This window comes from Pelodiscus sinensis, chromosome 29 (genome assembly GCF_049634645.1).
Source record: "Pelodiscus sinensis isolate JC-2024 chromosome 29, ASM4963464v1, whole genome shotgun sequence".
NCBI classification, from domain to species: Eukaryota; Metazoa; Chordata; order Testudines; family Trionychidae; genus Pelodiscus; species Pelodiscus sinensis.
The window spans coordinates 14,479,766-14,739,275 of record NC_134739.1 but is presented as its reverse complement, the minus strand read 5'-3'; the positions used below and the strand labels follow the sequence as shown (position 1 = coordinate 14,739,275).

Below are 259,510 nucleotides of genomic sequence, written 5' to 3'. Positions count from 1 at the left end.
GCGCCAGAGAAGAAGGAAGGACAAGGGGAGCTGACGTCTCGGTTCGCCGCAGGTGGCTGGGTTCTGCAGCCTGCTGCTGGCCGCCCGCCCTTCCCTTCTGCTGCTGGGCCTGAGCGCAGCGTCAGCAAACCTGCCTTGGATCCACCCCTGCCGTGCCCTGGGGCTGCTCCTCCGGCTGAGCCCGAGGCCTCCCAGAGGGGAGCAGGCGTTCCCTGCCTGGGCCTTCGCTCCGGCGTGGATCCCGGGGTCGCGCCCAGTTACCCAGCGCGCTCTGGGCCTGTCGCCTCCCCGGGCACCGGGAGCTCTCCAATGAGTTGGCTCCAGCAGCAAAAGGCAGGCAAGGCCGGGGGGGGGGGGGGGATTGACCCTCCCTACGGAACAGAGGGGAGTCAGGATGAAACGCCTGCAGGTGTGTAGTGGGGGGGGGGGGGGGCGAGACTTCCTTTGTGCCTGCCGCTCCCCCGTCCTTCCGGGGAGGCAATGGGGCTTGGCCGGGGCCGGGGGGGGGGGGGGCATCGACCCTCCCTACGGAACAGAGGGGAGTCAGGATGAAACGCCTGCAGGTGTGTAGCGGGGGGGGGGGGGGCGAGACTTCCTTTGTGCCTGCCGCTCCCCAGTCCTTCCGGGGAGGCAATGGGGCTTGGCCGGGGCCGGGGGGGGGGGCAGAATGAAGGAGCTGGCCCCTCTGGACTTCGCCGTGAATGGCTGAGTGGAAAACCGAGCCAAAAGGAGACTGGTTCCCATGAAATGAACCTCCCCCCCCCCCGCCCTCCAGCCAGGCCTCCCACCCTGGCAGCATCTCGCCCGTGCGGGGGTTGGGGGAGAACAAAAGGCATCAAATGGGCAGAGACCCCCCCAGCTCAGGCAGGGTTCCCCCTCCTCCATCTCGCCTCCAGCCCATGGCCCCCTCTCGCTCTAGTCTCTCCCGCAGGGCGTTTCACTGCCCCCATCCGCACTGGGAAATCCCTTTCCTACAAGACCCGCAGCGGGTCCGAGGCCCTGTCCTCAGCTGGTCCCCTCCCCCCTCGTTAGACCCACCCTCGTGCACCCCCCCCCCCCCCCGTGTGAATCCGCATCCTTCCCAGCCCTTGCCCAGCCGAGAGATTTAGCCCTTTTGATCTCTCCCTGCCACTCGCCAGCGGTGGTTTGACGCTCCCTTTGAACTGCCTCCCATGTGTCTCCAGCCTCCTGGTGGCGAAGCGCCCCCCAAGCCCCCCAAGGCCAAGGAGCGGGTGTGGTTTTCACCCCAGGACTGCAGCGCCGGCTTCTCGCCCGTCACCGCACCTCGCTGGGCTGCAGCACACGGTGTGACGGGCTCTCTGTGCCCGGAGCCGCTGGGCACGCGCCCAGGGTAACACCTCTCCTTCACCCTCTGGTGTGGCGGGGCTCACCTCGAAACCAGCAGCAAACTGAGCAACCCCAACGGCTGACTTGGAACGAGCTGATTTTGAAATCGGGAGCGTCGACGCGGCCCTGGTTTCGCATCTTCCCCCGACTCCCCTTCCTCCTCGTGCCAGGAGGCTTCCAGGAGGCGGAGGAAGAAGTCCGCCAGCTCGACAGCGTTTGGACGTTCTTCCAAAATAACGGCCAGCTGCGTGGACCCTGGAGGAAGCTATTTCGAAATAATGTTGCCGTGTAAAGTCCCGAAGAGGGGGGACGTCCCCGCGGACAGCTCTGGGCTGCCTTCCTGCCGTGGCTGGGACCTTGTCCTATCGGCCGGCCCCGGCTGCATGTCCTCTCTCAAGCGCGAGCTGTGGGCCTGCCAAAGCAGATGGGGGTCGAACGGCAGAGCCCGGGCAGCTGCGTGCAACTGGGCAGCCCAGTCTGCTCCGCCAAGCAGCCCCAGAGGAGCCTTCGGAAAGCCCCTTTGTCCACGCCAAGCCACATGGAATAAAGGACGCGCTTTGTTCTGCCGCCTCCCGCGGGGCAGCCGAGCCAGCCCGGTTTGCTGGCTCCAATCTGGCCTGGCCAGGGCGAAGCAGGGGGCTGAGTCTCCACCTGGCAGAGCTGGCCCCCGGGGCACGAGACCAGCGCCCACTCGGGGCCCAAGCCTCCGGCGCCGAACCCACGCTCTGCTCTGGCTGGCGTGGAGGGGATTGTGATGCAGAGGCTGGAGGCGGGGGATGTGGGCCAGTGGGGAGAGCAGCAGCATGATTAAACTCCCTTGTGCTCCCCCCTCCCCGATTTCCTCCGGTAACACCGGTCCCCTGGCCGCTCCGCAGGAGCACGTCAGACTGGGGAGAAACGGGGGGATGTGAATCGACTCCAAGGCTGCGGCTGCACTGCGGGGTATTGGGGTACCCCAAGCAGCTCTTGAGCCCGCGCGCTCCTTTGCACTGGAAGGGGCTGGCTGTCCCGGCGTCCCCGGAGGGGGAAGGGGCCTTCGGAGTAGCGGGTCATTCCCACATAGCGCCGTGCGGACAGCGCCAAAGCAGGAAATCAGCGACGCCATTTGCATAGCTCAGCTGGCGCATCTTCTCTCGCGCTCGGCGCAGTGTAGACGCCCCCACGGGCCCTGGATCCTGGGACATCCCCAGAGGCCTCCGGTCTGAGGTCCGATGTGCCGGGTGGGTCTGGCAGCTCGCACCCTTCAGGGCTGGAAACGGGCAGCATGGCAGGGAAAGAGGCTCCCGGGAAGGTTTCGGTTCAATCGGCTTCCCTCCTCCGGTGCCTGCACCCACAAGGAGGCCCAGTTTCCCTGCTTGTTCCTGACCCTCCCTCGGGTGAGGCAGGGTCTCCAGCGTGGAGAGCACCGTGGGGCTGGAGAGGCTGGTGGGCGAGAGGCAGGCAGGGGACACGGGTGGGGCGGAAGTTCAGGGGAGCAGGGGGGCTGCAGGGAAGAGGAGGGGGAGGAAGGTTTCTAAGGGTGGTGGGCACAGCCCCATTGCACCCGTGTGTGCGGTCGGATGCCAGGACCCGGCAGCTCCCCTCAGCTCATAAGAACATGAGAGCGGCCAGACTGGACCAGACCAAAGGTCCATCAGCCTGGTGTCCTGTCTGCCCACAGCGGCCTGTGTCAGGTGCCCCAGAGGGAGTGAACAGAGCAGGGAATCAGCCAGTGATCCCTCCCATCGCCCATTCCCAGGCTCTGATAAACAGAGGCCAGGGACACTACCTGGCTAGCAGCCATTGAAGGACCAATCCTCCGTGCATTTATCTAGCTCTTTTTTGAACCCTGTTAAAAGTCCCAGTCTTCACAACATCCTCTGGCAGGGAGTTCCACAGGTTGACTGTGCGCTGTGTGATGAAAAACCTCCTTCAGTTTGTTTTAAACCTGCTGCCTCTTCATTTAGCAGAGTGACCCCTAGGTCTGAAGTGCATTTGCAAAGGCGCCAGCTAATATGCTGCAGCCGTGTGTTCAAGCCCCGTCTCTCAGGGGTTCAGTGTCCTCCCTTCATTCCACCTGCTAGCTCATCCGGAGTACTGGGGAGCAGTGTTCCCTGTGCGCTGAGCTCTTGGGCTGCCGCCCAGGAGAGATTCAGGTGTCCCCCAGCTGATTAGTAGAGGCCCACAGCCAGCAGCCTGAGTTTCTACTGGTGGTGCATATCCATGCACACCTCAGTGCACAGAACAAAATTTACTCCGCCCATGGATGGAAAACATTAGAAAGAGAGGGCTTGTGGGACATGCACCGTGCCCGTTAGCCTTCAGGGCATGCTGGGAAAAGCCAGCTGGGAGGGATTTAGGGGAATGTTGCTAAGGAGTTGAGGGCAAAGGGGGCGTTGCTGTTGCGTTGGTTGATTGACTGGCTGAGCTCATTAGTACCTGCCTGAGATTATTTTATACTCCTGGGCAGTCACCCTGACGGAAATGCAGGTCTCAGGGACTGTTAACGCCGCAGAAGGGGCTACATGGGCGTTTCCATCAGTCGCTGCAGGACCAAACCCCGCTCCGGGCTCTGAGCGCGGCTCCATCCGGTATGGGGAGGTGCTTCATCTCAGTTAGACAGGGGTCCAAGCTGCAAAATTCAGGGCCGGATTTGAACCCCCCTGAGGCTCCAGAGGGAGTCGGGCTCGGGGGGTGGGCTGAGCCGAGCCCCCCTGCAGTGGGAATGGCACATGCCCTTCCCGGACAAGAATAAACCACTTCCATGTCACTTCCAGCCAGCTTTCCTGTGGGGGAAGGGAGCAGCACCCGACTCAGCATCTTCCAGCGGACAGGCATGTGCATGGAGCTCATCCCATTGAATTCGTCAGCCACCGAGTCGGCACCTCCCCAGCCAGGAGGGGAGGAGAGGGAATGAAAGAGCAGCACGACCAGGAGGAGAGAGCAAAGAGAGCAGGTTGCAGCGCTGGCCTTCAGGAGACCAAGGCTGGCAGGCATGCAAGAAAGCCAGGTGCTGGATTTTACTCTTCTCCAGTAGGAAGCGACCCAGGGAGGGTGCAGAAGCCTCCTCTCCTACCCAAGTGTTCTCGGCAGCTTTTGGCCGGATTCGCCGCCAAGAGGGAGCGATAGGCAGCCCCACTGCTCACAGGGCTCTGGGTCGGGACCCAGGTCCCCCTACCAGGGGCTAATCTCCAGCGTACTGACTCTGCCTATTAGGCCAAACTGCCCTGAAGCCAGGAGGGCTTACTGACTCTGCCTATTAAGGCCTACTGCCTGAAGCAAGGGCGTTCACTGACTCTGCCTATTAGGCCCTACTGCCCTGAAGCCAGGGTGTTCGCTGACTCTGCCTATTAGGCCCTACTGCCCTGAAGCCAGGGCGTTCGCTGACTCTGCCTATTAGGCCCTACTGCCCTGAAGCCAGGGCGTTCACTGACTCTGCCTATTAGGCCCTACTTCCTGGTGAGTAGGACTACTCACGGACTTAGAGTTGTGTAGGGATCACGAGACTTATGCACTAGTGAGACGTCCGGCGACCAATCAGGCGGTGACCACCCCGGAATGACGCCATTCCTGGGACGGGGTAGGCCTGGGCCGTCACAATATGCAATTAGCAAAGCGCAAATTCCGTGCCTTGTTTTGAGCCGAGGGTGCTGTGTAGACGCACCCTCTTACTCTGGGATTCGTCTCCTCCGGGGGAGTCAAGGCCTCTGCGTACAGTGCATAATGTTTGCTGGCGATATTCAAGATCCCTCCACCCCCTTGCCAGACTGACGGATGGATACTCCCTTGTTCTGAACTCGCTATTCGGGCACACGCCGTGTGTGGACACGCCCGCTGACACCTTCCTCCTCGGCCTATTCGGAGGGTGAGTTCGTTAGTGCCTGCCCATGCAGGGTTGTGCACTCACAAAGCGCTTTGGGAGGCATTTCGCAAGGATGGAGCCCAGCTTGCCTGCAGCAAGTTGTCATCAGAGTTCTCTCTCCTTCGCTCCCCTGCCAGACACCAGCCGGGGGTAAACACTGGGCTGCCTTTCTCTCTCCAGGCATGACAGGCACGTGGCCCCGGCGGCCTCCCAGAAATAGGTGGCGTTAAACACTGCGCAAACTCCAGCCGTCAACCTTCTCATTGATTTGACTCCACAGCCAGAGGTAATTACAAGTCCAACAAAGGCAGCAGCACATTACCGTAAGTAACACATCCTGATGAATAAATAATACCCACACAGAACGAGGATACGGCGGCTGCGCAGCCTGGGGCCGAAACAAAGTCAGCTTGCTTGGAAACAGGGTGCACTTCCCCTTGTCATTGAAAACGGGGCCTTTTAGAGAAGCCTTCAGCTGCCGTTTAGACACTCCTGAGCTCCTAAAGCACCTAGGGTCCAGCTCTTACTAAGGGACTCAGGTGCCTAAACCTCCTCCCCTATTGAAACCAATGGGATTAGGCACCCAAAAAGCCTTCGGGGATCTGGGCCCATGTGACTTTGGTCAATGAGATTTGTACATCTAAATCACTTAGGTGTTTTGGGAAATTCCGGCCCTAAAAACTTCCTAAGGGGGTTAAACACTAGAATAAATCGCCTGGGGGGGGGGGGTTGTGGAGTCTCCATCTCCGGGGATATTGAAAAGCAGGTGAGACAGACACCTACCAGGGATGAGCCAGATGGTGCTTGGTCCTGCCGTGAGGCCAGGGGACTGGAATATGAGCACGGCAAAGAGGGTGAACTAATATCTTTGGACTGGACCATCTTCTGTTGCTGAAAAAGGCTTTCAAGCTACGCAGAGCTCTTCTACCGACCCTCACAATAACACTCCCGTGCGGTCGTTGAGTCTTTATTTTTATCCCCTCTTAAAATGAAGGATTATTATAATTTGCCCCTAAACTGGAAAGGCCCATAAACCCCTAAATCCAGAGCGCGTTGGCTTGTGATTGGATAGTAAAACTGCTAAACTGAATCTAAATCATTGCTCAAGACACAGGAGGTCCTTCCCTTCTTCCCTCGCGGGTCGTCTCCTGATCATAAAGGGGGCGGGTTTTGAAACCATGCGCCGGCCGAGACGCTGGATGGAGGAAGTGAGTGAGCGGCGGGGTCAGCAGCTGTGCTTTGCAAGCGCTGGTCTGTGCATGCCTGGGTCTGTGCTCTGCACTGGAGCCTCTTTCCAGGGCATGCTCTGCTCTTGCAACGTGCTCGAAGATGCCAGCTCCCGACGAGGATTGTTTCAGAAGAGGCGGGTTTTGGTCTTTTGGGGGTTTGGTTTAAAACAACGGTCTTTTTAAAAAAAAAGTCCCACCTCTCTCCCGGCCCGTCAATCCGGGCCCATGATCACACAAACTGTCTTTGGAATTAGTCATGTGAAGCAGTGGGCTGTGCCCACGAAAGCTCCTGATACCATCGACATGTTTTGTTAGTCTAGAAAGGGCTGCTAGACTATTAGTCTAACAGGAAAAACTTAAAAAGCAACAAACTCGGCTCCCTTCGGAAGCTTTTCGAATTGGTGTTTTTTAGACAGTACCGAGCGCCCGGTGGGACCCTGATCCCCGATTGTCGCATCGGTAACAGCACTAGTCATCGTGAATAAGCACAGGCTTTGAAAAGAGCACAGGGCTGGGTAGCCAAGTGCCCTGTTTGCACCCAACGAAATCTGGCCAGTTATTTAGAAGCCTAGAACACTAGAACTGGAAGGGGCCCCGAGAGATCGAGTCCAGGACCTCTCCATATACTATGGATAATAGAATAATTTTTGTCCACAAAGACTTTGGTTTTAATAAATCCACATTTTTCAGAAGAAAAACATTCCACAAGAAGTGTTTCATCTAGTTCTAATAAAGACCACGCCGATGATGTCAAAGAAATTGCTGGGTTTAGAAATACCGGTTGGCTATAAACTACCAACAAAAAGTTAGACTATGGCACCATAATTGTTCATGGAAATGTGCTTTATGATGTGATTTTTTTTTTTGAAGAAAAAAACCCTTACTTTTTTTTTATTCACCAAACCCAAAAATCTGCCACACTCTGACTTACACAGCAAAAGTATTTGCCTTCTGAAGTCACAACCTGTGAGGCCTGTTGGTCTGATGTTTTAGATGAACCGATTTTGCTCATCTCTCTCGACAACAGAGACTGGGCCAATACAAGCGATTATTTCACCCACCTCGTCTCTAGTATCCTGGGACAGACACCGCTACGAATACGCTGCCTACGGTAGGGATGGAGCAGGCTGAATTGCTCACAGAATTTATAAGGACAGACAGGCCCCGAGGAGCTAAGTTGTAACAATATGGCTTTTCTGTAGAAAAGAAAGGGATAGAAAATAAGACACAGAATATCTTTCTGCCCCTGTATAAAACTATGGTACATCTTGAGTACTGTGTACAGATGTGGTCTCCTCACCCCAAAAAAGATATTTTGGCCTTGGAAAAGGTTCAGAAAAGGGCAACTAAAATGATCAGGGGTTTGGAACAGGTCCCATATGAAGAGAGGCTAAAGCGACTGGGACTTTTCAGTTTGGAAAAGAGGAGACTGAGGGGGGATATGAGAGAGGTCTATAAAATCATGAGTGGTGTGGAGAGGGTGAATAAAGAAAAGTTATTCATTAGTTCCCATAATAGAAGAACTAGAGGACACCAATTGAAGTTAACGGATAGCAGGTTTAAAACTAAGAAAAGAAAGTTCTTCTTCACACAGCGCATAGTCAACCTGTGGAACTCCTTGCTGGAGGAGGCTGTGAAGGCTAGGACTATAACAGAGTTTAAAGAGAAGCTAGATAATTTCATGGAGGTTAGGTCCATAAAAGGCGATTAGCCAGGGGATAGAAATGGTGTCCCTGGCCTCTGTTTGTCAGAGACTGGAGAGGGATGGCAGGAGACAAATCACTTGATCATTGTCTTTGGTCCATCCTCTCTGGGGCACCTGGTGCTGGCCACTGTCGGCAGACAGGCTACTGGGTCGGATGGACCTTTGGTCTAACCCAGTACGGCCGCTCTTATGTTCTTATGTAGGAAGCCCTGTGCTAGGCCTGAACCAAAGCCGCCTTCTGTAGCCAGACTGAAGAGCAGCAGCCAGTACTGTAAGGCCTGGAGTCACATCCTCACAGTTACAAAGTGTCACCCCAGGCTGTGAGGAGGGGACTTTGCCCTGATCGCTCCCCCACTGTCACCAGATAAAAAAACAGATCCCAAGATGGTTAAAGAAAACTGAAGTCATCCCATTGTGTCTGGCAAGAAACTGCTTCTCAATAGAGAACGGTGTGGAATCCTCATCCTATGATCATTGTCACTACACTGTCCTATTGTGTGACCTCTGTCTGGTGTGTAACTGTTTCTGTCTGCTGGATAATTAATGTTGCTAGGTGTAAATCAATTAAGGTGGGGGGTATGATTGGTTAGGTCATTTTGTTATGATTGTTGGTTAGTAAAATTATACTAAGAGAATTGGTTAAGGTCTAGCTCCAGGTTTCATTATATAAACTGGGGTTCAAGAAGGAGAAAAAAAAGATCAGAAACAACAAAAGGAAGAAAAGGCTGGAAGAGGACCGGGGGGGAGATCTGGAAACCAGAACTCACCTCAGAGACACAGTCTAAGACCAGGGAAACTGATATTGCCTGACCAACAGGGGAAGTCTGCCTGATTGTATCAGGATTGGTGAGCATGACCCTGCGTGCTTAGCACGTGCATTCTGCTTGTTTGGGAATTGTCAATACATAGAGGATCGGGATATTACTGTGTGAGGCTCTTTCAGTGGCTAAAGATCCTGCCAGCCCGCAGGAAGATACGCCCTGAGCTCTAGGAATTGGGTGAGGGTGGGTTAAAACGGTTAACCAGTTAAGCGCTATCCGTTCACCGGTTCATTGTTCCAGCATCCCCAGCCCGGCCAGAGGAAGGAGATTGAAACTAAACCCCTCCCAGAACGCATGGGCATCGGGGGGGGGGGGGGGGGGGGGATCTTCCTGACCCCTGCTGGAGCCTGGCTCAAACCCAGAAGCCTGATCGTTAGGACCATAAGACACAAAGCAGAAGTGAGCCCGGGGCTGCTGAGCTCTGCTTTCCCTCACCACAAGCAGCCCCGTCATCCAAACAGAAAAGGATTCAGGCTTATCTCTTTCAGCACTGCTGACTCATCTCCACCCCGCCCCCTTCCTCTTCTCCAATTCCCCCGGGGGCTGTAAAACTCAATCCAGTGGGGGTAGAGGGAACCGACCACCAAACAGGCCAGAAAGTCTGGCTGAGAAATGTATCGACTTACCTGCATTCCTGCTTCTGCCTCATCGGAAGCGGGTAGCGGGGCCGTGGGATCCCGACGTCTCGCTGCACCTCGTATCACCTCTGCTTTTGATTAAGGACCAAACATTTTGGAACAATTACAAAACAGCTCTTGATTTTGTGAGAAACCAGCCCTCTCCTGGCACCCGCCAGTCCCGGGGTGTTCCCCATTCGAGCCTGGATTACCCCTTCCTGCTGCCCCGGGCAAGAACTGAGCATGTTACCTGCCCCCCAGGTCCGTCCCACCAAAGGCCAGGACATAGAAAAGCCCCCAAGGCCGTGGATTTGAGAAGCAGATGTTGCTAACACGGGTTGAACCTCTGTAGGCCGGCACCCTTGGGACCTGGCTGGTGCTGAACCAGAGAATTTGCCGGACCACGGAGGTCAATATTGTCTGGCAGCATCACCAACATGGCCACTGCTCACTGGGCTCTTGAAAGGCATTGAGGGGTAGATTAGAGCTAAGTAGCAGCGCAGAACCCTGAGAGCCAGGACTGGGGGCTGTAAACAAACTTTATGGGACCGCAGGAAACTTGGCCACCCCTGAGCTAAGGGGCGTCCGGCTCACTCAAATCACACCAGACCACGGAAGTTGCCGGACCAGAGAGGTTCAGCCTGTAGTAACATTGTACCGTGGCATGGCCGCCGCAGGAGAGCTCTCAAAGGAGATTGTACCCCCATTCTGCCATGCCTCCCAGAGCGCCGCAACAAGGGACCGTCTCTGCCCTGAAGGGCTTACGATCTAATGCCATGGTCACCAACCAGTAGATCGCGATTTACCAGTAGATCTCAGGGGCTCTAAGTAGCTCTTCAGCCCTCTCTGAACTGCGTGCGTGCGCAGCACATTTACATTAGATTTCCTCATTTGAGGAGCAGCTACTCACTGAGCAACAACACAGGTGAGTAGCTGCGAGGAATGGTGGGAGCTGGGAGGTCGGGAGGGCTGAAACATCCTAGCCAGCTGACTGTGGCTTTCAGCTGAAAGAGGCTGCCCTGCGCTCCATCTGATTGGCGGCTTCTCCTCTGCGCCTGCCCACGTGGAGCTTGGTGCACCCTGGCTGAGCGCCATGGCCAGCTGGCCAGGCAGCCACTTCTCTTCCCTCCAGCCCGGCTGCCCTGCGCTCAGCCCAGGGAGGCTGTGTCTAGCTCCAGCTGTGCTGGAGCAAGCTTCCCGTGCTGAGCACAGGGCAGACGGGCGGGAGCGAAGAGAAGTGGCTGCCCGGCCAGCTGGCCATGGCGCTCAGCCAGGGTGCACCAAGCCCCACATGGGCAGGCGTAGAGGGGAAGCTGCCCGATCAGCTGGAGCGCGGTTCAGCCTCCTCCGGGCTGAAGGCCACAGCCAGCTGGCCAGGCAGCTTCTCCTCTGCACCAGCCCATGTGGAGCGTGGTGCACCCTGGCTGAGCACCACTTCCAAATGTTGGAAAAACATTTTTTTAAAAAAGCAGCAGTATAAGGATTGGGGATAGCAAGTGATGGAGAGGAGGAGAATAGAGAGGACGGGGCTTCAAGGAAGGGGCGGGGCGGTAGATCTTGGCTTGGTCTGTCATTTAAAAAGTGATCTTGGGTGTAAAAAGGTTGGAGACCACTGATCTAAACAGACAAAGGGTGAGAGAACGGGAACAGGAGCTGGAGGTGCCCGGATCACATCCCAGCTGTCTTCTTCGCGCCAAACTGGGCACAAATTCTATCCTGGCCATGGCGCTGTCCCGCAATATTGGCCTCCACAGTGCGTGGCCAGGCGCGGCTTAGAGGGAAAAGCTCTGTAGAGACTTTTCACGTCAAGATCCGGCGTTGGACCACATTCCAAATTCTCTGCGCTCTTCTCAGGCCCGGGAACGATGAGGGGCGGAGACCTGGAAGCCCTGATCAAGATGAGATTCGATGATATTAACGAGCAATCAGACGTGGCAGCTGTTTCGATTACAAATCCGTCACTTGGCTCCCCTTGTTAAAAGGATTCCTGCGTGGCCTGGACGCCAAGGCAGTTGGTCTAGTGGCAGGTTCAGCTCTGAGAAAGCCAAAGTTTGGGTGTTGAGGAACAACTCCGTCCACGAGGCTCGGGGCAGGTGGATAAATCTGCCCCATTATTTACTCCATTGCCATTTATATGGCAACTTGAGAGCAAAACGGCTTTCTGTGGTTTTGTCCCTGAGGCCTTTTTTCCTACGACCTCCCAGAAAATCGAGTGTTTATTGGGAACGGATCCGGTATCTGACCTGGGCCGTGGCAGTCAGGAAGGAGAAAGCAAGCAGCCCAGTGTGGTTTATCTGCCTTCGGGGGTGGGTCCACGTTGGGATCGCTATCTACTTGGATGTTTCACGAATCTGGACTTCGTTAAGGTGGGTGGTAATACACGATGCGCGGGGTGCACGGGCCTGTGGTCACGGTGCTGTTAATAAATCTGACTTGGGATTTTAAAGATGGGGAATGAGACACAGATTTGACCCCAAGCTCATTAACATGGGTGGAAATCCAACCACTGTAAATTCCTGTTGCCTCTCAGGCTTGCAGAGATTAAACTGCAGGGAGGGGAGGGGAGGGGAGGGGAGGGGAGGGGAGGGGAGGGGCGTTAGCTGCAGATCAAGGAGATCCAGAAATCAAGGAGCCATTTAAGTGCCAGAAGAGTACAAGGCAGAGCCCTGCTGTGCCTCCCCCGTTCCAGTGGAGGGTCACCCTTGCCCCCCATTCCCAGGGCGCATTATCCCCCAGGCCCTGTTGGGGAATTCAGGCTCGAGACCCTTCCCTCGCGTGGCTCGAGGGAACTGCACCGTCCGTGGGCATGAGACCACGTTTTTCATGAGACTCCAGGTGCCTACAACTAGGAGTGTCGGGCGACGTGCACTCACAAGCAGGGTCCCTGTACGGTGAGCGCTTGGGCGGCAGCAAAGCTGATTAGAAGAGCGCCCGCAGCATGTGGGCCTCCTGGTGGTGCACACACACACACGCCTCGTGCACATAAAATTTATTCTGCACATGGAAGGAAGAACTCAGGGGGAGCATTGGTGACTATGCCCTGTTTCAATGAACATTTTCCAACCAGCTCTATCTGGAGTTTTCAAATGAGCCCAAGGGAATTAGGCACTCAGCTTCCCCTGACATTTGTTGGGTTTCTCTAAAAATCCCAGCCACATGGGGTAACACATGAGACCTGAGGGTGGCTGTGTAGGTGTTGGCATGTGAGTGTGGGGCCTTTGGGTACCTGGATAGGGCTGGACATGAGGCCACGGGAGAGCCGGGGCGCTGGCGACGTTGTGTGCACTTGTGCGGCTGGGCACGAGAGCCCCCGTGTGTATGTGGCACGGAGTGCGGGTTCGCGTCGGCTCTTTCAGCCCTAAAGCTGCCGATGGTTAACGGCCCCCGTCTGTGTCCATCCTAGGTGGGGCACACGGGTCGGCTCCAAGCCCGTTCACAGCCTGTCGGCCTTTATTCTCCCTCCCCCCCATGGAGGGCACGGTGCTTTGCTGAGCCGTCTGCCTGCATTTCCCTCCTGGGCTCCTCGTTCCCCCCCACCCTCGCCGCCTGGCTCTTGCTGGCTCGCAGCTTGACTCACACGGCCACTGAGGTGCCCTGCCCCGGCCCTGCCCTGCCCCGCCCCGGCCAGCTGAGCCTGCTCTGCCCGGTGGGGAAGGGTTCGGTTCCTAGAGGCCTGGGGCTCCAGATCTGGCCGCAGCAGGAATTCGGCTCCCGGAAGATACGCAGAGGGGGCGGCCAAGCAAAGCAAGCCAGAGGGGAGGGCTCTCCCGCACTGGCTTCCAGCAGCACTGGGACAATTGTCAGGCTGGGGTGCTGAGCTGGCTCCTCCTTAGCCCATTTGTGTCCCTCACCCCCCAGGCTGGGGTGGAGTCCCCCAGCCTGCAGCTGAGCCGGCGGGACCCTGGGCGGCAGCATCTTGGGGGCTGGCAGACGGGACCCTCTGGAATGGGCAGCTGAGACCCCAGGACTGAGCTCCCTGAATCTGCCCGAAGAGCGGGGAGGAAAACTTTTGCCAAAACAGGCTCCGTGGGAAGATGCTCTTTTGGGAAAAAAAGGGTGAAATGGAACCAATCTGCACAACATTTTATTGGAAAAAAGTGTCAGTGTTTTCACACTGAAAAGATTCAATTTGTTCTTTCAAATTGACTTTTCATTTCAAAACTGACAATTTCATATTTTTAAAAGTGTGTAATTAAATCGGGGAAACTGCTTTGATTGACCCTAAATAATAAAACATTTACAACAAAATTTTGTAACATAAAAATAAAATCAAATTTTTGGTTTTTCATCCCAAGTCACGACATAAGAAACAATCCAATCTATTGACTTTTTTACTGGGTGGAAACAAAAATCCATTCTCTGGCCAACTCTGATCACTGCTCAGCAGCATTGGAGTCTGGATTGTCCTGTGTCTGAAAAACCCAGACTTAGTAATTTTGCTAGTATGCGGCCCACCCTGAGGGTGCGTCTACACTGCACCGTAACTCGAAATAAGATACACAATTTGAGCATCTTATTTTGATGCTATTTTGAAATAGTTTATTTCATCATCTAGCACTGTCTACACAGCACCACATTCTGAAATAAAGCGCTATTCCAAAACGCCCCTTACTCCTCGTGGAATGAGGTTTACAGGGATGTCAGAATAGTGAGCCTGAAATAATGGGCTTGCTGTGAAGCCGCAGGATAGCGATTTCGGGATACTCCAGTACCCTGAAATAGCGTGGCAGTGTAGATATAGCCTTAAGCATCAAAGAATCAGTGAGATAATTCAGTGTAGTTCAGCGATGAGCAACCTGTAGCTTGTGTGACACATGTGGGCTGCTGGGGTTCTGTATGTGGCCCTGTGGGACATTTTGTTACCGTTGCCTACACACAGGGTTGCCAGGTTATGCTGGTTTCTGTCTGTGTACTTTTTTCCCTATCACTATTACTAAAGTGACACGCACGTGAAGCCAGGGCAGGTGAAGTGCGGTGGGTGCTGATTGCACCCAGCACTGCCGGTGAGAGCCGTGCGCTCCCTCAGCATCCCATCACAGTGCTGCTCCGGTTCAACCTGCACCCCCGCACATTCTAGGGACGCAAGCGCAGTGAGCAAAACTGCCCTGTCCTGGGAGAGCGTCTTGGTTACGACAATCCTGCATCCCACTGAGATGAAGGAGGGACACTCGCCCAGCACATCACTAGCCTCGGTGGCCCATTGCTGGTGTAGTCCCACTGATTTCAGCAGAGACATGCCCGTTTATCATACGTGAATCTCTCACTCAATGGGATGATTTTTAATTACGTTCACTCTCCGACGTGTTTGACTTTCCCTCCTTTGTGTGTTGTTATTCCACACACACTAGAACTTTTACCACTTTGTTCCTCCTGCCTCTTCATTCTTTGGACCACTTTGCAGGGACAAGATGCGTCCCGGGGCCCCCCTCCTTTCTCTAGCCCCCAAACCTGGCTTCTCACTCGGCAGCCCGGTACTGGTGGACTGCAGCTGGAGAACCAGTTCACGTGGCAATTCCTAATGTGCTGGCCCTGGTGTGACAATTCCACTGCGCTCCGCCTGGCGTACGTGGAGCAATGCTGAGAATGGTAGCTTCAGACGAATCTTCATGTGACGGGTACAAATGCACGGAGGAAGTACAGGGATGCGGGGCAAAACCGGCATTTCTCCCCCTCTTTGCCGATGTTACATTCATGCCGAGAAATCCCGGAGGATTAATTCAGCCCCAGCAGCCTAAAACTCCCTCCGGAGCTCACCAGCGCTTTCTCAGCATTATCGGGACCCTGTCCCTGCTTGCGATTTCCAGAAAGCCCACCAGATCCGCGTCCCACCCTGTGAACGCGCCGGCGGTGGGAGCCTCAGAGATGTGGCAGGCCCTTCCCAGAGCCTGGCTAGATGCATTATCTCGCTGGCAGGCCTGTGGTTCTGGTAAATGCATTTCCATCCATCTCCCTGCTGTGGAGAAGACGCTCTGATTAACACTCAACGGCAGTGTCCCTCAAGGTCAGGAGAACAAGGGCTTTAATGGGGAAGGGGGCTCCGGGGCTCCTTTTAGATTCATTAATATTCCCGTGCCGGGAAATAAATGTTCAGGAAGAATTAGCAGTTCCTGGAGAGAAGGCCTTGACCCCGCAGCTGGGCGAAGCACTCACACACAAAGGCACCTGTTCTCCGGTGCGTCTCTTCCCAGGCCCGGCAGAGAACCCAGGTACGTGAGTGCAACATGCCGGGGCCATGCCACCCCACCAGGTCGACTTGGCCGTGAGTCCTTGCGCAGGCCCCTCGGTTGAGGAAAATACCATCGCAGGGGCTTTGTTTTAAGCACATGACGCCTACGGAGCAACCGCCGGGAAAGACCAGGAATTGCGGGGTGGAAATCCGGGGCGTTACCCGTGTGCAGAACAGGAATAACGGCCCTGGGGCCTCTCACGATGTAGGCCCGGAAGGAAACTCCGGCCTGTTAGTTGGACACAACCTTCTGGGCTCTCTAAGAGCCCCCTTCCGAGCGTGAACCGGGGGCCAGCGGTCCGTCCTGAGGCGCTGACGGCAGGAAGGGGAGGGGAATGAGTCCCAATGGGGTGGCCCTTGGAGGAGGAAACGGATTCCGGAGACAGCTTCCAGCCTGCTGGCTGCGTGATCCACAGGGATCTGCCGCCGCCGCCTACTCGCCGGTTTCTGGCACCTTCGGAATCTCTTCTCGCCATGGAGCCTCACGCCTAATGGAGCTAATTTCCCTGTCTGCTGAGACAATGGCCACTAATTGCTGCCTTCGTTGCCAATGCAAATGAGGCATAGGCTGGCCCTCAGAACAAAGGGGAAAGCACCTCGGGTGGAGCAAGCGAACACTCGCAGCTGGAGGCAGTGGAGAGGATGCACCGATGCCACCAGCCAGTTTCAAGGGGCACACGCTGGGCTTGCTGCTGGCCAGTAATAATGTGAAGGTGCCTTGTCAGCAGACTGCTTGGCTGGGGCACCAGCTCTCTCTCGGCTCCCTCTTTGTGCAGCGGGGCAGAAGGCGGCCTGGCCGGGCCTGGAGCTCCGGGTGCTGCCGCCAGCCAATGTGTAGCCAAGGAAGGTGGCGGCTGCACCAGGGAGAGTCACACAAGTCCCCTTGGGATCGTGCCCCAGTGGGTGATCATGACACTGATGCCGCCTTCCTGCTCTCGGGGGCTCCCCAGGGGCCAGAAGCTCCGGCCTCCCCTAGACAAGGCAGAGAGTTGGGGTTACCACCCCCCTGCAGAGCAACACAGACCCTGAGCCAGGTCTGCTCTGGGAGGACTCAGCACCCAGGAACCCGACTCTCGCTCCCCAGGAACCAAAGCCCCATGTAAATCCTAGTTACTCTGTGTAAAGCCCCAAAAGTCCACCGTCGGGATCAATGAAAGAGAGAGATGCACAGTGGCTGCTCCGCCTCCCCCAATAACGATTATTTACCTGGGGCTTGATGATAAGCAAAAGTGTTTTATTAAGTGTGAACAGTCGTCACTAAGTGGCTGCGAGGGAAACCAGTCTGATCACAGCACGTCACTAAACTCAAATAAACAAACCTGCCAGCTAGTTCTAACCCACGAAGAAACTTGTCACATGCAAGTCTTACCATAAAACAGCTGCTCTTATCTCAGGTAAAAAGCTACAAGTCAGAGCGAATCTTTACTCTGGCCTGGCTCTGAAGCTTTTCAGAATTCCTCTTCAGGTGGGCCAGGCAGATCCAAAGGCCAGCTGACGACAAAGGACTGACGGCTATGGCTTAAATAGACTTTCTCCCATGGTGGGAACCCTTTCTTCAGCACCCCCATCTCCATGGAGAAATAGCAGGTTCAAGATGAAGTCCAGTACCAGGTAGCAAGGTCACATGTCTTCCCAGGACCACTCACCACTGGGCTCATAGGACAAACATGACCATCCACAGGTCGTTGGTTTGAGCGCTGAGCCATTAAGTACCTGAAGTCTCAGTAACGTCTCTCGTTAGCACATTTAGGACTGGAAACAGACCCACACGTCATGGGTCTCACTTCACATACAAGGGTGATACACGCACAAAAGCAGGAGATCCAGATCCAGCAGAGTGTAAAATCGATACGTTACGTGAACGGTTTTGCCTAAAGTGTCTTCGAGTAATGCATGTTCATAGCCATAAGCCAGTTTTCCTAAAGCGTGGGGAGCCCCATGACAGTGCTCCTTCCCCCCGTTTTACAAATGGAGAAACCAAGGCACAGAGGCCAGCAACGACTTGCCTGAGGTCCGTGGCAGGAACTGAACCAAGGCCTGCTGATGCCACACGCCATGATTCACTGCCTCCTGCGTCTCTCTCTATATTAGCACCGAAAAGACGGGCCAGAAGGTGGCCTGGAAAGTGAGCGATTCCCACCGACAATCTCTTAACGTTTAAAGTGGGGAAAGGTGAGTGGCCGCCCAGCAGCCCCAGGGGGACATTGGGCAAGCGGCAGGGTGGGTTTCGTGACTCCGTGCTCCCCTTCCCATGCACTGGAGTTGGCTTGTGAGAGCAGATGAGGGGGCCAGCTCACAGCGGGGGAGGAGGTGGCTTCGGCTCCCTGGGAACCTGTCCACTAGGCCCTGATCCAGACTGACAGAGCCAGGTTTCTTGGGACCACAAGGTTCAAGATGTTTTGCAAACTTCCCTTCCCGTTTGCCAGGGCACTTCGGTTTCACCCTGACACCCCACCTCAGGCCTGGTGCCCAATCCCCCTCTGCAGCTGAGACTCCGCGCCCCCTCCCGCCCCGATCCCCACATGAAGTTGCAAACCGACGCTGAGTAAACTTGCCATACGTGAATCACGTGAACGCCGGAGCCTGGCAGTAATTCCCTCTCTGCTTGGCATGAATTTGGGATTTATGGAGCAATCCGAAAGAACAACAGTTGGGGCAGGGCTTGGAGGAACAGCCCCTCGGCCAAGAAACTGCTTTTCGGCTCTGGGAAATGGCTTGAGAGCTTAATGAAGGTCAATTGGATAAAGACGAACATATGGGAATGACCCAGCAACAATCGTGCGGGCGAATCCTGCCTTCTCCCCGGGCTGGAATTCTCCAAGTAAACACAGGCAGACCCCGGAGGCAAGGGGTGACGGTAACGTAGTCTGGAGGCCAGAGGGTGTTTAGCAAGATCCCTCACGTGACACCGTGACAGAAATTTCGCAACCCCAGGGTGAGCAGCGGGTCCAGGCCAGGGGGAAGCTGGGCGCAGAGAAGAGACGGGAGTGAGCAGTCGGCGTGGGGGGAGGGTCACGTTAATGCTGCAGTAACACGGCGATGGGCACGGTGCGTGGCTCCTACGGCCACGGGGCGTTGTGAGACCCTGAGCAGGACACAGCGGCTCTCTCCCCAGCGCGGGCGCAAAGCACGTTTGAACAGGGCTGCTGGGTTCTGCGTCAGCGCCGCACTGCCCACGGGACAAGGACGTGCTCAGGGGCAGCCCGTGGCTATAGGCCGACTCAGCCATCGCCTAGGATGCCACCTTCAACAGCGCCCGACGATGACGTCACGGGGTGCCCGACGATGACGTCACCCCATTGTCGGCCGTGCAGGCGGGGGCGCCAATCGCGGGCTCTGCCTGGGGCGCCAGCTGCTGCAGCCCGCCTCAAGCCGCTCCCGTGCTTAGATCCTGCGTGCACCTACCTGGTGCTCCTGCATTGCAGCCAAGTTCTCAGCCGCCAGACGTTCCTGGGGCTTGATGAGACCTGAGGCGGGAGGAGGGGCTGCCTTGCACGGCTGCCTGGGGAGTTCTCCTCTCCCCTCTCCCAGGGTTAGCTTGTCCCCAAAGCCTGCCGATGGGTCCGGGCAAGCTGGTGACTAGCCACACAGGGGAGGCAAAATGCGAGAGCCAAATCCGTCCGGGTGAGGACTCTTTTGGGGTCCCCGTGCAGGCGAGGGAGGCCTTGCGTAGCAGCACCCCTGGGGGCAGATCTAGGGAAGAGGCGCACGAGGCCAATGCAAGGGCTGCCACGGCACATAGAACAAGGTGCGTTTACAACGGGACAGGCGCTAGGAAACACGTCTAGTGCCCTAGGGAGAGCTGTGTCCCTGCTCCCTGGCAGTGACGGGACGGGGAACAGCCAGCAGCGTCCTGGTAGGAACCCCGGGGGAGGCAGGCCCCCTGGGGGAGGAGGTTGGAACCGTCCCAAACGAGGGGTGCGCCCCCAGCCAGCCTCTTTCACCCGCCTGCTGCAGAGCCCAGGAGCTGGAGTGGGAGCAAACTGCACCCCCGTCCCAGAGCCGAGCGCCCCAACCCACGGCTCCTTTCACCTCTGGCAGGGGGGCAGGCCGGGCGATCACGATGCTCTTAGCGTCCATGGGGCCAAAATTCAGCCCTTTGTTTGTTTAGGATGAGCAAGTCCACAACTCCCGTATGCACAGCTACCAGCCGCCCACGGTGCAAAGTGCCGACCATGCTGGATCCAGCTGGCTGCAGGGCCTGATTTCCGCAAGAACTTGGCACCCAGGGGGGAGTGAAGCAAGTTGGGAAAACCCAACAGGGGGCTGCTTGATGGGAGGGATTATGTTCAAAAGCCAGCCCCACCCTTGGAAATCTGCCCCTAAATTCTCGCCCCATGTCCCCCAGGCCTTCTCCTCACCAGGGGGTGACGGTCTCAAGGCGGCCATTCTAACACCTGAGCGCCAGCCCTCCTGCTCCTTCCAAGGCCACAGTCAACAGCAGCTGGGAAAACTTTCTCCCTGGCTGCCCCCCTGCTCCGACAGGCTCTGTTGAAACCCGAGCTGCGGCCACTGTCAGTGACGGATTGATTCTGGGTCGAATGTGCCTTTGGAAAGTCTTCTGGCTTTAAAAGCATTACGGCTCCCTGGCTAATAAACCGGGGATTTGCTGAAGTGGCTTGAGGTCCCATTTTCTCTGGAACCCATTTCCACGGCATGAATCACCCAGTGGAGTGAACTCAATTAGTTCAGACAGTAGGCAGGAGATAAATCAGGGTCCCATTAGGAAGCACTGAGGTTAATTTATGGTGCTGGCTGTCTCCTTTCTCCCCCCGCCCTCCCCCGTGGAATTCACTTCAGAGCCGGCGCAGAAATCGGGAGCTGTCTCTTCTCCATCGCTCCCCTTTTTGGAGACCTGTCCCCGTGCCATCCGCCAGGGCAGCCGCCTCGGCTTTCACAAGCGAGCTGGGGCTGCTGGCACTTGGCGCAGACAGAGAACAGGTTCACAGGGATGGAAAAACCCAGGGGCAACTGGAGTAGTTTTATAGTGGAAGATTGGCCGGGGAAAAATTGCGAGCATCCCAAGAATGACAGATCGCCTCTTGCTTTGAACATGGCATCTGCCGCCCAGCCACCCATCCGGCTCTCAGACGCAGGCTGCTCCAAACAGCGCCTCCTGCAGGCCCCGGCCAACTCTGCCCATGCGCAGGACTTGAATGCCCCTCGCTCTGTGCACAGCGACTGGCTGGCGGCAGAGAGGAACTGCCCTGCCCCCATCCCCACAGGCTCCTCATGGCTGCGTCTACATGACACGGTTCTTCTGAAAAAGATACGCAAACTGCGAATCACAATTTGCGTATCTCTTTCTGCTTCTTTCTTCGGAAGAGGCTTTCCCGACATTTGGCCCATCTACACTGGGCCAAATGTCGGGAAAAACCCTTTTTTGGAACATCCCTTCTTCCTCGGAGAACAAAGTTTACAGGGATGCTGAAAAGGTTCCTTGGAAAAACTCTGCAGTTGAGATGTACCCCATGAGAACTGGTCAGGTCGATGAGTCTCCCTGCTTTAGATCCCCGTATGGAGCCAATCTGCCCATCCTGCTGTTGCCAACCCCAAAGTAGGGATGAAAAGGTTACCCGGTGAGCATGAGCCTTTCCAGAATGCTTACCGGGGAACCGCTTAACTAGACCTTGTCCAAACCCCAGTGCACAGCCAGCCGGGGGGCCAGCCGGCAGGACTCTGGCCACGATAGGTGGGCCTGAAGCAGCCCTCAGAAGGTGGGACCCTGAGTAAGCCCCCAGCTATGGCTGCTCTGCACCGGCCCGCCAACCGTTAACGGGTTAAACAACATCATTTTAATCCTGTACCCGGGTAACTGTTTTAACGGCTTGTTTCACCCCTCCCCGCCGACCTACCTACGTCAGGCTCACCAAAAACATCATGAGCTTGGCTTTAACATCGTGAGCGAGAGATTTTGGTGTCCTTTTTATTGGCCTTCCGCTGTTTGAGCTGTCAGAGTGCCTGGGGCTCGCACTTTGAAGTTTTCTCCACAGCCAGGAGAGCTAGAAAATGACTTTCCCTTGAAGAACGAAATCATCACAGATCCACTTGGCTCCAGGAGCCGGGGCTCTGAGGAAAACAATCATTAGCATGGGACTCGTATCGGCAACAACACCGCAACCCTTGTGCACCCCGCAACTCCTATTCCATCAGCATCTGGCTGTGCAGAAATAACGTGCGCAGCGTGAAACTCGCCCCTTTGAAAAAGACCAGCACAACGCCGAGTACCACTTCACTTCTGGGGCCAGAATTTTCTGAAGAGCTCAGAATGGTGGGTACATCTTTGGGGGCCGAGTTTTTGAAAACCTGGCCTTTGTTTGGGAGCATAAATGAGAGCGAAAGCCTTCTGAAAATGTAACACCAGTTCCGGACACTGAGTCCATAAAAACTGGTACCTCGGCGCTTTCAAAAAGTTGCCTAGAACTGGGAAAGCATGTTGCTGTTTGGTTGTGTCTTGAATTGGGATGAAGAGTAGAAATATCAATTTTCCTTCTTCCTCCCTTCTCTTCCTTCCTTCTCTTCCTCTTCCTTCCATCCATCCTTCCTCCCTTCTCTTCCTTCTTTCCTTCCTTCCTCCTCTTCCTTCCTCCTTCCATCCATCCTTCCTCCCTTCTCTTCATTCCTCACTCCTCTTCCTTTCTCCTTCCTCTTCATTCCATCCATCCATCCATCCTTCCTCTCTTCTCTTTCTTCCCTTCTCTTCTCTTTCTTCCCTTCCCTTCCCTTCTCTTCATCCATCCATCCATCAGAAACATTCTAAAACCTTTACTTTAAAAATGTTGACCCCAAACATTTGAACACTTTCGATCAAAGTGGTTGGCTGTTGTTAATGGAAATGAAATGCCTGTTGCAACCACTGACTGGACATGTCAGCCAAAAATGACATTGGAAGAGGAAATGTTCCTTTGAAATGCAACATTCTGGTTCACAAAGCTGCTGTTGGAAAGCGAGAAATGGCAGTGGCATTTTCCCACAGTTCATCTAGAGGAAGCCACACGATTTCATCCAGAAAATTTCAGTCGGCTCCATGCAAGATGTAAGCCCGACATCTGGGGTGCATGGAGCCCTTTCAAGCTCAAATGCAGGGGTGAGCACTAGGTGCAGGGGTGAGCACTAGGTGCTCAGCGCGGTGGCCGTGTTTGTAACTTTAAAAACAACGCGCAGGCCTGTGGCGGCTTAGAGATGAACAACCGTATTCAGTCCTGAGCTCTCGTCATGGGTGGGGGGTGAACCTAAGGCTGGGGGAGGCAACCCTGCAGCCCCGCCTCTTCCACCTGAGGCCCCGCCTCATGCAGGATCAAAGCTCCCTTTCCTCTCCCCACTGCAGGGGCAGGGTTCCAGCCTCCTCCCTCCTCCACAAGCCATGCCCCCCATTGCACCGGTAGGTCTCCAGTCCCTGGTGTGAGCCTCCCCGGCCCAGCGGACAGTCCACAGGGAGGGCAGACGGTGCATCATCTCAGCCTCCGCACAGCTGAAGCCGGGGGCAGCCCGGGAGCCATGCTGACGCTGGGCACCGCCTTCCCCTGACTTGGATACCCACCGCCCTGGCCTTCTGTGGCCTTCAGCAGGGTGTGTGGCCAGGCTCCCACGGCCTCTGGGTGCCGCCGACAGAGGAGATGCCTTTGTAACAGCCCCAGGAAACGGGGGTGGCTCGTTAGCCAAGTTTTGGAGGTTCCCCAGTGGCATCACTGGCGTTCGGTCAGACTGGTGGCTGCCAGACTAACCCTCTACACGGTGAGTTTCATCCCGGGGCCTCTTCAGCAAGGACACCGACTAGACGCTGAAGCTATTGGCATCCAAAGGGCGTCTCTCTTCTTTGCAGTTTGCATCATAAAAAAAAATTCCCGTTTTACATCTTAGGATCCTGAAGAATCTAGTTACGGAGACGTTTCCCTGGTACTGAGTCAGGAATAGCCTCGTGGTGTGGGTCTGAATTTCCCTAGAACGTGGCCGCAGGCTGTATCGACGATTTCTCCAATACGAGAGAAGGAAGGAAGCGTTCCACGTGCTGAGGCTGCCAGGAAAGTTTCTGGGCTGCAATTTTCCCCCCAGCCATCTCTCTGGCCCGAGTGTCAGCAGTGCCTGGGGCATTTCTAACTATGCGACCGAGACAGCTCCGTTTCTTCGTACTGCCCCTCTTCCACCTCTGTGGACTAGGCCGGCAGCCGCCATTTTATAACCGGTTCCGTGCAGACCGGTAGCGATGCGGCGCAAACACTGCGCTCTTCTGGAGACTTCACTTTCTTGAATCACTGCTCGCCTTGTCGATATTAAGTCGGTCAGGCGGAACAGTGTCCGTTCTCTGCGTGGACAGGGAAACGGAAGACTTCCTGCTCCTGATCCAGCAGGGAAACGGCCTTTCCCACGACGGCATTTCGCTTCTCTAGCCAGTCACAAGCAGCAGGTGAGAAACGAGGAACAAAAATTGAACTCTCGTTGAACCTCAAAAGTTGAGATCAGCTTTGGAAGATCTGTGCTGCGGGGGCACAAGGCGGGGGGGCCACCCTGACTCACCCCATCCCACCACAGCCTGTGGGCTTTTGCCTCTTGTCACACACACCCCAGTTAATTCTTCCGCACGGAAAAGTTAACTTGAGCTAAATGACTGCAACACACTCCAGTTTTCACAGCCCTCCCGAGCGTCCCTTTCCTTTGGCTGATTTCACTCAGCCGTCCGGGCCTGGGAAGGTTTTTAATGATCGTTCCTTCGGGGGGCCTCACCGGTCAATATTTAACATTAGGCACATGGCGGGGAAGGTGTCGGGGCGGCTGCTGGGGGCTCAGCTCACGGCGACACGTTTCCTGGTCGTCAGAGCACTCGGAGAAGACTTTCTAGGGAGGGAGGGGGCAGTAATAAGGCTGGCGAGAGCGAGGGAGGGAGAGCGGGGGGGGGGGCGCCGCTGCCTCTGGGACAGAGGGGCATTGATTCACCGATGAACAAAGGAGGGATGCGGGCAGGAGATGTAAAGGGGCCCAAAGAGAAGGGGGAATCCTCCCCCCGCCTCTGCTGACGTCCCCATCGTTATTTTGTCCTGGGATAGCAGGAAGCGGGACCCTGCTGTGCTAGGCGCTGTACAAACAGCACGAAGAGACGTTTCCTGCCCCCCCATCTCTTCCTGCCCTGATCTTCTCCCTTCCCCCCTTGGATCTGTCCGTGTGTCTATGACTTTAAGAGTGACCCCAGCTGGAGTCTGAGTTACACTGGGGGGGAGCAGTGGGGGGGTGGCTAACAGGAATGTTTTCCCTGCATGCTCTCCTATCCCTGCCCAGGGTGCCAAGTGGCAGGGGTACGAGTGCTCCAGACGCTCCCTAGCCAGGGGATCAGGAGCACGAGGTTCCCATCCTCAGGAATAACTCCATCCCCTCGGCCCATTCGTCATCTCTCTGGCGAGGTGCCTGACCCAGGGGCCGGGGGTGGGGCTGTCTTCTGGGTCGTGTTTACTCTGCCCCGGGGGAAAAGGGGCCCAGCCACTCAGCCGCTGGGAGTAAACCCGGAAGATCCTGATCTCAGCCTCTCTTCGATATTTATCTGGCCCCGCTCGCCACGGACTTTGAGCACCTCACATCTACTGGTGCATTTCCCCTGCCCTTGTGAGGCAGAGCCCTGCTGTCATGTCCTGGCACTCACCGAGGCTAAGGGACTTGCCTAAGGACACACAGTCTGTAGCAGAGCAGAGAAGTAAACCCACAGCGCCACGCTACCGTGCAAACCACTGAGCCTTGCGTCCCTCTCCAGTCTCCTTCTCTGGTCTTGGCACACACGTACTGCCCCTGCACTGCAGCGCCCCCTCTGGAAAAGAAGGGCGATGCTGTTCCCCAAACCGCCTCGGGGCACGGAAGCTCCCACATGCTCCACGGAGGGGCCCCGCACAAGAACCAGACACGCGCCCAACGCCGTTCTACGGGCCTCCCCTTCAGGTGACTGACGGGAGCTGGACTAGGAGCAGCTGGCACAGGAGTTGAGCAAGGGGTACCGGAAGCGTGGGTGGCTGCCATGCGGGGCGATTCTGTACCGCTGCGAGGAGCGAGCCCGGGAGCGACAATGGAAACCAGATGATGATGTGTTAGCGCTAGAACAGACTGTGCCGCGCGGGTCAGCCCGGGGATTAAGTTAATTGTAGGAAGCCAGGCTGCAAGTCAACGTTGCAAAGAGCAGAAGGCACAGCCATTAATCGCTCTGATTTCGCAGCCACGACACTTCCCTGGCCCTGAACCAAGGGCGTTATTTCCACCACGGCCAGGGGGGCACCAAAAACTGCCCACGCAACGTACAATAGCGCAAATGACTAGGCCGGCGCAGGGCCACGGAGAATCAGTCCCTGAGCGCTGACGCCGAGGGGACGTGAGAAACTTGCCGTCACACAGCCATCGGCCACAACGCCGCATGCCCGTCCTGCTGCGGTTCTACTCCACGAAAGACACAAAGCACCTAGCTCCGCATCTGGGCGACTGACAGCACCCAAGACCTTCAAGCACTCAGCACAGGACGCGACGTGTTTCCTCTGCACAGAGAAAGGGAGGCACAGGAAGATGAAGTGACATGCCAAAGGTCACAACGAGAGCTCAGTGGCACAGCTGGGACTAGACGTTGGGAGTCCTGATTCCCTGGCTCCTGCTCTAAGTCTTAGATCCTACTGCCCAGGGAAGGTCGGTGTGCAAACACAGCAGGAAGAGTTGAGACTTGTGGGAGGGACACAAATCTACAAACCCGTAGAGAGGTGCAGCCGTCTCTCTCGGGATCGATAGAGACGTGTCTCTTCTTCGGGGGCTCAAGGGAAATCAGAGGAAATGGCGAGGGAGGGCGATAGGAAAGATCGCTCTCTCTTTATATGTACATTGTCCTAGACGTGGGGCTGTTCTGCAAACAGGTGCCAAGGGGCCATGAGCCACGTGGCTAAATGAAGCAGGGTCCTGGAATGGAGAAGGCCGAGAACCCGTCTTCTCCCCTTGATTATTCTGGCCCAGGAGGCAGCCTGCGCAGGGCCGTGTGTTATTGATCTCACCTCGCCGCCCCACGGCTCCCACGCCCAGCACGAGACGGTTCCTGCCACAAAGTGCTCGCAGGCTCGCCAGCCCAGACAGGGAAAGGGCCGGGAGAGCGGAGCGGAGGCAGAACAGCTCCCCGGAGGTCTGGCGGCAGGTCAGCTGCGGAGCCGAGAGGAGCCGTCCCATGGAGGATTCCCCCCGCCCCACGTTGGGCGCCACACCCCGGAGGCCAGCGTGGATTCTCCACACCCCGTCAGGCTCGCGCCGGATCCGGGCCAGGCGTCCCGCCCCCGGGGCCTGGCTGTTCAGAGGAGGGAGCAGATGAAATGTGCTGGGCCCAGGGGAAAGGAGCCAGCAAGAAAGACCAAGCTCCTCTGGCTTCGAGACGCTGCCGTGCCCCATGCTTGGTTCTCACGGCGTCTTCCTAGCGGCTCCCTTTGGCGAATATTCCCCTCGGGCCGCGGCCTGGCTGCTGTCCAGGAGCCTTTGGGGGAGCCCTGCTGGGACAGATGCCCCTTCAATGGTCTTATCACACCCCCCCTCCACTCCGCCCACCCCCTTCCCCCAGCCTCCACAGAGCCCCTCGGCAGCTGCGGCCAGGGGACGCCCTCACCAGCAGCCCAGGCGCGAAGCCCGTTCCCTGCCAGGCCAGCGGCCGATGGCCCGGTGCCCCCTTTGGGAAGCGGGTGCCTCTTGGCCGCAGCCTTCTGGGTGAGTTTCCTCCCTCGGCTTGTGGCCTTCGGTCCGGGCGGGCACGGAGAGGGCTCCGCTAGGCTTCGTGCACCTCCCACGCCGGGTGTTTTACCTGCGAGGGGCTGGGGTCCCAGGTGCAGGGTTTCCTTTGCTCCTGCTTTCGAGCTGCGCCGCCTTACGCCAGCGCACGGGGCGGGGCCCACCGAGATTGCTGCCGGGGGAGCGTTCCTCCCCTTCCCCCCGCATGAACCGTAACCAGTACACGGCCCCTAGGCCACGCTAAGTCCACAGAAAAACGAGGCCCCCCTCTCCGTTTTCCACGCAACGCTGGGCTGCCTGGATCAATCCCCGGCCAAGAGCGGATGCACGTCTGTGTCCCGCCAGCCTCAAAGACGCACGTCTCTGCCATCTGAGCCAGAGGAAAGCTCCCTCAGCAGGTACTAGAGTAGGTCCCTTAACCTTTTTTTGGGGTGCACCAGTCACTAGAGGGCAACACGATTCCTCTTCCTCTCTCTCCATTAACACTTGCAGGGGATTGGCCAGGCATGAAGTCGCGGAACCCTCCATACCCACACACAGTAGAGGCAGTTGTGTGGGGCACCCGGAAATGTGGGGCACCTCTGGGTCTTAATGTCCAGCCATCCCCCTCTTCCTCTCCCCGTTCAGTGCCTCTGCTTCCTCGGGAGAGGACCCCTTAAAAAGCGAAAAAGCCTGACAGAGCAGGACACGGAGCCTGTGAAAGAGCCAGTCAGGTGGTACGGAGGCCCCGTCAGTGTGTGAATTCCCACTCCAGTTCATCTGAGGAAGTGGGCCGTGCCCACGAAAGCTCACGGTTCTAATATCGGGGTTAGTCTCTCAGGTGCCGCAACGGCCACTCGCTTTTAGTTACGGACTCCCACGGCGACGCCTCCGAATTTACCGTGCGGGTCGACAGGACCTTGGGTGAAAATCCGCTTGGAAAACGAGCGTGTTGCTGATGATAGAGTCACGTCTCTGAAAAATCGCCCCCTCTCTGGGCTGCCATCGGGCCCCGGGCGCCCGTTTAATAGCAGGGGTAGGGCCCCACAAATCCCTCTGTCAAACGGGGTGGCCTTGTGCTCTTCTGAGCGTTTGCACATCACCCCTCAAGGGACACTCGGCTGGGACTCATGGAGGAACTTGCTCCGCTGGTTGGCTCGTCCTGGCTACAGCTGTGACCGAGCGTTCAGTGGAACTGGCCTCAGCTCCTTCTCGCCGACTTCTCGCAATCGCTTCGCTGCATTTAAGAGGAGCCATTCTTCTGCAAAGGAGCTTCACTCCCCAGACCTGAAATTCATCTACCAGTTGGACACCATCACTCTGGGCTTGAATAAAGACAGTAACCGGTTGGTGCATGTTCCCCTGACTTTGATATTCACATTTTCACCTCAGACAGGTTTTGCTGTTTTATATATATCTGGGACTCTGTTGCTGCCACTCCAGCTCACCTGAGGAAGTGGATTGTGCCCACAAAAGCTCATGATTCTATACATTTTGGTTAGTCTCTGAGGTGCCACAGGACTACTCGTGGCTTTTGCAATCGCTTTACCTTGCTCTGCCTCAGTTCCCCATGTTTAAAATGACCTCCCTCGCAGGCCTGCGGCGAGGACAAATGCAGAGCCAATGGGGATGGCTTATCCGTGGGCTCGGTTGTGCCTTTCAGGATAACTCCCCCTGTAGGCAAGTTTCCATTGTCACACAGAGACCCTGAAACCCCACCCCGGGCCCTGCTCCCTTTGTCACTGAAAAAAATCAATAAAACATTTCCATCCGTCGGAGGATTTGATAAAGCTCTGTCATCCCTCCCAGCCCCGCTCCCTGGCCTGCATCTCGGGATGAAGTCTTTTCTCCACGACTTTCGGATGGTTCAATGGCTGAGTCATCCCCCTCTAGGTAAATGTTATGTAAGACCTGGGAACAAAAGGGTTTCTCTCCTAGTGCTCCTCTGCATTCAGCCCAAGATTCCTGGAGCTTTCTGTTTCTAGGAAATGTTGCCAACGATGTCACCTAATCTGCGCAATCAAAGCACCTTTGCGTCGCTTCATCTCCCCCGTCTGCTGAAGAGGCCTGCGTGCATTTGGAAAATGTATCTCCAGTGCTAATTGCAAAACCTCGCAGTGTCTGCCCCTCTTCCCTGAGGTCTGGGGGCCGGCGCTTCCTCTGGGGTTCCCACGTCTGCACTGCTGTGGGCTGGATTCCCCGGGCTTGCAGCCACAGCGACCCTGCCCCCCAACGGTTTATAAACCTGTTCAGCTAACTGGTGCAAACCCGTGTGGACGCGCCTTCGCCGGTTTGCACCTGGTGCCAGGAGCTTTGCTTCTACTTAGATTCCTAGTTTGTTCTCATCCGTGGGTTGCTATTTGTGTTGGGGTTTTCCCGTCTCCTGCACCCCCGTAATGGCACGGACAGACTCCCCCAGCCAGTAGAACAGAGGGAGTTTATTGCTTCTCCAGGATACAGCACAGCACAGATGGAATCTGGTTCCAGGGCAGGCCTAGGATGCCTCAGCCCCCTTGAGATGGGGGAGACTGGGCCTCTAAATCCCAGCCCGTTGCCTAGGCTGCTTCCTCCATGATACCAGCCAGAAACCTAACTCCCTCACTTCCAGCCCTGCCCCCAGCCAGGGCTCCACTCCCCTTCTTCCCATTGTTCTGCTCCCTGGGAGATAACTGGTCAGACAGGTTCAAAGCCCCCTTGCACAATGACTCACCCCCTGCCCTGCTGGGCCGTGCTGCAGCCAGCAGCCAGTGGGGGTCACCCACAGCCCACTGCCCAGCATAGCAACCAGCAAGGTACCCCCACTGTCACACTATTTGTATTAAGATTATTTGTGTGGCCAGAGGGGCGGGGCCTGGGCCATGTCGGAGCACCTTAAGCTGGGCAGTCAGGGACGTGGCTGCTTCCCACCCGTGGCTCACTTGCTCTCAGCCTCTCCCCAGGAGAAGGGTGTGGGCAGTAGCAGACTTTGTCTGGACACGAGCGGACTCCCGGCTGGCTCGGCCCTTTGTGGCTCTCCTCATCCGGCCCTGCGGGGGCCTGCCCCTTCTTGTGACTCGTCCCCTTCTGGGCAGGCCCCTGAGGCTACGTCTACACTGCGGCGCTATTTTGGGATACCGGAGTATCCTGAAATAGCTCTCCCGTGTCTCTGAAATATAAGGGGCGCGATTCCGGAATGAGTGCCGCGCGGATAGCACCAAAGTAGGAAATCAGCGATTTCGAAATAAGATCGAAATAAGAAACGCCGTTTGCGTAGCTCAAATTGCGGCTCTTATTTCGAACTCCGGAGCAGTGCAGACGCGCCCTTATAGTGCCCCCTTCCGGGGTAACGGAGAGTCCAACAAACCAAAGCTTTACCATGGGCCTCCATCTTTGGGTCCAGTGGTCCCCACCCCTTCCAAAAGCCCTTCTCTGCCCACCCTCTGCTTTGGCTTCCGGCCCAGGGACCCTGCCGCCAGCAGACTCCTTCCATCTATTGTCCCCTTCAGGCTCTATCACTTCTCCTAGGTTCATCCTTCTCTCAGGGCTGGGACAAGACATGTAAATACAACCCCAGACCAGCCCTCCTCACACTTGAACCTACATCCTGCCTCTTGCTGGAGTCCCCTTCTCTCGTGGGTCAGGCAAGGGACTCTGCAGAGCAGGGGCCTGCCACCTCTGGCTCTCCAGCCAAATCCGGCTCCTTCGTCATTCCCAAACCGCTCGCGCCTTTTCCCGTTCAAGTGACAAAGGAATTGGAAATCTGAAAGCCGCACAATGACTCGCGTCGCTCGAGGGGCGCGCGTGAACCTGGATTTGACCAGTCAAAGAACGGTGCAACACGAGGCAGCGGCAGACGTCCCATTAGATAAAGCCTGCGAGTGCAAGGTTTCGTGGGTGCTGTTACTCATCGCCATGGCAATTATCAGCAATATTAAGCTGTCCATTTTCAGCCATGCCAATGGGCGTTCCTGTTGGGCGCTTTCTCGACCCCTGGTTCGGAGCGTTGATGCCGTTTGGCGCCTTGGTTGGAGAGTTTTCCTTCTCTCCCTGCGGCCTCCTGCTTATTCTGGGCTCTTGCTCACTGGGCCCCTTCCTTAGCGAGGACTCATCTTTAATTGGGCCTGACCCGTCTGCCAAGGGTCTCCGCTTTCCTTCTCCTGCCCAGTGCCAGTGCAAGGGACACACCCTGTGACAGCAGGGGATGGGGGCAGGAATTGTCCAGGCTGCTCCCTTTACAGAAGCCAGTTGGAGAAGTGCACCGGGCATGTGCATTGGAGGGTGAAGAGGTTCACATGGGGCTTCACTCCAAGGGGAGGTCACGTCCGTCTTGGACCGACCCTGAGAAGGCTCCGTCTCTAGCTCAGACCCGCTGTAGCCTCACAGCAGAAAGGCCCCTGGGCCTGCGGTGTGGGGAGTTGACACCGCCCACAGCCCCACACTCAGTGGTGCGTGCGGCTGGTCTCCAGAGGCAATGCAGCCGAGGTTGGTTTAGCTTGCCTGGGTAAAACACAACGCCCGGCCCCTGGGACTCCTTGCTGATGTAATTCGGCGTCAGACTGGCCATTTGCAGAGCTGGGGGAGCCGCGCTGCTCCCAGAGGTGAGAGGGACAAGGCTGGGGGGGTAATGGCACTTTTCAGAGCAACTTGGTGAAAGCCACAAAGAGAATTCGCCCATCGCCGGTGCAGGGTCTACGCAGGGCTGGGATTCACTGAAATGCACTGCTCCGGGTTTAGATGTGTCACATTTCCCCTGCACACTAGGCCTCGGGGTGTCAGCTAAATGCAAGGGGGAACAGAGTAGGAAGCAGAAGGCATTCGCACCCATGGCCAGAAACCAAGTGGGCAAGTAACACCTAAGCAGCCAGAGGACAAAGCAGAGGGCTAGGGTGAGATTGTTCTTGTGGCACAAACACCAGTGTCTCTAAGTCTGCGATGTCTGGGGTCCAGCAGCGGCCGGGACTACCGGACACACAGACAGCCCATCACTACGGCGCTCCGAGGGGTGAGGCCAGGACTACCGGACACACAGACAGCCCGTCACTACGGCGCTCCGAGGGGTGAGGCCAGGACTACCGGACACACAGACAGCCCGTCACTACGGCGCTCCGAGGGGTGAGGCCAGGACTACCGGACACACAGACAGCCCGTCACTACGGCGCTCCGAGGGGTGAGGCCGGGACTACCGGACACACAGACAGCCCGTCACTACGGCGCTCCGAGGGGTGAGGCCGGGACTACCGGACACACAGACAGCCCGTCACTACGGCGCTCCGAGGGGTGAGGCCAGGACTACCGGACACACAGACAGCCCGTCACTACGGCGCTCCGAGGGGTGAGGCCAGGACTACCGGACACACAGACAGCCCGTCACTACGGCGCTCCGAGGCGTGAGGCCAGGACTACCGGACACACAGACAGCCCGTCACTACGGCGCTCCGAGGGGTGAGGCCAGGACTACCGGACACACAGACAGCCCGTCACTACGGCGCTCCGAGGGGTGAGGCCGGGACTACCGGACACACAGACAGCCCGTCACTACGGCGCTCCGAGGGGTGAGGCCGGGACTACCGGACACACAGACAGCCCGTCACTACGGCGCTCCGAGGGGTGAGGCCAGGACTACCGGACACACAGACAGCCCGTCACTACGGCGCTCCGAGGGGTGAGGCCGGGACTACCGGACACACAGACAGCCCGTCACTACGGCGCTCCGAGGCGTGAAAAATCCAAACTCTGGAGCCACGCAGTTATTCCCCCAACCCCCAGTGCGGACGGTGCAAGGCTGATGAGCGAGCTTCTCTCAGCCCCTCAGCTCCTGTCTCTCCCCGCAGGCGGATGAATTGCACCGGCAGGAGCAGCTCCCCCCTCAACGCGCTGGCGTGTTCACTGAGGCGTTACGACCGTGCGGCTGACGTGCCGGCCGGGCCTGCCCTGCGAGGGGCCTGCGCGGATTTCCTTGGAGGACAAGACCTGAGAGCTCCCCACCAGCCATAGGAATCTACCGAATTAACAGGGGAGCCAACAGGATTGCTGGCCCCTTGAGCTATGGGGGGAGGAGGGAGAGCAGCTCTGCACTCCTGGAAGGGGCGGGGCCAGGGAAGCCAGAGCATAGCACTGCCCAGACTGCACCATGCTCCTCCCCCCTGCCAGCCCTGTGAGCTACACGCCACATGGGGCTCCTGCGGAGATTTAAAGGGCCAGGGCTGTAGTAGCAGCAGCTGGGAGCCCTGGGCCCTTTAAAAACGCCGCCTCCTCCCTCCTCCCGCGAGTCTGCGGGCCTGTTTATTAATGAAGCCTTCAAAGTCTACGGTCCGTATTTCTGTGGACAATTTCTGCTCTGCCAAATCCCTCCCTTCCCCCTGAGCAGCTGGCCCTGGCTGCTTCTGAGGTCGTGCGCAAAAGCCCATAAACCTGAGCATGCCTGGACCCCGGGGAGCAGGCCAAGGAGACTCAATAACACAGAAAACCTTGGGGAAAAAGGCCCGTTCGGAGGCGTCCGAACACAGGCATGCTCCCCTCCCCCCACCCCGGCACCGGGCCGCTCTGCCATGGCAAGTTAGAATTTGCTCCCCGGACAGGGTTCCCGAGCTGTGCGCGCTTCCGGGGGCCGGTTTCCCAAAGAGCGGAAGGGCCGGGAGGAATCCGGTGGGTAAAGCAGGAGTTTTTGTCCCGGAAAGAGAAGGATTTCTAGACGGCTATTGGGCCGGGGGAAGGGCTGGCACAGAGCTTCCCCCCCCCCCCCCCCCCCCCGCAAATCAGCATTCACACCAGCACAGCTCCACCCAACCCCCTGGCCCGTCTGGGCTGAGCTCTGTTTGCGATGCCTCCTTCACAGGCCGAGGGAAAGGAGCCTTGACACAGGGCGTGGGGGTGGGGGCAGGGCTGGGTTCACATCCGGAGCGGAGTGGAACCAGAAACTAGGACAGCCAAAGAGAGTCTGTCTCCTGCTGCTCCCAGCAAGCCCAGGGCTGCCCCGTGGGAAGCTGGGCCGGGGAGGGCAGAGCGCCTCTGTGCTAGGAGCTGCACATAGAACCGCCGGGCTGGACGGGCCCTCGCGGGGGCTAGTCTAGTCCCCTGCCCTCCCAGCCGGGCGGAGCATCATCCTCGCCGCCCTGGGTGGGCGGAGCATCATCCTTGTTCTCCTTGGCCTCTGAGGACAGGACAAGGAGCAAGGGGCTTAAACTGCAGCAAGGGAGGTTCAGGTTGGACATTAGGAAAAAGTTCCTGCCTGTCAGGGTGGTCAAACACTGGAATAAATTGCCAGGGAGGTTGTGGAATCCCCATCTCTGGAGATATTGAAGAGCAGGTTGGATAAATGTCTATCTGGGATGGTCTAGACAGTATTTGGTCCTGCCATGAGGGCAGGGGACTGGACTCAATGACTTTCGAGGTCCCTTCCAGTCCCAGTATTCTATGATCTTCACCATCCCGGGTGGGTGGGCATCTGACAGCTCCTCAGAAAGCTCTGGTGACAGCAATTCCACAGGGACCCTCAGCAGCCCCTGACCCAAAGACTGCTCTGTCTCCATGGACAAAGGATGAGGGAGCAACGGCCAAGCATGGCAGAGCCGGGAATAGAACCGAGGTTGACTGACGGCTCTGCCCTGCCTCCTTAGCACCTCCAAGCCCAACAGAGCAGGGCGGTAAGAGTTTGACTGATGCTTAGAGGTGACCGTTAACGGTTAAACTCTGCATGGGGCTTCCAGCAGCACCGGGAGCCTCACCTGTCCTGGCAGCCCCACAGTCTGGGATCCGGCAGGGCCAGCAGCCCCACGAAGCCGGGAGTCCCACAGGCTGGGATCTGGCAGGGCCGGCAGCCCCACGAGGCTGCGAGCCCCACAGGCTGGGATCTGGCAGGGCTGGCAGTCCCACGAGGCCGGGAGCCCCACAGGCTGGGATCCGGCAGGCCTACGAGGCCGGGAGCCCCACAGGCTGGGATCCGGCAGGGCCGGCAGCCCCACGAAGCCAGGAGTCCCACGGGCTGGGATCCGGCAGAGCCAGCAGCCCCACGAGGCAGGGAGCCCCACAGGCTGGGATCCGGCAGGGCCGGCAGCCCCACGAAGCCGGGAGTCCCACAGGCTGGGATCCGGCAGGGCTGGCAGCCCCACGAGGCCGGGAGCCCCACAGGCTGGGATCCGGCAGGGCCGGCAGCCCCACGAGGTCGGGAGCCCCACAGGCTGGGATCCGGCAGGGCCGGCAGCCCCACGAAGCCGGGAGTCCCACAGGCTGGGATCCGGCAAGGCCGGCAGCCCCACAGGCTGGGATCCGGCAGGCCCACGAGGCCGGGAGCCCCACAGGCTGGGATCCGGCAGGGCCGGCAGCCCCATGAGGCCGGGAGCCCCACAGGCTGGGATCCGGCAGGCCCACGAGGCCGGGAGCCCCACAGGCTGGGATCCGGCAGGCCCACGAGGCCGGGAGCAGTTAATCGTGTAACCAGTAGAGTGGTTATCGGTTACGCAGTTCATATTTGTATTGGTTGTGCGTAACCCTAGCGCAGAGCTTGTAGCTGGCGGTGGGGGCCGGGCAGGGCGAGGCTGCAGGAGCAAGGGCAGGGTAGCGGCGACAGGCCTACAATTCAGGGGCCGCATTGTATCCTCACTGGGGCCAAAGAGCCTCCCGGCCCCGGCCCTCGAGAACTCCCTACGCGCCTGCCCGGCCCCCGGGGCAATGCAGGGCTTGGGGATATTTCACCCACTCGTCAAAGCAGGGCGGGGCCTGGCGCATGGGCAGTGGCATTCTGCAAGGCTGCAATCGCACGTTTATTAGCAGCAATAAAATCTCCATTCAGCGGCCCAAGGGAGCAAACAAGCTGCAGCCCAGACTTCCGCGCCGCTGCGGGGGGAAGGGAACAAAACCGGCCTCGTGCACACTGGGGGAGGGGGCCAGAGCCTCTCAGGGCAAAATCTCCCGCCCGGCTTCGGCTTCTCTGGTTGACGTCCCCGCTGCTGCCTGGCGGCGCGTCTGAGCAGCCGCGGGAGAGTCGCCCGCCCCCGCAAACAGACCCCTCCCCCCCGCCGGGGCGTTTCTTTCCCTTTCACGTGGCAGCACAACCCGGCCACGGCGCGTGACGCTGACGCGGGCCCAGCGGGTTCCGGGATCCTTTACGTGCCGAGGACCAGCTGCTCCGCCAGGCTCACGTGCGGCGAGCCCCGGCTCTCTCCTCCCTGCAGGGCCGACACACACGGCCGGAGGGGGCCACTCCCAGCCCCCAGCGCCCTGCCGGAAGCGGGCTCAGCGCTGCGGGCTGTCCTGCGGGGATGACACAGCAGGGCGAGGGGGAGGCCGCTGCGGTTTCACAAGAAAAGGAAAAAGGCTCTTTCTTCCCGTCCCCCCCCCCCCGCCCCACCGCCGAGAGCATGTGATCAATGAGGCATGTCTGCCCTGCAGCGCCAGCCAGCCCCAATGTCCCCCTCATGATCCACCCGCCCTGCTCGGCCAGGGCCCGGCGGATCCACCCCGTGGGCGAGAGATCCACAGCGAGCGATGGCCCAACCGCCTCTCTCCAAGGCCGCCCAGGGCATCGCGGAGCGTCTGTAGCTTCAGACACGAGTGGTCCTGTGGCTCCTCAGAGACTCCCCAAACTGTGCTGGTTAGTGGGGGCGAAGCACAGGAATGAATTGGAATCTCCATCCCTGGAGATACTGACGAGCAGGTTGGACACACACCTGTCAGGGATGGTCCAGACGGTGCTTGGTCCTGCCAGGAGGGAGGCGACCAGACTCGAGGTCCCTGCAAGCTCCAGGATTCCCTGATGTTCTGCATTTTGGCCAGTCTCTCCGCTGCCAGGCACCACTGGGGCTATGTCTACACTGGCGCGATCTTGCGCCAGAAATATGCAAATGAGGCTAAGCGTGGAATATCGCCAAGCCTCATTTGCATATCTAATGAGCCGCCATTTTGCGGAAGAGGCTGTTGCGCCAGAAGGAGCTGTCTACACGGCCCCTTCTTGCGCAAGAAAACCCCTCTTGCGCCACGGGGTTCTTCCTGAAAATAATCAGCGTAGCAGCGTTGCACAAGGGGGGTTTTCTTGCGCAAGAAGGGGCCGTGTAGACAGCTCCTTCTGGCGCAAGAGCCTCTTCCGCAAAATGGCGGCTCATTAGAGATGCAAATGAAGCTCGGCGATATTCCACGCTTAGCCCCATTTGCATATTTCTGGCACAAGATCGCGCCCGGTTAGACATAGCCTGGGTGTTTTCCGAGGTTGCTCAGTTAAGGACCACGAGCCAAAGTGCCGCAGCGAATTTCCCGTCTCCCGCGGAGAGGGCTGATCGCGGACAGAGCCGGGGCTCAAGGCAGGGCTTGGCTTTCCACCCGCCGCCCTGCGAACGACGGGCGCAAGGAGCCGTGGCACCGAACAGTGCACCAGGGAGCAAGCAAAGGGAGACGCTGCTCCCCACCTCAGGCAGACTCGGCAGGCTAGACTCCGGAGCACAGAGCATCTCCATTGATTTACAGCACTTCCTGCTTCCCTCCAGCCAGAAACACTTCTCCCTCTCCAAGCGCGTTAACGTTTTAGATCTCGCAGCCCCTCCGGCTCCCCATTTTGTGCCCAAGCCACTAGGCCAGCTGTTTTCAAACTTTGTTTCTTGTGACCCGGGGAAGCCGGCTTCGCCCGCCGCGGCTCATGATCCTGTAGGTAGTTCAGGCTCTACGGTGCCCCAGGACCACGTGCTGTTTTCACACCTGTCTTTTCCTTCAGGGCGTTTGTTCCCAGGTGCCTTGGCCGGCGGAGGGGACGGTGTTACCCATAGGTTTGCTAAATACATAAATCTCTGTCGTTGCTAATTCTCCGGTGCCTGGGGCTCTGATTTGGATCGAGACCCGGTTGTGCTAGGCGCTGTACAGAGACATCGCAAAACAACCCAGGCCCCGCCCCCATCTCAACACTGCTCGCCTCCCAGCATGCAAAGCACCTCTGAAATTCTGAGCTGGGCTTCAGTTTCCTCACCTGGGCAATGGGCACAGACGTACTTCCCATTTCCCACCCTCTGCCAGTCTAATCGATGGAGCCCGAAATTTCTACACAGCAATTTTACAGCCCTGCCGCCCGAGGTAGCTGACTGGACCACCCGGGGGGGGCTTCGCTGCTGTGCAGACGCACCCCAAATGGGAGAGGAATTCTACTGCAAACGGGGGGGATCGCACCCCTGAAAGCCCTGCCTTGCAGAGCACCCGCCAGCTTAGCCCAGACCCTGGGAACTGCTGGCATCCCCTCCTTGGAGACTGTCTGAACGCAGGTCATGCAGGGAGATGGCTGCTGGCAGGATTTGAAGTCAGAGCTTAAGAGCAGCCCCTCTGGGTCAGACCAAGGGGCCATCTAGCCCAGCGCCCTGTCTGCTGTCAGTGGCCAGTGCCAGGTGCCCCAGAGGGAGGGAACAGAACAGGGAACGATCAAGCGATCCCTCCCTGTCGCCCATTCCCAGCCTCTGACAAACAGAGGCTAGAGACACCCTCTCTGCCCAGCCTGGATACAGCCACTGATGGACAGATCCTCCATGAATCTATCTAGCTCTTTTCTGAACCCTGTCCTGCCCCTCACAACATCCTCTGGCGAGGAGTTCCACAGGTTGACTGAGCACTGTGTGAAGAAAAACTTCCTTTGGTTTGTTGTAAACCTGCTGCCTGTTCATTTCATTTGGTGACCCCCCAGTTCTTGTGTCATGGGGGGGAGTAAATAACTCTTCTTTATTCACTTTCTCCACACCTGTCATGGTTTTATAGACCGCTCTCCTTCGCCCACCCCCCTTAGTCGTCTCTTTTCCAAGCTTCCCAGATCAGCGCCTCGCCTTAACCATGCTTCTCTCACAGCCTGTAGAACTGAAAATCTCTTTCCCAGTGCAGAAGAGCTCTTGCTTCAGTCATCCGCCCCTGCCGGCCAGTCCCCCCGGGGCTGTTTTTATGAATAATCCAGTAGGATCCCTTCCTTGCGAGCCCACGAGGGACGTGGAGACGCATTCTGCAGGCAGGCTCCGGCCCGGCGGAACACAAGTGTGTTAATGAACAGCAGCCCACGCCTCGCGGCTGGCGCTGGCGGAGACGCAGGGTTCCCGCTTGCGTTGGGCCACTGGAGGCACATAAAGAGAAACGAGCATGAAACCAGAAAAGCATGGGCAAGTCCTGCAGGGACAGAGCCGGGCTTGCGGGGTGGAAAAGGGCAGAGGCTCATTCCCCTCCTGCTAACACTGCCCTGGCAATGGACCGCTCCATGCGGCAGGACGCCCGCCCCGCACGGCCAGAGCCAGCCCTGAGTGTGGGGCAAGCCATGGCACAGGCTACCCGGGGCGGCTGGGGGTGGTTGTCGTCTACGGCGGGACAGATTGCAAGGCCGGGGGAGCGGGGACCAAGCCAGAGAACTTCCCTGGAATAGTTCCTAGAGCAGAAACATCCAACCTCGAGAAACCATCACACCCTTGGTACCTTGCGCCAGTGGTTGATTAAGCTCCCAGTTACAAAGCGATGCCTTATTTCCGGTCTGAATTTATCTCAGTTCAGCTTCCGGCCCCTGGGCCATGGTCTCGCTTTCTCTGCTAACCTGATGAGCTATTCAATATTTGTTTCACACGTCGATACCGACTAGCCCAGCCACCCTCTAACCATCATTAAGCTAAACAGACTGGGCTCCCTGAGTTTACCACTATGGGACTGGTTTTCTAAACTGTTACTCAGTCCTGTGGCTTTTCTCTGGCCCCTCACCAGTCCTCTGTGAACTGTCACCAGAACTGGACTGCGAAATCCAGCAGCAGCCGCTGTCACACCTGCGCCAAACAGAGGTAAAACAACCTCTCTGCTCCCACTCAAAATTCCCATCCATTCACCCAAGGATCACTTGTGCTTCTGGCCACAGCGTCGGCTGGGAGCTCACACACCCATGGTGACCGCAAACCATCGTGCAAATTCGTGTTGGTTTCATCAAATTGCTTTGGTTGGGAGGGGGAGACAAAAATTGGAAAAAAAATCAAAATGTTCCACTTTGATGTTTGCTGAAGGAAACCCTTCCATTTCTCAATTCAAAACAGCCTTCCGTTTTTAAATCTGAACGCATTCCTTAAAAAATTGAACCGTTAAAAAGGTCCCGGGTTGAAATAACTCATTTCAGGTCACATGCAAGATGCACTTTGACCCCAAACTAATTATTCTTCAACGTGCTTGAAAAAACAACACAACTTTCATTTGGGGGTTGACCTGAAACAATCGGCTATCTCCCCAGCTCCAGTTCTGAACACAGGCAGATCCAAACTTGTTTCTGGATCAATATTCCTGCGAGTTAGTGGTTAACCCTCTTCCCCTATTGCTCTCCCAGCTGTGCCGTGCAGGAGATAGAAGAAACAGCTGTGCACGGCTTGCCTTGAACCGTCCAGCCGGCACCCGATTTGGATCATGTCAACGAAAAGGGAGTTCTTAAGGTTGAATGTTCCCCAGCGTAAACTAGCTTGAATCGTGTGCCAGGGAATTTGCCCCGTGGGCTGGCACAGGCTTCCACGCAGCCCTACCAGCGAGGAGAAGCTGGCGGTGGGCCGAGGACTGGCCGGATGCTGTGCCGTGCATCACAGAATTGGGGCCCTCCGCACTTCAACCTGGGGGTTGTGAACATTGAACCCTGAACTTTCCCTTCGCAGCCCTTCTCTCTTGCCACGCCGGGCTGGTCGGCTCCCCGTCCGCCCGGCCAGCCAGGCCTGGGAAAGCACGTGCGATGACAGATCCGCCTTTGGGGGCAGGGAGAGCAGAGGTCTTTCCCATCAGTCAGCTTCCCTGGCAGGGCCCACGAGGCCCAATTGAATTAAACGATCGGCGGGGTTTAGACTGAGGCAGAAGCAGGGGCAAGGCTGGGCTAGCCAAAGGCCCCACGGGAGCAGAGCTAAGCCCGACCCGAAGGCCGGCTCTCTGGCGCCCGGAGGGATGGGATGTGGCACCCCGCTGGGTCCCCCGTTCCGATTATTCGCACTGCGTTCGCGCTCAGGGCTCTGCTCCGGGAGCGGCCGTTGTGCCAGGCGCCGCACAAGCCCCGAACAAAGAGACGGGCCCTGCCCCACCGGGACGAGAGGCGCAAGCAGACGGACACAGCACAGGGAAACAATCGGGCACCCCCGGGCCACCCCGCTAGCAATGGGCTGAGTTCGCCCCCAGCCTGGCTGCCCAGCGTTCTGGGGCGGCCCCACGGCCCAGGCGCGCTGCGAGGAAGGCGCTGAGGGAGCTGTGCCGGTGTTTACAGGCCCCTCTGTCACCGGAGGGGCCCACGGGCCTGCCCCCATCCGCAGCCAGACTCAGCCGGCAGGGAGCACAGAAGGGTCCTTGGCTCCCAGGGACACAGCGCAGAACAGAAACAGCCCGTCTTGGGGAGGGGGGCCCAGAGCCAGGGCCCCGGGACCCTCCCTGTAGCCTAAGCCAGCCCAGACTCCCGCATCCACCCAGCCACCTATCCCAGCCCTGCAGGCAGCCCCGCCTCCTCCTTTGTCCCCTTCCCGGGAAAAAGAGGTCACCTGGTTGCACCCCCCACCCCCGCTTATGTTACAGACAGCATCAGCCATGGGGCACCTGCTGGGACTGGGGCAGCCTCCCTCAGGGAGTCGCATCTGAAATTCCCAGCCCCGTCTCCGTACCGGCACAGTGCCCGGGGAAACTGAGGCACACCCAGGCGGTTAGCACAGGACAGTAGCAATCCCACACAACGTGAGAGCGCGGAGAGAGTGGACGTGATCCCCGCTGCGTCCCTGCACCCTCCCCCCTCCAGCCCGAGGGCAGCCTGGCTCTGCAGTCCTAGCAGGTGGGCGAGGGAGGCTGGGACCAGGGGCTGGTTGGAGGTGGAACGAGAGGCCCAGATGGTGAAAGAGGTGACAGAGAGGCTGGGGGGGGGGGTCTCGGATACCAAGGCACCCCCACCTCCACCCACACACCCTGACCTCCCCATCCCCCCACATCCCCTCCACTCCCTGCCCACACACCCACCCCTCCACACACACACCCTGACCCCCCCACCACACCCCCATCCCCCACACCCATCCACAGCCACCCACTCGCCCCACACACCTAGGGGTGCCAGATGGTTTCCACAAAACACCGGACACACTTGGCATGACATCACACTCCACGTGGCGTCCGGTTTAGGGCAGTTCTATTGTCTCCGGTTGTTTCCCGAACAGAAAGCTCCGATCCTGGACCGTCCGGTTCAAACCTGACCCCTGGCAGCCCCACCCCCACCCCCTCTGGGCAGGAGAGAGTTGGCCGACGTGCTGCACCGCGGCAGAAAGCGGGGACCCGTTTCGCCCCCGGCCCCGGAAGGGTTCAGCAAGCGGGGCTGCGGCAGGAACGTTCACCCCAGAGAGGTCTGCCCACAAAACAGAGCCACGGGTCCACCGACACCGGGCATGTGGCCGGAGGCGCCGCTCATTCCGGCCCCCTGCTCGCTCTCCAGCCGCACACGCTGGGTTTGGGAGGTGGAGCCGTGCAGGAAACGAGCCAGTCTCCCTCGCGCGCTGCCCCCGCTCTGCTCTCGGCTGCCCAGGTCATCGGAAACTCGCCCCCTAACGAGTGAACTGTCCTGGAACAAGCCAGGTCCCAGATGTACAAACCAGGGAGGGACGCTCAGTCAGAGAGGGGGCTAAGAGAGGGATGTGGCTTTAGCCATGAGTCCAGGGGTCCGATTCTGTCCCCTGGGCTTGTCTAGGGTGGGACTGGCAACTCCCCGAGCCCCAGGACTGAGACTCGGTTCAAAGCAGCAGATTTCCTCAATGAAGGAGTTGGGCTAAGAAACATGACTAAGGATGTTTTTACTTAAGTTTGCTGCATTGCTACGCTCAGGAGACTGAAGTCCTCTCCTTTCCCCGGAGGGGCAGCGTGGTCTAGTGGAGAGGGTGCGGGTCTCAGGCTTTGCACCCATGGGAGAGTAACAACAAGGTGAGTCACACGTGTTCTCCGCCGCGTTCACGCACCTGCAGCCCTCCGCTTTCCCTTGGTTGTGTGCCCCACACGGCAGCGGCCACGCACTGGTGCACAGGGCAGATGGCATGAGCCGACTGCACCTCCCGCTGACCCTAGGGGGCGGTATTAACAACGCAGAGCCGCCACCAACCACAGCCCACCAATCCCGTCCCACGCGCTCCCTTGGGCTCCCCCTGCTGGACGCGCACCAGACTGCTGCACGTGGATCCATTTGTCCTCCAGGGCCGAGCTGTTCCCACATGCTGGCTCTGCACTCGCAAGCCAACTCCCCGCCTGGTGCCTCTCCCCGGAAGTGGGACCCCCACAGTCCACCTGCCCTCGGTCCTACGGCCAGAGCCACCCCTCGGCTCTCCCCGCGGCTCGTGCGCCTGCACGCTAGGGCGGCCTTCGCAAAATTAGTATCTCGTGACCCAGCTGAAGAAAATGGTCGATGCCGCGACCCAACATCATGTGACTGGAGGGCGGGCTCCGGGGTGGGGCTGAGGGTGGAGCTTTGGGGTGCAGAAGGGGGCTCTGGCTTTGGGGGGGTCAGGGCTGGAGCAGGAGGGCCTGACCTCCAGTGGCTCCGGGGTGCAGTAGGGGGGCTAAGGCCGCTTCCTGCCTCTCCTGGCCCCGCAGACCCTGCTGCCCCCAGAAGCAGCCGGCAGCAGGTTCCCAGCCAATGGGAGTGCAGGGCTAGTGCTCGGGGCAGGGGCAGCGCGGGGAGCCCTGTGTGCTCCCCCCACCTAGGAGCCGGGCCTGCTGCCGGCTGCTTCTGGGGCGCAGCGCGGTCTGGGGTCCAGGCCAGGCAGGGAGCTGCCTTAGCCCCCCTACTGATCACCTGATCCCCTGCAGCCACGAGCCCCAGGGCCCAACATCCCCCTGCCCAGCGCTGGGGTGCACCCCGTGGTCTGAAAACCGCGGGGCTAGGCCCGCCCCTCGCCACGCGTGGACATCACACTCCCGCCCGGCCTGCGAGTCCCGCTCCTCTGGGACGGGCGGGGGAGGTGCGGGCGCTCCCTCGGAACATCCCAGGAAAGCCAAAGGGAAGCCGGTTAATTCGCCGAGCGCGGCCCGTGCCACAGAGCTGCCCGCCGCGCGGACCGTTACAGCCCCAGAGGGAGCCGGGGAATCAGCATCTTCCCCCCCAGCTCTGCCCTTTGGGCTGGAGCCAGCGAAGGCTAAGTCCCTCTCTGCCTCCATTAGGTAGTAACTGTGCACTGCACAATCTTTGAGGAGAGGCACGGCAGTGCCGGCAGCTCCCTGCAACCGACGGGGAAACTGAGGCACGGAACGACCACCTAACTCGCCACAGGTGACAGGGGAAGCCACAGGCAAAGCAGGGCCCTGAGGCTGTGGCTCACTTTCCAGCCCCCGGGCTAGACAGAGCTTCCTCTTCTTCCTGGCCCCGCACCAGCCTGAGGGAGCAGGGGTGTGACACCCCACCCTCGGCCCTTCTGGGCCCCGACCCACCAGCCAGGGCTGGGTCCCCAGAACCAGAGGGCCCTTCGAACCCCGGCCGACCAGCCTGCCAGGCCGATTAAAGCCGGAGGAACGTGGGGACGTGGGGGCGGCCGCCAGGAAGCGAGGCGAGTCGCTGCCCCCAGCCCAGCGCTCCAGAGCGGCTTGGGGCTTCGTGGCCTGAAAACCAGATGTCTCCCCTCGCCCCCTCCTCCTTTGCGCCGAGCCCTCCCGCCCGAGTTATTTCCACCGGCGCTCCGCACCCCCGAGCGCTCGGCTCCGTCAGCGCCTTTCGCCGGGGAGACCCCTCGGCTGCACGGCTGGCCCCGGATTCTCACCTCGCTCCTAAAGCAAACGCCAGCTGAGCAGCGAGTAGGCCCTAGAGAGCGCCGCCTCTGTCTGTCTGGAATCGCTGAGCAGCCTGAAAAGGGACAGAGGCTGGGGGGTGGGGGGGAGCATACCTGGCTTCTGGAAAGTGCTGATCAACGCCAGCTGCCCTCAGTCCCTCTAAGCAGACAGCTCCCCGAGCCCCCGGACGGTCACCGAGAGCAATAACAGCCCTCTTCGCCCGAGGCCCTAGACAGTCGCTAACAGCAATAGGAGCCCTTCTCGCCCGAGGCCTGGACAGTCGCTAACAGCAATAGGAGCCCTCCTCACCCGAGGCCCTAGACAGTCGCTAACAGCAATAGGAGCCCTCCTCACCCGAGGCCCTAGACAGTCGCTAACAGCAATAGCAGCCCTCTTCTCCCGAGGCCCTAGACAGTCGCTAACAGCAATAGGAGCCCTCCTCACCCGAGGCCCTAGACAGTCGCTAACAGCAATAGCAGCCCTCTTCTCCCGAGGCCTGGACGGTCGCTAACAGCAATAGGAGCCCTCCTCACCCGAGGCCTGGACGGTCGCTAACAGCAATAGGAGCCCTCCTCACCCGAGGCCCTAGACAGTCGCTAACAGCAATAGCAGCCCTCTTCTCCCGAGGCCTGGACGGTCGCTAACAGCAATAGGAGCCCTCCTCGCCCGAGGCCCTAGACGGTCGCTAACAGCAATAGGAGCCCTCCTCGCCCGAGGCCTGGACGGTCGCTAACAGCAATAGGAGCCCTCCTCGCCCGAGGCCCTAGACGGTCGCTAACAGCAATAGGAGCCCTCCTCGCCCGAGGCCTGGACGGTCGCTAACAGCAATAGGAGCCCTCCTCGCCCGAGGCCCTAGACGGTCGCTAACAGCAATAGGAGCCCTCCTCGCCCGAGGCCTGGACGGTCGCTAACAGCAATAGGAGCCCTCCTCGCCCGAGGCCCTAGACTGTCGCTAACAGCAATAGGAGCCCTCCTCGCCCGAGGCCCTAGACGGTCGCTAACAGCAATAGGAGCCCTCCTCGCCCGAGGCCTGGACGGTCGCTAACAGCAATAGGAGCCCTCCTCGCCCGAGGCCCTAGACGGTCGCTAACAGCAATAGGAGCCCTCCTCGCCCAAGGCCTGGACGGTCGCTAACAGCAATAGGAGCCCTCCTCGCCCGAGGCCTGGACGGTCGCTAACAGCAATAGGAGCCCTCCTCGCCCGAGGCCTGGACGGTCGCTAACAGCAATAGGAGCCCTCCTCGCCCGAGGCCCTAGACGGTCGCTAACAGCAATAGGAGCCCTCCTCGCCCGAGGCCCTAGACTGTCGCTAACAGCAATAGGAGCCCTCCTCGCCTGAGGCCTGGACGGTCGCTAACAGCAATAGGAGCCCTCCTCGCCCGAGGCCCTAGACGGTCGCTAACAGCAATAGGAGCCCTCCTCGCCCGAGGCCCTAGACGGTCGCTAACAGCAATAGGAGCCCTCCTCGCCCAAGGCCTGGACGGTCGCTAACAGCAATAGGAGCCCTCCTCGCCCGAGGCCTGGACGGTCGCTAACAGCAATAGGAGCCCTCCTCGCCCGAGGCCTGGACGGTCGCTAACAGCAATAGGAGCCCTCCTCGCCCGAGGCCCTAGACAGTCGCTAACAGCAATAGGAGCCCTCCTCGCCCGAGGCCTGGACGGTCGCTAACAGCAATAGGAGCCCTCCTCGCCTGAGGCCTGGACGGTCGCTAACAGCAATAGGAGCCCTCCTCGCCCGAGGCCCTAGACAGTCGCTAACAGCAATAGGAGCCCTCCTCGCCTGAGGCCTGGACGGTCGCTAACAGCAATAGGAGCCCTCCTCGCCCGAGGCCCTAGACAGTCACAAAGAGCCCCCCGCCCACCGACAGCCAGCGTGGGAACAGCTTGTCCCGGACCGCACCAGTTGCTCACACTCCACCCTTCCGGGCCCAAAGAGCCCCAAGAATGAGTGACAGCCCCCGCCCTTTCGGGCATCCGCACAAAGGCTCCGCCTGTCCCCGTGAGGGCCGCTGAGGCCTCGACCCCTGAGCGTCCACAGCCGCCACGAGACACGAGCCCGCCAGGCTGGCCCAGCTGAGTTTTCCGTGCTGCTGAGCGAAGGCGGAATTCGGACCCTTCCCCGCTGCGCCCGGGGCGGCGTGTGGCGCGCGGAAGGTGCCCGTCTGCAATGGCAGCGCTGACGGTCGCCGTGGCCCCACGGTGCTCTCGGCGCCGACGTAACGGGGCAAAGCCCCCACGCCCCGGCGGGGAGCCTGGGGGAGGGGCAGGGCCAGCGCCCACACCATCCCATTTCCCTGGCAGGAGCATGCGGGCAGTGGCGGGGGGACGGGCCCACACACTCCTAAGCCACCTGCGTGCGTGTTGATTGCATCGTATTTGTCTAGTCACTGCGGCCCCGCCCCCATTTTCTGACCATCCCCACCTGGAAATCAAAACCAGAAAGGGAAAAAGGCTTAAAACTCACCGTTCTGCGAAGGCTGAAGCTGGCCGCGAAGAAGGCGGCTTAGAAGCCAACATCGCGATTCTCCAGCCAACGATCGCACCCAGCGCAGGCCTGGCCAGGACTCCCCGGACGCGGGGCCCTGCTGAGACCTCATTCCGCTGACGACGGGCAAGGAGGAGAGTTATTTGCAGATCTGCCAAGTGAACCATCTTCCGCCAGAAAACGCCATTTGCTCAGGACCCGCCGGGCCCTGGAGAACGAGCTGGCTGACAAAATTTCACTTGGAAAAAAAAATTATTCCCAAGCAAGTTTTGATCATTTCCGGGGTAGGGAGCATCTGCCCCGAGGCCCAGCAATTCTAAAGGGTCCGGGGCTACTGCGGCAACAGCGGCCCCGGAGCCCTGGCCCTTTAAATTGTCACTAGAGTAGCACGCTCCGGGCGGTGCTGAGGGCTGGGGGGGGGGGCGGCCTGGCACGCTCCGGGCAGTGATGAGGGCGGGGGGGGGGGGGGCGGCCTGGCACGCTCCGGGCAGTGATGAGGGCGGGGGGGGGGGGGGGCGGCCTGGCACGCTCCGGGCGGTGCTGAGGGCTGGAGGGGGAGGCGGGCGGCGTGGCACGCTCCGGGCGGTGCTGAGGGCTGGAGGGGGGGGGGGGGCGGGCAGCGTGGCACGCTCCAGGCAGTGGTGAGGGCTGGGGGGGGGGGGGGGCGGCATGGCACGCTCTGGGCAGTGCTGAGGGCGGGGGGGGGAGGGGCGGTGCTTAAAAGCATCAGCAGGGAGATAAACCCTAATGCGTCAGGGCCTCCAACAACCGCCAGGGGTACAAACGAGGCCTTTACGAAGGGACAGATTCTCCCGCATGAGCCCACGATCGGGGGGTTTTGCGCCTTCCTCTGCAGCATCTGCTTGTGGCCGCCGCCGAGTCCCGGGTGCGTCTGGCCAGGCCCCGTGTACGTTCCGCCGTTTTACGATTCTTCGCTGCAGATGCAAATGACTCGCAACCCCCAACGTGTGGGGCAGGGAGGTGATCTGGGGACTATCGGGCCTGGACGCCCTTCCGAAGGGAAGGCCCCCACGTGGGGCAGCGGCTACATTATCCTCCCCCGTCGCTCCACTAGCTCCATTTCGGCCAGCGACATGGGGCGAGGCGTCCGGGCTGGTAACGTGTCCTGACAGCTGCAGGAGTGGCCGGCGCGTCCGGGTCTCCTGTAGGATACGCGGGGCCAGGCTGACCCGGCGGGGGGTAAATAGAACGAGGTGCCACGTGATGCCGAAGTCAGCGACCTCGGCAGGGCTCGGATCGATGCGGCAGCTCGGAATAGCCCCGCCGGGCTGGAGACGCGCTCGCTAGGGGTCACGCCGACACGAACAAGCACCTGGGACTAATTGCACTAAATAAATGAGCAATTAAGGACGTTACGGGAAGACTAAAACATCCCGGACCTCTCGCTGACCCTCCTGCGGTTCCCATGGAAACAGCCCCCCATCCTGGCAGGGCTGTGTCTGCCTCTGTCAGTCGGGGGAAGGCTTTCTGGCCATAAAGAGCCAAAGGGGAATGCGCCGGCCGGGAGGATTAACCCATGGCCAGCATCTCAGGCGCAGGCCGGGCAGGGAGAGCCCACAGAGCGGGGTGGGTCACAGGACGGGGCCAGGGGGCCAGACCGGCTGCGGGCTGGGAGGGATGTGGACTGAAGGGCCATGACTCCACAGAGATCTCGGCCCAGAGGGAGGGTGCAAAAGTCACGTGAAGTCACTGAGCAAAAAGCAGGAGAGCAGGAGTCAAGCTCATGAAGTCACAGCCATGCAACACACACACCTGCGCCTGGAGACACACCCCTCCCTAGGCAGACACCTGTCACTGCACCTGTAGACACACCCTTCCCTAGGCAGACGTGTGTTCCTGTGCCTGGAGACACACCCCTCCCTAGGCAGACGCCTGTCACTGCACCTGTAGACACACCCTTCCCTAGACAGACGCCTGTCACTGTGCCTGGAGACACACCCCTCCCCAGGCAGACGCCTGTCCCTGGGCCTGGAGACACACCCCTCCCTAGACAGACGCCTGTCCCTACGCCTGGAGACACACCCCTCCCTAGGCAGACGTCTGCCCCTCAGCCTGGAGACACACCCCTCCCTAGGCAGACGCCTGTCCCTGGGCCTGGAGACACACCCCTCCCTAGACAGACGCCTGTCCCTACACCTGGAGACACACCCCTCCCTAGACAAACGCCTGTCCCTGCGTCTGGAGACACACCCCTCCCTAGGCAGACGCCTGTCCCTGGGCCTGGAGACACACCCCTCCCTAGACAGACGCCTGTCCCTGCGTCTGGAGACACACCCCTCCCTAGACAGACGCCTGTCCCTGCGTCTGGAGACACACCCCTCCCTAGACAGACGCCTGTCCCTGCGTCTGGAGACACACCCCTCCCTAGACAGACGCCTGTCCCTGCGTCTGGAGACACACCCCTCCCTAGGCAGACGCCTGTCCCTGGGCCTGGAGACACACCCCTCCCTAGACAGACGCCTGTCACTGCGCCTGGTCAGTGACACTTGGAGGACAGAGAACAGTCAGATGCTGAACTGCTCTGCCTAGCAGACCAGGAACCAGACTCTCCCACCCCCACTGACTCTGGACAGAACCACAGACCACGACTCATCTCACTGACATCACAACTGACACTCGGCAGTGAGCCAGCGTGGGCCAATCCTTAAAAAAAAAAAAAAAAAAAAAAAAAAAAAAAAAAAAAGGTCACTGCGCCTTTAAATATCCCCGCCCCTCTTGCCCTTGCCAGACGCGGCAGGGGAAGAATGTCCCCGCTGGCCTTCCGTCCGAGACACACAGACGATACCGGACATTTTACGGGTCTGGTATTTTCTGGTTTTTTTACCGCACAGGGGCCAGAAATAATGGACTGTCTGGACGAAATGTGGACATCTGGCGACCCTACCGTAGGGGTGTTGACAACGTGAGGAGCGAACCCGCAATTTGGCACGGACACGGTGCATGGCAAAGCCACAGCCCTTCAGTGCCCGGGGCAGCCGCCACCGAGGGCCAAGCAACCCCCCCAGAACGACCCAGCCAAGTCGGACACACACAAGCAGGAGCCGTCGGGTTTTTTTGGCAAGGAAAAGGCTCCGCTTCCCGCCGCTGTGTGGCTCAAATGGAAATGCCATTAGAGCGCCTCTTCCAGGGGCTGGTTCGGCCAGGGGTGGAGCGAGGAATAAACAGAACGTGAGCCAGCGCAGAGCCATCAATTCCCCCCCCCCCCCGCATGCCACGCCCCTCCCATGGCTCATCCGCACTCCTTAATGAGCTGCCTTCTTCCTGCGGCCCCAGCTGCCTGGCGCGCTGAGGGAGGCATTTTAATAATGGGCTTGGGGGTTCGAAACACGCTGGCAGGGGGGACTGCAGATGAATCAACAAACCCTCATTTGCTCGACAAGAGAAGCCGGCAAGAGAAAGATGCTTTGGGTTTTTTTCATGCAGACTCCCCCAACCGCGCCAGGCGAGAGAGATGCTTTGAATATTCCCCGGAAGGGCTTTCCAAGGGAAAACGCCAGTCTACCCGGAAACCACCTGAGCAAGGCAGTTGCCCGTTCTGAAAATGCCCATCCGCCAGCAGCAAGGCTGTGAAAGAGCAGAGCAGACTGCAGAGACCCAACCCCCGTGAGAGGAAGCCCTCCCCAATTCAGATAGGAAACCAGTGTTCCCAGTAGGCTGAGCGCTTGGGCGGCCGCCCCGGAGAGATTCAGGTGACACGCAGCTGACTAGCAGAGCGCCCCAGCTGGCAGCGTGTGTACCCTGCCCTGCGACTTTTGTTGGGAAAAACACCCAGTTGTGGTGTCAAAAAACTTCCAGCCCTGCAAGAGACTTTTGTCATTTCCCCTCCCTTCACTGTCGACAGAGAGCCAGGGTGGACTCTGCTGCGTGTTTTGTCGAGAGAACTGGCTCCCGCCAGCATTCCACCACGCCTGCCCTGGTGGCTCTGCTCAGTGTTCTGTGATCTCTGCTGCCCTGCAGGCTGCGCCCCTCCCCTTTCAAAGTTCTGGGAAGTATCTGACAGCGGAGTGAGCTGCTGCGTTTGAGGAACAAAGAAAGAACAAATCATTGGGATGCTCTTGTTCTGCCCGGCTAGGAACCCAGCGGCCGGCTGGCTGCTGCTGCAGGGGGAGGGCTGGCGAGACGGCTGTGCTGCTTGGACATTCCTCAGCACAGAGAGCTCCCAGGGAATACCAAGAAGCGCAGGGATCAGCTCTGCCTTCCCACAGCACTGCACTGTGGGATGCAGCCTGGGCCGGGCCTTGCAGTGTCTCCAGGACACGAGAACTGGACGGCACCAGCCTGCCTGGGACCCCACCCACTCCCGCTCCACGACTCAAGATGAACTCTGGAGGAGTCGCGCCACATTCTGCTCTGCTCAACCAATGCACAGCCACAGGGATTTCAGAGACCCGGATCTAGACAGCTGCCATGGAGAACGGGAGGCAGCCTGGGAATTCTTCTTCTCTAACCCGCTGCCACGTCCCACTCCAGAGGGGGGCGCCATGTTCTCGGTGCATCCCCTACCCCTTCACGGGGGATGCACTGAGGCCCAATTTGCTAATTTATAACAATCTCAGCTAAAACTTTCAAAACCATGTAAGTGACGTAAGTTCCAGTGACACAGGCCTTTGTTATTGGTAATGAATAATGTAAATATAATTCTAATTAATAATTTGCTTTAATATTGTAATAATGATTCATTATTTGTATTCCAAGAGCCCCTAAGGCCATAAGTCAAAAATCACTGGGCCTTCCATGCATCAGCGAGGGGGGAAAGGACAGATGCCGAGAAGAGCAAACGAGAAAGGGGGATAGACGCACGGATAGGACGAAGAAGGAACGTTTCCGGTGTGTATGTGAAAACCAGCGAGATCAGCAAAAAGAGAGAAAGGATGGATGATGGATGCACACTTGAGTCTTCACCTCTGTACAGTGCATGTTACACAATCACTTTCATTGATTTCAAGGGAGTTGGCACCGAAGCTACTTACGAGCTTTTGAAATTCCTACTAGCTCCCCATCGGCACGGTTAGGCTGCTAACGACCTTTGAAAACCCGGCCCTAAGCCTCTTTTGAAAATTGGACTTAAACTCCTAGGCACTTTCAAAAATCAAACTCCTTCTTTACCGGGGGCTCTATCACCAACTGCTGTTATTATTTATTCACTTGCTAACTGCTGGATGATGACAAAAGCCGAGCAGCTGCAGGGTTTTATTGCTAGCGGACTCTGCCAAAAAAAGCAATTTCTGTTCCTCTCTCAAGCTGCAAATAGAAAATTTCAGGCTGAAAATGCCTCTGGGTGGGGACTGCATCTTCCTCTGGACCACCTCCCGCTCTAAGCACATGGGTGATTAAAAAATAACCAGATAGAAATACCGAGTCGGTGTGTGATGCCCACGTCATGATTTCAACAACCGCTCTCATCCAAAGGGCGGCGAGTGCTTTGGAGACACCAGAAGACAGTTCTGCAAAAGAATGCTGCACCTACAATCTAAACCAGATTTCCCAGTGCAGCATGCTCATGAAAACCTGCCCCAATGTGTCATCACTCCTTGCAATATTAATAATGACAGATATTTATGATCTGTCTTCTGGTAGCACCACGAGACCACCAGGCAAGTGTTGCTGTGGCAAGCGCTGGGCAAAACCACAATGGAAAAGATGGCTCCTACTACAAAGAACTGACCCCACGTGCAGTCAGAGAAACTGAGGCACAGCTTGGCTTCTCCGAATTTGCTCCGACTGCGCACAGTGCAGTCTAGGGTAAAACCAGCTGCCTTGTTCCCCCGTGCCTCGGTTCTACTTGTCTAGATACTCCCCTGCCTGAAGTATATAGACACCTCCCCATCTTTTATATATTTAATGTCAGAACACCCCTGTGAGGCTGGGCAGTGCTCTTGTATGGATGGGGAATAGAGGCACAAAGGGACTAAAACGGGGTGAGCAAATTTTGGCTTGTGGGCCGGATCTGGTCCGCAGGATTAGCCCCTGGCTTGCCCCCACCTCTATGTTTAGCTGCGCCTCCGCAGGCTCTCACTGGCCGCGGATCACCGTTCGCAGCGAATGGGAGTGTTGGGGAGCAGTGTGCCATCCACGCCACTTCCCACCACTCCCATTGGCCACAAACAACAATCCATGGCCAACATCCCCACAGAAGTGCGGGTAAATAGAGCGGCCACGGCCTGCCAGTGATTAATCCTGGGGGGGCCGACTGTTTTTTTATTGTCCACCCCGGCCTATGGGCATGTCTTCACTATCTGCCAGATTGATGGGCAGCAATCAGTTTATCAGGGGTCGATTTATCACGCCTAGTACAGATCCAATAAATCAACCGCCAAGTGCTCCCCTGGCAACTCCGGTATTCCACCAAAACGAGAAGAGTAAGCAGAGTCGAGCCATCGACTGAACGTGGTGAAGATGCCATGGTAAGTGCATCAATCTAAGTGCATCGACTTCAGCTACGTTATTCACATAATTGAAGTTGCGTATCCTACGCTGACTGGCCCGGGTAGTACAGGCAGGGCCTGAACGTGCTACAGCCAATCACCATGTATTACCCTGCAGGGCAACACCAGAAAACTTCCAGTCCCAGACTTTCCCCCAGAACTGCGTATCTTGTCCTGCCCAAACCCTCCTGGACAACACATGCTCATAGAAAGTCACCATTTAGAAAAGGATACGCACAAATCCTGCTATCTCACATGGAGTTTCCAAACACTTCAATCCAACCAGGCCGGTTTAGATAAAATGACAAAACACATGAATTACTGACAGGAAGAGAGATGTGAAGTGACCCACAAGGAACGTGGCATAAAAGTCAGAATTAGTTACAAGAAAATAAAACTTAACTAATGCCTCGATTAACGAGCTAAGTGACTTCAAAGAAAAGGCCTCTTGCCACATGTTCCATCAGTCTTCCTGGCTGAATGACTCATTCGGGGCCTCTCCCCCAATCCAAAGCATTTCCTTTGTTCTTCAGGTGCTGAGGATAGAGCGAAAGGGATGAATAATTCGGGGCATCTCCTTTCTCCTCTTACAGTTCCTTCTTTTCTTTGAGAATTATCTCCAGATGAGGTTCAGTAGGCAGAAGGACTGTGAGAATGGAAAACCCCAGCTGTTTCTTTGCCACTTAACCAGATGATGGTCCATTTGATTTTGCTGATACCTGCCTGAGGTGCTGGCTAGCTTTTTGTCTCCAGGGACCTGGTTGGTCTGCTCCCCCCCCAGACTTGGAATATGTCTTAGGCCCTGTCTACCCTAGCACTTATGTCAGCAAAACTTTTATCACTCGGGGATGTGGAAAAAAAACAACCCCACCCCTGTGAGAGACACATTTTGCTGGCATATGCACTTGTATGCACAATGCTTTGTTGGCACAGTGGCTGTGCCACTGTATGCTTGCAAGTGTAGACGTGGCCTTACTAATGCCGTAAAGAGAAATCGAAGCATTTTATATGTAACATTGCCACACACATTTTACCAGGACAATAATGATCAGCAAATTATAGATTTTCAAATGACACCTCACAAGACATACTTTTGTACAAAATTTATCACGGCTTCGTGAAAGGGGTGAACATAGTGGCACAGACTGCCACAGTGGTTCTAACCACTGGACTATATCACATCTACTACACAAGTCATCACAACCATTAAGCTCTTGGCTAGCTACCAGCGTGCCTGACCTTGGGACACTCCAGTCTCAAAGCCAAGAAGGGGGCTGTCACGTAATGAATAACTCCCAGCCCGGAGCTCTGCCCTTCCAGTGGAGGAGGAAAGTGGCTCTCTACTAGGTCTGTTCGATAGGCACTGTGGGGAAAACAGCTCCTCCAGAGCCTGTGTGGCTGTTAATTTTCTAAAACACACAGTAAGTTATTGCTGTTATAAACCAGGGCTTTGCTGTGTCTGCAGGCCCTGGAAGTTAGTCATTGCTGCTGTTAACAACCAGTGGGTTCCCTCGTTAATTGCCCTACCTCTGGCTGTTAAATAACCAACCGGTCGTTAACTCCTGGTAAAAAAGCAATTAGTGGGAGAGGGGCCGGATTAGAGCGGCAATGATAACATGGGGGAGGATGAGAGCCGGAGACAGCTGGCGTAGCGGGCGACCCGCAGCGCTCGTCTCAGACAGGAAACGCATGCCTGGTCTCATTTGGAGCAGGGCCAGAAAGAGGACGCAGCCTTCGGGGGAGCCAGGAAAGAAGCAGGGAGAGATCTGAGCATCCCCGTGGCAGGCTTGATCCTGGAACAAGGGCGTGGTCCAGTGGGCAGGACCCTGCCCTAACAGCCTGGACTCCTGGGCTCTGGCTCTTTCTGAGACTCTGGGCAAGTCACCCGGACTCTCACCACTCCCTGCTTGTCCACACAGTCACAGCGCCCCGGGGCAGACGTGGTCTCCTGCGCTGGGGATTGTGGCTATGCTGCCAGTGGAAGGTGCTGCCACAACAGGGAAGCTGCCACGGCACCAGCCGGCTACCCAAGCGTGTGCCCTGGCTGGGCTCACTCTCGGGTGGCATCACAGTTATTTGCAGAGTGCCAGCTTGGGCAGCCACGGCCCCTGCACAATAGGGCCCCTGGGGAGAACAATCCAGGTGTTAGATGCTCCTGTCATACAAAGGAGGTGAATGAGCCCACGTCACAAGGGGCCGTCCAATAAGCAGTTTTGATCAGCCCTCTCGAAAGGGAGCATGGTCTCAGAGTTAAAGAACAATGTGACCTTCGGGAGACCGAGCTATTCCACGACCGACTGAACGTCCTCAGGCACCGGTTTCCAGCTTCTCGTTGTTCATGCTACTGACCAACCTAACAAGGCGACGGTGAGAATTCATGTACGTCTGTGCAGCCCTTTGAGACACCTGGGGAAACGTGCTCAGCCAACGGATCCACGTCCTTCTTCTTGTCGCTGGGTGATCTCAATCAAAACGTGATCGACTTACAAGCCATGAAAGGCTACGTCTCAGTTCCGCTGGGATTTCAAAGGCCAGTTGGGTTCTTTTGGCCTCAGACAGCCTAGCCGGTCAAGGATGCACCTCTGGTCCGGCAACATCCATGGTCTGGCGCGATGTTAGTTAGCCAGATGCCCGCTTAGCATGGGGGTGGCCAAATTTCCCAGAGTCCCATAAAGCTTGTTTACAGCTGCCAGGCCTGGCTCTCGGTGCTCTGGGCTGTTTAGCTCTAATTTACCCCTCAGTGTCTTCTCAGAGCTAGCAAGCTGTGGCAGTGTTGGTAAAGCGGCTACACAATATTGACCTTGTGGTCCAGCAAATCCTCCGGTTCGGCACCAGCCAGGTCCCAAGGGTGCTGGACTAGAGAGGTTCAACCTGTAATAACAATACTGCAGTCAGAGCATAGGAGCCATTTCACGTCACGCATCATCCATCTCATTCTCCTGTAGCCACCTGGGGCCTGCGCCCGTAAGAAAGAAGGAAGGGCTTGGACAGACGTTGCATGGCATCCGTACCGATTGTATCCAGTCAGGGTGGAGGGTTTAGGAGCAGGACTTTGAATGCTTGTCCTAATCAATCCATCCATCAGATAGAGTACTTAGCTACTCCGAATTTGGTTTTCAAAATGTGCCGGAGTATAGAGATTTTGTAGTCCCGGCTTGACGAAGCCCTGGCTGGGATGATTGAGTCGGGGTTGGTCCTGCTTTGGGCAGGGGGCTGGACTCGATGACTCCTAAGGTCTTTTCCAGCCCTGGGGTTCTAGGATTCTATGATATGAGGCATGCAGAACATGGGGCATCTCCCAGTGTGAATTTATCATGGAGTCCCCCTGTTAAGAAGCTAGCTATCCCAGCAGACCTTGTCTACCGGCACAGCTGCACCACGCAGTGTGATCTGAACACTGCTGCAACGCTGTGCACAGACATGTCCATTTCAACCTGGCTTACAGCAGGGGAGTTCATGTCTGTAAATGTGAACATCCACACAACTTGCACTGGTTTGTCAAACTGGTTTTTTAAACCAATTTAAGACCATGCCCTTCATTAGAGGGAAAATCGACACTGCTGCAATCGATCTTCTGGAGTTTGATTTAGTGGGCCTAGTATAGACCTGATAAATCAAACTCAAGAGGATGCCCCTGGAACGCCTGCTCCTCAGGAGAAGAAAGGGAAGCAAACAAGAGCGTTTCTCTCGTTGGCTTCCTGCTGTGGAGATGGAATTAAGGTTCATCAACTCCAGCTATGTAATTAACATAGCTGGAGTTCCGTGTTTTAAATCAGACCTTCCTCTTGAGTGTAGAGCTGGCCTAAGTTAAGTCAGGGCAACTTCTATGGGCAGACAAGCCCTTTGTGTGGTGTAAACTATTTGCCACAAAAAGAAAAGAACTCAGCATTTAGGGGAAGATTTTCCAAGTCACACCTGGGAAGCCCAGATGCCATAGAAAGTCAATGGGTTCTACATGCTTAGCTCCTTCAAAACCTCAACTTTCGGACATTTCATTACAAACTTGCTAAGCCAAAACCGCTCTTGGGAATCATCCAGCATCTCCGGACTCCTGGGAGACCTGGGTTCTAATCCCTGCCCTGCCACAAACGTTGGGTGGCCCCTTCGGGAGTCATTCGCCTCTATTTGTCCATCTCTAAAATGGGGATAATCAAACTGATCACCCAGGCTATATTCACTGATGGGCGCAGGGCCCTCTGAGAGACAGAAGATGCCCTGGAATTTTCCATTCTACATGCGCCAGGAACAGGCCTGGTGGCACTGGACGACAAGGCTGAGTCTCTGCCTAAACCAGCTGTCCTGCCCACCCGTGCCTGCCTGGCAGACACTGCTCTGTTCTGTGCTGGAAGCAGCAGCTGAACATTCGCTTTCATTACGGGCTGAGAGGCTGAGTCAGAGGAGCCTGAATAGCAACAATTCAATTCCCCTGCCACCGAACTACATTTATCCTGCAGCCACAACACTCAACAAAAGCTGCTGCCGGGGCCGGTCTGCGGAGTGGGGGCTTCTGGGATGGCGGCAGCTTGAACCCTGTTTCTCTTGGTCATTCGAGGAAGGAGAACTCACTAGCGTCCTCCCTTTGGTCCCTCTTAGCACGCTGCCTTCTCTGCCACTCATCCGACCGCATGAGATGCTAGATGTTGCAGTGCAGGTTGAACCTCTCTAGTCCAGCACCCTCGGGACCAGGCCGGTGCCGAACCACGGAGGTCAATATTGTCTAGCAGCATCACCAACACGGCCACTGCTCGCCGGGCTCTGGGAAGGCAGTGAGGGTAAATTCGAGCTACATAACAGCACAGAACACAGAGCCAGGACTAGGGGCTGCAAACAAACTTTATGGGACTGCAGGAACTTGGCCACGCCCGAGCCAAGGGGCATCTGGCCAGCGCACATCACGCCAGGCCATGGAAGTTGCCAGACCAGAGAGGTTCAACCTGAGCTGATCTCTTGTAGCAATATTTGGGGTCAAATCCATGGTGGAAGATACTCATGCTCTAGAATCTATTCCCATAATAACGTTCTAGAATACAGCCATCTTCAGTGGTGCTCTAGAACAGGCCCTGTGATAATGTGAGCAAGCCTTCCCCCAGTAAGAACCTAAGCCACCTAAAAATGCGCAAGAATCTAACCTCCAGTAATGCTCTAGAACCCAACCCCTGGCCCCATAGACCCCTTCTATAACCCCACAGCTGAGCTCTAGAACCTAAGCCTGTCTTGATGCTCCAGAACCGGAGCCTGAGCCTCACCGGATTTGGCGGTGCAGTAAAGCTCCGAGGTCCCAAGCCCAAAGCGCGCACACAGACCAAAGTTGTGCTGGTTTCAAGGGGAGTTTTCGCCTGGGGAAGGATTTCAGATGAAGTCAGCTGAGCGGTAGCAGACTGAATAACGCACAGTGCTGGGTCCATGCGGGAACGGGGTCTAGACCGTCCTAACCGTGGGACGCACCACGGGCTCAACAGAGGGGATGAGTTTGCACGAGCAAGCGTAACCACCACCAAGGCGGATTTGAACCTGGGACCTTGGGAGCTGACTATAGGAGCCTACACCCTCTGAGCTAAAAGCCAGCTGGCTCCCAGCCCATGCTGCAGAGGTCTCTAGATCTTAACTGCTGCTGCGGTCTAGGTGCCACTCGCATTGCTCAGTTACCACACTAGGTGTGTGGGTTACACAAGGATCTCCTCTCGCAGGATTTCAACGCTCCAGCCTGCGACTCAGGACACAGCGCTCGCCAGCGGCTCCGCCCTCTGCTCCCAGAAAACGGGGACTAAGCAGCCGGGGCAGAGAGTGGGCGGAGCCTCGGGACGTTCCGTGAGACTGGCAGCCATCGAAATGACTAGCGATGAGAGCAGACGTGGGCGTGGGCCTCGCCGGGGGCTGCTTGCCACACGACGGCGGTCAAGTGTGCAGTGAGATTGCTGCAGGAGGATTGCTGTCGCTCACCAGGTCCAGGTGAGTGGGGGAAATAAACAGGGAGGCAAGTTTCTTCCTTCGGGGCACAAGCTTCCGATCCTACACGTGCAGGGAGCAGAACAGCGTCACCGTCACTCCGGCCTGTCGCGCTGTTCCTACAGCAAACCAGCTTCACAGGTAACGCCTTGTAGAGCCAGGCCCCGCTCTCCCGCTCATTGAACGCCAGGATCAGGCCTCAGCTGTTCCGCTCGAGCCCGCTCGCCTTCCCAGGCCAACACGCTTGGAACGCTCGGATGCCTTCTCCTACCCAGCCAGACTTGCCCCAGGAGGCTACATGGGCCCCGTCTGCCTCCACTTGGAAGTTTCCGTTTCCCGTCTCCTCTGGACGGTGGGTTCCTGGCCCTTCCCTGTGTAATATTCAGTACGGGCGTGCTGGGTGCCGCACCCACCACCCACGGGACGCTCCTCTACACGGCTGTGCCCGTGGCTAAGTGCAGCTCTACGCGGCATGCTGGGAACAGGGTTCCTATACGGGCAGGGCAGTCCCGCAACAGGCTTACACCCAGAGTGACTCAGGCGCCGTATTAACCTGAGAAACTGGCACCTCATCATAGCAGGACAGGGGGTCTGCTTGACTGCTCTGGCTCTGACGCCGCGTTGCCATTTTACAGCAGGACTGCCCCCCAAGGCCAGCGCCGTACACAGACAGCTCCGGCCAAGAGCGGGCTCCGCCTCGCAGGATGTCAGAGATCAATGACCGTCCTGATCGCCGACTGACAGGGAAATCCATCTCCAGGGTCACTTGGCAACCAGCGCTCAAATTCTCCAGAGTTTGCAAATTTCATGCCATAAATTTTCCCTGGGGTGGACTTTGGGCAGCATTGTCCCGCCGAGATGAACTTGGGAGGACGGGGAAAAGGGGCCTTTGTTCGTGGGCCGTGCTGCTCCGTCCATGGATGGAGAAGGCTGAGCTGCCCTGGCCTCCCGGCGGGAGCACAATGGGCCGCTTCTTGAGCGCAAGGCCAGCGCTTGGTCCACTTGCGGTTTTGCCCCATCCAGGAATGTCCCGTCTGAAATAGGCCAGATTGCCACACAGAGTCCCAATTCAAAGCAGCCGCTCAGCCCGCGCCCGCCACAAGCCCTCGTCTGTCTGAGCTCCCATTGTCGGCAGGGGGACGAGCACAGACACTCTTGCTTTGGGGGTTTCTCAAAGGCGTCATGTTCTACCAGAGAGGGGTGGAGAAAGGGGGGCTCGCCCCATCGAACGCCAAAACAGCCTCTTCCTTCTGGAGCGCAGAGTCCAACGGCTCGGAGCTTTGGGCTCCCTCTGATCACAGGTTTGCCGGGCGTGATCCACGGTGAGCCCGGCTGGGTGCGGACGAACCGAAGAGAAGACAGACGGCGGAAAGCTCGCCGCCGAGGAGTCTGCCGGTGGCACCCCTGCTGCGGGGAGCACGGACGTCAGCTCCGCCCGAGGTGAAAGGGAAACGAAGGCGGGAAGGTTGGATCCGGATGCCGCCCCACAAGCTCGTTCAACACGGCCCCGCCCCCAGCCCCAGCGCTGGGGAAAGGGCCAGGGATGCTGCCATTGGGGCCCCCTGCCAGACTGAGTCTCGACGCCCTCGCTCGCTGTTTATTCACGAGCGCAGCTCCACGTCGCCCTGCCCCGGCGGGTGTCACACGCTACCCAAGCAGCCCCGCAAGCTGCTCTTCCCTCACACCCGCTCCTCCGGCAGGGCCACTCCTGGTCCCCACCAGCGGCAAGAGGGAGGAAAATCAGACCCCAGGTGCAGGGCAGTAGGTGAGCGGGGCTGCCAGACCACCCCATCAATCAGGAGCCAGTCTCCAGCTCCCCTGCCCTCGGCGGTAGACGTGAACGGAGTATCCAGAGCAGTGCTCCTTAAACTTTTGAAGACCAAGGAACACTAAATAATTGGTTTTTTATGAGGAATACCAAGGATTTTTGGTTGAGAAAAAAAAAGTGGGAAAGTTATTGAGGAAAAAAAAGGGTTGGGGGACAGTTATTGAGCAAAACGAAAAAACGGGTCGCCTGGCCATTTTGAATTCTGTTGCTCTCCGTGGCACACCTCCGACTGCCCCACGGCACACCCGTGTGCCACGGAACACAGTTTAAGAAACACTGATCCAGAGCAATGCGCATGGGCTGCCGGGAACGGAGTCAAGGGAAGGCACAACCTACCTGCCCAGGCTGCCAGGAAGGGTCAGGCTGGGGTGGGCGGGGCTTGGCTCTGGGGCGGGGCCTCGTGGAAGGGGCGGGGTTAGGGCGTGCCTTCCCCAGCTGCCCTTGCTAATGTGAGTTTAGCGGGATGGATTTCTCGTGGACCCCTGTGCACAAGGAACCCGCCTCTCCTTTCACGTTCGTTACCAAACTGCTGTCGGGCTGTAGGCAAACACGGGGGACGCTACTGCCCTGGGGCCCACTGAAGGCTGGATCAGGCCCCGGGCTGGCGGAGCGGCTGGCCTACGCCAGCACTTGGTTTGTATGAAACAGGTACCTGGCGCTCTAGCCAATTTTTTTGTTTTAACTTTAACACCGGATGCAGCAGCCCCAGCGGTGCCGGGCTCAGACCCAGCACAAATGAGCCCTGACGAGAGCAGAAAGCCTCCCGGTGCAGCGAGAGAGCCAGGGCTGTGTTTAAAGCCGCTCCCAGCGGAAAAGGGCCGAGAAGCGGCAGCGGGCGGGAGACAGCAGGCTGGCAAAGATGGCAGGCGGCTGCGGGGAAGTTTAATGTTTAATGCTGGGCTGAGTGTGCGTCGGAAGATCCTTCCAAATATCACTGGGAGACAAACGTCAATTAGCAACTCATCCCTCGCAGGCTAATGGCTCATTACCAATTGGACAGGGAATTGGCGTTGCCAGCACAAACAAAGGGAGGGCCCATTCGGTAACTTTAGACCACGCTCACCAGAGCAGGACTCCCGGGAACCTCTGCCAAGCGGGGCGCTGGCCGTTCTCATACCAGTGACCGGGACGTTGGCTCAGGCTCCTGGGCGCCCAAAGCTGGGTGCTTATGGTTTTGGCCAGCAAGGCGGGACCAGGCCCCTCTCAGTCACGTCAACGCAAACCGGCCGCTGTCCCATGGCGAGCGATGGCCTGGCCGGGCCGCAAGGCCAGGGTGAAGGAGAGGAGAATCCAGCCCCTACAACTGACCGATGAAGTCCCACTGCCTTGGTCAGTTCCTCTCCCCGCAAGCGCGGCGCCCGTGAGGGAACGGCTCCCTCGGCTTCACCCCCGTGAGGGAATGGCTCCCTCGGCGCGGCGCCCGTGAGGGAACGGCCCCCTCGGCTTCGCCCCCGCGAGGGAACGGCTCCCTCGGCTTCGCCCCCGCGAGGGAACGGCTCCCTCGGCACAGTGCCCGCGAGGGAACGGCTCCCTCGGCGCGGCGCCCGTGAGGGAACGGCCCCCTCGGCTTCGCCCCCGCGAGGGAACGGCTCCCTCGGCTTCGCCCCCGCGAGGGAACGGCTCCCTCGGCTTCGCCCCCGCGAGGGAACGGCTCCCTCGGCTTCGCCCCCGCGAGGGAACGGCTCCCTCGGCTTCGCCCCCGCGAGGGAACGGCTCCCTCGGCACAGTGCCCGCGAGGGAACGGCCCCCTCGGCTTCGCCCCCGCGAGGGAACGGCTCCCTCGGCTTCGCCCCCGCGAGGGAACGGCTCCCTCGGCTTCGCCCCCGCGAGGGAACGGCTCCCTCGGCTTCGCCCCCGCGAGGGAACGGCTCCCTCGGCTTCGCCCCCGCGAGGGAACGGCTCCCTCGGCTTCGCCCCCGCGAGGGAACGGCCCCCTCGGCTTCGCCCCCGCGAGGGAACGGCCCCCTCGGCTTCGCCCCCGCGAGGGAACGGCCCCCTCGGCTTCGCCCCCGCGAGGGAACGGCTCCCTCGGCTTCGCCCCCGCGAGGGAACGGCTCCCTCGGCTTCGCCCCCGCGAGGGAACGGCTCCCTCGGCTTCGCCCCCGCGAGGGAACGGCTCCCTCGGCACAGTGCCCGCGAGGGAACGGCTCCCTCGGCTTCGCCCCCGCGAGGGAACGGCTCCCTCGGCACAGTGCCCGCGAGGGAACGGCTCCCTCGGCACAGTGCCCGCGAGGGAACGGCTCCCTCGGCTTCGCCCAGGGCAGGCAGCTCTCTTACCTCAGGCATCGTTTTGGGAGGGCAACCCCTTTGGTCTGGTCTTGGGCTAAGGCTGGACCTCTTCGCCTCTCCCCCACACCGGGGACAGAAAAGGGAAATACGTCCAGGGGCCTCGGAAGCCGGGCCCAGCTCCCGCTCCTTGGTGTGGCTACAGGCCAGGCCTCACCAGCACCACGGATGGGCCCGTCCTCTTCCTCAGGCCGCGCATGGGTTAGCACCGCAGGGCCCTGGCTCTGCTTGCTCCCCAGTGCCCCCCCATTACATCGACTTCCTCCCCCCACTCCCAGGCTGGACTTAGCTTTCCGGTGCAGCGGGTTGGGACCACAGAAGTGCTTTCACCCTTGCTTGCCTGGTGAGGGGTGTCGTCTTCCCCACCACAATCCACAGTTTCAGGGGAGTTAAGTAGCTAAATACCTCTGAGGATCTGGGGCTAAATGACTTGACCAAGGTCTCAAAGGGAAACCTGCCATGTAGCAGAGAATTAAAACCAGGCCCTAGGCTAGCCCTCTAACCACTAGGTCAGCCTTCCTGTCCACAACGAATTCTCTGAGTCCTTAATCTATGTACCCTCGAACAGGTCTCAGTAACCGCCTGGGCATTGCACGTGACCGCAGCACCCGTGTGCGTTTCGCTCTGGGGCCGTGTCTTCGCTCAACGGAAGAGCGACGTTGCCATGATCGATTTTCTGGAGCTCGATTTAGTGGGTCTAGTTCAGACTCGTTAAATCGAACTCAGAGGGCGCCCCCATTGGCAGCTGGTGCTCCTGCCCGTGCGAGGAGTAAGGGAAGCCTATGGGAGCGTTTTCTCAACCAGCCTCCCACTGTGGGGGGTATGCAAAATGAGGTACGTCGCCTCCAGCTACGTCCGTAACATAGCTGGAGTCGCGTCCCTTGAGTCACCCTTCCCTTTAGGGTCGGCCTGGCCTGAGTGTTCCGACTCCGGCCCCCAACTTCCATTGGGCAGATTTCAGCTCCCCCCGTGGCCACGTAGCCTCTCCCCTGGACAGCCAGAGTGACCTGACGTCCTGCAACCAGGACGGTGACCCCCAGTGAATGGGAGATATTGGGTCGTCCGCCTGCAGCACCCTGCCTCCCGGTCACAAGGCAACGTGTCAGCTTGTCAAGCAGGCGTCAGCCGTGGCTGAATCACCCTTGAGATATTCCCTGGACAATACGCCCATTCTCCTGCCTCCCGCCAGCACAGAAAGGCAGCGGCCTCCACACGCTCCCAAGTGTGTCACCGAAGCGTGACCAGGAACGAGACAGAGAGAGGGGGGCAGCTCCCACGTCGCTCCCGACAGCCCCGCATCCAGCCGCTGAAAGGAACGGCGGAAATGTCACGGCGGTCGCGTCACAGCCACATGACAGCTTGGTGGCAAACGGTCCCTCGCGTCCTCCGCAGCGAGCCAGGCTCCGGCCACGTAGCTCGCCCCCCTGCCAGGATGTCGGGGAAGTGCACGTGAACATGATCCTGGGCGGCATGAACAGGAGTGGTGTGAGCAAGACCCATGGAGTCACTCTCCCGCTCTGCTCTGCGCTGATCAGGCCTCCGCTGGAGTCTTGTGTCCAGTTCTGGGAGCCACATTGCAGGAAAGAGGCAGAGAAATTGGAGAAGGTCCAGAGAAGAGCAACAAAAACGATGAATGACCAGTATCCGAGGTGTCGCCGTGTTAGTCTGAATCTGCATAAGCAACGAGGAGTCCTGTGGCACCTTATGGACTAACCGATCTATTGGAGCATGAGCTTTCGTGGGCAAAGACCCACTTTGTCAGACCCTAACCCTATGCTCCAATAATTCTGTTAGTCTATAGGGTGCCACAGGACTTCTCCTTGTTTAAAGCTGATGAAAGGTCTGGAGAATATGAGCTAGGAGGGGAGACTGAAAGAACTGGGCTTCTTTAATCTGGAAAGGAGACTGAGAGGGGACGTGAGAGCAGCTTTCAATTATCTAAAAGGGTGTCACAAGGAGAAGGGAGGAAAATCGTTCTTCTTGGCCTCTGAGAACAGGACAGGAAGCAATGGGCTTAAATTGCAGCAAGGGAGGTTTAGGTTGGACATTAGGAAAAACATCCTGCCTTTCGGGGTGGTGAAACACTGGGATGAATTGCCCAGGGGGGTTGTGGAATCTCCATCGCTGGAGATATCGAAGAGCAGGCTGGACAGACACCTGCCAGGGATGATCCAGACGGTGCTTGGTCCGGCCGCGAGGGCAGGGGGCTGGACTCAACCTCTCGAGGTCCCTGCCAGTTCTAGTGCTCTAGGATTCTAGCGAGAGCAGGTGACCAGGTGTTTGGATTTTACAGGGAGAGTCCTGATATTTGGGGCTTTGTCTTATCCAGGCGCCTATCACCTGCCACTTGCAGTCTGCTCACCCTGGGGGGGTTACGGGTCGATTTGACTGGAGATGGGTCTAAATCCAACGGCACGTAGCCTCTGGGATTCCTCCTCCTGCTTGGATACGGATGCTGAGGGAGAAACGGCTGGCAAGACACGAGTGGTCCTGCAGCACCGTAGAGACTAACCAAACAAGGGGATGGCCTCACGAGCCTTCGGGGGCAAACCCACTTGCCCAGACGACTGGAGCAAGGGTCCCGGGGTGCAAACCAACAGCAGGAAACAAGGGGGGCTGGGGAGGGGGAGGGGAACAGTATCTTGTCCACGAGCGCGTCGGTGCGAGACGAGGAGAATTGAGTGGGCTGTAAGGCGAAAAAGCCAATCTACCCTGGAGGAAAATTCCTTCCCGACCCCATATATGGCGATCAGCTAAACCCTGAGCATGTGGGCGAGACTCACCAGCCAGACACCCTGAAAACAGTTCTCTTTGGTAACTCCTTTTTTATATATTTTGCACTCAATGGGCAGCAGCCATGAAAAAAGCAAACCGCACGTTGGGAATCATTAGGAAAGGGACAGAGAAGACGATGGAGAATATGGTATTGCTGCCGTCTCAACCCACAAGACTGACCCGGCCTTGCTCAGGTCCTGAACTCAAATACGTTTGGGGTTTTTTACATTTAAACGATTGCTCTGAGGGGTGCAGGATGCAGGGGTGGGAATGCGCCCGGCGGCGCGGCAGACTGCTAGCACTCGGCGGATCCGGTTCCAGTTTCCCAGGGACACAGTTTAATGGGGAGGCGGCTGGATGGGCGGAAACAGAAGTGACGGGAGAGGTACCGCCATCCCTTGCGTGTGCTCCAGCCTGGCAAACCCTTCTGCCTGGCTCCTGGAGTTTTGCACGAGCCCGGCCCGGTCCCAAGCAGCGCCGGCTTCGCACCAAAAAAGCGTATGAAAACTCCGGCTCTCCCCGGGAACCCGGCCCCTCTGCCTGACCAAGACCCGGGGGCTGTCGGGAGCTGGCAGGGGGTGAAACGCCACAAAACAGTCCCACGAGCCCGGCCACGCGTGGCAGAACGGGGCGTTCCCCCGACGGGCTGAGTCTCTGCCAGGTGAGCCTTGCAGACCGGAGAGGCAGCGTCTCTGCAGCGGTGACTGGCTCTGTCACCAGGGAGGGCGCTGACGTTAGATCAGACCGTTGGCTAGGAACCGCCTGGGGCTGAACGCCTCCCTGGGGCGACGCCCCTTGCCACGGACACCAGAGCAAACGGGCTTTGGTCCGTTTGACGCGCGCACCCAAAGCCAGGAGGACGAGGGAGCCTGGGGAGAACAGAAATCTGGAGATTAGCAACTGGGGAATCGCGAGGTGGAAATCCCCTGGATTCCAGCGCAGAGTTTAAGGCTCCTGAGCCTCCCAGCCGCTCTGGGACTGGGGACACCAGACAGCCCACAATTATTCACGTGCCACGTGGCCGTGGCACCTTCCCCCCGAAGTCATTTGACGTGGCCAAGGAGAGCCCCGGCAGCTGTAATGTGGTTCCAGCAGCGTGGGTGTTCCCCGGCCACGGTTCCCTGCCCCGCCCCCTGATCCCGAGCTCCGTGCTGCCAATCCTTCCGCGCTCATGAGCTCGTGCGCCGTGCTGCAGCTCCCAGGGCGACCGGCGCGGCTCCTGGAATCCTGGAAGGAATTTTGAGCCCTGGCGCCCGGGCCTCGCGCTCTCCAGCCTGCGATGAAGCCAGGCCCCCGTGGGCCTGTAAACACCTTTGTGCCCTCGTCTCTCTCCTCTGAAGTTTCTGCTTCCCAGGCAGATCCTGTGTGAGCTCGGGAGAGGGGCTGCCAGATACCAGAGCACGTTTCCCACCGTGTTCCCGGACATCTGCTGCGTGCAGCTGGGCTCTGGCTCCACAGGGGCCGGGGGGGGGTGGTTCTGGGGTGTTTTCGTACAGGAAGCAGAAGGGGATTTGCGGCCGGAAGTCAGCTCCGTCGGGAACCCATCTCGGAGCTTCGGCGCCGGGGGACCCTTGTTACGCTGCACGTTCCGACCCGGAGGGCCCCCCCAGCTCCGTCGCCACAGCTGCTCCCCTCTCGCTGAATCCTGCTGGCTGGAGAGGAGGCCAGGACGTCGGTCCCGGCTGTGCTCCGGGCCCACGCAGACTGTCCGGCTGTTTGGAAATAACCACGGCCCTTGGCCTGGCTCGCCCTGACCCCGAGCCCCCTCGTGCGCAGGACTGCCAGACCAACAGGGGCTGTGCTGCAGCAAACGCGAACAGGAGACAGAGACGCGAAAGGTGAACTGGGTACCCGGGGAGCATCACCCTGAACGGGCAGCTCCGGCGTCCGGAGTCCAGGTACCCTGTGGGCAGGGGCAGCTCCGGCATCCAGAGTCCAGGTACCCTGTGGGCAGGGGCAGCTCCGGCGTCCGGAGTCCAGGTGCCCCGTGGGCAGGGGCAGCTCCGGCATCCAGAGTCCAGGTACCCTGTGGGCAGGGGCAGCTCCGGCATCCAGAGTCCAGGTGCCCCGTGGGCAGGGGCAGCTCCGGCATCCAGAGTCCAGGTGCCCTGTGGGCAGGGGCTGCTCTGGCATCTGGTGTCCAGGGGTCCCCCCCACGCACACGGAGTCCGAGTCAGCTCTACTTCCATGGGCGTAAATCCAGAGGAACTCCGCTCCCGCCACTGGTGTTACGCTCCGGTGCCGTGCCCGCGTCTGTGCACGTGCCACATGCCCCCGCGAGTGGCCGGGGCGCGCCTGCTCCCGTCGGCCCCTGCACTGTGCATGCGGCGGCCGGCACACGTCTGCCCCGAGCACCGGCCTGGTTCCAATGAAGCCAGCTGGGAATTCTGCCATTGACATCAGAGGAAACAGGCTTCGGTCCATTGGAGGCGCCCACCCAAACCACATGCCGCGGGCTCACCTCCAGAGCGCACACATGCGCGCCACGTGGGGTCCCCGCCCGCTGGGGGAAGTCAGTGGAGCTGCACGGACAGACAGCTGCTTTGGATTCAGCCTTCCGCGAGCGAAGAGACACACACGCACACACACACAAGCACACGCACACACACACGCATACACAAGCACACGCACACACACAAGCACATGCACATGCTGGACACACGCACACATGCTAGACACAAACATGCACACCTACATACACGCTGGACACACACACGCACACACACATATGCTGGACACACGCACGCACGCTGGACACGCAGGCACACACAAACACCCGCTGGACACGCACACGCACACACGCTGGACACACGCACACACAAACACAAGCTGGACACACGCAGGCACACACAAACACACGGTGGACACACACACACACACACAGCTGCGCACACCCCACCCCACCCCACCCAGCGGCCTGTGTATGCACCGGGGTGCTGGGCCGCCCTCAGCCTCGCGCCACGGGCCCTGTTCTGTGCATTGCTCTCCGTGGGGAGCCCCCGCACGTCTGACGAGTAATTACCGCGCCCCGAGGCTCAGCCCGGCCTGCGGGCCCTCGGGCCTCGCTCCCTCCGGCCGGGCTCGGCTCGGTTTCACGCCCGCGCGCCAGGCCCCTGCCGCAGCACTTTTGTTCGGGGACACAAAGCAGGAGCCGGCCGCTCACCCCACACCAAGGAGCCCACGAGGCCAGCGCCTGCCGGGGCGGGGAGGGGGCATGGCGGAGCCGCTGGCCCCTCGGGCTCGGGGCGGGGAAGCGTGGGACCCTGGCGCGGTGCCCCCAGGAGGCACATGGCAGCAAAACGCTTTTATTCACCAGCTCCCGGGAGCCAGGCTCTCCCCCTCAGCCCCCAGTCTCAGCGCCAGGCCGGCGGGGAAGGGCCTGCGAGTGAGCCAGAGCTGCCTTGGCTTCCCGGCTCCCTGCAGGCTGCTTCCCTGCCCGTCACCTCTTCTCCGCGCCGCGCAGGCGCTGTGGGTCCCGGGCCCCTGCCAAGCCTGGGGCTGCACAAACCCAGGCCCGGCCCCACACCCGGCCAGCGCCGGGCCAAGCAGGGCAGGGACCCTCCCCGGTCCCCCGGCGCTGCCATGCACCCGCTTCTGGGCTGCGGCTCGGAGCAGGGACGTGGCGACTGGCTGGTTCCCCGCTAAGCCTGGGCCAGAGCAGCCCCTATTCCTGGCGGGCCCGGGCAGCCCTTGTCTGCAGCAGGGGCCAGCTCCACCCCCCGCCCGCCCTTCAATCAGTTACCCCACAGACCCCACCTTTCCTCCCTGCGCTGGGGTGTCTACGCAGCCCCCCACCCCAGGGCGCAGCACCTTGCAGGCAGGTTGGCAGCCCCCGGAGCCGGGTCTCGCCAACGCAGCCGCACCGGCCTTCTGCCTCGGGGGAGCTGCGTCCTCACTGCAAACCGGCAGGGCTGGGACGTGGGGCTCAGCCCCGGCCCCCGCAGGGTCCTCGGGCCCAGACCCGGGCTGCTCGTGCTAGGGCGCCCCCAGGAGCCAGGGGTTCACGCCCGCCTTGCTTAGGAGACGGGGGCCGGCAGGGGTCTCGGGTGGCCGCGGCCTTTCCCACCAGGGAGCCAGCCAGGAAGCGCCGAGACGCAGCCGGCAGGCGCCAGAGGCCCATGGTCCCAGAGCCGCTCGGGTGGGGGGCAGAGACAGCGGCTGGAGCCAGGTTTGGAGGCAGCCTGGCACTCGGAGCTCTCCTGTGGCCAGGACTGGCTAGAGGAGGCGGCTTCCCCCACCCGCGGTGGCAGCAGCTCTCGCAAATTCCTCCCCTGCCAGCCAGCAAACTCGGATGGGAACTGAAGCGCCGCCCGGCAGCCTTCCGCCCTGCCCTTCCTGGGCGCACCCTGCTCTTCCCCGCCTCGCTGGCAGAACCCCTCCCCCGCCCGCGCCTCAGTTTCCCTAGTGCGCAGCAGGGGAACCATGTGGGCAAGGAGAAAGCTCATGAGGCTTCGCTCTCCCGCAGCTGCAAACCGCCCCGGGATGTGCTGCAGCCCCGTGCTACAGGCGGGCGCGGGGAGGGAGGACTGCGCAGCATGACCGCCGAGCCGGGACGCCGCCGAGCCGGGACGCGACGCCCGCAGGCCCCCCGCAGCGGCCGACAGGTGTTTCAGGTTAAGAGTAAGACAAAGCCCCCGCTGGACCCCTACTGCAAGCAGGGCGCATTTCGGAGCTTGTAAATCAGGGCAGGCCCCCCGGCGGGGGGCACCCAGCCACTAACTGCTCCCTCCCGCCCCGGCTTATCCGCTACCTGATGGATGTCAGGACCCGGGCGCCAGGCTCGCAAATCACGGCCGCCTAGCGAAGCCCCCCGGGCAGTAGCTGAAGGAAGAACACGCAGAGGGAAGTGGCTGGGACAAGTTACTGCCATGGCGGGAGGAAGGGGGGCTCTGCTCGGGGCATGGGGCCAGTCTCAGCTGGGTGCGATCCGTCTTTTCTGTCCTTCCTGGCACAGGCTGGGAGAGCGGCGGGCTCGGAAACGCTCCCTGGGCTGAGGTTTGGCTCCTCCCCGTGGCTGTTCGGGGTAGGGAGCACAGGCCCCGGGACAGCAGCCTGGAGCAAACGGGGCTTTGTAAACTGGGGCGGTTTGACAAGGGGAGGGGTTTTTTGGTCCGTCTGACGCACACCCCGTCCCCTCTGCTTTCACTGACCGGGCGGCGCGCCCTGGAAATCCTTGGTGAGCAACATTTTCAGAGGTTGCTTGGAGTTCCCGCCTGCCCTCTGTACCCCCGAACACGAGGGACCGGACCTGCCCCCTACAGTACAAATCAGACCCGCTTTGCTTGGCCCCTCGGGGCTCTGAACAATTGTGCGCCCTGGGTCGAGCTAGCCCCCGAGGTGGGAACCCGGGGGTGATGGAAGAGTTTTTGTGTCGAGTTCACTACTGCCCCTTGGGGAGGTGGATGAGCTGGAAACCCCCTTATGTGGACGTAGGCAGCCTCTCTGTTACAGCACCGCAGCGACCTAGCACAGGCAGACCCACAGGCACGACCCCTCTCAAAAGAGGCAGGCCTGGGTCGTGGTTAAGGACAGGGGGACTGTGCTCTGTATGGAGCCAAGAATCAAAACTCCAGGGGCTACTCCTCACTCCGCCGCTGACGCGCTTTACAACCCTGGGCAAGTCCCTTAACCTTCCTCTGAGCTTGGTCCCCCGTCCTTAACATTGGTAAACTGATCTCTATTTCAGAGGGCTGTGGTGAGGCTGGATCAATCACACCGGGAGACACAGTTGATGCAGACACAGCTGAACCTGGTTTCAGCCCCCTCCCCCTGCACTAGCCCCCTTTCTTCTTCAAAGGGGTTTAGCTGGAGACCCTCCCGCGCACTGTCAGCAAACGCCAAGCCCCATCTGTCTCTTCCCGGCCTCCCCTGTGCGGAGGAAGCTGCTTATTCAATGCCAGGTCCCGCCTTGCAAAAGGCTGGGGAGTGGAGGGGCATTGGTGCACTGGACTTGACGATTTCTCCTTACCTTGCACAGGTGTTTGAGGGCAGGAGCATGGTCCTTTCGGATGGCAGCTTGGCTCTGCAAAGACTTTCTGGTGGGAGCAGAGCACATCACTTTCTGCAGGAAAGAAGCTCTCAGGCTCTTTGGAGGGCTTTTCTGTATTAGCTTATAGGGGTTGGAGCCTAGTCCTTGTGGGGAGCCCCTTGCTAGGCAGAGAAGTTGAGAGGAAGTTGAGCATGGCCCTTTTAGGGAGCCCCTGCCCTGCAGAAAAGTTTGCAGGGTTGGAGCAAGGTCATTTTGGGGAACCCCCATCCCAGCAGAGTATCTGGGTTGTGCGAGGGTCATGGTGCTTTGGAACATTCCCCTGCCGCTGGGAGATAAGTGTGGAGGGATTGGGCATAGCCCTTCTGGGGACCCCCAGCAGAGGGAGGGGGAGGGCGGGGACCCCCAGCAGACGGAGGGGGAGGGGTGGGGCATGGCCCCTCTGGGACCCACGCAGAGGGAGGGGGAGGGGATGGGGCATGGCCCTTCTGGGGACCCCAGCAGAGGGAGGGGGAGGGGGAGGGGTGGGGCATGGCCCTTTTGGGGACCCCCAGCAGAGGGAGGGGAGGGGTGGGGCGTGGCCCTTTTGGGGACCCCCAGCAGAGGAGGGGGAGGGGTGGGGCATGGCCCCTCTGGGGACCCCCAGCAGAGGGAGGGGGAGGGGCGTGGCCCTTTGGAGGACCCCCCAACAGAGGGAGGGGGAGGGGTGGGGCGTGGCCCTTTGGGGACCCCCAGCAGAGGGAGGGGGAGGGGTGGGGCGTGGCCCTTTGGGGACCCCCAGCAGAGGGAGGGGAGGGGTGGGGCGTGGCCCTTTGGGGGACCCCCCAGCAGAGGGAGGGGTGGGGCGTGGTCCTTTGGGGGACCCCCCAGCAGAGGGAGGGGGAGGGATGGGGCGTGGCCCTTTGGGGGACCCCCAGCAGAGGGAGGGTGGGGCGTGGCCTTTGGGGGACCCCCCAGCAGAGGGAGGGGTGGGGCGTGGCCCTTTGGGGGGACCCCCCAGCAGAGGGAGGGGGAGGGGATGGGGCGTGGCCCTTTGGGGGACCCCCAGCAGGGGGAGGGGAAGGGGGTGGGGCGTGGCCCTTTGGGGACCCCCAGCAGAGGGAGGGGGAGGGGTGGGGCGTGGCCCTTTGGGGGACCCCCCAGCAGAGGAGGGGGCGGGGCAGGAACGGGTCTCACACGGGCTGTCTGGAGCCCCGAGCCCAGCGCCTCCAGCACGTGGCTTCCCCTCGCCCCGGCGGCGGGACTACAACTCCCGAGACGCCCTGCGACGGGGGCGGCAGGGCCGCAGCCAATGGGAAGAGCCGTTGCTCGGCGGGCGCTGCCTGCCGGACGTGGTAGTCCCGCCCCGCGCGAGCAGGGCGAGCAGGGGGCGGCCGGGAAACTACGCATCCCAGGGGCCTTTGCGCCCGCGGGCGGGAGCCAATGAGCGCGGCGCTTGCGGCGCGGGGCGCAGGCGCGGTGGCCGGAACCTGCATGTGGAGGTCAGGAGCGCGAGGAGTCCGGGCCCGCTCGGGGGGAGGCAGAACCGGAGCGCGTGAGTCGCCCCGCCCACCGGGGGGAGGGGGGGCTGGAGGAGGCTGTGGGGACTAGGAAGGCGGGGGGGCTGGGAGGTAGGATGGGGGCGGGGGGGTTAGGTTGGGGGGCGGGGGGCTAGGCGGCAGGGCTGGGGGGCGGGGGGGTTAGGTTGGGGGGCGGGGGGCTAGGCAGCAGGGCTGGGGGCGGGGGGTTAGGTTGGGGCGGGGGGCTAGGCAGCAGGGCTGGGGGCGGGGGGGTTAGGTTGGGGGCGGAGGGCTAGGCAGCAGGGCTGGGGGCGGGGGGGTTAGGTTGGGGGGCGGGGGGCTAGGCAGCAGGGCTGGGGGCGGGGGGGTTAGGTTGGGGGCGGGGGGCTAGGCAGCAGGGCTGGGGGCGGGGGGGTTAGGTTGGGGGGCGGGGGGCTAGCAGCAGGGCTGGGGGCGGGGGGGTTAGGTTAGGGGGCGGGGGGCTAGGCAGCAGGGCTGGGTGGGGGGGTTAGGTTAGGGGGCGGGGGGCTAGGCAGCAGGGCTGGGGGTGGGGGGGTTAGGTTAGGGGGCGGGGGGCTAGGCAGCAGGGCTGGGGGTTGGGGGGGTTAGGTTAGGGGGCTGGGGGCTAGGCAGCAGGGCTGGGTGGGGGGGTTAGGTTAGGGGGCGGGGGGGCTAGGCAGCAGGGCTGGGGTGGGGGGGGTTAGGTTGGGGCGGGGGGCTAGCAGCAGGGCTGGGGAGGGGGGGTTAGGTTGGGGGGCTGGGGGCTAGGCAGCAGGGCTGGGGGTGGGGGGGTTAGGTTGGGGGCGGGGGGCTAGGCAGCAGGGCTGGGGGTGGGGGGGTTAGGTTGGGGGGGCTGGGGGCTAGGCAGCAGGGCTGGGGGTGGGGGGGTTAGGTTGGGGGCGGGGGGCTAGGCAGCAGGGCTGGGGGTGGGGGGGTTAGGTTGGGGGGCTGGGGGCTAGGCAGCAGGGCTGGGGGTGGGGGGGTTAGGTTGGGGGCGGGGGCTAGGCAGCAGGGCTGGGGGTGGGGGGGGTTAGGTTGGGGGGCGGGGGGCTAGGCAGCAGGGCTGGGGGTGGGGGGGTTAGGTTGGGGGGCGGAGGGCTAGGCAGCAGGGCTGGGGGAGGGGGGGGTTAGGTTGGGGGGCTGGGGGCTAGGCAGCAGGGCTGGGGGAGGGGGGGTTAGGTTGGGGGGCGGAGGGCTAGGCAGCAGGGCTGGGGGAGGGGGGGTTAGGTTGGGGGGCTGGGGGCTAGGCAGCAGGGCTGGGGGAGGGGGGGTTAGGTTGGGGGGCGGGGGGCTAGGCAGCAGGGCTGGGGTAGCAGAAAACAAGGCTGGGGGCTGGAGAGCACGTCTGGGGGGCTATAAGGAGGGGGGCGCAGGGCTGGAGGAGGGTGGAGGGCTGGGCTGGGGGATTTTCGGGGGCCTGGTGAGGCGGGGGACGAAGCAGAGGGTGCCCTAGCCATGGCGCTGTCTGGAAGGGAGGTGCTGGGAGTCGAGGAGCCTTTCAGGGCCTTGCCCTGCTGCGGGACACGGAGTGAGGTCTGGAGCCTTTGCTAGGTCTGGGTGTCTGGGGCCTAGAGATAAGGGGAGCTGCAGGGAGAGGCTGGTGTGAGGTGCTGGGCTGAGGAAGGGGAGCTTGAGGCGAGATCTGCCTGGGCAGGGGCCTGCCGCTCTTCCTGTTGTCCCTGGGGATGGGGGTTATTTATTGTTCCATCCTACAGAGAGGGAGGAAGACCTGGGCTCTGGGAGCAGGACCTTTCTAATACGTGTCCTGGATTTTTTTCAGGTGTGACTCAGGCTGCAGTTGGACTGAGAAATGGCTGCCAGACTCTTTGAGAACATTGGCAAATTTGGTTTAGGATTAGCCATCGCAGGGGGCGTTGTCAACTCCGCTCTCTATAACGGTGAGGCGCCGACGAGGCAGAGCCCTTCCCGCTCTGTTGAAACGTTCAGCTTCACAAAGTAGGGTGTCCCGTTCAAGGCATCCGACTCCGTAGACTCCGCTCTAATTCCGAAGTGTGTTTTGAAAATGGTTGGGATGGAGCTGAATTAACATTTCTTTACCAGGAATTGGTGAAGCTGAGATATTTCTAAGAGACTATAAACTTGCCTTGGGATAGTTAGGATCAGCTACTCTGTGAGGATGGGGAGAACTAATTAATTGGCCTTCAGGCTTGGTTGGTCTGCTCCTTGTGTCGTCACTCACACCACCATAAAACAGGGATGTAAGTGACTAGTTGCCTACCCATTAAACATAAGCTTACTGCTCACCCCTCTGCCCCCTCCCCCCCGGTGCTGCCTCTATCAGGCAGCAAGGGGGGTGGGGGGGAGCAGGAGCTGGTGCTGGGAGAGCCGGCTGAAAAGCCAGTTTCCCTAGTACTGCCTCTGCAGGGGGCAGGGGAGGCAGAGGCGTCCCTACTGCTGCGCCTCTCCCTTTGAACGAGCCCGCACCTCTTGTACATTTCAAAGGGAGAGGTGCAGCAGTATAGTGAGCCCCCCCTCCCCCCCACATCGAGTACAGGAAACCCCCGACTTCCGCCCGCCTGAGTTCCGACCCCCCCCCCCCCCCCCGCACTTACAATCATTTTTGTAAGTGCAGAATGGGCTGAAAACCCCTGACTTACGTCCTCGGCCCGCATATACGACGGCACACGGCACCTATCGTAAATGAGGGTTTGACGTATGATGCCCCCGACTTGCGACGCTTCCCTGGGAACCAAGTTGGGGGCCGCCTGCAGCCAATGGAAATTCCATCAACTACTCGGTTGATTAATGAAAACGTAACATCCCTAGCACAAAATAGGTGCAAAAGGCTGGCATTCTTAACTGTTAGTATTTGAGGAGCCAGAAGTTGTTTTATCAGTTGCTCTCCTACTGTCTGACTTGCTTGACTTTGGGCAAGTCCCTTATTTGAACCTCAGTTTCCCCAGATAAAATACTTCATTAGCCTTCTGGCTGATGGGAATGCTTAACTAACGTGGCTAGGCCTCTGATAGCCTCTGTCAAGTGTTCCAGTAATGTGCAGAGTCAGACTCCGGTGATGTTGAACGTTGTATCTGAGATGCTGTCGCTTCTCCCCTAGTCGACGGGGGACACAGAGCCGTTATCTTTGACCGATTCCGTGGTGTTCAAGATGTGGTGGTAGGAGAAGGAACCCACTTCCTCATCCCCTGGGTACAGAAACCAATCATCTTTGACTGTCGTTCTCGCCCACGTAACGTTCCCGTCATCACTGGCAGCAAAGGTGAGCAAAAGCTCTGGGCAAATGGCAGTTGTGGGTCGCCACATCCAGGGTCTCTTAGGGGGCGTCTATCCTGCAACGAGACACCTGCAGATGGCCCATGCCAGCTGATTTGGGCTTGTGTAGACGTGCCATTAGGGCTCAGTCTTGGCAGGAGGTTTAGGGCGTTCACGCTTGTAGCTCATCAAAGCACCTCTGTGATCGTACGTCCTGTCCCTTCTTTTTAAGTTGCCTTTGGGTGACTTAGTAAAGCGAGCAGTGGGGATGGGATTCCTGGGACAAAACAGGGCTGAGTAGTCACAGTCAGAGGCATGGGAAGGCCTCATGTGCGTGGTCTGTGTCATATAGACAGACGTCCTCAGGCGAGGGCTCGTGTCCTTTCTGCTGGGGTCAGTCTGGCAGGTGGCCCCCGTCCTGCGATGGGCCCCTTACAAACCCTTCCCTTCAGTTAGTCTCTTAAAGACAGTCTCCCCATCTGTAGGGCAGAGTAAATGGCTCCCAGCCCAGCCGCAAGACACAGCGGAATTCCTCTTTGGAAGAGGTTTTGGAAAGGGGCGCTAGCAGGAGAGAGACTTCCAGCTGCAAATGCCAGGGCTGAGAAAGCTGAGCCCCTTGATGGGTTGCCATGGAGAGAGCAGTCACATGCCAGCCCTTGTGCCCGTGATTTGGGGCTCACTCGTGCACCTGTCTCTGCAGATCTGCAGAACGTGAACATCACGCTGCGGATCTTGTTCAGACCGGTTGCTGCCCAGTTACCTCGAATTTTCATGACTCTGGGAGAAGATTACGACGAGCGGGTGCTACCATCCATCACCACGGAGATCCTGAAGTCTGTTGTGGTAAGGGCCGGGTGGTGGCTTGTGCCGGTTGTGCTGCCGTGATCTGTCCAAAACAACGAGAGACTTAATTTAGCCTGGCTCATTCAGTTCTCAGACGGGAGCCCTGCAAAGCAGTACGGTGGGGATACCGCTGTTTGCTTCTCTGCCATCCCAGCTGTTTGTCAAGTCAGATACCGTCTTGTTGGGCATGGTGGGGAGCGGAGTCCTTTTCGGCACACCCCAGATCTCTCCTGCGCGGGGCTAACGGTCACCTGCAACCCCCTCGGCAGCCGTGAGTCGCTGCGGTGTTGCCCAGCAGAGGGAATCCCTCTGCGCCCACCTGTACGTACTCGCCCACGAAGCGCCTCAGCTTCTTGCACGCTTCCCCTTGGAAGCTTTGAAAACCCCTTCAGCCCAGAACGCATGCGCTTGTGTTGGCTCTGCTGGGCAGTCACAGCCGCAGCTCGTGCTTAAGGAGTCGAGGGGGGCTGTTGTCATTCAAGGACACAGGTAGCTCAGTATCTCCTGATCTTTGGCACGGGGACAGCCCTTGCCTGGGGGCGGTGGAGTGTGCAGGGTCTGAGGCAAGCTGAACAAAAGCCTCAGGAAGCCCTTTCCCCAACATACGTGTCTCTTCCCTGGGCTTACAGCGTTCAGCAGCACAGCCATGTAGCCTGGGAGGTGGAGGGAGCGGGCCAGCAATGCAAACGCACGAAAGAGGGAGGTGGGGGGCGGGGACAGGAACAAGAGAAGGAAGAACGAGGGAGGAGGGGCATTGAAAAGGTGGCGGGTGGGTGTGGGGAGCAGCAAGGAGACTCCAACTAAAACGGGCTGGAATTCCCGACTGGGCTGCAGCCCCCAACACCTCCCTCCCCGAGGTGGGGAAACTCAAGTTGCTGTTCTACACATCTCCTCCCCCTCCCCCCTCTGCTGCCCTGGCTTCAGGCTCGGTTTGACGCAGGAGAGCTGATCACGCAGAGGGAGCTGGTCTCCAGACAAGTGAGCGAAGACCTCACGGAACGAGCCACTACCTTTGGCCTCATCCTCGATGACGTTTCCTTGGTAAGAGCGCGCTCTTTCCAGGCGGCGCTTCCGGGAGAACCAGCGCGAGCGTAGCGCAGTGGTCAGAGCAGGGGGAGGAATGAGGTGAATCGGGAATGTCTACACTGCAGTAAAAGACCCGTGGCTGTCCTGAGTGAGCCAGTGGGCCTGTAAAAATTGCAGTCCAGCTCTTTCTGCTCAAGCCTGGACTTCGAGTCTGCGCACGGAGAGGGGAGGTCTTGGGGCTTCGGCTAGAGTCTGAGCGTCTGTGTTACTGTGTTGAGCCCCACAAGCCCGCATCAGCTGTCCTGGGCTGTGGTGCTTAGTGCAGTAGTTTTCAAAGTACAGGTCACGGACCGGGTACTGGATTGAGTCACCTGCTGCAAGGTAACCAGGTGGCCAGTAGGGGGTGCTAAGGCAGGCCTCCTGCCTGTCCTGGCCAATGGGAGCTGGGGGCGGTGCCTGCCAGGTGAGAGCAGCACGCAGAGCTGTTTACGTGCCTCCGCCTAGGAGCCAGACTGGCTGCTTCCGGGGCGTAGCACAGTGCACTGTGCCGGGGCAGGCCTGGCCCCTGCCTTAGCTCCTCTGCTGTGCTGCTGACCAAGAGTTGCTGGAGACAAGCCTGCGCCCCGGCCCTGAGCGCCCTCCTGCACCCCAAGCTTCTCGTTTCCCCGCTCCACCTTGGAGCCTGTGCTCTAGGCAAAAGCCGTATGTCGGGTCGCGGCATCAGCACTTTCCTTCAACTGGGTCATGAGAAAAAGGTTGAAAGCCCCTGGCCTGGTGTCACGGGGGTATCGCCGTGTGGGGCAGGGCGCAGGCAGTGAAAGCTCCTCGGTTTTGTTCCTGGCGGCTCTGTCATTGACTTACTGCGCCTGGAGGAAACCCGTCAGGGCCTGGCCCGCTCTGACTTGCGGGCGGAACACCGTGCCTCAGTTTACAGACTGTTTTGGGGTTGCGGTCAAAGGGCCTATGTGCGCATAAGGCTGCTCTCAGCATGCAGAAGGGGAAGGGTACCCTGCCCCAGTCATTTTGGCAACTTTCCCTTCAGTTTTCTGTCCGTGATAAATTCCTCCCCGTGGCTGCACCCAGTTCCCTCGTCTGTGGGGTGCGCTGCTCTCCTGCTTTTGGTACCAAACCCTTTGCCATCTGGCTCTTCAGCTAGCGCCCCGCTCTGCTTCCGCTGGAATGGCCCGTTGGCGCAAGCTGCGGCCATGCAGGCTGTGCTCTCCTGGGGAGGCGCGGCCCCTGTCCCAGTGGCTCCTTGCTGGCGACAGGGAGGCTCTCACCCCTCCCCTGTTGCATTTCAGCAGGGCGCAGCTGTTCCTGCAGATCTGAGCGCAGAAGGGAGCGGGAAGGTCGGTTTCAGGGCAGCTCGACCTAGCAAGCGACCCTGCTTGGTGGGAGAAAGGCGAGCGCCCCTGCTGGCTGCACTGGGAAGGTTGCCCGTCCCCCACCTCTAAAGCCTGCTTGGCACGAATCCTGTCCCCAGATCTCTTCTGCCGTTCGCCGGGTTCCTCAGGAAACGCTTTGCAGCCCAAAGAACTCAAAACCAAACCAGTTGAAGATGGAAACAGTCCGACCTGACGGCAGAGGCTGCTGCTCCATTCACGTCCGTGCAGCCCTGGCTGTTTACATCCGGCCAGGCTGCCAGCGAGCAGCAGGAGACTTCCTTCCTCCGCTCTCCTGCGGGTTCTCGGAGCCAGGCAGGTCTCCTTCCTCTTGGATGGGAGCGGATCCTAGTGCCGCAGAACTCTCCTAATGTGTGTGCTCCCTTCCCCCCAGACGCATCTGACCTTTGGGAAGGAGTTCACGGAGGCGGTGGAGTTGAAGCAGGTGGCCCAGCAGGAAGCCGAGCGAGCCAGATTCGTAGTGGAAAAGGTGAGCGGGCAGCGTCGTCCTGGGGCCTGGCTCCAGCGTCCGCTCGTCCAGCCGTCTGTCCGGTGTCCGGAAGGACTGCACGCTCCAGCCCAGTCGCGCCCCGATGCTGCGCTGCTTGGGGGATGCGCCCGGGGCTGGTCTGACCCACCCCCCGAATAGCCGTGTCCTCTGGAGGGCGGAATAATTGGCCTGCAGGCCAGATGTTACCCCAGGGTTTGCCTTTGGGCTGCCAGGCGCTTTGATGACCTGACTGTCTGCCAGCCCGGCTGCTCGCAGCCCCGTTGGTCACGGTTCCTTGTTCCTGGCCAGTGGGAGCTGTGGGAAGCCGTGGCCTGGCCCACGACATTTCCCACAGCTGCCATTTGGCCCAGAACGGCGAACTGCAGCCAGCGAGAGCTGCGAGTGGCTGTGCCGGCGGACGCCCAGGTAAATAAAATGGCAAAGCACAGCTGGCCCTTGGGCACTTATTGCCCACCCCCGAATGGGTGTCCTCTCTCGCAAGAGCTCTCGGGGCATCGTGCTCCTGACTTCCGCTACCTTTGAAACGCTTGGGTGAGGGCTCCATGTGCCAGTCTGTAAAATGGGCATAGGACCTATTTCAGGCAGGCGCTGTGTGGCTTTATTGCTAGCGTTGTGCTTGGAGATCCCTGCTAGATCGGAGTCCAGTGCACTCTGTTTCCATAGAAAACAGTCTTGCTTAAATACTCCTGGGCAGTGTTGGAAACACAACAGGTTCGTTTTGACAGGTGCTGAAAATGAAAGTGAAACTGACCGTTCCAGCTGTGGGCTGGTCAGTCTGCATTTCTCCCTAGGTTCTCTGCCATGACTCTTCCCTTCTCCATTAGAGGCCTGGCTGAGCCGCCTGGGGAAGTTCAGCTCTGAAATCACCAAGGATACCAGCTGCATTTTCCTCCTGCTTTTCCGGTTCTCTATTCTTCCTGTTCCTGCCCTCCAGGCCCATTCTCTTTTGCTCCCCTTGCAGGCTGAGCAGCAGAAAAAAGCAGCCGTCATCACGGCTGAAGGGGACTCGATAGCAGCCGAGCTGGTCGCTACCTCGCTGACCGCAGCTGGCGACGGCCTCATCGAACTCCGCAAGCTGGAAGCGGCCGAAGACATCGCTTACCAGCTCTCGCGCTCCCGCAACATCACCTACCTGCCCTCGGGACAGTCCGTGCTGCTCCAGTTGCCCCAGTGAGCGTAGCGTTGTAGCCAGTTGTTACCTGAGCGCCTCTCAATAGCAGATTAGCCCTGGCTGAAACAAACGAATCATTGGCATTTCCTGATTGGCTTAAGCAAAGAAAACAAAATTAAATGCATCCTCAACTGAGTCCTTAGTCTCCTAACACTGAGCTCTCTGACAAGGAAACGGAGTCCCTGGGATGGCCTTGTACACTCGGAGCAGAAGCTGTACGGGCCAGACTGAAGAAATTTCCCCTTGAGAATCTGGGGTAGCACAGGGTGGGTGGGGGGAGGGCAGAGGAGATGGATTTCTGGTAGCCCAGGCCATGCTCTGTTGACCTGTCCCGAGATATCGCAGTCCTGCTGCACGACGCGTGGTCGATACAGGCAAAGTGGTGCCCGGGATTACTGCTGTTTGTCCTGGTGCCTATACAAAAGGGAGGGGGCGCCAGGGGTCTTCATCCCTCACCCCCCCCCCCCCCCCCACACACACAGTGTTTGCAGGTGTCGCCTGAGGCTCAGAGGGCGGCTGTTAGGTTCGCAGCGCTGCTGTGATTGGCCTGAGGCCTGGTGTCGTACGCGGGGGGGGGGGCCTCCTGGCACGTGTCTGGGAGTCAGAGCAGCTGAGTTCCCCCCCACCAAAGTGAATAGAAGTGAAGCTATTTCTGCCATACAGGAAACATTCCTGAAATCGCTCCCCCTCTCCGCGCCCTGGCTGCTTTCGGACACCCCGTTGGGGCGCCTTGAAGTACAGTCCGTGTGGCTGCCTCTGGCCGAGGTCTGCCTTCGCGTTGCAGGGCTCAGCCCTGGCAGTGTTTGCTGCAGCCTCTCCGCTGCGTTTTTAGTTAGGGAACCAGAATTGCAACGAGGATGTGAAAATCAAAACTGTACAGCCCAGCCTTCAATAAATGAAACCAACCCCCGTTCAGCTCGCTCTGCTTCCATTTCTTCAAAGAACGCGGGTCTGGAAAAAGGTGCTGTTTGCTGCTGCTATTTCAGGTCCCAAAGCAGAGAGTCCCATCCCCCCCCCCCCCCCCCCCTCCAGTAATATTCTCTCTGCTCGAAAGAGCAAAATGCCCAAGACGCTGTAGGACTGGAACAACAGGGTTTGGGGTTAATTAAATCTGGACTTGAGCAATGGGGTTCTTCAATTAAAACTTGAGCCCACCCATCTTCCACTGGAAAACAGTCACCTCCCCATGTCTACTGCTGGGCTTCCTGATTGCACCTGGGGTGAGACTCAGAATTCCCTGAGAAACTGCTGGGCGACTTGCCAGGTTCCCTCACTGCTTCTTTTACATGGTTAAGCCACGGTGACTCCTTTTTAGGGCTAGGAGAGAAGCACCTCTCCGTGGCCAATGCAGCTCGAGCATGCACAGCTGGGGCAGGGCTAGGACCGGAGCTGAGCGCGCAGCCCGGGGGCCGGTAGGACCGGAGCTGGGCCTGGGGGCCGGTAGGACCGGAGCTGAGCGTGCGGCCCGGGGGCCAGTAGGACCGGAGCTGGGCCCGGGGGCCGGTAGGACCGGAGCTGAGAGCGCGGGGGCCGGTAGGACCGGAGCTGAGAGCGCGGGGGCCGGTAGGACCGGAGCTGAGCGCGGGGGCCGGTAGGACCGGAGCTGAGCGCGGGGGCCGGTAGGCGGCCGCTCTGGAGCCTGGCGCGGGACTCAAACAGGCAGCAGAAGGCACGCAGCTGCCTGTCCCTTGTGCCGCCGTGGTAAGAGTGTCCAGTGATGAGGTGCCGGAGCTTTGAAAGCATTCGAAGGGTCTGAGCACAAAGGTTCATAATTCCCAAATAGCTTCCAGACCCACGTTGCCGGCCCTGGGTCCCATTCTTCAGCCCTGCTTTTATGGCTTTGACAGTCTTTTAAGGAAGCTTCCATTCTCCACTCATGGCCCCTCTTTAATGACTCTTGGTGCTTCCTGCATTTCTCCAGATTAGGTTTCATGCGCCAGGTGCAGGGCTCAGAACCGTGGGTCTAAAAATCCTTTTCTCAGCTTCTGCCGTTCTGCGTCGCCTCTTCCTCCCGTTTCAGGCTTGCAGCCGAGTGGAACGCTTCCTGCTGCTTTTGCCGTTAGCCGCACTGGAGGAGTCGACCGAAGGCCTGAATAGGGGCCTCTGGGCCTTATTACTCACCATTTCCTCCACCTTGGGCTGTGATTCTTTTCACAAATGTTCCCTCGCTGTTAACGGCCCGGCAACGCTACCTCCAGCCGCCTCCGGCTCCCAGCGCTGCCACGAGCCTCAGACCCTCCAAGCTCCTCGTGAAAGCTGCTTGGAGAGTCCTGGCTAGCCGGCGCCACGGCCCATTCCCAGGTCGGCAGGACATGTGGCATCGTGTCTCCCAGCCCAGCGGGCAATGGCCCCCAAACCGGGGACCCGAGAAAAGCAGCAGCACAGGAAGCTTGAAATGAAGGGTGAGACTGGGAGGGTGAGATTGGGGGGCTCGTGGGATTAGCGTAGGCGAGGGCCTCTCCGCGCTGCTGTGACTGAGCTCGGCCGTAACACGGGCGTCGGCATCGCGGGGCTGGCGCTGTCAGCTCAGTTCTCTGTGTACGGTCACCCCAAAACACCAGCACCAAGGCGCAGCCTCCTTGACCGTCTCAGCAGAGAGCTCCAAGCCAAGACGGGGCGGAAGCTGGATCCCTTCCCCTGCGCCTTGAGGGGCTGGAGCTTCCGTAGCCAAAGGCGAGATGTCAGCAGGGCAGGCTGCACGGCCGTGGCCCGTTCTGTTCCTGGCCTGATGGCTTCAGAGGGGACTGCAGCCTCGGCCGCATCCTCGCCAGCAACTCCCAGCAGAATTATTAAAACATCAGCACGCACACCCCCACCCCCACCCCGTCCTCCTGGAGAACGGGGCTTCCTCCTGTTGCCCCTCCCTCTCCTGGCTCAGCATTTCTCATGTAGGATCCAAGCAGCGAACCAGCCGCCCCATCTCAGATGCGCCAAAGGCGGAGGAGGGGAGCCAGGTTGGAGGCAGGTGCATCTTGTGCGCCGTGCTGCAGGGCAGGTTAGTTTGTTACCGCCCGTCTCGACGGTTCCAGGACCCTGTTTTGTTCCCCTCTCCCCTTTGAGTGAGCAGCCTCCCTCAGCTACCGCGAAGTCCTGGCTGAGCCCTGGGGGTTGAATTTGGCTTGAGCTGCCAGACCCACCGGGATTCTGAGTTTGTGGAGAGACCGTCGCAGGGCAGGCAGGAGGGAGGAACCCACTCAGCGCGAGATGCTGGACAGGAGGGTCTGATCGCTGCTAATCCGGGCAGCTTTCCTCCATCTTGCCCTCCCACATGCTTGAAACCTGTTCTCTGCGCCTACTCCAGGAGGTGAAGGCGGCTTTGCCAGGGCCCGCTCTCGACCTCCTACAGAGAGCCCTGCGAGAGGGGACGCCCCGCCCCTCCCTTCCTGCAAAGCCTCCGTCTATTTTTATTGGGCCCCTGTTCTGCAGGCCCCCCCGGCCTCCCCACCCCGGACTCCCAGCCGGCTGCAAAATTTGCAGCCAGTCTGTTCCCGGACTGCGCGTAGGGAACGGCTGTACACGCTCGTGCTCCACACCCTGCATCTCCCACCCTCGCGTCCCGCCCCGATTCCAAGTGGCGGGACTATCTCAGACCTATAGAGGGTGGGGGACCCCGATGGGCCAGTGTGTGCTCCACCTTAACTCCACGGCCTGAGGGGACATTAGCTGGCGGCTCCTTCACGGGCGTGTACCTGGCGCGGTTCACCCCCATCCCGGAAGCCTGCCCCTTCTGCGGCGTGAGGGAGAACCTGGCGCACGCGTATCTGGAATGCACCGGGTTGCAGCCCCTATTCCGGCTCCTCCAGAACCTCTTACTGAGGGTCTGGCTGCACTTCTCCCCTCACCTTTTCCTGTACGCACACCCTGTCTGTGGCCCCACAGTCGCGAGACCTCGTCAGCCTGCGCCTGGCCCTAGCAAAGGCTGCCGTCTAGAACCCCAGGAGGAGGATGCTGGGCGAGGGGTTCTCTGCGACTGCGGGGCCTAGTTCCACTCCTCCCTCGTGTCACGAATCCAGGCAGAGTTCCTCTGGGCGGCGCCCACTGGCTCCATCGACAGCTCTGAGGAGCGATGGGCGCTGTGGGGTTCTCTGCTCGGTGTCCCCGTCCGGCTCCCTGGTTATGAACCTGTAACCTGCACCCCTTGCCCCTTTTGTCATTAGTTGTCCCCAGTAATTAATTGGACACGGGTCCAGTCGTCCCTCCCACTCTCCCGTGCTTCAAATAGACCAAGATCAGCTTGAGGCCAGGAGGAAGCGTTAGAAGATAAGAGCGGCCAGCCGGGGTCAGAGCAAACGTCCATCTCGCCCAGTGTCCTGTCAGCCGACAGTGGCCAAGGCCAGGTGGCCCAGAGGGAGGGACCACAACAGGGAATCCTCCCGTGATCCCTCCCCTGTCACCCATCTCCAGACCGAGGCCAGGGACACCATTCCTACCCATCCCGGCTAACAGCCATTAATGGACCTAACCGCCCTGAATCCATCTAGCTCTTTTCTGAACCCTGTTAAAGTCCTGGCCTTCACCACATCCTCTGGCGAGGAGTTCCACAGGTTAGCTGTGTGCTGAATGAAGCTTCCTTTTGTTTGTTTTAAACCTGCTGCCCATTTAGTTTCATTTGGTGACCCCTAGTTCTTATATTGTGGGAATAAGTCAATAACATTGGTATTGGTACTCGCCTGTCACAGGTGCCAAATGGGGTGGTAACTCTGTCCTAGAATCCGATGCAGGGTAAGCGGTGACCGAAGACGGACAATGGGCGGGGGTGCTAGCTGAAATCAAGTTGGAAGACCTGTAGTTAGGGTGTCTGCCGTCTGAAAATGCTAACGGGCATCTGTCCGGGCAAAAGGAACTGACCAGACCATGACGACTGAACGCCCCCTCCCTGCCACAACTGGTCCCTCCCTCAGGTACCTGTCCTCCATACAGCAGCACATCTGCTCAGTGAACGTTGGAGGGGGCTCCGAGGCGTCTCACCATCGCTAAACATACAGGAGCATCCAAACAGGGAGTCACTCGCCGCAGGGCCCCGTCCAGCATCTTTCCAGTTTATAGTTCCCCATTGACAAAAAAAAAGTGCAGCCTGTTTCCAGACTCTCGCCCCCCCCCCCCCCCCAACGGACGGACCCTGACAGCAGCACCCTGGTTTCTTCAGTTTCTTATGGGTCTCTGGGAAGGGAAGGTCGGCCCTGGGGCTATTCCGCAGGTGGCCGATGAGGGCAGGGCCCTTTCATTCCCGGGGGAGCAGATGGCCAGAGGACAAGCGGGTTTTCTCGAGGTGGGAAGCGACGTCACAAGCAGGCCCTGTCCCCATAGCCCCGCTAGATGGCAGCGCTGCCTGCGGAGCGGAGCGCGTGGCTGGAAAGGGAACACAACAGAAGAGAATAGAGAGGTCACGGGGCTGGCCAAGCTCTTCCTGGGCAAAAGCAATAGTGAGAAAGTGCAGGGCCAGCACTAAACGTGCAAACCCTGGTGTGAAATCCGGCACCCGCTCATGTGCAAACACTGTGTGGGTGCGCACCTGCCTGTGTAACCCCTTCTGTGCCAGGACGCCCTTCCAGGCCGGTCTCCTGGCTCCATTCACTGCTTTAATGCTGCAGGTTCAACCTCTCCAGCCCGGCACCATCCGTGGTCCGGCAGGAGGTGCGTGAGCCGGATGCCCCCTTAGCACGAGGCGGACAAGTTTCCCGCGGTCACAAACTTTTACAGTCGCCAGTCCTGGCTCTCAATGGTCTGTGCTGTTATTTAGCTTTAATTCCCCCCTCACTCTTTTCTAGGAGCCCAGCAAGCAGCGACAGTGTTAGTGATGCTGCTAGAGAATATTGACTCCCTTGGTCCGGCTCCTGTGCTGCCCTTTTCCCCATTTAACGTGTCTCATGCCCGGGTTTGGCGGCTATGACAGGTGCATCTTTGGTTACTGCCCAGTGTACCGTGCCCGGCCTGCACACAAGAGCTGGGCTTGCAGTGTGCTCAGGTGAACATGCATGTTGCACTGGTACGGACGCCCCACCCCCTGGAGCTGCAGCAGCCCTGGAAGCGCACCGCCTCCTGACAGATGTGCGGGCTCGTTGCGGACGTACACACGGCAGGGATCTCTGTGCCGCACTTGCTGGGGCCGTTGTGGGGTTGATGTGCTGTGGGAGAAGCTGTCTGCCCCACTCGTGCACCCCGATTCTGGAGATAATCCAGGCATGGCCCGGGAACAGCCACAGCACGCTGTATCCCCAGTGGTGAACGCAGTTGCAGGAGGTTTCTTGCGCCCAGTGCCCTGTGGCATGCAAGATCTTTTGCCTGATGGTGAATCCACAAGCAGGAAGAAGCAGCGGGCGTCGAAAGCACGTGTTGCTTGCACGACCAGCACAGCACCTCTCATTCCACGGGAGACTGGCTCGGCACCCAGCTGGGGGCGTCTTCTCGTGGCTGCTGCGTTAGGACAGAAATGCTAAACCTGCGAGCTGGAGAGGACTTTCCAGCTGTGCTGGGGCTGCAGCCCTCCTGCCGCCAGCTAATGCGTACGAAGAGGCTGTCATGTATCGCAAGCAGAGGGGCCCACCAGGACCTCGCGGATTTCATCTATTCCGTGATTTAGTGCTGCCCAACGCTGCTCGCCCGGCAGCCTTCAAGAGCAAGAGCCTGTATTTATTCAGCCACAGAACAGGAACTGCAGCGCACGCGTCACTCCTGCATTTCATCACCCCCCGTCTCCGGGCCCGGAGCTTGAGGCCCCAATCTTGGGCCAGCAGAGACTCCCAACGAGACACTGGGGGAGGGGGAGGCAAGTGCTTGGTGCTTTTCCAAGTAGGAACTAGACTGAGAACTGCCAAACTCATTTCACAGCTGCTGCCCGTGGGCAGGTCAAGTGGCCACTGCTGACCTAGATGGGTGCACGCGAGGGGAGCACCTCCCGGCCTCTCCCCCGCCGAGCGTGCCCAAGCTGTTGGCAGGTTGAGGGTTTTAACAGGCAGGCAGATTTACCATTTTCCCAGCGCTCACTGGCACGGCTGTGCGCTAGACTCAGGCTGCTCGCAGGCTCGCTTACCGTACACAGCCAAACCTGCTTTTGTTCAGCACAAACAAACAGGAAACTGCCTGATTTCCTCTCTGCCTCCCCCCCCCCTTTTAAATAGATAACCAGTTCACCTGATTTGCAAAGAGACGACCATGAGTAACCGCACAGCCAGGCATCCTCAGAGCGGTTGGAACTCGGAGCTGAGCCGTCAAACAGACAATTCACTTCCTCTCTGTCGCCGCAGCCGACACCCACGTTGCAGCGCCGAGCGCCGTCCAGGTAGGAATGCTGCCTGGGTGGGCTGTGCCGTGTATTGCAGAGCACAGGGCCGGGGGGGAGGCGAGATGTAGGGTCTGGCTCCTCCCGGCTCACACCCACAGCACAGTCCCCCCGCCCAGGGCCGGATTAAGGGGGGGGCTAGCCGGGCAGCTGCCCGGGGTGCCAACCTATGGGGGGCACCTGACTGAAGTGGTAAAGGGCACCGTGCGCCGGGGGGGGCCGGACATGTGCCGCTTGCCTGGGGGCGCGGCCCCCTTACCATGTCAATCAGGCGCCATGCGCCCAGGGCACAAGTGTGGCTCGGCCCGGCCCTCCCCCCGCCCCGCGGCGGTGCAGGGAGCGAGAGCCACGCCGCACCGGGGAAGCGGAGAAGGGCGGCAGCAAGTCTCTGAGCCGAGCAGCCGCCACGTCGACGCAGGAGGTGGCCAGTGCCAAAGAGCTTCAGCCCTGGGGGCCCCATTCTGCAGAGTCGCTGCAGCGCCCAGCGGGATCCCCTCCCCGTGCCCATCGTGGCCGCAGGCTCCGGCTCTCCTGCTGTCACGGCCGCGTAGCTCCCGAGGTCAAGGCAGCTACTTCTGCTTCTCGACAGGGAGCACCAAACTCGGGAGCATCCCTCTCACAGAGCGGCCCTTCCTTGCCTCGGTTTCCCACTGCAGCATGGAAGGTAACTCTGGGGAGGCCTGGCAGAGTGCAGGGGACAAGCCTGCCCAGTCCACGGGACCCGGAGGAAGCCTGCGGAGGACGCGGTCCTCGCCGACTGGAAGCCCGCTGGAGCAGGGCCGGCTTGCGTGTTGCGTCCCAATGGCCTAGCCTGAGGCCCCTCGGCAGTGCAGTGAGATGCAGGAATTTCGGGGGGGGGGGAGGCTTTTCTGTAAATGTGGACCACAAGGGTGAGAATTTCCCCCTCCCCCCATGATCCGCAAGTAAGCATGCTCCTGCCGGCTGGGGCTGATTTCCCACCCCCCTCCCCTAGGAGGGAGGCCCAGCCCTGCCCCCGCTCCGGGGGGGGGAGGGAATCAGCCCCAGTCTGCCCCAGCTGGCCGGAGCACGGGGGAGACAGGGGCAATGCGCCCCTCTGGCCGGCCAGAATCAGCCCGACGGGAGGTGCGTCAGCACCCTCCTGTGTACGAGCCTGGAGCAATTGGCCCATCCTTAGGAAACACGCAAACACCCCCCTTGGGGAAGCCTTCCAGCCACAGCAAGTGTCCCTCCCGCCGCACCGGCGCCGCTGCTTGGCCTGGAACAAAAGCCAACGGCCTGCCCGGGCAGAGTGCAGCCCCCTGGCCTGGGCCGATTCGGGGTCCGTCTTCGCGGGGATTTGCACTGGGTGGCTCCCAGCGACAGCGGCCCCCTGCGAGATACTAGGTGCGCCTGCGGCCACGCCCACGCCCACTCGCTCCCGCCCGGCCCAGGGTGCTTTGTCCTGCAATAAGCTGCAGCTCTGTGACCTGGGGGCTAACCGGCCTGTCCTTCCCGGGCAGGCCGAGGGAGCTGCAGGAAGGCTCCGGCGCATGAGCAGCCCTCCAGCAGGGCTAACCTGCACTGGGAACAGCCAGGGGAGCAGCTGACTCAGCAGTTCACCGAGGCCCGGCGGGCCAGCCACCTGGAGTGCCCTGGGGAAGGGGTTTCACGTGCACTGGACTCAGGTCAGGGCCCCACCAGTGCGTCGTGTGGAAGAAGCCCAGAGCCTGCGGGGGTGGGTGTCTGTGTAAAAGCCAAAGCTGCAGCATCAGTGGCCTGAAGACGAACCAAAGAAAAATGCCCCCGACACGTCCTAACACACGTCCTCCCAGGCAGCGAAAAACAGCCGCGGAGGACGTGGTCCCCCAGAGAACAGAAGACACCAGCCCAGCCTGGGAGCCCGCGTCACGGCTCGAGAGTGGGAACGAAAAGCTGTTCACGGACGAGGCTGCTTTTCCCCACTAGCTGTAGGGGCTGGTCCCATTCGACCCAGCTGCCAAGTGCCCGCTCCAGGGCATGGAGATGGGGCCGTTGAAAGGACGCTGGTGGCGGCGTGGCAAGGTGAAGAGGGAAGCTGAAGGGTCAAAGGGCAAGACATCCGCAGAGGTGGACACAGAACCCACGCTCAGGCCCAGGAGAACAGTGTAATAAACAGCAGCTCCAGCCGGGGTCCTGGGGACGGACAGAGAGCCTGGGGGAGCAGGGAGCTGTGGCCACCCAGGAGCATTCTGCAGAAGGCTCATGGTCCACGTACCACTGGCTAGATGCAAAAGGTCTCCTCTTGGTTACAACTGCGCTGACGTCGAGGAGCAGTGGCAGCCGCAGGAAGGGTGGGAGAAGGCTGGACGGGCCAGCGCTCAACATGCCACCAAAGTGTGAGGTTAAAAATATTTGTGTTGAAGAGACAAGAACAGGAAGGAAGCAGTCGAAGCAAAACGAGCGCGGCTGAAAGATGTATTCATTCCAACAGAGGGAGCCGGGCTGCTGCCAGCTCTGTAGGGTGGGGAACAAGGCGGATCTGTACGTTCTTTGTGTTCCTCTAGCACCAAAAACTCCATCCCGGGTTGGTGCAATTGTGTTAGGTGCTTTACAAACACAAGGTGCCTAAATACCTTGCAGAATCAGGGCCAAACTCCCATTAGAAGCAGTACGAACTAGGCACCTAAATTCTCTGCAGCATCTGGGCCTTGGGGCTTGGCTCCACAGGGAAGTTCTACTGGTATTGGGTAGGCTGTGAATTCAAAACACTGTGGTTATAGAGGTATTACACCCCGCCCAGTGCTCCCTGGAAGCTGTGTGCTTGTGCAGCTGCTAAGGAGAGATTCCCATGCTGCCCAGCTGATCAGCAGAGTGCCCACAGCTAGATTTTGTTTTTACTGGTGGTGCACATTCACCCCTGCCTCGGTGCACATAAAATTATTGCACTCATGGATGGCAAAGTTTAGAGGGAATATTGAACCCCCCAGCTCCACGGGGTGACTTATTCCAGTACAAAAAGGTCTGGTTTTGGTTTAGTTTGTGTTACTAAAGGGGAAGGGGTTTGAGCTAAAGCCACTCAAACTGTTCACACATGGAGTCATACCAGTGTATAGTTAACCGGATATAACTGGTCAACACTTTCCCATGTAGACAAACCTTTAGAAGAGTCCATCCCTGCCCTGAAGCAATTACAGTCTGAAGACAAGATAGACAGAGGAAAAGAACCAATAAGTAAGCAAAGAGTCAACAGAACAGAATTCATAGGATCATAGAACACTAGAACTGGAAGCAGGGGCGGATATACAGCAGGGCGAACGGGGCGGCCGCCCCGGGCCCCGCGCTTCAGAAAGCCCCGCGCATGCGCCGTGGCAAAGGGGGGGCCCCGCGGAAGTATGCTGCCCGGGGCCCCGCAAAATCCTCATCTGCCCCTGGAAGGGACCTCGAGAGGTCATGGAGCCCAGGCCCCTGCCCTCATGGCAGGACCATCCCTGAGAGATGTCTATCTAACCTGCTCTTAAAGATGGAGATTCCACAGCTTCCCTAGGCAACTTAACCCAGTGTTTCACCACCCTGACAGGCAGGATGTTTTTCCTACTGTCCAACCTAAACCTCCCTGGCTGCAGTTGAAGCCCATTGCTGCTTGTCCTGTCCTCAGAGGCCAAGGGGAACAATTTTTCTCCCTCCTCCTCGTGACACCCTTTTAGATCCCTGAAAACCGCTCTCATGTCCCCCTCAGTCTTCTCCTTTCCAAACTAAACAAGCCCAATTCCTTCAGCCTTCCCTCATAGCTCATCTTCTCTAGGCCTTTCATCATTCTTGTTGCTCTTCTCTGGACCTTCTCCAATTTCTCCACATCTTTCTTGAAATGTGGTGCCCAGAACTGGACACAATCCTCCAACTGAGGCCTAATTTGTAAGGCCTTGTCTATACTTACCTGGACGTTCGAATTCAGATAGGCAAGTTAAATATGTAGCTTAAGTCGACGTATCTTCAATTGAGTTTCCATGCGGTCTGCAGAGTGGGAGGTTGACGGGAGTGTTTACTCTCCTCGGTTTCCCTCATGCCTCATGAAGAGCAGGAATCCCAGCACCAACAGGGGCAGCCTCTGAGTTCGATTTAGACCCATTAATCCAACTCCAGAAGATCGATCGCAGTCACATCGATCTTCCCCAGAGTAAAGACCCAACCTGAGACCTATAGTAGACATGGAAGGTTGTTCTTAAGGTACCCAACTCCAGCTACATAAATAACGTAGCCGGAGTTGACATACCTTACACCGAGCTTGGTGTTGCCTTCACAGTGGGAGGTCAACAGGAGAAAACGCTCCTGTCGGCTTCCCTTTCTCCTCACGACTGCAAGGAGTGCTAGCACCAACTGGGGGCGCCCACAGCATTCCATTTAGCAGGGCTTAACAAGACCCACTAAATGGAATGCCAGAAGATCCATCTCTGGTGCGTAAGTATAGAGGTGGCCTTAGTTACAATTCCCCCCAACCCCTGCCAGATTCCCTTTCACACCATAGTTCTCCCAGCCACAGCCACGTGCCACAGTCCAGACACCGCAGCTTAGGTTCCAGTTTTCAAAAAGCGATAGTAGATCAAGGATCCAAGGGACCTGGGGGGGACAATCTTTTTCTGAGCATCACTACTGAGCCAGGGCGGTGCAAACATACACTACGCACTCTTTGCCCCAGGGAATTTACACTTTAATTACCATGCACTGCTCCATCCATTATTATACTGGATCTGTAGCTTCTTCCTCTTCCAGAATTACCAGTCCATGCATCAGGTTTGCCCAGGTGGGTTCCTTCACGTCACCAGGGCTGATCCCAGCAGGGCCGAGTCAATCTTTCTATCTTCCAAGGCAGACATAAACTGCAGACCATTTCACGTGCTGGGTGTCAAACCTCAGACCCTGCCCTTGCGACAGGCATCTTTACAATCCCATTGCACTCCTTCCAAAAGCAGCACCGTTCCTTCAGTCCCCTTCCCTCACTGCTCTGCAGTGTGCTGTGTGGTCACCACTCTCACCCCAGAGCCAACGCACCTCTGGGCTGTTGCTGGAAGTGCTTTAAGTTTGTAAAGCTAGTTGGGATTCTTTACTCTTAAAAAATGCGTCATCTCTAATAAATGATCATATTAAAGACCACGGGATGTGTTTAATGGAACTAGCCTCATAATTACTTACATTTTTATGGCACCTTTCACCCTACGAGATCCCCAGGTGCCTTGCAGATTTAATGAGCTGATCTACAAACTATGCACAAGAGGCACTTGGCCTATGAAATGCAGCTACCTCTGGGGTGAGCTAGAGCAGCAGTCTGGAAACCTCTGCAACAGTCTAGGACAGAACTATGCCATAGGCATCTAAACCTGTATATATAATGCAGAAGATAATTACCCACGCTGCAATTTCCACAGGATTACTTGAGCAACGCCACAGAAGGGAGCACCTGTTTCATATCCCTTCTTGAGGGAGAGTGGGGGTGGGGGGAGAGTTGCTGGATGGGTTGCATACCTCTAGAGACTGTACAATGGTGTGGAAGGAGACAGTAGAGGAAAGCCAGTAAGGACATCACAGGGATAATATCTGTGGCTCTGTGTGTTGGGGAAACTCATGTGGAGACAGGCTGGGTTTTGTTTTTTCCTACCTGGCTGACATGTCTCTTCACGTCAAAACTTGGATCAAAGAGAAACATGTAAGTAGCTAGGACAGATTCCTTTGTGGGAACAGGAACTGAATGTGGCAGCCAACAAATCCGACAGATTCTTGCTGGGGAGCAGGAACTGAGAACGGTCAATGGGACTGGTCAATCGCTAACAAAAAGAGCGTCCCACGAGGCACATGGGGGCACACAGCTAGGAGAAAAGGACAGTATCTTCTCTAGCAGCAATGGGCAACTTAGGCTAGTGAGTGGGCCACAAGATTGTGGTAACCAAGGCAGGCTCCCGGGCTAGGGCAGTTCTGCTCACTGCGCTTGCGGCCCTAGAATGTGTGTGGGGGGGTGCGGGTTGAACTGGAGCAGCACTGGGGTTGGATGCCGAGGGAGCGCACAGCTCTCACCGGCAGTGCTGGGTGCAATTAGCACCCGCCTCACTTCATCTGCCCTGGCTTCACGTGCATGGCACTTGAGTAATATCAGGAGGAAAAACCCGACACTGACAGCAACCAACGGTATCTGGCAGCCCAGCACATGAGCAACGGGAACCACAAAATGTCTTGTGGGCCACACATAGAACCCTGATGGGCCACATGTGGCCCTCGGACCACAGGCTGCCCACCATTGTTCTGTGTGGGGGGCAGCAGCTTCTGCCTCCTCCTCTCACCTGCTGCCAGCCAGGGGGAGAGTGCGGGTAACCGTGCACGTTAACCAATGAGCCCAGGCTTATCGGTTAACCATGTGCACGGGTCCACGTTAACATCCCTCGGAAAAACGATTTCATTCTCTCAAGAGACAGGCCTGATCTGGACGATGGGATCAGCGACCCTTCCTTGCCAGAGAGCAAATCCAGGGGGCCGTAGCCTCCATCAGCCTGCCCTCTAGGATGCAGGTTCCTGCGGGTTTGCATTTAAGCTGTCATTCTGGAGCACACGCTGAATTCAGTGACTAGCAGGCTCATTCAGACAGGCAGCAGGTACTGCTCTTGGGGTACCCTCCCCTTCACCAGAGCTACCTTTCCTCTGCAGTCAAAAGCCCGGTTTCTGGTAGACCTAGAGTCTTCTCTGGCCACAGCAAGGATTCCCGGACACTCCCCCTTTCCCTACGCCTCCCAGGCTACAGGGTAAGACCCAGAAGACAGCTCTTCTGGCCCAGGCCATGGGGAACACCCCACTTTATTTCAGGTTTTAAATTAGTGATACCTAGACAGACGCTCACAAGCCCCTAGTGGCTTTTAATGCATCTTGGGCTCTTTGCAGCACATGGTATTCAGCACTGTGTGATTTAATTATTAACCAATCAGGATGCTCTTTCTATGTTATTAACCAATTGCAGTCCATACAATAACACTTGGCCAGCGACTTTGCTAAATAATACAAACTAAGTATTTCCCATCATACTATTTAAATAGGACGATATAGTACTAATTAACTGATCCTTAATTTGGCTCCTGAGTCACAGAGCTCTGAGTAGGACTGTTGTAAATGAACGGTTTCAGGAGAGCTCTGTTGTGACCCTGTTTTAAGGCCGTGAGTCACTAATTCATGTTGTACACAGTGTGACCAGGTCAAATCTGTTTGCAGGCCATTTACATACAAAAAGAATTGCGTAGAGAACCTCCTACCAAACTTTAGAGGCTTTCACCTGCCCTGCACAACAAACAAGGCAATACAAGAAACCACTCTAAGGGCCAGAGTAAGGTGAGAGGAGCAACTCACTGAGCCACAGAAAAAAATGCTCGAGACACTAGGGATATAAAATCCCGTGTAATTGGTTAGCTGGTTAAACATACTGTTCACCTCACCCAGCTCGTCTATTATCCTGGGACCAACACAACTACAGCACTGGAAACAATAAGAACATTTACTAATACTTGGCACTTGCCTTCAAAGCACATTAAAAGCATTCTTCTTCATAGGCCCTCTGGAATGTAGGTAAAATCTGTACAATAAGAACATAAGAGCAGCCACACTGGGTCAGACCAAAGGTCCATCCAGCCCAGCACCCTGTCTGCCGACAGTGGCCAGTGCCAGGTGCCCCAGAGGGAGGGAACCGAACAGGGAATGATCAAGCGATCTCTCTCCTGCCATCCATCTCCACCCTCTGACAAACAGAGGCTAGAGACACCATTCCTTACCCATACTGGCTAATAGCTATTTATGGACCTAACCTCCATGAATGTATCTAGTTCTCTTTTAGATCTGTTTTACAATCTATTGTTCAGATGAGAAAACAGATACAGAAAGATCAAGTGACTTGACCAGTGATATACAGTGAGTCAGTAGCAGAGGGAGGAGAAAACCCAGGAGAATGTCTGACTTCCAGTCCTGTGACCAGGCCATATCACTCTAGTCTAGATGAACCTTTGTTTTCCACATATCTCATATGGGCTTTAGGACACCTAAGCGTAACAAGCCTTTGATGAAAAGAAGCTAGGGCAGCATGTGTGTTGTGCTACAGGTTCAAGCTCTCGCGCAGGCTTCAATGAAGGCAACAGACAAAAGTTTCACTGCTGTTTCTAAAAGAAACCCACATGCCGCTGAAGAGCAACGGATCCCAGGGTCACTTTTACTCAGCGCCAGAAGACAAGCCATGCGTGGGTTGGTGTTAGCCACAGTGCCTGAGTGCTCGCCAAGCATTGCCGCAGCTCACCCAGCTCAGATGACTTTAATTAAGTGAACTCTCACTGTAATTACCTAGATGAGGACAATGGAGCAACGGTTGGTTTAGACAGCCTGGGATCATTTACACTGCAGCTTTTGCTGCGCTGCAGTCAGTCAGCATGAGCCTCTTTCTCAGCATGGCAGGCTGCCGGATGTGTACGACAGACACCAATGCTAAGTAGTAACCAGGGCTAGGGACACAGAAATGCACGCACAAAGAGACAGCAATTGGACCTATTTTTTAATCGTGCTGCAGCAGAGACAGCTTGCACACGTGCCAACAGCGTGTCTGATTTTGGAGCCCCACAGATTGCCAGATTAGGTGCAGCAACAGAGGGACCCCCAGAAAAATGAAATCGGACATACCTGCAAACAGCACTGCATTTGTGACACCTGCACGTGCCACTGCACAATTGTGTGGCTTCAGTTTTCAGTGCCTGCCCGTTAACCAGGCTACAAGATTCTGTGGTGTCAGTGGTCCAGGTCTGATGATGGCAAGAGCTGCAGATTTTTGCATCTTTACGGTAGCAGCAGTGGTACCCTACAGTTGCTTTAGGTATCTTAAGAGTACAAGGAAGTCTCTCAGGCTACCGCTCAAGTGGGTCCACAGTCCTGGATCACCTAGACTTAAGGAACTAAACTCAGCAGCAGCTGTTTCTTGTGCCTCCACCACACTCTTCTCTGATCTACACTTTTCTTCAGGAACGTGCATGGGTACATCCATTTGAGATGGAGAGATGGATGCTGCAGTAGCTGCTAGGTCACCTGCACTCTGACTACCTGGAAGATCAGACATCTCCTCACCACTCACATCCTCACTGGGGCCAGAAGGTCACCATGAACATTTGTGTCTATGTATCCCAGGAGAGCTCCTTCCTGCTTAGATAGAAAAGCTTCCTTTGAATTTTCTTTTTCTAAATGCTGCCCCAGAGGGGCGTTTTCTTCTTTCACTCATGACTGCTGTTCTGTGCCAGCGATAGTGGCTCTCAACACTCAATTGAAGGGGACAAATAAACAGGCTGTAGCAAGGCCTGGGTGAGGGAAGATACCAGTGTCTTAAGGGCTTAACCGGCTCCTACTACTTCGGTTGACTGCAGGAGCGGTCCACGGCCGGCTGCAGCAGCTGGCGCCCTAGGCAGGGCAGCACAATCGGCGCCCCTGCCTGAACGGCCGTCCATGGCCATGACGTCGTCATCATCGGGCACCCGGGCCAGCAGCGCCTAGCTGCCCCGGTTGACTGCCTGTTCTCCTCAAGTGGGTTCACAGAAGCAGCAGAAAAAAAAAGAAAGCTCCCTGAGAAGCTGGTGTTAATCAGTCCAGGCTCATGGGGGTGCCAGAGAGGTACAAAAGAGGCTCCTCCTCCTCTCTCTCTCTCCCTGCAGCTCCTGATTTCTGTTATTCCCTCTTACCTTTTCTCCTGCCTGCCTGTTGTGTCCCTTGTGCCCTCCTTCCTCCAGCACGGCACTCCACCAGCTCTGTGCATCTAGAGCAGAGAGATACATCTGCACCAGCAGCACATGCAATTTTCGACACTCTGGGTCCTAGTGGCGCCCCACCCCCACAGTCTGGCACCTGAGGCGACCACCTCAGTTTGCCTCATGGTAAGGCCAGCCCTGCCCAAGCCCTGCACCTACCCCCACTTCCAAACCTTGGGCTTCACTGCAACCCCAAAAGTCCACACCTACCCCCCTTCCAAACCTGGACCCCACTGCAACCCCCAAACCCCGCACCCACCCCCTTCCAAACCTGGACCCCACTGCAACCCCCAAACCCCGCACCCACCCCCTTCCAAACCTGGACCCCACTGCAACCCCCAAACCCCGCATCCACCCCCCTTCCAAACCTGGACCCCACTGCAACCCCCAAACCCTGCACCCACCCCCCTTCCAAACCTGGACCCCACTGCAACCCCCAAACCCCGCATCCACCCCCCTTCCAAACCTGGACCCCACTGCAACCCCCAAACCCCGCACCCACCCCCCTTCCAAACCTGGACCCCACTGCAACCCCCAAACCCTGCACCCACCCCCTTCCAAACCTGGACCCCACTGCAACCCCCAAACCCCGCACCCACCCCCTTCCAAACCTGCACCCCACTGCAACCCCCAAACCCCGCACCCACCCCCCTTCCAAACCTGGACCCCACTGCAACCCCCAAACCCCGCATCCACCCCCCTTCCAAACCTGGACCCCACTGCAACCCCCAAACCCCGCACCCACCCCCTTCCAAACCTGGACCCCACTGCAACCCCCAAACCCCGCATCCACCCCCCTTCCAAACCTGGACCCCACTGCAACCCCCAAACCCCGCACCCACCCCCCTTCCAAACCTGGACCCCACTGCAACCCCCAAACCCTGCACCCACCCCCTTCCAAACCTGGACCCCACTGCAACCCCCAAACCCCGCATCCACCCCCCTTCCAAACCTGGACCCCACTGCAACCCCCAAACCCCGCACCCACCCCCCTTCCAAACCTGGACCCCACTGCAACCCCCAAACTCTGCACCCACCCCCCTTCCAAACCTGGACCCCACTGCAACCCCCAAACCCTGCACCCACCCCCCTTCCAAACCTGGACCCCACTGCAACCCCCAAACCCCGCACCCACCCCCTTCCAAACCTGGACCCCACTGCAACCCCCAAACCCCGCATCCACCCCCCTTCCAAACCTGGACCCCACTGCAACCCCCAAACCCCGCACCCACCCCCTTCCAAACCTGGACCCCACTGCAACCCCCAAACCCCGCATCCACCCCCCTTCCAAACCTGGACCCCACTGCAACCCCCAAACTCTGCACCCACCCCCCTTCCAAACCTGGACCCCACTGCAACCCCCAAACCCCGCACCCACCCCCCTTCCAAACCTGGACCCCACTGCAACCCCCAAACCCCGCACCCACCCCCCTTCCAAACCTGGACCCCACTGCAACCCCCAAACCCCGCACCCACCCCCCTTCCAAACCTGGACCCCACTGCAACCCCCAAACCCCGCACCCACCCCCCTTCCAAACCTGGACCCCACTGCAACCCCCAAACTCTGCACCCACCCCCCTTCCAAACCTGGACCCCACTGCAACCCCCAAACCCCGCACCCACCCCCCTTCCAAACCTGGACCCCACTGCAACCCCCAAACCCCGCACCCACCCCCTTCCAAACCTGGACCCCACTGCAACCCTCAAACCCTGCACCCACCCCCCTTCCAAACCTGGACCCCACTGCAACCCCCAAACCCCGCACCCACCCCCCTTCCAAACCTGGACCCCACTGCAACCCCCAAACTCCACACCCCCCCTTCCAAACCTGGACCCCACTGCAACCCCCAAACCCCGCACCCACCCCCCTTCCAAACCTGGACCCCACTGCAACCCCCAAACCCCGCACCCACCCCCCTTCCAAACCTGGACCCCACTGCAACCCCCAAACCCCGCACCCACCCCCCTTCCAAACCTGGACCCCACTGCAACCCCCAAACCCCGCACCCACCCCCCTTCCAAACCTGGACCCCACTGCAACCCCCAAACCCCGCATCCACCCCCCTTCCAAACCTGGACCCCACTGCAACCCTCAAACCCTGCACCCACCCCCCTTCCAAACCTGGACCCCACTGCAACCCCCAAACCCCGCACCCACCCCCTTTCCAAACCTGGACCCCACTGCAACCCCCAAACCCCGCACCCACCCCCCTTCCAAACCTGGACCCCACTGCAACCCCCAAACCCCGCACCCACCCCCCTTCCAAACCTGGACCCCACTGCAACCCCCAAACTCCACACCCCCCCTTCCAAACCTGGACCCCACTGCAACCCCCAAACCCCGCACCCCCCCCTTCCAAACCTGGACCCCACTGCAACCCCCAAACCCTGCACCCACCCCCCTTCCAAACCTGGACCCCACTGCAACCCCCAAACTCTGCACCCACCCCTTCCAAACCTGGACCCCACTGCAACCCCCAAACCCCGCACCCACCCCCCTTCCAAACCTGGACCCCACTGCAACCCCCAAACCCCGCATCCACCCCCCTTCCAAACCTGGGCCCCACTGCAACCCCCAAACCCCGCACCCACCCCCCTTCCAAACCTGGACCCCACTGCAACCCCCAAACCCCGCACCCACCCCCTTTCCAAACCTGGACCCCACTGCAACCCCCAAACCCCGCACCCACCCCCTTTCCAAACCTGGACCCCACTGCAACCCCCAAACCCCGCACCCACCCCCCTTCCAAACCTGGACCCCACTGCAACCCCCAAACCCCGCACCCACCCCCCTTCCAAACCTGGACCCCACTGCAACCCCCAAACCCCGCATCCACCCCCCTTCCAAACCTGGACCCCACTGCAACCCCCAAACTCCACACACCCCCAAACCTGGACCCCACTGCAACCCCCAAACTCCACACACCCCCAAACCTGGACCCCACTGCAACCCCCCTCCCCTCTGAGCCCTGTCCCCCGCCTGTCACGTGGGCGCCCAACCTCTCCGCGCCTCCCTGCTCCGCTCGCTGTCAGAGGTGAGCCGCCCTGCGGCGCATGCGCCGAGTCCATCCGCTCTCGCTCGCTCCCCCTCCCCTCCACCTCCGTAGCTGCGCGCGCGACCCAGGCTGAAAAGGCGGCGCGCGGCGCCCGCGTCCCCCCCCTCCCCGCGCGCGCTCCCTCCTCCCCTCTGCTCCCCCCTCCCCCTCCCCGCCGCTCGCGCTCGAGCCGCGAGACTGGCTGCGGCGGCCACGTAGCGCTGCGGCGGCGGCTGAGGGGAGCGGGAGCCGCGTCCGGCGGCGGGGCCTGGGCCTGAGGCGGCAGCGACGCCCGCGCCGCGGCGGCTCCGGGGGCTGAGCGGGAGGGGGGGCCCCCGGCGCCCGCCCCCTCTCCCCTCCGCCGCCCGGCATGGACTCGGTCTGGGTGAGTCGGGCCGCGCGGGCAGCGCTAGGCCCCGGGGCACGGGCAGGGTCGCGGCCGGCCGGGGGGAGGGGCGGCTGCCGCAGCTGGAGCGCACCAACTACCGCCCCGGGGGGGGGCTGCAGGGGGCGCACCAAGTACCGCCCGGGGGGGGGCTGCAGGGGGCGCACCAAGTACCGCCCGGGGGGGGGGGCTGCAGGGGGCGCACCAAGTACCGCCCGGGGGGGGGGCTGCAGGGGGCGCACCAAGTACCGCCCGGGGGGGGGGGGCTGCAGGGGGCGCACCAAGTACCGCCCGGGGGGGGGGGGCTGCAGGGGGCGCACCAAGTACCGCCCGGGGGGGGGGCTGCAGGGGGCGCACCAACTACCGCCCCGGGGGGGGGGCTGCAGGGGGCGCACCAACTACCGCCCCGGGGGGGGGGGCTGCAGGGGGCGCACCAACTACCGCCCCGGGGGGGGGGCTGCAGGGGGCGCACCAACTACCGCCCCGGGGGGGGGGCTGCAGGGGGCGCACCAACTACCGCCCCGGGGGGGGGGGCTGCAGGGGGCGCACCAACTACCGCCCCGGGGGGGGGGGCTGCAGGGGGCGCACCAACTACCGCCCCGGGGGGGGGGCTGCAGGGGGCGCACCAACTACCGCCCCGGGGGGGGGGCTGCAGGGGGCGCACCAACTACCGCCCCGGGGGGGGGGGGGCTGCAGGGGGCGCACCAACTACCGTCTCGGGGGGGGGCTGCAGGGGGCGCACCAACTACCGCCCCGGGGGGGGGGCTGCAGGGAGCGCACCAAGTACCGCCCGGGGGGGGGGGGGCTGCAGGGAGCGCACCAACTACCGCCCCGGGGGGGGGGCTGCAGGGAGCGCACCAAGTACCGCCCGGGGGGGGGGGGCTGCAGGGAGCGCACCAACTACCGCCCCGGGGGGGGGGCTGCAGGGGGCGCACCAACTACCGCCCCGGGGGGGGGGCTGCAGGGAGCGCACCAACTACGGCCCCGGGGGGGGGGCTGCAGGGGGCGCACCAAGTACCGCCCGGGGGGGGGGGGCTGCAGGGGGCGCACCAACTACCGCCCCGGGGGGGGGGGGCTGCAGGGGGCGCACCAACTACCGCCCCGGGGGGGGGGGCTGCAGGGGGCGCACCAACTACCGCCCCGGGGGGGGGGGCTGCAGGGGGCGCACCAACTACCGCCTCGGGGGGGGGGGGGCTGCAGGGGGTGCACCAACTAGTGCTGGGGGGGGCTGCAGGGGGCACACCAACTACTGTCCCTGGAGGGTTGCACGGGAGGGCGGGGGCACTGGCTGCTTGTAGCCTGGGCAGGTTGGGGCTGGGTTGTACAAAACCTCTTGCTGCCTCTGTGTGGGGGGGTTCATTTCCATACATCCCCCCCAGCCGCTCGCTGTACCCGGGTCTCTCGCTTTCCTCCTTCCCTGGCGTGGGGCAGGTCAGATGCAGCCTCTCCCCCTGTCACCTGTGGGCCCGCTGTGTGCACCCGCCCCAGTGGCGCCTCCATCCCCTGAGCTGCTGCTGGGCCCGGAGTTGTTAGGTAGGGAGATGACGCTTCCGTCCCTTGGGGATTCCTGCTCGAGGGCTGTCAAGGGGGCATGGGCAATGTTTTCTCCTGTCTTTAGGCCCCTCCGTAAGGCACGTCGACTTGCTGCCCCCAGAACAGTGCGGTCTGCATGGTTCAGCTTGTCTGGAGCTGTCTTGGTTGAGTGCAGCCCACAGAGCAGTGAATATCTTTGTACCTGCATTACAAGAATGAAATGGTTAAGCCCAGCTGTGATATGTGCACATGTTTTTGGATCAGTCTGAGGTTTTGGCTCAGGATGTAGAAGTGTTCTAAGGAAGAGTGTAGGGGAGGTAGCCTATGCACTGAGGGTTTGAGGAATGAGCATTTTTTTCCCAGAGAATGACCTGAGTCTTATTGTTCTGGGAATGGCAACCAGCACATGCTTTGTTGATAGTGGTGTATGTGCCCTGAATCAGAAGAATGATGCTGGTGTGCACTGAACAGAGGAGATGTGCAAGCATTGATTTGTGAAAGATGGTCTGATGCACCTTGATTTGTCATGGCATTGACTGGCCGCCTTGTTTATTCACGTGGTCTTAATGGGGAGGTTAGACTTTTGTGTGCACTGGATTGAGCTGTGTAACCCTGATGTGCATACACTGAATTATATTGGTGTGGATTCTGGGTGCATAGAGTATATTATTGGAAAAAAGATCAAACGGGTGAGACTGATTGATTGATTTTAAAAAGCATTGTAATCTCTAATGACATTTTACAGATCGTTTCTGGTTTTAAAAAAAATTCATTTTCACTTAAATTACTAACATGGTTTCAGTATGTTTCTTGTTTCTCAAGTTTTTTCCCCGCCCTTTTCACCTGCTTGAGATGCTGTGTTTGAGAATCCAATCCCAGCCAGGGATAATTTGTGTTCACATCTTGATATTGACAGCATAAAGAAGCAGTGGTTCAGATGTTGAATAGAAAGCTTCTCAGGAGAGACCATAAAATGTAAAATCATTAGGTAGTTTATTTTGACTTTGTAATTATGCAGTTGTGCAATGCCTAGAGAGGGGGTGTTAAACATTTATTATTGTAACGTGAGTGGTATTTTCTTTTTTTTCTTTTCTTTTTTTGCACAGTTGTAGCTAGTGATTTGAGTTTCTCTGGCTACCAACTTTAGAACTGACCTACAAGAAACTAGGTCTGATGTATTTGTAAAGTCAGTTAAAAAGAAAATAAAGCTATAGCATGAAATAGCTTGTAATTGTTTAGTTTTCTAAAGATGATTGTTACATACACTAGCAGAAGCTATTTCACTTGCATTTTTAAGCTAGTACTGTATCGCTGAGTTATTTTAAATGATCTGATGGGTTAAGTGGTATTGCTTTTTTGTTTTTCACTCGTGGAAAAGAGGTTCAACTTTTCCTGTGAGAGTATATCTTTCATGAGGAGGTTTCTAATTTAGTAATAAGTTAGCTAGATTTTAAAGATATCAATTTGGACATGTAGGCTGTTGGGAGAATCTGCTTTTGTTGCCTGAGTGTTAGGGTTAGGGAATGTGAGAATTCATATGTCAGTTCGAGTTGAGTAATCTACTGTATCTTTGAGAGAGTTTGCCTGTCTGTTTGATATAGAACTCCTCCTAAACGAAAGAGCTAGCACCACCAAATTTGGTATACAGCTTCCTAAAACTTAGAGCAACATAAGAGTTTGGTTTGCCCAAAAAACTGTGTGCTTGGTATGGGATTGGTTTTATGAGAAGCAAATGGAAAAGAGACAGAATCACCAAAGCTAATACAGTCTTCAGCATTGGTATAACTGAGTGAATGTTGAAAGAGACTGAACCAAGATGAGACAGAAAAATAGGATGAATCTGGAATAGGATAGCTTCTCAATAAACATTATAGAAGAGATAAAATGGAGAAATTTGGAGTATTGCTTTGTTTTGGCACAGCTAAATCAATGCTTAACATTTTCTTCTAGTTTTCAAACCGTATTGGAAACCAAATGGACTATATGTTATAACAAAAAAGGCCTAGTGAATAAGAGTTTATAGGCATGAAGAGACAACATACAGTTGATGGAATTTCCAAATTATGGACCCGAGCAATGCTGGGTAAATCTACTAGTTCCATATAAAAATGAAAACTTTGTGGTTGTATACATATAGGAAATGTCTTCCACATTTAGAACTAGGGGGCTACGTCTACACTGGCCCCTTTTCCGAAAGGGGCATGTTAATTTTACAGGTCGTAATAGGGAAATCCGCGGGGGATTTAAATACCCCCCGCGGCATTTAAATAAAAATGTCCGCCGCTTTTTTCCGGCTTTTAGAAAAGCCGGAAAAGAGCGTCTACACTGGGCCCCGATCCTCCGGGAAAAAAAGCCCTTTTCCGGAGGATCTTATCTTATCTAAGATCCTCTGGAAAAGGGCTTTTTTTCCCGGAGGATCGGGGCCAGTGTAGACGCTCTTTTCCGGCTTTTCTAAAAGCCAGAAAAAAGCGGCGGTCATTTTTATTTAAATGCCGCGGGGGGTATTTAAATCCCCCGCGGATTTCCCTATTACGACCTGTAAAATTAACATGCCCCTTTCGGAAAAGGGGCCAGTGTAGACGAGCCCGGGGAGTTTATGTAGTTAGCCTAAGAGTTTGTGGGAAAAAATCCTTTAAACTCATACAGCTAGCCTTGGCTAGACCTCAGTAAATAAGAAAGCATCTTTCATCCTTAGCATAGAATCATAGAATACTAGAACTAGAAGGGAATTCAAGAGGCCATCAAATCCTGTCTTGGCAGCAGGACCAAACACCATCTAGATCATCCCTAACAGATGCCTATCTAACCTGTTCTTAAATATCTCCAGTGATGGAGATTCCACAACCTGCCTAGGCAATTTAACCACCCTGACAGGAAGTTTTTCCTAATGTCCAACCTAAACTTCCTTTGCTGCAATTTAAGCCCCATTGCTTCTTGTCCTAGCCTCAGAGGCCAAGGAGAATAATTTTTCTCCCTCCTCCTTGTAACACTCTTTTAGGTACTTGTATATGAATTTGTTGTATATGAATGGTTTAATTAAAGAATAGCGTGCAGGCAGCATATTTCTAAGACAGGAATAAAAGTGTTTTAGGTGATTCCAAAACTGCAAGGATAAATATTTATATTTAGACATATTCTTTTTCTACTAGGCATATAAAATCCAATTTAATTGGTTAACTGGTTAATTCGTTAACCAGTTAAACAATATGTTTAAAGGGGAGGGGCAGGGCTTACATCGACCAAGCTGGAGCACCCCCTGGGTGCCTGGGCCCCACCATGGGAAAAAAACCTGCTTCAGACTGACCCCAGAGCAGCTCCTGTCTGTGGCTGGCCCCCTGCAGAGCTGAAGCAGCCTCCAGCAGGCACAGAGCTACTCCATCCCCCACCGGTTAACCATTAAACATTCACACCCCTACTTTATACATATTAGTGCCATAATATGCCTGTACAAACAGCAAGTCTGTTCCGGTTATGTTACATTTCTTTTGTAGGGGCAAAAAAATGGCAACCTGTTGAGAAGCTAATCTTGTCTGCAAATCTGTTTCTTTGGGTTAATATTACAGAAATATTTCCAACCACATAAATTTCTACAACACAGAGCAGCTGATCATGTAATGTGTTCTGCTATGAGAACTGCTGGCCTCCCGTGAGATATAATACTTGACTTTTTATTGGAAGATAAACTGGATAAAATCATAATTTTAAAAGTAAACATTTAAAATTTGTAACCAATTTTTTATTTGTAAAACATTTACACATTTAAAAAAAATTAATTTGTGTTGTTAGTTGTTTTTATATTCTTCCCATTTTATCTTAAATTGCTAAACTGGGTTTATTAAACTAAATTATTGTATGTTTCTTTAATTTACTAATCATTAGTGGCATTTCAGATTTTACATGGCATTTTGTCTTTCAAGAAGCTTTGCATTTAAAATGTTCACCTATACTTGAAAAAGAGCAGTCCAGGGCATTATTAAGATCTTTGCTGTAGAAATACAAAGTCAAATAATTGATACTTAATTGCAACCCATCTCCAGATAAATTGAATTTTTATAAATCAGGAATGCTAATATATTTCAACCAAGCTAATACTTATCCATCAGGGTTTGAAGTCAATGGGATTTATACTCCTGAATCACATAGATGCTTTAGAATATCCTACCCTTAAGTGCCTTAAATATGTATTTAGGACCCTAATTTTAGGCTTCTTCCTTTGTGTGTATATTAACTTTTGTATTGTAAGTATCAATTATTTTTATTAACACTGTGGTTTTGTTTTGAAGTGACAAACTTTAGGCCTCTAAATTTTTAATGAAAGTATACTTTTTTCTCAGATGCTGCAAATACTTGTGCACATGCTGAACTTTGAGTTCATGTGAATAAAGTTATCTCCTTAAGCATTTGCAGAATTAAGTTCTGCATTTTGTGAAACTCAAATAGTTACCCCAACTGTAATAGCAGTGTTAAAATTTGTTATTTTTGGGAAATGTTTAAATGCTCACATATTCAGCAGGTACATGTTTACATGTGGGTTGGGGGAGACAGTTCCATGTGAACAAGCTGGCTTCTCATCATGCATACCAGCTCCTGCCTGCCACCTCCCTCCTCTTCCCTGCTTACATGGAACTGTGAAGGTTAACTGAGCCATTGAAACATGTACACTGATGCATCCCCTAAACAGCAATGACATTTTTTTAAAATGAAAACCTTGGTAATTTAGTTTATAATGCATTTTAATCTTTTAAACATGCATTAATAGAAATTATCAAATTCTTTTAAGACATTTGGACAGTGTGAAACTCTTGGGGTACTGCTGCCATGCCAGCAGTTCGAACTCATTCGTACAACCATCTTGCATAGTTTCCTTGACGCTTTCAGACACACTTCCTTGAGGAGATTTTGAACCAATAGTTTTCTCTTGGGAGACATACTCAGATTTTAGCCATCCTAAGCTTTGCAAACTTCTGCAACCAGAGCTACATCCAGTGTTTCTGGAGCTCTTGCTTGCAGTTTTACTCCTAAATTTGGAAAATTTAGTATTTTAGGAGAAAGTGCTGTTAAAAATGGAATATAGGAAAAAGTTCTGTCGAGCCATGCAAATCTGCAGAAATCCACTTTATATCAATGGCCATCTGCAAACATGTATGTGGATACCCGTGGATCATTTTTGCAGATGCAGTTACCAATTTTGTATTTGTATGGAGCTCTAGAGTTCTGTAATGGGCTTGCTTTTTGTTACAACAAATGGTTTAATACTAGATAAACTTGCAGTTATGAAGCTTCAAAAATGTTTTCTTAGTATAGTTGCAAAAACATCTAAATCCACCCTTGAGTTCTTATCTGTGCTTAATGTTTAAGAGACTGCCAAAAAGAGTACTTTTAAAAATATGCTATTAGCCTTCAGAGTTGAGGATAGCTACTACAGCCAGTTCCCAGCTTAAAAACGCATTGATGTACAACCAGCCGCACTTACGACCAGCCTCCCATTAAGCGCAGGCCCTTCTTACGAACGGCAATTGGTGCTTACGAACAGCGCGGTATCATTGAAATGAATGGGGTCCGACTTACGAACACATTGAGTTACGACCAAGTGCTTGGAATGTAACTCTTTCGTAAGTTGAGGACCGGCTGTATTCTTTCTTTGGCAAGGAGATTTGAGTTCTTGTGAAACAATATTAAGCTCCTCACTGTACCCTGAAATGAAACTATCAGGCAGTTTCATTCTTTTCCAAGCATTGAAAACTTTTTAGTTTGTTAGGCCAGGGCTATGCTAGATCTGGAAGGTCGGCTTAGGTACACAACTCCAGCTTTGGAGAATACATAGCTGGAGTCAGCTTACTTAGGCCGAGTTTGGTACTGTCCCCACTGCAGGAGGCCGACTGAAGCAAACCCTAATGTTGACTATAGGTGCTGGCCAGAACTGCTCTCAGTGTTCAGTTTATGAGTCTATCCTAGACCCTCTAAATCAAACACAGAAACATCAGTCTCTGGTGCTGTGAATAATGTGCCCTTTACTTTTGAAGGAATATCTGAGGTAACCAACCTAGAGACACATCATGGAGACAGGTAATCAAGTAGGATAAAAGAATACAGATTTGCTTAACTTTTTTCAGGCTGTGGGCTTTATAGTTGAAAATGTATGGGCTGGCATTCTATGATCTGCATACTTTTATTTGTTTGAATGTTTAAATGTCTAAATCAATGCTGTCTGAGGTAAAATCACAGACGAGGTCTAGTGAGAATTTTAGTGGTTAATGACGGCAGCAAATTAAAATCAGCAGAGAGATTGGACATTTACTGGATGTTAATCTGCTTGCTAAAAGATGACAGTACTGATGGCTTCACTGTAGTTCTGTTGGATATCTATAGGACACTCTTAGGATTTCAGCTAAAGCTCATTTTAAAAAAATCAAGCAAGATATTCTTTCTTTTTAAATGGTAACTCTAATAATTCTCCTTCCTACACACACTTCGTTTTTCTGGGTTTTTGTTTTGTTTATTCCTTGCAAATTAGCTCATTTCATAAAATACAACATGGAATTTGTATCCCTGACCCAGCTAATTGTTCTTGATTTTCAGTCTTAGTGGATCAAGGGATGCAGCTATAGTTAACAGTACAACTGATCCTAAGTAAATAAGGGTTGGTTAGTATCATCACCTCTTCTGATTCCCTATTTTTTTTCATTGTGATCAGATCTGTGAATATATCTGGATTTCCTAGAGATTTACTCGGAGAAAAGAATGGCAAATAGATAGTACAGCTGGTTGCAATAGTCACAATGGGATGGCATCTGCTACCAGTAATGCACCTGGATTTTCAGTAATGTAGCATTGTACTTGGATACAGGTTGCTGTTAATATTTCTTCTTTCTAGAGACATGCATCAAAATGGGATTGGCTTTTAATCTTTTTTAATGCATATGATTTTTAGTTAACTTACACTTTGAAAAGACAAGCTCGTGTTCAAAAATAACTTTTCTGGAGTTTTAGACAGGGACCAAATTACATAGCAATCAATCTTCCTCATCCATGTCATATAATGGCAAAAATGGCTACTGTGAGTTTCAACTTTTCCAGACTACTGTACCCATTTCAGGGGTCTAGTTTATCTTGCATATCCCAGGTTTCACCTTTCTTGAAAACTGCTTGCTTACTTTCTCATTTTTACCATATAAGTATAAAATAAAGGGACTGGAATATAAATAGTGTACTTAAATGTCACTGTAAAGAGCAGTGTAAACAAGTCATTTTGTGTATGAAATTTTAGTTTTTATTGACTTATAAAATTAGGCAAATATCTAAATGATATGGTGTACCCCTGGAAGACATGTGCATACCCCTGGTTGAGAACCAATGCTCCAGTTGTGCAGATCTTCAGTGTAGCCAAGAATTAAATCTAATAGTCAAGTTTTAAAAAAACACCTTTGCTATCCTGCTATGTCCTTGTGTTTGTAAGCCAAGGTTCCTGCAGTATAAAGGTATAAAACAATTTGTGTCCTGTTAATTGTAACTTCTTAGCTTTCTGTTTTCTTATAATGAGACTCACTATGTCTGCCTTGGTTTTGTTGTACCTTTTTAACCTTTCTGGATGCACTCTATTTTTGTTTTTGGTTTTGTATGGGGTTTTTTTTTGTTCTAATAATCCATGGCTTATCTTTTAATTCATTGTTGTCAGTGTCTGAAACCTTTCTGTTTTCCCATTTTGCATGCTCTTTATGTTTTCTTTCTCTACTTTTTGTTCTTTACTACCTTCTCTATTTCTCCTACTTCTCCCCTAAATCAATCTTTTTCTCTTCTTTACTTTTCTAACTTTGAAGACAGTTTCCTGATTTTGTGTGTCTTCCGTGAATCTACCCAATTTATGGGTCATGAGATAAGCAAATGGACGTCAGAGAGATATTTTATCTAGCCACTCTCACATCTGTCCAGCTACTCATCAGACATGTAAAACCCACAGAACTTGATGAAGTTAAAGGTCCTAATGTTAAAGGTCTTAATGTATCTCAGACATCTCTCCTCATCCACCAACCTCTGGCTATTGGGAAAAGGCAGAATTGCTACTAGTTCCTAGCTCTTGCTCAATAGTTCCATGTTTTTTGGTTCTTGTTGGCAGTTTATTAATTAGATGTTCTCTTTTTTTTTTCTGTTCCCATATTAAAAATCCCAGACTATTGCAAGGCTGATGTTGCTGAAATATCCATTGTCAACCCTCTGATTTGTGTCCTTGTCACCATTGAATCTCTTCAGCCTACCTCTACAGCTGTTCATAGTTTTCTCAGGACATGAAGTTGATCTAAATCTTGATTCTTCCATTCAGTTTTCACTCTGGGCTTGGCAAAGTTGTAAATAGTAGCCAAGGCACTGAAGGTGCATGTGTTGATTCCAGAGGAGAACATGCATTAAAAGTGTACATTTGATTGGAAGATAGTTTTTAAAAAAATATATTACTTGAAAATGAAAGCATAGGTTATTCAAAAGCTGGTGGCATTTTTCTGAGAGATTCCTATTTGCTACAGACATATATTTTCCAAGCTGTGGAAAAAAGTGTGTTTCTTCGCTTCAGATCTGACGAAGCATCATAGTATTTGTTATGCCTCTACTTCTCTCTCCTTGCTATCTCGTTGGAAATTATAGGGTCTGGTTACATCCACCAAAGCAAATAGATCATTTTAGGGGCAGGGATATGAATAGGTAACTGGTTAATTGAGTGATGTTTACTGAGTACTGGTTAACCGATGCCCGGGAGCAGCAGAGGGCTGTGTCAGTGTGGGTTGGAAGCTGGCGACAGCCTCATAGCCCCAGCCCTGGGACCAGGAGCCCCACGGGCTGGAGCAGTCTCCGACCCAGGATCCTGCTTGGTTGTTTATCTGATTACTTCATTATATGAGCTTCTGGAACCAGTAACAGGAATACTGTTTGCCTACATAAAGCACTTCAGTCCAGTTATCTGAAGGCACTTTTCAAATGCAAGTTTCCTTACCCCAAGTTAGATTTGCAATACTACGAATACTATAGTGATAAAAAACCTTAGATGTGTACTAACCTATGTTACACATAGGGGAGTCAAGTTGCCCAGCATCACAGCATGAGTTAGTGAAAGTCTGTGGGATACCCGGAAGAAGTACAAGGAGGAAGGAGCAACAGAGGAGGACCCCTGATTTGTATGGAGAAGGTAGGGCAATCCGCTAGTTATCTAACGTGTCTATACATGAATGCAAGAAGCCTAGGAGACAAACAGGAAGAATTAGAAGCCCTGGCACAGTCAAAGAACTACAATTTGATTGGAATAACAGTGACTTTGGTGGGATGACTCACATGACTGGAGCACTGTCATGAAAGGGTAAAAACTGTTCAGGAAGGACAGGCTGGGGAGAAAAGGAGGAGGAGTTGCACTGTATGTAAGAGAGCAGTATGATTGCTCAGAATTCCAGTATATAGAAAAGCCTGCTGAGAGTCTTTGGGTTAAGCTTAGACTGAGACAGGAACAACAGGGGTGATGTTGTGGTTGGTGTCTGCTGTAGATCTCCGGATCAGGTGGATGAGGTAGATGAGGCTTTCTTCAGACAACTAAGAGAAGCTTCCACATCACAGACCCTGGTTCTCATGGGGGACTTTACTCATCCTGACATCTGCTGGGAGACCAAAACAGCAGAACACAGACAATCCAGGAAGATTTTGGAGAATGCTGGGGATAACTTCCTGGTACATGTGCTGAGGGAACCAACCAGAGGCCATGTGCAGTTTGACCAGTTGCTCACAAACAGGGAGGAATTAGTAGGGAAAGTAGCTATGGGTGGCAACCTGGGAAGCAGTGATCATCAGATGGTTGATTTCAGGATCCTGACCAAAGGAAGAAAGAGAAGCAAAATACGCACACTGGACTTCAGAAAAGCAGACTTTGGATCCCTCAGAGAACTGATGGACAGGATCCCTTGGGATGCTTACATGACGGGGGAAAGGAGTCCAAGAGAACTGGCAGTATTTTAGAGACGCCTTATTGAAGGCACAGGAACAAACTATCCCTATGCACATTAAGAAAAGCAAATGTGGTAGGCAACCAGCTTGGCTTAGCAGTGAAATCCTTGGTGAGCTTAAACACAAAAAGGATGCTTACAAGAAGTGGAAACTTGGACAGATGACTAGGGAGGAGTATAAATATATTACTTGAGAATGCAGGGGAGGAATCAGGAAGGTGAAAGTGCAGTTGGAATTGCAACTTGCAAGGCATGTGAAGGGTAACAAGAAAGGTTTCTACTAGCATGTTAGCAATAAGAGGATGATCAGGGAGGGTATGGAACCCTTACTGGATGAGGGAGGTAACCTAGTTACAGATGATGTGGGAAAAGCTGAAGTACTCAGTTCTTTTTATGCCTCTGTCTTCACAGACAATGTCAGCTCCCGGACTACTGCACTAGGCAACAGAGTATGAGAAGGAGGTGGGCAGCCCTCAGTGGAGAAAGAACAGGTTAAGAACTATTTAGAAAAGCTAGACATACACAAATCCATGGGTCCGGATTTACTGCATCCTAGGGTTCTGCGGGAGTTGGCTAATGTCATTGCAGAGCCTTTGGCCATTATCTTTGAAAATTCGTGGAGAGCGGGAGAAGTCCTAGATGACTGGGAAAAGGTAAATGTAGTGCCCATCTTTAAAAAAGAGAAGACGGGCAATCTAGGGAACTATAGACCAGTCAGCCTCACCTCAGTCCCTGGAAAAATCATGGAGGGATCCTCAAAGAATCCATTTTGAAGCACTTGGAAGAGGAGAAAGTGATCAGGAATAGTCAACAAGGATTCACCAAGGGCAAGTCATGCTTGACCAACCAGATTAGCTTCTATGGTGAGGTAACTGGCTCTGTGGACATTGGGAAGTCAGTGGATGTGATGTACCTTGACTTTAGCAAAGCTTTTGATAGGGTCTCTCACAATATTCTTGCCAGCAAGTTAAGGAAGTATGGATTGGATAAATGGATTGTAAGGTGGCTGGAAAGCTGGCTAGATTGTTGGGCTCAATGGGTAGTGATCAATGGCTCGATGTCAGGCTGTAGGTCGGTTTCAAGCGGAGTGCCCCAAGGATCGATTCTAGGGATGTTTTTGTTCAACACCTTTATTAATGACCTGGATGGAGGGGATGGATTGCACCCTCATCAAGTTTACACATGACACTAAGCTAGGTGAAGAGGCAGATGTGCTGGAGGACAGGGATGGGGTCCAGAGTGACCTAGACAAATTGGAGGATTGGGCCAAAAAAAACTGGGTGAGGTTCAACAAGGACAAGTGCATAGTCTTGCATTTGGGACAGAAGAATCCCAAGCACTCTTACAGGCTGGGGACCAACTGACTAAGCAGCAGTTCAGCAGAAAAGGACCTGGGGATTACAGTAGATGAGAAGCTGGATATGAGTCAACAGTGTGCCCTTGTAGCCAAGAAGGCTAATGGCATATTGGGGTACATTAGGAGGAGCATTGCCAGGGGATCTAGAGAAGTGATTATTCCCCTTTATTCGGCATTGGTGAGGCCACTTCTGGATTATTGTGCCCCCTTCTCCTCCCCACCCCCACACCAGAAAGGATGTGGATGCATTGGAGAGGGTCTAGCGGAGGGCAACCAAAATGATTAGGGGTCTGGAGCACATGATCTATGAGGAGAGGCTGAGGTATTTGGTCTTGTTTAGTCTGCAGAAGAGAAGAGTAAGGGGGGATTTGAGAGCAGCCTTCAACTTCCTGAAGGGAGGTTCCAGAGAAAATGGAGTAAGGCTGTTCTCAGTGGTTTCAGATGGCAGAACAAGGAGCAAAGGTCTCAAGTTGCATTGAGGGGGTGGTCTAGGTTGGATATTAGGAAAAACTATTTCCTGAGGAGGGTGAGGAAGTACTGGAATGGATTACCTAGGGCGGTGGTGGACTCTCCATCCCTACAGGTTTTTTAAGTCCCGGCTTGACAAAGCCCTGACTGGGTTGATTTAGTTGGATTGGTCCTGCTTTGGGCAGGGGGCTGGACTTGATGACTTCCTGAGGTCTCTTCTAGCCCTAGGATTCTGTGATTCTCTGATTCTCTGACTGGGAATAGAATTCATGAGCTATGCTTTAAATCTCTACCACTGAGAAGATATAACAGCGTCTCTTGTATCAGTCCAGCAAAAAAAGGTTGATATGAACTATTTTAATGGTAATGTGCCTGCACTGGCCATTCTGGCTAATGTAGACCTGTTCAGGATGTCTGCACATAGCTCTCCTCTAATGGTTGCAGTACTAATGCATTATGAGGGGAGCTCTGTGGAAAGAAGAAAGTCTTAAGTTTGCAGGCATTTCTCCTTGTAAAACACATCTTGGTATGCATAACATTACAGAAGTTTGTAGGTCAAAACAAAGTACAGTAATTAGGAATATAGGAGATACTGCACAAAGTGGTTTTGAAAGTTTACAGGAGCATAGTGAAACTATGCGAGCAGACCCAGTTACAATGAGACAACTTCAGCATTGGCACTTGTAGAACTTATAAATTCTTACCATTTAACATGTTTTCCACCATTTTTATCATGGTTGCAGCTGAACAGGTGGTAGAGCTACTGTAGAGGCACAGCCATTTATATTTTAACCACCATGTTGCCCTAGACATGCTCTGAATACGGTTTAGGGATGTAGTGATTTGAAATGCTTAGAAGAAGGTCTGAACTAAAACTCCATTACTCCAAACTGGTATACTCTATATTAGTGGTGTATCTGTAGCCTAATTATCTAGGTGTGATACAGGCAGTCCCCGAGTTACACGGATCCGACTTAAGTCGGATCCGTACTTACGAACGGGGCTTTTCTTGCCCCGGAGGACGCGGGCCGCAGGACCACCCAGACGCACCGCGGTCCTGCCGCCCGTGTCCTCCGGGACGAGAAAAGCGTCTCCGCGTTTCCCTGGTCTGCTGGGTGGGGAGCCAGCAGACCAGGGAGACGTGGAGCAAAGCCACGGAGGATGCGGGCAGCGGGACTGCAGCACGTCTGGGCAGTCCCGCCGCCCGCGTCTCCCTGGCCTGCTGGGGGGGGAGGCGCAGCTAGTGCGCCCCCCCCCCCCCAGCAGACCAGGCTTTTCTCGCGGACGCTGTGGTAGAGCAGCTGGGGCGCTGCTGGGTTGGTCCAGTAGCACTGAGGAGCGGCACTACTGGACCAACCCAGCAGCACCCCAGCTGCTCTGCCCCAGGCGTCCCCAAGTCAGCCGCTGCTGAAACTGACCAGTGGCTGACTACAAGAAGCCGGAGGCAGAGTTGCTCTGTCCTGGGCTTCCTGGAATCAGCCGCTGATCAGTTTCAGCAGCAGCTGACTTGGGGACATCTGGGGTAGAGCAGCTGGGGTGCTGCCAGGTTGGTCCCCGCAGCGCCCCAGCTGCTCTGTTCCAGGCTGATCAGCGGCTGGAAACTCTGCCTCGGGCTTCCTGTAGTCAGCCGCTGGTCAGTTTCAGCAGTGGCTGAATCTGGACGCCAGTTCCGATTTACGTACAAATTCAACTTAAGAACAAACCTACAGTCCCTATCTTGTACGTAACCCGGGGACTGCATGTATTGTGTTGTCTTAGCTTTTGTGGTTATTTTTAGACAATTTTGTCTACAACATATATAAAAGACTCAGGGATTATAATATTGAAGAGTCCTGAAATAATATAATTTTCAATTTTTCCCTATGTTAATGTAGTGCTTGCAGAAGTTTCCCGATCCATAGATTTGGAGACTACTTTTAGTTACAGATCTAGTTCACAGACATGCTGGAAGAGCCCAACAAGTGGAGTTCCAAAGGGATCAGTTCTGGGACCAGTTCTGCTCTGTTCATTTAATGATTTAGATAATGGCATAGGGACTACACCTACAAAGTTTATGGATAATAACCATCTCGAAGGGGATGCAAGTACTTTGGGAGGATAGGATGAAAATTCCAAATAATCTGGACAAATTGGAGAACTGGTCTGAGGTAAATAGGATGAAATTCAAGAAGGACAAATGCAAAGTATTCCGCTTAAGAGGAAACAATCTCGATTGCACACATACAAATAAGTCAGTAATAGGGATGGGCAAAAAATTTTGACTGGGGGCCACTTCAGAAATGTTTGAAGTAGCCCCGGTCTCCCCTAGAAGGGGTGGGGCTAGGACTCTTCCCTGCTTCCTCACCCACAGGCCCTGATTGGTCTGTGGGTGGGGGAGCATGTGAAATCTTTTCTTGCCCTTCCCCCCCCCCCGCCCCTCCCCTCTGAGCTGCATGCTTCCCCCAGGTCAATCAGGGCCTGCAGGTGGGGGGAGCACACAAAGTCTGCCCCCATGCTACAAGGGAGTATTGCGCTTGCAGGGCAGAAGGAGATTTTGCACGCTCCCCCCCTCCACCCCAGGCCCTATTGGCCTGCGGGTGGGAGGAGTGCGGTGTGTGGCGCTTAGTCAACCGCCAGGGTTGACTCTAAGCACCGTGCGCTCCTCAGTTCCTAGGCCCTGATTGGCCTGGGGGCAGGGAAGCGGCAACACCTCCATAGGCTGGATCAACCCACTTGGCGGGCTGAATTCGGCACACAGAGGCCCTTTTGCCCACCCCGTTCAACAGTGTAGCATTATTGCCAAAGGAGATATCTTTCTGGGATGCATCAGCAGGAATGGGGTAAGCTAGGGATGTGATACCGTAGTCAATTAACCGATAAGCAAAAGTTTATAGGTTAATGCTATGGACTACACGCATCTCCATCTCCCTCCCGCTGCCATTTTTTAGGAGGCTGACCAGGCGAACCTATCCCTGTTGCGTCTCTGCATTTAAAGTGTATTAGGAGCCAGGCAGGCAACCTGGCTCAGTTCCAACTTGCGCCGGGTCTGGGAGCTCAAATCTTGCCCCCTGAACAGGGGCTGCTGCCACTCTGCGCTGCTGCCTCTGTATCAGAAGTAGCAGCACAAGGCGATAGGCAGCTGGTCTGCGAGAGGAGCTGGTTTTATAACCTGGCTCCCCTCGCGGATCAGCCCCCCCCCCCCACACACACTGCTGTCTGGTACAGAAGCATCAGTACAGAATGGCAGGGGGTCCCTCTGGGGTGGAGCTAAGCACACTGGCTGCTGGCCGCATCCCCATGGACTATAGGTTAGTCGAGTAATCATTAAGGATTTATGTGATTAATCAACTATTCAGTTACACTAGGGATGTTAAATATCAGTAAACACAGACACTAGAAGTAATTCTTCCACTGTACTCTACACTGATGAGGCTTCAACTGGAGTACTGAGTCCAGTTCTGGGCACCACATTTCAGATAAGATATGGACAAATTGGTTAAAGTCCTGAGAAAAGCAACAAAAGTGATTAAAGGTCTAGAAAACATGACCCACAAGGGAAGATTGAAAGACCTGGGTTTGCTTAGTCTAGAAAAGAGAAGACTGAGAGGGGGCATTACAGTTTTCAAGTACCTAAAAGGTGATTACAAAGAGGAGGGTTTAAATTGCAGCAAGGAGGTTTAGGTTGGACGTAAAGAAAAACTTCCTATCAGAGTGGTCAACCACTGGAATAAATTACCTAGGGAAGTTGTGGAATCTCCATCACTGGAGATTTTTAAGAGCAGTTTAGACAAACACCTGTCACCAATGGTCTAGATGGTTCTTGGTCCTGGCATGATTGCAGGGGACTGTACTTGATGACCTCTTGATATCTCTTCCAGTTCTATGATTCTATCTCATTGGAACCATTAGAAATATGGCTGCAGACCTGAATTTTAATATTTGCTGTTGTAAAGGTCCTAATGCAAATTAAATTCACCTAACGGTCTTTTGTGCTAAGTCTCTATAGAGGTCTGTTTCATTAATTAAGAACAACTGCAGAATGTGATAGTTCAGTGTTCCGCTAACATGTCTCTTGAAATCTGGCTGGTAATAGGATAGGTTATTCGTTGTACAGCTCTTGGAGCACAGAGGTGGGCAATAAGAGGTCTGTGGGCCACTTATTGCCCACCTCTGTTGTAGTACATCCCATGATTAAATCTGCAGAGACATCCATATTAGATAAGTCAGCGCTTGGTTTAATTTTTCAATAATTTGCTTCAGAATGGAAATCCACAGACAAATCAGAAAAAGCCTATCTCTGGATCTTTTAAGTGGCAGATTTTAGTTTACTACTTGTTTTGCACTAGTACTTTGTGGTTTTCATATGTAAACTAGTTAAGATATTTAACATAAGAACGGCCGTACTGGGTCAGACCAAAGGTCCATTTAGCCCAGTATCCTGTCTACTGACAGTGGCCAGCACCAGGTGCCCCAGAGAGGGTGGACCGAAGACAATGATCAAGCAATTTGTCTCCTGCCATCCCTCTCCAGCCTCTGACAAACAGAGGCCAAGGACACCATTTTATCCCCTGGCTTTTATGCCTTTTATGGACCTAACCTCCATGAATTTATCCAGTTTCTCTTTAAACTATTATAGTCCTAGCCTTCACAGCCTCCTCTGGCAAGGAGTTCCACAGGTTGACTACATGCTGTGTGAAGAAGAACTTTCTTTTATTAGTTTTAAACCTGCTACCCATTAATTTCATTTGGTGTCCTCTAGTTCTTCTATTATGGGAACTAATAAATAACTTTTCTTTATCAGCCCTCTCCACACCACTCATGATTTTATAGACCTCTATCATATCCCCCCTCAGTCTCCTCTTTTCTAAACTGAAAAGTCCCAGTCGCTTTAACCTCTCCTCATATGGGACCCGTTCCAAACCCCTAATCGTTTTAGTTGCCCTTTTCTGAACCCTTTCCAAGGCCAAAATATCTTTTTTGAGGTGAGGAGACCACATCTGTACACAGTATTCAAGATGTGGGCGGACCATAGTTTTATACAGGGGCAGTAAGATATTCTGGGTCTTATTTTCTATCCCTTTCCTAATAATTCCTAGCATCCTATTTGCCTTTTTGACCGCTGCTGCACTTTGTGTGGAAGTTTTCAGAGAACTGTCCACGATAACTCCAAGATCTCGTTCCTAATTTGTCGTAGCCAAATTAGCCCCCATCATACTGTACGTATAGTTGGGGTTATTTTTCCCGATGTGCATTACTTTACACTTATCCACATTAAATTTCATTTGCCATTTTGTTGCCCAATCACTCAGTTTGGTGAGATCTTCTTGGAGTCCCTCACAGTCTGAGAAAAGCACTAAGAAAAGCAATGATTTTACACTAAGAAAAGCAATGATTATCTACATGCAGTGACACTCCATAATTATTCCTATTAAAGTATAGTAGCATCATTACTTTATCACTAATATTGACATGACACAACTTGTATCAAATATTGTTTCATTAACTACCAATGAGTTCTCTTGTGCACCTTTGTTTTATTTCAAGCCACTGTTCTTCAAAGTGTCTGAATATATTGAGGCTTTTGTATCTTTCAGTGTGCCTTGAAGTTTCATGGTAGGTAAAGGAATACAGGTTCACAGAAGCAGAAATTGGTTTAGGAGATTATTTTTTAAAATCCAACATTTGTGTTTTTCAGTTCATAGTAAAGCCTTGTTAAGAAAACCATTCCCATTTTAGGGAAAAGTGGTTTCATAGCTGTATTGATAAGGGGTGTGAAAAAAACACACCAGCTTGTGATATTTGTGCTCTCAAACCCCTCACTGAGCCACAACTGTGCCAATAGAAGAGAGCTTCTGTCTGCAAAGCTGCAGAGATGCTTGCCCTGTAACACTGAACTCCTCCTATTGGCATAAACTTCATCTACACGTGAGTGCTATGTTGATATATGCGGTGCAGTATAGACATAACCTGAGTCAGCTAGTTGGAATCTTTTTCTTTCTCCTTGGTGAGAACCAGTTCTCAGTTTTCAAAACTTTGTGATGGAAGTTGGAGCGCTTCTGCAAGGAGTAGGTAGTAGAGATTAGGACTTGAAAACTTCACTCACTCACTATTTCTTGTGTTGAGTACAGCGCTTTCACAAGCAAGTGCCACCAGTTGTCTACAGTCTAAACTTTATTTTTGCTAGAAACTTATTTTTTCAAAAATCAGTCTTCTGAGTGATAACTGAGTATAAACTCTGTGCAGTGCACTCTTTCCATGTCTCCAGAGAGACCACTGCATTGACTCTATATAGATACAGGCAGTCCCCGGGTTACGTACAAGATAGGGACTATAGGTTTGTTCTTAAGTTGAATTTGTATATAAGTCGGAACTGGCTCCAGATTCAGCCACTGCTGAAACTGATCAGCTGCTGACTACAGGAAGCCCTAGGCAGAGTTGCTCTGCCCCCCGGCTTCCTGGAATCGGCCGCTGATCAGTTTCAACAGGGGCTGAATCTGGACTCCTGGGACAGAACAGCTGGGGCACTGCCGGGTAGGTCCCTGCAGGACCAACCCGGCAGCACCCCAGCTGCTCTACCCCAGGCGTCCCACAAAAAAAGCCTGGTCTGCTGGGGGGGGGGGCGCACTAGCTGCGCCCCCTCCCCACCTAGCAGACCAGGGAGACCCGAGCAAAGCCGCGGAGGCGCAGAGGTCCCGCCGCCTCTGCGGCTTTGCTCCTGTCTCCCTGCTGTGCTGGGGGAGTCCCCCCCCAGCACAGCAGGGAGACAGGAGCAAAGCCGCAGAGGCGGGGGACCCTGCCGCCTGTGCGGCTTTGCTCCGGGGCAAAGGAGCAAAGCCGCATGGGCAGCGGGGTCCCGCTGCCTGTGCGGCTTTTCTCGGGTCTCCCTGCTGTGCTGGGGGGGACTCCCCCCCAGCACACCAGGGAGACCTGGAGCAGCTTTTCTCGCCCCGGAGGACGCGGTGGCGGGACCGCTGCGCTCTGGGCGGTCCCGCCGCCCGCGAGCTCCGGGGCGAGAAAAGCCCCGTTTGTAAGTGCGGATCCGACATAAGTCGGATCCGCGTAAGTCGGAGACTGCTTGTACTCTTAGGTTTGCAAAGCTGAAGCAAAGTGAAAACAGACCAGTATCTTCGGCAGTTAATCACTGCTGATATTGGGGAAATTCTATGGATAGATGCCCAACTGGTAAGAATTAAGTCACAGTCACTTCTGGAGCTTCCTCCAGTGCTATACATGGCTGTGGAGTGGTAGAGAATGTTTCATTTAGTCTTCCATGGGAGCCTCCATAAGTCATCCAGGAAAGGGACATAATGGAGCATGCCCCCCTCCATTTGGACTGGTAGCATAAGAATGAAGGTCACTTGCGGAGCAGGCGCTGTGTGCAGTATTTGTCAGCTACGCAGCTGTCTGAGTCATGAGAACCGTGCTAAGCAGGAATAATTGTTTAGTATTTTTCATCCATAGATCACAATGTTTTACAAAGGTGGGATGTTATCTTCATTTTACAGATGGGGAAATGTTGTGCAGAGGTCACTTGTCTCTGGTCGCATGGTGAATCAGTGGCAGAGTTAAGAATAAAAGCCAGATTTTCTCACTCTGGTCTCAGCCATACTACTCTGAACAGTGGTAATTTAAAATGTATAGTCAATAGCACTCTGTACATTAGACTCAGGCTGGTCTTGATTGATTCAGTAGGAGCTGTTTGCAAAGTTGAAACAAATAATTGTTCAAGTTCCTTGCAGGGTAGATTTCTTTTTCTATTTTTAGTACAGATAACATGAAGAAATGTGGTTTTTCATTAGAAGTAGCAAAAGCATTGTATGAAATGCTCCTCCCACGTAGATGCTTCCTCCACCTACACATTTGTCTGCAAGTCAAGATTTGGTGCACTTGTTTCTGGGTTTTATGCCTTTAACTCTGGTAACCTCACTTTTTAGTTTTTTCCAATTTAGTCTCTGAATACAAATTTCCTAAATGGCAGCAGGTGCATCATAATTATTCATTTCATCATCATAATTAAACAACTTCTCCAGAGCTTGAAGTGAGATGTACCTACCCAAGCATTATTTTGAAACAAGATATCTGAGTGCTCTTTTAAAAAGTGAGCCTGTGTTTCTCCTATTTGTCATTTGATGGGAAAAGCATTCTTTCAGAGTCTGAAGAGGTCTTCATGGTCTGAGACAGCATCTCACTTTTTAAGAAACAGAATTTTTTTTTTGAATGTTCACAACTAAGATTCCTATATTTTTGTCAACAATTGCTAGTAAGGGATATATTTTTGCACTATTTCTTTTCAAGCTGTTTACATCAATTTTCTGATGCAGTGCATTGTTTGTATTAATGTATAAAGTCATTACCATCTGTGTGTGGCAGTTAATGAAATAATTTTGTTCGAAAGTTGTGGGTCCCTGGAGGGTTGCAAATATTATATTCAAAGTGAAACTAGGTTACTGTTTCTGCAAAGTGCAGTGGTTTAAGACCAAACAGCTTTTGATACCATTCAAAATGAGTTCTTTTGCTTTTGAAGTGGTAAAATGTTCATATAGGGTGGTTTTTATTATATAGAATGTTCCTAAAATAATCAGAGGTGATAAACACTTTTAATTTATATGAAGACAAAAATTCCTCTATGTTCAATGAAAAGGTAATTTTATTTTTCTTCTAGTTTATAGCAGTATTTTAAATTATTTCAGGTGTTATATTGTCATTGATTATATATACCGCTAGTTTTAACCATACAGTTTAGATCTGTTCAATGACCTTATGAAATACCTAGGTATGGTTTTCTTTTATGACAAACACATTTTGCTTAGTTATATGACAGATTTGTTACATTCTGTTGAAGGAGTGCTTTATGGTAGATTTCACACTTTGTTTGGCAGACCACTTTGTAAGTACCTCTTTGGGCCCAAATTGCCTTGCAGTCTCTCATCTCCTGCTAGGGATGTAAAATCTTGTTTAATTGGTTAATCAGTTAAATGTAATGTTTAACCACTTAACCAATTAAAGGAGGAGTGGGGGAACCCCTCTCCTTGCCTCTGCCCCCCTGCCACAGAGAGAAGCTGCTCTGGCCAATCTGGAGTGTCCCTGCCTGCGGTGCCATGGATAGGAGTTGCTCTGGCTGGGCTAGAGCACCCTCTGCCTGTGCCACACCTGGGCCACACCTGTTAACTATTCACATCCCTATTCCCTGCACGATTTGTAGACCATTGGTAGTCTGTATCCCTCTAGGAGAAGCACCACTGGTATAAAGAATTTGTTTACCATAAAATCTTTTACTCAGATAATTTTTTTCTAGTATTTTAATTGAACACTTTAAGGTGTTTGAATAAAAAATGCAAAATATGCCGCCTTCTTTATATAAATTTGTATTCAGCTGCATCTGGAATGAAGTTATCATATTTGTGGCTTTGAGAATGTTTTTATTATTAACTCACTGTGGAAAGAAGTGTGTAATAAAATGTACAGCTGTATTATAGTATTCTTCCTACTTAAGTCATGTTTAGTTTTTCCTTTATGAAGCCAATTTAGTGCATGTAAATGGTTCTGAATTGTACCAAAACATGCTTTGCTCTGTTAATGGGATGAGTATTGCATAGGAATAGCATCATAAGTGTCACTATGTGGTGTTGTTAAATCAAAGTTGCCTTAGAGGTAGAAAGTTTTATAATAATCTTCTCATAGCAGAAGTTCCTTCCTAACTTCACCAGTTTAGTAGTTGGTGTTTCTCATTCTCCCAGCTTTTTGATTGCTCCTTTTTTGGTGGTTTGTCATCCTCCCTTCTCCTTCCTATGGGCTTCTCTCAGGCTTGTCCTAGGATCCCTCCCTCTGCACCCTCTCTAGGTACTGTTGCTTTCGTGCATGACTTTTTAACACTTACATTTATGCTGATGTCTCAAATCTACTTCTCTATATTGTCCATTCAATCCAATAGCTTGTCTTGACTTTCTTATATTGAGTTCTTGGAAATGTCATCTTCTGAGTGAGAAATAAACTTGAAGTTCTGATTACCAGTGGTAGAGATCATGTGCAGTGTTCCCTCTAATCTTTTCTATCAATGTGAAGAATACATTTTTCTACATGAACTGGAGCATGTACAAATGTGTACCACCAATAGAAACACATCTGTCTGTGGGCCCTCCGCTAATCAGCTGGGCTGCATTTAAATCTCTCCTGAGTGGCCATAGAAGCACACCGCTTACAGGGAACACCAATCACGTGGTATTTTTTGCAGGAGGAAGTAGTAGCATTAACTCTGGTGAACTGGTCAAACTCCAACTCTTATTACTGCAAGTGAAATTTAGATTGATAGATTGTCTACTAGATTGGGACATAAGTGACCATGAGACAGGGCACAAGCTGAAAAAGATGAGAATAGGTCCTTTAAATGGAAGTTATATGAAGAATCTGTGAGGTGGAAACAAGCAACTGGACACATGATGTCTTCTAATTTACTGCTGCAAGGTGAAAACATTTTCAGTGAGACTCATGCATATGAACATTAATAGAATTTCCTTTGGCACATAATCAGTTTGCATTCTACCACAACCTGGAGGGTAGAAGAGGGAGGAGGCTGCATAGAGATGCTTTCTCAGTTGTTCGACAGAACTTTCCTGTCTGGTGACACATCTTATCTAGGCTGGCATATGTACAGAATTCTTCATGGCCTTTTTGATCTGAGATGTTCTTGTTCTGGTGTAACTTTTTTGCAGCACATTGAAATTGTCTACTTGGTGTTACTGAGCACGGCAGTGAGTTTGATGACTTAAAGTTGACCTGCAAAAGGGAGAAATAGGCTCCGAGCCTCTTTGGCTTCTTTTGATACAGATAGAAGATTTGAAAAGATTATATGCCCACCTTCCTCCAAAAATACTTTGTATTTATCTTTGATAAATCTGAAATATTTGTATTTATCTTTGATAAATCTGAAATATTCGATTCTCAGGTTTTGTTGGAAGATCAGTTTAGATGTAGTCTCACATGAGCATTGCAAGATTTCTCAGCCCTTACTTGTGTGCTGAATCTTTAACCAAACTACACCGGAATGAAAATCACTTCCCCTCTCAAGTGATTAGGTTTAATAACATGACTCTGCCATCCTGTCAGTTTTCCACCTTTCCATAGACCTCCAGGAAAACAGAGTACATCACTCGTCAATTTTTAAGGCAAAAGATAAACAGAAAACAAACATTTTGGGGGTGAAGGAAAGAGGTTTGACGAAGGCCATCATTCAGGATGCCTTTAGACATAAGTTTAATTTAGAAAGATACCCACCATCTTTTTTTATTTATTGTGCATGGCCTTTATCACAAATTGTCGACTATAAGCTATGGATCTAATGCAGGCATGGGCAAAATACAGCTTGTGGGCCAAATCTGGCCCGCCAAGCCACTGGATCTGGCCCACAGATGCTTGCCTCACTTCACCTGCACGCAGCTCAGAAATGCAGCTGCGGGACAGTTTCACTTTAAAAACTAAGACCAGAGGAAAGGGGAGGAAAGCTTTAGGATCTGCTTCCACCCCCAGCACGATTCCATTGGCTGGCTTCTGGCCAAAAACTGGCCATTGGGAACTACCTGTTTCAATAGCAGGCAGCCACAAAGCACAAAGGGCTTGCAGTGATTCATAGAGTACATTGCTGCAGCCTGTGCAGAGGTGGGGCAGGCAGGGAGGCTAATTCAGGAACTGGCTGCTGGCTGGTAAGTCTCCTTGCCAGAGCCTGCCTCTGGCTCCGCAGCCCCTCCTTTCTCTACCCTTATGCCTCCTACTCCACATACCCAAATCCTCTGTCCCCCTCTTGCACCCATACCCCCTTCCAGATCTGGCACCCCAATCCCCTACTCCAGATCACAGTCCCCTCCTTCCCTAGCTCACAACCCAAACCCCTGCACCCCGCATACCCCAATTCCGTGCCCTAGGTCACAGTCCAGCCACCCCAGTCCAGTGCCTCAGGTCACAACTGCTTTCTTCACCCAAACTCCCTTTACCTCACACTCCCTTCTTCACCTAAACTCCATCTCAGACCCCACACCTCTTCCATTAATATCATGGAAGAGTGCAGCCCTTGACCACTTTCCAAATTCTTGGAGTGGCCCCCCCATCAAAAATTATTGCCCACCCCAATCTAATAGCATGGTCCAGTTTATTTTAGATTTTGAATGGTCTCCTCTCTCACGGTCTGCTGAGTTCTACTTAGTTGCCAATAATTAGTGGAATTAAGACTTTTTTGATTGTCAGTATGAAGAATAGACCAGTAACCATAATGAATAATTAAGCGTTGATATGGGAGATCCTGTTCTCTGTAAATTGTACATAAGGAAAGAAAACAAGGAGTTTAGAGGATAAATTTCTTCAATTGTTTTTAAAAACACTGACTTAATTTTCTCCATTTTTTTTTTTTTTTTTTGTAGATAAAATGTTTGGAGATTGGTTGGCTACTTTCTTCAGAAGAATATTTACTACTGCTCTGCTTTTGCCATAATACCAGAATTCTGTGATTCAAGCTTCAGTGCTAAACACCAGGAAAAATCATATTTTAGTCTTTCTGTCTAGATGGAACAGGCATCGTTCTTGAAAACTCATCATTTTTCACAGCTACTTGATTTTTCTGGGATCAAAGGTGCTCAATGAACCAGGGCCACCCCCCAATGAGTCAAACAGCCAATTCTTGCCAACAGCTGATTGAAAACTGTGCCGGGCAGGTGGCAGGGATGGCGCAAGAGGAAAGCCGTCGTGGTCAAGTGCCACCCACATTTTATCATGCTGCCAGTCAGGAACTTGATCTGTCCACCAAAGTATACAAAAGAGAGTCAGGAAGCCCTTACTCTGTGTTGGTGGACAGCAAAATGGGTAAACCACATCTCCATGAACGGGAGGAGCAGCCATATTTCAGGGAGAACAGATCGGTGGGAGAGGTCCGGGCTGTGAAAGAAGATAGAGAGAACTCTGACGACTCTGAGGAGGAAGAAGAGGAGGAAGATGAAGTGACTTACAAAAGGGAGCAGATTATAGTGGAGGTAAACCTTAACAACCAAACATTAAATGTTTCAAAAGGGGAGAAGGGTGTCCCCTCCCAGTCCAAAGAGACTGCTGTTCTTAAGACCAGCAGTGAGGAAGAGGAGGGTGACAGTGGGGAAGAGGCCACTGAAGACAGTAATGATGATGAGGAAAATGAGAGGCAGAAGAAAAAAGAGAAAAGAGTGGAAAAAGTTAGTGTTACCCAAAGGAGAACAAGGAGAGCTGCATCTGCTGCAGCGGCCACAACTTCCCCTTCACCCAGAACTACAAGGGGCCGTAGAAAGAGTGTGGAGCCCCCCAAGCGTAAGAAGAAAGCTGCAAAGGAGCCCAAGGCACCTGTGCAGAAATCAAAGTGTGAAGAAAAGGAGACTTTGACCTGTGAGAAGTGCCCCAGGGTGTTTAACACACGCTGGTACCTGGAGAAGCACATGAACGTCACTCACAGGCGTATGCAGATCTGCGACAAGTGTGGGAAGAAATTTGTTCTAGAAAGTGAGCTGTCCCTTCACCAGCAAACAGACTGTGAAAAAAACATTCAGGTAGGTTAGTTCACCTGCTTGCCAGATATCCACGCCTTCTGGTGTGCCCCGGATACAGCTAGTGGACACTTCAGAGAGGGAAATCTTTTTATGGAGACAAGGTCCCAACCAAGATCTACCTCTACCTGTCAGCATTTCTTGGTGTCTGCCAGAGGAAATAACTTGTTAGGGACCAGAGGGTGCCCCATGTGCTATTTTAGCAGAGTTCTTGCTAGGATGAATCAACACTGTGGGAAGATGCCAGACCAGTTTTTAACAAACACCAGATACAAAAATAATGGGTTGAATACGTGTCTGCAGTGCATCACTTTGTACAAAATAGGACCAGATTTTTCAGAGGTGCTGACCACTTGCAGCTTCCAGTAGCTTCAGACAAAGTTTTGAATGCTCGGCACCCTTGAAAATCAGGCACGTAAATGCGTAAAGGTAAGAATTTCAGGGGAGAACAAAATGATGACAAGTGTTAGGAAAACAGCAATGTGTAGCATGTTGGCTATGAGACACAAGTGACCTAGAAAAATTGTAACACCTTCAAGATGTGAAGAGTGTTAATATGTCACCTTGCTTTCTGGGTCACATTAAGATGATGACTGTGTCAAGTGGATTTGATTTAAATGGTATTTGTATACATGTGTGCAGATAAGTGGAAATCCTTCTAATGAATGCTAACAGTGAACCTGATCATAAAGCTGCTCATTTCTGCAGTACTACAAAATCTGAATAAATAATAGATTAGCCTTTTAAATTTGCTGTTGGTCTGCATCTCACCAGGAGGTTTGCCATTTTTAGTTATACACTCAACCAGGGAAATCTTTACTGAGAGTCATTTTACATTTAAATTATGGAACACAATTTCTGAGCTTTTGACTTATCTTGGGTAACTTGGTCTCTGCTCATAGGTATACATGTTATCTCATAACCATGAACATTGTTTTATTTGGTGATTTGTCTTGCTTTGTTGCCTTGTTAAAGAAAACAACACAGTGCTGCATCCTAGTGGTGAATATGCTGGAATTCAACTTTAAGGTAGTTGAAATATTAAAAGGCAGAAATACCACCAAGAGAAGAGGGCTTTTGCTTAAGAATATTTATATTTGGCTGAAATGTGCCAAGATATTGGCGTACTCCAGAATTCTGAAAATAATCCTCGGTATGAAATGTGGACTCTTGCCTAAAATGGATTTTAATTTTTGGTAAAGCAGACAATTTTTTACCTATACTGAGGATTTGCTTAGAAGTCTCTCAACAGCTTTCCCCTTTTATTTTAAATTGTATTTATGGAACTTGTATTGGTGTGCAGTTCATTTACACTGTTAATAAACTATAATAGAAAATACTATTTAGGGGAAAAGTAGTAAGTTTAAAACAAGTGCAGGCGTTCACATTTTTTGAAGTATATTTCAAGTGACATTTCTGACTGAACTGTTTTACGTTAGGTTTCAGCTCATAGGAAGGAGATGAAAGGAAGGAAAATTATTTATTAGCTTTTATTGAGCACTTCAGTAGATCTCGGGTCACTTTACAAAAAGATCAGGGTCGTGATCTCCATCTTACAAATGGGGCAGAGGTGAAGTGACTTACCGAAGGTCAGTCAGCAGACCAGTGGTCAAAGCAAAAAATAAAACCCAAGTTTCCTGGAACCCAGTCCAGTGTTTTATCCAGTAGGTCACAATGGACTTTAAAAATTAAGATAACAATGGGTTAGGTCTTGAGCCACACATGTTCTAGACTAGTTTTCACTCCCAAGTGTAAACTCTTTCTACATTTAGGAGTAGCCCTGACTCAGCCACTGGTGGCTGGTATGTAGTGTAGTACAATGGTACTGATTCTTAAAGGTAGAGTGGGCAAGTCTGTATTTGCCCCAGTACAAATATGGATAAACCTCAGTTGATGTAGACCCACCTTATGTCCTTGTCTACAATAAGGGTCAGGACTTATGCAGCTACTCTCATTGTTGGCCATACCTGCCTGAGTCAGAATTATTTCTGAGAGACCTCAGGGCTTGAGCATGGATACAAAGTAGATTCTGAAGCTAAAGTTGCTGTAAAACAACTGGGCATGAACTGTTAATGACAAGCCAGGGTACCTAACCAAACATCTAGGAGCCAGCCGTGTAAAGAAGTGGCTTAGTATAAAGCCATTTTATACCTGGGGATTTTGGTGTGTGTGTGTTTTGTTTTGTTTTTTAAGTTTGCAGTCTATACTAATTCAGTTATGTTAACATCTGTGGAAGCCCTAGTGTAGGCAAAACAGCAGCAGCCTATGGTATTTCTACCACTGTCAAATAAACCTGATTCTCAACAAATTTAACTGATGTGGTAAAAGCTTTGGAAGCCCCTGGAGCCTTCTAAGGTTTTTATTGATGCTGTTAAACAGGTGCTGTTGAACCAGTGACATCACCAGTAGGATTTTTTCCAAAAATACCTCTAAGTAGACAATAGTCTAGGAAAAGATAGACCTTTCAGTTTACCTAGAGTAGATCAGAAAGAAAAAAGCCAATAAATATCTCTAGCATCAGTTAGTGCTTATTAAACACTATGGATGTGACTTTAGGTCATCTGAATAGAAATGTAAACAACATTGCCATTGATAAGTGTTTGGGCATGCAGGTATGTGAAAGTTATCAACTTTCTGCTGCATCCTTATTGGTTACATAGATAACTTTTTTAATGTGAGCCAAATGTAAGGCCTTGTGTATGCTGGGTTTTTAGCCACTTGTACAGTGCCAGATTCCTAACATGGATATGACTTACGCTGGTGCAAGGCATTTTGCACTACTTTACCTTAGTCCAGGGTAAATCAGCCCACTCCTAAGGCCTGCTTTATGCCTGTGCAAAGTATCTGTGTTGGGAGTTTGTAATGGTTTAGCTGTATTGGTCTACCTACATTCATGCAAAACTTCCTCCTGTAGCAGTCCCTTAGGCACTTCTGCCCTTGCCCAAAAGGGAGAGGGAAAGAGGAGAATGTATTTTCTCTCCAGTATCAAAAGCCTGAGAATCCAAAAACTGTCTCCCAGAACTTCATGGGTGCCTGACTTTCTTCAGATTCTCCTTGTAAACATCTACTATGAAATATACCTTGTCAGTGCTAAAACTTTCAGCGTGTTAAAAATTAAACTTTGGAAACAGCTTTTAAAAAAATTAGATTGGGATGGCAGTGAAGTGGGGGTAGAGTTGCATAATATAGTTCTAGTATACCAAGTAAGATATGGAGCCTTGTCTAGAACAAAACTCATGTGACTTGATTGCATAAGTGCCAGTTGGACTGATGATAATGGCTCTTCTGTCATAAATCTAAATATAGCTCTATATGATGGATTGTAACCATTCCAAAAGAGCCTTTGTGTTCTGTTGGATAACTACCTTTTCAGAATTAGTGCCTTTACAAAGGTATTTATTGTTCTGTTAGTATATACCCAGACATTAAATCAGTGTACTGGTAATCCAGATTACTTTCTGTTGATTGCTCATGGAAATGCTGGATTTCCAGTTCCCAATGGCTGACTTTGTCTTAAATCAAATGATCACTTTTTAGTACTGCTTTTACTCTCTAGGGTTTTTACACCATGGACTGCAGTTTGTTCCTGACATCTCCAAGTAGCTCCTTTTGAAAGGAGAAGGATCTTCCTGGTGGCATTGTGGTATGCAGACTCCCAGACCAGCAAAGGTTGGGTGCATTGAGGAGGTAGTATGACTTTCCCATGAGGGGGAAGAAATACTTCCTGTTGAGAGGAGTGGCACTGTCTGTCCCCTGGAAACTTGTCCCCAGCTCACTTTGACTTGAGCAGGATGAATGACAGCCAGGAAAGATATTAAAATTTGTAGAAAATTTCCCTTTCATTGCTACATCAAGTTTCACAACTGTTACTCTGCAATGTATACAATTGTACACTTTTTAGAACTGGGTTTCTTATTAATATTTTTTCTGAAAATGGGGTGTATATGAGATGTTTGTCTTTGATCCTGTCTGGAGACTTCATGTTAATGCTGGGGTTGGGATTTGAATTGAGAGGTCATGTACTACTTATTTCTCTATATAAAATGATCATGAAGGCAAGGCAAATAAGGTTCTTGGTTTAGAAGTAGTCTGTCTCCGTGAGTTAGTAGTGTATTAGCCTTTCACTTCTGTATAACTGGGTTTAAATACTTGCTTAATATACTTGTTTAGTGTTTTCCTGCATGCAAGTGCAATAAAAAATTAACTATTCCTCAACACCCCTGCAGGTAATACCAAAATTTTGCAGAGGAGGAAAGTATGACACACAGAGGTTAAGTTATTTGTCCAAGATCAGTGTTCTTGTACAAGCCTGGATTAGAACTCATGACTCTCTGGAATCCAGCTGTGTGGATTAGGTAATTAGTAAAAATAACCTTAGTATGTCTTTACTAGGTATATGAGGGGGTAACCGGTTATCCGGTAAGCATCACCCTTAATGGGTGACACTTACTGGGTAACTATTAATTGGTTAACCAGGAGCAGCCCCCTGAGGGTTGGGAGCTGGCAGCTCCCTCCCTGCCACTTCTGTTCACTGCTCCCCCTCTGTGAGGCTGCCAACTCCTGGCCCACATGGACCACGGGGCTGAAGCAGCATCTGCCCACACGCAGGGGCTGCTCCAGCCCGGCTGTGGTGGGCAGGAGGGGGCAGTCCAGTCCAGTGGGCTAGAATGGCCCCCTCCTGCCTGCCCCTGTTTAATTAGTTAACTGGTTAAACTTAACGTTTTACCCATTAACTAATTAAACAGGATTTTACACCTCTAGTCTTTACTCCTTATCTATCCACCTCATAAAACTACAACACGTTTGGCAGTTCCTGCTCAATGAAGGTTCAAGATTGGAACAGCACTGTCCAGAAGTGCAAGAGGTCAGGGTTAAGGTGCTTGCATGATGCCTTCCAACCGTCAAATTTGAAGGGCCTGGAGTTCCAGAAACAGGGAAATCTGGCCATGTATTTCTGTCTCCTTTAGGCTTGTTGGAAAGGAAGCTCTGACATTAAGATGTTTCTTCCTATATAGTTCTGCTTCCAAGAAAAGTAGAGCCATTCCAAGAGTTATGCAAAGCCTACAAGTTTTCTTGCTCTTTGGCACAGAACAAGAACCCTGATATGGACATTCTAAACCTCTCCTCCCAGTACTATAATCTGAACAATTCAGCCTAATTTGTCTACATTAGCAAGTTTTGTCATGAAAAACTGCCTTCTGATGACAAAACACTGAGAGTGTACACACTACAATGCAACTTTTATAGGGAAAAAGTCTCCATTTCAGCAACCAAAATCTTTTACCCCTACAAGACACTTTTTTTTCCATTTCCCCTTCCTTTGTTGACAAAGAGCCAGCGTGGACTGTTCGACAAAACAAACATCAAACTGGCTTCTACCAGTATCCCACAATGCCTGTCTTGGTTCCTCTGCTCAGTGTTTTGATCTCTGCTGCTCTGCAGGCATGTGCTCCTCCTCTTTCAAAGCACCAGGAAGTATCTGAGAGCTGAGTGTGTTACTCCCTTTAGGGAGCAAACTATTGGACTGCTCCCTCCTACGCCTCTGCACTGGGAACACAATGGCAGGCTGATGGTTGCTGCTGGGGGAGGGGAACAGATTGCTATGCTGCTTAGACATTCCTCAGCAGGGAACGCTCACAGAGCTACTCATGATGTCGCTCCCAGCAGCTGAGGCGGCTATGGGAGAACTCAGAGGGAATCTCAAGATGCAATTAGCTCAGTCTTCCTACAACACTTCACCATAGAATACATATTCCCAGTGCATTGCTCCCACTGTCTATGATTGTGCCTCCAGTGTGGATGTAATCTGTTAACAAAAGGAGTAAGTATGAACCCCCTCTGGCGAGTTTTGTTTTGTCAGCTTCTGGATGTCAGCATAAGTTTTGTCCACAAAGCTTCTTAGTGTTCACTAAGCCGTGAGCTCGCACTATAGAGTCCACCGGGTTTTATAAATAGGATAATCGTAGCTGCATTGCTCTTGAAACTTCAGCAGATGGCACCAAACTGCAAGTGTGTTAACCTCTGTTCCCTCATTCCGCTACACTTTGGTCTGTACTCCTTGTACGTGTATCTAAATTTTCCAACTTCTTAAAGTAGTAAATATGAGCTGAAGTACATGCTGGGATTCTGACTGCCTTGCTTGTTTTGGGGACGTTCTTCCTGGAGCAAGTTCTGTGCCTTCTGCATACTTGTGGCTTTGAACATCTTTATGAATTAAGCTTCTTTGTTTGTCCCATTCATTCAGTGCGTTTCCTGTAATAAATCATTCAAGAAGCTCTGGTCTCTCCATGAACACATCAAGATTGTTCACGGATATGCAGAAAAAAAGTTCTCCTGTGAGATTTGTGAGAAGAAGTTCTACACAATGGCCCATGTGCGGAAGCACATGGTTGGTGAGTTCTTGCTGCTTATGTTTGCTGAGCCTGATACCTTGTATACCTGGTTCTTAACTCTCTCTCTTATGCGTTATATTTAAAATAAAAAAATAATTTAAAAAAATGATAAGTAACCTCACTTCCTTAGCTTAATCTGTTAGGAGAGGGGAAACTAAAAGGCTACGTCTAGACTGGCATGATTTTCCACAAATGCTTTTAACGGAAAAGTTTTCCGTTAAAAGCATTTGCGGAAAAGAGCGTCTAGATTGGCACGGACGCTTTTCCGCAAAAGCACTTTTTGCGGAAAAGCGTCTGTGCCAATCTAGACGCGCTTTTGCGCAAAAAAGCCCCGATCGCCATTTTGGGGCTTTTTTGCGCAAAACAAATCTGAGCTGTCTACACTGGCCCTTTTGCGCAAAAGCTTTGCGCAAAAGGGACTTTTTCCCGAACGGGAGCAGCATACTATTTCCGCAAGAAGCACTGATTTCAGACAGTAGGAAGTCAGTGTTCTTGCGGAAATTCAAGTGGTCATTGTAGACAGCTGGCAAGTTTTTCCGCAAAAGCAAGCGCTTTTGCGGAAAAACTTGCCAGTCTAGACACAGCCAAAATGTATATCCATATAATGCTGGGAACGCTAGATAGAATTCATTGCCACAGTACCAGCTTTTCTCCTCAGGACTCTAGAATGAGAGATTTTGAATGAAGTAATGTTTGTAGCATGTTTAATAACTTTTTTCATAATGTACATGTATGTTTCAGCACATACAAAGGATATGCCATTTACATGTGAAACCTGTGGAAAATCATTCAAACGCAGTATGTCGCTCAAAGTGCATTCCCTACAGCATTCTGGAGAGAAACCTTTCAGATGTGAGGTGAGTTCGCCACTTAAATGAAGTACTAAAATGGCACAAGGCATATAATACAAATGTGAAAATGTCTCATCTATATAACTGCATCTAATTAGAGTAAAGCATAGAAAAAATGTACTCACTCTCGGGGAGAGCAGAGCATAAGTGCAAGTAGCAGTAATGCAAAATTGTCAAGAATCTGGTTTGGTTCAGTGCTGCAGCAGGCGAAGCCAGTTAATGTATGTCATTTTCCTCTGCTGAGAGTGCTGTGGGGCAGAAAAGGGGGTATTGGTTTTGGGGGGCAAGAACGTAAGAAGCGCTCTCCCTTTCTTCCAAAACCAGGAGTGAAGGAGGGTAGGAAGAAACTTTTAGATCAATTATCCAGATGGCGAGTCATTTTTCATATTATTTCTGGCCATTAGCTATCTGATGAGCAGTTTCAAAGCTCTGATTTTTTTCATAAATCTCTCTAAGGCCATTCCTCCTGGGTACACAAGATAATGCTCCTAATGGTGGACTCACCCACCCCTTAAAAAGGGTGGGTGTTAGTGTGTATGCATGTTTCATAGATAATTTAACAGCAGTAGGTTAAAAATGTATCTCTAGACTGAATGTGTTCTTATTGCTGTGTACTGCTTTGCTGGATTTCTATAGAATACGCTTCTGCACCTTCATTACTTTCTTACCCAAGATGCCTGAAAGTCTGCCTGTGTCTCTTGCAGAACTGCGATGAAAGGTTTCAGTACAAGTACCAGCTGCGTTCCCACATGAGCATCCACATTGGGCACAAACAGTTCATGTGCCAGTGGTGTGGCAAAGACTTCAACATGAAACAGTACTTTGATGAGCACATGAAAACACACACTGGTAAGAACATATCTAAGAAAAGTGCACATGCTTCCAGGGCATAAATGTGCCAAGTCTTCCATGTGCATCAGTCTCTCCAAACTTGTGCCTAAAGCCAGATTCAACCCAGATTCATCCAGTAACTCAGTGATACCTAATCTCCTCTCCCACTGCCCTCTATGCTGTATTTCAGCTGTGCAAAAGTGAGAGATTGTGCAGGTTTCTCTTCACGTTAGTGTGGTTTGAAGAAGCTCATTACCACAGCTTTTTTTTAAAGGTCTCTTCATGCATCAGACTGTGAAGCTGGGAGAGGAGTTCACAAAGACTAAGGGTTCTTTTGGGAGAGCAGTGTTGCTTGTGTTCTTTTATTTTGTCTATAAATAGGGAAGAATGCAGTTTGCAGTTTGTGGAATATACAACTTATTGACCACTTATAGCAGAAATACATTTGGTTAGCAGAAGCTTTCAGCCTAACTGGCTGCTGTGTTTATCTTATAGGAGAGAAGCCTTTTATCTGTGAAATCTGTGGCAAAAGCTTCACCAGCCGCCCAAACATGAAGAGACACCGCAGAACTCACACAGGGGAGAAGCCTTACCCATGTGATGTGTGTGGCCAGCGATTTCGCTTCTCCAACATGCTCAAGGCTCACAAGGAGAAGTGCTTCCGGGTCACAAGCCCCGTTAATGTGCCACCTGCAGTTCAGATCCCACTTACCACGAATTCTCCTGCTACCACAGTCCTTTCTGTAGTGAACACACCCACCACCCCAACTCCACCCATCAACCTGAACCCAGTGAACACGCTCCCTCCACGTCCCATCCCCCATCCATATTCACACCTTCATCTCCACCCTCACCCACACCATCCACACCATCTCCCGGTCCCACCTGTCCCTCATTTACCCCCACCTCCAGCCCTTTTTAAGAGTGAGCCTTTAAATCATAGAGGCCAGAGTGAGGACAACTTTCTGCGACACCTGGCAGAAAAAAACAGTTCAGCACAACACCACTAACACCTTTGCCTCCGCCAGCTGTTTTTCCTGTTTTATGCATATGGAAATGTGACCTGGAAATTACTGAGGGAGAGCTAGTGAAGATCTTTCAATCTCTCTTAGTCCCTGCTTGGAACATCCTGGTACTCCTGTGAATCAGTTAACAAACAAGAAAATTCCATTGGATGAGCAGTGATCATTTGAACCAGGGGAACCAGAGGGACTGAAACCCTTGCTTGCATTCTACCGGTTACTTTTATAAATTTCAAATACTGAGACTTGTGGAATTTTATAATTTCATATCAGCTGATGAGGTATGCTTGCTTTTATATCCTGGACTTCTCCTCAAAGAGGGGAAAGGTCTGGTTTCCTTTGTACTAATCGGAAAGGCTGTGAGATTAATACAGAGCATTAATTGTATCACTGTGTATCGTAATGAATTCTTTTCAGCTTTTGGTGCCGGCTACAGAGCAAGCCAGCCACGTATCACAGTATATCAAGCATTATAGAGAAAGACAAAAAAATTTCTTGTTTGTGTAGCTCTCCTAACGCACTCTTTATTTTACTACAGAAATTATTTTAGAGGTTTTTGTATAGACATATTTAGTAGTCTGTTTCTAAAATGAAATGTATTTCAATAAGCGGTGTAATTTTTTCAGTGTAGCTGGACCTATGTTGTATAATAGATAAAATTTTATAATCATCAAAATGTGATTCTAAAAAGATGCATATAACTTCTATAGTTAAAGTTATTCTTACATACATACAACTCAAAAGGTGCTTTAGAGAAGAGTAGGACCCAACAGGTCTCTGGCAAGGTTGCCTCGGAAGTGGTGTTAATTTCAGAACTTTTATGTAATTTATTTAGTAGTTTTTAAACTTTACCTTTCCCCTTCCACAGTGTCTCTTAGGCTTATTGAACAAAGACATTGAGATACCATAATCCTGCTCTACAACTTTCACTTAGCTTGTTGGATGGAAGTGTGGAATGGGTTAGAAAGGTTCACACCTGATGGGTGAAGAGACTCAGTAGCTCATGAGTTATGAAGTCACAGGTGAGTGGGATATCTGACTTAGGAGAGGGAAATAAATTCTCAAGTCTGCCAAGCATATCTTCTTTTATATAGGAAGGCCTGGTTTTAATTTTTGTTTATGATATGATTTTAATTTTGGGATCATATCAAATGCTGCTCATTCAGATTGCTGTTTTAAATCCTGGAATTAGGAGAGGGGGAAATGAAGTTAGTGACAAATGTGGTGTTTGGTTGATTGTAAGAATGAGAAGAGAAATTGGAATGGGAAAATGGTATTTACGTAGACACGTTGCTGAAAAATGCAGTTATGTATCCACAGTATGGAACTCTGTCCCATAAACATGACCCATTCAGACAATACGAGATGATATTGTGGGATTCATAGTTCCATTTTTTGGCAGTTTGACAGTTACAGGGTAGAAACCTTTGAATATAGGCAAGTCACTGTTTTCATAAACTTGTGAGGCACGGAGTGAGTGGCAAATGGCAAATTTGGTTCAGAGGTGATAGGCTGGAAGGCCAAATGTATCTTTTTTAACAGTGAGTGGCTGTTTCAAGTTTGTATTTTTGTCTAAATGACATTGAATATATCAACATTATGCAATCCCGGCAGTTGTTGCCACCTTCAGTGAAGACACAGAGGTCCGATGCCATTGTACTGTAAGTTTCAAAAAATGTTTCCTACTATTTTGTGCTGCTTTGTAAATTGAATCCCATCCAAACTCCACCTCCAAAGGCCGCAGTAGACAGATTGCCATTTTAGTTAATTAACTGGGCTTTTGTAGCTGATAGGATATCTTCAAAGTAGCAAGAAATGGTAGGAATTCTTGCTAGCATTATTTTTTTTCGAGTTTAATGCTGTTAATCACAATTTTTTTGGAAACAGCACATTCTCGGTCTTTTGGAAATAGCTTCTTAGCTGATATATTACAAAGTTTCTGCCATCTAATCATTGCTTTCTTTTTTCATAGGAAATTTTAGGAACAGGAGTTAGGCCATTTTGGCCCAACATACACATTTTTGACTGAAATGAAAATAACCCATATTTCTGAAAAAATAAAACAAGGTGGTTTTTTTTTATGTTTCTCTATAATATTTATATACACCCTTTATTTCACAGGTGATAAAGCCAGTTATGAAGGTGAATTTACACTCGTGATTATGACTGTTGTATTTACTGTGGCTGGTCCGCCCAGGAACGTTCTATGCATTCCATGTCACATTTACAACCTACATTTCTGTTGTGCCACGATTTTATGGTCAGGCCTGTTATTAAATGATTTTTAAATGCTGAAACAAAATCTCGGTAAATGAATTGTAATCCAGTTTTGCAAAATGATTTTCTTCTCAATAAATTTACAGTATTAGGCTGCTATTCAAAATTCTAGAATCTGGGACAGTTTTTATCGATTATATGGTATACAGTAATTGTACATCTTGGATTACAGCTGATTTTGCCATAAAACATCTATAGAGATATACAAATTTCTACCATTCTGTGGAAGAAAGTAAAACTGGCCTAGGAAAAATTAACTTAATAGACATATGTTTAATAGATTGGTATGGTATGGTATGGTATGGTATGGTATGGTATGGTATGGTATGGTATGGTATGGTATGGTATGGTATGGCTTTCAGACAAATTCTCTAATCACCTGAGGACAGACTTAAAACAGACTCTGACATGCTTGTCTAAAAATGCTAGAATCTTGTACAATAAAACTACAAACTGCAGTAATAGAGGGTGAGTGAAAATTCAAAGGAGAAATTTGCCATGGCTACTGGCAGATGCCTCATATGGCATATACCCTACATCCTGTTAACATGGGCTTAATTTACAGGGTTCACAGAGTACTGGAAAATGTGACAAGCACTTGTCTAACACTTTGCCAGTGTCTGTGAAGGGGAAAGATGCGCGAGTTTTGTATTAGCTTTGTGTGTATATATTATATTATTTGTCTAAAGAATTTATTAGGTTATATTAAGTGTTTTGTTCTTGACACTAGTACATGTTACTCAGTTGTCCAGTGACAACAGATTATTACAATATAACAAGAGTTCCAGCCTAGTGAAAATTCCAGTCCAGATGCTACTTCAGGAGTAAAAATGTTAAACCATGTAACAAATACAGAAATGGTAATTTATAAGATGATTTCTCTTTATTTGTAGAACTCTGACTCATTTCCAAATGTGGAAGCTTTTAGCCAGTGTAGGTTAATTGATTTGCCTGTTTAAAGCTTATTTTTATCTACTATGTCTTACTTAAATAAGTGTGGCAGTACTTAGTCTCTCCAAGAAGCAGACCCTCAGTTGGTGTATGTCGTCATAGCTCTGTTGAAGTGAATGCACTAAAGGCAGTTCCATCAGCCTCTCAGTTTTGCGTGCTTCTGTCATCTGGACTCAGCTGTTGGAAGTCCAGCACACTGAATTTTGGATGGTCCAAATCCTTCTGGAACATAAATCAGATTTTATTTTGTAAACTTTTTAAATGCACTTTTTTGAACGAGATGTTAGCAAAATTGGCACTCTGTATGTGACAACTAGTAACTTACCGTTAGAGACAGCAGCAGCAGTGGAACAGGCCTCCCCCACTCCACACACCTCTTTTTTTTTTTCTTTTCAGTGAATGTATTGCTTATGATAAATACAAAACAGTTATTCCTGGAGACAGAAGTCATTTATTTTCAGAAAAGGTAGTGACGATGCAAGCTTCCCTGTACTGTACGTATCTCAGGGTGTGTCTAGACTACTGAGTTTTGTTGACAAAACTATACCTGCGTCTACACTACCGCTGAGTTCTGTCGACATAACGTTGACAGAACTCAGCAGTTTTGTCGACGCTGGTAAACCTCATTTTACGCGGCATAACACTTTCTGTTGACAGAGTTCTGTCGACAGAAGGTGTTACTGCCTGTAGAGTTGCGTCTAGACTACTGGGTTTTGTCGACAAAGCAGCTTGCTTTGTCGACGGAACTGAATGTGTCTAGACGCTCTATGTCGACAGAAGTTTTGTCGACAGTGTCTGTAGTCTAGACGTACCCTCAGTTTGACCTGAAAGGAAACCAGCCTTTCAAGATGAGAGAGCAATTCTTTATCTGTGCCTGACTACACAAATTGTTGTCTTTGCTGAGACTTATTTATCAGTCTAATTCTTAATGGATGAATGTCCAAAAAAACCACTGTTGCAACTAGCATGAACACTGCTTTTGAATCACTGAATAGATGTTGAGGTATAATAATGATTTTAGATTTAGTATCCTGAGCCAGATTCAAGCCTAAGTCCTAAAGGGGATAAGGCTCAGTCTCCTCTGTCAAAGCCACAATAGGTGGAATTCTGCTCTGCTTTCCTAGAGCTTCCTATGTACCTCATTGTTGCACCTTACACTGAACTGTGAATTTCTTTGGTTTGATCGTGTAACCTATTGATCTTGTCATGATTATTGGTGGTGGTGGTTCTTTGATGGAGTTAAGGAAGGAGATAAAATTGAAGTTAAGCAGCCTGAAACACACAAGCACTTCCATATGTCATTTTCACTTCTGTTTTTAATCAAGCAAGTAAGCAACAACATGTAACTCTCCCACCTAAGAATTATTGGATCAAATTTAATATTTGTAATACACTTGAATTACCTCCTATCCGATTGCAGTACAAATAGTACAATGATTAACAGTCCAATTATGAACAATATTTGTACAAGATGAATTTTAGAAATGTTTTTCAGAGTGGTATGTCATATTATCCAGTGCTGTTTGGCCGCTGATAAAAATATTTGTGCACTGAAACTTTTGATTTTATTACTGTGCATATGGATTGTATATGTACAGGCCCTTGATTTGAAAGTGGTTGAGGGACCTCATGATAGAACACCGTGTGACTTGTAGTGAGGCCCTTGTGTACTAAATCAGTCATGCCAATCTTTCTAGCTTGTGGGAATTTAGCCCATACTCAAAATATTTAAATGTTTTATGGTTTAATATCAATCGACTAATAATAAAAAAGGAAAAAACTCATAATTATAGATGTGTTGAACTTTGCAGTTTTACCCACTGATAGAGGACATTTTGTCTAAATAGAGGTTTATTTAACCTGTTTTTATAAAGCTGTTTTGATGAGGGGAGATACCAAGACACAATTTACCTGAGATCATTGAGATCAGCTGGAGGGATAGCTCAATGGTTTGAGCATTGGCCTGCTAAACCCAGGGTTGTAAGTTCAATCCTTGAGGGGCTACCTAAGGATATGGGGCAAATCTGTCAGAGATGGTACTTGGTCCTGCTGTAAGGGCAGGGAACTGGAGTCCATGACCTCTCAAGGTCCCTTTCAGCTCTAAGATAGGTATATCTCCATTTTGGCTCAGCTTCCATAACACATTTGATACTTGATAGGCACAAAATAGCATTTTTGGGCTTTTCCACTCTGTTGAGTAATGTGATATAATTAAGTGGTGATTTTTTTTTTTAATGGGGGAGGAAACAAGGACAAATTGTACTGCCCAGGCATATTAACCCCCTTCTGAACTTTGAACTCTACATTTTCAGTAATGACAATTTAAGTTCTCTTAATCTCAGGTTTTCTTTTTCCCACTGGCAGTTTTTAAAGTGGGAAAATGGATTTTGATTTTCAAACTTGGTTTTAAAAAAAAGTGCTGTAAACTGAAAACTTGCATGATAAATTTCAGACTGGGGTGATATTTTACATTCTGATTAGAAAAATGTGTGTGCTTATAATGGAGAATGGTTACACATTATTAAGGACACCAGCATTATTTTTATTATGCAGTAGATTCTAGCTCTGTAAGGTATTAGTGATAACTTTCTTGCACTGGACACTACCTCAGCAAACCAGAGGTGCTCTCAACATTTTACAAGTTAAGGCTATTAGCTAAAAACTTGTCATTTTCACAATAGATAAACACTTTCATGCTCAAGTCTAAGCTCTGATCTTTGCCAATTAAATCATCCAAAATCGCAACAGTTGAGGCAAGAAAAATTCCACATTTATGAATATGTAATAGTTTAGCTCTGCTAAAGATTAAATATGGAAGCAAAATATTGCCACTTCTGGAATACTCATTAAGTATTATTTTATGCAGCTAACCTACATGTAAAGCATTACCTTATGACACTTACTACTTGATTCCACAGTTTTGTAGAACTATTCATTGATTTCTTGTGTATAGGTATCTTTGAGTAGTTGACACCTGTTTTGTCCACTTTTAAGAAAAGGGACTTGTTTATCTGTTTTATATCCAGTACCTTCATGTGTGCATAGCTAAACCTGGTTTTTTCTGCAAAGATCTCAGGACATACACAATCTAAATAAAACACAGACTAGTAAAATGTAATGTGGTTTTTGATGCACTTTTCAGGTAGAGGACCAGCTATTTTCATGCAATAGAGTGCTAACCTGTGTGTTTTGCCCACAGTCCTACCCTATTTCTTTACAGCATCAGCAGTACTCATGTACTTGAGTGCCTGAAGATGCCAATAGGGATGTTAAAATGTGTACTGAGTAACCATGGGACAGCAGCGAGCTCCCTTGGGAGTCTGCATGCTGGGAGCCAACTTTTAAGCCAACTCCCTGTGCATACTTGCTCCTGCCCGCCACCCTGTGCTGCTGCCTCTTTATCAGAGGCATTTGGGTACCCGTTTAAACGGCTACCACTCTAACATCCCTAGTCTCCAAAACACATCCCAGTCAAAACCTTTAATTTCTGGTGGAGTGACTTCCTCTTTGTCCCTTTCCATGGAGTGCCTTGGGACTGTTTTTAGCTTTCTTCTGCTCTCCTCTCTCTCATCGTTTCATCCTTGAATATCATTTACAGGAGAAACTAGTGAAGGGGGACAGCGGGAGACACCAGCCATGTGACACCTGCCCTCCAGTCCAGGGAAGGGTGCTAGGACAAATCCCTTAGCCCCTATCCTTGTTCCATCCCCACCCTGCCTCTTCCCCCTCCCCCCAGAGATGGGACCACAGGTCTAGCACTGGCACCTGGGGATCTGCCCTCCCTACCCTTGACATTCACCAGCAGCAGCGAGGCAAGCAAAGCAACGCAGCCCCAGCTTTCTCTGCTCCTCTGGCTGCATTGCTCTGTTCCCCGTGGGTGAGTCTAAGGATGGTCCTGCGCCTCCCACAAGCAACACAGCAGGAGGAGTGCAGACAGCTTGGGGGCCATTGATCTGCTTACCCCACCACTGCCAGTGAGCGTGGAAGGGCCTGGTCCCTTGCTCTGGACACTGGGCCCCTTGGCCCGGCCACCAATGACATTTGGGGGCTCACGTTCCCCTCCCCCCCATGCATCACCGACAGTCACGTTACAATCATACTGATCCACATCTTGGCCCTTTGATCCTGTATCTGCCCTTTTGACTCTTTGATACTGATTATACTGTAACTTTCCAAACTATTCCATAAAATCTCTATAGGTAGTAATTCCATGCTCTAATAGTATGAATACAGCAGTACAGATATCTTATTGACCACCTGACCAGGATGCTGATAGTGACAGTGAAATGCTAAGGGAGATTAGAAAGGCTATAAAAATAAATCCTTCAATAATAGAGGATTTCAGTTATCCTCCTGTTGACTGGGTACATAGCACCTCAGGACAGGATGCAGAGAAAGTTTCTTGACACCTTAAATGACTGCTTCTTGGAGCAGCACGTTCTTGAACCCACAAGAGGAAGGGCAATTCTTGATTTAGTATTAAGTGGAGCAAAGAATCTGATCCAAGAGGTGAATATAGCTGGACCGCTTGGAAACAGTGACCATAATATAATTACATTTAACATCCCTGTGGCAGGAAAGATGCCGCAGCAGCCCAACACTATGGCATTTAAAATAAAAAAGGGGAATTACACAAATCAAGGTTAGTTAAACAGAAATGAAAAGGTACAGTGCCAAAATAATATCCCTGCAATCTACATGGAAACTTTTAAAAACACAAGAGAACCAAAAAAGTGCCAGTGTGGCTGAAAAACCAAGTACGAAAAGCAGAGAGAGAGAAAAGGCATTGTTTAAAAAGGGGAAGTACAATCAAAGTGAGGAAAATAGAAAGGAGCATAAACTCTGTCAAAGTATAAAAATATTATTAGGAAGGCCAAAAAGGAATTTGACGAACAGTTAGCCAAAACCTCAAAGTAATAGCAAAAAATGTTGCCAAGTAACTCTTATGTTCAAGTTACTTGGCCACTGTCAGCGGGAAACCTGCTAAACAACCAGTGGGGGAGCCCCTCGACAACCGAGATGCTAAAGGATCGCTCCTTTCCTCTTTTGCATATTTCAGCTCTTCCTGGATCCCTTCCTTCTCACTAATGTTCAGGGAGACCAGAATGCTGCTACTAGGCGATTTGTTGTTCCATGAAGTAAGCTCACATCATCTCCTGTCCTTCGCTGGCTTTGGAGTATTTTCAGATGCAGTCATAAATTGCCTTTATTTTCTACGTTATTTGTGCGCTCAGCCACTTACTCCTCTGCCAATTCATTTGACCCTATCCCTTTGACATAGCTGCAAAAAGCTGAAAGTTTGATGTTCAAGTTAGGCAGCCCCATCATTCTGTAACCCTTTCCTCAAACCCTCCTCAATATCCTTGAGTCACTCTTTAATTTTCTTCTCTAAACCATCATTCCTTTCTATGCTGATTTTTCCCCCCTATGTAAAAGCTACAGAACTTGTACAATAAATCTGCCTATATCTGTGGTATATAATATATTGTTCACGCATAAGGTTCAGCTTCCTACGTAGTTACAAAATTGCTTTTTTTTTTTTTTTTTTGGCAGCTACCATTGGAATTTGTGCAGTGAACAGCTTTCTTTCCTCCCCTTTATTCCTGTATTCTCTGAAACAGAACCAAAAGTCTCATTTTTAGTTGCTTTTGAAAAGGGGCATATAGACTGAAAATTGACCAAGTCAGATGGGTAAATTAGACCACAGAGGATAGTCTTGCCGTAAGCTCATACAGCTTTACAAATTCCATTTGAATTCATTCTTCTACCATTTGTTTCCTTTGATGTAAACACCTAATTCACTTTTTGTAAGGCAAGCCAAACTGCCAGAGTTGGCAGGTAAAAGTTGGAGAGAGGACTAATTTTTTAATTATTTTAATTTCATGGTGGGTTGTTTACTGGTATGACAAGGAGAGGCAATGTGTCAAGGCAGATATTGTATAAAATGATGGGAGTAGTAGAAGGCTTAACTTCTATTCTGAAGGGAAAACAAGCTAAACATAAAGGACAAAACCGTTTCCTGTGTTTTCCAGCTGCCTTTTGGACACACAAGCAAAAAGGACATTTTATAGTTACGGTTCATGCTAATGACTTTGCTCCTGGTAGCAATCAGTTAATTTTGTGATTGCTAATCTTTAATATGATTACTCTTGAGTAAGAAGTGGTGAGAGAAGTATGTTAATGTCATGACTCTTCTGAGAAATTTCTGCTTGAGCCCATGAGTCATTTATTCTGGTGCTTAATGAGGAAGTTGTTTCTGGGCAGCAGGGGGCACCCTTTGCTTTTGGAAAAGTAATAATCACAAAGCTCTCTGTATACCGTGTTGGGTTATTCTGTTTGCCAGATGACTCTTTTCAAGCAGAATAGGGATTTTGTTGATGTTTATTTGTCTAAACTGTCAGAAAGAAGGGCGGGTCAGTTTTCTGATGAACAGCTCTTTTACACTGCCTTCTGATCATTATGACTACTTATTTTATTACCCTTTTCGCTGACTGAAAGTGCCAAGGAAGTAAGAAATTGCTTCTGATTGTGAAATTCTTTTGAAATGTTATATCGTTTTCCCCTCACTGTGCTGGGTACTCAGAATGACAGCCCCTATATGTGTGGTGAACAGACTTTTTGGCTGTATATGACAGTAAATAGATGCTTGTTTTACATTGGTGTCAAGAATTTTTGTACGCTGCTTCCCTAGCTGCACAAAGCTGGGTTACAAAACTAATTATTTAGAAGTTTGGATGCTATCTTTTTACTTTATACTATTAAGATATTTTTCAATCAGCTCTTCCGTTGACTCTATGACCCTCACCCTCTACTAATTGAGCATAAGACCCAGAGTATGTGTGTTGACCTGTCTACAGCGTTCTCATGCTGCTGACTACAAGAATCTAGGGTACTTCGCCATTATCATTTGAAGATTAAGTGCCCAGTTTAGATTATTCTGAACTATCAGCAGTGCTATAACATTTCCAGTCCAAAAGGAAACATTGCTCTTGCTCAGCTTTTTTCCCTTTCAACAAAACTAGGAGAACTTGCAGGCTCTGTAAATGAAGCACTCTGCTCCGTCCCTTTTGAGAGCCATACTGATGTTAATGTGGCTGTGTCCCACTCGGATGATAGAGTGGTGTTTTGCCCTTTCTCTGTAGTCAAGGGTGGTTACAGGATTTTGTCTGGCATTATTTCTCTTATTCCACCTCACCAGGAAAATTAATAAGCACTCTAAATCTGATCAGTTTGTATATATTAGGATTGATTTTTCTGGTATAGTACAGAAATTCCTTGCACTTTTCTGCCATTTTAAGAAAAACTTCTAGTGAATCCTTTCAAGCTAGATTTATAAAGTGAGTTAGACTGTTCGGTGATTACTACTAAGCAGGTAACATCTTAAAGAGAAGCTAGCTAATGGTAAACTAGTAGTTGGCCACACTTCTCCCACTGATTCCATTGGAAGTTCGGAATTGAACACTTTCTCATATGAATTAGTCACTTGATCATACTAGAGCAAAGCCAACGATGGTCAGCTGGCGCTTGTATCAAGGTGAAGTGTTTGACAGCAATCCTTGCCCTGTGGGACATAAAAGAACGTTTTGTTGAGATGTTTGCAAATGAATGAGACTATATGCTCTCCTTGGGCTGATGCTTTGATGGAGTGAGAGGGAGAGGTGTTCCCTCTGGGTTCTGATGTACAAGTGACATTGGTAGGTCACCGGTTCAGTATATACACATTCACACATTTCCTCTTCTGTAGTCTGAAATTAGCCCATAATATTCACTTTTTTTCTTCTGCAGAATGCCCTGTTTCTGCAGCTGGACAAATTCATTTGAACTGGAGGGTTTTTTCCTTTATTTACTCTGTTGCTAAGGTTGTTTCCTTAGCAATAGAGTGCACTTCCCCGACTCAGGCTTGGCTCTGAAAAATAAAGTTTATAGATTGTAAAAACTACTGTTTTTTTAACCGCTCATTGTTTCATTGTATATTTTATTTTTGTCCTGGGTATTAGATATGCCTTCTCACAATATTTGACATGCTAAACCTTTGGATGTGTACTATAACCAAGGTTTTGCTAATGTTCAAAGTAAAAAGTAGTAGCCATATAATGCATGTGTGTGTTTCTGCGGTGTGTTGAATTAACCCTCCTTGCTAAATCAGTTGAGGGAAGATTTATGGGGCCCTTTTGTACAGCATCAGTGAATTTAATTTGTGAAATATCTTGAATTCCATAGCAAAATTGCAGGGCCAGTAAAATAAGGCATAATATAAATAACATGTAGACTACAGAAAGAGAAGCAAAGTAACTACATTTCCATGTCTAAGGAAAATACAGGACTATGTAGCACTTTAAAGACTAACAAGATGGTTTATTAGATGATGAGCTTTCGTGGGCCAGACCCACTTCCTCAGATCAAATAGTGGAAGAAAATAGTCACAACCATATATAGCAAAGGATACAATTAAAGACTTTAATCATTCTATTACATTTCTATTACTATTCTACATGTCTAAGGAGTTATTCAAAATCCAGAGCTAGGATTCTTTAAGAACTTGGAAGGAAATCTCAACTCCCCTACTTTTTCTCCTCAGCCTCATTACAAATAATTCTATTTACCTTCTCATTTGTGAGCTAGTACTAGCAAGCACTAAAGAGGCTCAGAATAACTAGTGGAAAAGCAGCATAGACACCGATCAATCAGAATACCGATGAAAGACACCCTCCCTCCCCCCACACACACTGCTGCTAATATTGAACTAAAAAAATCTCAGTGAGGATCTGTCAAATATAATTGCTTTTCCTTAGTTCAGTCTTGGCTTTAATGGAAAATCCATTTAGGTTATTAACTGAGAGCTGCTGTGACTGTTGATGTTGTAATTTCACAGCTTGGTCTTCAGGCAGATCCCAGCTAAGAGATGTGGTTGGGGTGGGGTGGGTAATAGGGTGGGGTGGGGTGGGTAATAGGGATGCATAAGGTTAACCAGCATATGGGTGAAGTGTATCACCCTAAATGGGTAATGCTTATTGGTTCCAGTTAACCAGTAACCCATGGGGGCTGGAGCAGCTCCTCGCCTGCCACGGGCAGGGCTCTGCTCCAACTCTGCAGGGGGCCTACTGCAAATAGGAGCTGCTGTTGTCCAGAGCAGCCCCTGTCCATGGCGGGCCGCTGCTCTGGCAGGAGTGGGAGCAGGCAGCAGCCCTAGCCCAGATCTCGCTCAGTCTGTTAACTGGTTAAACATTAGAGCAGTGGTTCCCAAACTTTTTGGCATCACGCCCCTTTCTGATTTTTGAGACCCCCCCCCCCAAAAATAGCAGCAAAACTTGGGCTGGGATTGACGGCGGTATATGTGATTGGGTCGCCTCACGCCCCTCAGTTTGGGAACCCATGCATTAGAGCAACTAACGTTCAACTGAGTATCCAGGATTGTACATCCCTAGTGAGTAACCACTTATAAAATATTGTAGTTCTGGTTTTCCCATCTGTGCTAGTATAGAAACAGCATTTCAAATTCTTACCTAGGTTAGAGTTAGGAAAGTGTGTTGTGATGTCTGCGTCTGTGCAGACTTGAACATACTGTGGAGAACAATCCAGAAACCACACGTAGGACAGGCATGCTAGAAAACGTGCAACATTAGGAGCTCATGAGGCAACAATTCCCATACGAACTCTACAGTATAGTTCTCTGATGTGTGTTCAAATCTGCACATATACAGACATCAGTACTTTCCAACAGGAATCCATCCTTTCTTTTTGCCTTAGTAACTGTCATGTGGTTCAATTTTTAGATCCAAGGGAAACCAGGATACTTCAGAGAGACTTAACCACTTTCTTATTTATTGCAAGCTTTAAGCAGTTAATACAGTTGTTTAAGTTTTACAGGCCTTCAAAACAATTACTATACAATTTAAACCTTAAATACTATACATTCTAAAACAATTAGTACCGCACAAAACAATGCAAAAGCAATTAATAGAAGATGTATTATATTACAATAATTAAGCCTAATTCACTTACACTTTACCTGTATGCTACCTACAGTACCAGGAAGAAGGTCGTGGTCCCTTTCATTCCCATGCATAGGGACACCACTGATGTATACAAAACAATGTATACATTGTATAAAACTATGGTATGGTATTTTGTCCTTGGAAAAGGGTTCAGAAAAGGGCAACTAAAATGATTAGGGGTATGGAATGGGTCCCATATGAAGAGAGGCTAAAGCGACTGGGACTTTTCAGTTTAGAAAAGAGGAGACTGGGGGGGATATGATAGAGGTATATAAAATCATGAGTGGTGTGGAGAGGGTGAATAAAGAAAAGTTATTTATTAGTTCCCATAATAGAAGAACTAGAGGACACCAAATGAAATTAATGGGTAGCAGGTTTAAAACTAAAAAAGGAAGTTCTTATTTACACAGTGTGTAGTCAACCTGTGGAACTCCTTGCCAGAGGAGGCTGTGAAGGCTAGGACTATAACAGAGTTTAAAGAGAAGCTAGATAATTTCATGGCGGTTAGGTCCATAAAAGGCTATTGGCCAGCGGATAGAAATGGTGTCCCTGGCCTCTGTTTGTCAGAGGCTGGAGATGGATGGCACGAGACAAATCACTTGATCATTGTCTTTGGTCCACCTCCTCTGGGGCACCTGGCGTTGGCCACTGTCAGCAGACAGGCTACTGGGCTAGATGGACCTTGGTCTGACCCAGTACAGCCGTTCTTATGTTCTTAGGTAGCCGGTGTGAAGGGATCCATTTCTTCGAGTTACAATGAGCGGGACCTGTGGGTCAATCCTGCTCCCTCCCTCCCATCAATTTTGTTCTTACTGAGCCCATTTTATAGCAAAGCAAGACTTGGTCATTCTAATAATATTTACCAATTGATTACGTGTTGTGTAAGATACCTAGAGTGCCCTTATTTGGGGTGCATCCTGCTACTTTAGATGTTGCAAAAACTACGTGCACGTTGAACAGTTTTATGGCTGTATCTGGAATTTTTGCTCATCAGAAATAGAAGTACCGGAACCAAGTTGATTGTCGCGTGTTCTTGACGTGGTCTCACTGTACCACTTAATCTGCTTTTTTATGCAAATCATTCCTGCCTCTCAAAGCTTCCCCCAGCCTTGCCTGTGTGCTTACGTGCACCAGAGTTGAGATAGGCCTGGGTTTTGCTTGTTAGAGATACACACTGTAATCAAGGCAGACATTATTTGTCAAGGCAGGGCTGTCCAGGCTCCCCTACAGCAACTCAACACAGGATAATGAAGGAATGTGTTCTTCCCTGTCTTGTGAAACACCTGTATTTGTATGCTTTCATATACTTGTTTGTGTAAAAGTCACTCCTTTCATCCTTCAGAGAGAGAGAAATATCTGGTGTCAGACTTTGCCAGCTAGATACCTTTCTCCATAAACTTAAGGGGGAAAAGGAAGTTCATTAGAAAGTGCTGCTGAGGCAGAAAATCTCTGCCAGCATTATTAGAGAGTTTTCTATAATGCTCAATATTTGAGCAGCTCATGTATTCATTCATCTGCACAACACTCTGAGGAAGGACAGTATTCTCATTCTTAGAGAAGGCCATCCCGAAGGTTAAACGAAGTAATCAGTAAAGCTGGGAACCAAACCCCAGATACTTTGAATTCAAATCACGTGTTCTAATCACAAGAATGTAGATTTTCTCTTCAATTTCTTGAATGATCCTCTCTAAGGACTAGTATCAGAGGGGTCGCCGTGTTAGTCTGAATCTGCAAAAGCGGCGAGGAGTCCTGTGGCACCTTATAGACTAACTGAAGGGTTGGAGCATAAGCTTTTGTGGGCAAAGACCCACTCATCAGAAGCATGTAGTGGAAATGTCTGACGAAGTGGGTCTTTGCCCACGAAAGCTTATGCTCCAACACTTCAGTTAGTCTGTAAGGTACCACAGGACTCCTCGCCGCTCTCTAAGGACTGTGTACCGTATAGTAGGGTGGCAGATACTATCCTTGTATTTCTTAGTGTGAGGCTGCACTTACACTGATATGTGAATGATAGAACACTAGAACTGGAAGGGACCCTGAGCGGTCAAGTCCAGTCCCCTGAACTCATGGCAGGACCAAGCAGTCTAGATCATGGGTTCCCAAACTGGGGGGTGTGAAGAAATTCCAGGGGGGGCAAGAGGCGACCCAGCCTCTCCCTCCTCCTCCTCCATCAAGTTTTGCTGCTATTTTTTGGGGGGAGGGGGGCATGAGAGTTTTTCAAAAATCAAAAAGGGTATTATGCCAAAAAGTTTGGGAACCAGTGGTCTAGATCATCCCTGACAGGTGTCTGTCTAACCTGCTCTTAAATATCTCCAGTGATGGTGATTCCACAACCTCCCTAGGCAATTTATTCTAGTGCATAACCACCCTGACAGGAAGGTTTTCCCAATGTCCAACCTAAACCTCCCTTGCTGCAATTTAAGCCCATTGCTTCTTTTCCTATCATCAGATGTTAAGGAGAATCATTTTTCTCCCCCCTCCTTGTAACACCCTTTTAGGTACTTGAAAGCTGCTATTATGTCCCCTCTCAGCCCTCTATTTTCAGAACTAAACAATCCCAAATCTTTCAGTTGTCCCTCAAAGGTCATCTTTTCTAGATCTTTAATCATTTTTGTTGCTCTTCTCTGGATCTTCTCTAATTTCTCTGCATCTTTCCTGAAGTGTGGTGCCCAGAACTGGACACAATACTCCAGTTGAGACCTAATCAACTGCAAGGTAAAAGCCATATGCAAAATAAGGGATAATACATTTTAATTTGCTTAAGACCTGAAACCATATGCACTTCAAGCTTTGTTTCAGAGCTGCTAATGGTGCCATCTATCAGATAAGCCTAGATACCCTTTGTAGTCATAAAGAGCCTATGGCAGTTTTCATAAAATGTGAGCTACTGAATCCTTTTCAAATTCCGTTCTTTATAACTGTTCTAGCTCCTTACTTGGGCCTTATGTTTTAAACGAGGTATGTGATCCTACACTTCCTGTGCTCTCTGGACAGTGTGTGTTGCTGAGTGCCTTGAAAATATGAGGGCATCTTCAGTGTGGAAAGTGAGAAAACATGTTATCTGACTGTGCAGTTCAGTTCCAGATTTGTAACTGAAAATGATAGTCACCAAGGAGAAAAGGGAATGTGTATTATAGCACACTAGTAACACTATAATTAGAATAAGAAGTCTTGTTTTAGAAGTAAGTATGTATAAATCATCTTTGGGGGCAATTATAACACCTGAAGGAAAATACCTACTGAAGCCAAAACTGCTCATAATTAAGACACTATAGCAAGTCAGATATTTATTGTTGTACCTTTTTATGTTGTTACCAGAGTAGAGTCACTTAGACCAGGTCTACACTAAAGGGGAAGATCAAATCAAAATACGCATCTCCAGCTATGTTAATTACGTAGCTGGAGTTAGCATACCTTGCTTCGAGTTTCCCCGCCATCTTCACAGAGGCAGGCTGGGGCTTTCCTTACTCCTTGTAGGAACAGGAGTACCAAGGGGGGAGCCCTCTGAGTTCAATGTAACGAGTCTTAAGTGTGTGTGTGTGTGTGTGTGTGTGTGTGTGTGTGTGTGTGTGTGTGTGTGTATTTACCCTCATTTTAAGCATAACTTTGACTTCTCATAGTTGTCCTGTGTCTTTTGACATGTTCAAAGAAATTTGATATTGAAGTAAATGAAGTGTTTATAAAATATACTCTGCTTGCAAAGTACTTGCTGCAATGTGCAGCACTGAGCTACACATGTGAGCATGTTGCCAGTGGTACCAAGTATTTAATTAGACACTAATCACATACTTAATAAAAAGATATTGTTGTCCTTAGCCTGTGTTTGAATGTGTTCTAGTTGAAATAGTTGATTATATGTTCATGATTACATGTTCAAATACTACAATTATATCTTACTAGAAGATTTACCTGGTATTGCTCAGGTCCTTAATTCACTTAATTTTTGCTTTACTTCATTTAAAACATTGCTCTGGCTGGGGATCAGGGGTTCAGGTTGCCATAGGGAGAGTGGGCTGCCCCAGCCCTCTATCACCATAGCAACTTGGGGCTAGGTGAGAAGTGCCTCTCCATGGCCACTGCAGCTCCAGGGGGCACAGCCGTGGGTGGTGCATGTCCCACAACTGGGGTGGGTCTAGGTTCATCTGCCCCCTTCGCTCCCCAGCCAGAGTTAGGAATGCAGCCAACTCTGCATTTCCCCTCACTCCCTAACGAAGGGGAACAGCCAGGCACCTGGGTTAGGAGGCGTGGAGCTGGGCTCTTTTCACTTGCCTGGGGATTCTGTTTCTTTTCTGTATGGTTTGATGAGAAGCAATCCCATTCCAGGCACAGCCCGTTTTCCTGGCACAACCAAACGCTTACGTTGCCTTAAGGTATGATAAAAGGAAGCTGCCTACTGAATTTGGTGGGCCCTAGATCTTACCATTTATCAGGAGTTCTTGGACAGACACACGCATGGTCAGACCAACTCTCCTAAATATATAGTAGTTGATGAATAATGTGTGTAATCGGTCAAGTAAACAGAATGGCTCTTTATGATTAAGTACACATTCAAATGAATGTTTGACTCTTTCTGGATATTTTCCTAGACTCTGCAGACAAAACAATTACATGTGGCTGCATGCTAAATCAGTTGCACTAATTGTGACCTTCCACACTTATATACAAGTGTTTTGTATAACATGGAATGTAATCCATTTTTGATAGACACTAATTGTTGTTTTTTAAAAGCAGTTATGTGGAATGTAAGTAATTCCAGATAAATAAAATCCCAGCTTCTTTGCTGTTTGTTTATACCTTAGGCCCAGTTCCTCTACAGTTATCTAATACAAATTCCAGTCCTTGTTAGTATTTTAAATTATTTTAAAGTTTAAAGTAAACAGCAACTGAAGCTTCTTAGGGGGATACTGCACATTTTGGATTCTAAATCTGTAGCTACAGTTGGGAAAGTATGTACAAATCTCTGGTTTATGCTGTCTAATCAGAGTACAGACATCCTTGGTTGATTTGGTCTCCCCATCTCTAGTGAAATGAACATTGGATCATCGTGGAGAGTATAGTTTAGATTGGTTTAACTGCTGAGATTTAAGGCCACGTCTTCATTTGCTGTGCCAGAGGTCAATCTTCTGGCATTCGATTTAGCAGGTTTAGTAAAGACCTGCTAAATCAAATGCTGAGGGTGCCACCAATTGGTGCTGGCTCTCCTCACTGTTGTGAGGCGGAAGGGAAGCAGATGGGAGCATTTGCTCCCATCGACCTCCCACTGTGAGGGTGGTGCCAAACTTGACTTAAGGTATGTTGACTCCAGCTACATTTTCTGAGTAGGCTGACCTTCTGGGTCTATGCTAGATCTGGCCTGATTCAGGTGATGTGATTTGGACTAGCTTTTTATGTCCTATTACCCTTGAAATCCACGATTTCTCCTAATCTCTAGTGACTGAGGGAAAGCATCCAGCAAGGGATTGGGCATTGGGATCCATCATTGAACTGGAGGAGAGAGAGCAAGCAGCAGGAACAAGTTCTGAAGTAGCTAGCAGATGATGGTGAAGCTGATTCGCACCTACTGCTGACAAGCAGACTAAGGAGGAGACACAATGAAGGTACTCATTGATTTGGTGTGTTAGAACCCGTGGGTGAGGGAACATACTTGTTTAGCAGAGATCTGCTCTTTGGGCTTGGGTCTCTTGAAACAGTTATCGCGTACTAATCCCACTAAACTTTCAGTGTGTCCTCAGATACTGCCTTGGGTTCTACCTTGGGGACCTTAATATCACCTGTAACAGAGCTTTTTTATTAATTAATTTGAAGCGGCACAGTTTAATTTCTGTGACATTACATCTGTTTTAATGGCAGCTCTTCTGGTAGCAGGATTGTCTTGAGCACTTGTGAATTGCAGACAGAGTGATTCCTGTAGATGCAGCTCTTGTGTTTTCTAGCAGTGTCTACAGCCAGCAGGCTCCAACCAGCATTAAGTATGCAGCTTACCTGTCTGTCAAGTGGATGGCTTTATAGCACCCATCCTGATAGTATCTATGTATGTTAGCTTGTGGGAGTGATGTGGAGCTGACAAAAAGAGAGGGAGGGCGATTCCTACTTTGAATTGATCGGATAGTACAGAACAAGATGGAGTTTGCTTACGTGCACTAGAAGTCAGCTATCTGATTAATGCAGTGGTTCTCAAGGTGCTGTCTGTGGACCACTAGTGGTCTGCAACTGTCTTGTAGGTGGGCCATGGGGTTGAGGCTCACCTCTCCCCTCCCCCCGCAGCAGGGAGCATGCACTGGTGCAAGACTCATGGGCCAGATTCGGCTTGTGGGGGAAGGAAGTGGCTTGAAACCACTCACGTGTAGGCTTTCCCTGCTGCTTCCATTGGCCAGAATCACAGCCAATGGGAGCACTGGGGGGGGGGGCAGTTCCTGGGAGTGGTGGGAGGCATGGAGCCAAGTCAGTGCACCCCCCCGTTTCCCTCATGCACCTCCCACCCTCAGCCTGTTTGTTTCCTACCTCCCGATCAGACCCTCTATGTCCAGCCACTCCTGCACCTATTTTGTCATGATGGGTGGTTGACAGGTGGTCTGCAGCAAGGACTACATTGAGCAGGATGGCTGCGGACCAAAAAAGTTTGAGAGCCACTGGATTCATGGAGTAGAAATGCCTGGTCGTATTTTACAATGTGAACTGCCATGCTGGCTAAATACGCTAGCCAGTGCTGATGTACTGTGGCTTATAAACTTACACCATCACAGCTGAAATCTCTCCCAGCTGATGAATGGCTCCTTTCCTGTCCTCTAGTTTATGTAAGCCTGCGTAATCACAACCTGGTTTTCCCTTAACAATCAGTTACAGCCTCACTCCATGATTTTTTTTTATTGTATAAACCCTTGATGGAATTACAGGCTTCTGAGACATGCTTTCTTGACTACTATTCTTCCAGAATGTGAGGCTTTGTCTGGAGACGTAGCCAGCAGGTTCTGTACTTGCTCTTGGGAATCGACACTTGAAAAGTGTAGGCCTCAGTCTTCAAACTGCCTCCACACCACTGCTCAATTAGCAACACAAGCCCCTAGTTCCCAGTCCCTCATTCATTTTTGCCCTTTTCTTTCTCTCCTCAGTAAAGTGCTTAGCGCTATTTTAAATAATTGTATTTGGTATTCAACCTAAGGCAGCAGCAGGCAGTCCTTTTCAATAACCCTACACCACGTGAGGCTACTTCCCAGCCAAGGAAATCTTAGAAATCACTGTAGCCTTACCTCAGTTGACTAATACTTAGCTTTGATATCGCACTTTTCCTGCATAGATTTCAAAGTGCTTCATGGAGTTGAGTAGGTATTTTCCCTGGGTTAGAGCTATGGAAACTGAGGCACAGGAAGAGGGTCTCCCAGATTGCACAGTAAATCAGTGGAAGACCTGCCAGCCTGTCCAGTGTCCTTGCCTCTGGAGCTTAGGAGCATATACACTTTATGCTGCTGCTGCCAAATCACTGGGGATAGTAAAAGAAACCTTGGTCATGGAAATTTAGTGTTGGACGAAGGCTGCTACAACATTGAGTGTAGCTGCACTTGACTTTCCCATCACTAGCTCCAGCTGGTGCTGTATTAATCACACCCCTCTAGAGATAGGGAAGGTCACTCTTGGGGCCTGCTCTTGAGAGCACATCAGAACCAGTCACTAATGCTGCCAGTTGTGCTGGACGCATGGGCTGACACACCCAATTCAAGCTCAAACCTGCCTAGGTTTTTATCACTTGACAGTATCGTAAAGGGTTGGGGAGAAACAGCTGGAAGGAACATGCCTGCAAGAATGTTCTGGTTGCGTTGTTAAAACTACCCAGCAGCTCTCACGGGTTCACAGCAATGACCCAAATTCAAAGAAGTGTAAGTTCGTGCAAGTTGCCTCTTTGCATGTTACACCATTACAGGGAATTCTTGTGCTCACACGGGGCCAGATAAAATGGGTTGCATCTCCTCTCATTCCAGAGTTTTGGGGGATTCAGTCAGTGCGGGATAAAGCCGTCATCGCTTTCTTGGAGCTTCCAGCAGTGGAAACTCTGAAACACAGGACTACCCCTGAGCATGGCCCTCCCTTCCTGTGACTGGCTCTTGCAATACCCACTGCACTGGGAGCGTCTGTGGAGATGCTGCACTGGCACTATACCCTGGCAGAGGGGTGCACACTATCTGAATGTTGCCTGTGCGCAGGAGGTTAGGATGGCGTAACTCAACCTGAGGGGCTAGAAAATAGTATAGCAACAAAAGAGACCAACGGATGGGAGTGACTGAATTACTGACTTTTCCATCCTTCTGGCTCCTCATCATGCTGAGTCAGTTCCTTTCCACTTAAGTCTATGGGAGGTTGAGTGTATAAGGGGGTCATTGGGCTCCCTAGTTCCCACCATCCACAACCCCAGCCAGTGATGGTAACTACCACTCATGGGAGCAACACTGGAAATGTTAGCGGGGACGGGCTGCCACCAGCGTTCAAAGTATGATGCCAGATAACCTTGTTAACAGCAGGGGTGGATCAAGGCAGTGCTCAAAATCCCAGCAGCTGGGACACGCCCGCTGCAGCTCCCACCGCTGGGGCTTGAACCCTGTTCACGAAAGTGGAAAATTTTGCTCCATGTGGCCGTCCCAGGCAAAGTTTCAGAGTGTAGGGGCAATGTAACATAACACACGACTGCTTGGTATAATGTATGCTCTGTCTCATACAGTGATGCTATGAAAGTAGGTCCGGGGGTTGTGTGGCATGCTTTTGGGATCCTTCTGCCTTTTGGTCTCGTCCTTCCATTTTTGGAAGTTTGGTTTAAAAAAATACTTCTGTAAAATTCTCCTATTTGGCTTTTAATGTGTTGTACTGGCCACTCCCTCCCACTCCCCCATGTCTTTAAACGATAGAACAAGCTTCTCTTTTATCTTTGAAGCCCAGGATGCAAATTAGAAAGTCCTGCAAAACCAAAGATGATACCTTCGGGCACAGCCTGAAGAGTGGTTGAGAGACTATTTTAGGGTGTGGACAAATGTGTGTAGTGTGTCTTCTGTTGTGTACTGCTCATTTGGGAGCCTGCTCTGTAATCCCCTGTTCTGTGGCAGAGTTGAGATCTAAAATTAGCCCTTAACACCAGCCCACTGCCCAGTTGTGGGCAATTTGTTTATCCAAAGAGTATTTTTGTCTGGTTGGCCTCCAATTATTTTCACTGGGCGTTTTTAAGTTAAAATTGAACCAAAAAAAAGTTCAATTGTGGTGAAGAAATACAGTGAAGCATACTGCCTTCTACCACTCATCTTTGACTGTCTTGTAGGGGGCTGGATTGTAGGGCAGAGGTGGGGAATGTTAGGTCTGGGGGCCAGATGAGGGCCCCTAGCTCACCTGGATTCAGCCCCTGAGGCTCTCAAAATCTAGTAGCCTGGGCCCTCCGAAGCTCTGGTGTGTGGGGACGGTCTCCTTCTTAGTTGGGGGCCACATTAGTGAGGGGTCTTTTTTTTCTTTTCACTTGTATTTAGCCCCCAAACTGATTTTTTTTCTGTGGGATTTTTTCCTGGCCCAAAAAAGGTTCCCACCCCTCTTGTAGGGTTTTGACAAGTATAAAAGAGTTCAAAGCTCTAAAAAGCTTAAAAACTGGAGGGGCTGCCAGAGCTGTTCTGGTAGATGTTGTGAAGACCAGGCCTTTAACCAGGTTCAAAAAAGCGCTAGATGAGTCCATGGAGGATGGGTCCATCAACTGCTGTTAGCCAGGCTGGGCAGGGGAGGTGGCCCCAGCCTGTGCGCCAGAGGCGAGGGGATGACTGGATGATGCCCTGGTCTGTTCCCTCCCTCTGGGGCACCTGGCCTGGGCCGCTGGCGGCAGATCGGACCGTGGGCGAGTGGACTTTTGCTCTGCTCTTGCGTCTTAAGTAGAAATGTCTCGGGCGTGTGCTCCAGTCCCAGGCGTGTCACGGCACGAGTCTGTGGGTGGGTTTCTTGTCCCCCCCCCCCCGCTAGTGCGAGGCCCGCGGGCCTTTCTTCTCCTTTGTTAGCTGGGGGGGGGGGGGGCTCTTCCCCGGCTCGCCCGGGGGCCGCTGGAGGAGGCGCACTCAGGTGCGGGGCCGGAAGGCTCCCCAACAGGAGCCGTTTGGTCGCGGCTTGTGGGGCGCCCCGGGCCGGTCTCTGCACCGCCCCCCCCCCCCCGGCTTGGCAGCCCCTTTGGCGGGGCGTGTTCGGGGCTCTGCCTGGCCCCGGGCGGCGGGGTACGGGGGGGGGGGGTTGGATGCTCCTGCTCCTCTGCGGTCTCCCCTTCCCCTTTGATCTGCGCCGGCGCCGCTGCCATTGGCCGCCCGCTTGTGACGTGCGGGGACTGCGGCTGTCCCGTGGAGCCGCGCCGGGCTCAGTTCCCTCCCTTTAAAGGGACCGGGAGCCGGGCCGCGCCGCCCGCTGCCGGGGGAGGACGAGCCCGCCCTGTCCTAGCGGGAGCTCAGGCACCGGGCTTCCCCTGCACCCGCCCGGCCCGGCTGGCACCGCACCGGACCCCGGCGGGATGGGGGCGTGGGGAGAGGCGAGCCCCTCAGTCCGCGGCGGACGCGTCCACCCCCGGGGCCTCTCGCGGTCCCGCTAGAACTGGGTCGAACCGGGCCACCCCCCGCGTCCGGGCATCCCACAGACGTGGGGCAGAGAAGGCGCCCCCCAGCATCACACGTGAGTCCGCAGCCTGGCAGGGTCTCGACCCCACTGGTGGCACCCGGGGGTCCAGAGGGACCGTGGGGGCTGTGCCAAAGAGACGGTGTTTGGACCAGGACACAGCAGCCAAGCGATGAGTGAGGCAGTGGGGGGACGAAGGGGGCAATGGGCCAGGCGGTGGTGCTGTTGTAGATGCTGAGGGGGCATCCAGGGGCAACAGGCCAGCGGGTGGTACCGGTACCATGATGATGGCGGGGGAGGGCTGTCTGGAAGCAGAGGGCCTGGAGGTAGCACTGGTAACAGACGGGGGTTGGTTCTGTTTCGGGTGGAGATGGACAGAGGGGTTCTGGAAGAGCGGACCAGGCTTTGGCTCTGGTATGGGTGTTTGGCGCAATGTCTGTGAGCTGCGTCAATACCGGGATGGAGGGTGGGGATCCAGTAGCTGGCATTGGAGAATCAGGCCCCAATCCAGGAGGTGTCCTAGAACTGTCTGTGGGGAGGGGCTGCAAAGACTGCATTCACTGCCCCCAATCCAGACTGTCTCAGCCCTGATCTGGACTTCTCTGATGTCCCTAATATCCCAATTCCTGCTCCATTCCCCACCACTGTCCACCTCTCCTGGCAGCACTCTTATTTTTCACCCACTTCCAAAACCTTATCGAGTCCCCCTGTCCTCCTGAAAACCCCTTTCTGATGCCTGAGCCTGTTCTGCTTTGCTTCCTTTGCCCCTTCCCATTGCCGTTTCAGGTGAGTAACGCTGTCCTGCCAGGCTGCACCCATTCACCCCTCAGCCTGGGGTAGGGAAGAAAGCAAGAACTGCATTAGACTGAGATGTGTCCATATATACTGTATTCCAGACACTTAAATATAGTTTGTAAGCGATCCTCTCTCCCGAGCAGGTTGCACCACTGCATTATGTACAGATACAGACTTTGCTATACAAAGTTTTATTTATTTAACTCCCTGCTTCCCTTCCCCCTCCCTTTTGTTTGTTCTCCAGGTTTTTCTGGGTCAGGCGTTTCTGTGGGACTCCCACAAACCAACTGCCATCTGGCCTGTTTTTTTGTGCATGTGGAATAGATAGTTCAAACTGTACTGAATATTTAAAAGATCAACCGTGAATGCTGAATTTAGAAGTTCCCTACTAAATCGAATCCACAATCACTTAAAATCCATCCCCTAAAAATGAAGCACCAAAAGAAAACTCTCAATGGCAAAATTAAAAAGCAAAGGTAATAACTTGCTTCGTACTGCAAATTAGCTAAATCGTGTTTTAAATAGCTTTACAGATACTGCTGCTTCTGAAGGGCAAGCAACATGACACTCAGAATTAAGCCAACTTGACATATGTCTTCATTTCCCTGAGAGGCATCTACCACATGCCACAAAATGTTGCAATGAGAGAAAAAAGCATTTTAATAGATCTATTACTAAATCACACACGGTCAGTGCCCTCGCCTAGATGTTTGTTGCAAAAGCCCCTGGGCTAATGTAATATTTGTGGGGTTAATTTTCTGTGCGGCATCTTAAAAATGCAGGACTGCTAACCTGAGTCAACCCAGCACTTTCTGCAAATCTGTTTGAACCCTCCAGCAATGTCAGAAACTATCCAGATTTGGGGAGATGGTGTTGAATTTTGGTTTATGGGTGTGTGGGTTTTTTGTTGTTGTTGTTGTTGTTGTTGTTGTTTAACTGGTAAGTTCCCAGATAGCTTGGAGTCATGGAGGTTAGTTTCTTAAAGAGCCAAAGAAAAAGTGAACGGTAATCATTTGAGCCAAGATTTTCAGAAAGAGGAGCCCAGCTGTAGACTCCTAATGCTTTATTTAGGCTCCTAAATCAGCAATCTAGGGTAACATTTTCAAAAGCATCCAAGACCTAGCAACCCCGTCAGATGCTTTTGAAAATATTACCCTGATGTCCCAAAGTGCCAAACCCCCAGCAGCCCCTAATGAGGCTAATGGAAGATTGTGAACATTAGCAATTTTCAAAAGCAGCCCAGTTACTAAGGGGTGGGGCTTGCAAAAGCACCGAGGCATCTGAAGAGCGCAAGGTCCCTGTTGACTTTTAGTGCAACTTGTGTTCCGTAAGCACCTTTGAAAATCCAGCCCTAAGTCCTTGCTAGGTACCTAATTCCAGGCTCCTCTTTTTGAAACTCTTGTTGCTGAGTGTTTGTGCTCGTTTAAAAGCAACAGTAGCTACTTGGACAAAGGTCTCAGGTCATCTTTGGAGTCCCCTAGTGTGTAGAAAGATTAGTGAAATTGAAATGGGCAAAGGAGGCCTAATGTCCTGCATTCAGGACAACAATAAGTAGAATCCTGCTTCTCTCTGTCTCTTAGGTTTTGTGGGGGATACCTGAAGAAGCAGGTTTGAGGTCATGTTGGTAACGGGTTTGCAGTGAATAGGAGGATGGATTTCAGTAGGAGCTGGGCATATAAGCACCATTATAAAATTTCCCCTTGAATCACAACCCAGTACTTTGTGAGAGTAATGCTGTCTCAACTAGGAAGAGAACATTGGTTTAACCATCCTTTTGAGAGCTTTTGAAATACGCTATGGGGAGGGGGTTTGCAGAAGGGAATTTATAATCTCCCTCATCCCTGTCCTATCCCTTCCTGAATGTTGAGGGCACTGAGCTCTGTTTAAGCTCCAAAGTGTGTGTCAACAACAAAAGTTGGTTCCGATAAAGATCTTACCTCCCCCCGTCTTGCCTTGCTAATTTCACCCTCGCCCCCCTCTGGAGTTGGGCCACATCCAGGGTGGGCAGGGAAAGAGCAAATTTCATCCCTGAATTCGCAGGGCAGCCAAAAAATTCTTGTTAGAGCCAGTGGGAGCGTTTGTCTCCCAAGGGACCAAAAGATCCACCCTGATGTTTCAAGAATTTTGGAGGAAACCGGTTTTTTTTAGTCTTAGAATCTTTTTATTACATGATGTGGCCAACATGAGTCAAGAAGAGATAGTACAAGGCCAGCATGACTCAGACCTGGAAAACAATTGCATTTATGTTCAGTGCTCTGGATATTGATTTATTTACCCTTCCTGGGAAATGTATATGGCCTGAGATGATTCTAAAGTTCAGCCATTTGAGAGTCTGAAATAAATGGCCGATCCCACAGAGGCTTAAGCACACTTGTAAATCCTGTGCACGTTTGACTTCACATGGGGTTTTTGTTATTAACTTCGGGCCCCGTCCTGTAAAGACTGGTGCCTATGAGGGACTCCCGTAACTCAGATATCTACCCCTTTGCGGAGTGAGGCCCTAGATTAACAAGACTGACAGAATGCACGGCCATTGATACAGCCAGGGTGAGGAGTACTGCTGGCCATTTCTCTCCCGCCGTGCAGGAAGATTCTGTAGAAAGGCTGGAGATGGGTTCTTCTTTTCACTACGATGGTGGGGGGAAGACAGTGAGGGAGCACAGGGAGATGCTATTGTCTGTCCCTTTCTCCAGTGACCAATTCCTCTCCATGAGACAGATTCCTCCTGATCCTTTCTTCCATGGCTGTGCCATTTTACACGGTGAGCTTTGCCCCAGATTTAATTTTACAGCCCTATCCCCTTCCCCCCCAAAAAAACCCACCCCAACCTTCGGTACTTCATGCAGTTAATAAGCTCGCTCCTGTTTTCTGTTTCAACATTCTGGCTCTGAATAATATTAGGAACCACGATACTGTTGGGAAGTAGGGCCACATTTATTTTATTTTGTAGGGACTACTTATTATTATTTGTTTTTTTACAGAAGGTGGAAGAACACCCACCCAGGAAGCAACCTTCAGGTGAGTCACTGCACTAGTTCTGACGAGCCCGTTATCCAAGGCTTTACGCTTATCAGCGCCTCAGAAGAGAAAGCTCTTGCAGGAAAGTTGGCAACAGCTGCTAAAAGATTTGAAACCTCCCAAGTTCTTTAACATCAGTCCATCCTGCCTTCGGAAGGAGCCCAAGGGGTTTTGTCTGGCAGAAGGGAGGACAGTGTGGTGTAACGGCTTGTATATAGGATCAGGGAGTCCAGAGACGGGGCATCTGTCCTCAGCTCTGCCACTGACCTTCATGTGTCCTTAGATGAGTCATGTCCTCTCTCTGCCTCTGTTCCTTTACCGGGGCAATGCCCGCTTGGGATTCTTTTGATAAAATTCCCAATGCTTTGTGTAGCAGGGTTCTGAAATGCCGGCCTAAGAGGCTAAGCAGTGTGCTGAGCACACGCTCCTAATCCCTCATTTCCCTTCTGTTGTAACACCAACAGCAACGCTGTTATGAGACATCAGCAGGTTTGGGCAGCTAGTGCTATGGGAGCTTGAGTCCAGCCAAACCAGCATCTCACTTCCAAATTCCCAGCTGTGGGGGAAGGGGGAAGTGGAATGCAAAAGAGGGAGACACCTTTGCCCCAACCCTCAGTCTGTTGTAAAGGAAGATGATGGGTGTGGAATCTGTTTCTCTCTCTCTCTCTCTCTCTCTCTCTGTGGTTAACCTCCAACAAACTCTACTTCCCTAGCCAGTCAAAGCCACTGGCTTGTGTACCACACGGACGTGCTTTGTACACGTGGCATTGCTGACTCACCATCCGGACATTACACATGCTAATTGCTTTACTCAATGGGGCAACTCAGGACAGAGAGAAGAGGGTCCTATGAAACATTTAAGAACATAAGAATGGCCATACTGGGTCAGACCAAAGGGCCATCTTGCCCAGTGTCCTGTCTGCTGTCAGAGGCCAGTGCCAGGTGCCCTAGAGGGAGGGAACACAACAGAATCCTCACGTGATCCCTACCCTGTCACTGATTTCCAGACAGACAGAGGCTAGGGACACCATTCCACCCCATCCTGGCTAATAGCTATTGATGGACCTAACCTCCCTGAATCTTTCTAGCTCTTCTTTGAACCCTGTTAAAGTCTTGTCTTCATCACATCCTCTAGCAAGGAGTTCCACAGGTTGACTGTGCACTGAGTGACAAAAACTTCCTTTTGTTTGTTTTGAACTTGCCTATTAATTTCATTTGGTGACCCCTAGTTCTTATATTGTGAGAATAAGTAAATAACTTCCTTAGTCACTTTTTTCCACACCAGTCATCATTTTACAGACCTCCATTATATTCCCCCTTAGTCTCCTCTTTTCTAAACTGAAAAGTCCAAGTCTTTTTAGTCTCTCTTCATATGGGACCTGTTCCAAACCCCTCACCATTTTTATTGCCCTTTTCTGAACCTTTTCCAATGCCGATATGTCTTTTTTGAGATGAGGAGACCACATCTGAACGCAATATTCAAGATGTGGGCATCCCATGGTTTTATGCAGAGGCAATAAGATATTCTCTATCCCTTTGTTAATTATTCCTAACCTTCTGTTGGCTTTTTTAACTGTCGCTACACACTGAGAGGATGTTTTCAGAGACCTATCCACAGTGCCTCCAAGATCTCTCTCTTGTGTTTCTCTCTTGCCTGCCCTTCCCTCCTGATCACAGAATGGATTTTGCCAGACCTGATCTTAATTCGTTACTAGACTGGCTGAGTCTGTGGGTCTCTCACCTTCCATAAGATGAGCACCCTGTTCCGTCCCATTCTCCTCCCTCCGCCGACTGTCGAGACCTGACCCACGTAGCAATATGAGAATGGCGAGATGCGCACAACTTAGGGGTTAATAATACAAACTAACACTATTCACTGGTAAATTTCACAGCGGCGGTGACGTCTCATCAGGTGTGGGAACGGATGCTCAGTGTCACCCAATGGACTAGTGGCTGAGCCATCAATAGAACCCAGTTTCCCAAGTGTTAGTCCAGTGCTCTGCCCACTAGGCCCTGCTGCCTCACTAGATTGTGTTCCTTTGCTTTCCCTCTCCCCTCCCAAAAAGGTGCATGCTGGGTCGTGGGTGACGGGTATAAGAGGCAGGGAAAGGTAATGGCTTCTCGAACTGCCAGCTTGGCCCCACCCCCCTTTAGTGTTTCTCCGCCCCCCCCCCCCCCCCCTTCCAGGGCTGAGTACCACCCGCCCTTTCTCCTCAGTGCTCCAGCCAGAGCTGGGCAAGACTGAGACCCTGCACTGCCCACCCTGCCCCTCCCTTCCCCTGTGTGTCGGCCAGAATTGAGGAAGATTCAAGCCATGGGCTGCTTGTGCACTGGCCAGGGCTGGGGCTGCCCATCCTCACTCCCCCCTCACCCGTCCTACGGCTGGGGCTGCGCGCTGCCCCTACAGCAGGGACCGTTGCCTCCCACGGGGTTCTACTGATCCCAGAAGGGGATTTCTGAAATCGACAGCACAGGGCAGATGGTGCAGAGAAGTCTCATTGCTAATGCTTGGAGGGGAAGTGTAATGCGTGAACTGCGCCGGCACAACCTGCCTTCACCATTTGCTACAGCATTTTTAGGTGCCACCATCCCTTTCCTCTATCCTGCATTGTCTTTGTTATATTTCCATGGGATCTTAGCCACATCCGGCTGGGATACGTATGATTAGCCTAGCTCTGGGTTGGTGCAGTGGCAGGGAGTGTGGGCTAATGGTTATAGAGAAGGCCCAGGAGCCAGGACTTCTCAGAGAGAGTTGTTCTTAGGTCTGCCACTAACTTCACATGTGGCCTTGGTCAAGTCACTTAGGCTGGGATTTTCAAAGATGCTTGCCTTGCGTAGGCACCCAATCTCCTTGAAACTGAGTGGAATTTGGACACTGGACTCCTTTAGGCACTTTGAAAACTTCAACCTAAATGTGAAAACTTTGGAGACTTCAACCTCACTTCCTCCTCTGTAAAGGAAGGGCGGGAGACACTGTGGTTTCAAGATTTATTGACACCGGGGCACTGTTTGACCTTGATGGACACGTCACACAGTTGATTTGCATATTGTTACGTAAGTGTCGATGGTGCAGCCTTCATCAGAAGTAACTAGAATTCTCCACATTATGGCCCTTAGTTGCAAGAGTCGTTCCCTTGAAAATGACCTTTGTATGGGGAAGATGTTATCTCCTAAGACACAAACACTTGTCAGACAGCTCCTCTGTGGACAAGAGGACAACCATGATGTGATCCCTTGTGTCATGCTGTTGCAGCCCTCCAAACTGTTGAACTCTGATGGGGATAAAGAGTAACAATTTAGTAGTTGTGATCGCTTACTGCTAAGCAAGGATTCTCTGTCTTCTGTGTAACAACACTTATGTGCATGTTGCTGTGAGATGCTCCGGTAAAAGGCACCAAAATGTGGCTTAACCCCCCCCCCCCTTATTTAATGTCATTCTTGACTGTAAATGTCTGTGTGCAAACAGCTATTTGTAGGCTGAAAGAACCTGATCTGCAGAAATATCAGGTCCCAGAGAGCTTTTCAAAAGCATGTCCCACATCGGTGTGGATTTAATCCATTTTCCCTTTGATGTAGCTTAACTAGTTACTATTTTCTGTGTAACATCCCTTCCTTCACCCTTTCATTGGTGCTTTCACACTGACAACTTCATAGGCATTAGACTGAAATTATTTCCTCAGCATTAAATTCTTAGCCCTAGCTCCTCCAGAAGCTCTCAGGGGTTAGAACGTTTTGAATGGAAAGTTGGTACATTCAATACTCTTTATATAATTGTTGAACATTCATAGAAGTTATTTTTAAAGGGACAATGACAACCAGATGCAAACAAACATTTTCTTATTTTCGCTACTCAGTCGTAGTATTAAATAATCCTGTAGGCGCTAAAGAATTTGTTTGAAATCCAAATTACTTTTTTTATGTTTGTGCTGTTTGCATTTCTCTCCATTTGGACAATGAAAATCATAGAATCATAGAATCATAGGACTGGAAGGGACCTCAAGAGGTCATCGAGTCCAGCCCCCTGCCCTCAAGGCAGGACCACGCTCCACTTACACCATCCCTGACAGATGTCTATCTAACCTGTTCTTAAATATCTCCAGAGAGGGAGATTCCACCACCTCCCTTGGCAATTTAATCAATGAGGTCAGTTTCACTTTTGCATATCGTGCAGCAGTATTTGGGTTTCAAGCTAGGCAGGAAGGTTTCGACATGCTTTCTATGCGTATCTTTTAAAAGTGAAATGGTTTCTGTAGGTTTCTAGATTCCATGAAAACTTGTTTTTACCAGACTTCAATGGAGAGCCTAACTTGAGTTGTCCATGTCCTTTTAAACTTAAAAATATCATACCTTGGCATGTTCGAATAACTCACACTGTTGATTCTACTAGCAGCAGTTACTTCAACACAAGGGTTCAGGGTAAATACTCTTTCTAGTATGATTTCTGGCCAAAATAGTCTCTGAAACAGGATTTAGAACAGAAATACTTAGAAGAAGAAATGATCTTATTCCATTTTTTGGTCTCATCAGGATGCTAACAAAATATGAGACGTTTCACTCCCCAATTAAATCTCAGTAGCTGAGATATAAATGCCCCACTTCCCCCAGAACAGCTGATTTTTCCAGACCCATTTATATTTGTGACTCCAATGGAAACTACCAGTGCTCAAGCGCTGCAGCAAATCACTAAATGTGACTCTTTACGGAGCCTGGTTTTTACTGTTACCGACCACAAGAGGTCAGCAGAAACCAGGGCGTGTAAATTCACATCTTGCTTCGCTTAAGGGGTTCGTCTCCATGGGGAAATTGATGGACATAGCGCTCCCAGAATAACTGCTCCCCCCCTCATGATTCTGGTCCAGCTCTTCATGTGGATGCGCTCTTCCAGAATAGAAGTTACTTTATTTTGCGAGAACGGGAATCAGTCTAGAATAAAGACTTTGTCCTGGCTGGAATCCTTTCACTGTTTTATCCTGAGTGAATGTGTCCTCAATGGTCAAAGCTATTCTGGAATACTTGTGCCAGGCAGTTTCTACCAGGGTAAACGAGCCCTTTGTGTTTGAAAGGATCAGCTGCAATCTCTCCCTGCCCCATGGACGCACTTGGGGTCAGGCATGCCTGGGTTCATTGTAGGGCTGTCAAGGCCCATGTGTTCCCTCCAGGACTGGGAAGGGAGATCGTGTCCTCCGACCTGGAGCAGTCAGTTGCGATGTTTGAGACAGCGTCTAACATGCCAGAGAGGCAGCCAGGAGGTCGTTAACCAAATCCCCCTTGTGGTTTGCAGTGACCGGCTGAAAGGGAACCTGGAGCGGTAACAGCAGGAGAAGTCTGGCGAGTGATGCCCTGAAAATGAACGGGTGCTTCGAAGGTGTTGGGCTGCGATGCCTTTTTAAGGTGAGTGCGGTTCGCCGACGCCTTTGCACTGGGCTGCCTCCTGCCTCTGCCCGAGGCAGCTGGCTTAATACATGTGCCCTGAAAAGGGGCCACAAGGGGGCTCTGCTGACTTGCAGCCTGTGCAAATGGAGAGTCACTCGGGCCTGATTCACCTCTGTGACCTGCAGAGTCCCTACAGAGCATGGCAACGCCGGAGAGTCCGGCTTGGCTTTCAGAGGCCAGGGCGAGTCTGCAAGCCGGGCAGCTGCAGGGGGCAACCTCCTCACCTACCTACTGCAGGGGAGCCCAGCACATGGCGGCTGGGAGGCGGGCGCGCCGATTCCGCAGGTTGCGCTTTGCGGAGCCAAAGTGCCGCTCTAAGGTTTTGCTGCCTTAGCTAGATCCTCTTGGGAGGACGAGTCCAGGCCGTGGCTTGGCCCAGTGACCGTCGCGGGTGCAGGAAACCAGGATTAAGAGGGACAAACGGATCTCTTTCCAGGGTGCTAAGCCTCTTAAGGTCAGGGTTAGGGTCTATGAGGGACAGATGAGGTATCCGGCTGGGCTGGACAGGTACGTGGGAGGAGAATGAGCGAGACTCAGGAGTGTTACTGCGATGGCTTCTGTTCCCCAGGTGGGATTGATTCCACTAAAAACACCAGGTGTCTGGGGCAAAGGCCCGCCCCAGTCTTGAGTGACTGACATGTCTCATTGGTTCAACTCGCAGGGCGTCAGCACGGCTGCTCCCAAGCCCCCCAGATACCTCCTTGTCTTTGACTTTGATGAGACAATCATCAATGAAAACAGCGACGACTCAGTCATCAAGGCGGCTCCGGGACAGGCGCTTCCAGAGCATATCCGGCAGACCTTCCGGGACGGCTTCTACAACGAGTACATGCAGCGTGTCTTCGAGTACCTGGGAGACCAGGGGGTGAAGATGCTGAACTACAAAACAGTCTATGAGAACATCCCGCTGTCTCCTGGGATGCCAGAGCTCTTTCAGTTCCTCTCCAAGAACCAGGACCAGTTTGAGATCATCCTCCTCTCTGATGCCAACATGTTTGGCATCGAGTGCTCTTTGAGAGCTGCGGGCGTCTACTCCCTCTTCCGCAAAATCTTTAGCAACCCCTCCGGGTTTGACAAGAGAGGCTACCTCACCTTGGGGCCCTATCACACTCACAAGTGCCCCCAGTGTCCGGCCAACATGTGCAAGCGCAAAATCCTGACCGAGTACCTCACGGAGCGGGCCCAGGAGGGGGCGGAGTTCGAGCGCGTGTTCTACGTCGGGGATGCGGCCAATGATTTCTGCCCTTCCGTGGCTTTGACTTCGACTGATATCGCTTTCCCACGGAAGGGCTACCCCATGCACCAGATGACCCAGGAGATGGAGAAAAAGCAACCCAGAGCCTTCCAGGCCACAGTGGTACCCTGGGATTCGGCGGTAGAAGTTGGCTGCTATCTGCAGGAGCTCCTCAAGAAGAAATGCTGAGAAGGCCGAGTGGGTAGGAGGAGACTCTCTCTTGCTGCCCTTGAGGCAGCTTGGGGATACTATGCAGGAAAGAGGGAAATCCAGGAGCGCTCCATACCTTATAATGGCCCAGCTGCCTCCATTTCTAGCTTTGCAGAGTTGGACTCTTGGAATGTCTGGATTTCTTCCCCCATCCCTTCTCTCTTCTTTCAAAAAGCACATTCTCTGGGTCTCCTTTTCCCCCCTTCTCCCCCTGATCTTGAGACAAGGTCTTCTCTATGCAGTGAGCACACCCGGCCAGCAGAAAGGGTGTTAGCCAGATGGGTTTATTTTTACCGTCGCCTTGAATTCACAGAAGCGAGTCTTTTTAAGTAATAAAACAAGCTAGTTCTCCCGAGGGCTACGAAGTGCCCAGGTCCCATTAGTCCCAAGGCAGAAGTGATTGGGTTACAGCAGCTGGGGTCATCTCCATCATCAACGCCTTCACGCCTCCTCTTCCTCCGCGCCCTATTGGGTGACTTGAAATTGGCCTCCTGGAAATTCCAAACGGGGCTTGTCTCTCTCAGTCTGGGCCGGCTTTGATTCCTGGTGCCATCCTGCCCAGAAGCCCTGGGAAGGCTGCTAGAGCAAGAAGGAACCCGGCTCAGGCCTGTGGAGTTAGGTTTCCAATTAGAGATGGTTCATTGAAGCGCATTTCTAAGCAAGCATGAGTGAGAGTTTTCCATGGGTACCAATGTGAGTAGGCACTGAACAGGTCTTTGAAAATCTCCCCCCCCCCCTTCCCCGGGAGCAGATGTGGGCAGGGGCTGTGGAATTATGCCAGTAGGGGGCAGTGCATCGTGGCGCTAGCAAGGCCTGCTCCCCCCCTTTTCCCGTGTAACTAGTTCCCATTTAAAACACCTAACACATTTGCATGAACCGAGGCTTTGTTGTTGGCCCAGGCATGCTCAGAAAAATCCAGGTGTGACTGCAAAGTGGAGCAGTTAACCTGCATTAAGCCCCAGTGTGGATCCTCTCCTTCTGAACTGAAGTGGCCTTAATTTGCTTTAGCTTAATTCAAAAGTGAATTTAAACTGAAGTGAATTCAGGCCACTTTCATTCGGAATCAGGGTGTCCACACAGGCTTAATGCAGTTAAAAGTGGGTTAGTTAATTTGGATGGCCAGTCCTGGGTGTCCTGCTGTCAGTGCAAAGTCCGTTCCCCTTGGCCGCCATCTTTGCTTTTCATTTCAAGGATCAGTTTCTCCCCCAGGGGCAGAACGTTCTCCACCATCACCGAAACGTTCTCTGTTATGACTTAAGGAATGAGAGCGATCAGTCCCCCCAAGTGCGCTGATTTCCAAAGCCGCCGTGCGTGCGTCAGCTGTCGGGGCTGGCTCGAGCCCGTGTGCATGCCTGTTTCCAAAACCTGCCCACTGAGTTAGTGTAAACCCAGCTGAGCCTCTGAGCCGTGCTTCGAAGCAGCCCCACAAAGGCCATGCACAAGCACCCGAGAGCCACTACCTGCTTCTTGTGCACGTGGAGCAGAATAAACCGTGCTCAGACAATCCAGCGCCCCTCCCACAGGTGGCCATGTGAGAGGAGAGCCCCTTCCTGGGCCTGATCCTGCCAGGTGCTGAAACTCCTGCTGTGTGCAAGGAGAGCTGAGGTGCTTAGCACATCTGGGGGGGTCTGACTACTAGAGGATCACAGCCTCTCCCTGGGCAATTGCAGTATTAACTTACCCCTCCCCCCGACCGCACCTACCGGGGCAACCACAGCATTAGTGACCCCTGGCGGGGGGTGGCGTCTACGGGGATAAGCTGCAGCCTGTCTACTCAGAGGTGAACGGCGCAGGATGGGACTGACCAAAGCTGCCCCCAGCTGGCCCTTCTCTCTCCCTCGTCGCAGCTTGCTTGTTCTTCCTCCGTCCAATCCCGTGGAACGTAAAGCCATGGAATATATTTTTAAAAGTATCAAACATCTCTAGTAAATACTGACAGCGGGTGAGAAATGTGTGTCTGGAATTTGATGTGCACGTTACATGTTGATGTGGACACTTCAACTAACAGCCCCACCTGCTCCTAATAAGCGCGCGCGCGCGCGCGCGCGCGCGCTGCGCGCGCACACACACACACACACACACACACACACACACACACACACACACACACACACACAACCCGTGTTGCTTGGGTCCTTCAGGGCTGGGGTTGTGGGGGAGTCAGGGTTGGGAGGTGTGTGTTTGGGGAGGGGGGGCACATGGCCCAGCCACTGGCTGCTCCTGGGAGTTGGGGTACTTGCCCCCCTGTGGTTCTTTGTGAGTTTCTCCCCCTGCCATCACACCCCTCCCTTTCCGTTTGCTGAGAACCAAATCCCCATTCCAGGCACATCCCCTTCTCCTGGCACAATCAATCCCTGATGTTGCTTTAACTTAGGATAAGAGGAAGCTGCCGCCAACTTTGGTGGGCCTGGGCCTGGGTCTGGCCCTGACCGATTGGGAGGCGTTCTTGACCAGATGGACGGACAGACGCACAGGCTCTTTCAAACCTACAGTAGCTAGATACAGGCCACGTGCCTGCAGCTCCGTGACGGCTTTCTCGGCTTTGCCCACGGCGTGTTGAAAGCAGGGTGGTTGGCGCTTTGAGCAGGCCCCAATGTGCTCAGTGTTAATTACTCCGCTGCTGCCTCGGAGGCAGTGGGTAGAAGGTGGGCGGGCTGGGGAAGTGGGTCACGGCTGCCGGGGGCCCAAAGGGAGTGATGCTCTGAGATCCACTCCTGGCTTACTGGGCTTTTGGCCTGTTCGTTAACCCCGTTTTACAGAGGGAGCTAAGTAGCAGGCGCAAAGGCAAATGCCCGCCGGAAGGGTAGGGCAGACGTGTTTTAGCAAGGGGGCCATTCGCTGTCAGGGGGTTCACCCACTTCCTTCAGCCACTGGCGCCTTGCAATGAGGCTGTTTGTTCCAAATCCCCTGCCCCAGGGGTTAGCAAAGGACCAAGTCCCGTAAACTGGACTTCAAGGGGGTCAGGGTCTCTGACTACAGCTCAGACACAAGCAAACGCTGCCCACTACACGGGGTCACCCATAGCTGGTGGGAGAGGGATGCAGGCTGGGTCGGCCCCGGCGCTGGCCCTGCCCTACCCGCTTTCCAGGGCAAACGTGTTAATTGCTCCTTGTGGCTGGTGAGACAGGCAGAGCCGGGGCTGGAGCGAAGTGACCGCGTCGGGCTGGGCCGCCTGTGGCCGGTAAGACAAAATCCTTCCCTTGCTCTTGCCCCCCTGAGCCCAGCTGCCATTGGAGGAGGCTTTAAAGGGGCTAAAGATCATTCGCCGTATTTGTCCCCTGCCCCCAGACCGGCCCCTCCACCTTTGGCAAAATGTGACCCCTCTGGTGGCCTAGTACCCCAGATCCCCACCCCTCCCCACCAGAGCCCCAGCCGTTGCTTCCGTGAAGGAAAAAATAAGTGAGGGCCTGGTTTAGCTCTTTTAATGCTGCTGAGCAGCTGGCAACATGGTGGAGAGCCAGGCCCAGTGATGCACGCTTGTGTACACACATGTACGTGCACACACATACACACGCGCGCACGCACATACACACGCACGTACACGTGTAAAGTTCTTACAAAGAAAGGCCTTGCCGTATGCTTCAGCGGCATATAAGCAGGGCAGGGCCTGCAACCGCCATGGCCTCCGTCCACTACAGCTCTGGAGAGACGCATCTTTTAAACACTTTATTAAAACCGGAGCCCCCTTTTCTCAGCAGCAAGGGAGCTGGGGTGCAGAGACGGGCACAGCAGCCCTCAGCGGGATAATGCGTTCGGCAGCGCCTGGCGTTGATGGGGCCGGGTCGCATGAGCCTCCCTTTACCTCCAGGGGCCAGGAGATGGCCAGGCCAGGCCCTATGGCGCGGTCACTTGCCCAGACAAGCTCCGCGAGGAAAGGCCTGGGAGGCAGCTTTGGCTGCTTTCGCTCCCTCCAGCCTCGCGGCAACGGCCGCCCCGAGCTGCCCTTCTCCGGCCAGAATCGGGGCGAGGCAAAGCAGAAGCTGCGGCGGCTGAAACTGTTTTGAGGAGAAGGCTCCCAAGCAGCCACCTGTGATGGCCACCCAGCAGGAGCCACTGACCCTGGAGGGCTGTTCCTGGGGCCCAGAGCCTGGGCACAGCTGCTCCGGTTTGCCCAGCTCAGACTGCCAAAGCCGGCGAAAGCTGCAAAACGTCCCCTCTTCTTCCAGCTCGAGGCTCTGCCGGCCTGGGCGAAGCTCCGCCACCCTGCGCCACTGGCTCCCTCCAGTTCCCTGCGCCCGCGGGCGTGGGGCTGGTTCCAGGCTGAGAAGTGGGACTTGCCCCAGGGCAGCCCATGCCACTGCTGGAGCTGGACTTTGGGCTCTGGCCCGTTCCCTGGGGCAGCACCATCCCGAGCAGGGGGAAGAGGCCAGACCCAGGGGGCCTGCTAAGCACCCGCTGTCTGGACCGTTACATTAAGTGAACTTCGGAATGGGGGGATCTTTGCAAATGGCCAGGGGCCCGGGGCCACCAGCACTCGGGGGGGGGGGAGGGTGCAATGTGATGCTCAGGCCATTGGGCAGCGGGGGGCTGAGTATGGCCCAGCACTTCTCCGCTGTGGCAGGCGTCTTGGAGCGCTGCCGGGCGTTGGGAATTTCCGAGCACTTCCAGGCGCCTCCTTCTGGCTCCCTTCCCACCTGGCCCCTGGCGTCCGGCTGCTCAGCCCTTCTCGGTGGGTGGGCCAGGAACGCAGGCTCCCCGGGCTGCTCCGACGCTGGTCACGGCGCATGTTCCGGGGGAGGGGTTGTAAATAAACCCGGAGATTAATCGACGCCGAAAGCAAAGCGATTCCACGGGGAAGGCTTCATGCGGCTCCCCATTGATACTCAACAGCAGCACTTCCATTGGCCTCGGGGGGCCTTATGATCTGACCTCATAGAAATAGCAGGGCCTGTTCCTGGGCCTCCAACACTGCTCTTGGTAACGCCTGGGCTCCCATCTGCCTGGGGCCTGGCTCTGGCTGTGCCCAGCCCGGCAGGGGTGAGCCGCTAACCCTCGACTGAGTGGCGCGGCGTGCGGGCGGTGGGGGCAGCCTCGCGGGGAATGCACTGGCTTGGCCGGCAGCAGGGGCTCCGTTAACCCAGCGATGGGGGCGAGTGCAGGGAGAAAACCTCGGTGGGTTCCCAGCAGAGCGAGCTCCCGTCTCCACGCTGGCTCAGCTGCAGAAAGGTTCCACGTAGTTGCCTGGGAAGAAGCCCTCTGCCTCCGTGGTCACCCCCTCGCACCAGCCGTCCGAGTACTTGCGGGTGACGTAGATGACGGCCCCTTCGGGGAAGGCCAGCTCGTTGGCCTTCTGCGCCACGTAGGGGTAGAGCGTCACCACTGGAAGGGGGAGGAGCAGCTCAGATTGGGGCCAGGATCACTGGCGGGGGAGGGGAGAGAGGGGGTCTGAACCTGCCCCCAGTGGGAGGGGCTGGCCGATCTGCGTCCAAAGGGGCCACGGGATGGAGGCGGGGGACGGGGGGGGATCGGTTTGGATCAGGCCCCTTCTGTGCCGAGGCAGATGCGGGAGGGAAGCCGGGGAGGCTCCGTCCCGCAGGGGCAGAGACGGGCTCCAAAATGGAAAATAATTTGCCCCGATCCTGCATTTTTCCATGCACGGATTCCCCCCACCCCCACCCCGCACAGCCAGGGAGACAGATGGGGGGGCGGAGTCCCCAAACCCACACTCTGCAGGCCACTGGCAGAGCTGGGAGGGTCACCCGACTCCAGCCTGCTGCCCCCTCCAGCTGGGGCTCAGGGGCGGGGGAAGGGGGGCGGGGGAGGGTACCTTTCTCCAAGTAGCTGTCTGGTGCCCACGCAGGCTCCTCTGCACCCGGAGGAGGAGGCGGAGGGGGGGGGGCAAAATCTTCAAACTCTGTCCCATTTGGAGGTGGCGGAGGGGGGGGCTCCAAGAAGTCGGCACCAGTGCAAAAATCTGCAGAGATTCGCAGGGTGAAACCCTAACGGCAAAGCCGAGGCCGCGCGTGGCAGCCGGGTTGTTTGTATCCCGGGTGTCTGACGGCCCAGCCGCCGGGCATCGTGCTAACCCGGAAACTCAGGTGTCGACTGGCTTTTCAACGGTGATTCCTGGGGCCGGAGCAGGGCCTGACAGCTGGGCCTCAGCCGCCGCGCCAGGAATCCGAAAATCCCCACCAGGGAGTCGTTTGAAAATTGGGGGACTTTTAGGCTCCTCAACGTGGAGGGGCAGAAAAACCCGCCAGGCGGGGGGGCAGGCCCCCTGCGATGGGAGGAAACAAACGGTGGGGACGTCTCTTCCGGGGGGGGCTCTGCTTCCAGAGAATAACTGGCCGCCGGCCCCATCCAGAGAGCCAGCGCGGGGCCTGGGGGCGCCTTAGAGCCATTAACCCGCCTCTGTTACGTGCCGCTTGCGCTTGTACAGCAGGAAACCTCACCTCGCAAGTCGGGGGGGGGCGACGATTGTCACGGGGGGGGGGGGGGGCTCCAGGAATGTGGCAAGTGGTCAGGGCCCGCACTTTTCAATGACAGTCCTGACGGGGGTCACTGTCTGGGATGGAGTTTGGGTAGGGGAGGGGTTCTAGCCTGGAGCAGGGGTGCAGGAGGGGGTCAGGGCAGCGAGGGAGCTCCGGGGAGAGGACTGGGGTGCAGGAGGGGGTGTGGGGCATAGGAAGGAGGGGTTCTGACCTGGTGCAGGGGTCAGGAGGGAGTCAGGGCAGCGAGGGAGTTTTGGGTACAGGAGAAGGTTGATCCTGGGGCAGGGATTGAGATGCAGGAAGGGGTACGGGTCTGGGAGGGGGTTTGGGTGCCAGAGCGGGTTGTGACCTAGGGCAGGGGGTTGGGGTGCAGGGCTGGGGAGGGGGACCGGGTGCACCCCAATAACAGAACTAACATTCATTTAATTGCAGGCCACGATAAAAAGAGGTGGGGAAGAGGAAACGTTCTGTTCTGACAAATCGACTTTTTTCAGAAACCTCGGGAGGAGGGGGGAGTGTAATTGACAAAATGGCTTTTGTGCAAAATGGAAACAACTTCTCCATTTCCCCCTCCCCCCCAATTGCTTTGTAGCCTCTTTGGGCTTGTGACGGCCCGTTGCCACATGTGGCCGCTGATGGCGCCAAACCCGAGCCCTACCTGGCACGGGGAATGGTGGAGGCACATCTGGGAGCAGCGTGTCCAGGCCACTCGGGGGTGGTGCAGGCATGTCCACGGGAGGCGGAGGCGGAGGCGGAGGCATGGTGTCCGTGTCCAATGGCGGAGGCGCTGATATCGGCGGCGGAGGCGGCACCGGTTGGGTGGCAGGTAGGCTGGCGCTGGCGCTGGCACTGACACTGGGGGTAGAAATAAGAGAGTCCCCCAAGGGCAGTCGAGTTAAGGCGCAATCGACCCTCCCTGCGTGCCCTGGTTCCACCGAAAATCTGCCCCCTTTCCTGCCAGCCCCTCCCCCAAGAAGCTGCGTCAGCTCCCTGGGTCCCGAAGAGGCCCCCAGGGACTGGCCCACGGGACGGGCGGGGGCTGCAGGGGGTGGGGGCAGGAAGGCCCCGCTGCCGGGCCAGAGGCTGGCAGGAGCTCTCGGGGATTCGTTTCCACCAGGGCCGTGCGCTCAACTTCTCACATGTGGTTTTCCCGTCTGGGAGATGGAGCGGAGGCGGCTCTTGACCCACGCGCTCTGGGAGCCCCCGTGGGCCGGATGAGCCGCTAACTCATCCAACGCCCTCCCAGAGGGGAACGGCTCCACTGTTCTCCGGGGCGACAGCTCCCCCAGGCAGCCTGGCCCAGCAGTGGGCGTGGGAAGCTCCTAAACGAGTCCCACGATCCCTGGTGCCCAAACTTTTCAGGGTTGTGCCCCCCCCTTACCTCTCTGCATCCCCCCTCCCCCCGAGTGCCATGGCTCCAAGGCTGGGCTCACAGCTGGGGGAGGACCCGAGCCCCAGCGAGGGCCCAAGGCAACTGAGGCCCCGGATGTGGGGCCAGAATCGGTGCGGGAGCGGAGCTGGCTGGTGCTCAGTTCCTGCCCCCGTGCGGGTTGGCCTGGGCCCCAGCTGCAGCTCCCCTCCCCCACTGGTGCGCCGCCCTTGGGGGCACTTTGGGGAGCTGCCCTCGCCGATCCCAACGGTCCCTTCCGGCCCTGGAATCAATGAGGCGTGAAACCAACGAGATTTCGAACCAGCGAGGGGAGCGGTTGTCTCCCCAGACTAGCCAGGCAATTGGCTCCACCCCCGAACCCCCCAGTCTCCCCACCCCCGCCAAGCACGGAGGAGGCGCCCTGGCGTGTTGGGCAGCTACCTGGGGGCTGTTGAGGACGCAGCGGCGAGTCTCCCTTCCGGAACCACGGGCACTTGAATGGGCTCCAGGATACGAGGGTTTCTCCTGCGGACAGAACGTGCCATCAGCCCCCCGTGATGGCAGAAAGAGACTGGGGGGGGGGGCAGCAGATCACTGCACTGGGGCCCAGCACACCGGGAGCCCTTTCCCAGCTCTGGCACTGACCTGCTGGGTGACCCTGGGCAAGTCCCTTGTCCCCGGGCTCATTTTACCTCTTGCTAGGAGTTTGTACAGCACCTAGCGCAGAGGGTCCCAGCGTGAGCTGGGGCTGCCCCCTAACAGAACCAATCAGAGCAAAGGGCCTTTTGCAGAGAGCAGGGGGATGGTCAGGGTGCTAGAGAGAGACTCCATCTCACCCCAGGGTGCCTGCACCTGCTCCAGATGACGACTTGGTTCCTTTCCGGGTCAAGGTTCCTGTTCGGCCCAGTTGGGTGCTGTGGTCCTAAAGCCAGGGAGGAGGAGAGAAAGAATCAGGGGCTGCCTAGAGAGCCTGTTTAAAAAGACCCTTCCCCTCTCCCCTTCACTGCAAGGGTTTCCCGCAGCAAAGCGCCGCTGTGTGCAGCCGGGAAGTTCTTGCTGGTTCTTCAGCTGTCGAAACCAGCGAAATTTGCACCAGATTTACTTATCTGCACAATGTCAGAACTAGGGGTCACCCAATGAAATGAATAGGCAGCAGGTTTAAAATAAACCAAAGGCAGTTTTTCTTCACTCAGCGCACAGTCAACCTGTGGAACTCCTCGCCAGAGGATGTGGTGAAGACTGGGACTTAACAGGGTTCAAAAAAGAGCTAGATAGATTCCTGGCGGTTAGGTCCATCAACAGCCATTAGCCAGGCTGGCAGGATGGTGTCCCCAGCCTCTGTTTGTCCGGATGTGGGTGACGGGAAGGACCACGGGAGGATTCCCTGTTGTGTTCCCTCCGTCTGGGGCACCTGGCCCTGGCCGCTGTCGGCCGACAGGACACTGGGCTGGATGGACCTTTGCTCTGACCCCGTCTGGCCGCTCTGATGTTCTTAGATCCCAGGGCAAACGCTCAGCGCAGACACACTTCTCGGGGCAAGCCAAGCAGTGTCCCAGGGCTGCGCGCCCAGACAATTGGCCGGCTGCAGAGGTCCAGCTGCGCCAGCATGAGAACCCCTCCGGGGCTGGCACCAGCGCGGTTTGCAACGGCCCCGCTCCCGCCTTACCCAAACCACGAGGCCTTGCTGGCAGCATCTTGCAAAACTTCTTGCAAACTTTCCTGCTTTCGCCAGCCACCCCCAAGCCACCGTCTGAGGGGAGGCGGAAAGTGCTTGGCCGAGGCCACACTAGACGCGGAGGCAGAGCTGGCGGCACACGGTGGGTTACGCCTCCGGGGAACTAGTGGGTCTTATGGTTTTGTAGGAAGACAGTGCGTGCCTCAGTTTCCCTGTGCGTCGCACGAGTGTCTAGGTGGTGGGAATAAGGGCGTGTGACTTTTGCGAGGAGGGGGAGCTGCTCACAAGTGCACTCGGAGAGCCAGGAGGGGGATGCAACCCAGTGACACCAGGAAGCAAGCAACAGGGCGGCTGGAGGAGGAGCAGGGGGCATGTCTGGCGCCAGGGAGCTGGAAGCAGGTCAGCCCAGACTGGCTGGGGTGCAGGGGGAGGTCTGGAGCCATGGCTGCCACGCTAGGCACCCCTCCCCCCAAGATGGACTGTACTGAACCTTCCAGTTTCCTGTGCTACAAGCGCTGCTCTGCGCTGTGTCTACCTGCCGATACGCCCGCCGGTTCTCCGCGCTGGCTGAGAGTCGGGGTGCCGGCTCTGGGGCTCCCCCGGGAGTCCTGCCCAGGCAGACTCATGGTGGGGCGCGCCCAGGGGCCAGGCCCAGGAAGGTTGAAGTGGGGGATGCTGCCTGCCCTGGCGACCGGAGGCACGGTACCAACGTCCCCGCTGGCTGCACACAGAGCATCACCCCACATCTCTGTGCCAGCCGGGCAGGAGCGGATCAGAGCCAGTGAGAAGCTGAGCCAAAGTCACTGGGTGAGGGACAACGCTCCTTCTCACTTTTTTCCATCCCATGTGGAAAATAAATGTTGTTCTGTGCACCGTGGCCTGGGCTTATGTGCACCACCAGTGGACACACACGCCACCGGCTCTGGGCGCTCTGCTGATCAGCGGGCGGCACTGGAACCTCTCCGGGGTGGGTGCCAGAGCGCTCGGCTTGCAGGGAGCGCTGGCGGGGAGAGTCTCTCCGCTGATTTCAATGGCTTCTGGATCTGGCTGCAAGGAACCGACTGCCACGGGAATTCACGCGTGACTGGTGGGTGCCGAGCTGCTTTGCCATCTGTGGCTGGGGACGTCGAGCACCCCGGCCACTCGGGGCTCTGTGCAGGCCCGTCGGCGGAAGTAAAGCTCCTTGGAGGAAAGGCTGACACCTGCCCTGCCCCGAACGGCCCGGAGCGAGTCCTGCAGAGCAGCAGGGAGCGGCTGTGCAAGAGGAAGCAGCCCGGGGCTGTGGTGAGCCCGCTGCTCAGAAAGCCGAGGCGAGCGTGGGAAGAGAGCGCTCACGTCGACAACTTCCCCTGTCTGCATTTAGCCGGCCGCGGCAGTTTCGATCTCGGGCGGTTACGGCGTCGCAGGCCACGCGGCTGGTGAAACTCCTGCACGGGGATCTTAAAGGTGACCCGCCAAAACTAGGGCTGGCGCTGGCACTTGGGCTGCTTTCAGGCGCCAAGGCGGGCGGCAGCGCCGGGAGCCCTCGCCCCGGAGAGCTCGCGGGAGGAGGCCGACGCGACAGATCCCAGGGGAGCCGTCAGGTTTCCCGCGAGAAGCGAGTCCTACTTGGCACCTGGCAACGGCAGCAGCAAGGTGCCTCCTGGCCGTTGAATCGCAAACCTGGGGGGCACCCGCCTTGGGGGGGCTCAGCGCCTCTCCCCTCCCCCCAGCAGGGGGGAGAGCGCCAGGCACCCAGCGTTGCAAAGAGGAACAGGCGGGCCGGGCTGTGGTTCACCAGCGGACTCCAGCTGCCCTCACAGGAAGTGCGCAGAGACACTCGTCTGTCTGCCTGTCTCTGCCTGAGTCATCAGAGCTCCCGGCCTGCCTCTCGTACGCTCCCAGCCCCCCAGACTCACCCCGGTCGGCCACGTGGGGGCGAGGGCCAGATTCACACTCAACCGTTTTCTTGGGACTCGGGATTGGAACGTCCAGGGAAAATCACAGAGCCACAGGGCGGGTGGGCGGAGCCCTCAGGAGGCATCAAGTCCAACCCAGGCCCAAGGCAGGACCAACCCCAACTCAGTCAGCCCAGCCAGGGCTGTGTCCAGCCGGGACTTAAACACCCCTCGGGATGGAGACTCCACCCCCGCCCTAGGGAACCCGCCCAGCGCTTCCCACCCGCCTCGGGAAATCGTTTTTCCTAATCTCCTACCTAGACCTCCCCCACTGCAACTTGAGCCCATCGCTCCTCGTTCTGCCCCCACTGAGACCAGCCTCTCTCCAGCCTCTTTGGAGCCCCCCTTCCGGGAGTTGCAGCTGCTCTCCAATCCCCCCTCACTCTGCTCTTCTGCAGACTACACAAGCCCCAATCCCTCAGCCTCTCCTCGTAGCTCATGGGCTCAGCATTTTGGTCGCCCTCCCCTCCCTTTTATTGGGACTCTGGAATGGCTGGCTGGCAGGCAGACGCGGCGAGCTCCATCCCAGGTGTTGACCCCAGACCCGACTGCACATTGGGACAGGATGCTCTGGGCGGAGCTGACCACAGTCGGAGAGGCGGGTGGGCAGGCGGACGGAGCAGGGCTCTGGGGAATCCGGGGTTCTGTTCCCGGTTCCGCCCTGACTCGCTTTGCAGCGGTGTGTGAAGGGTTAATTCACGTCTGTAGGACACGGGGAGCCTGCAGGACGCACGGGGACAGTTACGTTCTCCGACTGCACCGTGACCCCTCATGGGAGGGTTGGACTGTGGGTTCCTCCAACCACCGGAGCAATTTTCCAGGGGCCGCGGCGGATTCTCCATCCCTGACCATTCCAAAACCAAGCCTGGATGTTTTTCTACAAGGAAATCCTCTCGGAAAGGCCGTGGGCAAGTTCTCTGGCCTGAGCTAGGTAGGAGGAGAGACTGGCTGCACCTCGGAAGGGCCAGGGAGAACGAATTCGGTGAAGCCGGGAGCTCTTTCCCGTAGATGGACAGGCCAAGCCGGTCGGAGGCGACCAGCAGTTGGGAGTGCCGGATTTGCAGTTGAGGGGCGTGGTGTCCAGCGCTCAGCGCTTGCCAAAACCCGGCCTTTGAAGGCTTGGCACGCTGGGCACCCCAAGAAGAAGCACCTCGAAAAAAGCAACGCTCGCTTTCAGACCAGTGGCTGAGACGTGCTCCGGCCGGGGGGATCGTTGTGAGCATCCAGCGGCCTGGCCGGCGGAATCCGGCCACAGAATATCCCCCCGGAGTGTCCCAGTGCAATTGGCCTTCCCTGCTCGCTAAGCAACCCCCCCCCAATCCCAGCAACGTCCGACTGCGCCGGAGCATCTCCCGGGACTCAGCCTTGTGAGGTCCCTTCAAGCTGCCCCCAGCGTGGGGCTGCCCCGGGGGTTTGCTCTGACCTTTATCCCGTGGCCCACGTCGTCCAGGATGCTGAAGTTGAGGGGTTTCCGGAAGTAGGCTTCCAGCGGCTCCTGGTAGGTTGGATAGATGATTTTCTGGTAGGGGGGGGGCCTCTTACAGACAGTCAACGTTCCGATCTCCCGCCGCGACACTTTCTCCTTGTGCATGTCCACCACCTGCAGAGAGACAAGCGCCCTCTGTCAGCTCCCACGAGCCTCCAGCCCTGCAGCTACCAATCCCACGACAAAGTCCTCCCTCCGAAACTCCCCGGGCTCCAGAAACCCTCCTCCCTAGGGCTCCTGGGCCCTCCTCCCAGCTCTGCGGTGGCCCAGAAGTCCTGACCCTTCTCGGTGCCTCAGTTTCTCCATCTACACAGCTGGGGGCTGGAGGGAGCCAGGAAGGATTGCTGCTCCCCGGGGTTAATGAAGGCTCGATCCTGAACTCAGCTGGGCACGTCCCACTTTTTAAGGTGTGTAGGGGGCAGATTCTCGGGTGGGGGAAATCAACACAGCTCCATCAGCCTTAGTGGAGTGACACCAGTTTACACCTGCCCCCCCGGCCCTTCGCATTCGGAATGGCCCTCGAGAGCCCCAGTCCCGCTGGGATTCTGTTTGCTCCGAGTGCTGCCGCCTTCCATCCCGCTCGCTGCCGTTTCCTGAGCAAGGAGGGGTTTTTATTATTATTATAATTTTCCAGCTAACAGGAAAGTTACCAGGCAACTTTCCCACAGAGGAAAAGGGCGGCCGCCCTCGCCCGCACCGTGTGCATCCGCAGCCTGGCGGGGGGGACTGTCTGATACACCAGGGTCTGGCTGGGCCGAGAATCAACCCCTCAGCCAGCTATGGGGCCGCCTTTCCTTTGCGGTGGGGACCGGCCTGGAAGAGGCTAGCAGCTTGCCAGTCTATGAACCCAGGAGCCGTTCCTGCGGGGCTGGAACGCTGCGCTCGCCTGGCCCAGCGCTGGGCTCTCTGGTGCGGAGCCCCCACCCGAACCCCGTGGGAACGGCGAGTGCTCAGCCCCGGGGACAATCAGGCCCCACGGTCCCCCCGAAGGGATCCGGGGCATTTTGAAGGCCCTGGCGCTTATTCTTCATGCTGTCGCTGCACTGGAGGACAGAGCACAGCGGTACCTCCCCCCCCCCGTGGAGGACAGAGCACAGTGGTACCTCCCCCCCAGGACAGAGCACAGCGGTACCTCCCCCCCCCCGTGGAGGACAGAGCACAGTGGTACCTCCCCCCGCCCCCCCCGTGGAGGACAGAGCACAGTGGTACCTCCCCCCCAGGACAGAGCACAGTGGTACCTCCCTCCCCCCCGTGGAGGACAGAGCACAGTGGTACCTTCCCCCCCCCCCCCCGGAGGACAGAGCACGGCGGTAGCCCCCCCCATGGGAGTGACATCGCACTGCAAGCGGAGTGGGGCGCACACGGACGGGTATCAAACCCGGCTCAGCCAACAGACCCCAGACCGTCAGCCCTGGCCACGGGCGCCTCTGCCAGGGAGCCGCGTCGTCAGCCCTCTCGCGGGCCCATCCCCTAACCCTCCGCCAGGGAGCCGGGTGGCTCGCGGGGGGCTGGAGTCAGGGCGAGGTTCCACGCTGCGAGCGGAGCTGGGGTCGCTATGCAGGTGGCCGGACAGAGCCTGCGTGGATCTCGCTGGCAGCACGCCAGGCGGCGCCCCGAGAGCAGGGCCTGGACACGCCCAGGGACCGGCCTGGACACGCAGGCACATGGCGGCTGCAGCGCCGCCGACCCCAGAGTGACCCCCCGGCGAGTTTGCCACCCACCTGCGCGAGGCAGCAGACACTGGCCTCCACCTGGCGGAGTTCGCTCGCCTGCAGGTCCAGCAGCTGGAGCACCTTGCCGGCCAGGTTGCTGACCTGGTAGGCCACGCTCGCCAAGGACTGGGTGCTGTACGCCATGGTCTCCTCCAGGGCTCGCCGCTTGTCGGTGGCCTGCAACGGAAACAAAAACGGTTTGGGAGCCGGCGTGGCTGGGCTCCGCCCACGGAAGCGGCGCGATGTAAGAACCCAGCCCGGGGAACCGGCCGGGCCTCTCAGAGAATCGCGAAGCCCAGGGCTGGAAGAGCCCTCGGGAGTCATGGAGCCCAGCCCCCCACCCAAAGCAGGACCGACCCCGACTCAGCCAGCCCAGCCGGGTCTTAAACACCTCCAGGGATGGAGATTCCACCCGCCCCAGGGTTTCTCTGCCCTTCTGCCACTAGGTGCTGGGAGACATTTTCTGGCGAGGCTCCGGGGCGCGAGGGTGGGTACGGGCCCTTTGGGATCTAGGCCAACGGTTCTGGGGTCGCCCAGCCAACGGGGACTGACGGCCGCCTGTGTCCTCCCGCCCCGGCGAGGGTGGGGCTGGCGGGACAGGGCGGTGCCGATTCAGGCAGAGACAGCGACAGGCGCCGGCGAACGGCTCGTGTTCTGTTGACGCAGCCACAGGAAGCTCGGAGCGTTCGAAGCAGAAGGAAACGTCGAATTAAGCTCGATGCCAGTTGAAAGTCGCCGTCTCGGGGGGGATCCAGTGGAGTCTGCTTCCCGCAAGCCCCACCCCGGCCAGCAATAACCCATCCTCCTTAGGGACTAACTGACCAAGCACCCGACACCCCCCCCCCCCCCCCCGGTCAGAGGAGTCGGGCCAGGCAGCAAGAGGGAGGAGGCCGAGGAGGCCAGTGTGCGTCTCCATGCAAAGGAAGAGCCGGCAGAAGGTGCAGGAGGGAAGACGACTTTCCCCAGGGATGAACCCAGGCTGGGGACTGGGTGGGCGCAGACGCCCCCTCCTCCCTGCACCGCCCAGCTGACATGCCTGGGGGCTGCCCTGGAGAAACGCCCAACAACCCTGTGAGATGTGCCCTTGGCCTGGGGAACTGATCTGCACCCGCCGCGCCCATGCACCCAGCCCATCAATCAGCCTCCAGCGGTGCAACAGCCTGGCTAGGGTGTCTGTGAATCCCTGCCCTCGCTGTGTGTGTCATAAGCCCTCTACTGTCACGGAAATTCCTCTTTAGTTCAAGGGTTAAATGCCCACTTGGTCCTTTCCCGCCATCACTTGGATGGTTCTGAGAGGCCGGAGTTTTGTCCAACCCAGCCGTGGATTTGTTCCTGTGTCCCCAGTTCCCTGGCCGGACTCCTTGGACAAAGTGCAAAGCGGGGAGGGGTCCTGGGTCCATCAGAGCTGAAGGAGGATGGCTCGTTGCTGGCAGGAGGTGGGGCGTGCGGGAAGCAGAGCCAAGGGGCTGTGCAGAGGAGCCTTTCGAGATGGCGACTTTCCACTGGCGTCGAGCTTAATTAGCCGTTTCCTTCTGCTTCCCGAACGCTCCGAGCTTCCTGTGGCTGCGTCAACAGAACATGAGCCGTCCGCCAGCGCCTGTCACTGTCTGCCTGAAACGGCACCGCCCTGCCCTGGGCGGGAGGACACAGGCGACCATCAGTCCCCGTTGGCCAGCGGCGGCGTGGGGCTGGTCCCCGAAGATTAGAGAGAGGCGGGAGTGGGGTGGGAGGGGGAATCTTGCACGGGACCCAATCTCGGGTGCAGCAGGAGCCAAACTGCCCTTCCCAGCTCTGTGCAGCTTGATAACGCGCCTCTATGGTGCCGGAGAAGGTGCTGCCTCGCCCGCCTTGCCCGGCTGTTGTCGCAGGCAGGGAGGCCAGAGCGTTGTCCCTCGGGAGGGGGAAACACACCTAGGCTGGCTCCACACTCCGGCCTCGGGTGGCGCGACGGGTGGCACTCGGGGGGTGACTAGTCCACCTTTGTGGGCCCGGCGCTACGTCCGCGGGCGAGCGGCTTCTGCCAACAGACCATGCCTTCGCCCCGGTCCCCACCCAGCCGTGCGTACAGATGTGGCCCTAGAACCCTGCATTGGGGCAGGAGGAAACGGAGCCTCCTTTGCAGCATGATGTGGAGGGCGCTGCGGGGACTGGCCATTGACTTGCATGGGCTTTGGATCCAGCTGTAAAACCTCATCTCCTTTAGGAACTGAGGCCCTGCAAGGTGCCTTCTCCAGCTAAGCAGGGGCGGGTTAGCTTCATGCGCGCTTGGGAACCGGCCCACAGCCGAGCCGTCTGGCAGGGGCGCTGCGCCGTCACAGTGCTGGCTCAGCCCGGGCTGGGGGCGCAAAACCAAGCTGCTGGCCAGATGTGGGCATCCAAAATGTGCTTCTGTCCTGGCCCTTTTCCCAACACTGTCTTGCTGGGCATGGAAATTCCAACAGGTCGCGGCGCGATTCTTCTTTGTGCCCTGGCGGGCTGGGCAGGGCTGGCTGTGTTCCACCCCAGAAGTGGCTGCATCTCAGAGGGAGGAGTTTCATCCCTCCCCTCTGGAGTTCAGACAGCTCTTTGGAGCCCTCTTGGACGAGGGGGGGCAGGCACGCTGGACTTCGACTCCGGGCACTGGGATTCAACTCCTGCTTCTGCCATCTGAGCGTGGAGCCCAGACCTTCCCAGGGTAATTAGGCACCTCACGTCCATGGGAATCAAAGGGAGTGCGGTTCCTAAATCCCTTTGAGAATTGGGACCTGGATCTCTGTACCTCGGCCCCCCTCCTGTACAATCAGGACCCTGCTCCCCTGGTGTATTTGGGTTGTAACCTCTTCGGTAGAGCAGCCACCAGCAGGGAGCCCTGCTCTCAGCTCTCACGGGCCAAGGAAATAAGATCCGGTTGCGGGACTGCGCTCCCACCCCGTCGGGCAAGGGGAGGCGGTGGGTTTCCAGCGCCGGGCGCTCAGAGCAGGGAATGACGCCGCAGGTTGGGCGGGAAGCAGTCACACCAGACAGCCGCTCACCCCAGAACTAGCTCGGAACATTCTCGCGGGGACCAAGCGGGGAGCCGAGGCTGCTGCTCGTGCCCCTGGGAGGTTCTGCTATTTCACAGGTGCAGACTTTCAGCGCCGACCTCTGCGTTTCCTGACACATGTCACCACGCGGAACAACCCCCCCCCCCACGGAAGTGTCCTATCTCCCCGCCTCCCGCCCCACTTGTACCTGAGGAACTGGGCAGGCGTCCCCGTTAACGCCCTGTGCGGAGGGCTAGAAATGAACGAGGGGAAACCTTGTTAGGGTTGATCTGATCTTTACTGGCACAGAGCCCAGCGCTTTGGGGGGAGCTAGCGGATAGATACCGCATGTGGAGACACAAGATCCCAGGTCCAACCGGGATTCTGCCACCCACAACCCCGGTGGCCTTGGGCACGTCACTTCATCTGCTTATGCTTTAGTTCCCCCTCTACTTGGAGCTCATTGGACTGTAAGGAGGATGCAGGAGCTACCTGCCCCGGGGCTTGGCGTCGCTCTGCAAAGACCTGCCTTTCCCGTGAGCGAGCCAGGGCCCAGGGAAGAGAAGGCAGGCGCCAGGTGGACACTTGCAAGTCAAGTTGAAGATCAGGTTCCCCTTAGGGTCGGATCTGAGTTAAGACTGCACCTCCCCCCAGAACACGGCCACAGTCAGACACGGTTACTCGGCCCTCTGAGCTTACAGGCAGCGCACGCAGGACAGACGGACACCGCGGCACAACGGACGGAGCGATTTCTCGCAGGCTGCATCTACACTGCACGGCTATTTTGGGAGATTTTTTGAAATAACGGGCGCTATAAGGGAAGGTGCGACAGAGCCTCTTATTTCGAACTTCGGCGCCGTGGAGACGGGCCAGATTTCAAAATTGCCTATTTCGAAATAAGAGGCGCGATGTGCAAGTCTGATCCCAGTGCAGGGGGCTGTGTGGACGGGGCCAAAAGCCAAGTTCGGCGTGTGGGGCGCTAGCCACTAGGCCGTACTGCCTCCCCAAAGGCAAGATCATTTTCTGTCCTTCCCTTTCTACTGGGCAGAGCCGGCCCAGCTGCCCCTTTGCGGAGCCTTCATGCCCCTAAGTGTGAGATGCCCGGGATCTCGGCACCTGGCCGGCCCAGCCGCGGGCCCCGCCTACCTGCAGGTAGTTGCTCTCGCAGTAGTCGGCCAGCCTGTGCAGGTTGCTGTAGTTGTCCCGCAGGACTTGCCTGGCCGCGGGGATTTCATGCTGCTGCCGCTCGGCCATGCTGCGCGCCGCTTCCTCCTGCGCGCCAGCGGCTCCCCAGGCAGCCCGGGCGCTGCGCTGCGCTCATTGGCGGGCGGGGCGCGCAGTCCCACCCCGCTGCGCACCTGCCCCTCTGCGCCACCGGGGGGCCCCAGCCTGCCCCGGCCACTCGCCCCGCCAGCCCGGGGGCCGCTTCGGAGGGACCCGGCTTTCAGCGCCCGCTGGGATCCGTGCGCCCCCCTTCCCGTGCGCACTCGGGAAACTTAGGAACGGCCCGGAGAGGAAACGTGGCTCCCACGCGCTGTGGGGCGCGGGGCGCAGCTGGCCCGGGGGGAGCTGGTGTCAGACCCTGCGGTGATCCTCCGGGGGAAGGGGTGGGGGGAAGAGGGGCCGTCCGGGCGGGGTTTGCCAGCCGCAGGGGAAGCGCTGGGGGCGGCCGAGGAAAGCCACAGCGAGAGGGGACGTGAGTCATGGCAGAAGAACAAGGGGCGCTGGAAACAGAAACATTCCAAGAAAGTCCCAGCGGCCAGGGAGCTAAACTGTCCCGCAACGGGCTCCCGGGCGGCCACGCGTGTCCGCGCCCACGTGTACAGCCGAAGCTGGCTGCTGTGCTTGGGGTGAAGCTGCGACTCCCCGGTAGCCCAGCGACCAGGGCCGACGTATCCAGTAGGCTCAGTGCCTGGGCCCCGCGATACTTTTAGGGGCCCACGAAAATGTTTTAATTTCTTTTAAAATCAGAAGGAAAAAAAACCTTTTAGGGTCGAAGAAAGGCTACGTCTGCATCGCGGCTTCTTGCGGGAGTAATATGCAAATGAGGCTAAGCGTGGAATATCGCCCAGCCTCATTTGCATACCTAATGAGCCACCATTTTTTTCAGAAGAGGCTCTTGCGCAAGAAAAACCCTCGGCTGCGTCTAGATTGCACCCTCTTTTCGTAAAAGGGATGCAAATTAGACGTATCGCAATTGCTAATGAAGCGGGGATTTAAATCTCCCCCGCTTCATTAGCATAAAAATGGCTGCCGCTTTTTTTCGGCACGAAGCTTTGCTGGAAAATAGCGCCAGTCTAGACACGGATCTTTCGGAAAATAAAGCCTTTTCCAAAAGGCCCTCTTAAAATAAGGGATAAGGGAGCTTTCAGAAAAGGCTTTATTTTCCGAAAGATCCGCGTCTAGACTGGCGCTTTTTTCCGGCAAAGCTCCGTGCTGAGGGATGCAATCTAGACATAGCCCCCTTGCGCAACGCCGTTACACCTATTACTTGACAGGAAGAACGGCGTTGCGCAAAAGGGTTTTTCTTGCGCAAGGAGGGGCAGTGTAGACGCTTCTTGCGCAAGAGCCTCTTCTGAAAAAATGGTGGCTCATTAGGTATGCAAATGAGGCTCGGCGATATTCCACGCTTAGCCTCATTTGCATATTACTTGCGCAAGAAGCCGCGAGTGGGAACATAGTCAAAATGTTTTAATATTTTTCTCACATCAGAAAAAAATGAAACTTTTAGGGCCCACGAAAATCGATTCAATTTTGCCTAAAACAGAAAAAAAAATGTTGAAGTATTTAAAGTTATATCAAAAATCATTTTTACAATTGATATTATTATGGGGGGGGGCCCACGAAGGCAAAGGTGCCTATGGCCCACCAAAGTCATAATGCGGCTCTGCCATCGACAGGGTCAAATCCCGGCCCCACGGCACGCGGTGAGTGGGGAGTGTGACCGAGTCGGGCTACCGGGGAGCAGTGGAGGGGAAATCTATTAGCCCCGGATTAAATAGGTCTCTGTTCCCAGCCTAGACTAACGAGGGCTGATCCAGAACCAGCAGGAACCTGCTAGAATCAGTCAGCGCAATCAGGCCAATGAAAACACTTAGCACCAAGCAGGAGGCTTCCAGACTCACAGGGGCCGGACTGAGGCTGGTTTAAAAGGGCTTTTTCCTTCTGCTTGCTCTGCTGCGAGGAGGGAGCTGAGGAGAGTGAGGGGCGGGGGAGGCTGGGAGGAGAAAGCGCAGGTGGGTACCAGGGTGGAAGGGCGTGGCCCGTGGGGAAGTGGCCTGTGGATTTGTAGCGGTTACCAGAGACGTTCCAGACAGCGGCTGCTGCGGGGGCCCTGGGCCGGAGCCTGCGGTAAAGGACAGGCCCGGTTCTCGCCAGCAGCTCCCCATTGTACGACTAGGAAGAACCGGTTTGGGTGCACGCAGGGCTGGATCAAGCCATTCCGGCGCCCCGGGCAGATAGTTCAATTGTGCCCTGGGTTGGGGGAGGGTGCATGCGCGGCCTCGCCCCCGTGCTGGTGTGCGGGGGAGGGTGCATGCATGGTCCCGCCCCCGCCCAGCACGAGGGGGAGGGCACGTGGAGCTGGCGGCGGCAGGATGCACGTGCCCGGCCCGGCCCAGCCTGGCTACTGCTGCTGGTGCGCAGCCCGGGGCCGCCTGGGGCGGGACGAGCCTGGCCGTGCAGGGCCCCACAGCCATGCGGGTAATGGCGTTGCTGGCCGGCGCCGTGGGGGTTAACGCAGCCCCTGCCCTGGGAGCCGGCTGTGTGGCGCCTGATGGCAGCTCTAAGGGGTGCCACGCGCCCGGCTGCACAGCGCCCCTCACAGCTGCCATCCAGCGCCCCCCATAGGTTGGCACCTGGGGCAGCTGCCTGGCTAGCTCATGCCTTAATCCGGCCCTGGGTGCAAGGGTTTGTCCTCCCTGCACTCCCGGGAGGGGCAGCAAAGACGAGGAAGTTTGGTTTCCCCTCTTCCCCGTGCTGGCCTGCGATGGGAGTCTCCACAAACAGCGAGCCGGTGTCTGAAGGGAGGCAAGTCAACCCCCGAGAGCTCAGGCCCCAGGTGGAGGGGGAGCTTTGTCGCAGGAGTTAGGGACGAAATCCGCTAGGACGTGGCTTCCTCCTGCTTGGCGGGACCCAGGTTTCCAGCAGAGGCGGGCCCGGGCCAACCCTCCGATCTAACCCGCGCTGAGCCGGGACAGTTCACACTGGGCCACGGACTCCTCTCGGCCGGCCAGAGCTCACGGAGGGGCTGGCAGTGCCCTCACGCTGCCCCGCAGCCGCCCCGCCGCGGAGCCACACGCAGCCCCAGCCTGGGTATCGTCCAGTCCACGGTACGATGTGCAGCGGGGGGGGAGGGGTTTCCATCCCAGCCCCTCTGGGCAGATCAAAGGGCAGCTCGGCCCAGCTGGAGAGTCTCCCAATGCGAGCACTTGCCAGTAGACACAGAGGCCGGGTTCATCTGCCCCTGCGCCGCCAGCTCCCCCAGCTCCGCCCTTCTCCATTTGGCCGATGGCCCGGGGGGGGGTAGCCAATCTGCACTTGAGAGATGCTCCTAGGCTGCTCCAATCAGACGTCGTTCTAGCAAGGACCTCCAAGAGTCGAAAGCCCAGCCCTGACCGTCTTCCCCCAGCCTCCACCCATGGGGATTCCCCGGATGCTGCTCCAGAGCTCCCTCCCCCGAGAGCCAGCAAATGTTCCTTGCGTCTAACCCAGCCCTGCGGCTGCGGCGTGAGCCCTATTCCAGGGGATGGGGGAGCCCCGGGGCACCAGGCTTGTGACGACAGCCTCGCCCTCGCCAGAGCTGAAGCCTGTTGTCAAGTCCCCCCCAGGACCAAACCTCTCCAGGCGTTGGAACCGTCCCACCCACGTCAGGTTTTCGAAACATTTTCTCATTTTTGTTGCTCCCCTCTGGACTCTCCTCAACCGGTCCATGGTCTCCCCACGGCGCCAGGCCCAGACCCGGCCACGGAATAGCAAAGGAGGCCTCCCCAGAGCAGGGCAATTACCCGCCACGTCTCACGTACACCGGGCCTGTAAATACGCCCCACAACGATCTTCGGATTGTTCACAGCTGCATCCCCCTCCTCACTCCCAGCCAATCTGTGTTTCACTAGACGCCCCGGTTCCTTCCCTCCTCCCCCGCCATTGTCATCCTTTGGGTTTTCCCCTTTGCTCTGCAGAGACGGCGAACGAGGCTGCCGAGGCGGGTTATGTGGGGGGGAGACGGCGAACGAGGCAGCCGAGGCGGGTTGTGTGAGGGGGGAGACGGCGAACGAGGCTGCCGAGGCAGGTTGTGTGGGGGGGAGACGGTGAACGAGGCAGCCGAGGCGGGTTGTGTGAGGGGGGAGACGGCGAACGAGGCAGCCGAGGTGGGTTGTGTGAGGGGGGAGACGGCGAACGAGGCTGCCGAGGTGGGTTATGTGGGGGGGAGGCGGCAAACGAGGCAGCCGAGGCGGGTTGTGTGAGGGGGGAGACGGCGAACGAGGCTGCCGAGGCAGGTTGTGGGGGGGGGAGACGGTGAACGAGGCTGCCGAGGCGGGTTGTGTGAGGGGGGAGATGGCCAACGAGGCTGTTGAGGCGGGTTGTCTCAGGGGGAGACGGTGAACGAGGCTGCCGAGGCGGGTTGTGTGAGGGGGAGACGGCGAACGAGGCTGCCGAGGCGGGTTGTGTGAGGGGGGAGATGGCCAACGAGGCTGTTGAGGCGGGTTGTCTCAGGGGGAGACGGTGAACGAGGCTGCCGAGGCGGGTTGTCTCTGAGGGGGAGACGGTGAACGAGGCTGCCGAGGCGGGTTGTCTCTGAGGGGGAGATGGCGAACGAGGCTGTCGAGGCGGGTTGTGTGAGGGGGAGACGGCGAACGAGGCTGCCGAGGCGGGTTGTCTCTGAGGGGGAGACGGCGAATGAGGCTGCCGAGGCGGGTTGTCTCTGAGGGGGAGACGGTGAACGAGGCTGCCGAGGCGGGTTGTCTCTGAGGGGGAGACGGCGAACGAGGCTGCCGAGGCGGGTTGTCTCTGAGGGGGAGACGGTGAACGAGGCTGCCGAGGCGGGTTGTCTCTGAGGGGGAGATGGCGAACGAGGCTGTCGAGGCGGGTTGTGTGAGGGGGAGACAGCGAACGAGGCTGCCGAGGCGGGTTGTCTCTGAGGGGGAGACGGCGAACGAGGCTGCCGAGGCGGGTTGTCTCTGAGGGGGAGATGGCGAACGAGGCTGTCGAGGCGGGTTGTCTCTGAGGGGGAGACGGCGAACGAGGCTGCCGAGGCGGGTTGTCTCTGAGGGGGAGATGGCGAACGAGGCTGTCGAGGCGGGTGGTGTGAGGGGGAGATGGCGAACGAGGCTGCCGAGGCGGGTTGTCTCTGAGGGGGAGACGGCGAACGAGGCTGCCGAGGCGGGTTGTCTCTGAGGGGGAGATGGCGAACGAGGCTGCCGAGGCGGGTTGTCTCTGAGGGGGAGATGGCGAACGAGGCTGTCGAGGCGGGTTGTGTGAGGGGGAGACGGCGAACGAGGCTGCCGAGGCGGGTTGTCTCTGAGGGGGAGACGGCGAATGAGGCTGCCGAGGCGGGTTGTCTCTGAGGGGGAGACGGTGAACGAGGCTGCCGAGGCGGGTTGTCTCTGAGGGGGAGACGGCGAACGAGGCTGCCGAGGCGGGTTGTCTCTGAGGGGGAGACGGTGAACGAGGCTGCCGAGGCGGGTTGTCTCTGAGGGGGAGATGGCGAACGAGGCTGTCGAGGCGGGTTGTGTGAGGGGGAGACAGCGAACGAGGCTGCCGAGGCGGGTTGTCTCTGAGGGGGAGACGGCGAACGAGGCTGCCGAGGCGGGTTGTCTCTGAGGGGGAGATGGCGAACGAGGCTGTCGAGGCGGGTTGTCTCTGAGGGGGAGACGGCGAACGAGGCTGCCGAGGCGGGTTGTCTCTGAGGGGGAGATGGCGAACGAGGCTGTCGAGGCGGGTGGTGTGAGGGGGAGATGGCGAACGAGGCTGCCGAGGCGGGTTGTCTCTGAGGGGGAGACGGCGAACGAGGCTGCCGAGGCGGGTTGTCTCTGAGGGGGAGATGGCGAACGAGGCTGCCGAGGCGGGTTGTCTCTGAGGGGGAGATGGCGAACGAGGCTGTCGAGGTGGGTTGTGTGAGGGGGAGACGGCGAACGAGGCTGCCGAGGCGGGTTGTCTCTGAGGGGGAGACGGTGAACGAGGCTGCCGAGGCGGGTTGTCTCTGAGGGGGAGATGGCGAACGAGGCTGTCGAGGCGGGTTGTGTGAGGGGGAGACGGCGAACGAGGCTGCCGAGGCGGGTTGTCTCTGAGGGGGAGACGGCGAATGAGGCTGCCGAGGCGGGTTGTCTCTGAGGGGGAGACGGTGAACGAGGCTGCCGAGGCGGGTTGTCTCTGAGGGGGAGACGGCGAACGAGGCTGCCGAGGCGGGTTGTCTCTGAGGGGGAGATGGCGAACGAGGCTGTCGAGGCGGGTTGTGTGAGGGGGAGACAGCGAACGAGGCTGCCGAGGCGGGTTGTCTCTGAGGGGGAGATGGCGAACGAGGCTGTCGAGGCGGGTTGTGTGAGGGGGAGACAGCGAACGAGGCTGCCGAGGCGGGTTGTCTCTGAGGGGGAGACGGCGAACGAGGCTGCCGAGGCGGGTTGTCTCTGAGGGGGAGATGGCGAACGAGGCTGTCGAGGCGGGTTGTCTCTGAGGGGGAGACGGCGAACGAGGCTGCCGAGGCGGGTTGTCTCTGAGGGGGAGATGGCGAACGAGGCTGTCGAGGCGGGTTGTCTCTGAGGGGGAGACGGCGAACGAGGCTGCCGAGGCGGGTTGTCTCTGAGGGGGAGATGGCGAACGAGGCTGTCGAGGCGGGTGGTGTGAGGGGGAGATGGCGAACGAGGCTGCCGAGGCGGGTTGTCTCTGAGGGGGAGACGGCGAACGAGGCTGCCGAGGCGGGTTGTCTCTGAGGGGGAGATGGCGAACGAGGCTGCCGAGGCGGGTTGTCTCTGAGGGGGAGATGGCGAACGAGGCTGTCGAGGTGGGTTGTGTGAGGGGGAGACGGCGAACGAGGCTGCCGAGGCGGGTTGTCTCTGAGGGGGAGACGGCGAACGAGGCTGCCGAGGCGGGTTGTCTCTGAGGGGGCGATGGCGAACGAGGCTGCCGAGGCGTGTAGTCTCTGAGGGGGAGACGGTGAACGAGGCTGCCGAGGCGGGTTGTCTCTGAGGGGGAGATGGCGAACGAGGCTGTCGAGGCGGGTTGTCTCTGAGGGGGAGACGGCGAACGAGGCTGCCGAGGCGGGTTGTCTCTGAGGGGGAGATGGCGAACGAGGCTGTTGAGGCGGGTTGTGTGAGGGGGAGACGGCGAACGAGGCTGCCGAGGCGGGTTGTCTCTGAGGGGGCGATGGCGAACGAGGCTGTCAAGGCGGGTTGTGTGAGGGGGAGATGGCGAACGAGGCTGCCAAGGCGGGTTGTGTGAGGGGGAGATGGCGAACGAGGCTGCCGAGGCGGATTGTCTCTGAGGGGGAGACGGCGAACGAGGCTGCCGAGGCGGGTTGTCTCTGAGGGGGCGATGGCGAACGAGGCTGCCGAGGCGGGTTGTCTCTGAGGGGGAGACGGTGAACGAGGCTGCCGAGGCGGGTTGTCTCTGAGGGGGAGACGGCGAACGAGGCTGCCGAGGCGGGTTGTCTCTGAGGGGGAGACGGCGAACGAGGCTGCCGAGGCGGGTTGTCTCTGAGGGGGAGACGGCGAACGAGGCTGCCGAGGCGGGTTGTCTCTGCGGGGGAGATGGCGAACGAGGCTGCCGAGGCGGGTTGTCTCTGAGGGGGAGACGGCGAACGAGGCTGCCGAGGCGGGTTGTCTCTGAGGGGGAGACGGCGAACGAGGCTGCCGAGGCGGGTTGTCTCTGAGGGGGAGACGGCGAACGAGGCTGCCGAGGCGGGTTGTCTCTGAGGGGGAGACGGCGAACGAGGCTGTCGAGGCGGGTTGTCTCTGAGGGGGAGACGGCGAACGAGGCAGCCGAGGCGGGTTGTCTCTGAGGGGGAGATGGCGAACGAGGCTGCCGAGGCGGGTTGTCTCTGAGGGGGAGACGGCGAACGAGGCTGTCGAGGCGGGTTGTCTCTGAGGGGGAGATGGCGAACGAGGCTGCCGAGGCGGGTTGTCTCTGAGGGGGAGACGGTGAACGAGGCTGCCGAGGCGGGTTGTCTCTGAGGGGGAGATGGCGAACGAGGCTGCCGAGGCGGGTTGTCTCTGAGGGGGCGATGGCGAACGAGGCTGCCGAGGCGGGTTGTCTCTGAGGGGGAGATGGCGAACGAGGCTGCCGAGGCGGGTTGTCTCTGAGGGGGAGATGGCGAACGAGGCTGCCGAGGCGGGTTGTCTCTGAGGGGGAGATGGCGAACGAGGCTGCCGAGGCGGGTTGTGTGAGGGGGAGATGGCGAACGAGGCTGCCAAGGCGGGTTGTGTGAGGGGGAGATGGCGAACGAGGCTGCCGAGGCGGGTTGTCTCTGAGGGGGAGACGGCGAACGAGGCTGCCGAGGCGGGTTGTCTCTGAGGGGGAGATGGCGAACGAGGCTGCCGAGGCGGGTTGTCTCTGAGGGGGCGATGGCGAACGAGGCTGCCGAGGCGGGTTGTCTCTGAGGGGGAGATGGCGAACGAGGCTGCCGAGGCGGGTTGTCTCTGAGGGGGAGACGGCGAACGAGGCTGCCGAGGCGGGTTGTCTCTGAGGGGGAGATGGCGAACGAGGCTGCCGAGGCGGGTTGTCTCTGAGGGGGCGATGGCGAGGCCATTTGGGTTCTGAAGCTCAGCGCACAAAGCAGCGTCTCTGGGCGTGTCCTCGTGCAGGGGCCTCCAGCCTTTCTACCCACGAGGTCACTTTTTGAATGTCAGTGCAAGCCAAGATCTAACTCAGACCCAAATACCTTTGCCCCGCCTCCTTTGTGCTCCTTGCCCCGCCTCCCTGTGAGGCCACACCCCTGCCCTGGGAGGCAGGAGGGGTTCATGACTGGGGTAGAAGTTTGGGATGTGGGATCCAGCTGGGCCCTGCTGACCTCAGGTGGCTCCTGGGTGAGGGTGCAGGGGGGCTGAGGCAGACTCCCCCCTGCTCTGGCCCCACACCTCTCCCAAAAGCAGCCAGCGAACTTGTCCTGCGGTGCCCCTCTCTGCTCTGTGGAGACAGGAGACAGGGTGGGAGGGGGGCACCCTGACATCAGCCCCCTCCTCTCCATCCCCTGCCCTGCGCAGCAAGCAGGCGGCTCCCGGGGACCAGCTCCAAGGCAAAGGGCAGAAGATGTGCAGCCGTGGGGGGAGGAGCAGCTGAAGTGCCGGCTCTTGACAGCCACGGGGCCAAACCAGTTAGCATCCCGTGTCAGAGGCGCCAAGATCTACCGGCTGGTGGCCCCTGTCCTCGAGCCTTCCCGCTCTAGGACAAAACCCCAGAGAAGTCGGCTACCGTGCCCACGTCTGGCCATTCTTTTCACCCGCCACTAGCCTGGACTGGAAACTGGTCAGCACTGTCCGGGCATCTCCATCCTGCGGCTGGAGGCGCTGTCTTGACAGCCCTTCCTCAGCGCAACGTGGGCAAGGTAACCTCTTCCCTCGGGCCCACACAGCGGCCACACACTGCCAGCACCCACACAGCTCACATTCTGCCATCTGCACTGGAAACTCCACAGCGTGAAGAAAAAGGAAGCACTACTGAACAGCAACTTCCCTCGGAGACGCTGGCCCACCGAAAGGGATTACTTCACCCACCTCTCTCCCACAGCCGGGGGCCCACCCAGCTGCCACACGCTGACGCGGCATGTTCGTTGGCAGCTACAAAATTATCGATCAGCTTTAAAATCCGCAGCCCCCGCTCCGGCTACCCGGGTTTTAAGGTTAATGCCTGACACTTGATCAGCTTAATAAACTGAGTCCATTATCAGATTAGGGACTGAAGACATCTGCTCCTTCGGCCATCTGGGGAGTCTGCCGGAGTCTTCAAGTGGGAAGCCGAAGGAGGGAGCAGAAGCCGCCTCTCAGCAGCCTGGACAGATGTAACTCCCCAGCGCTTCGGAAAGGGAAGACCCTCGCCCTAGTCGGTAAGTTCCCTTCTTTCCTGCACAGCACAGACTATCCCATTGCCGTCTTCACCAATGTCACCGGGCTACAGGCTCTGGTTTTGCTCCCCCTAGAAGGAGCCTTTTCAGGTATCAGTGGCTTGCAGGCCAGGTGAAGGTGTCACAGTCTGAACGGCGGAACTGGCTGGTATTTACACCCTGCTGCAGGTGTGAAGCCAGGGGTGAGAAGGGCAGAATAGTTCATTTGCAGCGCGTTGGAGAGTGTGCACTCTTACACAAAGGACAACGACAGGTGCAATGCTAGCAATAGGCGGGCTGCCTGCCTGAACCGGGAAGAATCAGAGAGGCAAAGGGAGAGAGCGGGAAAATGAGAGAGAGGGAAGGGGTGTGTGTGGGTGTGTGTGAAAGAGAGAGAGAGGGAGAACAAGAGAGAGAGAGCGAGAGAGAGAGTGTGTGTGTGTGTGTGAGTGAGAGAGTGAAAGAGAGAGAGAGGGAGAATGAGAGAGAGAGAGAGAGAGAGAGAATGTGTGTTAAAATGAATCCATTCCGCCTTATACTTAGGTACATTTTGGACTCAGACCTCCAAACTGGTTTTGAATTTAAACATGAGAGTGATTAATCCACTCAGGAGCCAGTTAATTTTGGGTTTTCTGAATAACACTTTCCAAAAATGGGTGTCTGTAAGAGATCTCTCTCTTCCTTAAGAAATCTGTCTGCACTAGACCCAACCAGCAGACCGGTTCCAGCCTTTATCCTTCCCAGAATCCCTGCGAAGTACTTCTTGGAGAAGAACGATTCTGTAGCACACATCCTGTGTTGTGACCCAACAGGGCATGTAAAGGTGTCGTGCTGATTTATATTAGCAGGGGAACTGGACTGATGTTTAAAAAAAAACAACCCAATTCTGTCTATTTATTATGTGGAAGATTTTTCACAAGCACAAATGGCAGTTAGGAATCTTCCTCCCTTTGACTTTCAGTGGGTGTTAGGGTCCTTACGACAGTTTGTGCCTCCAGCCTTCCCCTGAACCTCGTTCTCTTGCAAACTCCAGCTCATCCAACAGATTCCAGCTCCCACTCTACTTCCATAAACAGGATTCTGTTTTAAGTGCCGTTGCTCATCAGAGAATCCTAGAATCATGGAATCCCAGGGTGAGCAGAGACCTTAGGAGTCATCAAATCCAGCCCGCTGCCCAAAGCAGGACCAACCCCAACTCAATCAGCCCCTTGCATCTGTGATCTCCCAGTGTATAAATAAGAAAGATCAGACGCATTGTCTAAAATACATATTTACGTACTCAGGATATGTTCAGTTTCACTGGACAGCTCCACGTTTCCTTCTCCTGCTGTTACTTTTTAGCACTCTCGCACGTTAATTGTTAAATTATTGCAAGTGAAAGCAAAATTGCCCCCAGAAATGCACACCCGAAAAGCATCACAGATATTTAAGTTTTGGCTTAAACTGACAAAGGCCGGGGAGGGAGAGAGTCAGAATTAGCACAGACTCCTTGACTTCAAGGGAGAAATGTGGTTTGCCCTAAGTGAGAATCCAGCCCCCCTGCATTCTGAGATACTCAGTAATTAACGATAGCGGGTGAATGAAGGACAGAGTTTCAGACCTTGCAGCGGGCACTATTGTTTTAAGTTAAAACTAGGAAGGTGTTTTCATGCTGCTTTTTGTACTCTGAAGAGCACGGGGGATGGTTTGGGCTCAGTCACAGAGCCAGGCGTTTTGAGCTCCATCCTGCACGGCCACTGACTTACTGTCTGGCCCTCGAGTCTGTAAAACAAGGACAATCCGTGGTTTGTGCTATGTCCCTTAATTAGCTCATGTTCATAAAGTGCTTTGGGACTCTTGGGTGGAAGGCGCTAGAGACGGGCAAAGTGTTAAAAATGGAGCTGGAAACAGCAACCCAGGAACAAACCTACTCAGAGGAGTAAAGTTGGAGAAAAATTGCTGCCTTTCAGTGCAGAGTGCTTAGCGTTCACAAAGACGCAGCTCACGCTGAGAGCATTCTCTTAAGATAAATGGACAATTCTAGGCAATATCCAGGCTCGAGTTGTTAAATCCTCTGAAAGCCGCCCGTTAATCGAGGTTCAGGTTAAGGCTGGAGGCACAAATAGTAGTATGAACCCTAACACGCACTACAAGTCAAAGGTAAGTGGGTGCCTAGTGGCCATTTGTGCTTGTGAATATTCTTCCACATAATAGACTGAATTGGTTTTATTTAATATCCGTCCAGATCCTCTGCTACCGCATCAAGCCGTTATAGTAAAACCAATATCCAATTATCGTAAAAAGAATCAGTGAGCGTTGAAGGGACTATTAACCTGCATGCTCCAGGGCCTCAATCTACTCCTCACTGCTGGGGGTCAGGAAGACTCCCTCTGGCAGCAGTTAACCCTCTAACTGCCTGCTGCAGGGTTTCCTGTCCAGTCTCCGAGTACTGGTGACCGCTGGGAACAGGATATTGAACGAGACGGTTAACTGATCTGCTTTAGTTTTGTAATTCTTATATTACCTAAACCCACATAATCTCATTGGCTCTGCCAGCCTAAGCCCGGTGAGGATCTGGCCAATCAAAGTTTAACTGGTTGTATTGTCTGTTGGGAATGCTGGAGAAATTCAAGCATTTTCCGTACCAGCTCTGAATGGAGAAGCAAACAGAGGGTGTCTCCGAGCCCCCTGACTCCTATGGGCCTTAAGAGAAGCTAGAGTGTTGCTCGTACCTGCTACAGGACAAGCGTTTGCAGAAGATACATGTGCACCAGTAACAGGGCTTCCTATCTGGTTGCAGGGCAGCATGGCTCAGGATCTTACAGAAAAAGAACTTCTGAAGATGGAACTTGACCAGCTGAAAAAGGAAGTGAAGAATGAAAGGCAAATGGCAAGTATTCCCCTTAGGGACTCAGCACAATGGGAGACGTCAATCCCTGAGTTAACCATCTAGATGGATGTTCCCAGCAGGCCAAGGGCTCTGCCGAGCAAGGGCCTTTAGTTACATCTCAGATACAAAGCCAGGGGCTCAGTTTGCACCTTTCCACCTTCGAGATAAGAGTCGGGCTCGTGTCAGGCTAGCAGCGGTCTGGCTCCCAGCGCATACTAGCGGGCTAGGGGGCCTGGTGACGCAGGAGAGCACAAAGAGCACAGGATTTGGGCCCAGATCTCAAAGGTACTGAGCTGCCTGCCACTGAAACCAACGAGAGGCGTGGGGCTCTGGCCCTTTGACCCTGGAGTACACAGAACTCCGGCTTCTCGGGCTGCCATTTGAGCATTTAAAGGCACATGGCAAATAGCCGCTTGCCATCCACGCCCCATGAGGTAGGGTGCTAGATGCTCCCAACTCCTGGTACAGCCTGTGGGGGAAGAGGGCACTCAGCAAGGACAGGTGAGCGTAGCCGGGTCCTGGCATACAGCATTCCACACAGCCCAGTCTTTGGACAGTCTGGATCCCAGCAGTGGTAGCCGCATGAACAGCCTGACCCTGTTCCATCCAAGCCCACCAGAGCCTGGATGAGAGCAAGGTCTTGCCAGTGACTTCAGCAACAGCAGGGTCAAGCCCAAACCGAGGGGAGAGAATGGCTTTAGATATGAGACACTTATCTGCAGCGTCCCACCGGGTTAACAGAAACAGATTAAGGGGCAGGAGAACTCGTCTGTACTGGAGACCCTGTAAAATAATCCACTTGCATTGTGCAGAGAAGACCAAGTCACATGCTAGAGAAGACAAAATCCTGCACCAGCTGAGGCATGATACTGACTAGATGAAGCATTTCCAACCTTTCCAGTCCCCCTACCTCTTTCCGGAGACTGATTTCTTTTGCACGTTTCACCTCACTTAAAAAGCACTTGCTTACAGAATCAGCCAAAAACGTCCCTGCCCAGTAGTACGGAAAAAAGGCCGACTTTCTCGTTCTTACGGTGTAGTTATAAATAAATCAACTGGAATAGTGTGCTTCCGCTGCAGGGTGATACCTGAGCCTAGATTCCTTTGGCCGCCTTGTCTATAGTCGCAGCCGCTCTGCCCGGGGCTGAAACGTGTAATTTCCTGGGCTACCGTCCGTAAGTTGAGAAGCACTGACCTGGATGAGCTGAGTACCCCCTAGAAAACCTCTGCATGAGCACCCCCGGGTTGAGAACCACTGGGCTACGTGATTTCCATTGCTGCCGTAGAGCCCAGCTGGATGAACGTGGCTAGAGTTTTTCAAACAGGAGCAGAGGTAGCAATGCAGCCTCTGCCTAGAATTCACTGGCTGTTTTGTAGGCCCAGGCTGAGGGTCTGTTCTGTACGAGGGACATTAAAACGCAGTTATCAGGCTGCCCGTATAGTCGATATGACGATACGACTAGTCGATAGGACGGCTCTGCAGGGCTGCAGCGATGGGAGCTCCAGGAGCCGGCTCCAGCCGGGACTGAGCAGTCCTGGCTCGTGCTAGCTCTGGGAGCCACCCGCGCTGCGGCTCTGCGTGTTAAACGTAGCAAGAGCTGCCAGGCTCTCACTATACTTCCAATGCAGAGGCGCAGTGATCAGCGCGAGTCCAGCAGCCCCTGTTCACTGCAAACAGGCGCTGCTGCTGCTGTAGCCTCTGCTCTCGGCTGCAGCCCCTGTCTGCAGAGGGACACACGTCCCCGCTGGGACCCCTGCAGACAGAAGCTGCACCCCAGCTCCCCCGAGCTCCAGCTCCTTTTTCCCACCCTTGTTGATAGAGGCAATAAGGGCGGGAGGGAAGCGACGATCGACTCGCTACTGGGCCATCCGATAAGCTTATGGGCTGGTCGACTCGTCGCTTACGTCCCTATTCTAGTCGGCTTTTTATTCTGCACTTGTCACCAGAGGAGCTGAGCACCTTCCTGGAGGGCATTAAATAACTCTTGATTTGCGAGGCTTTGTGGCTTATTCGTTCCATGTAGATCTGTTGCCACACGTTTGTATTAGAGGAGGCAAGTGAAAGAAACAGGCCTTGCATTTGGAGGGGAAAGCAGAGAGGCCAGTGACGGTCCAAAGAGCCTGGAGGAGTTCCTTGCCGAGTCTCGGACCCGCTCCGGGGAAGGTTCTGTCTCCTGCACAGATGAGATTTCACGCCTAGTGTTGGGAGCTCCCCTGGACCAGAGGAGCAAAGTTAACTCCTCCGTGTGTCTAGTCCCCCCAATTCTAATGAGCCTTTGCTGGCTCGCTGAGACTTCCCAGTCCCGGGGCTCTGGGACATGCTGCTATTCGAGGAAGTGGCTTGCTTCCCATTGAGGTGCAAGATCGAGAGGGCCTGGACGTGTGTGTGGCAAACAAGGCTCTTCCGAGTTAGAGCCGTTCCTGCTCAGGCGCGGGTTTGGTAGGGATCAAAAACCACAGGCGCCATGTCTTCACCTGACCTCCAACAATTAGGGGCTACGATGACTCCTAAAAGGGAGTTTCCTGCCCCTTCTTGGGACTCATCTGGCCCTGCTCCCTGCCCTGTGTCCAGCAGCTGATGGAGCACGAGTCCAACACAGTCGGACAAATCCTAGGGAGTCAGATCTCGTTCTCATGACCTAAGAAGAGATTCTTCTTCCTTTGTCTCTAGATCTCCAAGACAGGCAAGGAGCTCAAGGAGTACATAGAATCCATGGCAGCAGAGGATCCTCTTTTGAAAGGCGTCCCTGAAGATAAGAACCCTTTTAAGGAGAAGGGAGGCTGTGTCGTTAGCTGACCCCCGCCACACACAGACAAACTTCAGACCTTTTCCGCGTATACAATCGAGACTGAGAATTTTGCTTTACCCTGTAGCATGACCCTGCCATTGGCTAGGGCAGCCCCAAAACACAAAACCCATTTGGAAGGTAGCACATCTCTGGGAGAGGGGCACAAGGCCATTGGAGACATTCCTATATTTAGCAGCGGGAAGGCAGCCTGCTCTCTAGGTCCCCAAAGCCGATTTCCATTTAGTTTAACACACACACGCACGCACACGCAATGCTGAACTTGCTGCACTTCTGTCCATCCACACACAAACGGGGCATTAAGAAAAGTCTGACCCCCCAAAGCTTAACTCCCGACTTGACCTGCCTAGCACAAGCTGGAAGGCAATTCCGCCTGAGCAAGTCACTTAACCCGGCGACAGAGTTTCCCCCCCGTAGCACAGGGATAATAAGGTTCATTCGCCTTTGGCAGAGCACACAGAGATCTGGCTGCAAGGTGCTAAGTATTGTTAGAACTGTCATGGCCAAGAATTTGTGAGGGTCTGATCAATTGACATGCCACGTTGCCAGTTACTTGGATGTTGCTCATTTATTCATGACATTATTTGGGGAGACACACACACACACACACACACACACACACACACACACACACACACACACACACACACACACACACACACACACACACACACACACACACACACACACACACACACACACGTTCCCCGGCATCTACCTCCAAATATGTAAGTAATTTACCCTCTACAACACAAACTCCCTCTTCCCATACAAATTGAGTCCAGCGAGGCGTACCCAGGAGCGGGAGATAATACGGTATCGTTGATAGGGAAAGGCACCATGGAGAAAGGTTTGCAGGGGGATTCCTGCGCAGTGGGAGAGGGCAGCGGGGAGACGCCCATTGGGAGCTGCGGTTACTTTGGAACTCGCCAGCATTCATGTTGGGAGCAACCTGAGCCTCCTGCTCAGCTCTGCGGAGTCCGGCGGCTTGTGGATGGACGTGGCGGCGGCGTGGGGGAGAAGCAAGCGTGCAAACAGGAAGGCACAGAGCTGTGCAAATGGGAAGTAAGCTGGAGGTGAAAGGCTCCGTGTGCTCCAACCCAGCCTGGGGGGGCTGAGAATTGTTCCTCAGCTGGCCAGGCCGTGGCTGGGGTGATGCTAGTGAGGGGGTCTCACTCCAGTTCTCAGTGGGCTAGGTCCCCCTAAGCTGCTAGAACTTACCTCCAGCTCAGCAGAGAGACCAAGTGCTGAATGAGCCGTGGACTGCGACGTATCCCTCCTACGACAGGGCTGAGGCCTTGGCTGGGCAGCCTACGACGGTACCCTTGCCACCTCCCATCCACCGGACGAAGTGCAGCAGGTAACCACCACGGCTGAAATGTTCCAAGCGCTGATGGGAATTTGATTGTCTTCATTTTTGGGGGCATCCCCGCCCCCCCAAAACTCACTGGCCACTTGTGCAGTCACTGAAATCGGTGGCTCCCAACTTGTCGAGGATACGGACCCCTTCTCAATCGATGAAACCTTTGCAGACCATCACCCCCCCCCCAAACAACAGAGCTGTGCCTGCCACCTGCACATCCCTCCGAGAGGTGTCCTTCAGCCCCCTGGGGAAGCAGCACGGGCTGAAGGATGAGCCGGCTGCCTGCATGGAGCCTTGAGCCACGAGGCTCCGTGCCGGCAGCCAGCAAGTACCTCATTTGGCTCTGCTTCCCTAGCCACAGGAAGCAACACGGCTTGAAGGATGTGCTGGCTGCAGAGGCTCTGCGTGGACCCCCTACAATACCTCTGTGGACCCTCAGGGGTCCACAGACCACAGGCTGGGAACCACTGACCTAAATCAACAGAAAAAAATGCAGCTTGAAAGTAAGACAGCAAGGGATCCAAGCTTCCTGTCTGAGGCAGGGCTGTCTACACCACCACCGCTTCCCCTGTGAGTCAGACACGTGGTTAGGACCACGGCACGGACCCCTCCAGCATCCTGCAGTAGAACATTTGGTATTTACAAGAGAGATGTTGTAAGCAGGCCTATAGCGCTGTAAGATTTCGTAGTGTAACGACAATAAAGGCTTTTTCAGCAAAGGAATGGCCGTTCTCTTCCCTCCCGTATGAAAAACAAGTGGCATGTGGCCGGGTTGGCCTTCGGTGCCTGTTGTAGCAATTCTGTGCTCCAGCACGGCCAAGCACCAGCGTCTGATGTTTCAGTGGCAAAGCAGAAGTCAGAGCAGGATTGGCTTAGTCAACACCACAGAGGAGCAAATCTCTAGAGTGGGCTCTTGCCTCGCATGATTTCCATCAGCCCCTCCACCTCTTGCTCTAACCTGAGGCTCGATCCTGGCCAGTGCTGAGCTCCCTGGGAGTGCAGGGGGCTCAGCTTTCTCATGACAGAGCCCGGCTCCCACCGAGAGGTGAGTGTGAGGAGGGAGAACGAACACAGAACTACTTTTCTGAGCCAAATTGAGTTATGCAATTCCTCTGTGGCCGCTTGCATCCTGTGCGATGTCTTGGACGCAATTTGCAGAAGGAGTTCTGTTAATTCTATTGTGGCGTATAAATAAATCTGCTGAATAGTCGAACCATTGCCTGTTCTTTTGAGGGGTGGGAGTAGTTTCGAGAAGTTCCTGATTTTGCGGGTCGAAATACAGAACCCGCTGCTCAAGTAATCTGACAAAGGGCAGAGTCACCCAGCCAAATCTTCCCTGGAGAGAAATTCCAAGGGAAGTTCATGGGAATTTAGCCCAAGCAGGATTAGCAAGGTTTGGCCCATGGCTGACACTAAAGGATGAGCATCTGACATCCTTTCAAAGGGGCCTTCCAGTCAGCACACATGCTCCGCTGTTTACTAATCGAGACAAGCATCTTCAGGTTCAAAACAAGACCCAGTTTCAAATCCACCGTCCCCATCTTCCTCTCCCAATGGCCTCTGTTGGAATGCATCACCTGTCACGTCAACAGCAGGCACTTACAAAAAGGGAAAACTTGCCCACTGTTAAGAGTTTTGCTCTTTGCCAATCTGAGAAGGAGGGGAGCTAGGTCAAATATACCCAGGTATTACTGTTCTCAAAGTAGAGTGCCCTATTTAATCTCAGCTAAGCTCTTTGGCACCTGCGTCAGAATGAAATAATCTGTTCTAAAGGGATTTGGGTTTCTGGGCCTTTCCTGTGTGATTGGCCTCTGCTCTTTACAAAAGATTTACCAGCTCAGGAAGCTGGGGTTGTAACCAGCCTTTTGAATTTGCTTAAGCAGCATGGACCGCTTGGACCCTGACTGCAGCATCCTTAGACTCTCCTGGAGTAAGCAGGCAACTCGAATTCTGGAACTTTTTAGATTCCACTGGCTGCTACAAGGAGCTCCGTGTGAGTCAATGGAATTCGCTCCACAGCTCAGAGCCAGCTGGAGTTTCTGAGGCTCAGGACCCTTGTACACTACAGCGGTGGAGAAAGAGGCAGTGGTCGGTGGCAAGCTTACCAAGGCATTCCTAGTGATGGGGGGAGCGGGGAAAACCAAACCCACCCTTCCAGCGTGGCGTAAGAAGTGCTACCCTCAAGAAATTAAAATGCGCAGGCTGCTTACAGCCACGGTCATTGGTACAGGCTGCTATATTTTTGCAGAACATTTAGGCAATATCACCCAGTCGTGCCAATATGAAGGTTCCTACAAAAGGTAACCCTCCCTAAAAGAATGTGGGCGTTTGCTCCCCTTTAACAAAAAACAGGGCTGGGTAGCACTTTAAAGACTAACAAGATGGTGATTTTCTTCCACTATTTGATCTGAGGAAGTGGGTCTGGCCCACGATAGCTCATCACCTATTAAACCATCTTGTTAGTCTTTAAAGCACTACACGGTCCTGGTTTTTGCTTCAGCTGCACCAGACTAACACGGCTGCATTTCTACCACTGCTCCCCTTTAGAACCTCCTCCACAGACAATGTGAGAACATTATTTCTGCCCAGGTGATGCTTTGGCTCAAAGGGACGAGTCATCCTTTTAGATCAGGTTCCAGATTTAGACCCCACATACTAGCCCAAGGAGGTCAACCGTACCATCTGCCTTTAGGGAGAACTGCTCCCTCTCTTCCAGGAAGACTTCACTATAGCCCCCTTCTGCAGCCTGTGAATCCCCCTTTAAAAGATGCACCATTGAAGAGTGCAGGTCTGAGCCGAGAAACAGTTCTGCCGACAGGTAACCCCCGGATTTCGTGTTTATCATCCCTCGGCCTCTCCAAATTAAGTTTGTTTCACTTCCCAGCAGCAGCCAGCCTCCAAACCTCCCTTGGTATTTAGCCTAAAACTGGGTTACTCCTGGCATACATCATCACCAGGAACAAGCAGCCAAACTCTGCCCTTGCTTCTGTGATGCTCGTGTCTTTACATCCTGCACGCATTTACAACCATTACCTCCAGACCGCAGATACAACAAGGCAGAGGTTGGCCCCGTGATCAGAATTTAATTAAAACCTGTTGCTGCTGATGAGCCAGCTCTGTCTCTTTATGGTGGTGTGTCAGCTAAGAGAACTACAATCATTTTTTGCCACTGCAAGGCAAAAGTTCTGACTCCAGTTGGAGTGTCAAGTGTAGGGCAGGTAAATAAGGGGAGCATGTTTACCTAGCCACCTCCTGCAAGTAGCACCACCCTGGCAGTGGCAAACTATTGCAGAGTCCTGGCTGGACATGCACATCTGAGGAAGAGCAAAGAATGAGCCTCCATCAGGTCATTTAGGGTTTCCAGTTTTTCTGCCGGCCATGTTCTCAAAGCTCCTAAATCCCAGCCCCGTTTGGGGAGCAAATCTGCATTTTGGCTGCAATTTGGCCCCATTGTCATAAACTCGTAGGAGACGCCACAGCCGAGCGCACATTGGCACCGACGTTGCAATGTGGACACACTCCCCAGAAAAACTTCCAAACAAACGGCGAGCTTAGGGCGCCAAGTTAAATGGGGCACCAAATGGTGGCGCAATATCATTGGGGGGTTTGGAAGTGGGGGTGCCGATTGCATGGTTCGCCTAGGGCAGCCCCTGCACGCATGACTCCACAGCAACGCAGCTGCCGGTGGCTCACGACATACCTAGCGCTGGGGAAAAGCAACGGGGCAGTGAAGTAACACTGGAGGCCACAGGGGCGGTGCAGATCCTAGCCAAGTGGGCAGCAAGGGCTGGGTCGACGCCGGGATTCGAAGGAGCTGTGCTTTAACACTGCTGCTCTGTTTCAAACCCGCTGCTTCAGGCAGCTGCTGTGTCAGCCACCCGGCTAAACGGGGCAAGTTACTTTAGGCCTGGTGCACCTCCATCGCGCCAGGCCACGTTGCACACCCGTGGGACCCATTAACACCCTAACAGCCAGGCTTTGGGACCAGGCGGAACCCCCACAGCCAGTCAATACCAGCATACCCCACCAGGAGGAGAAATTGAGGCACAGAACAGAGCAGATGTGCTCACAGTCATTGACCACGCAGGCTCAGGGCCCATGTTGGCCACGTTTCAGGCCAGCACACAACCCACTAGGCCGCCCTACCAAGCCCTGAGTCTGGATACCAGGCGTGGGGGCTGCAGCTTGGCTCTGGCTGGCCGTACCCAGGGAAAGGGGGTGCGCGAGAGACCGGGCAGGGTTTGGAGCAAAGGGCAGGAAAGCTCCTTTATGGGGGGATGGCTATAGAGCAGCCCCCCAATACGCTGAGGAGCCCACTACAGAGCCCCCAATCCCAGAGGAGTAGCAGGGGATGGGGCTCCCTGGGGGGGGCCGGAGTGGGGGTTCCCTGCCAAGCCCCCAATCCAGGGGCGTAACAGGGTGTTTTCTGCAGAGCCCCCAAAACTGTGGAGCCCAAATCCCCAATCCTAGGGGGAGTAGTATGTGCGTGTATGGGGTGTCCCTGCTGAACCCCCAAACCCAAGGGGAGCAGTGTGTGTGTGGGGGGGGAGTCCCTGCAGAGCCCCCAATCCCAAGGGGAAGAGTGTGTGTGTGCAGGGGGCGGAGGGATCACTGCTGAACCCCCCAAACCCAAGGGGAGCAGTGTGTGTGTGGGGGGGGGTCGTGCAGAGCCCCGAATCCCAGGAGGAGCCAGAGCCCCCCCAATCCCAAGGGGAGCAGTGTGTGTGCGTGTGGGGGAGTCCCTGCAGAGCCCCCAATCCCAAGGGGAAGAGTGAGTGTGGGGGGGGGCGGAGGGATCACTGCTGAACCCCCCAAACCCAAGGGGAGCAGTGTGTGTGTGTGTGGGGGGGGTCGTGCAGAGACCCGAATCCCAGGAGGAGCCAGAGCCTCCCCCCATCCCAGGGGGAGCAGTGTGTGTGTGTGGGGGGGTCCCTGCTGAACCCCCCCCATCCCAGGGGGAGCAGTGTGTGTGTGGGGGGGGTCCCTGCTGAACCCCCCCCCAATCCCAGGGGGAGCAGTGTGTGTGCGTTTAAGGGAGTCCCTGCAGAGCCCCCAATCCCAAGGGGAAGAGTGTGTGGGGGGGGGGTGGAGGGATCACTGCTGAACCCCCCAAACCCAAAGGGAGCAGTGTGTGGGGGGGGGGGGTCGTGCAGAGACCCGAATCCCAGGAGGAGCCAGAGCCCCCCCCCCCAATCCCAAGGGGAGCAGTGTGTGTGTGTGTGGGGGGTCCCTGCTGAACCCCCCCATCCCAGGGTGAGCAGTGTGTGTGCGTGTGAGGGAGTCCCTGCAGAGCCCCCAATCCCAAGGGGAAGAGTGTGTGTGTGTGGGGGGGCGGAGGGATCACTGCTGAACCCCCCCAATCCCAAGGGGAGCAGTGTGTGTGTGGGGGGTCGTGCAGAGCCCTGAATCCCAGGAGGAGCCAGAGCCCCCCCAATCCCAAGGGGAGCAGTGTGTGTGTGTGTGGGGGAGTCCCTGCAGAGCCCCCAATCCCAAGGGGAAGAGTGAGTGTGGGGGGGGCGGAGGGATCACTGCTGAACCCCCCAAACCCAAGGGGAGCAGTGTGTGTGTGTGGGGGGGGGTCGTGCAGAGACCCGAATCCCAGGAGGAGCCAGAGCCCCCCCCCATCCCAGGGGGAGCAGTGTGTGTGTGTGGGGGGGTCCCTGCTGAACCCCCCCCATCCCAGGGGGAGCAGTGTGTGTGTGGGGGGGGTCCCTGCTGAACCCCCCCCAATCCCAGGGGGAGCAGTGTGTGTGGGGGGGGGTCCCTGCTGAACCCCCCCCAATCCCAGGGGGAGCAGTGTGTGTGCGTTTAAGGGAGTCCCTGCAGAGCCCCCAATCCCAAGGGGAAGAGTGTGTGTGTGGGGGGGGGGGGCGGAGGGATCACTGCTGAACCCCCCAAACCCAAGGGGAGCAGTGTGTGTGTGGGGGGGGGGGGTCGTGCAGAGACCCGAATCCCAGGAGGAGCCAGAGCCCCCCCAATCCCAGGGGGAGCAGTGTGTGTGCGTGTGAGGGAGTCCCTGCAGAGCCCCCAATCCCAAGGGGAAGAGTGTGTGTGTGTGGGGGGGTCCCTGCTGAACCCCCCCAATCCCAAGGGGAGCAGTGTGTGTGTGGGGGGGGGTCCCTGCTCAACCCCCCCCAATCCCAGGGGGAGCAGTGTGGGGGGGGAGGGGAAGTTTCCTGCAGAGCCCCCAATCCCAGGGGGAGCAGTGTGTGTGGGGGGGGCGGAGGGATCACTGCTGAACCCCCCCCAATCCCAAGGGGAGCAGTGTGTGTGTGTGTGGGGGGGGTCGTGCAGAGACCCGAATCCCAGGAGGAGCCAGAGCCCCCCCCCATCCCAGGGGGAGCAGTGTGTGTGTGTGGGGGGGGTCCCTGCTGAACCCCCCAATCCCAGGGGGAGCAGTGTGTGTGTGGGGGGGTCCCTGCTGAACCCCCCAATCCCAGGGGGAGCAGTGTGTGTGTGTGGGGGGGGTCCCTGCTGAACCCCCCCCCAATCCCAGGGGGAGCAGTGTGTGTGTGTGGGGGGGGTCCCTGCTGAACCCCCCCCATCCCAGGGGGAGCAGTGTGGGGGGGGAGGGGAAGTTTCCTGCGGAGCCCCCAATCCTAGAGGGAGGGGCCCCCTGCAGGCCCCCAGTTCTGGGGGGGCGGGGAGGCTCCGGCGCGCGCCCCTCTCCCGGCCGGACCCGCCCCCCGCAGCGCTCCAGCCCGGCCGCGAACCCGGCGGCGCCCGGACCCAGCGCGGGGTCCGCGGAGGGAAACGCGAAGCGGTGAGGACGGGCCAGCCAATCACAGCGTGGGGGAGGCGGGCGCCTGGCTTCATCCCACCAATCGCCGCTGGGGGGGGGGGGGGGGGAGAGAGACAGGCGCTTCGTCACCACTCGGCTTTCTTCGGCACGCTGCTTCCCACGCATGCGCAGTCGGGAGCCGGCGCTGCTTCGCTCCGAAATGGAGTCCCCGCTTCGCCCCCGCCTTTGTAATTCGCCAGGGGAGGGGGAGCGTGGAGCCCCCACCCCGGGCCGGCTCCCCCCCAATTACCAACCCCTGGGTGGCAAAAAGTCCCTGAGGTCCCACCGAGATTTGAACTCGGATCGCTGGATTCAAAGTCCAGAGTGCTAACCATTACACCATGGGACCGCTGCCTGGTTTGAGCGCGGCCGCACCCTCAGCCCTGCACTGCCTGGTGGGAGCCCTCTGCCTGCATGTTCCCTCCCTTGCAGCATCCTCCCCCCTGCCCTGCAAAGCCCCCACCTGCTCCCTCAGCCCCCCCTCCCCCATGCTGCTGCAAGAGTAGTGCAAGCCGCCCACCATGCAGCTGTGGGCATCAGGGACAAGGCAAAGCCGCTGCTGCTACAGGGAGGGACAGAAGGGGGGGCCTCCCCAGCCTGCCTGAGGACTGGTGCATGCTCCCCTGCTCCCCCCCGAACCTCTCCCCCAAGGAGGATTTTGATCTGTGGCCACGCTCCTGCAAAGAGCTGAAGCCAGGGGTGGGGTGCTTGCTGCTGCTGCATGGACACTAGTGCAAGCTGGAGGGTTGCAACCGTGCCCTTGGCGCACGGACCTGTGCACTGGTTTGGTGGTAAGGGCAGGAAAGCAGCTGTGGACTCCAAGGAGGAAATTCTCCTCTCACATCTCAGCTCTCAGGACCTGTGCCCGGGGAGAAAGCAGCAGGCTAGCAGAGTGGATCAGAAAAGCGGATTTTGCTTTGCAAACGCTTCTGGGGAGAGGCGACAAGCATGAGGCCCCCACATGCTGCAGAAACACTCCTGCGAGAAGAAGGGCTGGACCTGGCGGGGGACGACTGTTTGCAGCACATTGAGGAAGGAAGAAAGGAAGCTGGACTCTCAGCAGTATAAACTCTTTTCTGGGAAAAGCACGTTACATTTTTCTGCTTTTTTCCAGTGGTACTTTAAACACCACAACGCACTTCCTCAGATGCTGAAGAAAAAACGACGGAAAGCGGGAATGGATACAGAGATAGGAGTGTGACCACAGCGCTAATTACATCCGGTGGCTAATCTACTGTGCTGAGAGGCCAGCGTACCTGAATGGGAAGTTACCTGTTGCAATGAGAGAATTACTCCGAGACTACGTCTACACTGGCATGATTTTCTGAAAATGCTTTTAACGGAAAAGTTTTCCGTTAAAAGCATTTCTGGAAAAATCACGTCTAGATTGGCAGGACGCTTTTCCTCAAAATCACTTTTTGCGGAAAAGCGTCCGTGGCCAATCTAGACACAGGTTTCCGCAAAACAGCCCCGATCGCCATTTTCACGATTGGGGCTTTATTGCGGAAAACAGCACTGTGCTGTCTACGCTGGCCCTCTTGCGCAAATGATTTGTGCAAGACGGCTTTTGCCCAAATGGGAGCAGCACAGTATTTCTGCAAGAACACTGACAATCTTACATGAGATTATCAGTGTTCTTGCGGAAATTCAAGCGGCCAGTGTAGACAGCTGGCAAGTTTTTCTGCAAAATCAGATGATTTTGCGGAAAAACTTTCCGGTCTAGGCACAGCCCGAATGTTTATTTAGACCTTGGCTCAGGGTGTCAAATTTGCATCTGAATTCCAGCAGGGCAGTGTCTGTCCGCAGCCTGGTTTGGAAACGTCTCCCGGGATAGCTGTGGTTTTGACGTTTTTCTGTCTGGGGGAGTGGCATGCTACCGCACAGCCGCTCTGCTTCCCGATCATCTGCAGCCTGCGCCAGCAGCCCGACCCTCTGAGAACGGATTTTCAAAGGGTCCCAATGCTGAGACCCGTCTGAATTAGGGATGTGAATTCGGAATGAGGAGAAGAGAAAGCCCCTCAGGGATGTGACCCCCAGCTGAGAAGCAGGGTTACGCATTCAGGCTCCCAGTATGTGCAGGGAGCTGGCTTAAAGGCCACCTCCCCGTGCACATTGGCTTCTGGGGAGCCGACTCCGCCCACGTGAAATTGTCAGCAGTTGCACGGTAACTCAGGTACACGCAGTTCAATATCCCGAGCCGGAATCAGGCTCCGTTGCAAAGGTCCGGGAGGCAGGGACTCAGAAAGCAGCGGCGCTTCCAGCCAGAGACGGGCTCAGGCAGAGCACGGCGACTCCAAGCAGTTACACAGCAGCTGAATTACTTTGGCTTGAGCGGTACTGAGAGTTCACGCCCAACACGACTTGATAGAGCGGGGGGTGGGGAACCTCTTTGGGAAGGGGGGGCCACTGACCCACAGAAAAATCAGTCGGGGGCACAGACCAGTGAGAAGCAAAATAATAAAAAAGCCCCATCACTGCCCTAGCCCCGAGGGAGGAGAAGAGAAAACCCCGCCCAGACGTGGCCCCCATCTGAGAAGAGAAGAGAAGAGAAGAGAAGAGAAGAGAAGAGAAGAGAAGAGAAGAGAAGAGAAGAGAAGAGAAGAGAAGAGGAGAGGAGAGGAGAGGAGAGAAGAGAAGAGGAGAGGAGAGGAGAGGAGAGGAGAGAAGAGAAGAGAAGACATTCTCCTCACTACGCTCAAGGGGGACAAGGGCTAGTAGATTTTGCGGGCCCCCCCGGCTCTGGAGTGGGGCCAGAAAATGAGTTCAGTGCATGGGCATGGGCATGGGCATGGGCTGGGATGAGGATGCAGGGTCTGGGCAGGAGGGTAGGACGCAGGAGGGAGGGTGCAGGCAGCAGACTATGGTTGGGAGCTATGGGTCTAGCCGGGGGGTGCAGGAGCAGGGTAGGGCTGCCTGAGGGTTTCAACACACATACCAGCCACACTTGGCATTACATCACGATCTACGTTACATCTAGACTAGTAATGGAGACGTAGCCGTGTTAGTCTTGTGCCAACAGTGTCGGTCTGTGATGTACATTGGCCAAACTTCTCCGACACTTCGCCAAAGGATCAATGCCCACAAAACAGACATCAGACAGACAGTTTCACAAAGAAAAAACAGTTTCTTGCCATTTCAACCAGCCTGGGCATTGTCTCAACAACTAGCTACATGCATCCTGCTTCAAAGAGACTTTAACACGACTTCAAAGGGAATCCTCTGAACTGTCATTCATGATTAAATTTGACACTTTATGAATGGGCCTTAACAAAGATGCTAATTATCTTACCCATTACAAAGACAGCTTCCCCAATTATCACCCCACTATCATTACCTCATAGACACTAGCCTCCCCCCTGCACCCCTCCTCTGTTCTAAAATCTGATTTGTCTATTTTATATGAGTTAACTTTCTTTGATCGTATCCCTTTGGTATATATGGTTGTGCCAGTTTTCTTCCACTATTTGATCTGAGGAAGTGGGTCTGGCCCACGAAAGCTCATCACCTAATAAACCATCTTGTTAGTCTGTAAAGTGCTGCATTGTCCTGGCTTTTGTTTCTACATTACGTCTGATTTTGAAAATATCCGACATTTCTATTTTCTCAATTCATTTCCCGAACAGAAAGCTCAAATACAGGACTGTTCGGACACCTGGCAACCCTAGAGCAGGGTGGGGGTGGGGCCTGGGGCATGCAGGTGGGGGCAGGAGCAGGGCAGGTGGGGGCAGGGGAGGGGGGTGCCTATCTAGCACAGTCCATGGAAGCCGTGGCTGGCAGTGCCTGCAGGGAGCGCATCTCTGGGGTGTGTAGAGCTGCTTCCTCCCCCTGGCAGGCAGAGCCCAGGAACCGGATCTGGCCGGCGGCTTGCCTGGATTGGGCCCGTGAGGTTTGGGGCTCCCCTTCCCCCACTGCAATGGGGCCAGCGCCTGGTGATTTGGCCTGTGGGCCATGGGTTCCCCACCCCTGTGAGAGAGGGTCCCTTGCAGCCAGGAACAGGTAGTTCACAGGATCTCTTCCCCCGACTAGCCCTGGTGCAGGGAGCCTTTCCTCTTTGTTCTCCTCTCCCCAAGCCTTTTTAGTCGGTGTCGAGGAGGAAGTGGGGAACCGCTGGGGGGGGGGGGAGGCTGTCACCAACTGCAGGGCTGCAAAGCTGTGGGAGAGACAAGAACTTCTGTGACCTTCCGTATGCGTTAAATTGGCCCCAGGTCAGACTCGGTGCCTTGTTCGCCGGCAGAGCAGCTGCGGGGACAATGCCTGGTGTAGGCCAGGGAGGCCATAATCGGTAAGTCATTTGTGCTCGCTGGGATCGCGCCGCCGGGGGGCAAAACCGACGGCCTTCCGCCTCTGCATCCGAGCAAGGATACTGGGTTATGAATCACAAAGACAAGACGAGCACGTTGCCCTCTGGCGAGGCTTGTCGGAGCCCACGGGGCGTCCTGGGACGTGGTGGGTGAGTTAGAGCAGCCCTTACGTTGCTCTAACCGACTCCCAATCAGAACGCGGGCCGTCTGTTCCTGACCCCCGGGGAGAATCTGGGCCATTAGCTTCCCTTTCCTGTTTGTAAAACTGCTGAGTTTCCATATCCCTGTCACTCCCCAGGGACACAAGGTGGGGTAGGGTGTGGCTCCAACCCGTGGCCACTTTCTGGAGCCGAGAAATACATGGCTGAGGCTTTCAAGCTCAGATGGCATGAAGCTAGAATTCGTGAGCAGTGGCAATCAGTAAGGTCCAGGCTTGCCTGGGGAACAAAGGCCTTGCTGGAAGCCCTGGGCCAGCCAAGCCCTGCAGCAGAGATGCAGCGTATACCTGCAAAAAGTCTTCTGTTGCCAGCGCAGTTTACCCACTTCCCCGAACAATGTGAACTAGGCTGTGAACTGGACACGTTGGCCGATATAAGCAGCATCCGCACAGGAGCAATTGCCAGCCTCACTTTGTCGGGCCAGGGTGTGATTTTCCCTCCTTCCCCCTCCCGCCGCCCCCCCATTTCACCCAGGCTGTGTCAGCAAAACGTTGTCATTTAGCGCAGGCTTCAGACGCCCAGAAATGCCACCTGGCTGCACCCAACACAAGTCAGCTGCTGCCAACCAGCAATGAAGCTGGTGGATTTTCTTCCTGCCCTAAAGCCTGGCGTAAACAAGACGGCAAGTTTCTGCTGACAGCACAATCACAACCGGCAATTCAGTCACACTCATGCTCTGCCGTGTTTCAGATTCCTTCCGTTTTTCATGATCTCGCAGGTGCTGCTGCTAGTCCTTGTTCATTTCTATTTGTTCAGAGAGGCTAATTACCTGGGCTGCTCTGTGCATATAACACCTCCCCACGCCCTTCAAGGAAACTGCTAACCGCTCCCGCTAGGCTCATGCCAACACCTCCCTTCTGTCAGCCTACAGCACAGTAGTCTATTGTTCTCCAGCACCCCTTGTCGCAGGGCTTACGGATGGACGGGGGATTGCATCTGCGCACACAGGGGACTTCAGAGTCTGTGGAAATTAGTAGATTTTGCTCTGAGGCGACAACAGACGTCTCAGAACGAAGTGCATCCATACAGGGAGTCCTGCATGGGAAAGCAATGGTTATTGTAAGGGGCGACTCTGCCCCCTACTGGCAATGATCAGAGCTCCTTGAGCTGCATCTAATGCCGTGAACCCCGTGGTGGTGGCAGCTGCCAGAGCCCCGGCCCTTTAAATCTCCACTGGAGCAGCTGGGCAGCACACTCCAAGCGGTCTGAGGGATGAGGTGGGCCGGCATGGCACACTCCAGGCTGGCTGCCCTGGCCCCGCCCCTTCTTGCCAAGGCTCCGCCCCTTCAGGGAGCACGGAATCGGGCCCCCCTCCTTGCCCAGGGTCTGTGGAGGCTGTTGGCTTCCCCACTCACGGGCCACAAGGGGCCCATGGGGGTTCTAGGTGCGGCCGGTGAGACGTTTAGTTGTTGTACTTAAAAGAAGTACTCGGGATCTTTTTCAGGGGGATAAGGCAACACGTCACATGTATTGAACACACATAGAATAATCAATACTTATCATATGCATATGACACATCACTCTCATGGCACTCTCTCTCTCTCTCTCACACACACACACACTCCGTCTTGTTGTTACCAAAAGTTGCTCCCCTAACTGCACTGGCCAGGTGAGTTAGATGGGGGAGTGGTGGAGCTTGGCTCCTGCCGATCCGGATCGATGCTCCCATGTTGACAAGACGAAAACCTGGGGGCCTTCTGCAAGATGCCTCCTATTTATCCCTCTCCTGCAGTCATCACCTGGCCTTTCTTAATGCTGCTTCAAAGAGAGTTCTTCCAAGGGCAGGCACTTGCTGCTTGACTTCCAGGCCTCTGTCTGTCCAGTCTTCTTAATGAGCTCACTTTGCAGGTACTGTCTTGGATCTGCCTCCCAGCCTCTCTCCACCCTTGCAACTGCTGCTGGAGGTGCTCCCCTTTCAGTCTCCATTCACACCTCGTTCATTCCAACAGGGCAATCGAGGAAAGGGGGGAGCTCAAAAGACATTTTTTCTTACAAGATCTAGATATCTTAATACAAAGTTCCAGGAGAAATATTCCAGAGATTCTATAAGAACACTTAAAGCTAGATCTAAAAGGACAAGCTCTTAATACAAAGTAGAATATCACAGGGATTTCTCCACATAGTTACTGTTGCTCATGCACAGGGTTGCCAGGTTCCATCCGTGTTGGGGTTTTTTTCCGACCGATTACGAACGTGACACCCACGTGAAGCCAGGGCACGTGAAGTGAGACGCTGCATGCACCCCGGGCTGTGAGAGCCGTGCTGTTCGTCCAGCCCAGGCCCAGGCCTGCACATTCGAGGGACACACGCACAGTGAGCAAAACTCCCCTCTCCCGCGGGACCCACTCACAAGCCTACCTTGCCCATCACTGAGCTAATGAATGAGTCAGGAGCTCCTAAGGCCTGCCAGTAATTGCCTTTTATCGTAAGTGCATGGGAATTTGCGTCTCAGAGCTAGCTCCTGGTCACAATGAGGTTCTGGGCGGTCATGAGTTTGTTATATTATGAACACTCCTCATTATGCAGCAAGACGCCCGAGGGCTAGATAAGGGGTTTGATAGGGAGTCTCTGTGTAAGAGGGTTAGATAAGCGGTTTGATAGGGCGTCTCTGTGTATTTAGTCTTTCAAAAATAAAGGCTTTGAGCGGCTACGTCTAAAAGACTTTTTATGATGCAGCAATTTTGGTTCTGGTAGCCAGGGGCTGAGCAGTGACTCTGGGTTTCTGTGATAGTCCGCGGATGGGACAGGACCTGGACTATGCCAAAGGTAAGTCACTTCTCTGATCATGCTCCAAGTGTATTAGCTTTGGCCATCCCCAGGAAGGGCAGGTTCAGTAGCTGGGGGGAGGGCGGAGAACTTGATTTCGGTTACACTGGTATAAAATACATTTGTAAAAAGGCAGAACCCCCCCCCTCCCCCGCTTGAAACCAAATGGTATTCTGAGGATTTGCATAATTAATTGCTCTCAAGATTATGTCTTTGGCCTCACTACATGTGCCTACAATGCAATAAAAAGCTGACCCAGGCACACAGAACTGAACAATTCACTGTAGCCATTCTGATTTGGGCTGGACCCCATGCTTCAAAAACGTGCCCTCTCTGCTTCCCCCCTCTTCCCTTCCCCCTGCCATGGGGTTTCAGGTTCTAGCAACGGATTTCACTACCTCTTGTTTACTGTGGGGTGTTTATTCCCCGGAATGGGGGATTATTTGTTCCTATAAGTACCAGATGGCTCTATTCACTGCTCACAAGGACTTTCAAATGACAGCGATTTGCCCTTGAAATTCCTTGCACTCCCAAGAATAGCAACGCAGGCTGATAAAGCATTTAATACATACAATGCTTGGAACAACCACCCAGCATTCTCCATCTTTCCTTGCAGCTCGAGCTTGCAGCCAGGTGTATGCTCAAAAGTTGAAAAATAAGGAGCACTCCTGTGGCCCTTAGGGTGTGTCTAGACTACACCTCTCTGTCGACAGAGATGGAGAATAGGCACATCGATATTGCTAATGAAGCAGGGATTTAAATATCCGGTGCCTCATTAGCATAAATATGGCTGCCGCTTTTTATCGGGAAAAAAAAACGGCAGTCTAGACGCGGACCTGTTGAAAATACAGCCTTTTTCGACTGATCCTGTAAACCTCATTTTTTGAGGACTACAAGATCCGCGTCTAGACTTCCGGGTTTTTTTGAAAAAATGCCGTTTCGAAAAAAAGCAATGGCCATGTTTATGCTAATGAGGTGTGGGATATTTAAATCCCTGCTTCATTAGCACTGGTGATGTGCTTGATTTGCATTTCTCTGACATCAGAGGGATGCAGTCAAGACGTAGCCTTAGAGACTAACACATTTACCAGGTCATGAGCTTTCGTCTTACCCACGAGAGCGTCTTGCCTAGTACATTTGTTAGTTTCTAAGAGCGCGCCTACTCCGCAGGGCTACAGCCAAAATGCGCAACACAACTCGAGTTACGTCAATTGCGTAGCTTAGGTCGAAATAGCTTATTCTGGCTCTTGTCGCTGCAGGAAGTCAGAGAAAGAATAGAGACCTCTTCCTTGGACATCCCTTACTCCTCGTGAAATGAGGGTTACAGGAGTCGGAGTACGATGTCTTCCAGCATGACAGTGTTTTGACATTATGTCGAAATAACGGCTTGTGGTGGAGCTGCAGACTCTGTTATTTCGGAATAGCGTCCGTTATTCTGAACTAACACTGCTGCGTGGACGTACCCTGAGGTGCCGCAGGTCTGTGCGTTGTTTTTAAGATTACAGACTAGCCCTCTGAGACATTCATAAGTTGAATCGATCCAGCAATTTAACTCACGCAGGCTCACCTGGATCCCTTTAAATCACCACCAGAGCAGTGGGGGAGGCTAGTGCAAGCCCCGCCTCCCTTGCCTGAGGCCCCGCCCCCCACACACACCTTGCCCACGGGCCTGACGAGTCTTCCGGCCTCCATGCATTTGACCGCTAGTGAACACTGAACTGAAGAACTATCCATGGGGACTCCAAGACCTCTCTCTCGAGTGGGAACAGCTGGTTTCAAACCTCGCCTGGTGAACGTCAGCACTGCAAGTTCACAACAATTCTCTGGGTTCCCTAAACAGCTGTTTCACGTCAAGGGTGTCGTCTCAGCACCAGGGCCAGCGGAAGCGCATCTGTGAAATCCACATCGCGTCCCGGAAAGGAGCTCCCTCAAACGAGCAAGCCAATGCAGTCTGCAGCCTCATGCGAGGGCCCGAGAATCAGAACACACAAATAGCTGGAACGGGAAAGTGAAACTTCTTTTTTTTCCCACCAACCAAGCCATGAGACGCGCAAAACCCGGAACTGGATTTTAAACGTGCCCTGTGCTGGTTTAATTGCGCCCACACCTCGCAATGTACATTTTGCCATTGACGTCAGTAGCAGCAGAAATAGCTCATGCAGCATGTCCCCTCACCCTCTGGATTTGTCACTGACGCATCTTCATTTGCCATTTGCCACGCCATGGCTCGGGCTTGACCTTCACAGCCATGATTGCTCTGTGAGATTTCTACCACCTTGAAAGACAAAGGAGTAATAGTCTCCTCAAGTTTCAAACGGCGAACGAAACAAACAAACAAAAAACTTGAGAGCGGCATATGAGTTAACTATGTCCTAACTATTTGAGATTGGTAGGGGCCAATATTCCGGTGAAGCGTTTCCATCTATGTGCAGATTTTTTATCTATGTGCGGAATAATTTTTTCTGTCTGCACCAAGGCATGTGTGAATGTGCACCACGAGTAGAAACAAAACCTAGCTGTGGGCTAACCAGCTGGGTGGCATTTGAATCTCTCCTGAGTGGCTAGACAAGCAGACAGCTCATAGGGAACCCTACAAGGGATATACTAGCTTTAATGTTCCAGGGAGTGAGAATAGGTGTGGTCGGAAGTTTCATCTTGAATCTATCTCTAATTTTAGTTCTGTCTGGGTGCCCAGAAATCATTTCAGTTCCTTTTTAAATTATTCACTTTCGATAATGCCTTGGCATTATCTAACTTCTGCTTTTTACATCCTCCTAAAAACATCCGCGTATAAGTAATTTAAATGTGCTTGATCTTAAGGGAACTAGGCCGGCATAGAGAGTCATGCTGTATTACCAGGGTGCTTAGCCTCCTGAGACAGCTAACCTCTGCCCAACAACATAAAGCAAAGCATTGTGGGGAAGTGGCCCACAGGGCAGTGCTGTGGGAAGGCAGAGATGATCCCTGTACTTCTTGGGATTCCCTCCTAGCTCTGGGAGCTCTCTGTGCTGAGGAATGTCCAAGCAGCACAACCATCTCTTCAGCCCTCCTCCTGCTGCAGCAGCTGGCCTTCTTAGCTGGGCTGAACAGGAGCATCCCAATGATTTGCTCTTTCTTTGCTCCCCAGAGGGAGGAGCTCCCTCCGCTGTCAGACACTTCCCGGAGCTTTGAAAGGGGAGGGGCGCAGCCTGCAGGGCAGCCGAGATCACAGAACACTGAGCAGAGCCACCAGGGCTGGCATGGTGGGACACCGGCGGAAGTCAGTTCTCTAGGCCCAGCTAGCCCCGCTCCACTTTACCTGCAGCCAAAGCCAGGCCTGGAGGGAGGAAAAAGGAAGGAGGCTGGCTCAGTTTGGGGCTGACTAGTGAGGAGGAAGGAGCCTGGTTCAACAGGCTAAGGACATGAGCCAGAGCCTGTCTGCTTGGCAGCCATGCGAGCAAGTAAGCCCCCCCCCTCCTGGGAGAAGAGGGGACCTAGTGAAAAGCCCCAACGAAAGGGAATCTGGACTCTTGGGGTCACCCCCCAAACCTAAAGACTTTTACAGGGAGTGGTTCAGGGTTCCTTCTCCTGGAACACAGGGAGCAAGGGGCCAGCACCTCCCTTTTCCACTCAGTGACCTAGCCACTAGACCACACAGCCATACATGGTGGAGAAGGTGGGCAGCGCCCTAGCCCTGCTGAAGGGACTTACAGCAGGAAAAGAAGAAGAGAGAAGTGGGGAGGGCAGCTCTTCTCTGGACCCCGCTCACCGTCACTGCCCTGGGGAAGAGCAAACCCAGAGTTCACCCCTGCTACAGCTCGCTGCCACTGCCCAGCTGGCCGTCAGTCCCAGACCCCTGCCACCTGCTTCTTGGACTTCTGCCCACCAGCCTCAAATGGTTTCTGCACCAGGGATTTCAGCGCTTAGCAATCAGGGCAGAAAGAAGCAAAGCTCATAAGAAGAGAGGCCCCTAATGCTGCCTGCTCAGCTCTGGTTTTGAACAGTGGGGGAACAGGTCAAACCAGACCAGCCAGGAGAAACCATTTAGCCTCCAGACCAGAGTAACCTTCCCTCCCCACCTCCCCTAGAGCTGTGAAAGTCCAGCCCGGATTCTTTCTGCTAACTGGGAGCTCTTTTCATTGGAACAGTTTAGCACATGCCTACTTTTCGGTATGCCCACCAAATTACAAACCTTGGAACCCTCTTTTAGCTGCCCCTGCATTTAATACACACACAGCTGGTGTTGGGTCACAAATTAAGCTGATGACAATGAGCAAAATACTGCCCCACCTCTTGAACAGCTAACACGTCTAAGTAAAGCAGGAGCAAAGTGGATTTACAGACACACCCCCAGTTGCTCCCCACTTCCTCCTAGCTATGAGAATCCTAGAACCCCAGAACTGGAAGGAAACTCGAGACGTTGAGTCCAGTCCCCTGCCCTCATGGCAGGGCCAAGCACCGTCTAGACCAGTGTTTCTCAACCGGTGGTCTGAGTCCCCTTAGGCAGACTCAAGACATTTGGAGAAAACTCAATTTTTGTTCTAAGTTTTACAGTCCGTTATTATTTTTGTACTTTTTACACCCAAAAATGTCATCGCCCACCTGGCTACAGTTAAGTTATTTAAACAATTGTGTTACAATGGTAGAAAAAAATGTGTGTGTCTGAAAACTGTAAGTACTGGGGGTACTTCTACATTTTTTAAAGGGGTACGTTATAACAAAAGGTTGAGCCCCTCCTATCATCTCACCTCTCAGTCTTCTCCTTTCCACGATGATTAAAGGTCTAGAAATGAGGAAAGGTCTAGAGAACATGAGCTCTGAGGGGAGACTGAAAGAACTGGGCTTGTTTAGTTTGGAAAAGAGAAGACTGAGGGGACATGAGAGCAGTTTTCAGGTATCTAAAAGGGTGTCACAAGGAGGAGGGAGAAAAATTGTTCTTCTTGGCCTCTGAGGACAGGACAAGAAGCAATGGGCTGAAATTGCAGCCAGGGAGGTTTAGGTTGGACGTTAGGAAAAACTTCCTGCCTGTCAGGGGGGTTAAAGGATCATCCTGCTTACACACGGAGTCCTCCAATGTGGACCTCGGAGCTGTTCTCTCCCGGATGCTGGGCGGTGGCCGACACCCTGCCCTATCCGTCAGGAGGAAAAAGGCCTGCTCCGTGACCCAGAAGGAAGCACAAGCGGGGAAGTGGGCAGGGGACTCTCCATCTTACCTCCTTGGCAGACGCCTGTGACGTCCCTTGTGCGTCACTCACAAGGGAAAGTCAGTGGGCCCGGGGTTTCTTCCCCGCAATTCGGCTTATTCCGAAATCTGTAAACCTCATTCTACGGGGAATAACGCCTCTTCCAAAATAGCTATTTCGAAATAAGGTGTGTGTTTAGATGGTCCTCTGCTGCTACTTTGAAATAGCCCCTCACCAGGGCCATTCGAAGTGTTTCCTCCTGGGGCTATAAATCGAGATAACACGTCTACATGAGGGAAGCCTGCCTCGGACTCATTTTGCGGCTTCCCTGCAGTGTAGATGTGCTATTTCGAAACAAACTATTTTGGAATAACTATTCTGGACTAGCCTATTCCGAAATAACTGTGCAGCAGAGACGTAGCCTTAGAGACTAACAAATGTATTCGGTCGTGAGCTTCTGGGGGTAAAACCCGCTTCATCAGCGGGGCTGGAACATCTCAGCAGGTTAGTCTGGGAGGGTCTGTCTACACTACAGCGCTATTTTGAATTAACTTCTTTTGAATTAGTTAATTCGAAATAAGCTAAATTGAAATAACGCATCTAGACACAAAACCGAATTCGAAATAGCGTTTTTCTAATTCAAAATAGCGCGTCCACACTGAGTGGACCCTGAATCGAAGGTAAGGCTGGCCGGAACCAGCGCCAGCAGAGCATCAGGGTTGGACTTAGTGTGTAGAGCTGCTGCCTCAGGCTAGCCGAGGGCTGTGCTTAAAGGGATCCGACCCCCCATCCCGGACAGACAGTTCTCAGGTTTCTCTGCTTGCTAGTCCACCTCGCTGAGGGACAGCAAAGCATTTGTGTCTCGGAGTGCCCTGCTTGCCCTCACTCGGGACACCACGGCACTCTGCAACATTGTCAGCCGACGGTCAGGGCAGTGAGTCCCTTATGACCGGCTGAAGTTCTTTTAAATTGTGCTTGGTTCTGTTACAGCAACTGAAGGAGTCAGGTTAAAGCTTAAACAGTTACTATTTTATTATTACAGGGTAAACTTAGTTGTTAAATGCTACTGCTGTGTTACAGATAACACAGACACTACAAAGGACAGGACAGAAATTACACTAAGTCGTCACTTACAGGTACCATGAAACCCTTTTGGTTCTCTGAGCTCTTATTAAATGCATGCAAAATAGACACCTAGCAGGTATATATTCTCACCCCTGCGTTCCAGACTTGGCGTGGCCAGCGTCTTTCTCTCAATCCCTCGGGAAGAAGTAGGGCGAGGTTGGGCGTCCCACAGACCTCGGGAGACAATCAATACCTGCCAGCAGGTATAGATGATTGGAGCTCAAATGGGGTGGGCTGCTGAACCTCTTTTATACCCCTTGGGTCATGAAGACTTCTTCCTGGTTTCAAGTGGCCAATTAGGAAAAATGGCTTTGAACACCAAGTTTCCCACGAAGGGTGCAAAGCATAATTTACACCTGGGAAAAATGCAGACAATGGGCACCTCTGGTATGTGATGGGCGAAGATTCCTCTCCTGGGACAGTGCAGGCGTGTCAATTACTGGTACTAGCCATCAGGGCGACGGGAGGCCCCGGGTCGTCAGCTAGCCCATTTACTGTCTGGTTTCTGTTTATGGTAGAGTCAGGGACAGGCAGCACACCTGTGTTCCCAGGGCATCAAAGGCTGACTGCCTTTCTCTTGCTCTCTGGGGGGGGGGGGGGGGAAACAAGATGGGGTTTGTGTCTGGCTACAAACATGGAACCAGACCTGCCCCCAGGGGCTCTACTGCATCTCATGGACACGTTGCCGGCAGCCTGGCTGCACTGTCTGGAGGCTGCTATCTGGGAGCACCATTGAGGGGCTGTCTGGATCCAGGGGTCCCTGCGGGAGAGTTTCCACCCCGAGGAGCACTAACAGTCTCCCCGGTCTGCCCCACTGGGGGCTTGTGCCCCATTCCTCCCTCTCCTCCTTCCACTTCCCCAGCCCCCCCTTCTTGATGTCAAATAAAAGACACGTATTTTCAAAAATATAACCTGTCTTTATTTAACACAACTGGGGAGGGGGAATGAAACTCTGGGGAGACGGGGGAAAGGAGGCGGGAGAGGGCAGGAGAGAGGTTGGGAGAGGGGAGGGGGAAAACTGGGAGGAGGGAGCAGGAAGGGGGACGCAAGCGGAAGAAGGGGGAGGGGAAGCTCAGCACTCAGGGCTGGGGGTCTGCCTCCTAGTACAGCGGGGGAGGGGGCCTCGGTGTCCCCAGGGGGATGGGGAGGAGGGTGTGGAGGTTGAGGTGGAGCTGTAGAGATTGAGGAGGAGGGTGTGGAGGTTGAGGTGGAAGAGGTTGGGGGGGCAGGAGTGGGAGGAGGAACAGGAGTTGGGGGGGCAGCAGGCGCAGGACCAGCACAGGGCAGCACGCTCTGCAGCAGGGCCTGCAGGGTTGAGTTCATGGCTCGGTCCTGAGCAAGTTGCTCCCGGCGGACCTGCTGGTCCTCCCGCACCCAGGCCTGGATGGTGCGGTTCAGGGCCCCCAGGTGCTGGTCCCAGTACCCCAGCCGCGTGGTGGTGGTCTGGAGCAGGCCGCGGGTGCAGGAGCATGTCCCGGGTGGGGCGGGGTGGTGCGCCCTGCACGAGCAGCTGGTGCAGCTGAAGAGAAAGAAGAGAAGTGGGCAGTTCTCCCTGGGGACACAGCGGATGATGCCCAGCACCCCCTGCGACGTGGGAGCGACTGTGCCCTGCACTGTCAGAGCCACTGTGCTTTCCCAGAAGCCATGGTCAGGATGTCTGGCTCTCCCCGGGACTGGGAGCTGCCCCAAGACCTCACCCATGCCCCTGTGCCATGTATAGTGCGGCCGGGGCGGGGGGAGATGTCCCCTGCCTCTGTGTAGAGGGGGTGCATGAAGGGAGGGCGTCCTGCTGGGTCCCGCCCCGGGGTCGGGAGCGTGTCAGGTCTCTTCACACACGTGTGTGCCTATTGGGCCACGGCCCCTGGGTGTCACACAGCTGGAGCCACCTGCCCAAGGGTGGCATGGCATGTGCTCGCATGTGCACAGGTGGCTGCGTGATCCGTGGGAGGCATGGCCCATGCGCATGGTCCCTGGTCTCCCTCCCCGCCTCCCCCCCGGGCAGGGGACAGTGCTGGCACTCACCCGGTATGGCCTCCCTGAACGACCCTGCCGACTCCAGTGCCGGGACAGCTGGTGGTGGCCCCTCCGGTGCGCCCGGGTCAGGGCCCTCCAGTCCCGGCTCGCTGCCTCCCAGGCTGGCGCGGACCGCCCCACCCCCAAGAGTTGGTCGAGGACGGGGAAGTAGGGGCAGGTGTCAGCCCCTGCTGTGGCGCCGCCCCTGGTGTACGCCTGCCACAGCTCCTTCACCTTCAGGCGCACCTGCTCTTGGATGCACCTGTGGCCCTTTCTGGCCATGGTGGCCACTATTTGGCCAAAGATGGTCACATTCCTCCACCTAGTGCAGAGATCATGGACGTTAGGGGCCTCCCCCCAAACCTCAATGAGGTGCATGATCTCCGCGCTAGTCCAGGAGGGTGTGCGCCATCTACGGCCCCTGGGTGCTGGGGGACTGGGCAGGGGACAGCTGGCTGCCACTGGCTGCCATCGTATGGCCACTGGCCGAGGGTCTGTGGCTGCTGGCGGGCCTGGCTCTCACACGTGCCCAGTAGCCAGAGTCTGCCCCTTTAAGGGCCCTGGGGCTGGGGGCGAGCAGATGAGTTTTGCTGGTTGTGCCCAGAGAGGCCACCAGGGGGAACTGGGAAGGGCTGGGGGCCCCCTAATTCGAAATAAGTGTCTACACAGCACGTATTTCCAATTAGCTATTTCCAATGTGGTGTTATTCCTCGTAGAATGAGGTTTACCAAATTCGAAATAAGGGCTCCACTATTTCCAGTTTATTTCGAAATAGCGGTTTGTATGTGTAGACGCTATTACAGTTAATTCGACAGAACGGCTGTTCTTTCGAATTCAATCTGTAGTGGAGACAGACCCTAACGTAAAACACAAGTGGCCCTGTAGCACCTTAGAGACGAACGTAGTGTCATGAGCTTCCTGGGCCCAGCTGATCAGAATACAACAGGAGGCTGCTCTGGCCCCGGGGAGGAATGCCAAAGGCAGCTCCACGCCAAACGCTGAGAATGCGCCGGCTGAATTAGCTTCATTAAGGCGAGTCCTACAATTGACAGGTAATTGCTTTTGCTGCCACATTTTCTGTGGCCTTTCCCGCCCCCCCCCCCCCTCCCCAGTTGCCTTTGCAGCAGTTGCAAGCCCCTAGATTTATGCCACGCGGAAGCACTTGCTTTTTGACCCCCCAAAAGTCTGCAAAGCGGGGACCTGGTCTCCTCGGGCGCCATGGCTTTGTTTGGAAACATCGTCAGGCTGAAGATGTGCCTGGTGGTTTGTTTCCCAGGTAAGGCTTAGCAGGGTGGGGCTGTGGCTGGGGAGTATCAGGTGCAGGGCTGGCATTGGTTGGACCTCTGTGGGCAGGGCTGTAGATATACCAGGAGCTAATAGGTGGTAATTGGGTACCTGTGACCCAGTGGGAGAGCCAGGCCGCTCCCTGTGCCATGTAGCGCAGATTGGGGGTTGCAGGTGTTTGGCTGGTTACAGCCAGCATGGCTTGTGAATGGCTCTCTCCTTATTCCTGGGCTTCCTACCCAGCCAGGGCATTCAGCTGCAAGTGGCTTCGGAGATCCTACTGCAGGTTAGATTGGGGCTTGTCGCGTGTGGGAGGCGGGGTTGGCTTGGCTTTTGTAATGGAATAAGGGAGTGCAAGGGCGGTGGCTGCAGGCTTCAGAGCCTCTTGCAGGAGAGGGGAACGCTGGGAGCGGGAAAGGCCAAGCCAGCTCTGTTTGCTTGAGCTGGGCTGTTGGGTTTGGCAGATGCTGTGGCTGGAGTAGGAGCAAATGGCTGAGCCAGGGCTGAGGGCAAAGTGGGGGACTGAAGCTCAGGGAGTCTAGTGTCTGAGATTGGCTGGGAGGGAAGGAAAGCTGCAGAAAGCTCCCCTTGTAAACGCAGTCCTGTGGGGCTTCCTTCCCTCTGCGTCTTCAAACTAACCTGCACTGGGAAACCAGGGGCCACTCCCTGCCTTGGGAGAGGCTCCTCCTCCCCCCCCCCCCCCCGCCCATGTGGGGATGGGTCTTGGGCTTTCAAGGGCTCTGGGCCTCCATGGTGCTTTCAGCTTCGCAGTCAGCAAAGATGAAGCTTGGATTCCGCTGCAGCCCGTGTCTTTCTCCAGTCCGGCTGTTGGGGAGGCAATTTGTCTTAAATCCTAGCACAGTAATGCCACAGCCGTGCTTTCCGTCTACTTCTTCCTACCACCAGCCAGAGAGCAACAGCTGTTGGCGTAGTACTGTAAACGGTCAACACCTGGTATAATGCTCACCCTTTTTTGGAGTGTTGACGGGGCTGGGTTCTGGCCTTACATGTCTTACATTTTTATCTGTATTCTTCCTGTTCAGACTGTGGACTTTTAATCTTCAAGGAAACCATTTGAAAAGGGGCAGCGAGGCAGGATTCGTTTTATGGCTGATTTGTGTTTAACCTCTCCCACAATTTTTATAATTTCCTTGTACTTGTGTTAGTTTGGCTTTTGGACAAATATTTGCTAATCTGTCGCTTGTGCGAACAAGCTCTGAAGTGGCTTGAAGATGTGTGCCGGGCAAAGAGTACCATTTTTCAGAGTTGTTTTCCTTCGCAAGTTTCTCCTTCACAAGTTTCTCCTTCTTTATCATTTGATAGATCTTAAGTAAAATGGTATCTAAAGCAAATGGGAAAATGCCTCTTAACAGTGTCGGAAGCCCACAAATGGCATGTATTAAAAAAAAACAACCCTGTAACGGGCACTTAAATCCCCCCCAACAATGTTTCCTCTCAATTCTGTATGTGAACTCCTGAAAGGAAAACAAACAATGGAAAATTTCTGGTTGCAACATCGGCACTGCTGTGGGAACGCGATTGACTCTCTTGGGTCCGCCTGGCACAAGGGCTGTAAAACAAGGAGCAACGCTGGTGACGAAGCCCCCTCCCCCTTCCAGCTGTAAACCAGACAGCCCGCTTTTGGGGTGACTAGTCCCCTGGCTGGTACTGGGGCCGGCAGGCTGGGGGTTGGGCCGTCGCAGGCGAGGGGTGTCACTGTGAACAATTAGCCATTCTGCCTCTGATTGCATGAGCGGAGAGACGTGTTCTTCCAAGGGGCGTCCTTTGGGCAGTGCGAGCTCACGCCTGCACGGCCGTGGACAGGCCCCCCCCCCCCATTCCCAGAAGTACCAGGGAACCCATTGACCTGGGACGGTGTGTCCAGCCACCGTGGCTCAGAGCGGGGTGGTCACCGCTGACCCAGCTGTCTGTATGCCTCATGGGCCAGCTAACCAGGGCTAAAAGTGCCCCCTGCCTGGCACGCCGAGGGTCGTGTGAGAACAGAACTCCAATGAATTCTGCGGCGATGACAAATTGGCATACGAGCTGACTTGATTCTGCAGGGGCATAGGCGAGTGAATCTGTAAATTACTCCTGCAGGGGCAGTAATAGGGAATATCCTGGCTGAGTAAAATGACTCCTCCCGGAGGATGTGTTCTTGCTTGGTTTGGCCCTTCATGATAGGCAGCGCTTCCCTGGCTATGCTGCGCTGTGTGTTTCCTTCCTTAGGCCAACATAAACCTTGGGGGGGGGGAGGGGGGCTGGATTGCTAATATCTGATTAACTCGTGGAATCGGTTTGGTGTGAACAGATTTCCTCCTATCGAATACCCAGTCTCAGGTCTAGGGTGACACCAAGAGCTGAGAAAATGAATTTTTGCCCAGCAAATGTGAGGACCGTGGCTTTAAAAAAAAAAGGGGGGCAGGCAAGAGGTCTGGCTGGCAAGCAGCAGCTCAGTTACATCTCCTGGGCTGCTTTGGACATGAATTGGCGAGACCTGATTGTTATCCATGTAAACGTGTGTGTGACCAGCCAGCCCTTCACACTTTGTTAAAGGGCCGGCCCAAACTTTTAAACCTGGGTGCCTACGTGTAGGCACCCAACAACTTGGTTTGACTCTTATTTCATTTCCCTTCGGAGCGATCCCCCTTTGAGTATTTTTTCCTGATGGGCAAATAGCAATAAGCAGATGAGGTGGGTGTCTAATGCACAGCAGTAGGCAGAGGGAGCAGGCCGTGCAGTGAACGCCACAGCTCAGCAGTGCCAGGGGACTCGGAACAGCCGCCCTCGGGGAAACCTGCCCTCGACAGAGGAAGGGGGGTAAAGTTGCAGGACCAGTTTACAGTGCAGTTAAGAGATTCCTGTGCATTGTCATCAGCCACACTGTTCAAATAATAGCTAGGAGAGAACTGTGTCGAAAGCCAGAGGCTCGGGGGGATGTTTGGGAAAGGGGCGGGTGCGGCTGCTGGAGGAAATGGATTCGAACACCGGATCTGTGCCGGAACAGCACACAAACGCGGGTCTCCGTTTGGAAGCTGAATCCTGATGGCCGACGACCACAGTGCGCCGCTATAGACCAGGCCTGCTGACGGGGCAATTCCCCCCTCTGGGCACAAATCCAACAGGGCCTGGAGCTCATGGCTATTGCCTGGGTTAGGCACAACCCCCTCGCTCCAGTCGGCACTAAGGGCTGCCTCGCCCCAACTGTGCCCCTTCCACTGCAGCCCCGCCCCTTCCAGGGGCATGGAGCACGCCCCCCGCCTAGCACAGGGACCCCGCAAAGCCAAGTAGCATCCTCACTGCTAAACCACCCCAGAAAGCAAAGTGCAGAACCAAAGCCAGGAAGCAGGAATTTTGCTCCCTCTCCAGAGCCCTCACAGCACACAAAGCAGCACTGACAATAGCCATGAACACCCTGAAATGCGGCAGGGGACCTGGTACTGGCTACATCTACACTGGCACTTGAGTGACACAACTTTTGTTGTCTCCCTCCCCCTCCCCCGGCTCCACGTTCAACCCGTACCCCCCGCACATCGTGGGGACGCAAGCGCACTGAGCAAAACTGCCCTGGCCCAGGTGAGCATCTTGGTTACAACAATCCTGTGTCTCACTGAGATGGAGGAGGCCACTCACTGATCTAGGTCGCCCCATCGCTAGTCAAAGGGACACACGGCTTGGAATACACCTTTTTTTTTTTCACCTGCCAGGTGAGGATGAGGCTGCCATCACCCAGAGGAGAGTGCTGGAGTGGGTAAAAGGACCTGCAGCCCCTATCTTCCAGGAGGCATTGTTGCTTGGCCATTTTGGAAGAGGGCAAGTGTTGCACCAGCTCTGCACACAACAGAGCCGTAGGGAGGGCTGTGTGCTCTGCCACAAAGCAACCACGCTAAAGTGTGTGTGCGCAGACAGAGGGAAGGAGCCATCAAAGCTAAGCTGCTTTTTTAAAATCTGCAAGTGCTATTTCTACTAGATCCAAGATGCTAGCAGGCCATACTTCATGTGGGTTTTAGGGTTCAAGCATTAAATTTTGAACATAAAAACAATAAAATAAAGCCATTTGGAGAATTAAGACTGAGTACGTCTTTGGCGTGGTCCTAGCTCTTCTTGTTTAGGCAAAGTTCTCAGCGAAGTGTCTGAGACGTTTGTCCAATGTACATAGCAGACGGACACTGTCGGCACATAATAGCATAAATTATATTTCTGGATGCGCAGGAATGTGTGTTCTTGATCTTATAACTCACTTGGTTAGGTCCAATAATGGTATCAGCAGAGTGAATATGTGGACAAAGCTGGCAACGGGGTTTGTTGCAAGGGAAGGTACCAGGGTTGGTATTAGTGTGGTATGTCCTGTGGTTGTTGGTAAGAATCATCTTGAGGTTAGGTGGTTGTCTATAGGAGACTATGGGTCTGTCTCCCAGAGCCTCTTGGAGTTTAATATACTCCAAACGTCTCAGAGACTTCGCCAAAGGATCAATGCCCACAAAACAGATATTAGACAGGATCACAAAGAAAAAACAGTTTCTTGCCATTTCAACCAGAAAGGACATTGTCTCAACTACTTGATTTCCTGCATCCTGCTTCAAAGGCCTTTTAAGACTACACTTGAAAGAATCCTCTGAACTGTCATTCATGCTTAAATTCGACACTTTACACCTAAGTTTGAATAAAGACGCTAATTATCTTACCCATTACAAAGACAGCTTCCCCAATTATCACCTCTAATATCATTAGCTCACAGACATTTACCTCCCCCCCCCATGCCCCTTCTGTTCTGACATTTGATTTGTCCTTTTCATATGTGTTCATTTTTTTAAAAAATTGTATTCTTTGGTATATATAGTTGTGACAATTTTCTTCCACTATTTGATCTGAGAAAGTGGGTCTGGCCCACGAAAGCTCATCACCTAATAAACCATCTTGTTAGTCTGTAAAGTGCTACATAGTCCTGTTTTTTGTTTCAGCTACACCAGACTAACACGGCTACATTTCTATCATTCTTCTGAATCAGATACTCAGATCTGTGTGTCGCTGGAAGGAAAATCCCCATGCTGGATCGCTTTGGAGTTTAGAAGCACAATCCCAGCGCTAAAAGCATCTAACGGCTGCCTTATCACTTACTGCAATCTTCTTTCATCCTTTTCATGCAGCATGAGAAACGTTAGTATCCTAGTCTTGTGTATAATCAGCACATTCTTGGGCTCCATGTACTTCAAGAAGCCGACTGAAAATCAAACCAAGGGGAAGATTTCAGAGGCTCAGTCTGCCATGAAACTTCTATCGCCAGAAAATTACAAGTCCTTGTTCACCTACAATGGAATCTGGTAAGTTCGCTTGCTGATATTAACTGCTTTCCCTGCTCTGCGGCACTTGCTGGATTTGTGCAAACGCTGCCAAAGGGAAAGGCTTGCGTGGAGGGGTGGGAGGGGAGGGGAGAGGGTAATTTTTGCTCCAGGTGTTCATGGCCACATTGCAGAAACTAATTTCAGGTTAGGAGTCGAGGAAGATGCTTTTCACTAGTTGCCTAGTTCATCTGATCCAGGGATAATATTTGACAAACTCTTTGAGACTAATGCAAGCGTCCGGGTTGTTGGATGCTTGTTATAAACTGGTTACGAACAAGCTATTGGCCAAAATAGTCTGCAAAAATCAATGTGTAAATAACATGGACTAGCAGGAGACAAGGGCAAGTTTTGGTCGCAGGGAGGAAGGGTACAAGGCAAAATTAATAAATCCAAGGGATGAACTGATTCAGTCGCAGCACTTAGAACTCTAAACGTGGGGCATTTTCAAAAGTGAGTTTCAATGAGATTTAAGCCACTCAGAATGTCTACACGGCAAAAACCCCTCAAACCCAGCAAGGTTAAGTTTCTCAGCCAGATCGACAGAATCAGGCTCACACTCGGGGGCTCACGCCTGCTGGGCTCTGAAATCCAGCGGGGACGGGTCTCGGCAGTGCTTTTTTTGTGGAAAACAGTGTGGACGTTCCGCTGCTGCTATTTCGAAATAGCGACTCCCCGGAGTCATTCAGAGTAATTACTCCCCCGCGCTTCCTAGGGCGCTCAGTCCAGGGAGCGTGTCCACAGTAATAGAGCCTGCCTCAGACTCATTTCAAGGCTCCCTCGATTTTGTTATTTCAGGAGTTATTTCAAATTGAGTCATTTTGAAATAATTTCCTAGGGTAGACATGCCCTCAGTGGAGCACTTGCCTTGGTCCTTACTAAACTTCACCCTCGTTACCTCCGACCATTTCTCCAGGTTGGCATAAATAGCAGATTCCACAGCTGTTACCACATCCGTGACACTTGCTATTCATGCCGGGACCAGCCAGCCCAAAAAAGTGACTTCTCTGCTGTTTTTAAGTAAACCTTTCGCAATGCCAGGTGTCGTAATAGCTGGGGCGAAACGGCATTCAAACGCACTTTCTTTCCTCTTCCCCATTGTTGGGCAAACTAGCCGCTGCCAGTGCTCTCTGCTGCGCTTTGCTGCATCTTTGTTTTCACATAACACGGACTGGTCCTAAAGCAAGTCAATAATAAGAGGATTTAACTTCAGTCCTTTTAACTTCCGTCTTTCCCATGCTCTGCCTGTGGCACACACTAGTTTAGCTTCCGGCAGGCGCTGGTCTAATTCGGGTGGTTGGGATGGAGGGGGGGCTGCCTTGGGGTGCCTAAGTCAGATTAGCATGGTCGCGTGTTCCTGTCTGGCTTCAAACCCGGAATTCATCCCTTAATTGCTGACCTTTGATTTCACAAGCCGATGGTCACGTCGGATAGAAGTGCCAGTCTGCTGAAGGATGGGCCAACCCAGCTCGACTCCGGCCTCCTGCTTGTCTCGGTGGTGAACTGTGCCCTGTCACGTTAAGCAAACCATCGTTGCGTAAGGGATGCTCACAGCAGGGTAGCCGGGTAAGGGCGTTACCCAAGACCGCAGGCAGGGTGCCAGTGCTGTAAGCTAGCTAAGCGCAGCCGGTACCTAGCCGTACCAAGCCTGTGCCATTCCCCAGCCTGGCTTCGGTCTGTGTGTCAGCCAAACGGCCCCCGCTACAAACGGGGGCGGGAGAGGAACCTGCTCAAGGAAGGGTCCTTTTCAGAAGGGGGGACGGAGGGACAAGAGGTGGCGAGGGGGAGAAGGCAGCAGAGCAGGAACTGGGGACAGAGATACAAACGCAAGAGCCAGCCAGGAGACGTAGGCCAGGCTTGCACGCAAGGGAAAGGTCCAACTAAGAAGCGCAACGTTGGCTCCGCTCGTCCCGTCGCTGGAGCGGACTTGCCTAGATTCATGGTTCGCTGCCTCCCCCATCTCACCGGAGCAAACGCTCCCATGGGCTTCCCTAGTGCGTCTACACGGCACCGTAACTCGAAAGAAGAGCCGCGATGTGAGCGGTGCCAATTGCCTCGCTTGCTTCGATGCTGTTTCAAACTAGCTTATGTCATCAAATGTCAAAATAAAGCGCTCTTCCTGAGCGCCCCTTGCTCCCCACGGAATGAGGGGTACAGCGATGTCAGAATAGCGAGCCCAAAACAACGGGTTTGCTGTGAAGAGGCAGGATGGTATTTTGGGATACTCCAGTATCCTGAAATAGCGTTGCAGTATACACGCAGCCTGACTCCTTGCAAGAGCAGGAGGATTGTCCTCGGACGGGCACCTGCTGAGTTTCAGTTCGTGGATTTAGTGATTTAAATTGAACTCCAGAAGATCGCTTGCAGCAGCGTCTGTCTTCCCTGGAGTGTAGACACAGCCTGAGAGGAGCAGAAGTAGAGAGGAGGTTTATGTAACATCCATCCTTTCATAGAGCTTGAAAAGCACTTTAGATCCTATGAATGCAGCAGGAGTAAAATGCAGCCACTTCTGGGGTGGAAGGCAACAGCACATTATACCAGTAAGGGAAGGAAAGGGTTGTTGTGTTTCTTGTGGGGGTTTTTCCCCCCAAGGATAGCCTGGGGAACCCCCTCCTGCCTTGCGAAACTACCACGCCACTTCCCCTCCTAACTGAGACTCTATTTTCCTTAAGGCTCTGGCCTTTATTGTGTCACCTTGTGCTGGTGGCTTCCTGCCAGAACTCTGCTCCTGGACCTCCACGGGGCGGCTTGGCTCAATGAGGCATTTACGGTTGGGTGTAAAACACCTGCCTTCTGGAACTGGGATTTGGCAGCACGGCAGCAGCAACGTGCACGTTGGCACAGGTGGGGGAGCTGGGCTGCTCTCAGGCTCCTGGAGAGACAAGGGGGGCGAGGCTGGACCCGCGGCTGTGGGGGAAAGAGGTTCTGGTGAAAGCGATTCCCCCCCCCCCATGGTGCGCGCAGGGACGGAGAGGAACCTGGAGGCTCCCTGCCCACCGCAGAGAGGGACGCGGGGCGCAGCGACCGGCAGGGCTTGCAGCAGGGGAGGAGGAAGGAATGTGGTGGAGCAGGCTGGTTCTGGAGGGGACAGGGGTGCGAGAGGCAGCCTGCAGGATCCAGTCAAATGGGCCATGGTGAGTCATCGATCCCAGGGACCAGCTTGAGCAACTCTAACCAAGCAGGTCCTGCAACTTCTCCGGGTGCCCCGGGGAGCTGCCATGGTGCCCGCCTGCCAGCGGATCCGTTGCTGGAAAGAGGGAGCTCCTAAGCCCCTCCATGGAAAGGCCACGGTCCCTGCCCCCCTCCAGCCACGGGAAGTGGGGGAGGGGGCGCCGTGTGGCTAGCGGCTTGCTGGGATTCCACGTTCCCCTGCGCCCGCTCTTGCAGGGAGACGAGGACGCCGGGGGGCTCCCGATCTCCGTTGAGTGGGGTGGGGGCGATGGCCAGTTTTCCCCGTGGTCTCTGCACCACGCGCCCCGGGGCCGCTTGTTTCATGGGCGAGGTGGTACATAGGGCGAGGGGGGTGCCATGACCCGCCCTGGCGTCTGGGATGAGAGGGGGGTGCTTACCTGCGTTTGCAGCTTCACTTCCTTCTGCCCGCTGCAGAGCGGGACGGGGGGCCCCTCTCCGAGCGGCTGGCAAGAGCGCCCCCGTCTGGTGTTAATAGACGCTCCCTCGCCCAGGTATGCCCACAGCCCCCACAGCCTCCGGGGCTTTGCCGGGGGGGGGAGGGGGCACTGGCTCCGCCCTCCCAGGAGGGGCGGGGCCTTAGGCAGACAGGGCGGGGCCAGGAGCAGCCAGCCCAGCCCTCTGAGCCGCTGGGAGCACATGCTGATTGAAAGGGCTCCACCAGGGCGGGGGCTCTTGCAGTGTTACTCCCTTCCCCCCAGAGACATCCGGTGCCTGTGTGACTCCCGGCCCGAGGGCTCTGCTCTCCAAGCTGGGAAGGCGTGGTGGGGCGGGGGGCGTGGTGGGGCGGGGCCGTTCTGTCCCAGAAGTCTGCTTTGGTGTGAAGGGTGGAGCGAGCTGGGGGAGGCGAGTTATTTTGCTTTATGGCCCTTCCCTTGCACGGCAGCTTCCCTGGGCTCCATCGGCCGTAAAGGACCGGGTTCTGCACTGGTGTCAGGGGCTCTGGGTACTTACACTGAGAATCAGGCCGGCAGGTCCTCCGGTCAAAGGAAGCAACAGTCACCTGTCAAGGCAGATGGGAGCCTATTTGCCGCTTCGCTCTGGGTCGGTCACCACAGGCTCCCATCTCCAGGCAGTGCGGTGTCTATGAAACATGGGTTTCATGGCCTGGGCTGCTGGGCCGGGCCCCTAGCCCTGATCTAGACTGTACCCACCCCACCACGGCCCGTGCGTGTCGGAGTAAGGAGGTCACCAAGCAGCCGGTTCTCCGGGTCGGTGTGTAACCACCACCACGCGGATTTGGACCTGGGATCTCTGAAGCAGAGGTCTAGGCGCCTCTACCCTCTGAGCTAAAAGCCAGCTGGCTCCCAGCCCATGCTGGAGAGGTCTCTTGATCTTAACTGTTGCTGTGGTCTAGGTACCACTCGCGTTGCTCGGTAACTACACTAGGTTACACGTGCACAAGCTGAACCTTCTGGTTTTTCCCATTTCCCCCTCTCCAGGCTCGTGCCCAAGAACCAGTGCACGTGCGCCAGCGCCAAGCACGTGGAAATCTACCAGATGGAAGATTACGTCGATAAGAAAGACATCGCCTCCCTGAGAGCGAGGCGCCAGCGGGAGTTTGAGCACTACCAGAAAAGGTACGTTGGGTAAAGTGTCCGTTCCCGGGCGCCTGGCTTCCCCAGCAGCCACGCCGCAGATGCTACCTCCCTTCCCAGCCTGGGGCTAATGGGCCACCCCCAAATAGACAGAGTCCAGCAAATTTCAGGGTGTGTCAGACAAGCATGGGGGGAAAATGAGCATCCAGGGTTCCGCTAAGGATCTTGCAGGTGTTGAGGGCGGGGGGGAAGTGCCCCTGCTGCTCTTGACTGTCTTGGTGAATGGGGATGGATGTGGTCTCCGCAGGGTATTTATACGTCCAAAGCCGACCCTTCGCCTCCAGGCGCGATCCCAGCTGGAAGCCAGGGGAAGTTCTGGGGAGCAGAGGGCACCTCACCTGCCCCTTCCCTCGCGAGTGCCGGCAGCAAAGCCAGCAGGTGCCTTTTGCACTACGAGGGTTGCTGTACAGAGGGTGCATCCCCTCGGCGCTGATGGGCCGACCTTGCCGAGGGCAGCAACGCTCCCCTGGAAAAAGGGGGTCTGCGATGCCAGGTTCCGCCTGGAGGCGGCCAGCGGGTGGAAGGAGCAGGGCTGTCCAGAGAGTCCCTCTGCCCTGAAGGAGCCTAAGTTAAACTTGCAAAACATTAAAAAAGAAACCAAAGGAAAAATGAAAACCACAGATGAGCAGTAGGGCTTGGAATCACAGCCCTGGAAGGGACCTCGAGAGTCATCGAGTCCAGTCCCCTGCCCTCGCGGCAGGGCCAAGCACCAGTTAGACCAGGGTTCCTCAAACTGTCCTCTGCAGAGCCCACATCTCCAGGGGCTCCGCGAGGCTGACAAACTGGAAACATCGATGGGTGCGACACATGCAATCAGTGGACCGCTGGGGCTCCACATACACTTCTATGCATGTAAAGGGCTCTGGAGCCCAAAAAGTTTGAGAACCGCTGAGTTAGATCATCCCTGGCAGGCGTCTGTCCAACCTGCTCTCCAATATCTCCAGGGACGGAGATTCCACAACCCCCCTAGGCAACTTATTCCCGTGTTTGACCCCCCTGACAGGAAGTTTTTCCTAATATCCAACCTAAACCTCCTTTGCTGCAGTTGAAGCCCATTGCTTCTTGTTCTGTCCTCAGAGGCCAAGGAGAACAATTTTTCTCCCTCCTCCTTGTAGATACTTGAAAACTGCTCTCATGTCCCCTTCTCAGTCTTCTCTTTTCTAAACTAAACAAGCCCAATTCTTACAGTCTTCCCTCTTAGCTCATGTTCTCTAGACCTTTTATCATTCTTCTTACTCTTCTCTGGACCTTCTCCAGTTTCTCCACAACTTTCTTGAAACGTGGTGCCCAGAACTGGACACAATCCTCCAACTGAGGCCTACTCCGACACAAATGGGTATTCAACTTCAATCCCATTACACACATTGCAGGTACGTCTAGACAGCGGTGCTATTTTGGGATATGTTGGGTATCACGAAATAGCGTTTTCCGCGTCTTAAGAGCACACCCGTTATTTCGAAATGCAATCGAAATAACGGGTGTGCTAGTCCGACGTCCCGCTAAACATCATTCCACGAGGATTAGGGATTGGTCAGAATAACGGCCTGTTTGGAAATTTGGCGCCGTGTGGACATTTCCAGATGTGCAGACAGTGCCGAATTTCAAAATCGACTATCTTGAAGTGAACGACGCAAATTGTGTCACTCATCTCGCGCTCGCACCGCTGCGCAGGCACATCCTGATGTTCTGGAAAAGCCTGAAATCCCCTTTGTGGCTACCAGAGCCCCCTCCGGATTAAATAAGTGAGTCGCCCTTCGCTGCGACTCCTCGGTCTGACCCTCGGAGGCAGCGAGGTGGCTGTCGCTCACGTTCAGTCCCACCAGGGTCTGCCGTGTGCTTGAAGGTGGCTGGGTGGGTGAGCTCGGCTCGCTGTGCGCTGGGCCTGATCCCAGTCCCCGAGGTGTGAGGCCGGCTGACAGCGAGGAACATGCCACCACCCCTTACGGTTCCACGTGCTTTTGTTCCAGGTACCCCTCGATGACTCCAGATCTGGTGATAGCCAAGGCAAACTTGCCATTAAGCTTCCCTATTCAAGGAGTGGAGGTGATGCCCCTGTGCACCATTGTGATTCCAGGTAGACGTGTTCTGTGCCTTTTCGTAGCCCACTCACGGACCTGACTCCCCCAGGGTTGCATGCACTCACCGGGAAATAGAGGGGCTTGGTTCTTCATCACACCCATATTGGGCTTGGCTGACTCTGAAGATTTAAGCCTTCATACAAATCTGCTGAATTCACAATCCATTCCCCAGCGCCCGGAGATGGGATCTTTCTCCCAGTGAAGTGCCCAAACCACCTGGGCTGGGTTATGGAATTATAACCACGTGGCACTTGGTGTTGAAGAATGCTCTGCAGGGCTGCACAAGTACAAAAAGGGCTGAAAGGAGGAGGATCCCAACTGCATTTTAAAATAAATCTCCCTTTTCTGATTTGTCATCGGAGCACAGGCCGGCTCTTCCATCCGAATGGTTTCTGGAAGAGCTCTGTGGAAGTAGAGTTTTTAAATTCATCTTCCCCACTTACTTAACATCAGAGCGGCCAGACGGGGTCAGACCAAAGGTCCATCCAGCCCAGTGTCCTGTCAGCCCAGTGGCCAAGGCTAGATGCCCCAGAGGGAGGGAACAGAACGGGGAACCCTCATGTGATCCCTCCCGTGTCACCCATTTCCAGACAAACAGAGGCCAGGGACACCATTCCTACCCATCCTGGCGAATAGCCATTGATGGACCTAACCTTCATGCATCTATCTAGCTCTTTTTTGAACCCTGTTAAAGTCCTGGCCTTCACCACATCCTCTGGCGAGGAGTTCCACAGGTTGACTGCTCACTGTGTGAAGAAAAACTTCCTTTGGTTTCTTTTAAACCTGTTGCCTATTAATTTCATTTGGTGACCCCTAGTTCTTATATTATGGGAACAAGTAAATAACTTTTCCTTATTCACTTTTTCTGCACCAGTCATGAGTTTGTAGACATCTATCATATCCCCTCTAGACTCCTCTTTTCCAAGCTGAAAAGTCCTACTCTCTTTAATCTCTTCATAGGAGATCCGTTCCAAACCCCGAATCATTTTTGTTGCCCTTTTCTGAACCTTAATTGCTGCAAATGTTGGAATCTTGCAAGATTATCTGTGTCTGGCGTTTATAAAGGTGCAGTGAGTGGAGGAAACCTAACGGCCGTCTCTCTAGCTGGTTTAAATGAAGGTGGCTCTGTTGACTTCCCTGCCTTTTGCTTGTTGAAGATCTAGCCCTAAATCTTTAGAGTTGCCTGATGCAAAAATATGACTTGACATCTCGAGATTTCTCCCGGGACAAAATTGGGGGCGGGGGAGAGATGCACAGAGAAGAGCTGGTGTCGTAGTGGTACCCAGCTATGCAAGCCTGGTTCGGATGAGCTGATGGAAGCCTTGTTAGGGAACCGTAATCTCCTAGGTCAAAACATTGGCTGTAGGCTTGTCACTTAGTGTCCCTTGTGTCTGTTTCCCTTCGTTCTTCAAGGGCTTCGTGTGCAGGGACTGGAAGAAGAAAAGTACAAGGTATGTTTCACAGGGGAGCCAACAGACTTGCCGGGCCCCTGAGCAAGGTGTAGAGGGGAACGTGGCTTTGTGTTTTCGGTAGGGGCGTGGCCTCAGGCAGAAGGGGCGGGGCATCTCCTGCCCGCCCTCGGAGCCGCCCGGAGTGCACCGTGCGGGCTCCAGCAGTGATTTTAAAGGCTCTGGGTCTCCAACGGCTGCTGCTGCTGTCATAGAAGCACCTGCCCTGGCTGCCCCCCACTCCCTGCGGCCGGCAGGCCTGTGTTTCCTGGTGTGACCCGTTTCATGGTCGTGCTTGGAGCGCTCTCAGGATGAAGGGTGACTCCTTTGTTTGGCCCGCGCTGTGCCTGCTATTGCAGCCTGGTATTGGTCACGTAGCATGCGGCGAGGTTGTACTCCTACCCTAGGCAGAGGCTGGCGCTAGCCTTCCTGGCGTCGGCGTGCTAGGAGCAGCAGCAGGGCAACGCTGCCCAGAGGGTGGCTCCAGTTCGAGGCGGCCGTCTCACTGGCCTCCTGCTGGTTGCCTGGCTGCGGGCCGTGATGGGGAAAGAAGGGCCGTTTTAAGGAGTCGGCCGTGTGGTCAAACCGGACCGGGGAGGCAGGAGAGGGGAGGCCTTGTCACTTTTGCTGCGATGCTGAAGAGCTCCGGCACTCAACGCAGGTGATCCTACAAGCATCCCTGGGAACCCTCAACACGCTGGCGGACGTCTCCGAGGACACCGTGGATGGGCGGGGCCAGAAAGAGCTGACCATCTCGACCTCCGATTTGGAGCTGCTGAATTTCATCCTGGACCACATCACGTACACCAGTGCGGTCTACCAGCTCCATGCAGTAGACCTGAGTGAGTATCATCCGGACCTTTTCTTCAGCCCCCTGGGGATGCTGGCCCTCACGTCCTCGGGGGTCACTAGGTCACGAGCCGGAACCTGCCCCGCTCACGGTGGCTCGCGTCAGGAGTCCTTCGGAAAGGCCCGTGTGGTAGCCCAGCATGAGCAGACGGGCTCTACAGCAGAATTGGATGCAGGGGGGCTGGACCACATCTTACAGCACCAGTCCCCCAAAATTTTACCTCCTACCTCTTCCCCTTGTCCGTGTCCCCTTTTCCCCAGAATTGGGGCCAGGCCCAGCCCGTGGCTTGGGGGCAGGGCGGGAGGGTGCAGACAGGAGTAAGGAGGCTGAGGTTGTAGCACGCTCCACACCCCCCTTCCCACGCTGATGGGATGCTGCCACTCTCGCTGGCCACTTCTTCCAAAGCAGCCAGACCTTTTTGGCAGACATTGGCAAGGTCAGTCACCATCCGGGGGGGGACAATTTCCAGGCCCCTAGGCAAGGGGGAGGGCGGATGTGAGCTCTGTGCTGCTAGAAGGGGTGTAGCCTCAGGCAGAAGGGCGGGGTTCGGAGTGCTGCCTTCAGCGCCTCCTGGAGCGTGCTGCCCGGGGCTCCAGCGGTGATTTAAAGGGCCACTACCACCAAAATCACCAGGCCCTGGGGCAGTTGGCAGGCCTAGTCGCCATCCACAGGAAGCTGGAGCCCTCCTTCCATGCCTTGCTTCCCAGCGTGTGTCTCTTGGGCTGCAAATTACACATGCGGCGAAGCTAGACCGCCACGTCAGGGGCCTTCCGGGTGCTTGGCAGAGAAATCTCCTTTGAGTCCGTGGAAAATCTTTCAAGAGCCTTTCTGGGCTTCCCCCGGGCCCATTTTCCATCTCCAAGGCTGGCGGATCCTCCCCCGTGTAACCCCCGGGGTGGAGGACGCTTGTCCCGCCGAACGCTCTGCCGAGGAGCAGACGGATTTCCGCTCCCGCTTCGTTCCGGGAGCCTCGGCGTGCGGGAGACGGCGGAGTGACGCCACTCACCTCGTCCGCTTTTCCCTCTTTTCCAAGTGACTTTCCGGAGCAGGCAGCATGTCGCTCGGTTTCCTGTGATCACCCGCCAGCCCAGCCTTCCCAAGCTGTTTGATCCGGGGGCAGGTGAGTGTCCCAGAGTCCTCCCTTGTAGGAAACTCCTCCTGTCCTTCGGCGGGCGGATCCGAGACCATGCAATTGCTGACAGGAGAGTCGGACCCCGGGCTCTACCGTCCAGGTCGGACCACCCTGGGCCAGCACCCTGGGGACCTGCCCCATTCCAAAGGGGGACTTTGCCAGATCGGGGGGATCCCCTGCCACCAGCCTCCCAGGACGCTGCCCCTCCCTGTGGCAGGCTCTGCTCCGGCCCCACTGCCACCGGGCGCCAGCCCTGCTGCCACTGGCCAGCTGGTGCCCTCCCAGGGATGGTGCCCCCCAGCCGCTGGCTGCCCTACTGCTGTCCTGCCTGCGAGGGCTCCTTGCTGCCGGACTCTGGCCAGCTCCCCCTCCCGGGTGCCCAGGCTCTCTGACCCGGCAGGACCACGGATGTTGCTGGACCAGGGCCCCAGATTTAGGCGGTTCAGTCTGTCGCTGGTCGTCGTGCGACTTTCTCCGGTCAAACACGTCTGGACTAGACAAGGGCTAAATGCAGCCGCCTCCTAGTTCACGTTCTGGGGCCCAGCAGGTTCTTCCAGGGCAATGTCCAAAGAATCCCCGAGTGACCCGCCCGTGAACACCGGCTCTGACAACACGTAGCGCGGCTCCTTCCATTGCAGGGTCTGCATGCACCTCGCTGCCCCTCGGGCTGCCCCGTGCCTCCCCCCCCTTGGCAGGCAGGGGAACTCGAAGACAAAGAGGCTGTCTGGGCTTGTTTAGCCTGGCAAAGAGCAGACTACGAGGGGACACGAGAGCAGCTCTCAAGTACCTACGAGGCTGTTACAAGGAGGAGGGAGAAAACTTGTTCTCCGTGGCCTCTGAGGACAGGACAAGAAGCAACCGGCTTCAATTGCAGCCAGGGAGGTTCAGGTTGGACATTAGGAAAAACTTCCTGCCTGTCAGGGGGGTTAAGCGCCAGAATAAATTGCCTGGCGAGGCTGTGGAATCTCCGTCCCTGGAGCGATTGGAGAGCAGGTTGGACAGACACCTGCCAGGGATGAGCTAGAACAGGTGTCGGCCATTAGCCGATTTTCCCTGGCACACGCATGGGAGCTCTTGCTGCTGCTGGAGCTCTCCTTCTTCCCCGGCAGCCGGTTTGCTGTGGTGGGAGGAGGCGGCTGAGGCTCCTCAGTGGCACGCTTTCCTCCCCTCCCCTCCCCCCACAGCCACAGCCAGGCCCCCAAAGTGCCTCTGGCCTGGAAGACTCTTGGTGGCCCCCCCTTCACGCCGGCCTGGGTCACATGGTGGGGGCGGTGGCGATGACCCCGGCCTGGCTCATTTCGCCCCCGGGGGTGGCGGGCGGGGCCGCGTCACGCTGCGCGCCTCTCTGGTCCCCGCCCCCCCCTTTCAGCAGCTGCACCCCCGCCTAGCCTGGGCTTGGCTCCCCTCCCCCCACCAGACCTGGGGCCTGGGTGTCACCTGTGGGCAGCCGCTGCCCAGACGGAGTCGCAGCACCACTGGGCTGAGGGGGGTCTGGCTCACACCTCCCCTCGCATGCACGGTGCCGAGCTCCTCTCCCCTGCCCCCCCAGACTAGTGCCTCTTCCTCACGGTGCGCCCTTCGCAAGGGGGCTGCTTTCCTTTGGGGGGTTCAGAAGAAGGAGGGGCAGTAGGAACCCCAATGCCTGGGCTGGTCACCCTGGTACGTGCCCTGAGCAGCACCGGCCCCTGACGGAGCTTCAGCAACATCCCGGCTCTAGCTCCGGCTTTCCCCGTCTAAGTGCCACCTGCTGCTGCTCTCATGCAAAGTTTCTCAGCACCTGAGCTCTCTGAGCACTTCTCTGTGATCTCTCTCGGCCCACGTGGCCACGGCAGTTGCTACAAGGGGGCGCGAAGCCAGGTAAGTATCCCCCCTCGTGCCAAGACCCCCACACCCGCGTCTTGCCCCTGCACCCTCCACCTGGCCAGACACCCTACTCCCAGCCTGCTTGAGCACCCCACCCCCACTCAGATCTTGCAATCTCTCCCGTTCTGCACCCCAACTCCCTCCCTGATCCTGCACCCCATCCCTATCCCACTCGCTGGCAGCCCTGTCTTGCATTCTGAGCCTAAGTGGGGGGTCCATAAAATCCACTAACTCCAGCATCCCAGAAAAGAAAATCTGGTCTACAGGAAACCCTGAACCTCAGTCCTCCCTGTCCCTTCCCTTCACCCCGTGAGGCTGGAGCGCCAAGGGAGGGAGGTGTCTCTGTGGGGGGCCACAGCAGTGAGGGTTGGGAGTTTTTTGAGGAGTTTTTTTGCTTCTCCCTTGTATAGTCCCCAACTGATCTTTCTGTGGGTCAGTGACCCCTGCCCCCGAAAAGGTTCCCCACTCCACCATAAATAAAACATCGAAACCTTTCGTGTTGGATGCAAATTACTATTTTACTTTATTTAAAATGAAGTTTGATGAACTACGATGAGAGTTAAAATGCTGAATGTTTCATAATTTACATTAAACCGTTCTCCCTAGCTGCAGCTGGTTCAGAAAATATGGTCACCAGCCTGCCCTGCCCTCCCCCCACCACACAGATCCGCGAATACGTTCAGTCTTGACGCGCCTTTTCTCAAGGGTTGCCAGCCCCTGGGCTAGATGGTGCTTGGTGCTGGCGAGTGCAGGGGACTGGCCTGGATGCCCTCGAGGTCGTGTGTTCTAGGTGGCTCTACGCGCCACCATCCCCTTGCACGTAAGCTCACTGGGCATGGTGAGCAGAAGCAAAGAGCTGCTGAGATGTGTGAACCAGCCTCTCTCCCTTTCCCTTTTGCCGCTGTAGACAGGAAGATCAGCTCGCTGGTGACGATCACGACCAAGACGTTCTTGCGCTACCACAAGCTGCGGCGCCTCATTGCGAGCATCCGGCAGTACTACCCAGACATAAAAATCATCGTCGCCGATGACAGCCGAGACCCGGAAAAGATTGAGGAGGCGAATGTGGAGCATTACATCATGCCCTTTGGGAAGGTCTGTCGCTTCGTAGACAGGTCTCCGCTAGGGTCCTCCATCCTCGGGGAAACACAGTCTTGCTCAATGGGGACAGGCCACATCCGAAAGAATGCACCTTATTGGGTGGGATGTTTTTAAAAGCCCCTCACTGATGTAGAAGCACCAATCCCATTGGGGTTCTTTTCCCCCTGAGTTGCGACCTGCTTGTGCTACCATAACCCAGATGCTCATAAGAGTGCTCAAGTGTGTTAGAAGCACAAATCTTAGTGAAAATCAATAGGGTTTGTGCTCCTAAAACTCTTGGACACTCCTGAAATTAACCATCTTTTATTAGTGTCGGGGATGATCTAGGTAGTGCTTGGTCCTTTACCGTTCTAGGCTACGTCTACACTGGCATGATTTAGCACAAATACTCTTTAACACAAGAGTTTTTGCGTTAGAGTATTTGAGTAAGAGAGCATCTACACTGGCATGTGCCTTTGCGCAAAAGATGTGCTTTTGTGCGAGAGCATCCGTGCCAGTGTAGACGCTCTCTTGTGCAAGAAAGCTCTGATGGCCATTTTAACCATCGGGCTTTCTTGTGCAAGAAATTGATGTTGCCTGTCTACACTGGCCTGTTGCACAAGAACAGTTGCACAAGAGGGTTTATCCCTGAGCGGGAGCGTCAGAGTATTTGCGCAAGAAGCCCTGATTTTATACATTACAATGTCAGTGCTCTTGCGCAAGTACTCGTGGACAGGTGGCAAGATTTTGTGCAAAAGCGGCCAGTGTAGATTTTTTTTTTTTTTTGCCCCCTAGTGTTTTATGATTATTCCCAGTTACATGAAGTTCCTGCTTTGCTTTTGAGTGTACCTGAGACTAAACCATAGGCTTTAGAGCACCCCTGACAACTCACGGGGCAGGACTCAACCGGGTTGTGGATTCACTTCAAGACAGAGTCAATCGGGGTAGAGAGTTGCTTTTGTTAATCTCACTATGTCACTACTATTACAGGCTTAATACTGCCCAATGGTTACACAGCTACTGCAAAGTACTACAGATCTCAGCATAGGCAGAGCAGTGCATATGAGAGAAACAGGCACTTGGACACGCTGACGCCCTTTCAGGTCTGTGGGGAGTCCCATTCCGATCACCTCGCACCCGGCCACAGTGGACGTGACTCCAGCTAGGGCAGTGTTCAACTTTTTAAGATCGAGGAATGCCAAACAATTTTTTTTTTAAATGAGGAACACCACAGATTTTTTGTTGAGCCAAAAAAAAAAAAAAAAGATTAAGGTCGGGGAAAAGGGTCGGGGGAAAGTTACTGAGGGGGGGAAAAAAAGGGTCAGGGAAAGGTCTCCTGTCCCTTTTAGGGCAGCCATTTTGAATTCTGTTCTCCTCGGCACACCTCCGACTGCCTCGCGGTATTCTGGTGTGCCGAGGAACACAGTGTAAGAAACACTGAGCTCGGGGGATTCAGGACACCCTCTGAGGTCTAGGTCCCTGTTGAGACTCAATGGGCATGGGGCTTCCCACACTAGTTATACTACAGTGGTTTACCGGGTGTGCACGTACCTGGCCCAGCACCATTCTTATCACTCTCATGAGCTGAGAACGAGGTCAAACTTGTTTACCACTTAGTAGTTTCCCAGCTCAAGGCCTGAGTTACAGCTGATAACGCCCAGCTGTGGTTTGGGCTTGCAGAATCCCAGGCTATGCTCAGCTGGGAACAGCAGGGAAGCAAAGGTCCATCCTAGGCCTGCTAAGCTGCAGGACCCACACAGGACTTTTATGTGACAACCCCAAATGGTAAAATGCCCCTTGGGATTATCCCTTGGGAGTTGGGAGTAGTCTTTGGATGATTTGGAGCCACCGAGTTCCACTGACCATCAGTCTGTCTATGGCTGGAGATCTTGTTGATGTGTCCATGATGCAAACCACTTGACTCAGACTCCCAGTTCCCCTTTCATGCCCCCAAACTTACGAAACCACGACCATTACAAGGACTACGTAGCTGATCAAATGGAGCAAAGGTTACAAGGTAGCTGAAAACCAAAGGTAGTTTTCTGGCTTCTGGGTCATTAGATTGAAAATAATCTACCTCTGTCAGTGTCAATTTTCCACAGACTTTCATCCCTACATTCCAAGAAATGGGCGCAGAAGGACAGATTCAGGACACCTGGGTCCTGTTCACCCCTGATCTAAGCTTAGTTACAAGATCTACTGCATAACTATTCCTGGCAGTAAACAAAAGCAGCGATGGCCCATTCCAGTAGTTGGCAGTGGCTTAGGCACCTTGTTGTCTGTTAAAACACTGCTCTACATTTCAATCACATGGCCAAGTGACCACCTTACTACAAGGTCACTTCTTGTGGCAAAGCTGTCCCGTTTCATCCTCATTGGCGCGTTCAAATGACTCGTCTTTTCACGCCCGCGGGGGTTGCACACGGCTCGCCAGTTTGGGGCCTGTATGTTTGCATGTAGATAATTTATCTTTGTACAAAGTTGTCCTGACCGGGCCGTTCTGTGTCTCGGGGATTCCCGTTTACCAGGGTTGGTTCGCAGGAAGAAATCTTGCGATCTCTCAGGTCACCACCAAGTACTACCTGTGGGTTGACGACGATTACTTATTCACCGAAAACACCCGGATCGACAAACTGGTGGACGTGCTGGAGGGAACCAACTTAGATATGGTAAGAAATGGCATTACATTGTACCAGCTTGATGCAACTGGTTTTGGATCACTTTAGTGTATGACTTCTGCGAGGGGATACTTGGCCTAGAAAGAGCATTGCCTTGCTCTTGTTGAAAAGCTGCATCCGTTTAGGACTCTCCCAGGCCAATTTTGGAAAAAACGCTCCAATCTGGATCCTGATCTTCCCTCACCAACCAGTCACCTTCGGCTGTAACGCCAGCAAGAATTCTTGACCTGCAGTTCGGAAGCCAGTGGAAGTTGGCTTTTGTTCCCATTGTGTATTTTCTGGCCCAGTTGTTTTTAAAAGAGCTTCTGGGAATTATTTCCATGGCTTGGCCTGTCACAGCTGACCCAAGAGAGCACTTATGGAACAGATCTGCTGTAACTTCTGGCCACGTTTGCAAACTCCAGCCCAAGCTCGTAGTGAAAAAGAACGTACTTCCAATGAGAGCGGGTTGGTGCCCCGCCGAGCAATTCTTAGTAAACACCTTCCTGGCGTGCGCTTGCTGGCTGGCCGAGTTGTCGGTACAGATTGCACCTCTATAAACAGGAATTCTCTGGTACTGCTGGACCATGGGTGTTCCAGGATCAGTGTGTCTCAGTGCGCTCTGTGTGTGTGTGTGTGTGTGTGTGTGTGTGTGTGTGTGTGTGTGTGTGGAGGGGGGAGGAACCTGGCAGGCTGCAGCGGGGGAGGGAGCCCAATCCACTGCTCAGCTGGGCTGTGGGGTGGGAGGGAGGCAGGAAGCCCAGTGAGGGGGCAGGGCAGGGGGGGTGCAGCAGCAGGGGGCCAGAAATGGCCTCCCCTAGTATGGCAAAACCCTTCGGGTCCCGAGGGCCGGCCAATCTAGAAGGCCAAGGAAAGGCAGTGCCAGGGAGATGCGATTCCCGCGGTGTCTCGGGGGGGGGGGGGGATCCTGCAACCCGATCTGGGGACAGGACTCTGCTCCGCCCAGTGATCCCAAGTGAGGGGCAGCCGGACGCCACCCTGGGAGCCGCTGGGCGCAGGGGGCCTGCAGGGACGTGCCGTTGCAGGGAGCGGACACACGCCCGTCTGTCTTGCCCGGCAGGTGGGCGGCAGCGTGGGCGGGAACACCTTCAGCTTCCAGCTGCTCTACGAGCAGGGCGGCGACAGCGGCTGCCTGCACTTGAAGTACGGCTCCTTCCACGAGCTGGCCGGGTTCCCCCACTGCATGGTCACCAACGGGGTGGTCAACTTCTTCCTGGCCCACACGGACAAAAGCAGACAGGTCGGCTACGACCCGGCTCTGCAGCGAGTGGCCCACTCAGGTAAGCCCCAGATGAGCACCCGGGGGATTCCCAGCCCTGGGGCAGGACCTTGGGGTGCAGGGGGTGTCTCGGGATGGTCCGATTCCTAGCTCGGGTGGACGTGCACGCGGCAGCTCGGACTGGCCTTGCGTTCTGGACGGACCGCGGCGCTCCAGCGTGCGGGACGTGGGCAGCCATCCAGAGCCCCCGCCGCGGCCGTTGGGGAAGAGCTGGCGGGTGAGCTTTTCCCTGAGCAGGGGGTCGCATCTCAGAGCCGAGGGCAAGTCTCTCAGCCGTGGGAGGGCTTTGGGGGGAGGTTCTATGCAACGGAGAGGATGATGCGGCAGCTTCGCTTTGTAAAGGGCTCTGAGGTCTCCTGACCCGCATGCTCCGCCGTGGGGCTGTAAAGGCGCACGAGGGAGCTAGATGCCCAATCTCCTCCTCGTCCTTTGAACAGCCCACCCCGGGCAAATCCCATCTCCACTTACGTTTCCAGCTAGTTAGATTAGACAGAGGGCAGCCTGGGACCACGGACCCACGGAGCTTCCCACTCTCTGCCCACGGCTCTGCAAAGCGGCGCTGGACTGAAGTGCCTCTTGCCCTTGCCGGAGGCGGCCAGCCCAGCCTGCCCATCTGGCTAGGGCCGGGATTCCCAAAGGGCAGGGTGGGGGGCACTGGGGAGGAGGGGGAGGAACCCCCCTGCAGCTGCTGAGGAACTGGGATGGATTGCGGTATTTCGACCGCTCGAAAGAGAGAATTCCTGGGTTGGGGGCAAGCAGATTTTCCCCAACTGGGTCCAAGAAAAAAAGTTAGGGCTGGGGTGGGGTGAATCCTTTCCTCACTCGCGCCCTCTTTCTCCCCCCCCCCTCCTTCTTTCCCTTTTTTCTTCCTTACCTAGACCCAGCAAACTTACATTTCACTTGCCTCAAGTCCCTTCTCCAGGTAGTCACTCTATCTCCGTGTTTCTCAGCCAGTGGTCTGAGTAGTCTTAGGGGGACTCAAAGCCCAGGGGGGTACGTCCATGCAACTGAAATTTGGAGAAAACTGAATTTTTGTTCGAAGTTTTACAGCACTTTATTATTTTTATATTTTTTACACCCAAAAATTTCATTGCCCGCCTGGCTACGATTAAGTTGTTTAAACAAATGTGTTGCAGTGATAGAAAAAAAAATTGTGTGCGTCTAAAAACTGTAGGTACTTATAATTTTTTAAAGCGGTACATTATAAAAAAAGGTTGAGAAACACTGCTCTAAAGGGTTCTCGGACACCCTGGTTCGTAGCTAAAGTAAATGGAGGTTTTGAAATGAAGCATTGGCAGCTGTCCCTGGTTTTGTTAAAGCATTTAATCATTACACTTAAAATAGGGTCAATGGTGTTTAGCAGCCCGGGGCTGTAACAATGAACGTTGTGTGGGGCATTCTTGGGTGACTACAGTGTCTCAAGGTGCCAACAAAGTTTGGAGACCCATTGTCCTAGAAACTTGATTAGCAGATGATAAGAAAGTCCTTGTTTTGAAGAACTTGCCATGTATCTAGATGGGACAAAAGGTGAAAAGGGAGTTCCTTTATGCAAGGAGACGTTACATTGGCAGTGTTTTAGCTGACGCCAGCGAGGCTCACACACTAAGCTCCGTTCACGGGGTCTCTGGTTCGCTTCCACCTGCCAGTGTGACACCTACATTGACCTTTGATTTTCTGGGTTTTTTTTTTTTTTCTCTCCTTCCCAGAATTTTTCATGGACGGCCTGGGCATCTTGCTTGTTGGTTCCTGCTCTGATGTTTCTATAGGCCATCAAGAACGTAATCCTAGCTCTGACCCTGACCCGAAGGTAGAAAACGAATACAGAAAGTTCCGGGCCAACACGCCAGCCCAGGTCCAATTCAAGCTTGCGTTGCACTACTTCAAAAACCGGCTGAAGTGCTACTCTAAACGATAACCATTCGCCCTGCCGGTGCTGGTCTATAGACGTCTTCCTACTGCCCATGGGAGGGGGCCATGCTGGGGACCAGCCTAACTTATTGGTTTGCACCATGCCGGTTGCCTGCCTTTTGCACGTGCCTTTTGCTAGAACCTTTGTAAGAGGCCGACTTTGGGATCTCTTTGCTCCGACTTGAAACGGACGCCACTGTTCTGCGCCATGGGCGCTCGGACCCATTCCAAGGCCTGGAAATGTTTCTCTGCCCGTCAGACGAGGCAGTTTGGCGAGAACGGAGCCAGACTGGCCATCGCCTTGCACCGGGTCCTGTCCAGCAGAGTGAAAGGGGCCTGGAGGGGGAGGAACTCCTACCACTATAAGGGACGCGGAGATGCTCTCCTGCACTGCAGCGAGGGGCGCGGGAACTGCTCACGCCCAGCAGCAGCAGCACAAGGACAGTGTGTTCACACCGAAATGCCTGATTTCTCCAGAACGGAATCCATGAGACCCTCCTCCGGGTTCTCCTTCCTCAAGGACCAGAGTGCGGATGCTGGCAACCTGGTTTAGTTGCGCAGCGTTCACTCGAGGAGGAAACTGCAAACTGTTAATTACCCTGCCCGAAGGCAGAGCAAGCGCACGACCGGAGTTCTTTTCGGGTACTTCTGCCTTGGGGCGGGGGCAGAACTCGGCCATTGGGCGGGCGGGCGGGCGATGCTGACTGTCTCTTGCTAGCACCTTACTGTGGCAGGGGCGCTCAGTTACAATTGGACAGTACGTCCCACGCTGCCGCTCTCAGCGGGGTTCCTGTGTTTTCCTACTGTCCTGGGGATAATTAAAATCTCTGATTTGATTTGAAAATGGACTTACCAGTAGAACTTTCCTTGGGGTTCTGGAAAGGCCTTCGGAGCCGTCATGCCAGAGATGAAATTCTTTGCACCCTGCATCCCCATCAAGTGACTGACAGCTTCCTCCATCACAGTGAGGAGAGGGATTTTCTACACTTGCTCTCCTTTTAACAACTGGGTAAGAGATTGCTGTATCTCAGAAGAACGGCCAGACTGGGTCAGACCGAAGGTCCATCCAGCCCAGCGTCCTGTCGGCCCACAGAGGCCAATGCCAGATGCCCCAGAGAGAGGGATCACACCAGGTAATCTTCAAGTGATCCCTCCCGTCACCCATCTCCAGACAAACAGAGGCTAGTGACACCATCCCTCCCCATCCTGGCTAATAGCCATTGATGGACCTAACCTCCATGAATCCATCTAGCTCTTTTTTAAACCCTGTTAAAGACCTAGTCTTCACCACATCTTCTGGCGAGGAGTTCCACAGGTTGACTGTGCACTGAGTCACAAACATCCTTTTGTTTGTTTTAAACCTGCTACCTATTAATTTCACTGGGTGACCCCTAGTTCTTATATTGTTGGAATAAGTAAATAACTTTTCCTTATTCACTTTCCCACACTTTTTCCAGACCTCTTTCCACCCCCACCCCCATACCCTTAGTCTCCTCTCTTCTAAGCTGAAAAGTCCCAGTCTTTTCAAACTCTCTTCATACGGGACCCGTTCCAAACCCCGGATCATTTTTGTTGCCCTTTTCTGAATCTTAATTGCTGCAAATGTTGGAATCTTGCAAAATTATCTGACCACTCGTGATTTTGCAGACCTCACTCCTATCTCCCAAGATTTTTGACACTTGCAGAGTCCTCCTTTTCAAGTTTTTAGAGTGGATATTCTAAAAGCTAGTGCAAGAAGAAAACCACCCTGCTCGAAAGCCCGGCCTCACCGCTAAAAGCTCTGCTGTGCAGCGCATCAAGGTGCATAATCCCATAGGGGTGGCTGGGTTAGTCTGTGGCTGCAAAAACAACGAGGCGTCTGGCGGAACCTTTAAAGACTTAGATTGATTTGGGCCTCAGCATCTCTAGGTAAAAACCCACTTCGCTAGCGGCGTGGGATGGAAATCGGAGGCCGGGAGGAGTCGATGTTCTGGCCGTTCTAAGTTATGGACACACATCAGACCTCAAGAAAGGGAACCTACAAAGCCCAGCTGAGAGCCCTTGGCCCCCCCTGCACACTGCATGCCCGATTTAAACGGCACCGTCCTTTTACAAAAAGAACTTCACAGCCAACTGACAGCAAGAAACAGCAGAGCTGCCATTCACTTGCAGACCTAACAGGATTGAATATGGCCATTTTCCCCCTCTCAGTATTCGGACCTCCCCTTCTGCTGCGGGGAGTA

General features: G+C 54.3%; 7 protein-coding genes and 1 non-coding gene across 14 annotated transcripts in view; 5 read left to right on the top strand and 3 right to left on the bottom strand.

The window, feature by feature from the left end:
• NGFR (nerve growth factor receptor) overlaps positions 1-9,590 on the bottom strand; it is a 48,087-nt gene extending 38,497 nt beyond the window's left edge. Inside the window, exon 1 of the mRNA XM_075911716.1 lies at positions 9,570-9,590. Coding sequence (XP_075767831.1) covers positions 9,570-9,575 — 6 coding nt within the window. The 5' untranslated portion in view covers positions 9,576-9,590. The remainder of the gene's footprint in view (positions 1-9,569) is intronic.
• A 64,725-nt stretch (positions 9,591-74,315) lies between these two features.
• Positions 74,316-83,512, top strand: PHB1 (prohibitin 1). The gene is made up of 7 exons (XM_075911263.1): positions 74,316-74,470; positions 76,216-76,333; positions 77,512-77,673; positions 78,367-78,509; positions 79,434-79,550; positions 81,312-81,407; positions 82,390-83,512. Exons 2-7 carry the CDS (start codon positions 76,246-76,248, stop codon positions 82,600-82,602), a joined length of 819 nt encoding a protein of 272 aa, XP_075767378.1. The 5' UTR covers positions 74,316-74,470; positions 76,216-76,245; the 3' UTR covers positions 82,603-83,512.
• A 19,289-nt stretch (positions 83,513-102,801) lies between these two features.
• Positions 102,802-156,030, top strand: ZNF652 (zinc finger protein 652). 2 transcript variants are annotated; one of them, XR_012898029.1, is made up of 7 exons: positions 102,802-103,035; positions 128,754-129,899; positions 136,141-136,288; positions 137,030-137,145; positions 137,844-137,988; positions 138,466-139,273; positions 139,861-156,030. XR_012898029.1 is itself a non-coding variant. In XM_075911380.1 (6 exons), exons 2-6 carry the CDS (start codon positions 128,970-128,972, stop codon positions 138,978-138,980), a joined length of 1,854 nt encoding a protein of 617 aa, XP_075767495.1. In that variant the 5' UTR covers positions 102,802-103,035; positions 128,754-128,969; the 3' UTR covers positions 138,981-156,030. The 2 variants fall into 2 exon arrangements, 1 of the variants encoding a protein (XP_075767495.1); XM_075911380.1 differs by having other exon boundaries at positions 138,466-156,030.
• A 1,616-nt stretch (positions 156,031-157,646) lies between these two features.
• Positions 157,647-174,175, top strand: PHOSPHO1 (phosphoethanolamine/phosphocholine phosphatase 1). Of its 3 annotated transcripts, XM_006120445.4 has the most exons (5): positions 162,043-162,880; positions 163,863-164,094; positions 166,600-166,636; positions 171,918-172,027; positions 172,731-174,175. In XM_006120445.4, exons 4-5 carry the CDS (start codon positions 171,983-171,985, stop codon positions 173,490-173,492), a joined length of 807 nt encoding a protein of 268 aa, XP_006120507.1. In that variant the 5' UTR covers positions 162,043-162,880; positions 163,863-164,094; positions 166,600-166,636; positions 171,918-171,982; the 3' UTR covers positions 173,493-174,175. The 3 variants fall into 3 exon arrangements, with proteins under 3 accessions (XP_006120508.1, XP_006120507.1, XP_006120506.1); XM_006120446.4 differs by lacking the exons at positions 162,043-162,880; positions 163,863-164,094 and adding an exon at positions 157,647-157,812; XM_006120444.4 differs by lacking the exon at positions 163,863-164,094 and having other exon boundaries at positions 162,428-162,880.
• Positions 174,176-177,164: 2,989 nt separating this feature from the next.
• On the bottom strand, positions 177,165-192,726 carry ABI3 (ABI family member 3). Of its 2 annotated transcripts, none has more exons than XM_075911250.1 (8): positions 192,272-192,726; positions 188,133-188,300; positions 186,349-186,525; positions 182,150-182,235; positions 181,755-181,838; positions 180,603-180,799; positions 179,281-179,427; positions 177,165-178,832 (listed from the first exon to the last, which is right to left on the bottom strand). In XM_075911250.1, the coding sequence occupies exons 1-8, from the start codon at positions 192,377-192,379 to the stop codon at positions 178,666-178,668; spliced, it is 1,134 nt and encodes a 377-aa protein (XP_075767365.1). In that variant the 5' UTR covers positions 192,380-192,726; the 3' UTR covers positions 177,165-178,665. The 2 variants fall into 2 exon arrangements, with proteins under 2 accessions (XP_075767365.1, XP_075767366.1); XM_075911251.1 differs by lacking the exon at positions 192,272-192,726 and adding an exon at positions 189,382-190,711.
• GNGT2 (G protein subunit gamma transducin 2) lies at positions 190,684-208,427 on the top strand. Its single transcript, XM_006120447.4, has 4 exons — positions 190,684-190,797; positions 202,005-202,160; positions 204,937-205,026; positions 207,698-208,427. Exons 3-4 carry the CDS (start codon positions 204,943-204,945, stop codon positions 207,821-207,823), a joined length of 210 nt encoding a protein of 69 aa, XP_006120509.1. The 5' UTR covers positions 190,684-190,797; positions 202,005-202,160; positions 204,937-204,942; the 3' UTR covers positions 207,824-208,427.
• A 7,827-nt stretch (positions 208,428-216,254) lies between these two features.
• On the bottom strand, positions 216,255-216,326 carry TRNAQ-UUG (transfer RNA glutamine (anticodon UUG)). The gene has a single exon. It is a non-coding gene; the product is annotated as a tRNA-Gln (tRNA).
• Positions 216,327-232,949: 16,623 nt separating this feature from the next.
• On the top strand, positions 232,950-258,130 carry B4GALNT2 (beta-1,4-N-acetyl-galactosaminyltransferase 2 (SID blood group)). Of its 3 annotated transcripts, XM_006120448.4 has the most exons (11): positions 232,950-233,132; positions 237,994-238,167; positions 242,817-242,954; positions 244,940-245,046; positions 246,464-246,501; positions 247,160-247,340; positions 248,382-248,468; positions 251,251-251,438; positions 253,952-254,092; positions 255,162-255,381; positions 257,087-258,130. In XM_006120448.4, exons 1-11 carry the CDS (start codon positions 233,044-233,046, stop codon positions 257,293-257,295), a joined length of 1,572 nt encoding a protein of 523 aa, XP_006120510.2. In that variant the 5' UTR covers positions 232,950-233,043; the 3' UTR covers positions 257,296-258,130. The 3 variants fall into 3 exon arrangements, with proteins under 3 accessions (XP_006120510.2, XP_075767673.1, XP_075767674.1); XM_075911558.1 differs by lacking the exon at positions 237,994-238,167; XM_075911559.1 differs by lacking the exons at positions 232,950-233,132; positions 237,994-238,167 and adding an exon at positions 239,968-241,319.
• The last annotated feature ends 1,380 nt before the right edge of the window (positions 258,131-259,510 follow it).

Coding starts and splice junctions, on each gene's coding strand:
- PHB1 (XM_075911263.1), top strand. CDS start 76,246: ATGGCTGCCAGACTCTTTGAGAACATTGGCAAATTTGGTTTAGGATTA. Junction 78,510..79,433: donor AGATCCTGAAGTCTGTTGTG/GTAAGGGCCGGG, acceptor CCCTGGCTTCAG/GCTCGGTTTGACGCAGGAGA. Junction 79,551..81,311: donor TCCTCGATGACGTTTCCTTG/GTAAGAGCGCGC, acceptor CCTTCCCCCCAG/ACGCATCTGACCTTTGGGAA.
- ZNF652 (XM_075911380.1), top strand. CDS start 128,970: ATGAACCAGGGCCACCCCCCAATGAGTCAAACAGCCAATTCTTGCCAA. Junction 129,900..136,140: donor ACTGTGAAAAAAACATTCAG/GTAGGTTAGTTC, acceptor CCATTCATTCAG/TGCGTTTCCTGTAATAAATC. Junction 136,289..137,029: donor TGTGCGGAAGCACATGGTTG/GTGAGTTCTTGC, acceptor TGTATGTTTCAG/CACATACAAAGGATATGCCA.
- PHOSPHO1 (XM_006120446.4), top strand. CDS start 171,983: ATGAACGGGTGCTTCGAAGGTGTTGGGCTGCGATGCCTTTTTAAG. Junction 172,028..172,730: donor GGCTGCGATGCCTTTTTAAG/GTGAGTGCGGTT, acceptor TTCAACTCGCAG/GGCGTCAGCACGGCTGCTCC.
- ABI3 (XM_075911250.1), bottom strand. CDS start 192,379: ATGGCCGAGCGGCAGCAGCATGAAATCCCCGCGGCCAGGCAAGTCCTG. Junction 179,428..180,602: donor TCCACCATTCCCCGTGCCAG/GTAGGGCTCGGG, acceptor GAATCTCTGCAG/ATTTTTGCACTGGTGCCGAC. Junction 178,833..179,280: donor AGACAGCTACTTGGAGAAAG/GTACCCTCCCCC, acceptor TCCCCCTTCCAG/TGGTGACGCTCTACCCCTAC.
- GNGT2 (XM_006120447.4), top strand. CDS start 204,943: ATGGCTCAGGATCTTACAGAAAAAGAACTTCTGAAGATGGAACTTGAC. Junction 205,027..207,697: donor TGAAGAATGAAAGGCAAATG/GCAAGTATTCCC, acceptor CTTTGTCTCTAG/ATCTCCAAGACAGGCAAGGA.
- B4GALNT2 (XM_006120448.4), top strand. CDS start 233,044: ATGGCTTGTGAATGGCTCTCTCCTTATTCCTGGGCTTCCTACCCAGCC. Junction 251,439..253,951: donor ACATCATGCCCTTTGGGAAG/GTCTGTCGCTTC, acceptor CCCGTTTACCAG/GGTTGGTTCGCAGGAAGAAA. Junction 254,093..255,161: donor AGGGAACCAACTTAGATATG/GTAAGAAATGGC, acceptor CTTGCCCGGCAG/GTGGGCGGCAGCGTGGGCGG.